This window comes from Lygodium microphyllum, chromosome 23 (assembly GCF_053477565.2).
Source record: "Lygodium microphyllum isolate KBCC chromosome 23, Lygodium_microphyllum_v1.1.10, whole genome shotgun sequence".
NCBI lineage: Eukaryota > Viridiplantae > Streptophyta > Polypodiopsida > Schizaeales > Lygodiaceae > Lygodium > Lygodium microphyllum.
Window position 1 is genome coordinate 3,929,616 of NC_141157.1, and position 288,358 is coordinate 4,217,973.

The 288,358-nt window shown below is 41.4% G+C and overlaps 1 protein-coding gene and 1 pseudogene across 2 annotated transcripts; one reads left to right on the forward strand and one right to left on the reverse strand.

Annotated features, from left to right (window-relative positions):
* The first annotated feature begins 28,218 nt into the window (after positions 1-28,218).
* On the forward strand, positions 28,219-213,548 carry LOC148015820 (methionine aminopeptidase 1A-like). 2 transcript variants are annotated; one of them, XM_087664057.1, is made up of 17 exons: positions 28,219-28,401; positions 28,553-28,678; positions 96,991-97,041; positions 97,656-97,841; positions 121,332-121,407; positions 157,022-157,069; positions 157,154-157,198; positions 170,741-170,840; positions 170,966-171,017; positions 171,122-171,163; positions 192,820-192,881; positions 193,012-193,110; positions 210,437-210,510; positions 210,590-210,659; positions 210,739-210,804; positions 210,939-211,027; positions 213,038-213,548. In XM_087664057.1, the coding sequence occupies exons 2-17, from the start codon at positions 28,602-28,604 to the stop codon at positions 213,131-213,133; spliced, it is 1,233 nt and encodes a 410-aa protein (XP_087520183.1). In that variant the 5' UTR covers positions 28,219-28,401; positions 28,553-28,601; the 3' UTR covers positions 213,134-213,548. The 2 variants fall into 2 exon arrangements, with proteins under 2 accessions (XP_087520183.1, XP_087520184.1); XM_087664058.1 differs by lacking the exon at positions 28,219-28,401 and adding an exon at positions 28,784-29,244 and having other exon boundaries at positions 28,547-28,678.
* Positions 139,357-152,141, reverse strand: LOC148015821 (uncharacterized; annotated as a pseudogene).
* Positions 213,549-288,358: the final 74,810 nt, after the last annotated feature.

Consider the following 288,358-nt stretch of genomic DNA (forward strand, 5'->3'; position numbering starts at 1 on the left):
CAATAGAAGGATATCAAGTTATGCATATAGAGAAGTCTCCATGCCACTAATTTGCATTACCTCTGAGACTCAATATTTTTTATTAGTTTGAAATAACTAAAAATGTTATGAAACGTGTTTTATTTGTGTTTCCTTTTTATCTCCTATGTGAACTGGAAGAACAAATCTTTGTCCACCTAAATGTTGTAGTAGTCCTCTTGACTTCACAGTAATCTCTTTTCACCTTCTTGCAACATGGCCCAAAAAGTTTCATGTGATCCAATTTCAAAATGATGCATTTCCATGTGCTCAATTACATTCTTATCATTTAATAATATCGTGCTTGCATTTTACTCCAATGTATCAAATTTAAATTTAAGAGAGGAACCTATGTTTGAGAATGCCTATCAATGCTCAAATTTTATTGTCAAAACTCTCCATGGCATGTAATATCCTGACAAAATTTGGCACATTCACCTTTGATAATGCCAATGTGTATGTTCTCTCTTCATTTAGACCACAGTTTATCTTCAAACCCCACTCCAAGCACAAGACAATTCTGCAATGAGAAAAAACACTATGATTTTGGATCAATGTCCTTGCAATATACATGACTGATAACTAGTGAGAGAGAGAGGGGTAAGAGAGAGAGAGAGAGAGAGAGAGAGAGAGAGAGAGAGAGAGAGAGAGAGAGAGAGAGAGAGAGAGAGAGAGAGAGAGAGAGAGAGAGAGAGAGAGAGAGAGAGAGAGAGAGAAACACACACACACATATATCAGGGGTCGATTGAGACAAATTGCAATTTGGTTTCGAGAGGAGGGGGTCATTTTGTGGGCAAAGGAGAGAGAATGGGAGAGTAGATGTCTAGTAGAGGGCAAGGAGTAAGCAGTTGATTTCATATTCTTTTGCTAGGAAGAGGGTTGCGAGCAACCCCTTCCCAACAAAAAAAAATTTGCAGCTCCCCTCCATCAACTCTCTAAGGGGAGTTGTGAAAAAATTTTGGGTTAGTCAAGGGGTTTTTGGAAACCCCTTTTTGATGCTTTGTTTTAAATAACTCCCCTCATTCATGTCTCTCTCTTTAATTGTGAATCACACACACACACGCACACACACATTGTGCAATTTGCTTTGAATTTTTTTCACCAAGAAGGGGATTGCCACTTCTTGGTGAAAAATGTGCACAACTTACGTATGTCATCTCTCTAAGGGGACTTATGAAAAAAAATTATGGGACAAGGGGCTATCGACAACCCCTTCCCAATCAACAAAAATTTCACAAATCTTTTCCTTCATCTCTATGAGGGAATGTGAATTTTTTTTAAATGGAAAGGGGTTGCCAGTAGCTTAAAGAGAAATTATGTAGGAGACTTGTGAATTTCTTTTTGCCTTGAAGGGGTTGTTGACAACCCCCTTCTCAGCGACAAAAAATTCAAAGCAAGTCACTAAGAAATGATTAGTGATCAAGTTATTAACTGAGCATTAAATTACTTGATAATAAATTAATTAGTAAGTTAACTAAGTCCTTAATTAAGTAGTTGTTATTTGTAGCATCTAGAAGTAAATAATTATTAATAAAAATAGGAATAATAGATTACTAATTACTAAAACCTAATAATGAGTATTAAGAACTACTATTTAATGATAATAATAATAATTAATAATTACTTTATATTACTTACTTAATAAGTGATTGCTAATAATAAGAATAATTGATAAGCTCTTAATTATTATTTAATTAATACTATAATCAATTATCATTTACCTAAATAATTTATATTATTAACTAATTAATAGTGAACTAACATTAACTAGTACATCCATGAACTATTAATGAGTTAAATGGTTAGTTGAGAGAGAGAGAGAGAGAGAGAGAGAGAGAGAGAGAGAGAGAGAGAGAGAGAGAGAGTGTGTGTGTGTGTGTGTGTGTGTGTGTGTGAGGGAGAATATATATATATATATATATATATATATAGAGAGAGAGAGAGAGAGAGAGAGAGAGAGAGAGAATTGTGTGCATGAGAGATGGACACACTCACACACACACACGAGGGGGGGAGGTGTAGAATTGGAGAATGAGAAAAAAAAGGGAAGAGCAGGGGGAGAAGAAGGAAGAGAGCAAATGATAGTGGTGGTGAAGGAGGAGGTTGTGGTAGTGAAGGAGAAGAGTGTAGTGGTGGTGGAGGTGATGGTGCCATTGCTAGAGATAGACATGGTGGTGATGGTTGTAATTAAGGGTGGAAGAAGTGAACCATGTGGTGATAGATAAGCACAAGCATTTTGTGCCACATGTGGAGATGTACATCCTCAAAAGATGATGCAACTACATAGTATCGATTCGTTCAAGCTTGGTGGACCTCATGCAAAGTTGTGGATTGCAATATTCCGGTAAAGATTGTTGGCTTAGTTGCTGGCATGTCAAATATCCATGTTGGAAATGACACTTTGCCAAAGTAAGGCTAATGCGGAAGAGTAGGTAGTATGATATTTGTCGTAATCATTTTTCACATTCCATGTAGTCTCATGCTAGTTTTTGTGTAGATGATAGAGGACATTGCTCATATGCCAACCACAAATACAACAAAGCTAGTGCATGCAAGCTCATTGGATATGCAAATAAATTAAAAGGGACCATAGCTTTTATGATGCATGTGTTAGTACTTTGGCTAGTGCTCTACTATAGAGCACAAAATAGCATGTATTCATTGGACAAAAATTCCATAGTGTAGGACCTAGTGCAAATAAGCTTTTAAGTTGACTACAATAAGGGAGTAGCCCCACACTAACAATGGCATCAAGGATGGTGAGGGAGGCGATACTTGAAACTGAAATGCATCAACAACCTTATTTTAGAGGCAACAATGTAATTGTAGTGACGAAACAAAAGGTTGATAGAAAAGTGGGATCAGAGGAGGCAAATGCCTCTCAAATGCTTAAGTGTGTAACTAAAGACCAACCCAGAAAAAAGGTATTAGAAAGTTAAATTTCAAGGGCCCTTTGCCTTCTTACCAAGCAAGGGTAGTGTCTCCAATTTCTTTAGAGAAAGTGGTGGTGGAGATAGACATTCAGGGTACTGTTGGGCATAAAAGGATTCCACCTAGAGTTTCACAAGTATGGCCAATGGCATGGGACACAAATTTGATTGTAAAAGAAATCCACATGTTGGAGAGTGGTCTTTTTTTTTTTGCAATAGTGCAATAATGTGTATGCTAATGAGGGCTCACACAAATATTGGAGTGATATCCCATGGGCTATAAGGGAAAGGATAGATTCAATAGTTGCTTTAGATACAATTATGAAGGGCCATATAGTGGTGAAGGCCTTGAAACATGAGCTTTTCAAACCAAATACACCTAGCTGAAGTGTCTTGCAAGAGTGTTATGACATGCATATTGTAAAGGACGAATATGTAATTGTTAAGATTTCATCGCCTAGTGGAAGAAAATATGTATTTGGCATGCAAGTACTTGTACTATGTGTACCTTTGAGTGTTATTAGAAACACACATACATAGGGTGTTGTTTGCCCAATCCTTAACTAGCATGTTCATGAGTGTAAAGAGAGAGAGAGAGAGAGAGAGAGAGAGAGAGAGAGAGAGAGAGAGAGAGAGAGAGAGAGAGAGAGAGAGAGAGAGAGAGAGAGAGAGAGAGAGAGAGAGAGAGTCTATGAGTAAAGAGACATAGAGAGAGAACTATTTATTGCAACTTTTTTCATAATACAATAAAATACATACTCTATCAATTTAAAGTGCTTGCATCAATGATTTTGTGTTCCAAAGGGGAGAGAGAGAGAGAGTTGTTTGCCCAAATGAACAAAGAGAATTGTTCATGGATAAGGGGAGAGAGAGAGAGAGAGAGAGAGAGAGAGAGAGAGAGAGAGAGAGAGAGAGAGAGAGAGAGAGAGAGAGATTGAGAATGTATGTGTATGTGAGGGGAGAGAGAGAGGGGGAAGAGAGAGAAAGAGAGTGAAGGTGGTGGTGGTGGCGATAGTGATGGCGAAGGTGGTCGTGGTCATGGTGGAACTAGCAGTGGTGGTAAAAGTTGAAGTGGAGGTGGAGGTGGATACATCTAAGGGTGAAATAAGTTAACCATGTGAAACAGGAATAGAGGGCTTGGTTATTTTTAAAAAAAATTCACTCAAAAGTTGACTCAAAAAGCTCACTTCTTGCCCTTCCCCCTCTTTGTAATGGCTTTTAGAGCACATAGTTGTACTAAAATTGTAGAATTGAGTGATAGCATGGATAATGGAGAGACTCTATTTCTCACTAATAGAACACAATGCCAAGGGAAAATTTTATATGTAAAAGAAAACTTTATTCCTATTCAAATTCAATGATTGTGTGGCATGCCATTCATTGACAGCCTGATCCATCATTGAGTTGTACCCATTGCTTGATTGCAGAAGGTAATGTTTCCTAGTCGTCCAAGGTCTATCCTAGTTGCCACCATGCATAATCTAGTGGAATAATCGAACTTTGTTCCAACTAGGTGGCATTGGATCTACCTCACTATGAAGAGCTTGGCTTCAACCCAGGAGGAATGACCTGAAGATTCCTACAAGATGTAGCAGTATTTAACAACATTATGTGCTCCATCCTTGCAATCACATTGTGGCCCTATAGAACTTAGAGCAGTCAATCGTCACACTTGGTTCATAGTGAGTGAGAGACAAGGGGGAGTTGGGCTCTACCCCTCTACCCATAAGAAAAAATCTCAGCACCATTTTCCTAAAATGGCATGTAACCGAGATCAAAACCAACCGTATGTAAAGTATGTGTCTAACTCTTCTCTTAATATTTCATTATGAGGAAAGCATTTGACTTATTAGGTCCACCCAATCATCTAATTTTCCATTGGAAAAGATGATCACGCACTTTTCATTTACACACGGATTTTCTTTAATTTTCTAAACAAGCATGCTAACACACATTTTGACATATACAAGCATCTTCTTTCTTTATCCTTTAGTATTGGGCTCATTTAATATCTTTGTTGGATGCAATATGTATTGTTGTGCATATCCCTTTGCAACCAGCCGGGCTTTATACCTTTCCAATGAACCATCTTACTTGCATTTCACTTTATAAACCTGTTTATAGCCAATGGGTACTTTCCCTTCAGGCACCTTCAGGCAAATAGACCAATTCCCATGTCTCATTTTCAGCCAATGCTACATATTCCTCATCCATGGCAGCACACCAATTTTCATATGTAACTGTCTCACTAAACTTTCTAGGCTCTTTGTAGCCTGACACTTGTCATATATGCATAATGTCTAGCTGAATACCCACTGTATGTCAACCTATCAATTGGTTTTCTAACCCTTTCAGACCTCCTCAATTGCGGTGCACCCTGGGCTTATCTCTCATGAGGCGGCACATACCTCCTTTGCCTTGCACCAGGCGTCATAACTGATGGTATGCCCAATTCATTATCAAGACTATCACTACCAGGTGACTCATATCCACATGTAAGTGGGCCAGTCACATCGTCAAATATCGCCTTTATCCAATCTCCCCCTCACTGACATATCTGTGTCAGTGGATACAATAGCACGACTGCGAAGTCGTCCTGTCCAAGGACTAACAGTAGATGAACCATTGCCTGTCGATCCACTCATAGACGTACTAGCTGAAGGATAATTTTCAGCATAAGTAGGGTTGGCTAGTCCATCAAAGACCATTGCATTCGGATTACCATACCATGAGGCTAGCTCATCAAAAACTACATCCTTCTAATCAGGGTTTCTGAAGTGGACGGATCATAGCGTTTGTAAGCCTTTCTCTCCTATGCATAGCCAAGAAAAATACTTTTGACAGCTTTTAGGTCTAACTTCTTCCTCTTTTCATCAGGCACATGTATGTAGGTAATGCAACCAAATACTTTTAGGTGACTAATGTCTAGCTTGTGCCCATACAGTTTCTCATACGGAGTCAAATCACGAATCCTAGTTGTAGGTGTTCGGTTCAACACATAAACTACAGTAACCACTGGTTCAACCCAATAAACATTTGGCAAATTCTTTTCATTAAGCATTGCCCTAGCAACTTCCATAAGTACTCGATTTTTTCTCTCTGTCGCCACACGCATTTGGTGAGGTGTGTAACTACATGTGAACTATCTTTTTATGCCATATTTAGCAAGGTACATGTCAAGCTCTCTAGATATATATTCTCCATCTCCATCAGATCTCAAACATAAGATATAACATCCAAGTTCATTTTCAATATGCTTCTTAAAGTCCTTAAAGACATAAAGAATCTCATCATTGTGCTTCAGAATATATATCCATGTGTATCAACTGAAATCATCAATGAAGGATACATAATACTTAGCACCACCAAAAGATGCATTATGGGTAGGACCCCATACATCCGAATGTATCAACTGCAAAGGCCGAGAACTGTTTTTGACATGTCTCATGAACAAGAATCTCACTTGTTTTCCAAACTGACAAGTAGAGCATACATGTTCAAGATCAGTGTACTTGAACTTTGGCAAGCCAAGTACAACCTCTACTTGCTGCATATTTTTCAGTTTATGTACATTAACATGACCGATGCGTTTGTGCCAGATTTCTACATCCCGAACTACTCCATTATCATGGGCAAACATGGCTGCCTTCAATTATGGGATAGATGCATCCAAAGTAAACATTCTGCAATCTCTCTTGCCTTTAGCAATCAATTTACAACCATTGCCATATTCTTCAATAAAACAACCATCCCTAATGAATTTGACTTGCAAATTCTGTTCTACCATTTGTCCAATCGATAATAAATTCTTGGTAATAAAAGGTAAATGTAGTACATCATGTAGGCTCTTCTTTTTGCTATTAGGCATGAGCAACAGAACCACACATATATGCTAAATATCATGCTGTGTATCATCACCAGTACATACAAATCCATGAGACCCTACTACTAACTCATCAAACCACTCACCATGAAGAGTCATATGATTGGATGCTCTTGAGTCTATATACCACTTCTCATCTTTGCCTTGCTTAGGCATATTCTTAGATACATGTTGCATAGTAAACAGTCTATCTCCCTGGTCATTCTGAGTACCACTAGAAGATGCATAATGTCCATGTTGCCTACCTTTTTCCTTCATATCAGCTTGCTTTTTATGGCAATACTTCGCAATATGCCCATATATTCTGTAATAATGACAGTCTTTATCCCTGTTAGACTACTCATGCGACTGCCAGGAACCACCTCTGCCTCTGCCAAGCATTTTACTGATGTTGTCCATATGTGTTTCGAGTGTCTCCTCGACCTCGAAAAGCTCCACGAGCTCTACCACCTCTAGAACGCTAACTAGAGTAAAAGACACTGTCTCTGCCTTGAGATGTGCTTGAACTTGTATTTAAGCCAAGCTTTACTTCTTTATAGTATTAGCAGTGCAAGTAACTCATCCCAATTAGTTGGGTTATGTTCTCACAGAAATAAACGTATCAAATGCCTTATACTCCTTGCCTAACCCATTCAATGTCACTGTAATCATATCATCCTTTGAAACACAAGATCCAATAGTCGCCAGCTGGTCAGCTATGGTCTTTATTTCAGTTGTGTATGCTTGAATGCTCCTGCCATTCTTAGACATGTTGAACTGTTGCTTCAGCATTATCTTTATTACATGCATAACATTGCCATAATTCTTCATAAGTGTATCCCAAGCATCCTTTGCAGAATAGCAATTGGTAATCTGCATAGCCATTGCATTAGAAATGCACAAAGAACACCAATGAAGTACTTTACTTGCTCTTCATGACTACTGTCGGTGAGCTCTCCACTATTCTTGTGTCGAATTTCGTTCAGACAATTCGCGTTCAGCTTCAGCCCCTGTGCATAAATCCCAATAACCTCTGCTAAGCAAAAAAAAATTGCATCCTAAACTTCCATAGAGCAAAGTTTTTGTTATCAAGCTTCTCTCCCACAATTTGAGTGATATTGTCATTGCCTTGAGCATTTGCCATATTTGTAACTAAGGTATTCAATGTTATATGCAATCTGTAAGCGCCTGACTCCCTACAGTTCAAGAAAAAACTTTTTGTAGTTCAAAAACAGTTTTCCTGTAGTTCAAAAATAGTTTCTTGCAGCTCGGGAACAGTCATCCCGCAGTTCAGGAATAATTTTCCTACAATTCAGGAACAGACTTCCTACAGTTCAGGAATAGTTTTCCTGTAGTTTAGGAACAGTTTTGTGACAATCTGCTTGCTGTAAACTGTATTCTAACAATGAAAAAAAGCACAGTCAACTGAGCATAAACCAAGCTCAAATCAGTTTAAAACATTTTATGGTAGTGGCAAAATATCCCAGCAACAACTCTATCCATACAAGCATCAATAGATGCATAGAACTGATGTTGACATTCACTAGACTTTTCCACAGTTGATGACATGCAAGCAGCCTGTTATGACTAGCAGCATAAACTTTGCAAAAATCAGGGTATTCTCAGCTCAAAAATATCCTTAAACCACCATAGACATGTCCCAGTACATTGGGGATTTTATATGTGACCAAACAAGCATCAATGTTTGTATTATATGTAAGTAGTAGTACCAAATACAACCAGTCCACTGCTATAACCAACAGTATTTTCTCTGTTAAAACAAGATTATTCAAACCTCAAAATAGTCCCAAAACAACTCATTCAGTTGCCACTCTATGCATGAGTTGATACATGTCCAACCGGTCAGAATATATTGCATGTTTGTTAAGTGAAGATGATAGGTATCCTTCCTGTAGACAATAACTAGTCAATACCCCAGTATAACCAGCAACAAATCAGTCCAAACTTAGGACTCTCAGCACTCACAATATCCCAAAAAGCATCTACCACTCAAGTGGTATGATCCAAGCATTTGTCAGTAGCAAATAAGCATCACAAATACTTCAAACTTGTAGGTATATTGTTTCCAAACTTAGGAGAGCAACCAATTCATTTTTTCCAGCCTACAAATAAGCTCCAAAACTGAGCATTTAACACTCCAATGTCATGCTCAAATGCATGATAATAAGGACATATACATTGTTAGGATGAAAGCCACTAGTGCCTTGGAACCACTTGCTGTTTACTGCAGTAAATAGTCAGTCTACACAGGTCTGTAGTGAATATCTCAAAATCTGTGAGGAATTTGAAAATTTTTATTATGCAAAGTTGTAGACCACGTCAAAACGGTCAGGTTGTTAAAGAGCAGTTTCTCCAAAATCCATTTCTGTAACAAGATATAGCTTCTGCAAAAAAAAAAAAAACGAACTGTAGGCACAATCTCCTTTGATGAGATTTTCTTTTGATCTGATGTCTTGATGTCAAATGGCCACTGCCAAGCCTTCAGGCTTCAAGCGTTCAGGCTCTGAGAGAGGGACAAAGACATGGAGCTGTAACAGAGAGTAGTGAACTCTCTTGTTCTCTTCTTCTCATACTTCCATAATGCTTACTAAAGTCTAATCACACATAACTGATAAACACACTAGGTCATTAACTGACCATACTACTAACTGTAGTTAAGTTTGACCGACTCAGTTATTACAACACATATGTAGAGTGACAACTAAGACAATAGCTGTCTAAATAAGGTCGGTCATGTCAGTGGTATTGATCACGAGCTTGATTCTCAACACTAAGGGCTTTGCAGAACTTGGTAGGGAGCACCTAGTGTGCAAGTTGAAGAAAAGTCTTTATAGCTTGAAGTAGGCACCTAGGGAGTGGTATCATAAGTTTGATGCCTTTATGCAGTCACATGGCTACAACATGAGTGCTATGGATGTGTGTCTTTACATGAAGAAAGCCCATGATGGCTCATTGCTTATTTTGGTACTTTATGTGGATGATATGCTGATAGCAGGGAAAGCTCATGATGAGGTGGATGCTCTTAAATCTCAACTAAAGAAGATCTCTGAGATGAAAGATTTGGGACAGGCCTCTCACATTCTTGGTATGCATATTAACTATGATAGGCATCAGGGACTACTCTACCTCTCACAGAGGGAGTACATTCATAAGGTCCTTGAGCATTTCCGCATGCAGGACGTAAAGCCTATTGGCTGTCCATTACATTCTAATGTGAAGGTCTCACATGCCAATTGTCCGCAGACATATGAGCAGAGGGCTGAGATGGCCAAGATCCCTTATGCATCAGCCGTGGGCAATTTGATGTATGCCATGATAGCCACTCGTCCCCAGGTGTTGTGGCATGCTATATGTCTACACTTTGGTAGGAAATATTGGGATGCCGTGAAGGGTATCATGAGGTACCTGAAGGGCACAACAGATATATGTATTTGCTATGGCAGCCAAGTTACAGGAGTTGTGGGGTATACAGACTCTGATTATGCAAGACATGCAGATAGTAGGAAGTCCACTTCTAGCTATATATTCACCTATGATGGAGGTGTTGTCTCTTGGATATCTAGGGTTCAAAAGTGTACGGCTCTATCTACCACTGAGGCTGTTGTAGCCACTGAGGCTTGCAAGGAGGCCATCTGGTTAGGCTATTTGGTTCATGACCTTAGGATTTATGCTATACCTATGCTGCATTCGGATTCTATGAGTGTTATTCAGCTAGCCAAGAATCTGGTCTTCCATGTGAAGACAAAACATATTGAGACGAGGTATTACTTCATATGTGGGGTCGTGGAGGACAAGTCTATTGACCTTGTCAAGATCTCCACTAATAAAAATCCTATAGATCTACTCACGAAAAGCCTCATTACTGAGCGCTTTGCCTTTCTCAAGAGATTGTTGGGCGTTGGATGAGATGATGTTTTTCCTCATCCTATTGTACATGTGCACATTGTACTGTCTTTTCTTTTTTCATTTCACTCCTCACTGGGGCAGATTCGCCTTTAAGTGGGAGGTTGTTGGGGGTAAAGGCGCCTCCGCCTAGCCACCTGTGTATTACTACATTGACAGTAGCCGCCACGGCACAGTACATGTGGCGGGCACCCATCACCATCACTTTATTCTTTATTCTTTTAGTGACAGTTTAAATAAAGGAAGGCTCGATCACACATTGTAACTGTTGGAATTCCCATTTTGTGTCTCTCTCTTTCTTGCTCTTGCTCTCCCGCCATAGCTCTTCCAAGCAAGCTTCGATCCTTCTCACCTTTCATGACACAATTGAAGAGTATCTTGTAAACATTGGTTTCTTTGTTCCAAATACATATCATTCACTTTATGTGTGAGGAGGCGGATGTAGATTTGGTTATCATAGTTGTCTATGTGGATGACCTACTTATTATAAGTGATTTTGATAGTGGGATTGTTAATGTCAATGGCCCTAAAACAAATATTTGAGATTAAGGATCTTGGTAAGGTGAGGTACTTTCTTAGTAGTGAAGGTAACTAGGTATGTTGGTGGTATTTGGTCATGCCAAATATGTTGTGTAAGTATGGTATGACAATATGTAAGCCTCTTTCAATGCCATTAAATAAAAATGTAAAGCTAAGTACTAATATTGGAGATGAGATAGAAGGCCCTATTATATTGAGGATAGTAGTAGGGGAGCTTGATTTACATGACATGACTATCACAAGGCTAGATTGAGTTATGTTGTTGGCCTTATGAGTCAATTCATGCTAAAGCCTCATTTGGATGCAATCAGTCACATATTAAGATATGTGAATTACACCTTGCATTATATAATTTTTCTCTAGGTAGGTAAGGATATACAAGTACTTGGATACACAAATAAATATTAGGCTAGTAGTATATTTGTTATAAGATAATTTTGCCTTCAAACTAGTTTTTCATTCTAACTCTTTTCTATCTATGAACAAGCGTTTTATTTTATACACCATTATTTTGTCTTTGAACCAGTTTTTTATTTTATTGGAGATAAGGTACAAGTGGTGCATTGCTGTGCTACCGCTTACAATAGACACACGATCAGTTATAAGTGATACTCTATCACTTAGAACTGCAACAATCCTCTATCACTTGCAACTAGTCCCCTACCACCATTAGCAAGTGGTGTGCTACCAATTGCATCTGATCCACTATCACTTACGAGTGCTATGCTACCTCTCTCATAAGTGATGTGCCACCCCCTATAAGTGGTCTCCTATCACTTACAACTACTCCTCTAAACTTTACAAGCTATCCCCCACCACGTGCAAGTGATTTCCCACCACTTGAAACTAGTCCTATATAACTTTCAATTGGTCCCCTACTACTAGGAAGTGGTGTGCTACCACTTGCATCGAGTCCCCTACCACTTACGAGTGGTTCGCTCTAGTTCCTAAGTGCTCACATAGAACTTGTAATTGGAGCACTACCACTTCATTGATACGTGCATTAGTATGTGCATAACTTCCAATTGGTCCCCTACTACTAGTAAGTTGTGTGCTACCACTTGCATCTAGTCCCCTACCACTATATAAGTGATTTGCTCTAGTTCCCAAGTGCTCACATAGAACTTGTAATTGGAGCACTACCACTTCAAGGTGGTGAGCAATCATTCATAAGTGGTCTACTTGACCTTACAATTGATCTCCTGTCACTTAAAAGTTGTGCATAAACTTTCAACTCGTTTGTTACTACTTATAAAAGCTTTATGCCTGTCATCTAAGTGTCCTCAGCACTTACATGCTATGTGCCACCATTTGAAAGTGGTCCTTTACCACTTACAACTGGTATCCTACCACTTGCAAGTGGTGTTGTACCACTTGTAATTAGTCCCCTACCACTGATAAGTGGTGCCCTAAGGCTCCCATGTGTTCCCATAGAGCTTTTAGTTGAAGCACAACCACTTCTAGGTAGTGAGCTAAGATTTCCAAGTGGTCTACTTCCTCTTACATATGGTCCCCTACCATTCAAAGTGGTGCACAAAACTTTCAAGTGGTATGCTGCCACTTTCCAAAGAAAGGTCTTCGTTTCAAGTGACTTGCTACTACTCACATGAGCTTTTTGTCTACCATGCAAGTGTCTTTACCGCCTACATGCAGTCCAGCACCATTTGAAAGTGGTCCCTTATCACTTGCAACTAGAAGCCTTCTAATGGTAGGGAGTGCATCACTATTCCCAAGTGGGTTACCATGTTCCAAGTGGTCCTTTACGATTTCAAGGTGGTGCACATCACTTCAAGAGGTCTATTACTATTGACAAAAGGTTCATCACCACCAATCAATAATAAGGTAAGAGGTTTGCTACCACCGATCAATAATAAGGTAAGAGGTTTGCTACCATTTGTTTGTGGCCACTACTTCCATTTTTCATGCTACCATGAACAAGCAAGCACATTGGGTAACTTACAAGTTAAAAGTGGTGAATCAACACTTTCAAGCAATGACCACCATGTCCAAGTGGTGGCAAACCACTCTCCAATTGTTACTTTTCACTTACAAGTGGCTACCATCTCATCTCTTGTAAGTGGTAAGTCTCAAAATTTAGTAGTCATTCACCTCTTCCTAGCCATTGGTTGCTCACCACTTCAAAGTGGTAGCAACCACTCAGAAGTCCTTGCTTTTTAGCTAAGGAGTGGATTGCTACTAATTGCCTATTCTCAATCATAGTATTCTACTGATTTGTCACATCTTCCTATTATTTAGTGAGCACTTTCATATGGTCAAATCACTACTTCAGAACAAAAATATGCTTCTCTTTATTGGCACTAAGTATTTGAATATTATTGTGAAGTGGTCATTATGTAGTTTAACTTGTTGGTAAACATTGAAAATTGATTGTCAGCACTAAAATGTACTAGCTCTTAAGCACCCCACCAATCTCAAGTGCTTATAGACCACTATTTTTGAACATCACCCCCTATCATTTTCCAATCTTTTAGAAGTGTTGCCAACCTTTGTGTTATCTACATCACTTTTAAGTACTATGACATTACATTTAATGTTGCCTCATCACTCTTGTGGTGGTGAACCTCTCAATAATGGTATTGCAATACTTTTTAATGGTGCTCTTATACTTTTTGTGTTGAGAAATTTACAACGTAAACATCTCTATTGAATGTAGTTCTTAGAGGTGATGACTTTCTTTAGTTGGTGATCTAGAATTGACTATTGCTCCTTTTATTGCTAACTGTAATGTACTTGTATATTACAGGTTGAACTCTATATTAAATTCAAGGCAAAGTATATAATGTCCAAATTTCTCAACATTCTTTTATGTCTCAAACATTGTTATTTGTCTGAAAATTGAGGGATTGTTACACATGTTGTTGTATTGTGCATGTACAAATGATTTTCCTTAAAGAAACTATAAGTCACATGAAAGTTGCTTAAAGTTTTGATCTTCATTATTCTTGTTACCATGCATGTGTTTTTTATGTGGTTGTCCTAGAGTTGTGAGCAATGTATATCATGCATCCAAGAACACAAGTAATATTTGATGACTAAACTAGAGTTGTGTTGGAAGGTTTGATGAGGGTCATTTGGATTCCTAGATAGATTTAGAGAAGGAGTGGAATAATCTTCGAGACACATTTGTTTTGCTAAACTAGTATGAGCAAGTGAGAGCCCTTTTTTCTAGTGTTTTGAAAGTTGTGATGAATATCGATTCTGTCTCATGTATGTGATCTTCTACCCCAATTCACAAAAACCTCACTAGTGGTATGTTATCCATGTGGCATCTTGAAGAGCTTGAGTATATGAGGAAAGTAATGTCCCAAGCATGGAGGAGGAAGACTTGCAACTAAGTGGAGTAGGAGGATACACAACAAAAAGTAGAGAAGGAGGTCTTGCAACAAGTGGAGAAGGTGAGCTTGGACGTTTGACGTAACAAGTGGAGGAGGAGGGCTTGCAAGAGTTCTTTAAGAATGAACCAGACTCCTCCTTTTCTGAAGAACTCTACATAGATCTTTCGGTGTATGCCAAGCTATGCTTGGGCAAAGTTATGGAACTTTATACGAGTTTGTGTGTAAGATGAGCTCATCGTTTAAGCCATTTTCTATCATTGGTACTTTGTTACATATTTTTAACATGATATATATATATATATAGATATATGTATCGGTCTTCCATGGGTTGGACTAACTAACTTTTTTTTTTTGGAGGGAGAGGTTTTATGTAGATCATTGCACCACAATTGCGAACATCATGAGCCATAGTACTCATCGGAGCTCGAGGAGATTTTTGCTTGGGTGTCTCTAGCGTAGGTAGGTAGATTGAAAGATAGGGTGGCTGCATCTCTATCATATTCTACATTGTTGCATTCCACATCTATATGATCGAACATGTTAGTCTCCAATAGGCACACTAGACAATTGAGGTTGGCAATGGGGGGTGCCTATGATATTCCTCACTCTGGTTTTGGGGGGGGATAGTGAGGGTGGATATGTGACTCCTCGCTCTAGTGGGGAGTTATAGAGGGGTGCTTTAGTATTCCTTGCTCTAGCGAGGGGGCTATAGAGCGTGGCTTTGGTACTCTTCGCTCTAGTATGGGTGGCTCCAATGGGTGTTGCAGAGATATGGATGTTATGCCTAATGGACACTCTAGTACCCCTCACTATAGTGAAAGTGATAGTGTAGGTGGCTCTTGTAGGTGCTATAGAGACACATGCTACAACCCCTCAATGTGTTGGCACTCGTGGCTTTAGTTGGGGTGCTAGGCTTGGGGCCTTTGGTGTGGATGCCTTTGATATGAGTGGAGAAAACGAGTGCCATGGAGACACAAATGCCATGACTCCTTCTCATTGAGATCGTATGGCACAATTGCCCTCCTTGGCCACACCCATTGAGACTCCCCCCCCTGCCAATTGATTGCCCGTTAGGTGGATATCGAGCAGATGAGGGAGTGCATGAGTCAGAGATGGTTTGACGCCCTTATACTAGTCAACAAATAACTTTTGCATTTAGAATTAATGTGGTTTGCTCTTTCAAGGTTTCTCATGATTCCAAGCTTGACTGGAGCAAGGACAAATTTGATATTGAATAAGTACAACCTTTACAAAGGTTGGAATGACCTCAAAAGATGGGGGAATGTTACTCTCCCCATAATTATAAAACAATGAAGAGATTTGTGCGAGCTCTTCGATATGCTACTTATATAACACACTTATGTACTTTTTTGGTGTTATTGCAATGCTATTATGAAGTTATAAGGTAATTATTGAGTGAAAATACAATGAAATGTAGAAGGCACTGTATCTTAGACTTTGGCCAAGTAGCTTGCTTGGTTTATGGTTTTTTTTTTTGCAAGGCGCTCTTCGCCAAGAGAAATTCTCAAGCTATATTATGGATGTTGACCTAAATCTTACTAGCTTCAAAAACTTGTGAATGTTATTCACTACCTCATGTATAGATCAAAGGTACGCATTTAATATTTGTATAGACGGCTAAAAAGGAGCCTCAATTTGGCAAGATTAGCACGATTCATAATGCAAATGGTTACATTAACACATTAAATTATTGCATTCATCTCACGCATTTTTTGAAACACACATTCAATTTGCCTAGATATGGCTAAAAGCATCTTCAATTTAACAACTATAATATGAATGTAAATAGTTATTGTTATTAGATGAATTAGTATCGCAACTAAAGTATGTAGTAGTTATCTTTGAGTATAAAAAAACCAACTAAACTTTGTGAAACTATTGGAAACCAAGCATTGCTTTCACATACAAATGTCAAATAGTGGGTCCTCATTAAGATCATGTAGGAAAAGGAAAACTAGGACTTCCAAAACATATCTAAAACCATGTGCAACAAGTTGGTACTATATATATAAACTAGCGTTTCGTGCGCGCTTCGCACGCGTGGAACGCTAGGTCGCTTCGCGACAGCTTCGCACGCGAAACTGCCGTGAAGTGGCATGCGAAGTTGCCGTGCTATTGCACGGCAACTTCGCTCAATAATCCATTTCTCCTCTTTCTCCCTCCTATTTCCCCTCTCCATTTCCAATATGATTTATTTCCTCTCTCTCTCTCTCTCTCTCTCTCTCTCTCTCTCTCTCTCTCTCCCCCCAATTCTCTCTAAGCACCCTCTCTCTGTCACACACACACCAAACTTAAAACTAAAAGTAGTTTAAAACTAATGTAACACAAAATGCCAGACATAGAAACAATCTCTTCCATGCACCATACTTACAAACATTTCTCTCAACATCAATGTAAGCAATCATATGCTTGCACATGCGATAATTAGAAACAACAACGTAATATTGAAACGAAGCCACAAAGGCCAAGTATAAGGCACGCAAGTGTTTTTAAGCACCATAGGCAAATGGCTGATGCCAACAAAAAAAGACAATGTCTCGAAGATGCCTAATAGAAACAAAGCTTCCTCTTCTTTGAGTAATCATAAACAAAATCTTCCTCGTTGAGCAAAACATGAGAAGGTGAAGCCGAGAATGATCCCATAGTTTCCATTGGTAATTGCATGGGCAATGCAACGGTCCTACCACCTGCATTGGAACAAAAGTCACATTCCAAGTACCATAGGCAAATGGCCGATGCCAGGAAAAAAAGACAATGTCTCCAAGACGCCTAATGGAAAGAAATCTTCCTTTTCTTTGAGGAATCATTAACAAAATCCTCCTCCTTGAGCAAAATATGTGAAGGTGAAGCAGGGAACGATCCCACAGTTTCCATTGGTAATCGCATGGGCGATGCAACGGTACCTACCTCTCTCTTTACCACCTGCATTAGAACAAAAATTACAATATAAGTACATGGAACAACTAACAAGGATTATTCCATCCCAACAATAATAATACCTGGTCGAACATTTGTGAACCACTCCGTAGGTACTGACAAACATTGATACAGCATCACAAAACAACCCAAATCCTTGAACCAATGCCTCGGTATCTTATCAGTATGAGAGCGTTGAAATCTCTTCTTATGGTCAACCTCGTACATATGCATCCAAAAACATTGCGTGTATCCACAATGTACAACTTCAATAAAAACTGGGAGCTTGATGTCGATATTAACATCATCATATAAAAGCTCGATGACCCTTGTAAGTGTCCTTCTTATGATTTTATCAAGAGCTACACTGAGTAATGTGCACTGCAGCTCCTTTTGATAGTCAGAAGCTGGATAATAGTGCCACTCTAGGGTAGGTATCTGCAAAAGTTAAATGAATAGTGAAATATGAAAAAATTATACTTCCAAGAGAGTATATGCCAACCAAATAGGGCATAGAGAGCAATTCACACGTATGCAAAACCAACATCCATGCATGGTCATCAATAACTATATCTCCACAAAGAAAGCAACAGAGAGTAATTCACATATATGCAAAACCAATGTCCCTACATGGTCGTCAATAACTACATCTCCGCAAAGAAAGTAATGCACATTACTGCACCTTTCGAAGAATATCCTTGTATACAATGTTTGTGGTCATATCCCCATCCTCTTCACCCAATAGCACTTTCACACCATGTGAATATTTTACCCTTGAAAATGCAACATACAGCTGACTATGTGTAAATACTGGTGCCTTTAGATAAAGCCCAACAATGAGCAAAGTCTGCCCCTGTGACTTGTTGATTGTCATAGCGAATGCCAACCAGATGGGAAACTGTCTCCGCTTCATAGTAAATCGCAATTGTGTAGCATTCGAAACAAAAGTAATCCGGGGAATAAAAACTCGTTCGCCCACATTTGCCCCTATTATTATCTGAGCATCTATCACTTTCCTATTGAAAGCTCTATATATCAATCGCATACCATTACACATACCCCTTCTTGGATTTAGGTTTCTAAGAAGAATAATAGGTGCATTTATCTTCAGCAGCAATAAATGAGAAGAAAATCCACCTCCAAGGTCCAATGTATTTAAATACTCAATAGAGTACAAAATTGAGTCGTCAATCTCTGCAATTGAATCTACACTATAATACTGCCTGACCTCCCTTAGCATTAGTTGCAATGTACGATCATTCAAAGTAGCCACCTCTGTATTCCGCGGGCAAGTATAGGCCGCTCACTAAAATACGACGTATAGTCATCCAGATTGGACACATCACTATAGACACTATCATCCACACCAAATTGTCGTAGGGCTTGAAATCCCGTAATGGTTCTATCCGGTGATGGCAAAACATTAGCCACATCTATACCAAACTGTGGCTGGCCTAATTTATGATGACCACTTAGAATCTCCTGATGGAACGTGAGGTTTTCAGTATCTCTATGAATGGATCTACCATGATCTAAAATCCTTTTGTGAGCCATGAGTCTAGCAACCTGCCGTCGCTCATACCTTGTGGATGTAAGCATGTCCATACGAACACGCAACACATCTCTACCAGTTGCTCTATGTGAACACCCCATATTGATCAGTTGGCCAACCTGTTATCAACATATAGAAACATGTAATATTTAAATATCTAAATATTAAGATTAAATATCAAGACGCAAAACCACTGTCATCGTATTTGACTTAGTGCCTACAACCCAGTCGATGTATCTGTCTACAAAGACGCTGCGCCCGCCCATTAGACAAAGAGAGAGAGAGATAGAGAGAGCCTAGTTGCTAAGATAGAAGTAACCTTGGTAATAAACACATGCACAATTAATCCATTTCAATTAACTAACAAAAGAAAGTAAACATGTAACCTCAAAAGTGACTATCAATACACTTTATCAAAGGCATGGTTTGATTTCAAAACTAAATGTATTGCGTACATTCGATGTATGCAATATATCAAATCTAAATATACCAACCATGATTGGACTATCAAATCTACTCCATGTAAATATCAAGAAAGAGACATCACGTCATACACACTCAATACATTTTACTCAAATACGCTTTGTTATATCAAAAGTGTTACACATCTTAGCACATTTCACGTAGGCTTTACAAAAAGGAAGCATATATTATCATAAAAAGTGCTAGCCCACGCACTTTAAAATACGCAAGACAATCCAAACCTATAAGTTCCAACCTAAGCAGTTCTTGAATTATACAAAGAGATCCTTCTATAACACATTCGTTACACATATAGTCTCCTCATATGCGACCGTTCATCTGACGCCTCAATTTTTGCAACAAAGCATTAAACCTACTAACATTCATTTGAAACTGCAAGAACGACAACCGACAACCCCTCTGGCAGATCACAAGTTCGTGGTCATCTCCAAGCCCCCAAACTTAAGCCCACATATCATTTACCAATAGATTCATTAATCTACTTGTCTCAGAAATAATTGCTGAAAGTGCCCTTACTTCGCTACCCAGATCAGTCGACACTTGCTGGAGAACACCCTGGGTGTGCTTTGTCTTGCACACAACACCATACAGACCTTTAGCCTGTTCATGTAACTCCATTGAGTACATGGCAAGTGCACTATCAACACGCGCACATAAACTTGTCTACATTTCCATCAACTCATTCATCTTGGCCTCAAGTTTTTTAAAGTCCGAAGCACCTGAAGTAGCCCTCGTGTTTGTTCGAATATTTGTAGCTCTTGTACATTTAGCAACATGCATCTCTTGTCCCCTTGCCACCTCTTTCATTTTTCGCACATTCATCCTATTAGAGCCCATACGTTGGCTACAATGAAACATATAAACAATCATCTCCAAAAATATATATAGTAACACTTTGATGCAATCACAATTAAAAAAGCTATCTTCCATACCCATGCGAATAGCTCCAAGCTGGCAAGCGTCGAAGAGATGATGTCGTTGCCATTTTGTTTAATTCAACTGAATCCACTACATTCAATGGAGTCGAAAGCACTACGTCGAAAATATCTCCTATGGCTTTGCTTTGTTCCATGGCTACACCAAACTTCAAATAGAACATAAGAGTCGCACAACAAACAAATCTCAAAGCTATTTGCACACCAAACGTCAAGACATAAGTGATAGACACATTTGCAACCACAAACCCTAGATGCATGAAAGAATATATGTATGCTACACATGAGTGCTATCATGCACACATGGCACTCACCAAGTACCAGCCACGCATTGCCTAAAGGCCCTACCAATGGATCTTCATTCATGTACATCCACACAATCTTCTTGAGAGAAAAAGAACATGTCCTATACAGGAAGGTGTCCCCAATCTCGAAATACTTATTGGTGCCAATCCATAGGACACACAATAACTTACCAACTCACATTCGCAACCACAAACCCTAAATGCATGAAATAATATATGTACGCTACACATGGGTGCTATCATGCACACATGGCACTCACTGAGTACCAACCACGCATTGCCTAAAGGCCTTGCCAATGGATCTTCATTCACGTACATCTGCACAATCCTGAGAGAAAAGAACATGTCTTATATAGAAAGGTGTCCCCAGTCTCGAAATACTTATTGGTGTCAATCCCATAGGACACACAATAACTTATCAACTTACATTCGCAACCACAAACCCCAAATGCATGAAAGAACACACAAGCCACCTAAGTATGAGAGAGAGAGAGAGAGAGAGAGAGAGAGAGAGAGAGGGAGGCATATGTACCCTAATTGCAAAACCAAACTATACAAAACGTCCCAACATATCAAAGCTGCAATCATTCTATATATCTAATCCAATCTAAGTTACAAAAGTACATTAGCAAAATTGCTTAGTAATCGAGAGAAACATAGAGAAACAGAGAGAAAGAGGTGGACTATTAAAATGGTTTAAAAGTAGTTTTATAATTTGCAAGACACATACGATGTGTTTCAAAATGAAGATTTTCATCAAACCATTCATTTAAGAAGTCTTGTAGGAATTATATATACCAAGAAAACCATAGCAAAGAAGCATTGGTTAACATTGCCAAAAAACTATTGTGAACCACTCTTCAAAGATGCAACGTTCTCTAGTGCATATCAAGGGCAATGATCTCCAGTGCCAGAAGATGAGCCTGCACGGCAATTCATCTGCGTTAACATTGCTGAAAATCTATTAAGATAAACTTTCAAAGAAGTAAGTTGCACATCAAGAGCAACGTTCTCCAGTGCAACTAAGCTTTCATTCTTGTGTGCAATCAACTCACATACTCCATCCTCTATACGACTTGCACTATTAAGAATATCTCGTTCTTCTGTGCAATCAACTCACATATTCCATCCTCTATACAACCTGCACTATTAAGAATATCTTTCAACTTCTCCTCTTGATCGTTTGAAGATCTAGCACGCGGCCACCAATTTTTATGGATATGTTCATAAATGTATCGTTACTCCATCAGCAAGGTGCCCTTCATATTTCTCTTCCAACATTCTCTTAATCCTCTCTAGACGGTCACCAATGTTCTCAAAAATTGAAATTGAAGCTTTTTGATGCCGAAATAGTGTCTTCACTTGCTTTTCAATCCCGTCCAAGCGACGAATAAACCTCAAGGAACCAACGGAACTATCATGCCCTGCAACATGCTTAAGTGCACGACGAACAGCCTTCTTCCTTGTGATCTTCTTTATTTTGCGTACATTCATTTGCACGTTAGGAGTGCACTGTATAATATCTTCTATAGACATATTCTTGTTTGCTGTAGAAGCCCCCATACTGGATAAAAAGCACGTGTTAGCCTTGAGGGATATATAAAATATTCTCGAAATTTAGAAACAGCAAAAACTCCCATGTCCAATACTGCCAAAGTTCAACTAACCCTCTCTCTCTTCTTCTCCCTCTCCCTCTCTATACACCTAACCAACCAACCAATGCACTAACTAACCAACCTCTAAACTAAAGTAACCGACCAACTAAACTAACTAAACCAAGGTAGGCAACTAATCTAAGGTAAAACCTACTAACTTACTAATCAATCATCAATTTATCTACTAACTTACAAAAAACAAGCTAACCCTAAACTATATCCATATATAACACACAATCTAAAGTAACTAAGCAACTAATCTAAGGTAAAACCTACTAACTAACTAACCCATAACACATATATAAACTAAAACAAAAAAACAACTAAATAAACTAAATAAACAACCAAAACTAACTAAACTAACTAAACCAATCTCTCTCTCTTTCTCTCTCTCTCTCTCTCTCTCTCTCAGCACGCTGGCAGAGAGAGTGCATGCGCGCACCCGGACATGCAGGGTTCAGACGGGCATTTTCTACCATAGACCACATCTTCACTCTCCGTTGTCTGATCGACCAGACACGAGTGAAGAAACAGAGATTGTATTGTTGCTTTGTGGATTTCCGCAAAGCCTTGGACACGGTTCCGAGAGAGAGGCTTTCAGACGCCTACTTGATCTGTGGGTGGATGATGACATGATGTGGGGTATTTATGTACTATATGAGCGGGTTACTGGCAGAGTCAGATGTCCGGGAGGTATATCAGATCCCCTTGTGAGCACCATTGGTGTGAAACAAGGATGCCCACTCTCACCGACTCTATTTGGGCTATACATTGATGAGATAGCAGAGTTTATTCAATAGCGAGCCAGTGGAGGTATAGATCTCAGTGGAGCCACAGTTCATATCTTACTATATGCAGATGGCATTGTGTTGGTCTCAGATTCAGCTCGGGGATTACAGCAGCATTTATTAGCATTGGATGATTTTTGCATACAGAGAGGCATGACAGTGAACCTTAGTAAAACCAAGGTTCTTATATTCCATACATCAGCTCAGATACGCAGACAGAGTATTTTCATGGCAGCAGAAGGGAGTATTGAGGTTACTGGATCATATGTATATTTGGGAGTCACCTTTACAGCAGTTTCAGGGATTTTCTCGATGACACAGGCAGCTCGTGACCGCCTCACTAGAGGATACTCAACATTGGGTCTTATGGAGCGACAGTGTCATCAGGCACATTTCCAGGAGCCCCGCACCAAGGGGTGGCTCTTTGATACTCTAGTCACTCTAGCACTGATGTATGGAGCAGCTATATGGGGGACCAGGCCTTGCCGATTATGTATGGACATTGATGGAGAGACCTCAGGTGATCATGATATCTAGATTGATTCGCAGTAAGGCCTCAGTCCCACATGACATTGTGCGAGCAGAGCTTGCCACACCGCCCATGCTAGTCGAGGCATTATTTCAGACAGTCTGCTTCCTATACAAATTTCAAGATATGGACAGAGATCGCATTGCATACAGAGCATATATGGCATCTCAGGAGATGGCTCGAGCGGGGGATACCACATCATGGTATGCACAGACTAGAGCTTGGTTTGACAGACATGGGCTGGACATTGATAGACTCCCACCTCTTCTATATGATACTCAAGCTCCCACTTACACCCTCTCTCTCTCTGAGAGGAACAGAGTCATCAGACAGGAGATATGGCATATTTATATGCAGAGGACATGGGTCAGCCCTACACAGCCAGCCATCGAAGATGGCACATTATTATACACAGTTCTTGAGCATATCAGAGCAGGGATTCATAGAGATTCCGAGATATATGCAGATCTATATGCCACATCGATTGAGAGTTCTTATTGGACAGCTCAGGGTATCATCACATCAGCTTATGATTGAGAGTGACAGAGCCAGTGGCATCCCACGGGAGGAGAGGATATGCCCCCTTTGTAGATCAGAGGTGGAGAGTGAGGAGCATTTTGTTCTCAGATGCCCGGCATACTCAGAGTTGAGATCTAGATACACATTGAGCAGCTCACTTCAGGGATGTATGACTGATATGGATCAGAGATCATTTGGCCATTTTCTGGGAGAGGCATGGCACATCAGAGAGCAGAGCACACAGCGGGTCCGAGTCAGAGAGGGGCCCACCCAGACGACTATTACACAATTCTTTCAGACAGGCAGAGTGAGAGCTACTGTACCAGCCTCTAGCCAGACCTCCGGGCTCACACTACAGCAGGCTGAGGACCAGCGTACCCGACGCCGCACGAGGATCCGTGGGTTTCGGACCCCACAGCCACACCGACAGGAGATCCGGAGGATTCTTGATCTACATCGACAGAGTAGACTGAGATCCGACGACACTCGACACATTGGATCTCAGACCTCCAGTTTGCTCTTTCTCCATCGCCGATGTACCACATCTTGCATCCAGGAGGGATCACCTGCTATTAGCGACTTCGACGACTGCTACTACATCCCATGATAGTATATCTCCCTGCATCTGTTACATATACACATCGCACCACTTTATCACAGCCGACAGTTGTTCCCCTATCACAGCCGGCATTTGTTCCCCTTTTGTAGCCATTATCTGGAGTGCCAGAGCTACATACGCACATACACATATACGACACTTATCAGACTCACAGCACCGTATTTTCAGTTTCCAGTTTTTAGCTTTTCATTCAGCACTTTTATTTTGGATAGCTGGACCTCATCAGTTGTATCACAGTTTGTCTCATAGGCCAGTTTTGGTCTTTAGAAGACGTTAATATAACTTACTTACTTTCTTTCTTTTCTCTCTCTCAACAAAATAAACACGACCATAAACAAAACTAACCAACTAAACTAAAGTTAACTAACTAACCAAACTAAACTAAGGTAAAACCTACTAACTAACTAACCCATAACACATATATAAACCAAAACAAAAAAACAAACTAACACAAATAACCAATCAATCTAACTAAACTATTCGAAATTTAGAACACCAAAAACTCCCATGTCTAATACTGCCAAAGTTCAACTAACCCTCTCTCTCTGCTTCTCCCTCTTCCTCTTTATACACCTAACCAACCAACCAATGCACTAACTAACCGACCTCTAAACTAAAGTAACCTACCAACTAAACTAACTAAACCAAGTAAGGTAAGCAACTAATCTAAGGTAAAACCTACTAACTTACTAATCAATCATCAATTTATCTACTAACTTACAAAAAGCAAACTAACCCTAAACTATATCCATATATAACACAAAATCTAAAGTAACTAAGCAACTAATCTAAGGTAAAACCTACTAACTTACTAATCAATTTATCTACTAACTTACAAAAAACAAACTAACCCTAAACTATATCCATGTATAACACACAATTTATAGTAACTAAGCAACTAATCTAAGGTAAAACCTACTAACTAACTAACACATAACACACGACACATATATAAACTAAAACAAAAAGAAACTAAATAAAATAACTAAATAACTAAATAACTAAACTAAATAAACAACCAGAACTAACTAAACTAACTAACCACAAACTAACTAAACTAATCTCTCTCTCTCTCTCTCTCTCTCTCTCTCTCTCTCTCTCTCTCTCTCTCTCTCAAAACAAAATAAACACGACCATAAACAAAACTAACTAACCAAACTAAACTAAGGTATAACCTACCAACTAACTAACCCATAACACATATATAACCCAAAACAAAAAAAACAAACTAACACAAATAACCAATCAATCTAATTAAACTATTCGATATATAATAAATAAAAATAATTTAAACTAACTAATCTAATAAGGTAACGTATCTAACCAAACTAACCCTAAACTATATCTAAAGTAACTAACACACAATCTAAAATAACTACTAACTTACTATTTAACTTAATAAACTAACTAAACTAAATAACCACAAATAACCAAATTAACTAACTAAATAACTAAATAAACTAAATAACTAACTAAGTGCTACTTGAGAAATAGTCATGTCAATATCAAACCATTCCCACAAAAGACTCTTGGATGTAGTTCACAAATGAAAGTTTCAATAACTCTCTTTAGCACAATTCTTATTCTTGGATACCAATAGCATAAGGTGGACATCGTGTTTACTAAACTTGGCTGCACGTCTCTCACCAGTCCTTTCTTAAAATATGTACTAGGCGCTCCGTGTCGGGTGCAATTTTTGCGGCGGGGGGGGGGGGGCAGGTGCTGGATGCGTGGCACCCACCCCCGCATCCAGCACCTGCCCCCCCTCTAGACGGTCACCAATGTTCTCAGAAATTGAAATTGAAGCTTTTTGATGCCGAAATAGTGTCTTCACTTGCTTTTCAATCCCATCCAAGCGACGAATAAACCTCAAGGAACCAACGGAACTATCATGCCCTGCAACATGCTTAAGTGCACGACGAACAGCCTTCTTCCTTGTGATCTTCTTTATTTTGCGTACATTTATTTGCACGTTAGGAGTGCACTGTATAATATCTTCTATAGACATATTCTTGTTTGCTGTAGAAGCCCCCATACTGGATAAAAAGCACGTGTTAGCCTTGAGGGATATATAAAATATTCTCGAAATTTAGAAACAACAAAAACTCCCATGTCCAATACTGCCAAAGTTCAACTAACCCTCTCTCTCTTCTTCTCCCTCTCCCTCTCTATACACCTAACCAACCAACCAATGCACTAACTAACCAACCTCTAAACTAAAGTAACCGACCAACTAAACTAACTAAACCAAGGTAGGCAACTAATCTAAGGTAAAACCTACTAACTTACTAATCAATCATCAATTTATCTACTAACTTACAAAAAACAAGCTAACCCTAAACTATATCCATATATAACACACAATCTAGAGTAACTAAGCAACTAATCTAAGGTAAAACCTACTAACTAACTAACCCATAACACATATATAAACTAAAACAAAAGAACAAACTAAATAAACTAACTAAACTAAATAAACAACCAAAACTAACTAAACTAACTAAACTAATCTCTCTCTCTTTCTCTCTCTCTCTCTCTCTCTCCCTCTCTCTCTCTCTCTCTCTTTCTCTCTCTCAACAAAATAAACACGACCATAAACAAAACTAACCAACTAAACTAAAGTTAACTAGCTAACCAAACTAAACTAAGGTAAAACCTACTAACTAACTAACCTATAACACATATATAAACCAAAACAAAAAAACAAACTAACACAAATAACCAATCAATCTAACTAAACTATTCGAAATTTAGAACACCAAAAACTCCCATGTCTAATACTGCCAAAGTTCAACTAACCCTCTCTCTCTGCTTCTCCCTCTTCCTCTTTATACACCTAACCAACCAACCAATGCACTAACTAACCGACCTCTAAACTAAACTCTCTTTAGCACAATTCTTATTCTTGGATACCAATAGCATAAGGTGGACATCGTGTTTACTAAACTTGGCTGCACGTCTCTCACTAGTCCTTTTCTTAAAATATGTACTAGGCGCTCCGCATCGGGTGCGATTTTTGGCCGGGGAGGGCAGGTGCTGGATGCGTGGCACCCACCCCCGCGTTCTCTTTGTTTTTTGCGGGGAGGTGGGGGACTGCCACGTGGCACCCGCCCCCACCTTTCCTTAACTAATAGTATAGATACAACATTCTTGGTGTTGTATAAAAAATGTATGAAATATCAATTCGTGATGTTGTAAGTATATTTCGACATTTAAAGAAATTTGCGCATCATGGGGAAAAGACCGTGTAGTAAGCTACCGGAGGTAATTATTCACTGCTAAGAGAGAGGGAAGGTAGAAAGAGCGAAGTCACAGATCAGAAGATTCTTTCGGTCCTACCCAGTGCCTACGCTTTGTGTCAGAAATTGCGCATGTTGGATTTGCTTTTGTAATAGAGCAGCTGCGTTCTTACTCTCGAGTCTCAACTCTCAAGTTCGATTTCTGCACAGGTGAATAAATGCTTGGAGTGCGTGTGAAAGTTGACAGTAGGAGCATTTAATTGGATTGTGCGAATAATGATTGCAAGTGTTTCTTCGAAGAGTCATACTCGTTTTTAGGTTTGCAGTTTTGGTGCTAGCTGATGCTTTTCTTCTATGCCAGGACCAACAGAGCCAACTAGATCATTGATCTACATCAAGTGAGATAGAATATGGATGAATCGAACGGTGGGACTGCTCCAGACTCACAGCTCGGTTGCGCTCGCTGCAGCAAACCTGCCTCATTGCAGTATGTAGCTTTCTTGAATATGTTGTTAAGAGATGGGATAATGCGCTGTCATGTGCGTTGTGGTGATTATTTTGGAAGCTGAATATGCTGTCAACATGGCAATAGAAAATTGCAGACCTGCACTTCTGAATGCCTAATCAGCCTGTGGGCCAGTCTGCGGCTACCACTCTGCGGGAAGTCCCTCAATCCTTGGATCACGGAGTGTATCATGAACTCAACGAGCAGGAGGCTGATACCCCCCTTGCCATTCGGCCTGTGCTGAGGTCTCTGGAACATCCACTGGTGGGAAAGTCAGTGGCGAAGCGATCTCCCAATCTGTAGGTGGAGCCTCAAGAGGCATAGGCTCCACAGGCACCGGCTCAGGACCCAGGTGCCCAATTATCGCCTGGATGTCCAAGAATAGGGTGGTGCTTCTTACGCTATGCAGCTGGAAACTCAACAACTGCACATCTCGGCTCATATAGATATCATGTGAGATGGGATCATAAATCCTATACCCTTGTGATTGAGAGCTACAGGCAACAAACACTTGCCTTCTCGAACTTATATCGTTGCTTCTTTGGGATGTGAGTATACGCATCACATCCAAATACTTTGAAATAGGAAACATTTCTTTTAAGTCTAAAATACACCTCAAAAGGACTCAATACCAGCAATGGCAGATAAAAGGACTCAATACCAGCAATGGCAGATATAGGTGGCGGATTTAGGATATGAACTGCGGTGGCCATTGCTTTGGCCAATAGACTTTGAGGTATTTGTCAATGTTCCATCATAGCTCAAGCGTTCTCGATCACACTTATGTTCTTCCACTCCAATATGCCATTCTCCTTAGGAGTGTTGGTGTTGGCATACTCCTTATGAATCCTTGACCCATACAAAATGGAGATAAATCATTGGAAGCAAACTTTCTATCCTTGTCGGATCTCACTGTCTTAAGTTTCTATCATGAATGCTTTTCTCGAGAATGAGCAAATCCTTGAAATGGGAGAAAGCTTCGAAATTCAATGCCAAAAAATATACCATGTATCCTTGTTATAATCATTTATAATCAACATAAAGCATAGACTCTCCTTTAGGGTCTCTGTCCACATTGGTCCACACAAATCTGTAGAAAGAAGTTCCAAGGGCTCCCTTGCCCATCTTGAAGCCTTGTTGGGAATTGCATCTCTATGCTATTTACCTAGGATGTAAGATACGCATGGTGGATGGCTCACCCCAACATCTAACAATCCATGCACAAGCTTGTCATGACCTATCTTTCAAAGGTACTCATAGTAGCTTGTTGTGCTTCCTCCATTGCTTTTGAACATGCCTTAATGGCTAGAAGCGATTAAAAGTCAAAATTTGCTGTACAAGGCTTGAAAACACAACCTTTTCTCCTTTTTTGACAACAAATTTTACATAAAAACATCAAACTTACCTCCTTTCCTGTATAGCTCCACTTGCTTTAGCCTTGTTTTATGCACAGCCCTCCCGGTCACCCTTGAACATTGAGAACGTAGCCTTGGTGTCCCCCGGCAGCTTTCTTTTCATGTCTACCCATGATTGATTAGCCCTTCAGTACTACGATACCATGTTAGGGTGTAGCGAATGCGGAAGTGTATGACCAGACTAAAAGAAAGAAGTGAACACACACACACACACACACAGAGTAGAACGTTGAAGACTACTTGAGTATGAATGTTGAATATTGAAGGCAGACATATACAATGGGTTGTGGGAGTATAAATAGCTGAAGATCTCTCTCAACTTGCGAGAAACGGAAGTGATTTGTGACCACAAGTAGGCGTGCCATAAATGGACAGTAAGAAAAGGGTAAAATTGATAAGATCGTCTAGTAAAATATTGGCCAACTAAAACCAGCATTTCTTTTGGGAATGTGTGGTAATGATTTGATTATACACCAATTATAGCAAGCATAAAACTCACATAAATTGAAAATACAAATGTTACTTCTTAATCTTGGAGAATGGACAGCCTGTTGGCCCTAAAACTGATGTCTCTTGCAGTATTCTTTAAATTGTATTGCTAAAGGTAGAACTATATTGAGATTTAGCATGATTTCCTTTGATCTCTTATACATCTTATTGTCTATAGTAGCCAGCAAGCCTTCAAACCAATTTGCCCCTTGGTTTGCTTGGGGATTGGCCTTCAATTTCTCCTTGGATGGCAAATTTTGCCTTAAACTTGATGTTGGTTGGTTACCTCTTGAAATTCTTTGAAATCACCAAATTTTTGCTACTGAAGTCTAAGTACTAGGCCCCAAGTTTTGAGCACTACTGCCAAGGTGGTTGGTAAACCCTAATTTTTGCTGTTAATTAGAGTTTAACAATAGAAATTCTTCAGTTGTACCCTCTTGGGATTGAATTTGGTTGAGATCTCCTAAGGGAAGCTGTGAATTGATTGAGAGAAATGAGAGGAAGCTGGAGAGAGAAATTTCAAAGTTGCCAAAATTGGCTGAAATTTGATTCTACCTTGTTGTAAATGGCTGATTTACTGCAGCCCACCGTCAATAGGAGCCCCAAATGTAATCACCTACCCTTGTGGGCCCCAAATTGCTATTGCTTGCTTGTAGACAGTCTATAAGGGCTGTCACCTACCTCTAATGGCCTCTTGATTAGCTGAGGTAACTCTTGCATAGCCTCCAATGATTGAAAAATTGTACTAGCAACTTTCTCTCCTCTGCCAATCTTTTTAATGTTGGAATGAGATTTCATTAGTCTCTTATAGCCCTTTTCCCTCTTGCATGAGAAGCTTTTGCCAAGTGGCAGACTACTAAATGCATTTTTAAGCAAATTTTAGCCCAATTATAATATTTTAAATATTAATTTAATGATTAATTATTGCTCAAAAAATTAACTATACTAGCAAGAATTAAATTGGCTAGGCCAAATTTCATCATCTTAGCAATCCTAAGCATTTATTAGCCTTGGAATTGGCATTAATTAATTAATGTATTAATGCCTATTTCCTAATGTTAGCAGTGACATTAATGGCTAATAAAGTATTCTAGGCCAAAATCTCCATTAGGTATCACCTAGTACTTGGCTAATATAACTTATTACAACTTTTGCCTTTGATACCAACTCATATCTTAGGATCCTTACCCTATCATTGGGAATCTACTGTCTTGTGCAACACACTTGCACCTCACATTTACACATTTGATTAACAACTAAATCAAATGCTAAGAAAAGCATAAAAAATTCATGTCGATGTGACAAACCTTCTCCTTCAACTCCTTGCAATCACTCTTGATTGCATTGCAATTTATTAAAAGTATATGGGGAAATACATGATGGCATCATAGTTAAACAACATGTGCACTATTGCTTAACCATGCTTATGCCCTTAACATGCTTGAAATTCCAGCCACTTAAACCGGTTACAATCCATACACATGAATCATAACTATTGTCAAAACCATAAGAGATCCATCTACATGCTAAAACCCAACACTACTGTGATCACCAAGGCAAAGTGGTCCATAAACTAAGCATAAACAATGCCTCATATGAATGATGCATCACATGATACTCTTGGTAAAGCATACATCAATTGTGCAAAGCACATGTATGTTAGGCAAATATACTTCTCTTGCGTGATGTGCAAATGTACATTGTATACCATCCATGTGCCTTGCAAATGCTTGCAAATGTGCACCACATCCAGATGTACATTTCACGTATTTTAGGTATGCTAGCAATCTTGCAAATGTATAGTTTAAGAGCATAGGTGCAAACTATACTCATTTGCACTCCAAATCAGAGCAACTAGTACACTATATAGTGTTCCCAGTGAACATAAATATTTTCAGCATACAGTACTTTGGATACAAACCAAGTACATTCGAGATCCACTACATAATTGAGTTGTCCATCACTAGGGGAGTGGAGATGCAACCTTTCCCTTAAGCATCAAGCAATACTTTGAACTTTTTATGTGCTGCTAGCTCAACGATCCAAAGTCAGCTCTAACTAAAACACATCAAGGTAAAGTTCAACACTGAGAATGATCTACCAAGTCACCCTGCCCCATCCATTTGCACCCTTCCAAAGGAGAAACTATACTAAAACTTCACCTAGAAGCATGTGGAAACTTTTATCTCTGCTTCATGCTCCAAAACCTACACTAGGTTCTAGGTCTTTTTTCCCATGGAGCATGGAGATCCCTTGTACTTTCACATTGCTTCAATTTTATCGTAACTAGTATGAAAGCTCGTGTCTAGTTGACTAGCTTGTTGAGAAACCGATTTATTCAGTGCATTTTCCCTCCTCCATTCCTATTTTTAGTTTCCATTTATAGCCCCCAAAAAGGCTTTTTAGATGTCTCCTAGGAGAGTCGGGGTGCCACTTGATAGACTTCAGCGGGCACCACTCAAGACACTATGTGCCTATAAATATGCCACTGACTCCACCCATTTATCATCCCCCATATTCATTCCTTTTGACATTTTGTCACTTTTCCATCTCTCCAGTGCTACTCACACTCGTGACCCCACCCAGAGGACATTGTAGTTTGTGGTCTCCATCTTCCCTTGGACTAGGTGCCTTGTCTTCTACACCTTGCAGGCTAGGTTTTGGGTTGCAGACACTCTCTCTCTACTAGGCATCAACTTCCATCACTTGGTGACTGGTTGTCTTCACCATTCATCTTCCTACCGGTGTCAGTTTTTCATGCATTCATTTGCATTTGACTTTGCAAGCTGCGTTTGTGTGCTTCATCATTAGGCAACTATCTCCTCCACTAGGCGCAATCATCCTTGACTGCGTTTTGCAGCTTGGTCTCTCCAATATCAACACTATCTCCACAAGTACTTACTGCTTCATCTAGGCTGTGTTTTGCAATTCCTGGCCCATTTGGGTTTAGATTCCCTTATTTGGTAGGCAGTTGAGTTGATCCTTACCTTTCAAGAGTACAATTTGTAGTTGATGATCTTTTTCTACTCCCATGGCTTGAGAGGATTGTGTTCTACTCCCTCGACAACTGTCCTTCATCTTCAGCATTTACCTTCAGTATCCTACTGTCAGAGGACTATGTTTTGCTCCCTTCACTATGTAGATTCCCTATAGATATTGTCGCTTGATTCAGATAGGATAGTGCAGTTATCTTCAAAACTTCGGCTCCGTTGTATCAGCTTGAATCACTTAGCATGAGTTAGTGATTCATCATTGATCCTCTTCTTCTTCTGTGTTTTTTGAGTTTCTTTTCTCTCTTAGTTTCTATTTACTATCAACTCGTTTCTATTTACTCTCAGCTCATCATGACTACTGTTCTTCACTACATGTTACCTTATAGGTGAGACATTGGGATCTTTGGGTTGATCTTCTCTCTTGTACTTGTCGTTTTCGCTTCTTTTTGGGTCTAAGAGGGGGTGTTGGGAAACCAAGTCATCTAGTACATTTTCCCTCCTCCATTCCTATTTTGGTTTCCATTTAAAGCCCCAAAAAGGCTTTCTGGGTGCCTCCCGAGAGAGTTGTGGCGCCACGTGAGAGACTTTACTGGGTGCCACTTGAGATAGCTTGTGCCTATAAATACGACACTAACTCCACCCATTCATCACCCCCCACATTTGGTACTCTCTTCTATCTCTCCACTGTTGCTCATACCCCACCGAGGGGACATTGCAATTTGTGGTCTCCATCTTCCCCTACATTGGGTGTCCTGTCTTCTACACCTTGTAGGCTGCATTTGGGCTGCAAACACTCTCTCTACCAAGCGTCAACTTCCATCACTTGGTGATTGGCTGTCTTTAGTTGGCAACTGTCACCTTCCTGTTGGCATCTTTTTTTCATGCACCGAGATATTTGCGTTTGACTCTGCAGGCTGCCTTTCGGTGCTCCATCGTCAGGTGACCATCTCCTCCACCAAGCGCCATTATCCTTGGCTGCATTTTTGCAGTTTGGGCCCTCCTTGGCATCGATATTATCTCTGGCAAGTACCTGTTGCTTCATCTAGGCCGTGTTTTGTAGTTCCTTGCCCATTTGGGGTTAACTTGATTTACTTAGTATGATTCACGATTCATGATTCTGTTGGAAATAAAGGCCTCGTGCCTTTAAATGTGCTCGGGTGTGAACACACCCTTAGCACTTGTACTTACACATATATATCTATCTAAAAACCTAAAGGTACACACTCGTCATTGTACCTACAATCGTGCACACTCTTCTTTGCTCTCTCACACTCTCTTTGTCTCTCCGCACCTAAGGAACACCTACTGTCTCGATCTTTGTGCCTGACCCATCACTACAAATTGGTATTAGAGCTGCGGTTGAGGTATTCGTACCTCTCGGAGATCGATAAGGACAGGCAAGCAGGTCGTGAATTGCAGAAGGCTCCAGCGTGGAGAGTGCACTTGGCCCCAGTGTGGAGAGTCAGGAGCTGTAGCGTGGCAACGCGAACGTCAGACCCTGCATGGCTCAGCGACGACTAGCGAGTGGGGCAACGGGTGGTAGTGGGGCAGTGGATTGTCTGGCCTAGCGACGACCAATGGTCGTGACCGGGCGATTGGAACCATCGACACGTGGCGGGGAGTTGCAATGACGGACGGCTGCAGCATTGACGATAAAAGCAGGCAACGGATAGCGTGCGACGGGCAGTAGTTGACGGGCATCCAATGGGCGGCCTTTTGGTAGGCGCGACAGGTCATGGACCTGAACGGCCATTGACCCGCAATTCTTCTCTTTTTTCTTTTTAAAAAATGTTGAGTTTGCTTTTACCTCCTGTCCCTCTGAGTGTTCGTGCGCGCAAGCACATTGTGCAAATGTGTGTAGGTTTAGGTCTAGAAATTTGGGGCTTTTCCCGAATTTGGGAGTCTTAACTCAGAAATTGCAAAGTTGGTGCACATTTGCCCAGGAATTTTGGGGTTTTTCACATTTTAGTGAAATTCTTCCAATTTCATTGAAATTAGTGCAGGCAGAACTTGGAAAATTTGGGGATTTGTCCAGATTTGGTGCGAGCAAGAAGCAATTGTGATATCTGTCTCAGAAATTGCAGGAATTTGTGACATTTTGTCCCGACATTTAGGGCTTTTCATGTACGTGCACAAATTGGGCTGAAATTTACCCAATTTCTCGACAGTGATGCACATTGGACCCTGTGCAATTTGGGGCTTTTGCAGTTTGGGCAAAATCTGTGCAGCATCTGGTCATTTTATGTACATGCAGGTTCAATTCCATGCAATTTGGATATCAACACTTGGTAAAGTTTGGAGGTTTTACTGAAATTGCTCTATTTTGGCAAAATTGGACTGTTCTATGCATGACAAAGAAAATGCAAATGTGTGATTGATGCTTTGAGCACAAAAATTTTGGGGCTTTTTTTGACTGTTCGTGTCAAATTTTATGCCCGTGGATACATGTACAACAGAAATTGCAGCTAAAATTTAGGATTTCTCATGTAATGTGATGCATTTGCCCTTGGAACAACTGTAATCAGTTATGGAATGCTGTGGCACATGGTTTGGTGCTTCTGAAAATTTAATTACAGATCTGAAATCTCTGCTTCTACGTAGTCATTTATTGCTGGTTGGTACTTGTTTGTACCTTGGTCACTTGGGTGACAGTTTGGGCCTGCATTTGCTGATTTTTTGGTCACATTTGGGCTGAAAAACATGGCTGGCAGCAGTGACAGCAGTAATCTCATGCACATAAAGAAGCTTGAAGGAGCACATAACTTTGCTGTTTGGCAAAAGCAGTGCTACAATATCATGTTGCAAAAGAAGCAGGCAAAGCTGATTAAAACCAAAGGGGCAAAGCCCACGGACATGGACCAGGAAGATTGGGATGAGTTAAATGAGCTTGCACGCTCAACGATCGAGCTATTGATTTCTAATGCCTTGTTTTTCAATGTTGAAGATTTGGATTCTGCATATGCTCTATGGACTCGACTGGAAGAACTGTATGGGATGATGTTCCAATCAAAGGGTGTGCAGTGGATGAAAAGAATGAAGAGATGGATGCACATGGATTCAGACAGTTTGTTGCAGACCATATTGTGGATTGTGAGAGGATTTTGACACGTCTAGAAGAGGTGCATTTAACTCTTTCTGGACAAAGGTCTGTCTTTGGAGTTGAAGAGGTTTTGATTGTTGGGCATATGTGTGGGCCTTATGGGCAAAGGCCATCACCTGCAAAAATAGATGGGATTGATAGATAGAATGCAAGATGTATGCACGAATGTATCAGAGGTGCGTAGATTCTTGGGTGCATGTGTGTTCTATTTGATATGGATTCCTCACTTTGCACATGTAGCCGATGCTCTTTATCAGCTTCTAAGGAAAGGTCAGAAATTTCATTGGGAAAGGAAGCATCAGAAAGCAATGAAGAAATTGAAGCAACTCTTAAAATCTGCTCCTACATTGAGAAAGACTGACTATTCACATGGAAAGCCTATCATTATTACTGTTGATACAAGCCCAATCGGGATTGGATGGGCAATTGGGCAAGATGATGAGGAAGGGCAAAGACATGCAATTCGCTTTGGTGCTAAAGTATTGACTGAATGATAGAGAAGATATCCACAGGTTAAATGAGAATTATGGGGAATTGTGACAGCCCTTAAATGTGATAAGGAGTATTTTATGGGTGCTCATGTAGTCATTGAGACAGATTGTTTGCCGGTATTAGGTATGATTACTAGTTGTGCTACTTCGGACATTGCTATGCTCCGGTGGATTGTATACATCAAATCTTTGAACCCTGAATTTCAGCATATTGCAGGAAGAGATAACCCAGTGGCAGACATGTTATCTTGAGCACGTTATGAGAATGAAGATGGGATGATGGATGAGGAGGAAGAAGATGACTTTCTTATGGCTGAAAATGATGTTGCAAGAGTGAATTTAGCAATGCAAGGTGTTTCTACAGCATTAACAAAAGCTTGGACAACAAAGAGGAGACACTTAAGATGTTTTGTATCTTGTGTAGAAGTGTTTCTGGAAGAGAAATATGTAGGTGAGTGTTTGAGAATTGGTCAATACCTCAGTACATTAACAAAGAGAGATGAATGGTCAGATGAGGAGTTTAAGAAAATCAAGAGGAAAGCGTATGGGTTTTTCTTAAAAGATGGATATTTATGGAAATATGCTAAAAAGAAACAGGGTATGCCATTGTGAGTTTTAGGTGACAGAGCTTCACAAGTAAAAGTAATGCAAGAATTTCATGAAAGCTTGTGGGCTGGTCATAGAGGTGTTTGGGGTACTTTTACAAAGATCAAAGAAAGATATTGGTGGCAGGGTATGTATAAGGATGTTGCTCACTTTGTGGAAACATGTACGACATGTCAAATGTATTCATTTGTGAGACGTCGAGATGGATTGCAACCCACATATCCATTGTCTCTTCATTTTAAGTGGGTGGTGGATTTGGTCACAATGCCTACAGGTCTTTGGCAAATGATGTATCTTATGCTTGCTCGTGAAGACTTGACTAATCAAGTGGAAGGAAAAGCTTTACGTACTAAGATAATAAATGCTGTGTGTACTTTTCTCTTAGAAGAGATCTTTTATCGGTATGGCTGTGTGGGAAAAATTACAGGAGATAGGGGTAAGTTGGATGCAGATGAAGCTCATGATTTCTTTGCACAATTGGGGATAAAGCTTGCTTTAACTTCAGCTTATAACCCTGAGGGAAATGGAAAAAGTGAAAGAGGTCATCTATCTATTATGAAGGCATTGGCAAAAGCATGTGGAGAGAAGGTAAAAGAATGGCCACGATTGCTCCCTTATGCTTTGTGGGCCAACAGAACAACTCATAGTGCTGTTACAGGATATATGCCTGCAGAATTGATGTATGGTTAAAAACCTATCATGTCGATAGAAGAGATGACAGTCACATGGAGTGTGTTACCTTGGGAGGAGGAGTTGAATCGAGAGGAGTTGTTGGCCTTACGTATTAGACAGTTGGAAATAAAGTTAGAAGACATAGAGACAACAATTGCAAAGTTAAGGGCGGCAAGGATACAGAACAAGAAACGGTTTGACAAAAGACATAGATTGAGACCAAGAACCATACAAGATGGGGATTGGGTATTGGTTTATGATAGCAATTTAGACAACCAAGATAGTGCCATGCGTAAAGTTTCTTAAGATGGTTTGGACCCTATGTGGTAAGACAGGTGTTTGATAATGCTACTTATGCATTAAATGAACTGGATGGGACAGCCATTAAACTTCCGGTAGCAGGGAAAAGAATCAAATTATTCAAAAGGCATGAATCTACTGCCTATGAGTTGCCAGAATTGGAAGAAAATAGTAGTCATGGTACAGGGGCTACCTAGGAAGATATGGAAGATGAAGAAGCAAAGGATATGGTTACAGAGGATGAGGAGGACTTGGAATCTGGTGACAACTAGGATTTTGGTACATACTGAAGGATGTGCAGGTTTAGAGGGGGTGGATGTCGTGATGTTATGAGGACACAGTATGAAAAAGTATGAAATGCATCATCATCCGATTTCTTTATTGATCTAGAGAGTCAATGTGATCTGAGCCATTCATACTAGTGTGAGTTGTATGGATTATCCGAAAATACTAGATTTTGGGATAATTTTAGCATATTTTTGATATTATTTATTGTGAAAATCCGAAAAAGTTAGAAAAAGCTTCTAGATTAGGATGGCATGCAAAAAGCTAGTTGCTTTTTTAGCCAATTATGGGATTTTCACAAGGGGGATATATTGATGAAATCGTGCGCGTCGCGATCGCTGTAAATAGACTGAAAATTGCAGATTGAACTGAAAGAAGAAGGAGTGATCTGGGAGATCCGTGAGCAGGTGTCCTGCGGTTTTACCCCCCTTTCGGAGCCAACGGAGGCATCAGATTTAGGTTCCGATCAGCAGAGAAGGAGCTGTAATTTTTATGTACGTTTTGTTCTACAAAGAAGCTCCAGGAGATCTAATGCCTGGAGATTGCTTCAGAGTAGTGCGAAGATTCCAGGTTCTTTCAATACATATTGATTCAATTCATTGTGCTTCGTCTTTGTAGTGTTTACCACTTGGATATTCTCTATCTTCTCTTCCATCTCCTATCTCTACTTCCTTCTACTTCTGATCCCTGGTGGATTCGACCTTTCGACAAAAACCCCTCCGACAATGGCATGTACCTCAGCTCAAGAAGAGCTTGATTAGTACAGGGCAGCTAGATGATGATGGTTTTCATACCACCTTTGGTGATGGAAAATGGAAGATCTATAAGGGATCTAGGGTTATTGCCAGAGGTTGCAAGAGTAATACTTTGTATCCACTTCATGTATCTAGTGTGCGTGACCATGTTATTGCCGTGACCGAGCAGCCAAGCGTTTCTTTGTGGCATGGCCAGTTGGGACACGAGTCAAACAAGAATGAAAGTGCTTTCTCGTTTGGGTTACTTGCCTTGTCTTTGTTATGCTGATTTTGAGCATTGTGATCATTGTATTTATGGTAAATATTCACGGACGTCTCATAAAAGTCTCTTTCTTTGAAATCTTCTCCTCTAGAGTTAGTACATTCTGATGTATGTCAGATGCCAGGATTATCTTTAGGGGAAAAGAAGTATTTTGTCACTTTTGTCGATGATGCTACACGAAAGGTATGGGTTTATCCACTTTGTAGCAAAGATGAAGTGCTTAACAAGTTTAAAAAATTCTTGGCATTGGTTGAAAATCAAGCTGATAAGACACTCAAGTGTCTTTGCTTTGATAATGGTGGGGAATACGTGTCCAAGGCCTTTCAAGCATTTTGTGATAGCAAATGGATAAAGAGGGAGCTCATTGCCCCTTATAATCCAACCCAAAATGAAGTTGCAGAGCGTATGAATCAGACCATATAGGATAAGGTTTGTACAATGTTGTCTCATGTTGCATTACCCCATGGTTTTTGGGCAGAGGCTGTTATGACAGCCGTATACTTGATTAATCAGTCACCAAACAAGTCTTTTGTTGGGGGGGGGGGGGAGTTCCCCAAGAAGCGTGATCGGGCAAGCCACCTTTATATGCTCACCTAAAAGTGTTTGGCTGCGAGGCTTTTGTGCACATCCGTAAAGAAAAATGCAGCAAACTTGAGCCAAAGTCTTGTAAATGCATTTTCCTAGGATATGGTGACGAGGGTGAAATGGGGTATAGATTATGGGATCCCGAGAAAAGGATAGTAGTACGCAGCAATGATGTTATCTTCCGAGAAGATCGCATGCATAAACAGCCCGAAAAGACTAAGGAGGTCCGTAGGGTTGTATTCCGGGAAGAAATACCTTTTGGACAGCAAAATGAGCCCGTTGTACAGCAGCAAATACTTGCTGTAAATGAACCTGTAAATGCAGAAAATAATGCTGGAAATGATGAGGCAGCTATTGCCCATTATAATGAGCCACTATGTGTGCAGGAACAGCCAGGATAGCAAGCCATTAATGCTGATTTGCAGGCTGAAATGCCAGGACAACAAGCTGAAAATGCTCAACAGCCAACAAACAATGATCATTGGGTTAGGAGATCGTCTAGGGCTACTAGACAACGTGATAGATTCATTCTTGGTGCAAATTATGTGACTAATTATGTCATGTTGATAGACTGTGGTGAACCGTCTTGCTTCAAGGAAGCAATGGATAGACAGGACAGCAAGAAATGGTATAAAGCCATGTTATCAGAAATGGAATCTCTTGAGAAAAATGGCACTTAGGACTTGGTGCAGTTGCCTAAGGGACAGAAAACACTTCGATGTAAATGGTTTTACAAGATGAAGGTCACTTTTGGTTCCTCACCAAAGTACAAAGCAAGATTGGTTGCAAAGGGGTACAAGCATGAGCATGGAATTGACTTTGATGAGATTTTCTCTCCTGTAGTCAAAATGACTGCTTTGAGAACCATTTTGGGCTTGGTTGTAGCTGAAGATATGGAGCTCATACAGATGGACGTAAAGACTGCATTCCTAGATGGTGATCTTGTTAGCCTGCTCTTTATCATTCTCAGTCTGTCATCTCCTGGTTGTGAGCTCCTGTCAGAGTCTGACAGGAGACAGAGGAGCTTTGTCAGTTCATTTTGTGGCTGTCCTGGTTAGCCAGCAGGCTGTGGGTGTCATACAGCCCAAACTGGGCTGTTTTTTGTGCAGTCTGCCCATTTTCTGGGCAGTCGGCCAGATCTGGCCAAAGTCGGCCAGATCTGGCTGGTCGGCCAAATCTGGCCAGGTCGGCCAGATTTGGCAGGTCGGCCAGTTTTCTGGCCTGGGGGCTATATATAGCAGCCCCCCCAGTCATTCCAGCATTATGCTCTGCAGGTTCAGCACTGCCTCCGTCATCTCCGTCTCCGGCATTGGTGCTGCCACTGCTTCCAGTCTGTCCTGGTCCCCTCACTGACGCTCCGGGCTGCGTGCAGGGACTGCTCTGTCCATTTCAGTGTATTCAGCATTCATCTCAGTCAGTGCAGACTTTCTTCCTTCATTCTCTGCTTTCTCTCTCCTCTCCTCTGTGTTCGTGTTCTTCTTCCGTTGCGCACTCTCACATGGTATCATCGCCTGATTGAGAGCACGGAGGACATACCCTCAGGAGTGAGATACCCTACTGCTGTTGCAAACTGATCAACAACTGCCAGGCGACTACTACAGGAGGCTTTTCAGCCTGCGTTTTGCTGCCCACGCTGTCTGCAGAGGCTGCCACGTCATCCAGCAACGCAGAAATCCTGCGTTTTCCATCAGGCTGTCCCTCCTGCTGCTGGGCGACCTCCCTACAGGCTGCGTTTTGCTGTCCTGCTGGTCGCTTTCACTCCAGGCGGCACATTCCTGCTGGCGACTTCTTTCCTGGTGCTGGTGGTCTCTTTCCTGGTGATCGACATCAATTATCTTTGCGTTTTGCAGATCCAGGTGTTTGTAGGCACTCTCTGCCTGCGTCTTGGTGGTTGGTGACCACATTGCTGGTCCTATTTCGACAACGGCACAACTTTTTTTGGTATTTTGCAGATGGGAAGATGTCTTACCAGTTTTCAGGCTTTGAAGACTCAGAGGATGAACTTCTTTCTCATCATTCCTCTGAGCAGAGGCGGGATTATCGTGAAGTTCGACATCGGGAAGAACCTCCTCGCACTCGTCCTTCTTCAGTCCATGCATCTCAGAGGGTTCTATCTACCGCGAAGGTTTCTTCAGTGAAGACTGCTTCAGATGTGCGGATGCCTTCCTTGATTCCCTTTATTCAAGTGCCGATTCTCCCTTCCTTTCCGAAGGAAGATAAGTTGGATGGTTCCAACTACTCCCTATGGTCATGCAAGGTGGTCTGCATCCTCGATACCTTTGACCTTTGGGAGCTTGTTTCTTCGCCCATCAACCGTCCCCCCGTGGATTCGTCCGATGGCACCTCTATGGACCGTGCAGCCTTATGGGATAGGCTCAACTCTCGAGCCCGTTCCTTTCTTTTTATGAGTCTCCATGATTCTGTTCTTGTACATGTTCACAGGTTACAGACCGCGGCGGAAGTGTGGACGAAGCTTGCGTCTTTGTATCAGCACAAGACATTTGCCCACAAGATTTCCCTGGAGAAGAAGTTGCGGATGCTCAGTCTTGATGGTTCTCCTTCCATGAAGGAGCACATCACGAAGATGGAGGATATGCGGGGCGAGCTAGCCTCTCTTGGTCGTCTGATATCGTCTGAGGATATGGCGATGATTCTGTTGACTCAGCTGCCATCACCCGGTTATGATGTCTTCTACACCAGCCTCATCACTTCGAGGACCCGTGAGACACTCCTATGGGAGGAGCTTTCCCCGCTTGTCTTGGAGCATGACGAGCGACTCAAAGAGGTGGGAGCTAGTGGCTCCACCAAGGCATTTACGGCCGGCACAGGTGGCGGCAAGAAGAAGAAACAAAAGAAGGAGAAGGCCAAGGACAAGAAGGATGTGAAGGAGAAGAAGCCCAAGTGTCCCCATTGTGGAAAGGGCACTCATCCCGAGGAGAAGTGTTGGCAGAAGTATCCCCATTTGAAGCCTAAGGAGAAGGCCTCGAAGGCGGCCCCAGCCACAACAGAATCTGCGTTTGTGCATATCTTTGTTGAGGAGGACACTGCCCTAGCTTCTACCACACAGGAGAAGCCTTGGCTCGTTGACAGTGGAGCATCTTCACATATGACCTTCCGTCAGGATTGGCTTCAGGATCTTCGTTCCAGAGGGGGTACAGTCACCATTGGTGACAATTCTACAGTTCCTATTCGAGGCGTGGGGACTTTACCTATGTTTTCTGACAGGCGGTCTTCCTCCGCCAAAGTTCTCTATGTCCCTGATTTGGGTTTTAACCTATTATCTGTGCATGGCCTTACTCAGTTAGGTACCCGAGTCATTTTTACTCAGGATGCAGTCACAGTGGAGGATGCTTCTACAGGTGATGCTCTTTGGACAGGTACACAGGAGGGTGGGCTTTGTACGCTCACATCCTTGGCTGCGCGGACTTCCCATGAGCTTGGGCTGCTTTGGCATGCTCGGTATGGTCATTTGAACCTCGATTCTCTTCGCCGGGCTTCTAGGAGGAAGATGGTGGAGGGACTTCCTGATTTCCCTCCTCTACACACTTTGTGCCCTAGCTGCTTGAGGGGCAAGCAGCACCGGCAGCCTCACCCGCAAGTTGCTTCTAGGAGGGCTACTTCTTCGCTTGAGTTGGTTCACACCGACCTTTGCGGACCTATGGGCACGGCCTCCCTTGGGAAGGCCAAGTATTTGATGCTGATTGTGGATGACTTTAGTCGTTATGTGTGGCCTGATTTCTTGGAGCACAAGAGCGAGGTGTACTCCCGTTTCTGTGAGTGGCAGGTGTTTGTGGAGACCCAAACAACTTCCAAGGTTCGTGGCGTTCGAGCTGATCACGGTGGCGAGTTCACTTCTCACCTTTTCTCTCAGTTTTGCAGGGATCATGGTATTCGGGTGGAGTATTCCCATTCGAACACACCATCAGAGAATGGTGTGGTGGAGCGTGCGAATCGGACCATGATTGAGATGGCCCGATCTATGTTGGAGCATAGGAGTCTTCCTCATTTCCTTTGGGGTGAGGCAGTGGCTACAGCGGTGCATATTCGCAACCGCTCTCCGACTTCGGCGTTACAGGACATGACTCTGTATGAGGCTTTCTTTGGGAAGAAGCCTTCCGTGTCCCATTTTCGCATCTTTGGGTGCGATGCTTTTGTCCATGTGGACAAGAAGAAGAGGAAGACGAAGTCGACTCTAAGTCGAGAAAGCTTATCTTCGTTGGTTATAGTACGACCACGAAGGGATATCGGCTCTACGACCCGATGACGCGGCAGGTTGAGGTGAGCAGGGATGTGATCTTTGATGAGGCTTCGGCCTCTGAGGATCCGATTGATGGTTCCATTACAGATGTTTCTTCATCATCGACGGAACCCCCCCCCCCCCCCCCCCCCACCTTCTCTCCCTTCACTTCCTTCCCGGATGCCCCTTAGCACCCCCCCTATTCCTCCCCCTTCGGCTTCCCTTTCTCCTTTGGTGGATGTGACTCCGTCTTCTACGAGCTCTACTACCGCCACTTCGGGATCTTCACGGGATTCACAGCCTTCTTCAGATGCAGAGGATCTACCTTCACTCGGTGAGGGGGAGACCCTATCCGATTTGGGTGCTTTGCAGGTTCCGGAGACCCCCCGGTCTCCCTCACCGCAGCAGGAGTCTCTCAGGATTCCTTTATGGTATCGCCGGCTCATGCAGGATTCAGGTGTTACTCACTTTCCTGCTTCTTCTACAGGTCCATGTCGATCAGCACGTTTATAGGCCCAGCGGGATAGTTCACTATGTGTGAACTATGCTCTTATGTCACAGATTCTTCAGGATTCCGAGCCTTTCACTGTGGAGGAGGCTCTTGCACAGGATATTTGGAGACAGGCTATGCAGGCCGAGCTCGATTCCATCGAGCGAAACCATAGGTGGGAGCTTGTTCCGCGTCCCGCGAAACGGAAGGTGATTGGTGTGAAATGGGTCTTTAAGACCAAGTATCTTGCAGATGGCTCCTTGGACAAGCATAAGGCTAGGCTTGTTGCCAAGGGTTTTGCACAGCGTGCAGGGTTGGACTACTTCGAGACTTTTGCTCCTACAGCCAGGATGTCCACCATCCGAGTTCTTTTGGCTCTTGCTGCTCACCACCGTTGGCCTGTCTATCAGATGGACGTCAAGTCTGCTTTTATGAATGGCGTTCTTGAGGAGGAGATTTATGTTTCACAGCCTCCTGGTTTTCTTGTGCAGGGGAAGGAGGATCATGTCTATAGGCTGCGGAAGGCTCTTTATGGCCTAAAGCAGGCTCCTCGTGCTTGGTACCAGCGGATTGACCGCTTCTTTCTACAGAGTGGCTTTGCGCGCTCCGCTTATGATCCCAACCTCTACTTACGGGTTGTGGATTCTCTTTTGGTGTTCCTTATCTTGTATGTGGATGATCTTATCATTACAGGGAGCGACACTCAGCAGGTGGAGCATACACGGTCCATTCTTCAGCAGGAGTTTGACATGACGGATCTAGGGATCCTTCACTTCTTTCTAGGCCTGGAGATCTATCAGATGGCACAGGGCATTTTTATCTCGCAGCACAGGTACATCTCCGAGCTTCTTTCGGAGTTTGATATGGCTGAGTGTCGGCCTATCTCATGCCCCATGGACCCCGAGTCCAAGCTTTTGACAGCTGGAGTTCCTCTTACCGATCCCACCCGTTACAGGTGCCTTGTCGGCTCTCTTATCTGGCTGCTTCACACTCGGCCGGATATCTCTTTTGTGGTGGCTTTATTGTCTTCTTTTATGCAGACTCCTACCCAGGATCACTGGCAGGCGGCCTTTCGGGTTCTTCGCTATTTACAGGGGACTCGATCCTTCGGGATCATGTATGGAGATGGGATTACCCTTTCTGGATGGAGTGATTCTGATTGGGCAGGTGATGTGGATTCGAGACGATCCACTACAGGTTATGCTTTCACCCTTGGATCTGGTGCTGTCTCTTGGAGCAGCAAGAAGCAGCCTACTGTGGCACTTTCTTCTACAGAGGCTGAGTATCGGGCCCTATGTTCGACCGCTATGGAGGTAGTTTGGCTCCGTCGCTTACTCGCAAAGATTGGCTTTTCCCAGACCGGACCTACAGAGCTGCGCGTGGATAACCAGAGTGCTCTTGCTCTGGCCAAGAACCCGGTGTTTCATGCTCGCACGAAGCACATTGAGGTTCAGTATCACTATGTTCGAGAGCGGATCGTGGATTTGGAGCTGGTGGTGGTCTATTGTCCTACGGCGGACAATGCAGCTGATCTCTTTACGAAGCCTTTGCCTCAGGCTTCTTTGCTTCATCACATGCGGTTCTTGGGTCTTCAGACTCTCCCAAGAGTTGAGAGGGGGTGTTAGCCTGCTCTTTATCATTCTCAGTCTGTCATCTCCTGGTTGTGAGCTCCTGTCAGAGTGTGACAGGAGACAGAGGAGCTCTGTCAGTTCATTTTGTGGCTGTCCTGGTTAGCCAGCAGCCTGTGGGTGTCATACAGCCCAAACTGGGCTGTTTTTTGTGCAGTCTGCCCATTTTCTGGGCAGTCGGCCAGATCTGGCCAAAGTCGGCCAGATCTGGCCAAAGTCGGCCAGATCTGGCTGGTCGGCCAAATCTGGCCAGGTCGGCCAGTTTTCTGGCCTGGGGGCTATATATAGCAGCCCCCCCCAGTCATTCCAGCATTATGCTCTGCAGGTTCAGCACTGCCTCCGTCATCTCCGTCTCCGGCATTGGTGCTGCCACTGCTTCCAGTCTGTCCTGGTCCCCTCACTGACGCTCCGGGCTGCGTGCCGAGACTGCTCTGTCCATTTCAGTGTATTCAGCATTCATCTCATTCAGTGCAGACTTTCTTCCTTCATTCTCTGCTTCTCTCTCCTCTCCTCTGTGTTCGTGTTCTTCTTCCGTTGCGCACTCTCACAGATCTCCATGGAGACACATATATGGAGTAGCTTGAGGGGTTTGTGGCACAAGGGAAAGAGAAGATGGTATATAAACTCAAAAGGAGTTTGTATGGGCTGAAACAAGCACCAAGAGAATGGTATCATAAGTTTGATACATTTATGCAATCTTAAGGTTTCCATAGAAGTCAAGTGGATCACTGCTTGTACACTAAGAAGGCAGTAGATGACAGCCTGATTATCTTGGTTCTGTATGTTGATGACATGTTGATTGCTGGCAGGGATACTCATGCATTGGATTCACTGAAGCAAAGTCTTCATGGTAGCTTTGACATGAAGGATCTTGGTGATGCAAATCACATTCTCAGAGCTAGGTCAAAAGGATTGCTCTATCTATCTCAGCAGGAGTATATCTCCAAAGTTTTGCAATGTTTCAATACGGAGGGGGGGAAAACAATTGGGGTTCCATTGTCTCCATATGTGAAACTCAATGCAGAAGACAGCCCTACATCTGATGATGAGAAGGCTGAAATGGTCAAGATACCATATGCTTCAGCTGTTGGCAGTTTGATGTATACTATGGTTGCTACACGTCCTGACATTGCCTTTGCAGTGGGAGTGGTTAGCAGATACATGGCAAATCTTGATAAGAAGCATTGGGATGCAGTGAAAGGTATTATGAGATACCTCAAAGGCACAAAGGAGTTGTGCATCTGCTTTGGAAAGCATAAGGCATTTGTTATTGGCTTTATGGATGTAGACTATGCTGGTCATGCGGATTGCAGAAAGTCCACTTCTTGGTATATGTTTACTTTCACAGGAGGACCAGTCTCTTGGATCTCTAGGCTACAAAAGTGTATTGCATTGTCTACTACAGAGACAGAGTATGTGGCTGCCACTGAGGCATGCAAGGAGGCTTTATGGCTTTCATGTTTGGTGGGAGAGCTTGGCATCACAGAGTTACCTGTTCTCCATTTTGATAGTCAGAGTGCTATCATGCTAGCACAGAATCCTGTCTTTCATGCAAAGACAAAGCACATACAGGTGAAGTACCACTTCATTAGAGATGTACTTGACAGCAAGATCATTGAGCTTGTCAAAGTGCATACAAATGATAATCTTGCAGACCTTCTCACGAAGGGTCTTCCAGCAGAGCGGTTTGCTCATTGCCAACTGATGATGGGAATTGGATAGATATATGTATTTCAGCTTTGTGCATACCTAGACTTAGTTGATTCTTTTCTCCTTTTAAGGCACATTGCCTTTAGGTGGGAGGTTGTTGGGAATAAAGACCTCGTACCTTTAAATGTGCTCGGGTGTGAACACACCCTTAGCACTTGGTACTTACAGATATATATCTATCTAAAAACCTAAAGGTACACAACGTCCATTGTACCTACAATCGTGCACACTCTCTGCTTTGCTCTCTTACACTCTCTCTGTCTCTCCGTGCCTAAGGAACACCTATTGTCTCGATCTTCGTGTTGACTTGTCACTACAGATTCGTCCTCTTAAATTGTGTTTTCTGAGTTTCTCTTCTCTCCGAGTGTTTGCCATACATACTTTGTGTCTCTCCTTGCAAACCCTACTGTCTCTTCGGTTTGCTTTCATAGCACTTATTTTTTGACATGGCCTCTCATGTATATATGACATGCTAGGAGCACTAGATGCATTAGGAAACATTTTTGTTCGAATGCTTTGGACCATTGCAATGTGACCGTGCATGGGAATTTGCATACTACTAGCCATACCAAAATACATTTTTCCATACATTGCATGCATTTGTAGCTGCATTTTTCCTCATGACTAGTAGCTCTATATGGAGCATTTGCATGACGAGCATTAATATCATGAGTCCCAAACACGGTGGGCTTATATATGCACTACCAAACATGCCACCTTGTGCCCTAAGGATCATGTCAATAGTAGTATACATAGGATTTCGTATCCTAGTTGCCATACCTGGATACGTTGGACCTTTCATACCATACATAGATGGCTGCATATACCCAAATACATTTGGTCCTTGCATCTCCATGGTTGAAGTATTACCAACCATTGCTTAGAAAATCAAACCATAGCCGAAGTACCTTGGGTGACCCACATGAGGAGGCATGCCTTGCTATCCAAAAAGCATTGGATTGGCACTTCCAAGCTGGCCTTGCATATGCATCAATTGCCCGACTGGCATCATTTGCTTATGCTCATTACCCACATTTGGAACATCATGATGCTGCATTGGTTTTGACTTTGCTGTCTCAAAGCTCTTGAAGATGATTTCCTCTTTTTGCCTTTGTGGCCCTCCTTCAAGAGACTCAAAAAGCCCATAAATTGAGGATCTTTTGCCAATTGCACAAATATCTCAGCTGCTGTTCTCAGCTGATATTTAAACTAGTTATCGAATTTCTCTTCCTCTTGTAGGCCATCAACTTCAAGAGGCCTAGAAGGACTCGTATTTTGGTCTACACCAACATTTTCAGCTTGTTGTCCATGTTGAGTGCCTTGTCTAATATTAAGCAATGCATTTCCCCAACATTTTGTGAATTTGCAAACTAAAAAGCATCATCATTGCTTGATCCCATCCATCTCACTTTATGAAGACATTCTTGTTGTAATGCTTAGCTGATTACAAATTCAGTACTAAAGCATTGCTTATGACTTCTAATCAAGTGCCATGGGCCCACCAAGTCAAGGGAACGGATGGTATCCCGGCAATGGAACTATGAAACCAGCCATTCCTTTTGGGAATGGGTGGGAATAACCGGTTTATATACTAATTACAACAAGTATAAAACACACATAAATTGAACATACAAATATTACACCTAATCTTGGACAATGGACAGCTTCTTGGCCCCAAAACTAGCACCCATTGTAGTATTTCTTTAACTTGTATTGATAAAGATTGAGGTATACTGAGATCCAGTCTTTCCTTCAATCTTCAATATATCTTACTTTCCATAGCAATCAACAAACCTTGCCCCTTGGTTTGCTTCGGAATCGGCCTTCACTTTGCTCCTTGGATAGCAAATTGTGGCCCAAACTTAATGTTGGTGGACTGGCCTTTTGTCATTAGGTACCAACTAATACTTGACTAGTATAACTTATTGCAACGTTTGCCTTTGACACCAATTGATATCTTGGGGTCCTTAGGCCATTATTATGAATTAATTTTCTTGCACAACACACCTGCACCTCACATTTACACATTTGATTAACAACTAAATCAAATGCTAAGCAAAGCATCAAAGGTTCACAACCTCGTAACATTGATTGATGCTGAATTGGCCGATAGCAACATAAATGATAAAATAATTAATGCAACGAAAGATTGCTTGCTATATGGCATAAACTGTTCGCCCAATCCAAATTGCTTGATCTATCTGGAATTGCACACAAACAACTAGCGAGTGCTAAACTTTTGCCCAAGCTCTTGAATATGGTACGACTTAATAATTTGCCCTAAGGTGCCCTATATATGCATGTGCTCATCGTGGAGGTGACCAAATCTCTTAACAAAGGATAGTTGTTGTAGTTGTACTAGAGGTGAGCTAGAGACGTACTAATAGGAGGCATAGCAAACAATGTGCTAGTGAGTGGTATATGTGAAGCTCGACTGTAGAGAGACTTGAATATAGAGCAACAAGAGGGAGAATAAGATTATACATGTCAGAGTGAAGCAACGTGGAAGCGAATGACCGTGACAAAGAGTGAATCTTGTTAAATCCATCCATCATCTTGTTAAATGTAGCAGGAGCATTGGTCAATCCAAACGGCATGACTAAAACTTCATAGAGACCAAATGTCGTTCTAAAAGCAGTCTTATGGATATCCTTTGGCTTGATTCTGATCTGATGGTACTCACTTTTCAAATCTATCCTGCTAAACATTCGTGCTCCCTGTAATCGATAAAGAGTGTCATCTATCCTCGGCGGAATCGGAAACCTATTCTTGATCGTGTTCTTATTTAAGGCTCTATAGTCAATATACATTTGCCAGGAGCTGTGCTTTTTTTGAACTAGCAAAATAGGTGAACAAAACGGAGAACTACTGGGTTGTATTAGTCCCTTCTCTAAAAGCTCATTAACTTGTGTCATAATCTCTTTCTGCTGTGTTGCACTGACCTGTACGTTGGCCTATTGGGTGGACTAGTCCCTAGAATAAGATCTATGGTATGATCTTCAAGCCTCTCAGGGGGTAACTGAGAAACACATTATTGTTAACTTCATTAACTTGCTTTGCAAAATCCAAGTAGGTAGAAATATGATTTTTCATTACAGAAGTAATTGCAGAAGTAGAAACAATTGGGACAAACTCTCCTTTAAGCTTCACATCTAACACGAGTCTTGCTCCTATGTACAAGAGTAATCGTTCTATTGTAAGTATCTAAGATAGCATGCTTCCTGTGGCACCATGGAATACCCAACGGAATATCACAGCCCTTTAAAGGCATAATATGAAACTCCCTTGTGTCCACATAGCTTTGAATGTGCATAGGGAGTTTGCCAAGAATGGGGGTGACAGGTTCAATATGTCTTGGGCATGCCAAATCATCCTGTCCAACTGGTCCTATTTCCTCGAGACGTATACCCAGCTTAGCTGCCAATGCCGGTGAGATAAAGTTTGCACGAGCTCCAGGATCAAAGAAAATAAGCACTATGGAATCTCTGATCTTTCCCTAAGCTTTGCACAGTTTTGTAACATCATCAGTTGACTGATCTCCTGTCAAAAGATGACGTACCAGCGAGACAATAGGGTTTGCGGGAAGGAACACGGAGTGAACTCGGCAAACATGAAGAAGAGAAGAGAAGAGAGAAAGAACTTTGATGAATGGAATGATAAAGATTTGAGTCATCGAGTGAATGTGATACAAGGGAATAAGGGTGCCGTAGCATAAGGAAGATGATTAAGACAACCACGAGCTACGAACCGCAATGTCCTCCTGAAGGGGTGTGAGGGTAGTGGATGCTGGAGAGAAGAGGTGACGGATTGAATGAATCAGCCATGGGGAATGAATGAGAGAGTGGCCTATAAATAGGCACAGTTAGTCTAGGATGGTGTCCCTTTTTGGGGTTGTAAACCCTAAACACAAAACGCAAACTGTGGGTGAAGGGTTTCTCAACACTGCCTCTTAGGCCCAAAAAGGGGAACAAGAGAAGAGTGAGGTGCAGATGCAATGCTACATGTTGAAGAATGCTCATGCAGCAAGTGCCACTTGGATAGTGTCCTGCGTGGGGAAATTGTTCACTTGCCCAAGCGCCCTAATATAAAGATAATGAAATCATGCAATGCATAGGAGGAATGTCGGACTTTGTGTGGTGCTGAGAACCATAAGGATATGCCCGTACTCGATCTCGGGAGGTGGCCTCATACTAACCAAGTGACCAAGTCAAGAAGAAGAAGAGGGCCCCTAAGATCCAAGATTTCCACCTGAAAGGTAACGTGCAGTAAAGACCAGTAGACAGAGTGAACTGGAGAACTCGAAACACAACCTCGGGAGAGAAGCCACTAGTTCGGTGCATCCATGCTGGAAGGAATACGAAGGCCTCGTCACCAAGTCGCGGCTGAACCTCCGAGGTCCCGATGTAGGTGGTACCTGAAGATCCTAGGTATCAGTAGAAGAGATGATTGGTCGAAGACAACCACCCCAAGAAAGTAGAGAATGGGTGAAGAACTTCATGTGGAGTAGGTTCTCTCTCTGAGGTGGGAGGTGGAGGGGCCCCCGTTGAAGTCAAAGAAGTAGATGCCCCCACTGAGAGCAAAGAAATAACATCCTCCTCTGAAGTAGATAGGGAATCCAAAAACTCGTGGATCACGGACTCCGAAATGTCTGATGACGAAGGAAGTGCTGCTAGTCGTGCTGAAGAAGGTATCTGGGGTGCCGAAGAGCTCCCAGAGGTAGCCTCTTGAACCTGAGTAGTCGAGGGTGGGGAAGAGTGGGGCTCATCATGAGGAAGAGGTGGGCAACAGTCGCTCTCTCTCAGTGGAGCAGACTGGGTAGCCGAAGAAGAGGAAGGAGTCGAGCAGCCACTGTCTTTCGAAGGAGCAGACGGACGAGGAGACAATATCAAACAATCATTGTCTCTCGATGGAGCGAACTGCAGATTTGTAGGTGGTGGAAGCCACTGTACCTGAAAATAAGTGGGAGAAGACTGCCACTGGCATTGCGACGATCTCCAGGAGGCCGTAGTGTCAATCGATCCTCCATGTGCTCGAAAGGACTTAGTCGGATCGGATGCATCTTATTGCTGTGAGCATATACTCTGATAGCCGATGTAGAACGATCTCTGTGGCCCAAAAAGGAGAGGTGGCACAAGGAGTGCTTGGTGGAAGACGCATATACTCCCGGGGGGGGTGGGGAGCAAAGGTTGAAGTCGGCAAGTATCGGCGGTGTGTTCGGTGATGCCACACTAGGAGCTCTGAGTAGTTTGGTCATCTGTTGGTAAAGAAGCCATGTTTAGGAGTGTGCCTTATTGAAGAAGGAAGAGGTCAGCCACCATGAACCACGAACCGCAATATCCGCCTCAAGGGGCGTGAGGGCAGTGTGAAGCACAAACCGCAATGTCTACCTCAAGGGGTGGGAGGGTAGTGGAAGGGCTGAAAGTGAGCTGCCTGTGGGAGAAGGATGCGACCAGCAGTAAGAGGTTGCAACCAGTAAAAAAAACTCAAGTGAGGAGAGAGAAAGACTAAAATTGCGGGCAGCGGGAGAGAGAAAGACTAAAAGCGCAGGCAGGACAGGAGGTGAGAAGAGAGAGAGACTAAAAACGTAGGCAGCAGGAGGGAGAATGACTAAAAACGCAGGCAGGACAGCTTGCAAGAGAGAGAAAGAATAAAACGCAGGCAGCAGGAGAGAGAAATACTAAAAACGCAGGCAGGACAGCTTGTAGGAGAGAGAGAGACTGAAAACGCAGGCAGTAGGATTGTGATGATGTTGCAGGCTGTACGGCAGCAGGTCTGTACATGAACAATAGTCGCTTGGCTAGACTCAGCTCCAAACTGCATGAAGAGGGTTGGAAATCAGGCGCCAATTGACGGAGACATCAATGGCCAGCTTGGACTGCGATGTCCTCTGCATTCGGGGTGTGGGCAGCAAGCTGAAATACTTGAAATCTGCAGAAACGAGATTGTTTTTTGAATGGAGAGTGATTAGCAACAGTCGCTTTGCTGTAAACAGCTGCAAACTGCGGATGGAAGACTGGAAACAGGTGCCAGGCTGTAGATGACAGCAAGGGAGAGTTGAGACTGCGATGTCCTCCGCGAAAGGGGTGTGGGTAGCAAGTTGAAAACACCTGAAACCTGCAAAAACGAGATTTTGATGTAGCGAAAGAAGAAGAGAAGTGGATGCCAAACGCGCCATCGGTCTTTGCCATCACTGGAGTGGAGGATCTTTGCCACTGTCTGAGCAACTAGCTCTGATACCATGTCAAAAGATGGCGTACCAGCGAGACAGTAGGGTTTGCGGGGAGGAACATGGACTGAACTTGGCAAACATGGAGAAGAGAAGAGAAGAGAGAAGGAACTTTGATGAATGGAATGGTGAAGATTTGAGTCATGGAGTGAATGTGATACAAGGGAATGAGGGTGCCGTAGCATAAGAAAGATGATGAAGACAGCCACCAACCACGAACCGCAATGTCCTTCTGAAGGGGTGTGAGGGTAGTGGAGAGGCTGGAGAGAAGAGGTGACAGACTGAATGAATCAGCCATGAGGAATGGATGAGAGAGTGGCCTATAAATAGGCACAGTCAGTCTAGGATGGCGCCCCTTTTTGGGGCTGCAAACCCTAAATGCAAAACGCAGAAACGCAAAAACGCAAACTGCGGGTGAAGGGTTTCTCAACATCCCCCACCATATCAGGCACTAAGCTAATGCTGGGCTTCTTTTTTGGCCCATCTTTATCCTCCGCATCTTTAGAAGATTATTGTGGGCACTTAGAAGTAATATGGCCTTTTTGTTCAAATATAAAGCATTTCCTAGCCATCATTTAAGCATTTCTTTCTTCAAATGATTTGCCCAAAAGTGGCCTCTTTTGTCCTTTGCCTTGTTTAAAAGAAGTCTGAGGTTGCTGTTGAAGACTTTTCTTCCAAAAAGACTTCTTTGTAAAGTTGGTCTTTTCTGGAAATTGCTTCTTCTTCTTGCCAGGATCTTGCTTAAACCGAGAATCCTTCTTTTGAGTGCCTTGAAAGCTATCAGCTTTTTCTTTCAACAATGCATTTGCCACCCCATCATTTTCAATTAATTGTACCATATTTGTAACCGTGGTCTTGGTACAATAATCTCTGATGGCTTCGGGCAAACCACAACAATACTTATAAATTTGTTCTAACAGGGGCACTATCTTGTAAGAACTCACGGGCAAAAGTGCTTCTCAAATTTCTGATTGTACTCTTCTAAATCCGCACAATTTGCTGCGTCCAATTTATGCCATGCAGTTATGACATCTATTTCAAATGTGTTAGTTAACCATGCGGCTGCAAACAATTGTTTGAAATGGACCCAAGTGGCAGGTGCATATCCTTGCATCAACAATATGTTCCACCACTGCAAAGCATTACCTTTTAAAAAAGTTGTAGCCTTCCGCACCTTAGAAGTCTCAGTAAAATTTCCTCTAGTGTAAGCTGCATGAAACTGCTGTATAAATGTCAAAGCTTTTAGCTTATCTTGCATACCACTGAAGGTTTCAAACTTTAATGCATGACCATCCTCTTTATAGTCTTTAGACTTTGCACTTTTTGGTTTCAGGTTGTCATAGACAGGTGGCTGTAAAAAGGGGAGTCCCTTAGGCTCATTATCAGCATTCATTTCACCTGTCTTAGTTGCCATATGCCCACTAGGCTGAAAAAAACTAGCCGTTGCATTTTGTACTCTAGGCATCAAATAAGGACTCTGCAAAGTGTGATAACCGGGCTGTAGATCAATATTCGCATAAAGTGGGTTCACTGCCTCAATAGGCATCATTCCTGGTGGCCCTCTAGGCAAGTATCCCTGATAACCTGTGGGTAATCCAGCCATTGCTTTAAAAACTGACCCACCACCAAAGTAACCAGGATAAGTAGTAAAGTGAGGAGGAATAGTCTGCTGTGCCACTTGTGCATAACTGCCTTGACCATTCACTCCCTGATCTTGTGCTTGTGCTTCTTGTTGCACTGGTCCTATCTCCATGTTTGTTGTCTTTTCCACATGTTCATGCACATTAGAGGTTTGTCTTTTTGAGCACTCCATGGTATGATGTGATGACTCAGCCTGAGAATCCTCATTATGTGACTTAAAATTTTTTCGCATCCGAGGATTCTTTACAAACTGTTGGAAAGAGCCAACCATACTAAGGAGTTGTGTCATAAACAAGTGCTCCTGTTCTTGCTCCTCATCCTTTGGTTCAATCTCGGTTCTAGAAGGTGTTGACACCTGTGCACCAATACTCTCTCTTTGGTGTCTATGTCACGTGCCTATCTAACAGTTCCCTAGTAGCATGTTTTAGAGGTCCATCGGGGAACTATCCTAGATGGCTTCGCCCGGCACTCGCGAGAATGCATAGGGTCTATCGTCTAGGTTTCCGAGAGTCCACCCCATAACGGAAGGTACCGGCCGTTCCCACGAGGATCAGCCTGCAAGCTCGGGGTCCTAATTTGACAACTGAGGTCTTGATGCATCAGCTAGCTCTATCGGAGGTGTCCCACAAGGGCTTCTTGTCCGAGTGGAGCGATCGTAGTTACCCTTAGTTCATGGAGTGCAACTCTTTTAGTTAGGATTCAAGGAACCTTAACGGAGTTCTGGCACAGCCGCTGCACCTTTCTCCTAAGATAATTATTGATCAAGGTTTTAAGACCCGACCCTAGGTAAGTCAATGCTCAGCTCTACCTAATTTCTCTTAATTAACGTTTCATTCAATCTCTTGAAAGAAGCTCCCATCTTACCGGGACCACCCTTTCGTAGGACGAATCCATCAGGGATCTCGCCCACCCGCTTCCCACAAATGGTTTTCTTTAGTTTTCTAATTACCTATCACATAAAGTTATGACATATAAAAGCAGCTTCGTTAATTAACCCGTTATCATAGGTTCCTTTGCGTGATTTTATGACACAACACAAAGACAGAGAAAAACAATCTTTTGGCGAAACATTTTTATTTATTATTTCGCAAAAGTTATTTACAATGCTTTTCCGCTTCTGTCTATGTAGAAGATAAAACCTCCGTTCATCGGGAAATCCCTTCTGTCTGCAACCTAAGTGATGGTAGCTTGAGTCAGGGATAGGAACTCAACACAATGCATTTCTCTTGAAGAAAGTGCCTGCCTTCGAATCTTTGAGAATTCAATGAAGTTTCCCCCTGAATAGCTTGCATGAAACTACTAAATGAAGGTCAAAGCTTTTAGCTTATCTTGTGTACCAGTGAAAGGCTCAAACTTCACTACTTTTCCACCCTCATCATAGTCTTTTGCTGCCCCCCCTTTGGTTGTCAAGTTGTCATACACTAGCTGTTGCAGAAAGGGTAAATTTGCTGATTTTACATCAAAACCAATACCAAAAGGAGCATTTGTATGACCAACACCCACTCCTTGAGCCCCATAAAGAAAGCAAATCCTCCAAGATTTCTGTCCCTTCACTAGTACCAGGGACTCTAGGATCCCATCTTGATTTGCGTGAGGGTCAGGCAGTTCCTAGGAGGGATTGAGAGATTTATGGCTAGAGCCCCCTGGCACTCTCGCCTCCTCCTGCCTAATGGATTCCTTACCGAGTGACCTCTTGCCATCGGGGCCAGTCCAAGGCTCCTTGTGGCAGTATAAAATAATACCCCTTGGAGTAGGGTTCCGCGTCTAGCCGTGGGGAAGGCATAGCGCGATATTTCCTCTTATCCTGATTATATATTTACAATCAGATCTAACTACTATAAGCACAATTAATCATTCTTGTGCAACTATCAATACATGCACAAAAAAAAAAGAAACGGCAGCAAGTGTTTTTAGCATTGGAAGCAGCCCCACCCAATTCTAGGGTTTTTCCTTTAAGGTCCCACCTTATTCTTAGGGTTTCTCTTCTGGCCCAATGGCTGTCTCTTCTGGCCATGCAAAGATCCCGGCTTAATCCAAGAGAACTTTGGGGATAAAAAGCAACAACAACCAAAGAAAAGAAAAATGAAATATTTATATAAGTAAATAAGAAAAGCAACTGCAAAAAGTATCACCACCTGGTGATAAGATGCATGGCTGGTGGCTCACCACTATGTCCGGCAAACCTTGAATAAGCGATCCTTGTGATGCCTTCCAAAGATACTCATAGTTCAGGTGGCCAAATGAGCATGCCATAGCTCAGATTGTGTCTGAGAGGTAAAAGGAAGAGAGGTAAGAGTGGAAGAAGACTTCAATTTATAGATGCCATTCTCCTCATACCTTGAAGAGAGAAAGAGAGAACCTTCCTTGATCCATGATCAAGGACTCGGACAACATCACTGTCAAACTCCACCAAGAAATCAAGAGAACAAATCTTATGTATCGAAAGTAAATGATACCCTAAACTTGGCACATGCAACATCTCCAAAGAGTGGGTACCACCATGTCCATTTGGAGTTAGTTGCATCTCACCTTGTGGAACAATAGACACAAAAGAGCTGTCTCCTATAAGAATCTGCCCACGCAAGGGTCGCAAATGGGTAACACCAACTGTCGAAGGAGTCATGTGCCGTGAGGCACCACTGTCCATGATCCTCTCTCAAGCTAAGGGAGCTGTCATTGGAGCATCAGAAGTTTTTAGTGTAGAGTCCTCAATGACGGCTAAGTATAGAAAAGCAACTGATGAGGGTGCAACCACCGCTCTAGAATCCTTCGTGTCCTTATTCTTTGTATCCTTCTTGTCCTTGTTGAGGCAGTTCTTCTTCCAATGGCCGGCCTTACCATATGGATATCAATTCTTTCTCTTTATCCTTCTTAGATTTGTTGTCCTCCTCCTTCTTCTTTTGGTTCTTCCTCTTCTTCTGAGAGGCTTGACCAATCAATGCCTCCGATTTGGAAGCATTCTGTCCCTTCAACTGTTTCTCTTGGTCCTAGACCATAGGAACTAACTCTTCCCAATGAAGAGTCGACTCTCGCCCTGAAGCAATAAGAGCGGAATAAAAAGTACCGAATCGTGGCGGCAATTGGGACAGTAAGGTGATTGCCATGTCTTTGGAGGAAATGAGCTTCCCCGCATTTTGAATCTGCATCTGAAGCTGTCGATGCTTATTGATGTGTTCCTGAAGTGAAGAAGACTTATTCACGGACAGGGTCTGCATCTGCATCTCCAAAGAAACCCTCTTCATAAGGGGCATCCGGCTGTACATTTGGTCATGCTCTAGCCATATCTCTCGAGCCACCGTCAAGTGCTCTATATGGGCTATCTCGGTTGTTGTACAAGATAGAAAAAGAAAAGAATGAATCCTGGCATTCAGCTTGTCCCAATGAGATTGGGCCTTGGTCAACTCCGCATGAGCATTTGAAGAGAGTTATTGACTATACTAATCGACTAGCACTATAACTATGCCAACTCTATAGGTAGGTGCAATAAACCAAATATAATAAGTGATAAGTCAGTGGCCATGTAAGAGTCATAATGAGTACCGGCATGCTAAGTATAGATGTGCAAGTCCAACTAACTAGGTGGTCTACCATCAATGTCTCATGTGTTGAGCTTACCATCTCAACATATAATGCAGCAAGGGGACGACCTAGGTGTTAGGAAGGGAGATGAGGAGGAGCAGGGGAGTGATGGAGAGGCAAGGGAGGAGGATCTGGGGGGGACAGAAGCACACAAACAAGGACGTTGGGGGCTTTGACTATGAGTGTGATACCATCCCACCAACTCAGAAGTCAAGGATGTGTGGCCTCTAAGCACGAAGTCCTATTCATGTCACCTTCCTAATTCAAGTTCAACATTGACTGTCCATGTGTGACTATTGAGGTCTCATCTTGGTATGTCAATGTCACTCAACCATCGTCTATCCATGAGAGCATGTGGAGGACTTGTAACATGGCATAGGTCTCAAGGTAGAGGTAACCCTTTGCTTTCTTTTTTCCTATATTTTTTGCAATTTCCTATCTTTTGTGCGCATGGCAAACATGGTGCATGTGTGGTCTAGGATACTAGGGACCATACTTGTGAGGTGGATACGGCACTCTAGTATCCTTCCTATCATCTACTAAGGCCAGTATATGTTCCATGGTGTTTTTTTCCCTATGGTTGTACTTGAGGGTCCCCACAACAGCTGTATTGCACCATTATTGCATAGTGGACCCGATGTGGGGGCTGTTGGTGGTTGAGAGAGGGAGCACACAATAGGCTAACCCATGAGGAGGATGAAAATTTTCTTTGCTAGTATTGACATAGGGGTAAACTTTGTATTTCTACCTCTAATACATATGCGGTTAATCGGTGCTCACACCTCTCAATTGTAATTGTCGCCATCGAGCTTTTGATCTGATGGAAGAGCTGGTAAGAAAGGCACCTTCCGGTCCATGATTGCCTGGGATTCCACGTCAGTCTATGTAGACATCTTCACTTTCAATGCTTGCACAAGCACAAAAGAAACCCCCTTTGATTGTGAGAACGCAGCCTGCTAGGGCTTTTTTCTCAGCTTCCCTAACCTTCTTCAACCGCCGTAGGTGATGAAAAGGTAAAATCTGCACTTGAAGGCCAAAAACACAACCTTATTCCTTCTCTAACAGCAGAAAAACAACAGCAACTTCAGCAAATCTTCTCTTTTCTGGCACGCCCATGCTCGCCTCAGCCTTGTTCTAATGCGCAGCCCACCCGCTCGCACTTGAACACTGAAAATGCAGCCTTGTGTCGCACTGAAAACACATCTTCAGATAGGTCCACCTTAGGTCAGTCCTTCAATGCTCTGATACCATGTCAGAGTGAAGCAACGCGAAAGCGAATGATTGTGACAAAGAGTGAACAGAGAGAGAAGAGAGAGAGAGAAAGAGACAGTGAAACACAGAAAATCTGTAGTGAAGAATGCTGTGTAAGGATGCAGAATTATATACAGGTGTAGAGAAAATATTTGCGTATGTCTCCACCTCGAGGACCTTGATCTCCGTAAGGCTCGAGTGCAATCTCCGTCACTAGCAAGCTCAAATCTGTCAAATACAAGTGTGTAAGACTACTGGAAACTCAGCCTTATAAAGGCTGAAAAGAATACCTCAAAAATGATCCGAAATAATGAGGTTGGTTGCATTTAATGCAGGCGACTATAGTCAGACAGTCGATTGCTACCACGTGGCATTGTTGACGTGGTGCAGGAGATGACTCTTAACAATGCAATGATGTGATATACAAAGTGAATTAGTCACAATTGCAAGGAGTACCAAGTGCTAGCTAGAAAGTGGATATGACTATGGCTAGCATTTATAGAAGTCAAGCTATAGCAAAGTCTAAGCATGCACAAAGTGATACTCTATTATGTTGCTCTAGTGCTTAGTCAACACACCCTATCCATACTGCCAAGGCATTCTTATCTTTCGAGAGGGGTTCGTCTGATGAACGCAATGCTATTAGAGAGTAGTTGGCTTGTTGCTAGGATGAGAAATGAAGGTAATGATAAAATTGAACTTTCACTAAGGTTTTTAATTAAAATGAACTTTAATTATGATATTCCTAGCTCTTGTATGGTGACTATCACATTAGTAGTGAAGGATTTGCTAGATTGTTGAAGGGGATGCCAAAATGGGATGGAAGATGTCCAATATCTGGTCCCCTCGTCTTGGCCGTTTCCTACCCCATCCCCTTGTCAGGTCCCTTGATAGGGAACCTTTTTTTTTTGGCTAGGTGGATGGGGGTCTTTTGGGGGTGTTCCTTTGGTGGGGTTTTTTTGTGGGTGATTTTTTTTGACTTCTTCCAAGGACTTCACCTTTTGTTATACATACGCATACAAAATCAGCATACTTTTGTATGAAGCCATATCAAATTAGTCCACATTATACATATGATTTTTCTACACTAGAAAATACATATATGCATCCATGTAGATGCACATGTTCTTTGGTAGCATATATTCATCTGTACATCTACCCACCACATCACATGCATACATTTTAAAATGCTATTTATGTATGTCGTCCCCTTCCCTACCCTAGCCCTTGTTCCTATTCCCTACTTTTGACTGTCCTTCAATCCCGTTCCCGTCTTGCGTTCCATGTTACTATGATACAGGGGTATGTAGTGTATAAGTGTATAGGTTATGTGATACAAGGATAGAGCAAAAGGGACTTGGAAAATGTGTAGTTTCAAAGGAAACCTAGACAATGTGCAAGCTTTCTAAGGTCTAATGATCATTTGAAAGTTTCGGCTAGTAAGTAGCTCACTTAAGTTGTAAAGCAGACCTATAATTGTCAGGTATGGAAGATACGAGAAAAGGTTCGATTAGTACTTGATTGGCCTATTCCAAGGACCATTAGACAAGTAAAATCTTTTTTGAGTTCTACTGGATTCTTTCGGAAGTTCATTAAGGACTATGCTCATATTGTTGAGCTATTGACATGTTTGCTTAGAAAAAAAAAAACACATTAGTTTGCGAGTTATTTGGACTATTGAGCTTGATGCATATTTTTAGACATTAAAATGGATGGTTACTAGTGCATGAATGTTACAAATTATGGATTCGAATAAATCGTTTGGGGTTCATATGAATACGAGCAATTATGCTATGGGCACTGTTCTTTATCAGGATGATTGACTCATTGCGAGTCTAAGAGCAGAAAGTACATGGATGCCCAAACACATTACACCACTTAAGGGAAGGAACTGTTGGTGGTCATCTATATGCTTAAAATTTGGTGTCATTATCTGTATGGTACGTGGTTCATTATTTGGATTGACTATCATTCGTCGAAGTACCTTTGTCACCAATTTGATCTCCGTAGCCATAAAGCAAGGTGGATGGAGCTTATGCAAGAATTTGACTTTGAGATTTGTTATTAAAAGGGCACAACTAATATGATTGCCAATGATCTTAGTTGAATTTCTGAAGTTAATGCCTTGTTCTTATCCAAAAATTCGACAAATTTCTATCTTTCTCTTAAAGAATGTTACCAAAATGATTCACTTTGCGAAGATTTGGCAATTATTTTAAGAGGGACCTAGTAGCCCAAAAAGCATTGGTGGTTTAGATGTCCAAAGTTCGGTATTGAGAGAAGATGGTAGAAACGTACTCCATTTGCAATGGATTATGAATTACCTTTAAACAAGGCAAAGTATGCGCTTGACGATTAGGATATTTGCAAGAAAATTTTGTAGGAGTATCATGATGCATTGAGTGCAGGACACCTTGGCATACATCGGAGTTTAGCCTTAGTGTTAGCTTAATAAGCTAAATGGCACAAGCAAGTAGGGATATTACATCTTTTATATATTCTTGATAGAAAGCGAAGTAGCATTTCTACGGATTTTGTAGTAGGATTGCCCCATATGAATTGAGGCCATGACACAATTAGGGTTGTGATTGACAGATTGATAAAAATGGCTCGATTCATTTCCATAAAGACAATAGTGAAAAGCCATGAGTTGGCGGATCTCTTTGTTGAGCATCTTTATAGACTTTATAGTTTGCCTAATAAAATAGTCGGTGATTGAGATTCTAAGTTCACTGGTTATTTTTGATACATGGTTTTCAAAAAATTGGAAACCAAAATGTCCATGACGTCCGCAGAACATTCTGAGACTAATCAATAGATTGAGAGGACAAGTAAAACTATGGAGGATATGTTGTCTGTATATGTCTCTAGTAGACGGTTACATTGGGAGTGTTACCTTTCTTAGATTGAGTTTGCTTATAATAGTGCTAAGCATTTGGCTATTGATTAAGCTCTTTTATGCTTACGTACGGTTATGCAGGAAATGTTTGTGACGAAATGCTCTAAACGCAAAAAGCACAAAACCAATGGTATGACAAAGTACAGAAACTTAGAACATAATTAGGGTTAGGGTAACTAAGAGACAGTGAACACAATGAATAATAAAGTGAATAAATAATAAATATATAATGTTCATGTAGCAAATACGTTATGCAGTGAATATTGAAGCTCGAACTCTCGTATCTCTAGGATCAAGGCAGAGGTGATGAGCTGTAGAGTGTGTTGTACTCTGAATGGATCTCGAATCACAACAAAGGTAGCTTTTGTGTATTGAACACTAGTAAACATAGCAAGGAAGGTTGGATCTAATGCAGACGGCAGTGTAGGAGAGAGAGAGACTCAAAACACAGGTACTCGAGGAGCGAGAAAATTTGAACAATAGCTGTTAGGTGTGAACGCAGTAGACAGGTGACAAAATGTCAAGGCGGTAGCCTGAAACTGAAAACACTTCATTCAAAGAAGAGAAAAGATCAAGGCGATAGTTCAAGGCCGATGTCGACAGTACCAAATGCTGAGGTCAACATCAAACGTAGTAGCAAACTGTAGGTGACAACTCTAGGGTACTAGATGATAGCTGCAAATAGGAGGCAAAGATTGGAAATAGACACTAGATGATAGCAGATGGCTAGGGGAAGCTTTGACCGCGATGTCCTCCATGAATGGGGTGTGGGCAACGGAGATACGGCTCTTGAAACTTGCAAAAACGAGAATGAGGGAGAATGGTGGGCTACACGCATATTTATAGAAAGTTTGGGGCACCCAAATTAGGGTTTTGCATGTGGGATACTGTAACTCTATAGGATTGTGTTTCTTTTGAAAATAATAGGTTTTCTTCATTAGTTAAGTATGTTTAGGGGTCGTTTAAATCGGATGAATGCATTTTTAGCTCAATACTCCCTCGCAGGCCCAAAACTGAGCCATAAGAAATAAGCCCTTAATGTATATTTTCTGTTATCCCAAGGTGTCCCATCGCAAAGTAGCCAGGGCATCAGGCAAACGGTGCATGTCAACTATCCAATGGCCTACCAAGACTACAAAGGCGATGGTTATCTTACCAAGGGAGCCTATCATCCCAGAGAGGCCAAGGCATTGGACCAAGGATGCACGTCGGTTGCCCCGAGTTCTACCAAGTCCTGCAAAGGCGAATGGAATCATCAATGGACTTTTTGATGTTTTTTGTTTTTGAGGGCTTTTGGTGTGATTTGTTTAAAAGATTTGACATTAACTGAAGGTTTCAAATCAGCTTTTGTCCCATTGAGTCACTGTGTCCCAAAGTATGAGAAGATAAGGATGGATAGCCCTACTACCTTCATAAAACGAGCAAAAAAATCCCACATATTGCTAGGATACGTGCCTAGGGATTTCTAAGAGGGTGTGTGCATCTGCCAATCTTATGGAGAATATATGAAGAGGAAGGCAAGATGCTTAAGTAAGCAAGACAAGCAAAGCTAGCATGCAAGCATAGGAGAAGAAGTGCCTTCGGAGATTGCCATGTATAATGCCACGAGTATGGCGGATCCAGAGTTGATCGCTCCAAGGGTGATCGAAAAGGGATAAATACACACAGATGCATGTTTACATGAATAGAAAGCCGATGCATAGGGTAATGTAGAGAAAGATGCAAAATTTCATGCTCATGCAGAATGCGATGGAATGGTGCTACTTGGATAGTGTACTCGTAGGGGAATTGTTCACTTGCCCAAGTTCTCTTTTACAATCATGTTATCTTGACAGTGTGGATGAAGTTATAAATGTCCATAATAGAGAATGCGTAATAAATAAGTGTATGAAAGTGAAAAGCTGTAAACATCATCATTGTCACTATCAAGAGAAGGAACCGTCCCCTCTTAAATTGGAAGGAGAAGTAAGAGGGAAGTACCTTCTCCCCGTCAATTGGAAGAAGTAGAGGAGGATGTATATAAGCCGATGCATAGAAGAAGATACTAGAGAACCAGCTTGTTAACCATCTTGGTCAAAATATCTGCAAAATTATCGCTTGATGATGCAAACTCTAGGTGAATGGTGCATAGCTCAACGTGCTCTCTAGTGAAGTGGTAGTGAACTGCCACATGCCGTGGGATGTCTAGGGGACATAACAGATTCCCCCTCATGAATAACTAGCATGACCAATGCTACTAGGGTCTATCTAGATGTCTAGGGACATAACAGTTTCCCCCTTATGAATAATTGCTGTCCTCAGCAATATCCTTAGGAACGAAGTGAGAAAAAACAACTCTTCAATGAACATATTGACTCCCAAGTATCCTCCACCTTTGGGTGGTTTTTTCACTTGACTAAACACTCGGGATAAACGGTTCATCAGGATCGTTTAGTCTTAAGGTCAAAAACCAATTTGGATTCAAGTGGAACATAACAAGCACTATCCTCAAGCTAGGGGATCTCCTCAGTTGGAACAATTTGCTTACGTTGTCCCAGTTGTTCTTTTAAACGACTCATGTGGAACATAGAGTGAACTCGATTTTTGAAGGTAGGTCCAACTCATAGGATATGCGACTTATCTTCTTGGTAATCTAGAAAATGTCGCAATACCTTGGAGACAATTTATAATACTTACCGGTAGTCATTGAATCAGAGTCCTTTGGGACTTTAACGTAAACCCACATGCTTTCCTACAACTCTCTAGGGGCAAGATGTTGGTTTGCATAAAACGTTACATGATCTTGGGCCATTTTAATGCTTTCTCTAGGAATCGTTAACATCTCTTGCATATCATGTAGAAAGTCAACTATAGACTGCATTATTACCCCCCCTGAGCTCTGTGGTTGGCTATCAGTGATTTCGACACATAACCGTACATAAGCATAAGCGGGCTATAACCAGTAGTCGAATGCTTAGCATTGTTATAAGCAAACTCAATCTGAGGAAGATAATGCTCCTAATTAGATTGTCTACGAGAGACATATGCACAAAGTATATCCTCCATGTTTTGATTCGTTCATTTGGTTTGCTCATCAGTTTTATGTACTTTGAGGATGACATGGACAATTGAGTTTCCAGTTTTTGAAAGACCATTTGCCAGAAATGGCCAGCGAACTTAGGGTCCAGGTCATTGACTATTTCGTCGGGTAAACCATAAAGTCTATAAATGCGTTCGACAAAGAGACCAACCAACTCATGGCTTTTCACGGTCGTCTTTGTAGAAATGAATCAAGCCATTTTCATTAATTGTTCGACCACAACCCTTAGATAGCATCACGATCTTGATTTGTATGAGGCAATCCTACTACAAAGTCCATAGAAATGCTACTCCATTTTCTATCAGGGATTTGTAAAGGATGGAACATTTTTGTTTGTTTGTGCCGTTTAGCTTTGTTAAATTGACATTGCAAGCACTCACACACATAAGCCTCAACCATAGTCTTGATATGGGGGCAATAAAAATAACGAGTGACCAAGGTCAAAGTCTCGTATATGTTGGGGTGTCCAGCGCTCGGCACATTATGACACTTGTATGAATTTTTTTTGCGGATATCATTATCATTGGGCACACACACTTTGCCTTGTTAAAAAGTAATCCATTATGAGTGGAATACTTTTATGCCATCTCTCTCTTAGTAGCTAGATTTCGGGTGTCTGGACTGCCTAAGCTTTTTGAGATACTAGATCCCTCTTGAACTAATTATGAGCTCTTACCAAAGTTAAGATCATTTTTGCAACTCCCTTTTAAAGAAATATAGAAGTCAGTTGAAATTTTGGAGAAAGATAAAGGATTGACTTTAGGAATTGGACTAAGAGCATCAGTAACCATATTAGTTGCACAATTTCTATAGTAAATCTCAAACTTAAACTCTTCCATAAGCTCCACCCATCTCGCCTTGTAGCCACAAGATTGGACTAATCACATAGGTATTCCAATGAATGGTGCTTTGTCTAAATAATAAACCGGGGGCGTGTGAATAATAATGCCATACTTTAAGTGCATGGATGAGTGTCAATAATTCCTTATCTTGGGTGGTATAACGTGTTTGGATATTGGTGAGCTTACGGCTCTCGAATGCAATAGGTTAGTCATCTTGATAAGGGCAACACCTAAAGCATAATCACTTGCATCTGGATGAATCTCAAAGGTTTATTTGGATCGATAATCTATAACATTGGTGCAATGGTAATAAGCTGTTTCAATGTTTGAAAACATTGATCAATCTCATTAATCCAAACAATGGGCAGACTAAAGTGCTTCTTTTTGCTTTGGATATTTTTAAGTAAATGTGTCAAAGGTTCAACAATATGAGTAGAGTCCTTAATAACTTTTTGAAAAAACCTAGTAAAACCTAAAAAAGATTTTACTTGCATTATGGTCCATGGAATAGGCTAGTTAAGCACTACTCCTACTTTTTCGGGATCAATTTGAATGCCATCAATCGAGATGACATAATTGTTAGAATTTGCCAATTCTATGTGCAATGCCCAATGTTTTAGTCTTTAGTTCTTTTTCAATTCGTAGTGTGAGTACAACTAAAGTTATAAGTTGTGCCACCAATCTTAGAGTTAAGAGTTAGTTAACTCTAGTTGAGTTAGAGCTAGGTCTATCTTAGACCTATCTTGTACCTTTCATTCTCATTCTTTCAGTTCAGCAAGTACACTCTACTCTTTTGCTTCAGCACACTCTCATTGTCTCTCTTTTCTCTCCTCCATAGTTGGCAGTCATTTTTCTACATTTGGTATCAGAGCAAGGTTCTACGTGTGGATTCAGTTCAGCCACCGTCAGCTGGTGCCGCCCTGCTTAAGGTCCTGTTGCCGTCAGCCAACTCTTTGCCTAAGGAAGAGAATGACAAGTTGTTACTGTTTTCAGCGTGCACATAGCCCTACGCGCAGTCCTATGTGCAGTCCCGTACGTAGTCCAAATGCAGCCCGAGGAGCTATTGTTCTGGAGGAGCTGTTGTTGTTTTGAGGTTTGCCTCTTGTTTTCTCACTTTTGCCCTCCATATTCTCAGCCCTGCCTGCGATTTTCTGCAAACCCTAAAAAGTGCAAAAAAATCTAATTTTCAGATTTTGGGTTTTTTCAAACTTTCTGCAATTTCCTATCCATTTTGGCCATCTCTTTCCAAATCTCAGCTTGTGTCGCCCAAAAATTGGAGCTTTTGTCAATTTTCACTCCCGCAGTTCAAATTGACAACCAATTCGAAGAAATTTCACAATTTCTTTGACATTCCTATAAAAAATTTTGGGACTCTTGCCCAATTTGCAGTCTCACGTGCAAATTTTCGTTGGAAACACCGACATTGCATAATTTCATTGACATTTGTGCAAGAAATTAGGGCCTTTTGTCCTAGAGGCTTCGGCATGCATCATGAGGCAAATTCCAGTTGCTGTTTGTTGTTGGGATGCACCGCCAGGTGACATTACCATAGAAATTCAAGTTGTAAGGTACAAATTTCTTTAATTTCTTTGAAATTTTAAGAAAAAGTTTGGGGCTTTTTCTCGACACACATTCCAAGGTAGCAAATAAGCGGTACAATAGCATTTAAATGCAATTACAGTCAGATTGAGCAAATTTTTTTGGAAAAATTCAGTAAATTTTAGTAAGAATCAGCATTAATTTGTTGTAATTTATACTTTTGAGGGCATGCATTATGAGGCAGGTGTGGTACAACAACGCATTGTCGTTATTTCTTGGTTGAGTATTGATTTGGGTCAAATTGGGTACACTTTGGCATTTGTGTGACAATTTGATAGTTGTTGCATAATCCCGAGAGGATTTTTGGTACTTTGAGTAGTACAATCTATACTTGAACAGAGAAGTATTTGGTTGGAGATTTTTGTCCATTATTGACAATATGTCACGTCAGGGGACTAATGATCAGAGCAACATCCTTGGTGTCTCACTCAGGAGGACAAACTTGATGGATCAAACTACCTGTTGGAGAGTTTTATGGTTTGCAACCTTTTTGTAGTTAAGGACTATGTTACAGCTATGGCATGCCCACTATGGACATATGAGTTTTGGGAGTTTGATGACCCTTCAGAGGTGTCATATGGTAGATGCATTGCCTCCAGTGGAGACTCCACTTCCTTATACATGCGAGGGATGTATTTTGGGCAAGGTGCACAGATTTGCCTTCAAAAAGGATGATGTAGTGCGTGCTGTCCGGAAATTGTAGCTTATTCACTCTGATGTTTGTGGTCCTATGAGGACATGTGCACTTGGAGGTCATCTTTACTTTGTTACATTTATTGATGACTACTCTTGTTATACATGGGTGTATGAGCTGAAATAAAAATTTAATGTGTTTATGCATTTTAAACATCTTGTTGCAAAGCTTGAGGCTGAAATTGTCTTGAAAGTGCAAACACTTCGCATTGATAGAGAGGGGGGAGTACATGTCTCGTGCTTTTGAGACATTTGCTTGATCATGGCATTACGTATCGATTGAATCGAAAATCCAAGAGTGCTTAAACATTGAAAATGGATGTAAGACTTATAACTTTCTTCTTCTATTATCCAACCTGTTAGAATGACTCCTTAGTAGAATGGTGTTGTTGAAAAGAAGAATAGACGACTTGTTGTATGCTCAACAGTTGTTGGAAATGCAATCCACTCTTGCTAGAGAAAAACTCACTCACTATTGGTGCAACAGCGATGAGTAGAGACTAGGTTTGAATCCTAGGCCAAATGGAGGAAGATTTTCATAATTGAATAGACCAGAGGTCATCTATCACCTTAAGGTTTCGAGGACTAGATGGCTAGCCCAATTATGAGAAACTTTCAGTTAAACGCGCACTGGTGTGAACAATATTGGAATGGGAGACCTCTTGGCAAGGGGAGGTACAAGGGCTGTTGAGCTAAAACATTTATTACTTGCTGATTAGCCTCTTAAACAGCTCCAAAACACGCCCTTTCACATCTACAAATAGACAGGCTGCCCCCATTCAGCCTCATTCCGTTTGTGCATGTTTCTCACTCCACGTGCAGATTTCAGCCATCAGCCTCCTCCCACGTGGCTGTCCAGCCCTTGAGACTGCTGCCACTCCATCCGTGTTTGCTCCTGCTACTGGCGCCTTCATCCATGCTGACGTCAGTTGCTGGCGACATCATCATCTGTTGCGATCTGATCATCTAGTCATCGCTAGCCACGTCAGACACTGTTTCAGCCTCTGTTTACAGCAGGCTGTGCACAGTTTCTTGCTCCAATCGGTGGTACAGTGCTGCATTTATCAGTTTCTAGCCTCTAGACTGTTGCGTTTTGGTGACCAGCCTGCTGCCATTCACTATCTAGCACTTCTACACTCTGACTGGGGTCATAGACTTGGGATCCGTCTCCGGTGGACGTCATACATTGACATTGCTCTGCCCTTGAGCACATTGTACACTCTTACATTCATTTATAGTATTCATTCACTTCAGAGTTGTGTTCTCCCTTTCCCTTCTTCTATTTGTGTTTGAGTTTTTGTGATTGAGTTTTGAGTTTTGCGTTTAGGGTTTGAGTTTTTGAGTTTTGCGTTTAGGGTTAGTTTTGCCCTCTGTGTCTGTATCTGTCTCTTTGTGTTTTTGTCGTGGTCGTACACTCTGTGTATCCTCAGTGCAAACCCTAGCAGTTTTCTTCACAAGGGTCCCCCCACCCAATTTCTTACTTGGTATCAGAGGTTAGGTTGTTGAGTTTGATTGGCACTAGGACCTCAACCAAGGTGTGGCTTGAGGGGAGGCATTGGAAATGCAATCTACACTTGCTAGAGAAAAACTAGCTTACTATCAGTGCAATGGCGATGAGTTGGGACTAGGTTTGAATCCTAGACTAAATGGAGGAAGATTTCCATAATTGGGTATACTGGAGGTCATCCATTACCTTAAGGTTTTGGGGGTTAGATGGCTAGCCCAATTATGGGAAACTTCCGAATAAGCGCGGACTGGTGTGAATAATACTGGAATGGGTGACCTCCTGGGAAGGGGAGGTACAAGGGCTCCCCATTCAGTTTCTAACTCATGATGTTACAGTGATAGTATGTGGATAAGTTGCTACATAGATTTAATATGCAAGATTGCAAACCTTTGCACACTCCCATAGAGACATGCTTAAAGCTCTCTATGCATGACGGTGGAGAGATGTTTGATGTTGCAATTTATAGTCAGGCTGTTGGCTGTCTTATTTATCTCTGCAACACACGCCCTTACATTTAGTATGTAGTATCTCAGGTAAGTAGGTATATGCATAGCCCACGAACTATACATTGGCAAGCTGTTGAGCGGATCTTCAAATACTTGCAAGGTACTGAGTCACATGCATTATTATTTTCCGAGGGGGGGGGGGGACTTGTAATTATAGACTTACAGTGATTCAGAATGGGTGGTGATGTAGACACTAGGTAGTCTACTAGTGGATATTGTTTTTTACTTGTGTGTTCATGCATTTTATGGCTAAGCAAGAAATAGTCTACTGTGGCTACCTCATCCTATGAGGCTGAGTATAGGGCAACCTTCACGACAACTGTGGATGTGTATGGTTGTGCAAGTTGTTGATTGATGCATTTACCATTGGAGGGCCCTACACCCATTCTTTCTGATAGTTAGAGTGCTATTGCAATGGCACGAAATCCTATGTTTCATGCTTGCACAAAACATATTGAGATGCATTACCATTATGTCAAAGATGCTAGGCAGGAGAGATAAGCTTGATGTATGTTCCTACACAGGAAAATATTGCAGACATTTCACCAAGGCACTATCTCGTGAGAAGTTTGAGGCTTTTCACAAGTCCTTAAACTTGCTACCCTTTGGTGATTGATCATTCTTGTACTTCACCACATTGGCACTGCAGGGGGTATGAGAATTTGCCAATTCTATAGGTAGTGCTCAATGTTTTAGTCTTTAGTTCTTTTTTAGTTCTTAGTATGAACACAACTAAAGTTATAAGTTGTGTCACCACTCTTAGAGTTAGAGTTAGAGTGAGTTGACTCTAGTTGAGTTAGAGCTAGGTCTATCTTAGACCTATCTTGTACCTTTCATTCTCATTCTTTCAGTTCAACAAGTACACTCTACTCTTTTGCTTTAGTACACTCTCATTGTCTTTCTTTTCTCTTCTCTATAGCTAGTTGTCATTTTTCAACAATGACGAAGATATAAGAGCTTCGTACAAAAAACTTCACACTTGAATAGCTTGTCAAAAAATTACTCTCGTCTTAAGAGATGCAAGATGATATGGAAGTATTTGGCATGCTTCTCCAACGACTTACTGTAAATGAGGATGTCGTTGAGAAAAATGACTATTCACTTTTCAAGATATGGACGAAATAAATCATTTATCTTTTTGTTGGAAAGTTGTGGGAGTATTGGTCATTTCCAAAGGTAGGATAAAAAATTAATAATGTCAAGTATCGTGTTCGAAATACAGTTTTTAGACTATCCTCCGAAGCTATCCATATCTGATGATATTTAGACCCTAGATGGATTTTGGTGAAATAGCGTGTACCATAAAGTCGATTAATAAGATTATCCATAATAGGCAACATATTTTATTCTTGATGGTCACCTTATTGAGACCTTTGTAATTGATATAGAAGCGCATTGTGCTATCCTTTTTTTTAACGAGAGTCCCATGGGGATTTACTTGGCTTAGTATAACCCTTAGCCAAATAGTCCTGAAGTTACGTAGCTATCCGGCCTTTCTCTTTCGAGCTAAATCTATAAGATTGCCGAGAGACTTGATGACTACCAAGCAAGGTTTCAATCCGATGGCCTAAGATTTTGTGAGATAGCAAAAGTCCGTCAGGTAGCTTGGATGGAAAGATGCCGACATGCTCATGTAATATTAGATTCGAATACTCACCTTATTAAGACCTTTGTAATCGATATAGAAGTGCATTGTGCCATCCTTCTTTTTAATGAGAGCCCCTCAATATAACCCTTAGCCAAATAGTCCTGAAGTTACATAGCTATTCCATCTTTCTCTTTTGAGCTAAATCTATAAGATTGTTGAGAGACTTAATGGCTATCAAGCAAGGTTTCAATCCGATGTCTAAGATTCTGTGAGATAGCAAAAGTCTGTCAGGTAGCTTGGATGAAAAGATATCGACATGCTCATGTAATATTGGATCCGAATACTCACTTATATTTGAATTTATATTAAGATTTTTATTAGAAGAAATTAAATTACATTGATAATTAGTCGATCAAGCTTTTTCAACGAAACAAAGATAAGTAGTAATACTTGGATTGGATAAACATTGAGTAAATTTCATTGCTGAAATCATATGTATATTATTTTCTGTGATTACGAAGGATAAACAATTCTTGATCACATGGAAACGACTATCAAGCTTAAAAGAAACTACATGATTTTTAGAATCAATATACAAGGAGTATTTTTCAAAGAACCATGGCTTGCCAAGAATGACATCGACCAGTACCACATCACTATTCGGCCCTAGGTGCCTTATTTTCAGCCATTGCCCTGTTGTTTGGATGTCTCCATTTGTTGCATCATTATAGCACTTGATCAGCCTACGTTTTCATCATTTGGTGCTAGGTGAGAGGCTGCTGTAATCTTTTCCAGTAGGCGTCTGTTAGGAATAAAGGGCTATCGTGCCTTTTATATGTGCTCGGGTGTGAACACACCCTTAGCACATTTGTACTTTCATATATATATCTATCTAAAAACCTAAAGAGGTACACTTGTCATTGTACCCACAAGTCGTGCTCACTCTTCTCTCTACTCTGCACTCTCTCTCTTTGTCTCTCTGTTGTGTGCAAGCAATGCGTGTCTCGATCCTCACGCCACAGGGCATAACAAATTGGTATCAAAGTTGGCAAGGAGTGTACACTTCTCGAGATGTCAGGAGTGTGCCGGGTAAGAAGACGACTGCCAAGGCAATAGTTGCTGTTGGATCGCAGGTAGGAGTCACGAGGACGTGAAAATTTGATGCTTTGCTTATGTTTAATTGACATTTGATTAAAGGATTAATCAAATATGCAATTAGAAGATGCACATATGAGGTGCAAGCTACTTTTTCACAGTTGAAGGCGGAAAGACCCTATGAAAAAGATGGGTGTCAAAGGCAAAAGTTGTAACAAGTTACACTTGTTAGATTCTAGGTGAATTTTGGTGTCAGTTTTGCCCCTAGGACCATTAATTGGCCATTAAGTGTTAGTGGTGTCAATGTCAATTAATGCAGGGGACCACTTTGGGTTGCAAATGGTCTAGCTAATTAATTTTTGGATGGGCAAGGTCAATTTTCTGGGCATGGATTAAGGGCTGAATTAATTTTCAGAATTAATTAATTTTGAAAATTAATTAAATGGCTGGAAATTGCTGAAAATGGATTAAGAAAGCTGCCACTTGGCAAAACTTTCCCATGCAGTGGGGGAAAGGCTAAATAGGGTTGAAGGGAGAGGGAAATCTCGTTTTTTTCATTTTGGAGCTATTGAAAAGAGGTGTTGGACTGTTGCTGCCAACTTTTGGGGCCATTTCCCAGCCATTGGAGACCATTTTGGTGATGGAGATTGTATATTCTTGACCTTGGGAAGCTGGCAATTGCTGTTGTTGCACTTTCTCCTGAAGATCACAGTCTCTAATGCTCCTATTGTTGGTGGATCCTTTTGGGGCTGGTACAGCAGGGCAGCAGCTGATTTTGATTAGTTCTTCGCGACAAATCTCAGAATTTCTCTCTTTACAGCATTCTCTCATCTCCTTCAGCCTATGCTGAGCCATTCTTAGCAATTGTCAGCCATTTGGAGGAGTTTTCAGCCATTTTTGGTGGGTTGATCTATAATTTCTGCAATAAACCCTAATTTACAGCAGAAATTAGGGTTTAGCAGCCACCTTGGGATCCGTGCCAGAGATTGAAGGCCCTGTGACTGAAACCAGCAGCTGATAATTGAAGATTATCAAGGGATTTCAAGAGCCAGCCCATCCCGAATTGATTGGGGGCAGCATTTGGCCAGCCAAGGGTCAAATTGGAGAAGAAGTTCTGGGTGAATCAAGGGGCAAATGGCCCAAAAGGCTTGCTGGTCATTTGTGACAGCAAGAGCAATTGGTTAGCAGGAGGAGATTGAAGAATCTCGAGTTGTACTCCTTTCAATTGAATGAAAGCTAAAGAAATACCGCAAGGGGCACCAATTTTGGGGCCAACAGGGTGTAGGGTGTCTACTGTTCAAGAATGTTATGGTAAAGTGTGTATTTTATTTTATGTGCATTTATTTATTGCTGTCATTAACTCTTAAATCAGGTTATCACCACCCATTCCAAGAAGGAAGGCTGGTTTCAGCAGGCGTGACCAACAGAAAGTGATAGGCGAGCCCTTGATGGGTAGGAGATTGATAGTCGACGGGAGGGTTAATTGTCGGACGAAGTCAGACGGACAACGGGAACGTTGGCAGGTAGCATATAGTTGGCTGAGAGGCCATAGCCTAGGCAGGAAGTTCGATGGGGCAGTCGACAAGAGCTGCGCGCTGGGCAGTGTCACAGTGGGACCAACAAGGTACTGATAGACGGGGCAGTTGATAGGAGCCACGCGAGGGGCTGGTGACGGGCGACGACTTGCACGGCGGGTCAAGAGACGGCCCCCGTAAAATCAGTTTTTACCCTCTTTTTTGAGGGGGGTTTGTGCGCATAATTACAGAGCTCAGATTTGTGCATTCTTGGCCCAGAAATTAGGCGCTTTTCCCGGATTTAGAATTGTGAGACAGAGCAAGACCATTTGTCTCAGAAATTGCAGAAATTTGTGACATTTTGCCTCTGACATTTGGGGATTTTCATGTACATGCAAGAATTGGGCTGAAATTTACACAATTTCTTGACATTGATGCAGATTGTCCCGTGCAATTTGGGGCTTTTGCTGTTTCGGCCAAATTTGTGCGCCATTTGGTCATTTTATGTACATGTGGATTTAATTCCATGCAATTTAGCACTTGGAAAAATTTGGGGTTTTTGCTGAATTTGCTCTATTTTGGCAAAATTGGTCTATTCTATGCATGCCAGAGATAGGTCAAATGTAAGGTTGATGCTTTGAGCACAAAAATTTTGGGGCTTTTGACCATGTGTGTCAAGTTTTTTACCCGTGGGTGTATGTACAACAGAAATTGCAGCTAAAATTTGGGACTTCTCATGTAATGTGATGTATGTGTCCTTGGAACAGCTGTAATCAGCTGTGGAGTGCTGTAGCACAAGGTTTGGTGCTTCTGAAAATTTATTGAAAATTCATTTTCAGCTCTGAAATTTCTGCTTCTACGTGGTGATTTATCGCTGATTGGCACTTGTTTGTACCTTGGTCACTTGTGTGACAAATTGGGCTTGCATTTGCTGAATTTTTTGGTCACATTTGAGCTAAACATCATGGCTGGCAACAGTGACAGCAGTAATCTCATGCATATAAAGAAGCTTGAAGGAGCACATAACTTTGCAGTTTGGCTAAAATAGTGCTACAATATCTTGTTGCAGAAGATGCAGGCAAAGCCGATCAAGACCAAAGGGGCAAAGCTTGCAGATATGGAGCAGGACGATTGGGATGAGTTAAACAAGCTAACATGCTCAACCATCGAGCTATCGATTTCTGATGCCTTGCTGTATAATATTGAAGGTTTGGATTCTGCATATGCTATTTGGACTCGATTGGAAGAACTGTATGCACTGAAGAGTGCCGCAAGCAAAGTATATTGGCTAAAAAAGCTTATGGATTTGTGTATGAAAGAGGGTATAGCAATGTCTACTCACTTGAGTGAATTTAAGTCCATTTTCAGCCAGCTGGTTGCCTTGAAGGTCTTGATTGATGAAGAATTTAAGGCTACGTTCTTGCTTTGCACTTTACCAGGGAGTAGGGATATATTCAAGACTGCTATGAGCAATTTTAATGCGATTCTTTTGTATGCTGATGTAGAGTGCTCGACTCATGGAAGAAATGAATCGGCAGAACAATGCATCCAGTAAGTCTTCCAGTACTTTTCGTACTTGGGGCAGAACACAGGAGAAAGACAAATTTGATAGTAAGGGATGCAATAAATCACGTGGCAAGGATATTGAATGCCATCATTGTGGCAAGAAGGGTTACTTTAAACGTGATTGTTACAAATGGAAGAAAGAAAAAGGAAAGGGTAAGAAGACAGATGATAGGACGGAAGAGAAGAAAGATGGTCAGCCTAAGAAGAGCAGTGTCAACATTGAAGAGGTGAACATAGTCACTCATGAAAGTGACAGTGGGAATGACATACTCTTGGTCTCTTCACACTTTAGTACACATGCTTTACTTGCAGATACGGATGATGATATGCATACTTGGATTCTAGATTTAGGTTTTTTTTTTCATGTCACCCACCCCTCATTGTGAGTGGTTTTTTGACTATACAGGGAGTCGACATGGTGTTGTTCATCTTGGGGACAACTATGCATGTGACATTGCAGGTATTGGCAGTGTGCAATTGCAGTTTTAGCATGGTTCTATTTTCACACTTTAGCATGTATGACATATACCTCAGCTCAAGAAAAGCTTGATTAGCACAGGGTAGCTAGATGATGATGGTTTTCATACCACCTTTGGTGATGGGAAATAGAAGATTTGTAAGGGATCTAGAGTGATTGCCAGAGGTTGTAAAAGTGATACCTTGTATCCTTTGCATGTATCTAGTGTGAGTGATCATATTATTGTCGTGACCGAGCAGCCAAGTGTTTCTTTGTGGCATGGCCGGTTGGAACACATGAGTCAAATTGAAATGAAATTGCTTTCTTGTTTGGGTTAATTGTCTTATCTTCGTTATGCTGATTTTGAGCATTGTGATCATTGTGTTTATGGTAAACATGCACAGACGTCTCATAAAAACTCTCTTTCGCTGAAATCTTCTCCTCTAGGGTTAGTACACTCCGATGTATATCAGATGCTAGGGTTATCTTTACGGGGAAAGAAATATTTTGTCACCTTTTTTGATAATGCTACACGAAAGGTATGGGTTCACCCTATTCATAGCAAGGACGAAGTGCTTGACGAGTTTAAAAAATTCTTGGCATTGGTTGAAAATCAGACTGATAAGACACTTAAGTGTCTTCGCTCTGATATTGGTGGGAAATATGTGTCCAAGGCCTTTTAGGCATTTTGTGACAGCAAAGAGATAAAGAGGAAGCTCACTGCCCCTCATAATCCACCCCAAAATGGAGTTGCAGAGTGTATGAATCGGATCATATAGGATAAGGTCTGTACGATGATGTCTCATGCTGCTTTACCTCATGGTCTTTGGGCAGAGGTTGTTATAACAGCTGTATACTTAATTAATCGATCACCAAATAGGTCTTTGGGGGGGGCGAGGGGGGGGGGGGAGTTCCCCAAGAAGCGTGGTCGGGCAATCCACCTTTGTATGCACACTTGAAAGTGTTTGGTTGCGAGGCATTTGTGCACATATGTAAGAAAAAACGTAGCAAACTTGAGCCAAAGTCCTGTAAATGTATTTTCCTAGAATATGGTGATGAAGGTGAAATGGGGTATAGATTATGGTATCCCGAGAAAAGGAAAGTAGTACGTAGCAATGATGTTATCTTTCAAGAAGATCGCATGCATAACCAGCCCGAAAAGACTAAGGAGGTTTGTAGGGTTGTATTCTGGGAAGAAATACATTTTGGACAACAAAATGTGCCCGCTGTACAACAGCGAATACCTGCTGTAAATGAACTTGCAAATGCAAAAAATAATGCTGGAAATGATTAGCCAGCTATTGCCCATAATAATGAGCCATTGGATGTACAGGAACAGCTAGAACGCAAGCTGTTAATGTTGATTTGCAGGTTGAAATGCTAAGACAGCAAGCTGAAAATGGAAATTTGCAGGAACGGCCAGCAAACAATGATTATTGGGTTAGGAGATCGTCTAGGGCTACTAGACAACCTGATAGATTTGTTCCTGGTGCAAACAATGTGGCTGATTATGTCATGTTGATAGACTGTGGTGAACCATCTTGCTTCAGGGTAGCAATGGATAGACAGGAAAACAAGAAACGGTATAAAGCCATGTTGTTAGAGGTAAAACTCTTGAGAAAAATGGCACTTGGGACTTGGTGCAGTTGCCTAAAGGGCAGAAAACCCTTCCATGTAAATAGGTTTAGAAGATGAAGATCACTTTTGGTTCCTCGCCAAAGTACAAAACAAGATTGGTTGCGAAGGGGTACAAGTAGGAACGTTGAGTTGACTTTGATGAGATCTTCTCTCCTGTAGTCAAGATGACTATATTGAGAATCATTTTAGACTTGGTTGCAACTAAATATATGGAGCTCATACAGATGGATGTAAAGACTGCATTCTTAGATGGTGATCTCCATGAAAACATATATGTGCAGCAGCTTGAGAGGTTTGTGGCACAAGGGAAAGAGAAGATGGTATGTTAACTCAAAAGGAGTTTGTATGGGCTGAAACAAGCACCAAGAGAATGGTATCATAAGTTTGATGCATTTATGCAATCTCACGGTTTCCATAGAAGTCAAGTGGATCACTGCTTGTACACTAAGAAGGCAGTAGATGGCAGCCTGATTATCTTGGTTCTGTATGTTGATGACATGCTGATTGCTGGCAGGGATACTTATGCTTTGGATTCACTGAAGCAAAGTCTTCATGGCAGCTTTGACATGAAGGATCTTGGTGATGCAAATCACGTTCTTGGTATGCGAATACTCAGAGATAGGTCAAAAGGATTGCTTTATCTATCTCAGCAAGAGTATATCTCGAAAGTTTTGCAGCGTTTCAATGTGGAGGGGGGGAAAATAATTGGGTTTCCATTGCCTCTATATGTGAAACTCAGTGGAGAAGACAACCCTACATTTGATGATGAGAAGGCTGAAATGGCCAAGATACCATATGCTTCAACTGTTGGCAGTTTGATGTACACGTCTTGACATTGCCTTTGCAGTGGGAGTGGTTAGCAGATATATGGTAAACCCTGGCAAGAAGCATTAGGATGCAATGAAAGGCATTATGAGATACAGAACCAAGAAGCATTAGGATGCAATGAAAGGCATTATGAGATACATGGTAAACCCTGGCAAGAAGCATTAGGATGCAATGAAAGGCATTATGAGCCTGATTATCTTGGTTCTGTTGTTGGCTTTACGGATGCAGACTATGTTGGTCATTCGGATTGTAGAAAGTCCACTTCTAGGTATGTGTTTACCTTCACAGGAGAAGCAGTCTCTTGGATGTCTGTGCGTTTAGTGTTTGATTTTTGCTTGTCTCTGTGCGAGTCTTTATGTTTTAGTCTTGGTCGTACATGCTGTATTTCCTCAGTGCAAACCCTAGCATATCTTTTAATTGAGTGTCATTGAATTGATATAAATCACAATATGCTGTCCATTTGGCTAGCCATGAATTGATGTTTGTGTCATCACATTCCTTGGAAAATCACTACGAGGGACGAATCTCTGCTTCATTTGAAGAAAGACAAGGCTTTAGATGCTGCCTGTGCATGTGCTTGGGTTTGGGGATGGGCATCCTCCATGTGCTCAGGACCGAGGTTTAGTGGGAATGGGCATATCAAAGGGAGAGTTTGTGAGAAGACATAACTTTGTACAGAGAGGTTTTGGAGAAAAAGAGATAGAGGATAATTTGGGAGCTTAACGAATGCGAGAGAGGAGTAGGAGAAGGAGAAATAGTTTGCTTTAAATGCTCCTTTTTTTGTGGGTGGTGGGTGGTGTGGACAGGTAGAGGGGACAAGTAGAGGGGTGTCTTTGGGCCGAGAGTAAGTGCAAATAGGAAATTTGAAAGAAGGTTTAAGGCTTTACGATGCAAGCTTCATTCTTAAAAAAAAAGAGAAATTTAGTGTGTAGAAAATTGGGCATGCATATAATCAAGGCTGCCTGCCCCACATGTATCATTGCTAGGAGCGGAATCGATCCTTTCCCTCCCCCTTGGCAAGTTTTGAGGAGGCCCCAAGCTGGCCAGCCAATCGGCTCTACCCCAGTCGTGCCCCTAACCATGTTGTCAGATGACATTCTGTGTCATGTTTGTCGGCCAATGTCATCGCTTGTCCGGCTGATGTCCTATGCTTGGCACTTGTTTTATCCTTCTGCTAGTCACAATTTGTATCAGGCAACAACCTTCCTGCATTGGGACGTGCTTTCTATTGACAACCTCCACCAACAAAATAGTTCCTTCTCACTTATACCAGCAGTCATAGTAATTTTGTCTCTCTATGGAAATGTTTCCATCTCTCCCCAACATGACAGTCATTTTTGTTAGCAGTCTAGTCAATTCATGTGTGAGTTTGGGTTATGCCTGATATTATTGGGTAATTTAGGCATTTCATACTGGCCATTTTAGTGATTATTTAGGCATTTATTGTTGGCCAACCAGTTGCCATATTTGGCATATTTTGGGCCTATCTATTCAGTGGCTCCTCCTCCTCTCATTTAGTGATTATCATTCTTCAGGGTGTCTTCGTATTGGAGAGAGGAGCCAATGCCAGTGTCCACATAGCTAGTGACTCTTTGTTGTACGTTTCATTCTCGTGTTTTGTATATGGATTCCATTTCCCGAGCACATCTCTGAGTTCTCTTCCTTTGTAGTGTTCTTTTGTTCTTTTGTTCTTTTTCTCTTCTGTCTTGTGCTCAATAGTTTATTTCAGCATTTGTCTATGCTTCCATTGTTGCATCACTTTTGACATGGTATTAGAGTGTAGGATTTGGGTTCTTGCTGTGATTTTTCTGTTGATTACATGTTTTTCTTCCCCTTGCTGATCAGGCTTGCGTTTTTCAGACCAGCAATGTGTTTTCAGCCTCTGCCTAGATTTCAGCCTGCAGTCATCAATTTGCTGCATTTGATACTCTACCAGCTTGCATTTTTGGTTTTCTGTCCCTAACCTTGGCTAGGCGATTGCATGTATAGACGGTTTTTGCTGTTTTTGGTAGTTTTTGATTGGTTTTCTTTTATTTTGCAGCCATTGGCCTTGGTTTTTGATTGGATTTTTGGTTACATTACATATGAACTCTCATTTTCTGAAGTCTTTGCTGTTGGTTTGGCTGTATACCCTCTATCCTTTATCTTCTCTTCTTCTCCTCTCTAGATGGCTCCTTCGTGTACTTCTACACATGATAAGTTACATGGACGTGACTATCTTGCATGGAGTGTTGTGATGAAAGCTTGGTTTGTGCAAAAGCAGGTTTGGTACATTATATGTGGAGCTATTCCTCGGCCTCATCGTCCTTTTTCTCTTGCCGAAGTTTTTAATTAGGATAACCTTGAGGAAGTTGTGCTTACGTGGGATTCGGATGATGCCTTCTGCATTGCTTTGGTGTATTTCTAAAGAAGTTCTCTCGGCGGTTATCCCTTATAGGACATCCCTAGAGATATGGTCGAAGCTTAAGATGTTGTACGAGGCACCTTTCCCTACATGTGTTGTGACCCTTTATGGAGAGCTTTAACAGATGAAGTTTGAGTCCAAGGACATCATTTAGTCATTTTTGCTCCATATTACACAGGTACAGGACGAGATTCGATACATGTAGTTTGCCCTTTTAGAGGCACATCTAGTGGGTATGGTACTCTACAAGCTTCCTCCGGAGTTAGATGGAGTGGCAAATACTTTGAGGGCGCAAACATCCTCTACACTTGTGAGCTTTACATATATGTCCTTGATGCTGCTTAAGCATGAGACATCTTTCCGTTTACAAGGGAGGTTTTATCTCATTATGTCGGTTTCAGTGAGGCCTTCATACCTTCAAAGAGGGTTGATAGGAAGAAGAAGTCGAAGGCCCAATGTTATCATTGTGGTGAGAAGGGTCACTTGTGGAAGGACTGCAAGGAGTTAGTAGCCTCATGGAAGAAGAAGCAACAGGATGTGGACTCCTTTGACATGTCATTCTCTTCCTCAGACTACAACTCCGATCCTCCGACCAAGATAAAGTTTGCGGTGCGGAAGGGATCCACTTTTTCAGACTGTGGGAAGGGCTTGATTGCCCCTTCCTCTGCTGCTTTCTAGTCCAGGTGATGCAGTCATCCCTCACAACTCTCTGGTGCCAAAGAGGGAGTGTGAGAGGGTGGTGAGATGGAGCAATCAAGCCTCATCTATATAAGTATATAGGTGCCCAGGTTCTAGCGAGGGACGTTCCTGATGCATTGACCATAGTCTGGCAAATTCAAATCTTGGAGTTGAAATTGCCATCTAGGTTCATGATGAGCCGTTTCTTTGATAGTGAGCGGGATTGGATCCTAGTCTTGAGCTCACATAAGGAGACACTTTGGCAGTCTTGGCCAAAGGCATGGAATCCATGGTCACATATGTTTAGAGGCATTTTTGATAGGATGGTCTTCTATGCTACTTTGAGACATTGTTGACAGACACTAAGATCTGTTATGACTCCTTTCTATTTTCAAGTGCTGGTACGATCGACATTGATCTCATGTTCTCTTCAAGGCACCTTGGTGGTGACTTGGTCACCCACTTCTTGGGTATCCATGGTTCTACTCTAGTGGTTCTTTGTTGTACATGATTATCATTGTCTCATTGTATTGTATCAGATCACCCATGATCTGAGAGAGTGTGTTAGTAATCTAATCAACTCATGTGTGAGCTTGGGCTATGCCTCATATTACTGGGTAATATAGGTATTTTATAGTGGTCGTTTTAGTGATTATTTAAGTATTTATTGTTGGCGGACCAACATTAATTGCTGGTCGACCAGCTGCCATATTTGGCATATTTTGGGCCTAATTATTAAGTGGCTCCTTCTCCTCTCATTTAGTCATTATCATTCTTCAGGTGGTTTTCCTATCAAAGAGAGGAGCCAGTGCTGATGCCCTCATAGCCAATGACTTACTATTGTACGTGTCATTCTCGTGTTTGGTATATGGATTCCATTTCTCGAGCACATCTTTGAGTTCTCTTCCTTTGTAGTGTTCTTTTGTTTCCTTTATCTTTTGTCTTGTGTTCAATAGTTTATCTCAGCCCTTGTTTATGCTTCCATTGCTGCATCACTTCTGACAATTTCCTCTCTTTACAACTAACTATTATTTTTATTTTTCCACGATTCCTTGCTTCAATTCCCAACATTGATAACAATGTTTGAGTAACATTTAGGGCTAATGTTAAGGTTAAAATAAATGCTAAAATTAAATGCAAAACAATGATAGTATTTAATCCTATACTAATATTTTGAGTAGTAATAATAGTAACATTAAATGCTAAAATGATAAGAAGTACTGTTTTTCAAAACTCTGATGCTTAATAGGTCTCCGATGACGGTCTACCATAGCCCCAGAGTGGCAATTTCTTGGACTCCAATCATTGGGACTACCAAAAACTCTTGTGCACAAGTGTCGCTCCATGACAAAACTCGAGCATGGGTACAAAAAAAACATACATTTTTTGAACTCACTACTTGGAATACGTACCCCCCGTGCATGCCTCTCTTGCTAGCAGTGTCCCATACCACCCTTAATGAGATCAAGGCGTACCTGCTAGGTATGAATTGAAAATAGCCTTGGATCAGTGGTGGATGGGTGGTAATTCCTTGAATACAACTTAATTGCAGCACCAAACATTTATTGCAAAACTGAAAATATAAATTTACATACTAATTAATTCCTTGAGTACAACTTAATTACAGGACCAAACATTTTATAAATTTACTTACTAATCTTTGGAAAATGGGCACTCGGTTGGCCCCAAAACTGGTGTCCCTTTTGGTATTTCTTTAGCTTTATTTAGTAGAAGTTGATTTACAATGGGATTCCCCCAATGGACTCTACAATCCAAACTTCCCTTGCTATCCAAGGTGACTAGCAAATCTTTAATCTCATTTGCCCCTTGATTCGGGTAATCAATTGGCCTTCACCCAGTTTGACAAAAGTGGAAATGCCCCAAATTTAATGGCTGGCTGGTCCTCCATCTGATTTCAGCTGAAAATCATCTTCAACCTTTAATAATTCTAGACTTGGAGTCTTCATTATCTGGCATGCTTCTTGAAGCCGCTACTAAATCTTATTTACAGTAGAGATTCATTCGAAATCTCCAAGTCTAATGGTTGGATTGCTGTAAAACTTGGAGTAAGGTTGGGAAATGGTTGGAGAAAAAGGGAATGTTGTAGAGAGAGAGAATTCAGAGATTTGTTGTGAGAATTTAGTGAAATTGAGCTGCTGACCTAGTTTTCCAGCCCCAAATGAATTCACCAACAACAAAGGGAGCATGAGAGGTTGTAATCTATAGGAGAAAGTGCATTAGCTGCGATCACTAGCTTCTCCTGGTTAGGAATATGCAATTGTCTTCACCAAAACGGTCTCCAATGGCTAAGAAATGGCCCCAAAAGTAGGTAGTAGCAATCCCATCTCTCTTTCCAATAGCTCCAAAATGCAAAACCGAGATTTCCTTCTCCCATCAGCCCCAATTTACCTTTACCAAACTTACATGGGCAAGTTTTGCCAAGTGATAGCCTTCTAAACTGAATTTCTAGCGTTATCTATATTATTATATTAATTTTCAGTCTAAAATTTCTAAAGATTAATATAATAATTATTTTGGTGTCCACGAAAATATTCACACCAGTCAATAATTGAATTGGCTAGGTCACTTCATCTCCCGAGTGTCCCTAAGCCATTTTTGACCATCAAACTAGCGTTAAGTATCACTAAACGCTATATCTCTAGTGTCACTAACTGACACTTTTGGCCAAATAAACGACTTAGGCTAATAACTAATACTAGATACCCCTTAGTATTTCTAGGATATAACTAATTGCAACTTTTACCTTTGACATCCCTCGATTCCCTTGTGTCTTGGGCTCATTAATTTGTAGTAACCTCAGTTGCACCTCACATGTGCAACATTTACATAAACATGTGATTAAAAATTAATCTACATGTTAAGTGAGGCTTGCAAAAATATGTGTTCTCATTATATGAACCATCACGATTCCATGAGCGAAAGTGGCTTATGCCCGTCATCGAATCTTGCGTCCAATTGCAGGTTGACGCTTTGATACCAATGAAATGTCCCCCTAAGATCCAATCTACACACAAGACATGATGCAAGCGAAACTCACTATGAAAGAAACTAGACATCAGACTTTACCTTCTAGTCGGAGAGCCAAACGGGCTCAACCTCGAGCTTGGGAGCTATCATCACTTCGGGTCACGATCACATCCCAGGGGTGTTAGCTTGCCTATGTTAGTTATGTTACTTTGTCACCTCCTGGTTGTGAGCTCTTATTAGAATCTGGCAAAGACATAAGAGTTTTGGCAATTTAGGTGCATTTTCTATATTCATCAGCTTCTTGTGTGTATTCCTAGGCTAGTTACTGCTTTCCTTAGTGCCTACATCTAGCAGACATTGTCATTGTCATCTGGGATTTTTCCAGGGTGACCTCTATTTTTTTTGGCATTTTTCTTCAATGGCCAACCTTTTTGGCAGCTATTGGTGCAAGTCAACCAGATTTGGACATTTATGACTATTTATAGTCAACTCCCCCCAGTTGGTAGATACACACACTCTTTGGTCTTTAATCTCCCCTATATAGGTGCACACTCTAATACTCCACAACTCTTTGTGCTTGGTGCTGCCATCATCATCAGCCTAATCTGTTGCCCTCACTAACACTTTGGGCTATGTGCAGACTGATCAATCCACCATCATTGTATCAACATTCTTCTTCAATCAATGCAATATTCTTCCTTCAGGACATTGAAGAAGTCGGGTCACACCAGTTATGTAGCACTTTCCGTAATACTTGGATGTCCAATGGTGGCAGTCGGAATTCTTTGCGTCGTTCTCCACATAGATGGCATGCAAATTGAAGGTTGCTTCTCATGTGTCATGATGGCAATGGTGGCTTGGAAGTTTGATTTGGAGAGAGAGAGAGAGGGAGGGGAGGAGGGGGGCTTTGGAAAGGGAGAGTGAGAGGCTTGAGAGAGGGAGAGGCTTGGAGGGAAGAGGGGGAGAGAGAGACTTGAAAGCTCGAAGGGGGGGGTGGGAGAGGCTTAATAGACTGATGCTTGAAGAGAAAGAAGGTAGGGGGAGGAGAGTGAGAGCTTGACCACCAAGACTCGAGTGATACTTAGGAGAGGGAAATGAGAATGCTTGCTGATTTGGTGTGGAAAGATCGAGAGGAGGAGCATCTTTTATAGTATGGGATGTTGGGTTCAGCAGCATGAGAGAGAGAGAGAGAGAGAGAGAGAGAGAGAGAGAGAGAGAGAGAGAGATCTTGCACGTACACAAATTGAAAGATAGATTGGAATAGTATGTTGGAACTGGAAGGACACAGCTGAGAGAGGTTGAGATCAACAAGTATAAAGACATACCCGTTGGTGGACCTACAAGTGTCCAAGTCACCTGCCATGTCTGCATCACAATAACCCTGCAAACTAAGTGCACCCTGCCCATAGCAAATACTTTTTCTTTGTGTACCCTTAAGGTATCGAAGAATACACTTGACAGCCTCCCAATGTGCTTTGCCAGGATTTGACATAAACCTGCTAACAACTCCTACTGCATGAGCAATGTCTGGACGAGTAGCAACCATAGCATACATAAGAGAGCCACAAGCTGATGCATAAGGAACTCCCTTCATAGCATTTGCTTCCACGTCATCTTTCGGGCTGTTGGCTTTGCTAAGCTTGAGATAAGGAGGTAAGGGTACCCCAAAAGGCTTAGCTTCAGCCATGTTAAATCTGTCCAGTACCTTTCCAATGTTCTTTTCTTGAGATAAAAACAGCAATTTCTGCATTCTATCTCTACGAATCCTCATGCCCAAAATATGCTCTGCATTCCCCAAATCTTTCATGGAGAAAGCTGATTTCAATTGATTTTTGAGAGCATCCAAGCTAGTCTTTCTTTTCCTAGCTAGTAACATATCATCCACATATAAAACAAGTATTATGGGGCTGCCATCTGTATCCTTTTTCATGTACAAGCAATGATCTGCATGGCTGCGTGTAAACTCATGAAATAGCATAAAAGTATCAAACTTTTTGTACCACTGCCGTGATGCTTGCTTCAGCCCATACAGGTTGTGTTTTAGCTTACACACCATCTGCTCTTTTCCAGGAACTACAAAGCCCTCGGGCTGTTTCATGTAGATTTCCTCATCAATATCACCATGTAAGAAAGCTGTTTTTATATCCATTTGATACAGCTCTAAATCCAAAACAGTAGTAAGAGTAAAAAGAACACGTAAAGTGGTCATCTTCACAACAGGTGAGAAGACCTCTTAGAAGTCAATCCCTTCCTTTTGTACATAACCTTTGGCAACTAGCCTTGCCTTGTACTTGGGTTTCCCATCAACTCTCTTGACTTTGTACACCCATTTGTTTGGAAGTGGCTTCCTTCCCTTTGGTAATGACACAAGATCCCAAGTATCATTTGCATATAGAGATTTAATCTCTTCCTACATAGCTAGCTCCCACTTACTGCTGAACTCACATGACTTGGCCTCTTTGTATGTAAGAGGCTCACCCTCATCTGTAAGCATCACATAATGCAAGGAGGGGTCAAACCTATGTGGTTGCCTTCTTATGCGTGTAGACCTGCGTACGCAATGATCAACATTTTCAAGAATTGGGTCTACATCAGGAGGCATATTATTTTCAACATTCATTTGTTGCTGTAAACCATTTTCAGCATGCTGTTCATGCTGTACAACATCTTCATTTTCATTTCCAGCACCTGCATTTTCATAATCAGCAAGCCTATCTTGCTGTCCATGACCTCCTTGTGCTTCTATTTGCTGTCCATCATCATCTGGCTTAAAAGTAACCGGCTGATCATCAATTTCAGCCTGTGGTACAACACCTTGAGGCTTATTTTCTGAAGTTATGGGTGGCTGCAAACTCTGAAATTTCACATTTTTTAGATCTTCATTAGAGGCTAAAGAGCCTTTCAGCAATTTTGCCTCATTAAACACAATATCATGACTGCGAATAATTTTCTTGGACTGAGGTAACCATACTCTGTAGCCAAATTCACCCTCATCACCATAGCCCATGAAAATGCCTTTGGTGGATTTTGGGTCAAGTTTGTTCCTCAGCTCATCCCTAACATGTACAAAAGCATCACAACCAAATATACATAAATGGTCATATGAGGCCGATTTTCCAGACCAAACCTCCTCAGGATGCCATTATTTAAGGACCTAGTTGGAGAGCGGTTGCAAATGTGAACTGCGGTTTTGAGTGCCTCTTTCCAAAATGCAGGAGGGAGATTGGCAGTGAACAGCATGCACCGCACTCTTTCACATAAAGTCCTATTATATCTTTCAGCCACCCCATTTGAAGAAGGACTGTAAGGGGCTGTAAGCTCCCTCTTAATACCATGTAAGTCACAAAATGACTTGAATTCAGTCGATGTGAACTCACCCCCATTATCAGTTCTCAAGCATTTCAGCTTTCTATCTATCTGAGTGGTCACAAATGCATGATAAGTTTTAAAAACTTCAAGGACTTCACTTTTCTTTTTCAGCAAGTACACCCAAATCTTCTTGGGACAATCATCAATAAAGGAGACAATATGCAGAACCACCCAATGATTTCATGGGCATACTACATACATTAGAATGCACTAAGTCCAAGACATTGGACTTACGAGAGACACCAGAGTAAAATGAATTTTTTATTTGCTTTCCAAACTGACACTCATTACAAAAATTAAGTTTAAAGCCTTTTCCATCAACCCTCTTCAGAGAGGTAAAAACATCAAGTCCTTTTTGGCTCATATGGCCTAATCTCTTATGCCATAACTCCAAGTGGCTGCAAATTTCAGCAACTGCAAGAAACTTGCCATTTAAGGCTTTACAATGCAAAGAATACAATGTGCCCTTCTTGGTTCCTTTTGCAATCAACATGGAACCCTTTTTTACTTTCCACAAACCACCACCAAACAGTGTGGTGTAGCCATGCAAGTCAAGCTAACCTACAGATAGTAGACTCTTTTTAATGCCAGGCACTTATCTGACATCTTTCAACACAAGCTCTTGACCATTGTCTAAAGACAAGTGTACTATGCCAATCCCATCAATCTTGCAAGCATGGTTATTTCCAAGGTACACCTTTCCATAACTGCCTGCATTAAACATAGCAAAACAGTCCAAGCAAGGAGTTACATGGAAAGAGGCACCAGAGTCTACAATCCAAGTCTGAGTGACACCATCATCAATTGACAAGAGTGCATCAATCACATCAGCCTTGGTAATCTGCATATCCTGCATGTAACATACAAGGGCATCATAATCAACTGCACATAATACATCAGCCTTTGTATCTGAAAGCTCCTCTATGGCCACACTAGAGGCCACATTGGCCTTTTCTTTGCCTTTGGATGTCTCCAATGCATCTGTCTTTTCTTTCTTCTTCTTTTTATCTCCTGCATTCTTCTTTCTCTCTTGTTCCTTCTTGTAGTACCTGCAATCAAGTTTCTTGTGGCCCTTCCGACCACAATGATAGCAAGTAATGTCACTCTTATCCTTTCCTTTGCTCTTGCTCCTGTTTCTCTGCCCTGCATATGCATTTTTCTTTTCAGCCCTGCCTCTTACATTATAAGCTGAGTTGCTGCCCTTTCCACTAGACATACGTCTAATTTCTTCATTCAAGATAGAACCCCTTACCCCATCATATGAGAGATTGGGGTTATTGCTGAGTGAAACCACCAAGGTTTCCCACGAGTCCGGCAGTGTCATGATAAAAGAGATCGCCCTCAACTTATCATCAAAGTCCAAGTTTGCATCTTTGAGCTCATTTAGAATCCCTGTAAATGCACTCAAGTGCTCAGCTGCAGGCTTTGACTCATCCAGTCGCATATTCACCAACTTGCGCATTAAATGCACCTGATTAACAGGTGTGGTGATCTCATAAGTAGTCTTCAGCTTCTCCCATATTGCATAACCTGTGTCTAAACCCTTAATGTTTGTCAGAATGCCATCAGTGACACCCATCTTTATGTAAGCCACAACCTTTTTATTCACTTCGGCCCAATCTGCATCAGACATTAGTGTGGGTTTATCTTCTTGCAAAGCATCCTCACAATCCTTCAGGAACAAAATGCCTTGCATACGGTCTTTCCAAATGTCAAAGCCATGACCATCATCTCCATGAAACTCTTGATGTCTAAACTGGAAGAAGTTGCAGTCATTTTATCACGAACATAAGAGTAAATGCACTAATTTGCGGAAGCACAAGCTGAACCAGCAAAATACCCTGCTGTTTTTCCTCAACCAGAAATAAATCTCTGCTGTTTATACATCAACCAGCCATTGCACGGGCAAAAGATGCAGAAATTTACCAAAATTCTACGCAAATCCCCAAAATTTCAAGTCTAAAATTGCTTGAATGTCACTCAATTTGACCCAGCTGAGTAAAGCTTTTCCAATACATGAAAAGCCCCAAATTTCTGGGATCCAATGTGAGGAAATTTTACCCAAAAAATGCAAAATTTCGACAAAATTCGCAAAATCCCAAATTTAATTCAGGTCACCGCTCGCAATATCTGCGATTTCTGACTCAAAAGTCATTGACAGGCATGAATGATGCCAAATCTGGGAAAAGCCCCAAATTCTGTAGCTAGATTTGCACAGATTTTGAAACTGCCTCTGGTGTGTGAACTTCCGCCAAGGAGGAGGGATTCAAGAAAAGATTGTTTTTAAAAAGTTTGGGATTTACGAAATGATTGGGGGGGGGGGGTCCGTTGATTCTGCCCCGTCACGTTTGACGTTGCTTGTCGGCGCCGCCTGCCTGTCGCCCATCAGGCGACCTCTGCGCCCCGTCACGTGTGACGTCGCACTGCACAGTTGTCTGCCAACGCTGGTTCCGTCTGCCAGTCACTTGTTGCACTGCAGAGCTATCACTTGCACTTCGTCACGCTAGTTTACTAGTTCCCTGCTACAGTCGCCTGCTGACTGTTGCTACACGCCTGCTGCCGCAAGCCCAGCAGTTGTCGCCTCAATCTTGGAAGTGTGCAGATTCTTGGCTCTGATACCAGTTGTTGGAACTGGAAGGACAGCTGAGAGAGGTTGAGATTGAGCAGGAGCGTACGAGTGTGACGGCTGGAGAGAGTGTGAGCAGAGTGAGAGTTCGAGACGATAAGAGTGTACCAACAATATGTTGGTACACAAAGAATAAAATGTATTTATACTTAGGGCACGTAAAGGGTGCATTCACATGTACAGTGTGCGTGTACTATATACACGGAGGTCACCAGGCCTTTATATATCCCAACATAATATGTGAGATATAAGTACAAGTGATGTTGGGATAAAGTCCAATGGTCTATTGCTAGGCAGGCATCCCTTGTATGTGTACATAATAGGGATACCATTCATTTTGTACCCATGTAACTCTCTTGTGTTTTTGGGAGATGAAAATGCGTAGATTGAACGGGCTTAGGTGTGAGTAGTGAACGGCCACAAGGTTGTATCAGGTGGGCCTCTGCGGTTGCTTCATCACTAGGCAACTTGTGAATGTGGACCAATCCATCAACCTCTAATGTCTCTATAGAGATGACGCGGGCTTGAGGATCAAAATCCTTGGTAGATTGGTCTGACATAGCCTTTGGGTTGAGAGCAGTGCAAACTGTGATAGTTGACTAGTGGCAACGTGACTTTGAGATCTCCATTGTCCTTGATTTTGTTGGTTGTCACCACCTTTTCTCCACTGTAGGGATTTACATTGTGATTGTGGAGCAGAGGTTTGAGTAGGGAGTTTTTACTTTGGTCTATGCCTTTATGCTTTTAGTGTGCTCATCATCAAAATGGCCAACCATTTGAGAGTGTTGACTGTACTTGTTTTTCTTGGGTACATTTTGCCATCCTAGTTGAGTTGTGACTAGGTGTTCCCTTGTGACTCACTAGGTGTTGCCATCCTTGCTCCTCTTTGTCATCTTCTTTTGAGAAGTGGAGACAAGGGTTCTCTTTGTAGGTGTGAGAGAGAATTTTAAACTTTTATGAAATTGTTCGAATAACTGAGCATAAGGTAGTAGTTGATAGGCATATTCATAAAATGTGGGCATAGTAGGTTGTGAGATCATCAGTTGAACAAAATTGAAATATTTTTGTGGTGCCTTGTTCAGGAACAATGTGGCTTAGTCATTAGGGAACTTAGGCAGCCATGTAGTGCCAAACTCAGTGAGTAATTGCCGATATTTCCCTAATTTGACCTTAATGTCATCTTGGTTTGTAATTTTGAACTCTTGAATTCATGGTCTAGATTTATACAACGGCTCCCATGTCAAGTTGCATAGTGGTTAGTCAAGTGTTCTCACCACTCAAATGCAAGGTTGAGTGTTGTAATTGTGAGTGGAATTATGGGGAAGGCCTTGCATTAACTCAACTATGATGGATGCATTCCATGCTTTCCTAGAGTGGATAATCTTTGGAGGAGCCTAGTGAGGGTCTAGTTGGGGTTCCATCTCTTGTATTAGGTCCTATAAGTTTTGAGAATCTAGAATATTCCTCATCAAATTTGACCATATAGTATAATTAGACCTATTGAAATAAGTCTTATTAGTGAAGGTATTTTTGATAGATGCAAATGAGGTTTGAGAACTTTGAGATGCCATGTAAGAGAGATAGGGTGGGAAGACAGGCATAGGATTTTGGATACTATAAGGTGCCGAAGGAGAAGACATTGGAACGTTAAAGTTCTACCCAAATGTAGGCTTTGGCACTAGAATAAAGGCACAAGGTTCACTAGGTAATATGCTATGTGGGCAAATCATGGTAGCAAATGGTCAATGCTCAGGGGTTGGATGTGCTTGGGTAGAAAACTCTTGTGGATAGTGTCATGAGGACATGTATTTTTGAAACCTCACTTAATATGTGGATTAACTTTTAATCACATGGTTAAGTAAATGTTACACATGTGAGGTGTAACTGGGGAGTAATTTTACGAGCCCAGGACGCGAGGAAAGCGCTAGATATCAAAGGCAAAAGTTGCTATAAGTCATGTTGCATAGGTACTTGGTGGTATCTAGTGCAAGTTGTTGGCCTAGGTTATTCATTTGGCCACAAATGTTAATTGGTGACATTAGAGAAGTGGTGTTTAATGGTACCTAATGCCAATCTGATGGTCAACGATGGTGTAGAGATACTTGCGAATGGAAGCTGCCTAGCCAATTTAATTACAGGCTAGTCAGATTATTTTTCTCTATTTCCATGTAGTCGGACACTAAATCTGTCAAGTAGAGGCCCTATCCCATGAATCCTCACTATGCTTAGCATGTGAAGGAGGAATTGGACAAATTGCAGATTCAAGTAGGATGCATTTATGAGATTGAACATACTGAACGGGTATCACCCATTGCTATGGCACTCAAAAAGAATGGCAAAATTGAGTATATATCAGCTATAAGAAGGAATAATGCCACAACCAAATGCGACCATTATTTGATGCCCTATACAAATTACATGATTGAGAGAGTTGCCGAGAAGGAGGCTCATAGCTTCCTGGATGGATTCTTCGGATACAATTAGGTTCAGGCACGAATGGAGATATCCTCCAGGAGGGGTATGGACAGTAATGGAACAAGGCACCGACAATAGATGAACTTGCAAAACAAGGGTTGGAGCAAATGGTTTGGCAGTCTCCTATTTATATGTGGATCCTTCCAAAGTTTGGGTGTTTTCTTATGGATAGTGCTTTTGAGTTTTCGGGCTGTTTTGAAGAGCTAATTAAGGTCTAATTGGCAATTCACCTTGTTGAATTGCTTAGCTTAACACCAAGTATGTTACAAAAACAGTGTTGGATCCTTCACAGTTCCACTCACATGTGCCCAATTAGGTCATATATGTGGAAGTATGTAGTATTTTTCTTCTAATCCACTGTGTGGGTCCACCATAACTTGTGACTACCCATCAATGGCCATCTCTAATGTCTTTTCTAAATTTCCAGCAAACACCAAAGAAACAAATTCAATAGATAGCTAATTATGCAAATTGATAAAATGGATACAGATTTTTTTTCCAGACGCAATATGCAGCAGAAGGATGCATGAGACAATGCATTCCAAGTGCAAACAAAGGAGCATGTGAACAATAATCCACCATGAGAATTAAGAATACAGCTGGTAGAGTCCCAGTAGACAGTCCTCAGGCTTTCTCTTTCCACACCAAGAATCTTGAAATGCAATTGTATCATTGTGGCTACACTCCTTCACTTTCTAGGAAATGATGGTGTGATACTCTCGCACACTTTTTAGGAAATGATGGGTGGAAGTAGATCAACAGTAAAATAGTCAACAAAACAAGTTGGCTACAGCTTCAGCACTGGGCTCTGACCTATGAAATGACAGCTTTCAACAGCTCATAGTGATGCAGTTTTCTTCAGATTGGTTCACACTGATCAGAGACATTTCAGGAAAGTATGAAGGTTCTATTTTGATTAATGCTTCTGTATTGCTACTGATGGAGGAGAAGCAGAGATCTTCATAGGCAAGAACCCCCTGCAGTTGGATATGCCACAACCACCAGTGCTGTGTGGAAATCGTTGGAAGGGCGACTTATGAGGTGGCCTGTATGATATGGCAGCACAAGTTGGTCTACTTACAGTTGGACCATTGAGTGACCTGAATTTAGTCAAGAAAGAGTGGTCTGGAGCTAAGTTGAATTTATTTATTTCATTTGAGCTGTTGTGAAGAAACATTTGATCATTGCTGTAGATGTTCATTAATTTTCATGTTACTTTATGATGCAGGTGTCCAAAATGTATTGAGCTGAAACTACCACGCGCAAATGCTGCCTTTTGGTTTGTGGTTACCTGTCCAACCCTATGAATTTTGCTATAGGTTTTTCATGCCTGAATATGTGCATTCAAAGGATTGTTTACGAGTGGTATAGAAGTGCCAAGAGAGAAGTTGGACTAGAATGACATATCTGCAAAAGGAAAGGTTATGCGAAGGAATATCTGTGTGTGTATGAATAGTCTTGAAAGGAATGACAGCATGAAACATCTTATGTTTAAGACAATGATCACAGTGGTAGTGTATGCCCCTTAACTACTGTGTTTACATTTGAAGGGCAATTATTTCAACTAAAGGAAAATCCCTGTTGTTTGCAAACAATGTATTTGGGCGATTTTTAGAGCAAGAGAGGCTGTTTAGGTTTAAGAGATGAATAAGTTTTCTGGGTTTCTATTTTGTTTCATAATCTTAATGTCAAGTCAAAAATCATATCAGGAAAAAGTAAATGGTTGTAAAACTTGTGATACTGGAGGAAACTTCAGAGCATTGAAAATGTAGACCATGGGTAACTGGACATGAAGTCGAAGGCATGGTTGTCTATGATTTGGAGGGTTTCTTTGCACCCAAGCCACCCTTCATTTTTGACTTCCTCCACTATGTTGTTTGTTTGTTGGTGTAGCACTCAAGATTGTTTCAGGGCCGCATGGAGCACACATAAATTAGTTCATACTGCTGCAAAACAATCACAGCCAAAAGCAGACACTCCAGAAGAGCAAGTGTCGGAGGCGTTGTCAAAGGGTTGGCTCTTCTGTATTAAAAAAGGGCAAGGTCGAAGTGCTCAGCTTCCTTTTTTTGACTGGACTGGGTATGCTACCTGCCGCTATCTAAGTTCTGGTTAATGCTTTGTCTTTCACATCATTAGCACCCCTGGTAAATGCATGGTGTTTGCATCTGCTTTGTTTGTCCTTTTTTGTGTAATTCACATCATTAGCACCCCTGGTAAATGCATGGTGGTTGCATTTGCTTTGTTTGTCCTTTTTTGTGTAATTCACATCTATTATTTCCCACCTTAGTCATGTTATGTGGAATCATAATTTATAACGTATTCTCAAGTTTGCTTAAACATATTTTCTTGCAACCATCTGTATATGATACTAAATGCAATAATTAATCATGCTATGTTACCATCGGTACATATGGCTGTTCAATCCCCATATATGTATGAACGGGGGAACTTAGGCAATGTCACACACATTGACCAAGCATGAAGCTCGGTTCCTTGCAATGCCAAAAGGTTCAACATGAGATCACTTAGATGGTCCCCATACTTTATATACCGTATCTCAAAGCATGATCTTGGATTTGTATAATTTATATGTGGTTTTAAATTACTGTTTTACATTACTATACATGAATGCATTGCTTGCAAAGTCTGGAAAGGTTTTATGCATTAATTGTCTTCACCACTGATGTACTTTTTGTTGGGTAGACCTCTGTTGCTGAAAGCAAGGTTACATTGATCACCTTTTAGAGACTATATATTTTTTGAAGGTGGTTGGGTAGGATAGGGAGGCTTGGCAGATTAATTACAACTAGCTGTGGACCTTAGGTAAATTTGGATGCACTGGTGTAGCACCTCGAGGTGGTTTGCTGGAGATGCATGGGCTTGTTCATAGTTCTTAAGATGGATGCTTGTGAGAGGCTTGAAATATACAAACGGCTGACTTCGTATTTTGAAGGATGACAGCGATCAGGGAGACAATGTGACTATGGCTTGTTTGAATCTGAAGTGTCTTACTTGATCAGTCAAGGGTTTCAATCAGATCCATTATGGGTGTGTGTTTTCTGTTGCTATATACTTCCTATTTCTTACATTCCTATGTCTTCTCATAGAGTCCTTGAATAAAGAAAAAGATTTCTCTCTTCCCTTGTTTGGTCTCACTGGTTAGGTGCTATCCTGCTGAGCTAAAACACACTTTACAGTTGATTAGAATTTTTAAACAGCCCCAAAACATGCTTAATTAAGGAAAAATACAAATTTGGTGCGTGGTTCGAGAGAGTTTCAGTGGTCCTCCAAAATCCTAATTTTTTGGTGCACCCTTCAACATCTATAAATAGATAGGCTGCCTGCCATTCAACCTAATCCTTTTGTGTTGGTTTCTCATTCTACTGTGCAGATTTCAACCATCACCCACCTACCATTTGCTGTCCAATCATCAGGACTACAACCCATTACTATCCAGCCCTAGATGGCATGCTTTCAGCCATTGCCTTATTGTTTGGAGGTCTCCATCTGTTGCATCATCATAGCACCTGATTAGCTTGTGTTTTGAGCATTTGGTGCTAGTGACAGACTGCTGCCATCTCTCCCACTGGGCGACTATTGTAGTACCTACGTTTTGTTGTCCAGTAGGCTGTTACATTAGCAAACACCTCTCTTGTTTCTTATAACATTCATTCACTTCAGAGTTTCTTTTCTCTGTGTTTGTCTTTGTCTTTGAGTTTTGCGTTTAGGATTTCAGTTTTGCTTGTTTCTGTCCGAGTCTTTGTGTTTCAGTCTTGGTTATACATGCTGTGTTTTCTCAGTGGAAACCCTAGCATATTTTCACATGATGTTAGAGCTGGTGCTCTTTTAAAGAGCATCCTACGGTGATTGTATAGGCTAGTCTTTGTGTGAGACTCACACCCGACTCAATTCTGACTCATAATGTCTCAGGCACCTTTTTCTTCGGATCCTATGATGCCCTATCAAGCTTCTCCATCATTGGAGGCTCTGAGAAGGCATTATGGTCTTGAGGAGTAAGTAGACACACCTTCACCTTGACCATCTTATTCTTCTTGTTTTGGTCATCTTATAGAGTTTGAGGACTAATTGCGTATCATGTATAGTTCGGTTTACACTCCTCCAACGAGTCCTACTTTGTATGGATTGATTGGCGAGACTTGCCATATCTTTGATCTTGGAGGGACTACAACTTTCGGTGCGTCTTGCAATCTATCTCCTTTATCTTAGCTAGGGTTTATGTCAGGCTCGTATAACCTTTTTGAGTCGTATGAGCCAAAACTCTCTCTTTTTTTCCTTTTGGCGTGCACGGGTCAGATGGTTTTCAATATGTTAACTTTAATGGAGGAGACTCTTGAATTAGATACTCTTCATCAGGTGTGTCTCTACTATCTGCTTCATTTGAGCAAGTAAATTACACTTCTCAATTCCCTTCCCTTCCATCACTATCTTCTCCACATTCTGGTCTACTCACATTTTCATTCCAAAATCTTGGATTACATTTCACTTTTTCTCAAAGCACACTAGGGGTTGGATCTTCCGTCTTCGCTATTGACACTTTCTCTTTCTCCATCCCACCATCTATCTATTCTCCATTCACTCCACCTCTTGGTGCATTGTTAGGGGGTATGCCACCCTTAAACACTGCACCTTACACCTATCCCCACTTTACCCCATCCTTCCATTCTGGGATGGTTGTGATGGGCATCCCCCTCACAACCCTTGGATACTCATAAACCCCTCACATGACCTTTCAAACGTAAGGATATCCATCCTCTGCTTATGGATTGTCATTACACATCCCTTGGGTTTACTTCTACGTAGGGATTTCCATCCACTACTCCTCGTATCCCTACCCCTCTACCTTGGGCTTCATAGGCAGTTACCATGCCCATACCCAATCCGCTCTTGCCCACATTTGGATCCGCTATGCACACTTTTTGTATGCATGGTGGACACTTTGGGATTACTTCCCCAATATACTTCAGTCTATCTCCCTATCCTCCCTATCCACCCTAGCTCCATTACACACCTTTTTCATCTCTTAGCACTACCACTCATGTTGCAATGACCAAGAATGCCTTCACAGATAAGACACGCTTTAATGAGTCAAATTTCACGAGTCGGTTGAACTTCATGTAACAAGTGCTTGAATCTCAGGGACTTTGAGATCTCGTTGTTGGTACCAAGCCTATGTCGGTAGCTTACCTTGATCATATCTGTCAATGGAGAGCTTGCAATGTCATATCCAATGTTGAGTTAATGTAGGGGTTGCTTCCTGAGTTCTAGTCTGAATTACAATATTTTTTCTCGCATCTAAGCGTTGGAGTCATCTCATTGACCACTATGTGGCTCGAGATCACACTCGATGTATCAATCTCGATTTTGAGCTTCAAGAGTTTTTCATTAAGAAAAGGGATGATTTGAAAGTCAAGTTGGCCAAATATCGGTGGTTACTTGGTGAGTTTGCCACTATTGGCTTCCCAAAGTCAAACGGTCTCACTATCTAGATTATCGACCTTCTATAAGTCCAAGTATGAGTTCTTGTGTTACGCGAGGATGTATGATCAAGTCCACAAGAAGTCCTTCACACACATCCATTTAGAGGGGGCGAGGGTTGGTTGCCTCTTCTTCAAGAGCGAAAACCAACAGTGGCAAGAACTTGCATGATGCAAAGGCAAGCCAAAACAATGGTGACGCCAATTTCTTCGACAAAAACAAAGAAACACAATCCATTTGGCAGCAGATTTCTAAGAAAAATAGATTTTGCACACACTGCTAGACATTGGGCCATGTGGATGAGAAGTGTTGTACCAAGGCCCAAGGTCTTTCTTTCTTCTAGAAAACCACAACAGATTGCTGCGACTGCCTCCACTCCGGTTGGCTAGTCTAGTGGAGCTACACCCCCGGTTGCTGTGCCATCTATTCCATCTACCCTAGTGGCTACTGGGTATATGGCACGTGGATGGCCTCAACAACCTATCTCCTTCCTTATTCTTGAAGGATTGGTTGATTGGTCTGCTAGTGACTCACCTATTACACTTAACGTATCCATTCCTAGAACCTCCACTGCACCTTCTAGGACTACTTCCCCACCTCGCTATACGTGATGGTGGCCACACACTTAGCCTCTCTCTTTGTAGACTTCCGTTGGATACTTATACTCATTGCCTTACACTTAGCGTTGCTTTATTTTATTTTATTTTATTTTCAGTGGTGTTTTTGGAGCATCTCATTGCTCACATCTGTGTTTGCAAATTTTGATTTTTCATTAAAATATATTTTTGCAGGGTTTTATATTTCAATGTAGAGCTAACATGTAGGCTTTCACCAGACTCTTCTGAGCTGGATACAGGAGATGCATGCCATTTCTTTTAGGGTTCCATCTACTTGGAGTTTTACTCTTTTACTAGTATGGAGGCTTTCTGTCCCATGGTGGACTGTGTAGCATCTCTTTTGATGCAATCATGATGATGACTTCTATCCTTGCTGTTTTAGTAGGGATGCTGCATCATATTCATCCACATGGTTCTTGGCATCGCACGAAGACCGACATTTTCGGACTCCTCTTTCTTCTTCGGCATCGGCATCTAGATTGAGAGGGGGTTCCTATCCTTCTTGGTATTCTATAGTTTTTGGCACTTGTCTTTGTAGGCCACTCTATGGGCTATCCATAGGTGTCACTCATTCCTTGGTATGTGCCTTGTAGGCCTAGATATTATCAGTTAGGACCTATGGAACACTTAGTACTAGTTCCAGTTGGGACACCTAGTTCATGTATGACACCCAGTTAGGGCTTCATCATGTTAGGTTAGGGTTTCATTATATTAGGTGTATCTTTTGTATTCTATATAACTTCAGTAATACAACTTCAGCAGCACGCTTTGCTTCTTGCCTCCGTCTCCTGTTGCTTCCGTTGTCCACTCCACCCAACAATGGTATCAAAGCGGGTTACCATCACTTCATTGCTTCAGATCTGACCCTCCCACTTCCTCTTCTTGCTGGTCATCACTCCCAGGAGGCTTCCCATCGCCATTTTCTAGAGTTTCCAGCCATTGTTCGAAGCTTCGTCACGGGAAAGTGCTTCAAATCTGATCTCCCATTCTTCTTGCTGCTTCTCCAACCTTGGGGGACTCCATTCAAGCTGATTCAGCCTTCATTTGGGCCAAAACCGCCTGTTTTCTGTCAAAACCACCTGCTGCGTCAGAAAACCACTTCTTGCACACAACGGTTTTGGCAAAGTGCAAACTTTTTGGCATGGCTGTGTTCTACAAGTCAGGACGCCCCTAGTTGGTGCAAAAATCAGGTCAAAATCACTTTTCTGCTCCAAAACCACCTCCGGTTTTGCAAAAACCACTTCTGGTTTTAGGGTTTCGGAGACTGTTTTGGGTCAAATTTGGTACAGATCTGGTCGTCCTTCTCTTCTAGTTCCATTTGCCTTGGTCTTGCTGGATTTTGACATTCGTGGTAAAAAACTACGACCATTTTGGTCAAAACTGCCCCGGTTTTGGCCAAAACAGCTTGTTTATTGAGTGGTTTTGTAGTTACAGCAGTAGTATTTGCTGTTGCAGACATACATCTACTGGTGGCGAGTTGGTCAAAGCTGATTTACTGTGTGTTTGACCAGTGTTGACTTTTAGGGTTGACCAGTCAACTGGTTGACTGAAACTCCTGCATTCAGTTTGAATTTTGCCTGCGGGGATTTGTCTTTTCAGGTACATTCAAATATTGCTGGCAGATTTCAGTTGGTCATACAGTTGGTTTATGCCTGGAAAGCCTTGAGGCTTGTGGAGTCAGTAATTGGTATTTGCAGTTGAGAGCTTGAGGCTCCTAATCTTTGCTTTTGTCATTCTTGTGCATTTGTCTGCATAATGGCTGGTGGCAAAGATGATTTCTTTGGGGCCTTCGGTGCTGATGATAAGCTTGATGGGGTTAACTACCCTATGTGGTCATTCATGATGAAGCATGTCTTGGTTTCCAAGAACTTGTGGAATCTAGTATTTGGCAATGAGCCTAGGCCCGTCAGGCAGGCTACACCTTCTTCCAGTGATGTTACATCCACTGGTTCTTCTCGTGATGCCTTCATTCCTCCTACTCAGGAGATGATATAGTGGGATGGCTGTGATGCTAAAGCACAGGCATTTATTGCTCTATCTATCAGAAGAAGTATTGTTCCTCATATCAGATCATGCACTACTGCTAAGGACTCTTGGGATAAGCTTGCTTCCTTGTATTAGGTACGCAATGAGGCCCGTGTTGCTTATCTTCGCAAGCAACTGAAGGATACTCGTCTGAATGAGGGTGATAATATGGATGCATATCTTACAGCTATTCAAGATTTAATGGAGCAATTGGTCAATATTGATGAGGACATCCCTGACTTACAACTTGTATCAGGCACATTGGATGGGTTGCCTGACTCTTACCAAGGTTTCGCCACTACCTTGAGGTTGGTTGCCATGGGCAATGCCAACTATTATTCCTTGGTTCAATTGGTTGCCCTTTTATTGCAGGAGGAGCAGAGCCGTGTGAATCGGAATGCTAGTATGCACTCAGATCAGGCATTTGCAGCCAATGATTGGAATAAGGGGAGATTTCAGAAATCTGTCCCCAAAAATACAGCAACTAATCAGCCTTCTACTTCATCCTCTCAGGGTGATCAAAAGAAGAAAAAGAGGTGCAATTACTGCAGGAAGCCGGGCCATGAAATTGCTGAATGTAGGAAGAGGACTGCTTCTGAAAAGAAGAAGAAAGAAGCTGGACTTTCAGTCACTTCTACCTCTGGCACTTATGCAAATACACATGGGCATGCTAATGAGCAAGCTAATTATGCCAGGGATCAGAATTGGGGCTTCATTGTTCAATGCCATTACAATCCTCTAGTGCATGATACAAGTTCACATGCTTGTATGGCAGTTTCAGCCTCTACATGGTTCTTTGACAGTGGTGCTTCTAAGCGCATTACCTCCTGTAAAACTTTGTTTACTTCTCTTACTGATGCCCCAAAGAGGGGTTCCGTGACACGTGCCAACAATGCATCTTATATGGTTAAGGGTATTGGGCAGGTGGCTGTTACATCAGTTACAGGCAGTGTTGTCACTCTGGAGAATGTTTTGTATGTACCAGGCATACGAAAAAAATCTGATTTCTATTTCAGCCATAGCTACATGTGGATTTCGGATTGTCTTTGATGGGCATAGGTGTGCAGTCTATGTCTTGAGTCATGCCGATGCTATTATATTGACTGGTACTCTTTAGGGGGGCTTGTACAGCTTGGATGCATATGACAGTTCAGCTCATGATGCTCATGCAGTTGATGCAGATGTTTTGTGTGATACTTACTTGTGGCATGAGAGGTTTGGGCATCTTAACTTTAATGCTATGGTAAGGTTGCCTAAAATGGTTGAAGATATGCCACAAATGCAGATTCCTCATAAGCATGTTTGTGAAGCTTGCTTGCTTGGCAAGATGCACCGCTTTGTCATACCTAAGGATGGTAGAGTTGGGGCATCACGCAAGCTATTCTTGATTCACAGTGATGTGTGTGGTCCTATTCGGGCTGCTTCAATTGGAGGTTTCTATTATTTTGTGACATTCATTGACGACTTTACCATGTATACTTGGATCTTTGCATTGAAGTAGTCAGAGGTGTTTACCTGCTTCAAGCATTTCATTGCCTTGGCTGAAAATGATTCAGGCTTAAAGATTGCACACTTGAGATCAGACAGAGGTGGTGAATATATGTCAGAGGAATTTAATGCTTACATGAAATCCCATGGTATTCATCATGAGTGTATAGTGCCTTACTCTCCTCAGCAGAATGGAGTTGCTGAGAGAAAGAATAGGACAATTATGGAAATGGCCAGGTGTATGCTTAAGGGCAAGAATTTGCCCAATATGTTTTGGCTGGATGCAGTGATGTGTGCCAATTATGTGCTCAACAGGAGCCCGACCAAAGCATTGAAAACAATCACATCCTATGAGGCTTGGAAAGGACACAAGCCAACCATTTCTCACATGCGTACTTTTGGGTGTTTGGCCTATGCACATGTGCCTTCACAGAGGTGGAAAAAGCTGGATGATAAGGCTATAAAATGTATATTTTTGGGATACAGTGCAGAGAGTAAGGGTTATAAACTTTATGAGCCTTCCACCAAGAGGGTAATTGTCAGTAGAGATGTCATCTTTGATGAGACATCTTCCATGCCTTTGCGGGACTGCAAAGTGCAGTCTACACTTGGTGTCTCAGATATTTTTGATAGTCTTGTGCCATTGCTTGGATCTGATGCCTCAGATGATGCACCACAGGGTTATGCTCCTCCACCTAATGCTCATTTACAGCCTACTATACAGTCCGGACAGCCACCTGTTTTGACACAGATGCCACGTGCTACTGAAGACATTGTGGAAGAGCCAGTAGAGCAAGAATTGGCTGATATTAGAGAGCCTAAAAGAGCTCCTTGTTGGCTCTTTGAAACTTTGAAGGACAACAAGTTAGATGCTCCTTTGCAGGCCCGTACGAGAGCTGCAGCCAAAAGAGATTTGGCAAACTCGGTTGCTCATGCATTGATTGCTATAGCATTTGATGAGGAGCCTGTTTGTCACAAAGATGCCTTCTCAAATGAATTGTGGATGAAAGCCATGTAGGATGAATTGGACTCCATTCATGCAAACAAAACATGGGAGTTATGTTACTTGCCTGCAGGCAAACATGCAGTAGGGACTAAGTGGGTATACAAGGTAAAAAGAAAAGCTGATGGTTCAGTTGACAGGTACAAAGCCTGTCTTGTGGCCAAAGGCTATGCTCAGAAGGAGGGCATTGATTATGAAGAGACCTTTGCCCCCACTTCATGCATCACCACCATTAGATGTGCTATTGCCCTGGCTACCCATAATAATTGGGAGGTACATCAGTTGGATATAAAGACAGCATTTCTCAATGGTCTTTTGGCAGAGGAAGTCTATGTTGCTCAACCTCCAGGCTTTGAGGTTGAAGGGTCTGAACGCAAGGTATGCCGGCTTAAGAAAGCCTTATATGGATTGAAACAGGCACCCAAGGCTTGGTATGACAGGATACACACTCATTTGCTCAGCCTTGGCTTTCAGAATAGTCCTACAGAAGTGACTTTATATATCCGCAAGAGGGGGGCAGATTTGCTGATTTTGATCCTCTATGTGGATGATATGATTCTCACTGGGCCACATCCCGAGAAAATTGCAGATTTCAAGCGGGAATTACAGCAGTCTTTTTCCATGACTGATCTTGGCCAGTTGCACTACTATTTGGGCATTCAATTTGCTCGATCTGAGGGGGGAATTTTGATGTCACAATCGAAGTACATTGGGCAGCTTCTACATAGATTTCAGATGGAGGATTGTAAGCGTGTCTCCACCCCATTAGAGACTGGTTTTCATTTCTCTGCTGAAGATGGCAGTGGTCCATGTGATGCTACCTCCTATCATCAGGCAGTTGGTTGTTTGCTTTATCTATGTCATACTCGGCCAGACTTGCAGTATGTGGTTTCTCAGTTGAGCAGATACATGCACAGTCCCACTCATCACCATTGGCACGCAGTGAAACATGTCTTCAGGTACATCAAAGGCACACAATACTTGGGCCTTCTCTACAGGGCTGATACTTCACTTATCATGCATGGGTTCACTGATAGTGATTGGGCTGGTTGCCAGGATACACGTAGATCCCACAGTGGCAATTGTTTTATGCTTGGTTCTTCATGCATCTCATGGTTCAGCAAGAAGCAGGCTACAGTTGCCACATCTAGTTGTGAAGCTGAGTAGAGAGCAGCTTTCACAGCTACAGTAGAGTATGTTTGGCTATGGAAATTACTTGCAGATCTTCTGGTTGGTCAGACAGCTCCTACCGTCATCCATACTGACAGTAAGAGTGCTTTGGCTATAGCACGAAATCCAGTGTTTCATGCTCGCACAAAGCACATTGAGGTTCATTATCATTATGTCAGAGAGAGATGGTAAGATGGTGACATCAAGTTGTCTTATGTTCCCACTGAGGACAACTTGGCAGATCTATTCACTAAGGCTCTTCCGCGGCCTAAGTTTGAAGCTTTTCGACAAGCTTTACACTTGGTCCCTTTTGTTGCGTGATCTGCCTTCTCTGTACAGTCATAGATTGCTATATCCACATTGGATGAATTTGTGCAACCATGACTTAGTCTTTCAGGTATCTTGAGACGTTTCTAGGATACTTCAGCCCATACCGTCGAGGGGGGTTTGTAGGCCACTCTATGGGCTATCCATAGGTGTCACTTATTCCTTGGTATGTGCCTTGTAGGCCTAGATATTATCAGTTGGGACCTATGGAACACTTAGTACTAGTTCCAGTTGGGACACCTAGTACATGTATGACACCCGGTTAGGGTTTCATCATGTTAGGTTAGGATTTCATTATATTAGGTGTATCTTTTGTATTCTATATAACTTCAGTAATATAACTTCAGCAGCACGCTTTGCTTCTTGCCTCCGTCTCCTGTTGCTTCCTTTGTCCACTCCACCCAACAGTCTTTGATATCAGCCTTCCCCTTGTTGTACCTTCTCCTATATAGTACATGATTTTATCATCTTTGTACTAGGGCGCTTGGGCAAGTGAACAATTTTTCCACAAGGGACAGTGTCCAAGTGGGATCTGCTACATGAGTATTCTTTAGCATGTAGCATACTGTGCATCCCATTGTGCAGAGTACCATTGGACGAATCCTAAGTTGTTTCCACCAGCGGATCATACTACCATTCTTCTTCACATGATACTTCATCATCTTTTCCGCGTCATTGACATCCTTGAGTGGTTGGGCAAGCTTGTATTGTTTTGTGATGTGTTGGGTGTATCATACCTACTCTTGTCTTGTGGGTCACTATTACTTAATTAGCCGCCACCCCCTAAAACTAACTTTTCACAAAAAAAGAAACAACAAAAAAGTTCAATGTGGTTTCATCCGCCTTTGTAGGGCCTAGTAGACCATTGGGTAGTCGATGAGCACCCTTTGTTCGATGCCTTGTCCTCTCTGGGGTGACTACTTGAACTCCCTTCGTAAGATAACCATCGTCTCTATAGTCTTGGTAGGCCATTGGGCAACTGATGTGCACCCTTTGTTTGATGCCCTGGTTACTTTGGGGTGGGACACCTTGGGGTAAACATTGCAGGCCTTTTCTTTTAGGCTCAATCTTGGGCTTGAGAGGGGATTTTGAGCTAAAACATGCTTTATAGCTGATTAGCATTTTTAAACAGCTCCCAAAACATGGTTAATTAATGGAAAATGCAAATTTGGTGCGTGGTTTGAGAGAGTTTCAGTGGTCCCCCAAAACCCTAATTTTTTGGTGCACCCTTCAACATCTATAAATAGACACGTTGCCCACCATTCAACTTTATCCTTTTGTGTAGGTTTCTCCCTCTACCATGCAATTTTCAGCCATCAACCACCTACCATCTACTGTCTAGCTATCATCGATTGCAGCCCATCACTATCTAGCCTTAGGCGGCCTATTTTCAGCCATTGGCTTGCTGTTTGGAGGTCTCCATTTGCTGCATCATCATAGCACCTGATTAGCTTGCGTTGTTAGTATTTGGTGTCAAGCGATAGTGCGCCACTATCTTTCCACTGGGCGATCGTTGCAATATCTGCGTTTCTACTGTTCAGTAGGCCGTCTACATCAACAAACACCTCTCCTATTGTCGCCTTAGTTGCCTGACACTTTAGTGATCAGTGTTTGGTGTTTTGCGCACTCCACACTTTGACTGGTGGCCACAGCACATGGGATCTGTCTCGGGTGGACATCACTCTCTGATATTGCATTGCTCTGCTCTTGGGCATTTTGTATACTCTTACATTCATTTACATCATTCATTCACTTCAGAGTTTCTTCTCCCTATGTTTGAGTTTTGACTTTTTGCGTTTTGAATTTTGCGATTTGTTTTGAGGGTTTTGAGGGTTTTGAGTTTTGCTTGTCTCTGTTTGAGTCTTTGTGTTCAGTCTTGGTCATACATGTTGTGTTTCCTCAGTGCAAACCCTAGAATATCTTCACATATCCTACTACTGGTCGCTTTGAGGTTTTGGCGAGAGCCATTGTTTCTTCTTATTTCTATATACTAAGAGACTCAAAGGGTCTCAAAGCAACATAGTGCACAAATAAATGGTAAGAAGAGAGAACAATAGTAAATGCAAAGAGCATGAAACCTAGGGTGATAGCAATACATTTCGTATGCCCCATTTCACAGAATCAATAGAAATTATAGAGGGTATGGATTGTTGAACTTTGGTCTATATTATTATAGTAAATATATACTTCATGCCTACGTCAATTCCATACATGATCTTGCTCCTCTCTTTAACTAAGATTAGCATCTCGTGTGTGACATTCATATTACTTTGTATATTAATGAGGATTAGTACCATCCAACACCTTCGACGTAACCGCAATTCATCACATTTGATAGCCCTTGACTTGGCATGCACAATTGATTTAGGAACTCACGATCTCTTGATTAGGGAAAATTACGAGAATGTAGATTACAAAGGAGATAATGGGGTGCAAGGAGGTGGTCCATCAGGTTGATTGGAATACCTTACTCGAGATGAAATTTCGACTTATGCCATAATCCACTTGAGTTGATCCACTATATTTTCAGTTCTTTGCAAAACTAACTTCAGGTTTGTCGCAACTTTTAAGTCGTATTGCACATTTGTTAATCATGACTACACAGTTTTTATACAAAGGCTAAGTACTGCCATTGACTTTACCTTTAACAATGCACAACGCATGCCTTGATCTGAGCCTTTTTCCTTGTTATGGTAAAACGATTCCTTCCTTAGTAAAACAATAGAAATAAATCGAATAGCTTGAATAAAAGAACAGGGGGAACTAGAGTGTTCTTGCATAAGTACTCTTAAGTACATTGACACAACATTGGTTCAAAAACCTTTTGTGTCCCTAGTGGTATTTTTTTACTTTTTTATACCTTTAATCCAAGATACATGAAAGTACAATTAATTGGCTCTTCTACTACTCAGAAGAGTCCCAGATCTCTCCAGTACAAGATGCAATACATGATCTATGCCACAGAAACGTGAAATTTTGAGATGCTTGAATCTTGCTAATAACATTTGATTATGTTATTAATTAAATGTGCAAGGTTGTTTAGCATATGTGATACACATGGCAGTTATTTCATGGTAACAGGCCAAGGATCCCAAGGAATTAGGATGCAATGGGTATCAAAGGCAAAAGTTGTGATAAGTTATGCCAGCCGGGCTTTGGGGGTTAGTTGGTGTTAGTTTTGATCCTAGGACAGTTGTTTGGACAATAAGTATTAGTGGTGACACTAGGGCTAGTCTAAGGGTCAACAAAGGTTGGGGATCACTCCAAGTTGTAAATGACTTAGCCAATTTAATTATGGATGGGCCCATTTAATTTTGGGCAGGGTTAAAAGGGTTGAAATTAATTTTTAGAGTTATTTGATTCTAAAAATTAAGTTAATGGTTGGATAATGCTGAAAAATGGGTTTAGAAGGTTGCTACTTGGCAAAAATGTTTGTGCAAGATTGAAAAACGTTTCTGGAGGCTGAAAATAGGAATTTAGTTCATTCTGGTTGAAGGAGAGAGAGAGGGAATAGGCTGTTGGTCTGATTTTCTTGATGTGGGTGACCTTCTAGAGGCTGGAACAGCAGCAATCAATCCATCTGATACAGGGACAACAATTTTGGAGTCTATAGGAGTTGGCAACTGTAGTTAATGGCTGGTGATAGCAATTTCTGGCATCTTTGGGAGTGGGGGTGATAGTTCTTGGGGTAGTTTTTGACAGACAGCAGCCAATTTGAAGGGTTTCTCCATGAAGAATTTCTGAATTTTCTCTCTTTGGAATTCTCTCACCTTCTCCAGCTTTTACTCACTCATTCTCAGCATTTCTCAGCCATTTGGAGCAGATCACAACCATATTTGGTGGAGAGCAGGAGAATTTCTGCCGTAGACCCTTAACTTCTGCAGAAATTAGGGTTTGATAGCCATCTCGGGACCCATGCCACTAGGAGAAGGCATCATACACTGAATTCAACACCTGAAATTTGTGTAATTGTCAGGGAATTCAGATACTAGCCCATTCATTGTAAATTGGGGCAGCATTTGGCCAGTTTGTGGTTCCATTTGTACAATTCTTGGGTGAAATTGAAGGGGCAATTGGCCCAACTTGCATGTTGATTGTATGTACAGTAAGGGGCTTTTGGATCAGCAAAGGAGATTGTGGAATTTTAACTTGTACATTGTCCATTGGCGATTAAGGATAAAGAAATACCGAAAGGGGCATCAATGTGGGGGCAAACCTAGTGTCTATCGTTCGAGATTGTTAAGGTAATGTGCATTTTAGTGTATGCTTAGTTATTAATTGCTATAGTTAAGTGCTTGATCAGATTTTACCACCCTATCCGAGGAGGAAGGCTGGTTTCAATCTCAGTTGCAAACAAACATGCATTGAATCAATTGAGCTGATTTAACATAGTATGGGTCTCCTGCCATGTGTGTTGAGTCGAGAACATTGTGAACAGTTAGTTGTTAGCTTCCACAATGTAGAACAGCATCAAAACTGACGATTAGCCTCTACGACATAAGAAACAGCCATGAACCGCAATGAATCAGTTTTGTTTGGGTCTGCATAGCTCATAGCAAGTAAACAACATCGTGAGGGCAACCAGCAGTATTGCCAACTAGGAAAAATAACAAATCTGCTGTAAACACCAATGAGAACACTCAAAAGTAGAAATATTACTACCAGAGCAGCCCATGTTGATTAGTAGACATTCTCATCTCATTGAAAACAACAGTACCCATTCTTGTTTATGTTGTCTTGCTCCCAACTTGGCATGTGTGGCCTTCTTTTGTTAGAAAAGCAAAGCAAAACTGCAAAAATCAGCTTTAGAAAGAAAAACAGGACTTAAAAAGCAAAATATAACTTTTAATACTGAAAAATAAGAAATAATTTAAGTATGAATTAATTATTCAGCCAACTGCCACATCAGTCTACCACATCAGCAATCCTGTCTGACACTTGTCATGTCTACAATCAAATCAATCATCTTTGAATGTAGACTGCATAGGTTTTGAGAAATTCTGTTTACATTTATGCACTTCTTGATCACAATCTACATAGGGTTGTAACTGTAACAGACTAAGAGTGCACAATGGAAAATAACATGAACAGGAAGTCAGAAGAGAAGATGGAGACAAATTGAGCACAGCGTAATCGAAGGAACAAATCTAATTGAAATACAGAGGTACAAGGCTGCAATCTGTTAGCCCCTTCCACACAGCTGGTATGTGTTGAGTGAGAGTGCCAGACAGAGGCAGGAGGTTATGACAAGAAGGATGAGGGAGGCTGGAATGAAAGATACAATGCACTTTGGAGTGGGGCGGAAATAAATAATGTAAGCCTAGAAAACTGGCCGGCCTGCTGTTGGCCAACTTGCATTTCATGCAGGTGAGACCACTCAAATGATGTTGCCTGGCCTGAATGTGCCCGTCCAAGTCTGCCTGCTCGTGCTGAATGTATTTGTGCTGCCCATTTGGCTTATATGCATGCTTGACTGATGGTGAACAGGATGCCCAGGATTGCTGCCCATTTTGGGCATGCACACAACCTTAGATTGAGGCTGGTAGGCCGGAGGTGACTGTACAGGTAGAAGACATAGACACACTTCTTCTAACATATCCTTATATCATGGATGTGGCGGAAAGCCAAAGGAGAAGAAATGAAATCGAGGTGACAAGAAGAGTGGCACAATCGATGAAATTTGTTGATGAGCAAAGGCAACCAAGGAGTATGACCCCCTCTCTAGATGAAAGATGGATGCGATGGGAGGCCACCATCGGCCAATGGAAGTGGAGAGGTCCTAAATGGATGAATCTAGTGGCGTCCAATCCGGAATGGGTGAGTGAAGCCTTTGACCTATTTGAGAGACGATTGCAAGGAGCTATTGAAGGTGCTGAAACCTGCTAGAAAATAACATTATAGACTAAGGGCTAGGTGATGCATAACAGCAAAAAAATGAGTTTCTTTGAGTTTGAAACTTACGAAATGTTCTTAAAGTAAGAAATGTTTTCTGACAGTTAAAGACATGGGGTTTTTTAATAAAAAAGATGAGATCCAAAAACATGGTTTTTTTGATAAAAATTGCCAGGCAATGTTAAACACGATCATGATGATGAGTAATGACTCATGAGGACTCAAGATTTCGGATGACAGTCTTACTTTTATGGGATTTTGTTTAGTTATTGAAATTTGTCAATCTAGTATCTAGATTCTATTCTTGTCTTGAGAGTTGATTATTATACGACTTTAGTCTCATTTACGAGTTATTTATGATATATTATGATTCATTTTGATTTTGACATTTTGTCAGTTTGTTTTGGAATGAGAATCATGATGTTGCAACTTGACTCAGTCCATATGGTACATGAGCTATTTACATGTTTATTTCAATTTTCTTCATGTGATATGTATGAATCATAATGTTTGAGGTTTGAACCATAGTATAACTTGTCTAAAGACTAACCTTGACATAAGTCAATAAGGGATCATGGATGTGTAACATATTATTCTCAATTGACTCTCATGTATTATCACTCGAGCATTGGCTTGTCTTTGTTTAAGAGAGAGTTCCATAGAGGTTTAAAACCTCTTTCCTTAGTTAAAACTATTAAAAAATCCCTATATAAAAAGACCCGCGTTTCTTATTTTACCCCCTTTTGAAAGAAACTTACGAAACACGTTTCTAACGTTTTGTTTCTAAACATTTTTTGACGTTTTTGCCTGCTATGAGGTGATGGGTAACCTAGTAGCAAGGGATGGTGGCTCAATGACGAAGGAAAAAGGCCATTGGTCAGCTGCTTGCTAAGTATGGTTCGAGGGGATTGAATTGTGTCTGTTGCATGACAGCTTAGGAAACAATTCAACATGTTCTTTGGGGCTGCTCCATCTCTTACTCTGTCCTTGACAATGTCTTAGGATATTTGAGAGCTTGTTTTGGGAAGTTGTGTTGGCTCTTTAGCATTGTCCTGCTGCCTTATGCTCTCACTTATACTTCTTTGACTGGCTGAGATATTGGGTTTTTGGGCAGTTTGGCGATCTTGCAATCATATTGTATTTAATGATCTGTCCTTTGACAGTTGCAGCATTTTTGGGAGTTCACCTCAGCACTTCTCTCTCTCTTTATGAGATTGACCACTGTATGTATTCATGTTTTTCTCAATGCTTTCAATGTGTGTTGTGTTCTAAGTACTAGAGGTATTGTACATTTGTATTACATTCAACTCATTTTACTTGAAAAGATGTGTGCACATGCACGTGTCCATGGGCATGTGTAGGTGTATGGTGGTTGCACTCTTTTATTGTGTTCAGCCACAATGTATAAAATATATTGAACTGTGATTGTTAATTTGCAAATAGGTGTGTGCACCCCCTGTCAACCGTCGATTGTATTATGTTTACATTCCTTGCATTGCCGGGATCCTTGTGCATGCCTTTTTTTTTTGGCAAATAAAGTGTCTAATTATATTACTTCAGAAAAAAACCTGAATACAAAGAAGTGCTCATGCTCAATAAACCAAGTTGGAGCTGGTGAAAGTCATAGATACATCAGTATATACAAGCCTCTCAAGGTGGTCTGGGGGGGATAGGGGCAAGACGCCATGGAGGGGGGGTGTATCGCCATCTGGGGCTACCTGCCTGTATCACGAAGAATAGGTCCTGGCCGCCCCAAGTGCGTATGAAATGACCTCGGAGCTCCTGACGAGCTTTGGACTCGCCCTACACCTGATCCCATCGGCCTCGAAGGGAGTGGATGATGGAGGTCTAAAGCTCTGCTAAGGTTGCCTGTACTGAAAGTCTCTCTCCGCTGACAGCCACCTGACACTACGCCTTCCAGATATGCCAACCAATAAGACTCTCTATGAATTCCCATACCTCAGAGTGGTCTGCTGTGGGCTCCAGTACCCAGCGGATGGGTAGAGTCTCTAAACCCACCATTGCGCATGACCCTGCCTCGATAATGAATATCGTATCCTGCATCCTGGCCTCATACAAAAGGTGACGGCCCTGGCTGACCGCCTGCCAGTAGAAAGCACTCCAAGAGATACATCCAAGGCTGGGTGCTATGTGGCCCAGGATGGGGCATACTCCTCTCCACACGAGCTGTGCTGCCTCACACGACCAAAGGCAGTGCTTTGGGGTTTCCATAGACTACTGTGTGCAACACTTACAAACTCTCTCCTTCTGCATCTGGGCAAGCCAGCTTCCCATCGCCAAGCCTCCATGTGCCACCAGCCATAAAAAATAGGATACCCTCCTCAGCCTCTAGCTATCCCATAGGCGGCGCCAGAAGGTCCGTCGGAACGGCTTCGTGATGCTGTGCTCCGCCCAGTGCCTGCTACGTGACAGCTCCCAATCCATGTCCTCCTGCATCAGTACATGTTTGCCAATTCTGGCGGTGTACTCCAGGAACCTTGGTGGCTTCTTGGCGACCGCAATGGCCGGCCAAAGCCACTCTCCCGGATCCCACTCTAGCTCATCAAGTGGAGCTTTCTTCCCAGATCCAGAGGCACCACTCCCTGAGTTTCTGCCAAAAGACCAAAGGGTCCAGCCGCCATGTCTTTCCTTGAAGGCCAACCACCCGGATAATCTTCCATGAAAGGACAGCTATTCCCTCGTCCTACTGCCCTTTGTTAAGAGCCAGACGCCCCCCTCTCCTGCACTGTGAGAAAGGTGCCAGGTGGAGCGCCACCTACTCTTCTTGCCACCTGTAGGGGGATGCCTGCTGGTGAAAACCTAGTGGCCCATACCTCTCCAGGCTCTATCGGCTCTCGGATCGGGGAAGCAAGCCACTCCTAAGGTATCGGTGCGTCTATCTCCCTTCTTCTTAGCTCCACTCCTCGCTGGCAGCCTGATACTCGCTTCAGCACCTCCTCGTCCGCTATCCTGTACACCTCTCGTCATGGCCTTGGTGGTGCGAGCCGGGCGAGCTTCCCAACCAGCTCACTGGATGTGGGGGCGCTCGCCAATTTGTGCCCCTTTGCGGTCCCTAACCTGGGGGTTCCAAATCACCGGCTAACGGTCTATCTCCTCCTGGCAGCGTGGGAGGCTCTGGATTAGGGCCTTATGGAGGCCCTGCCACACGCAGAGCAAGTTGCGTAGGAAGGGTGATCTGGGGGGGCGGGGGTGATTTGGGCTGACATGAAGATTAATCTCAGGGAGGGCCTCCACTCACCGCCAAGCCTCGGTCTACAGTCCTGAAGACCCTCCTGGGATAGGACCTTCTAGGTCTGCCCTCCCGGTGTGAGGCCACGGACAACTAGCTTGCCGAGGAGGGCCATACTTTGATACTCTGGGTCTATGATCCCAAGCCCTCCCTCTAATCAATGTCGTATAATAGTCGCCCACGCCACCTTGGCCCTGGAATCCCTGGAGCTGTCTGACCTGGACTAAAGGAAATTCCGCTCTAGGCGGCGAAGTTGCATTATGCAGGAGGAGGAGAAGCACCAACACGAGGCGAATGTACTAGGCCGTCGCTAGGAGGACTTGGTTAACTACCAGGGCTTGACCGGCTAGTGAGAGGCGAGCCGTGCTCCAGTAGGTGAGCTTCCTTCGAATAGAATCGAGGACTGGAAGAAACTGCTGGGCGGGAGTTATGTTGAGTTCCACTTGGAACCCTAGGTATCAGACGGTTTGTCCTTATCTCACCCATCTAAATCCCAGGTGGACGCCCCACTCCGTGCTATAGTCTGGGTCTGTGAGAAAACCAACCGACTTTCGCCACTTGATTTTTGCTCCCGTTGCAGAACAGAACCCTTGAAGAGCCAACCTCACTCTCTCGAGCATCAACTCGTCGTTCTCTACGTAGATTGTGTATTATCTGAATACTCAGAGTCTAACAACTCGGTCTCCTCTCTTACTGGAAGTCGAAGGCCACGTAAACCGCTCACATGTGACCTAAGGAAGTGAGACATCGCCTCTGCAAAGAGAAGGAACAGGTACGGGGCCAGGGGGCAGTCCTGTTGGATCGATCTCTCTAGCCGAAACTCCTCCCCTCGCTTCCCTCCTATGAGAACCCTATTGGTGGCCGATTTGTAAAGTGCGGAGACCCTCGAATCCAAGCCTGGGGAAACCCAACCTCACCATGGTGCCCTCTAGAAAATCCCAGTTCACCTTGTCATAGGCTTTCTCAAAATCCAAGAGTAGTACGGTCAGTCTCTGCCCAATGTACTGGGCCCACTCTGTCGCCTCAAAGAAGGTGAATACATTGTCTAGGATGCTCCTATCTTGGTGAAAGCTTGTCTGTGTGTCATGGATGATGCCTGGAAGCAAGGGGCATAGTCGCCTACCAATCATCTTTGCTAGTGCCTTATAGGCCACTCACAATAAGGTGATCGATCTCCATTGGGAAAGCTCCAACCGGTCTCCCCCTTTGGGGAGAATATTGATAAGGCTTGCCGATAGACTCCTCGGCATTTGTCCTGAAGTGAAAATCTCCTGAAAGGCCATCAGTAGAGGGTCCTTCACCACTTTCCACAAGGTAGTGAAGAAAGCCTTAGAGAGGCCATCCTCTCCCGGGATTTCTTCCCATCCTATGTATGGAAAGCTTCCTCTAGTTCCTTCTCTGTGAAGGGGGCTAGGAGGGAGCGTTCCATCTCCTCTGTGAGGAGGGACAGGATGTTATCCAAGACCTGTTGTCTATATCGCTATCCTCTAGTTGAGGCTGTCTCCTGCTGGAAGAGGCGACTATAGTAGTCGGTGGCAATCTCCATCACCTCGTTTGGGCTAGAACGGATCCTCTCATACGGATCTCGGAGGCTGCATATTTGCTCTCCTGAGCTACGAGGCTGGTGCACCTGAAAAAACTCCCTACACATCGTGTCTCCCTTTCCGCCCAGAAAGCTGCCAAGGTGCGGAAAGAGAACTCAGAGCGCTTGTGCTCTAGGCCAGCAATGGTTGCTCACGCACACACCTCCTGTGCGTGGAGAGTGGGATCCCCTGGTGCCTCCTATAATAATCTCTGCGTGGCTGCAAGGTCCGGCTGGAGTGCTCTCTCCTCCTCCCAGCTTTGTTGTCTGGCTGGTATGGCTGCCTCTTGGCAGATTCTGCTCGACTCAGCTAGGGCCTCTGTAACCTCCTCTGTGATCTGGCCCCTCTTGCCTTGCTCTTTGCTCCAAATCTACTCTATCTGTCTCGTCACCTCCTCCCTCCTGTAGATCGAGTCAGGGATGCGACAAGATCGTGTATCTAGGGCAGATGCTGGGGGTCTAGTGTTAGGAGAACCGGGTAGTGATCGGACAACATGATGTCCGCCAACTGCCCAATCTAACCTCCCCGAGAGCCTCCCCACTCTCCCACATAAAACCTGTCCAACTGCTCCAGTAGGACTTCACCTAGCCGCATGTATCCCCAAGAGAAGTCCAACGACCTCTCCCTCCTGTGGAAGGCAGGGTCTTTCCAGGCATCGCGTGCTCCTACGGCCAGTAGAAACACCTCGCATGCCTCTTGCTCCTCCCCGGCCATGCCCTGGTAGTTTCTCCCTTTGCGCTGCTAGTTCTCCAAAGCCTCCAGGTTGTTGAAGTCTCCTCTAACAATCCTGGAGTCCACCTCTAGGAGTCCTTCCGCGATTTCCACACAAAATCTATTGCGTGTCCTAACCTCCCTAGGGGCATAGATATTAAGGACTCCAAGGCACGAGTCCCCAATATCCAATCTGATCCATAGCACCCTTGCTGCCACTATTGTCCCGTGGTCTCGAACATAAGCGGTAAGACTCAGATTAATAGAGGTGCATACGCCTCCACTCCTACCGTGGGCACCTATGGCATGCTCCTAGCAAGTGTGCGAGTTGCCTGGGAGTACCTTCCCTACCTACTGAGCGTGGGTGGGGGTGAGCTTCTGCTCCTGTAGAAGTAAGATTTGCAACTCCTGTCGAATAATCAATTTCTTGGAACTTGGTGCCCCACTGTAGTGGAGGCTATTCACATTCTAGGATCCAAAGTGTAAGCTCATGGGGAAAACTATGACTGCCCGAACAGGCATTTGTTCGGTGTGGAGGCTGCTGATGACGAGAAGGAGCTATAAGGCATACATGTATGCTTTGCTGCCGGTCTGGACGGCGAGCTCCATTCCCCCATGGTGGCCCTCGGCCGAACCATGGGGGTGATAGAAGTTCCAGGTGGTACTATCAATGCATCTATCAACCATGCTGAGAGTTGAGACTCTGTGCATTGGTAGAAACGGGCCGCCTGTTCTAGGGGCCACTCAATCACATCCCTCAGAGCTCTCCACTGTGGAGGGACTCGAAAGATAATGCTCAGGTGAGGGACCTCGGCACCAGCCCACAAATTAATGCCCATCATGCAACCAGGCCACTGCTGTGCAAACAATGCTAGTCCTTCTTCTCCCATCCATTGGGAGGTGTGATCCGCCACCTGACTCTTCAACGCTTCCTCTATGTGTGTGGTCATCCACTCCCTTGAGTGAGAGGACTGAAGAAAAAAAGCATAGTTTGGTCCATCCCGTGGTGCTAGTAGATGGACCTCGTCCCTCCTTGACTTACGAACCACGGAGATCCCCACCTCTAGAGGTAGTGGGAACTCTCCGCGCTCTGCACTCTCAAGTAGGACCATGGGCCATTGCGGAAGAACTCCTGTGGCAACATGTGTGCCTGTCTCAGGAAAGTGTGACGGGCGGCAGGGGTGGACGAGCTGGTGGCTGTATGGGAGGGGGAGGACTATTGGTGCGAAGAGGATGTAGGCATGTATGGCTCATCACCTCTTGTGGGAGGAGGGGGGTGGGTTTGGGGGGAATCGCATGAACCAGGTGCGGATCAGGGGGGGTGCTCGGTACGGGAGGTGGTGGGGGGGAGGATGATCGAGGGATGGTGGGATGGATGGAAGTAGATGGCCGGGTGTGCGGGGGGGCTGTGGGCCAGGGTCAGTGGGGAGGGGGCATGGGAGCTTGGAAAATATGCCTTACCATTTCAAGGCCAATGTTCCCAAAAACAGGAGCTAAAAAGGCCTTCAAGGAGGATATAAGGTGGAGGGCCAAAGAATGAAGGGCATATGAATGCTGAGGGTAGTAGTATGGTGTGGGCTGACTAGGGAGGGGTTTGAAAGGAAGATGTAGGAGCAGAGATAGTGATCATGAATTTGTTTCTGTGTAAGGTTTGCAGTCATGAATAAGGTAAGGGTGATTGATTGGCTGATAGTATCGATTGCTGTTTTTAGGCTCATAGTTTCATAAAACTCTTCTGAAATATGTTTCTTACTATCTTCAAATTGTTGTCGCTTGCATGTTCAATCAAAAAAAGAACACTACTTGATAGAGGATTGGAAAGAACACTTCCTAAGCATTTGTGGGATTTGTTCTCATCACATTTTTTCTCCAGAGAATTGGCTCCTTTTTCCTCTAGAATTCTTGTGCTTCTTCAAACTTTGAAGTACATCAGGATAATGTGTTTTGAGTTTTGAAGAGAATTACACCTGTGACAAACTCTTAGTTTTGTGGGATTATGATGTGCAGTCCCTTAAGGCCATACCCAATTTCTCCACAGCGGATTGTACCAGAACATATTGCTCATCCTGACTGGGCTGCTAATGTGAGTAAAAATCTCTGTTTGCGTGCCAATGTGCTTGTATATTTTGACTTGTGTAGTTAAAGAAATCTTTCATTCTAATTGGGATAATATCCTCCGTTTAAAGTTCTTAGGTGTGAGGGAGAAAGAGTGATGGAAAGCTTAAAGGAGGCTAGTAGTTTTGGAGCATTGACATACACCTTCAACGTTTAGTATCCTTTGATCCTATCTGTAATAGCTTCACCTTTGCCTGCTGTCAATCTTTGGATTTTTGTTTCTTGGCCTAGTTGTAGATTTGGCTTTGGGCAAACTTTGAACTGTAAAAGAATAGTCTCCTAAAACACACAACACAAAAACATGAGAGAATCGGAAGGCAGAACTGATGCTTCTATTCATTTGTTACAGGAGATAATAGTGAATATATATGATACTCAAAATTTTGTGTAATACTTTATACAAAAACCAATGTTCTGTGTTACAAATTCACATTAGTTTCACCCTTTACCTCACCGGATTTTGAAGTTAGGTTTGATAACTATAAGACACTAGTCTTTTAACATCCACAATTCAGAAGCATCAAAAGAACCCAAAGGTGGAAATGATCTTGCTATTTGCTTATTTCCATAACAATAATGATCTATATAATGGCAGATGTGTTCATCAGCGATTCCTCACTGCATTCCAGCACTCAGCACAATCTTGCTTAGAAAAGAAATTTGAGAAGTGGTTGCCTTAAATATGCACCAAATCTGTCTGATTAGTGTGTTCAACTTCTCCCACTAGTTGATTTGTTGACCGCTACATGGCTGTTAACTGCCCTCAACACTCTTGCCATACCCACATGCCAGGTTCAAACTACCACATTATTGGCTCATTGGTTGATGGATGACTGCTGTCAGATGGGTGGTGCCCATGTCCATTATACCCTAGACTTTGCTAATAAAAGGCCTATGATGGAGTAGATTAGGAGTTCTTGGAGGGCACTGTTGAAAACAGCCTTCCTTCTGAGATAGGGTGGTAGGTGACCTGATTCAACACTAATTACAGCAAGCAAATAATTCAGAAATCTGAAACAAATACTTACCACAATAAACTTGGACAACCAACACCCGATTAGCCAAAATTGGTGCCCCTTGCAGTATTTCTTTAATTTGTATTGCTTGAACCTATAGCACACTGAGATGTAGGCTGATCTCCATACAAATTCCAATACTTTGGGCTGTCACAACTGACCTGCAGCATTAGGATTCAATTTGCCCCTTGATTCTAACATAATCTAGGCACAAATTGAATCGGGAACCTTCTTGTGGGTCAATACAACTATGGATGTGCAATCCCTTTCAGATCAGGATTAATTTCTTCAATTGCAGCTGCTTCTCTGACCATTGGGTCTCTAGTTAATGCGCCGTGTCCCAAGATTGACAAGAAACCCTGATGTCTGCAGAAAAATAGGGTTTTGACAGCAAATGCATTGCTGTCCACCTCCAATTTGCTGAGTACTGCTGAGTATTGAATAGAGGAGAGAGAAAAATCAGCTGGAGAGAATTTTTCCAATAGTAACTCTAATGCTGCCATGCAAGCTAGTGTAGGGAAGTTTGGGTTTGGCTGAGGCACATGAGAGCCCATTCTAGCCTAGGCAACAATTGAGAGAGAGGTTTTCAGCAGGTAGAAGGCTGCCAAAATCCAACAGCCACCATCAATAAGAGGGAAAGCAGCAAATAACAACAGATAGTGCATGTGTGAGAAGATAGGTGTGGCGAATTCCTTCTTCGTCTCAAATGAGAGGTAGAGAGAAGGGCTCACATGAGAGCCCATTCTAGCCTAGGCAACAATTGAGAGAGAGGTTTTCAGCAGGTAGAAGGCTGCCAAAATCCAACAGCCACCATCAATAAGAGGGAAAGCAGCAAATAACAACAGATAGTGCATGTGTGAGAAGATAGGTGTGGCGAATTCCTTCTTCGTCTCAAATGAGAGGTAGAGAGAAGGGCTCGCTAACTATGCTTCAGTTTTACCCACCTTTGAAGCTGTTGGTGTTCCTTCCCTGCTTGCCAATTGGCACACCTTCTAATGCAAGACTCAGCCTCTAGACTTAATTTCCAGCAATTAATAAATGGCCGGACATTAATTATTCTCTTGTCCTTGTCTATTAACTGACTTGTGCACATCCACATTTAAGGTGCTAAGGCCTTTGAACTTGAAAGTTGTTTCAACTTTCTTTAGCCTTAGTCTAGAGAAGTCATTTTCTAGGGCCAGTTTAATGTCCTAGGCCAAAATTGTCACTAGGCACCCACAAGTACCTGTCTAACATAACTTGTCACAACTTTTGCCAATGTCCCGCACTACGGAACTAGGGTTTTGGATTTGTCACCATGCCAAAATTAACTTGTACTTCACATGTACAACTTAATGATGCCAAGGCAAAGTAATAAAAATTTTATGTCTCCATGACAGCCCTGCTCTTTAAATCCTTGCAATCAATTGCAATGTCACAAAAAAAGGTACTCAATTGGAAAAGATATAGCATCATAGTTAAATCATTGACTGCTAGTGCTTAACCATGCTCATGCCAAGCACATATGCTGAAACTTCCAGCAAGCAGAACTAAATCATAACTAACTGGAACAAACCATAATGTCTATAAAAACCACATGGGATGCATCCATGAACCATAAGGCAATAGTGCTCTGATCATCAAGGCATATTAAAACATAAATTGAGCATAAACCATGGCTGTATACTTAGTGGCATCATATGATATTCATGTGCAACATACATCAACTGGAAACCACTAATAACCAATGTGCAGTAATAACCAATGCAAATGTATAGTCTTAAAGCCGCCTTAAAAACTATACTCATGTACAGGTAAAGAAATACCCTAACATAGAAGCACAAATAAAAGCATATGACAACATGAACTCAACATAGAACATAGTTAAGGTTAGGGTAACTCAGAGACAATGAACACACTAAATGAAAAATTCAATGAATATTGAATATACAATGCTGATGCAGCAAATAAACCATGCATGGAATGAATACTGAACCTCGAACTCTCTCGTCTCAAGGATGGAGGCAAAGTGAGTTACAGAGCGTGTCGTACTCTTGACGGATCCCGAATTACAGCAAGAAAACCTCCAAGACGTTGGACAGCAGCAAACGCAGTAGAAGATGTGTCAGATTAGTGTTGGATAGGTAGAAGAGAGAGATAACCAGCAAACAGAGCTCTTGATGATGATGTGGCAGGTTAAGGGCAGCAAAATGCAGGTTTGACAATGTAGGTAGGCTGATGCAGCAAAAATGCAAGTATGATGAGGTGGCAGTCTGTGCAATAGCAGTGAATCATAAATGCAGAAGTTTAGCAGGTCGCCAAGTGTAGACGATGCGGCTGATCAGTAAACGCAGCAAAAATTGATGTAGACTATGCGATGGAGGTTGGAAAGAGGTGTTGGATGGATAGAGACAATGTCTGCAGTCTCAGCTGAGATGTTTTGCGCTAACGGGATGTGGGTAGCGAAGCTAGAGCACTTGAAGCTTGCAAGAACGAGATTGAGATTGAATGGAGGGCAATATGCCTATTTATAGAAAGTTTTGGGTCCTTTTGGGGTTGTTCAAGAGGCTAATCAGCATGTAATGCATATTTTAGCTCAACACTACATATTGACCATAGTGACCAATTCATCGAATAGTGACCTCATGTCAAACATATTGTTAGCATACAATACCTTGGATGCAAATGGAGTACAACTGAGATGTAGTGTATGCATGAGCTATCCAGCACTAGAGAGTGGAAGTGCTACCTTCCCCTTGAGCATCAGGTGGTAGTCTAGACCTCTCGCTCTATGAAACGTGAAGGGGTCGGATCTAAAGTTGGCTCAAGATGAAATGCATGAAGGCAAAGTTGCAAGAACTAGGGAGGGTTTGCAAAGTGACCCTCTTCCATTCGTTTTGTATCCACAAGTGAATGATTTTGGAATTTCACCAAGTAGTAGCGTCTAGAAACTTTACTTCTATCTTTCTTTCATTGTGTTTCAAAATCAGCTTGGGTACCAAAATCTCATCTAGCTCCTCAACCTCTAGTCAAATTGCTATAGACATATGCACATTATTTAACTTTTTTGGCAACTAGAAGGGCCTATAATAACACATATTCAGCTTAGGATACAAATGCTCTTTGCATTTCATATTTTTCAACATTGCCTTTTTACAATGTAGAAATACCCAATCACCCTTTGGAAACCTAATTCACGTCTATGGCAATTAACTATCCTCTTTTGTTGCTCATGAGACCTTTGAAGTGCTTGTTTGATCTTTTGATAAGCCACATCCATACTCTCAGCGTACTTATCAGCCACAAAGATCTTACCCTTTGTGTGACTTTCTTTTCACCCTCCACAATCTCAAAGGGACAAAAATGAAGCTATGGGTTCATTGCTAGTTGTACCTTGGACCCTTATGACAAGGGGATAGGGTTAAAAAAGAGTTCAGATGTTTGCTTAATTTCAGCAAATTATACCCAAGGCCATGGGGAGGTTCTGAGCTTGTTTTAGTATTGAACCTTTTGTTTATATCCTGGCCGTTTAGTCCCTTTTTTAGCTTTTTCTTGTTATAATTTATATGCTCTTAGTGGAAAGCTAGTAATTCCTCACCATATTCTTGGCATAATTGTTTTCTACGAAAAGAGGGACTGTAGAATTTTGCATTATAGATTTAATGTGCAAGCTAAATGATTTCAAGTTTACACTAATGGTTACAAAGATTGGAACTATGCACTATGTTATTGTAGGAAAACTCAACCAATGGCAATAATTGTTCTCACTATGACGTATTCTTTGAAGCATAGCACCTTGAGAGATCCAACACTGTGGAGTTTGCTTCCTTTGATTGCCCATCGGTTTGTGGATGGAAGGACATTGAAAATTTTAGAGTAGTTCTCATATTCTCAAATAGTCCCTTCCAAAACAAACTAGTTCTACAAGGATCTCGATCACTAATAGTTGAGGTTTGCATGCCATGATACCTCAAGGTATGCCGCATTAATATCCATGTGATATGATCAGCTTGGCAACAAGTACAAAATGAGCATGTTTGCTAAACCTATGTATGATAGTTTATAATCCATCATTTTTTGTAGGTGTTCTCAAAAGATCAAATACGAAATCCATAGCAATTCTCTACCAAGGTCTATCTGGAATAGGCAAAGGGTGCAACAATCTTGGGATCTTTTGCCTATCATATTTGACTTTCTAATGTTCAATGCATACGTGTACAAACCACTCTATATCATGTCTCAAAGCTGGTCAATAAAATAAATACTCTAGTGCCTTGATTGTAATATCAATGCTCTCATGTTCTTTTTTTTGTAAGTAAAATGTGGCTGATTATATTACTAAAAAAAAACTGATTACAATGGAGTGCTCATGCTCAACAGGCTAGCTGGAGCCGATGAAAGTCACAAATACATCATGCATACAAGCCTCTTAGGGCGGTCTGGGGGGGATGGGGGCAAGAAGCCATGGAGGGGGGGTATATCGCCATCTCGGGCTGCCTGCCTGCATCACGAAAAGCAGGTCATGGTCGCCCCAAGTGCGCATGAAATGACATTAGAGCTCCTGACAAGCCTTGGACTCGCCCTGCACTTGATTCCATCGGCCGCGGAGGGAGTGGATGATGGAGGTCTAGAGCTTTGCTAAGGTTGCTTATGCTGAAAGTCTCTCTCCGTTGAAAGCCTCTTGACACCGCGTCCTCTAGATATGCCAACCAGTAAGGCTCCCTATGATCTCTCATGTAGAATGAGCTTGTATCTCTTGGTAGGATGATCTCGTTACTTAGTTTAATAGTTGACATGGTGATGATTCTCCTTACTTAGTTCAATAGTTGCCATCTCCCAAGTATTATGTGTTTTAAAAAAACCCCGCTCCACAATGACACGGCACACGCCCCACTGCACACAGTCCCCTCCCATGACATGGAACCACCCACCCCCGGCGGACCTCCTCAAAAAACCCCCCCACAACATGGCGCGACATGGCCCCTCCTCAGAAAACCCCGCTCCAGCAACCCCCCCGCACAACATGGCACACCCTCCCTCCTCAGAAACCCCGCTCCACAATGACACAGCACACACGCCCCACTGCACATAGCCCCCTCCCATGACATGGAACCACCCACCCCTCGGCGGACCTCCTCAAAAAACCCCCCCACGACATGGCACCACCCACCCCCCCCGCGACATGGCACACCCTCCCTCCTCAGAAAACCTCGCTCTAGCAACCCCCCCGCACAACATGGCACACCCTCCCTCCTCGGAAAACCCCGTTGCACTGAAGCCCCCCACAACATGGCACACCCTCCGCTCCCAAAAAACCTCGCATCGTAAGGAGGGGGTATCACGTGAAAGCGAGGGAGGGACCGTGCATGACGTACGCAAAGACAATCGCGACGAGGAGAGGAGGAGGCGTGTCATGGCAAGGCGAGGGGGTTTCCTACCACGATGTTAATAACAATCTTTGCAAGTGGTTTTTTTATCAAGTTAAATTTCTACAAGAGAGTTATCTAAAAAAACCATCAAGTAAGAAGTTTGCCTGAAGAATGAGTATTTTTATTTGCATAAAGATTAACTTGCAATAATTTATTACCTTAGTCTAGAGGTGGAAGTCCCTTGGAAGAGTCTCTTGAACCCTAGAGGTAAGCAAGCTGGTGTAAAACGCATAATACTTGGGAGATGGCAACTATTGAACTAAGTAAGGAGAATTTATTACCTCAGACTAGAGGTGAAAGTCCCTTGGAAGAGTCTCTCGAACCCTAGAGGTAAGGAAGCTGGTGTAAAACACATAATACTTGGGAGATGGCAACTATTGGTAGGGCAACAGCAGTAAATAACTGATTTTGTTCAATTCTTTGCATCTACATGCTGTTGTGGCAGGGCAACAGCTTCACTCGACTGATTTTTAGTCATTCTTCACGACAAAACTCTGAATTTTCTCTATGTACATCTTTCCCTCTCATTTCCCAGCAATTTCACAGCCTTGCTTCGAAGATCTCAGCATTTGGACCCTTGGAGGCTGAGAAATTGCAAATTTCTCTGTTGTAAACCCTCATTTACAGTAGAAATTAGGATTTAGCAGCAGCCTTGGGAAGCGTGCCAGAAATTGGAATCTTCAAGACTTGGATTTAACAAGGTTAAAGGTGAATCTCATCTGAATTCAGGTGATGGACTAGCGAGCCATTGAATTTGGGGCATTTCCATCGTCTATGAAGTGGGTGAAGGCCAATTGAGTGTCCGAATCAAGGGGCAAAATAGATTGAAGACTTGCTGGTTACTTTGGACAGTAAGGGGAGTTGAAATACTGAAAGGAATTGGGAGAATCCCATTGTAAGTCAACTTTTTCTTCAATAAAGCTAAAGAAATACCGAAAGGGGTTCCAATTTTGGGGCCGATTGGGTGTGCGTTGTCCAAGATCAGTTGGTAAATTTGTATTTTCAGATTTGCATTTATTGTTTACTGCTGTAATTAAGTTGTAATTAGGGATTTACCACCCTATCCGAGGAGGAAGGCTGGTTTCATGGTTGCATTGCCGGAATACCACTCAATCCCTTGATTTGGTGGGCCCGAGGCGCCTGATTGCAAGCCAAAGCTTTGTGCTAGTGCTGATTTTTACTCCCAGCTGAGAAATTACAGCAATATGTCTTCATACATTGAGATGGACTCAAGTGGTGATGATACCTGTCAGTATGAATGTTGACATGGGAATGAAGGAAATGCAATGCCTGACCTTGGACAAGGCTCAAACCATGGACAGCAAGCTGAAAATGTTGATGTGGGGCAAGATGCACGGCCTTCAAGGCATAAGGAGGCTGATGACCAACAAAGTGAAGAGGAATTTGATGACCAGTTTATGAATCGGATGAGGACAGTAACAAATCTCTTTGCTGAATTTGCAAAGGATCCTCAATTTACTGGATTTTTGAATGCTCCAAAGAAGGACAGCAAAGGCAAGAAGAAGAAGAAGACATCCTCTACACCTTCGGGACAGCAAGATGCACCGAAGAGAATGCCAAACTCTTCATTTGAAGCTCCCAAAGATGCTAATGAAATAAAAAAGTTGGTACCTACGGGGCAAGGAATGCAAATGCAAGGCCATCACGGAAGTGCCAATCCAATTGATCTTGGACAGCTAGGCGTGCATGCTATGATGGGGTAGCCAGGATATTTTGGTGGAAGCACAATTTTTCATGCTATGGTTGGACAAGGACCGCATACGGGAATGTATGGCACAAATCCCTATGGTATGCAGCAACCAATGCATGGACTACAAGGCCCAATGTATTCGGGTATGGCTGGAAATATGCAAAACCCTATGTATAGCAGCATTGGCTTGATGCTTGGGGCACAAAGTAATATGTTTGGTACTACATCTGCATCCCCGAATGCTTATGGGGCTCAAGGAATGAATGTTGGTCATGCAAATGCTCCGTTTGGCATTGGTTTTGATGTAAATTCAGCAAATGCACCCTTTTTGCAGCAGCCAGTGTATGACAACTTGACACCCAAAGGGGTAGCAAAAGACTATGATGAGGGTGGAAAAGGAGTGAAGTTTGAGTCCTTCATTGGTGTACAAGATAGGCTGAAAGCTTTGACTTTCATTCAGTAGTTTGATGCAGCCTATTCAGGGGGGAACTTCACAGAGTCCTCAAAGATTCAAAAGGCAGCCACTTTCTTGAAAGTGAATGCATTACAGTGGTGGTCCACTCTTTTGATGCAAGGTAGAGCACTGTCAACGTGGGTACAATTCAAGCAAATGTTTGCATCGAATTGGTTGACAAGTACCTTTAAGGTGGACATCATGACAGCTTGAAATAAGCTGGATGCTAAGGAATGTAAGAATTTGGAGCAATATAATAAGAAGTTTTGGGATACATTGCTGCCTATTACTTCTTATCACCCCGTATCCCTTCGTGAGCAAGTGGAAAAATATGTTTGGGGGCTGCCCTGTTGGGTATCTCACACGCCTTACTTACGCCTACGCTCATATGGGAGTGTGCGGGTGATCACTAGGACACTGGGGCACTTTTTACTCTCGGTAGGAGAGGTTTTTTCCCCCAGATTATGTGTACTATTTTGTATGTGCTTGTGGTGCACACTTACGGGCACTTACTGTGTTCGGGTGTGAACAGCCCCTTATAACCCTAAGGTATAAGGGTTATCATTTGTACTTTCAGCTAACACTCTATTCAGTACTATTGCATTGGGTATCGTGCTCAACTCTGTCTCTCACTCTCACACTGTCTACTGCACTTCAGCTGCACCTCGATCCTCTCTCCTCTGACATTTGGTATCAGAGCTCAGCTCAGAGCAGTCTTCAGTCTGCAGTCTGCAGCCCCCGCCAGTTCTGCCCCAGCCGCCTGTTCCTGCCCAGTCCTGCCTGCGCCTGTCAGTCCGTCAGCGCGCAGCACCAGACGACTCCTCTGCCCAGCGTGCAGCTCCAACAATCAGCGCGCAGCACCGCCCTGCCCAGCGCGCCACCTGTACCTGCGTGCTGCCACCTCTGCCCAGCGAGTCCTCTGCCCTGTGTCTGCCCAGCATGCCCCTTCGCCTGTCAGTCTGCCTGCGCAGCCTCCCTGCGCTGAGCTAGCCTGTGCCGTCAGCTCCAGCTGCCAGCGCGCCACCTGTCTCCACCAGCCAGTCCTGGGTGCCGCCTCCTCTGCCCAGCGCGCGCCCAGTCCTGCCTGCGCGTGTCACTGGACCTGCACGCCTGTACCTGTGCGTCAGTCCGACTGTACCCAGCAGTCATTACCTCGGGAATCGTGCCCGTCGTCAACACGCAGAGGTAACATTCTGCACTTTTCTGTTACACAGGAGTTCGTGCAACAGGTTCAGGTTCAGCATTGGGAAACGTGCTGAACAGCAGGTTCAGTTTTCAGCATTGGGAAACGTGCTGTGTCTGTCTGTGACACATTGAGTGCACATTTTGGGGCTTTTGTAACAGACATTTGAGACAGAAATTTTGGGCAGAACATTTTGGGGCTTTTGATGTTTTAGTGCTGCTGAGCACTAATTGCACCTTGGGAAGCGTGCATCAGTGACAGTTTTTTGTGACAGAGTACCCTTTGCACATTAATTGCAGACTTGTGTTTGCTGCAATTTCTGGAAATTTGCAGATTTCCAGCCCGTACTGCATTGACATTGCTCTATTGCCTTTTGGGAAATAATGGCAAATCAGGGAGGAGATGTATTCACCTATGTGTCCAAGGAAGACCGATTGGATGGGAACAATTATTCCCTTTGGTCTTTTATGATGAAGAATGTATTAGTGGCAAAAAATTTGTGGGATTATGTCAGTGGAGAGGAAGCACGACCGGGAGTTGTGGCTCCCGCTACTCCTCCTCCAGGAGGACGTGCAAGAGGGCAACCTCAGCCCCCTCCACCTCAGCCCGCTCAGCCACTTCCCCCAAGAACTGCAGCTCAGAAAACTTGGGATACACGGGATGCACAGGCTATGTCGCTGATTGCATTGGCAGTTCAGCGTTCTATCATTCCTCATATTCGTTCAGCAGCTTCTTCACAAGAAGCTTGGTTGATATTGGAGCAGATGTTTGCAGGAAAGAATGAGACTCGCATCTCTTTCTTGAAGAAAGAGCTAGAGACTCTAAAGATGAATGAGGGTGATTCTATGCAGGATCATCTCAACAAAATTCAGGACTTGCGGGAGCAACTCATGAATGTGGATGAGTACTACTCAGATGCGCAGCTGATTTCTACCACATTGAATTCACTGGCTCCCTCTTACTTGGCTTTTCATATTGCCTTGAACCTCACTATGAGGATTTCGAAAGAGCCCATCACTTTCATTCAGCTTGTCAGTTTGCTTCTAGAGGAGGAACAAACTAGACGGAACAGTGGTGTGGATGGGATAGCCTCTGAGCAGGCTTTTATGTCAAGGCAGAAGGGTAAAAACAGCCAAGGGAAAAATGCTTCGCAGAGTTCTGGTAGTAGTAACACTTCACAGACAAGTCAGAAACAGGGGGGCACGCAAGCCAAGAAAGGAAAATGCCATTACTGCAAGAAGCCTGGCCACTACATCACTGAGTGCAGGAAGCGCATCGCCAAAGAGAAGAAGAAGGAGTCAGGGATGTCTGTTTCTGCAGCTCCTTCCACTGCTAGTGAGTCCGCGTCCTTTGTTGCAGACAGGGACTATTGTTTTTACACTTGCAGTTATGATGTCTCTTGGGCTGATAGAGCATTTAGCTCTACAGAAGATGTTGACACTTGGTTCTTTGACAGTGGTGCTTCACGGCATATCACATCTCGTAGAGATTTGTTTGCTTCTCTTGGTGCACCTCCCGTTGGGAAGTCTGTTCAATGTGCTAATAATGCATCATACCCTGTTCGTGGTATTGGGGAGATTCAGCTTACAGCCATTGATGGCTCTATTCTCCGCCTACAGGATGCTTTGTATGTGCCTGGCATTAAGAAGAATCTGCTTTCCATTTCTTCTATGGCACGTTGTGGTTTGCAGGTCACCTTTGATGATGACCGTTGCATGGTCCGTGACAAGGAACACATGACATTGGTCTTGTCAGGTTCTCTGTGTCATGGGTTATATGAGTTGGATGCTCTTTCGGTAGATCAGTCTGCATATTTGACATCCACTCTTACTCCTGCTATGTTAGAGGCAGAGTTATGGCATGCTCGTTTGGGGCATGTAAACTATGGCAGCTTGATGCTATTACAGCGTACTCAGATGTTGGATGGATTACCTCTCTTGGAGAGACCTCCTGAGCATTTATGCGAGGGTTGCATTTTGGGGAAAATGCATCGTTTCTCTTTTCCCCGTGATGTTGCTTTTAGAGCAACAGCCAGATTGCAGCTTGTGCATTCGGATGTTTGTGGGCCCATGCAGACACAGTCATTGGGTGGTTGTTACTATTTTGTAACATTTATTGATGACTTTACACGTTTGTGCTGGGTCTACTGCTTGAAAAAGAAGTCAGAAGTGTATGATGCATTTTTGGCTTTCAGTGCACTTGTGGAAACTCAGTCTGGTTGCAAGATTAAGACTCTCCGTTCGGACCGAGGGGGGGAATACATGTCCTCTATGCTGAATTCTTATTTGCAGCAGAAGGGCATTATCCATCAGTACACTACTGCATATACTCCACAGCAGAATGGGGTAGCAGAGAGGAAAAATCGGTCACTCATGGAGATGGCCAGATGTATGCTGAAGGCAAAGAGTTTGCCTCATAGTTTTTGGATGGAAGCCGTCATGTGCGCTTGCCACATTTTGAACAGATGCCCTACCAAGGCCTTGAAAACCGTCACACCTTTTGAGGCTTGGCACAGCCGCAAACCTTCTGTTGGCCACTTCCGTACTTTTGGGTGTCTTGCATATGCCCATATTCCACAGGTACTTCGAAAGAAGTTGGACAACAAGGCTGTAAAATGCATCTTTATGGGATATAGCAGCGAAAGCAAAGGCTACAGACTCTATGATCCCGTGACCAAGAAGGTTTTTGTCAGCAGGGATGTTGTATTTGATGAAAAATCAGAATTATCCTTGGCTGGTTTTGATACATATCAGGCTGCCCGTGATGTCTTTGAAGGGCTGCTGCCCATCACATTTGGTGATTCAGCTGGTACTTCAGCAAATGAACCTAATGTTCAGCCAGCTGCTCCTATGGAACATGCAGTAAATCAGCACATTGCTGAAACTGAAATTCAGCAGGAACTTGTACACAGTCAGGAAGCAAGACAGGTGCCTAGATGGTACACGCAGACTATGAGAGATAATCATTTGGAAACACCCTTGGCTGGTCGTACTCGAAGGCAAACTCGACTGCATGATTCAGCACATTCCATGGAGTTTGTTATGGCAGCATGTACTCATGATAATGAGGAGCCTGAATGTTTTGAGGATGCGCGACATAGTGTGCATTGGATGGCAGCCATGCAAGCTGAATTGGATTCTATTCATAAGAATCATACTTGGGATTTGGTGTCTTTGCCAGTTGGCAAGCGTGCCATTGGTACGAAATGGGTCTACAAATTGAAAAGGAATGCAGATGGATCCATAGATAAGTACAAGGCACGGCTGGTAGCTAAAGGCTACGCACAGAAAAAGGGCATTGACTATGAGGAGACCTTTGCTCCTACCTCCCGTATGACGACCATTCGGTCTATGATTGCCTTGGCTGCACATTTTGGTTGGAAAGTGCATCAGCTGGATATAAAGACTGCATTCTTACATGGGGAACTTCAGGAAGAAGTGTATGTACAGCAGCCCATTGGTTTTGCAGTTGAAGGCTCAGAAAATTTAGTATGCAAGCTGAAAAAAGCTCTATATGGTTTGAAACAAGCTCCACGAGCTTGGTACGCAAAGATAGATGCTTTCTTGCTTAGTCAGGGGTTTGTAAACAGCCCATCTGAGTCTACCCTTTATGTACATAAAGAGGGGGGATCCATGCTGATTTTGTGTCTATATGTAGACGACCTTTTGCTCACTGGAACACGTGCTGATCAGATTTCAGCATTCAAAAATAATTTGCAGCAAACTTTTGACATGTCTAACTTGGGTATTTTGCACTATTACTTGGGCATCCAGTTTGTACATGATGCTAGAGGCATTGGATTATGTCAGTCAAGGTACATTGGGCAACTTCTTGAGAAGTTTGGCTTACAGGATTGCAAGCCAGTTTGTACACCCATGGAACCTGGGCTCAAACTGTCATTACATGATGACAGTGATTTGTTTGATATCCATACTTATGCTCCAGCAGTGGGATGTCTCATCTATCTATGCCACACTCGGCCAGACATACAGTTTGCCGTTTCAGTTTTGAGCAGGTACATGCATCAGCCTCGTATGTCGCATTGGCAAGCTGTGAAGCGTGTGTTTCGTTACTTGCAGGGTACTAGAGCTCTTGGATTGCTTTATGCCAAGGGGGGACCACTGCAGTTACATGCTTACAGTGACTCTGATTGGGCTGGTGATTTTGATACTCGTCACTCCACTAGTGGCAATTGTTTCTTTCTTGGCTCGTCATGCATTTCTTGGCTTAGCAAGAAACAATCCACTGTTGCCACGTCGTCATGTGAAGCTGAGTACAAGGCAGCCTTCACTACTGCAGTTGAGTGCGTATGGCTTAGACGCTTACTTGCTGATTTGGATGTATCTGTTACGGAGCCTACTCCTTTATATACTGACAGTCAGAGTGCCATTGCAGTGGCACGGAACCCTGTGTTTCATGCTCGCACGAAACACATTGAGATTCACTACCACTTTGTCAGAGAGAGGCTACATGCAGGTGATATCAGCCTTGTCTACTGTCCTACCACCAGCAATGTGGCAGACATCTTCACCAAAGCTCTTCCACGAGACAAATTTGAAGCATTTCGCGATGCTTTGAATTTGACGCCCTTTGGTGGCGGATGATCCTTGTACACTTGATCACTCTTCACTCCAGGGGGGTTTGTTGGGTATCTCACACGCCTTACTTACGCCTACGCTCATATGGGAGTGTGCGGGTGATCACTAGGACACTGGGGCACTTTTTACTCTCGGTAGGAGAGGTTTTTTCCCCCAGATTATGTGTACTATTTTGTATGTGCTTGTGGTGCACACTTACGGGCACTTACTGTGTTCGGGTGTGAACAGCCCCTTATAACCCTAAGGTATAAGGGTTATCATTTGTACTTTCAGCTAACACTCTATTCAGTACTATTGCATTGGGTATCGTGCTCAACTCTGTCTCTCACTCTCACACTGTCTACTGCACTTCAGCTGCACCTCGATCCTCTCTCCTCTGACATGCCCAAAGGAATCAGGGATTTTTGTATTAAATTCACTGTGTCTAGCATGTCTCAGCTTATAGGGACTGCTGCTACAGCCGATGCTTTGCTGTGTGGGAAGGATTTGGGCTTCCTAGAGAGTGGGGAGAAGCCGAATAAAAAGTTGTTTAAGGCTGAGAAAAGGGGAAGATTTGAATATCAACTTGAGAAGAGGCCAAAACTACAAAGAAAGGGCTCGATAACATTGGCACAACGTAGGGAATTGATGGCTGTAAATAAATGTTTTATTTGTGAACAGGAGGGTCACATTGCAAGGGATTGTCCCAATAGGTAGCAAGCTGGAAAATTAGAAAATCAGGGAGATTCTAAAGGAGAGAAGTCTAAAACATCAGTGGGATTGGTGCCCGATGTTGTTAGTGATCAGCCCAATGATGATGCTACTGAGTTGTGCAGAGCATGGGGCAAAATTAGGGATCGACATGCGTTGATTTTCTTTGATAATGGTGCACGCGCCAACTTCATCTCTGTTGACATGGCCACCCGTCTAGGCATCAGGGAGGATAAGATGGGACCAATGGGGGAAGTTGGAATGGCATGTAAAGGCCATGCAGAGCCGGTCACACCGCTCATTGAAAAGCTTTGGTTGCATATACAAGGATATATGGACAAGGAAGAGTTCTTCATTGCTCCACTTAAGGGTTGTGTTGGTATGCAAGGGTGTCACCATATGCATGTAGTGATTGGTTCTTATGCAAAAAAGATCACTATTCAGCATAAGGGAAAGGTATTCACACTTGATGTAAAGTTGAAAGGTGAATCTGTCCTTGTTGTATCTGTAGCTGCCATTTCTAAAGTAATGAAAAATCATCTTTAAGTGTACTTGGTTTTTACTAAGGATAAAGATGATAGTGAGAATGTTGGGAATATATCTAAGTTAGAGAAGAATCGCATGTCATTTCTGAAAATGTATGTTGATTGCTTCTGTTAGTCACTTCCAGGGCAACTACCACCTAAAAGGCCAGAAGATCATGGCATAGATCTTATCCTTGGAAGTAGCCCACCTAATAAGCCACCCTAGAGAGTCAGTACAGCCCAACAGGAGGAGATTATGAGTCAGGTAAATGAGCTGTTAGAAAAAGGGTTGATTCAACCGAGCTCATCTCCTTTTTGTTCTCCAGTGCTTTGGGTGTAGAAAAAGGATGATTCATGGCATATGTGCATTGATTGTCATGCTCTGAACAAGATTACAATAAAGAATTACTGTCCGATTCCTTGGATCAATGATGTTATGGATAGATTGCAAGGGGCAGCCATATTTAGCCGTATAGATTTAAAAAGTGGGTATCATCAGATACGCATTAGATCAGAAGATGTGCCTAAGACAGCTTTTAGGACATCTTTTGGATTGTATGAGTTTCTTGTTATGCCTTTTGGACTTATGAATGCTCTTGCCACTTTTAATCGGATGATGGATGGTATCTTCAGGCCACGTAGAGGATTTGTGGACACTTTCTTTGATGACATGATTGTCTATTCAAAGAACGAGGCGGAGCATAGAAAACACTTGGATATTGTGTTCAATGAACTCCGTGACCATAGGTTGGTTATCAATGACAAGAAAAGTGAATTCTTGTATGAAATCCACTTTTTGGGGCATATTGTATCGGCTGATGGTATTCGCATAGACCTTGCAAAGGTTGAAGCAATACGATCATGGCCACCTTTGAGGAATGTGCATGGGATCCGCAACTTCTTGGGTTTATGTTCTTACTAGAGGAAGTATGTATGCAGGTTTGCTGGAATTGCATCTCCATTGCATGCCTTGCAGAAGAAGGATGTGCCATTTAGATGGACAGCAGCGGAAATTTCAGCATTTCAAAAGTTGAAGGAAAATATGACTTCATATCATTCATAGTTCAATGTGATGCATGTGGTAACAGCATTAGGACTGTTCTTATGCAGGACGGCTGAGTTGTGGCTTATGAGAGCCAAATTCTCCATGGTGTAGAAAATAATTTGCAGGTCTATGAGAAAGAGCTCTTGGCTGTAATTCATGCACTGTCTATGTGGAAACATTATTTGTTGAGTGCTGATTTTATAGTGTAGACAGACTATCAAACTTTGAGGTACTTTCTCAGATCATTCATAGTTCAATGTGATGCATGTGGTAACAGCATTAGGATTGTTCTTATGCAGGACGGCCGAGTTGTGGCTTATGAGAGCCAAATTCTCCATGGTGCAGAAAAGAATTTGCAGGTCTATGAGAAAGAGCTCTTGGTTGTAATTCATGCACTGTCTATGTGGAAACATTATTTGTTGAGTGCTGATTTTACAGTGTAGACAGACTATCAAACTTTGAGGTACTTTTTGAGGCAAACAAAGTTGTCAGAGAAGCATATGAGATGGGCAAATTTTCTCTCTATGCTTCATTTTCAGATTGTACATATTGATGGTAAAAAGAATGTTGTGGTTGATGCACTGTCACATAAGTCACAAATTTCAGCTGTTAGCATGGTTTATCATATAGTTACTTGGAGTTTCGAAAATGGCGAAACGGAAACGGTGGGGAAACGGTAGAAATGGAGTTTCATCTCCAAGAAGAAATGCGAAAACGGGGAAACGGGGACACAAGGAAATATGTAACCCCGATTTAATATATAATATAGATAATAGATGACAATAAGCCACACTTGTCACTTGATCGAGAAATACTTGACATACATGATTAACATACAATTGATTATTGACATTGAAATTTGATACTATCATACTAGGTTGGAGGTCCTAAATCCTAACTTCTATAACCTGCTACCTATAGTCTACACCAATTTTCAAAATCGAAAGATACATCAGGATTCATACATTATACTTAAACTTTGAATTGGCAAGTGCCAAGCACACTCTAAAGATATTCATAGATCACACTTCAACGATTAGATCATTACAATTTACATGTAACATGATAATAGATATACATGAATCACAAAAACACCTGGAGGTTGGATCATATTCATGAATCATGAAAAAAAGATACAAGAGCATAAAAGATAAGTTGATAACCAATGATCCATAAAACACCACGGTCTACTCGAGTCCTCAGTCAATGACCATAAACATAAATGATAAGACACAGTCACACAAGAGAGCATCTGTTTGAACTTTGAAGAGTTAAGACTCAAGTCTTATTAGTGATCACCCTCCTCGGCATCTGCATCACTACCACTAGCATTGCCAGATGCACTGACAGAAGCAATATCTGACTCAGAGTGGTCATTGGCACTACTAAATGAGGGCGAGGATACATTTGCTGAAGTGCTGGCACCCGTGCTTGTCGACCTTGATCTCCGTGATGAAGCTTGTGTGTGGTGTGCTGGAGCTAACATCTCCTCATATAGCATGGTATAAATGTCTAGCTCCTCTTTGGGAATGCCTAGAATGTCCTTCATTTTCTCAATGTCAATCTTGTCAACATTCACTTGGCAAGGCTTAGGAGATGAGGATGTGTACTCGAGGAGGCAAAGATTACAATGACAGTACATAAGTCTCTCAAGCTATGTTATAGTCAAATGGTTCCTCTTCTTTGCGTGGAAGAGGGCCCAAGTGCTCCAGTTTCTTTCACAAGGACCTGAGCTGTAGTCTTGTGAAAGAACTTGAATGGCAAGATGTTTCTGCCAATCACATGACAAAAACAAGAAAAAAATATTATAATTGATTCTTGTATCATGATTCATGTTTGTTGTGAAACTTGAAATTTGAGTCTAGACTATGGTTTATGGGTTAGCCTACTTACCAAGGTAGGTGCGGATGTCCCATATTTCTCCCACCAAGACACAGGCTGCAACTGTGTCTCTCGAAGCTCTGCTGTAGGGCGACCAAAAGGGAGACTCCTATTTCGAAAGAGGAGCAGATCATCCTTTAGCCTTCTCAACATTTGCACATCTCCTCGTGCCCACTTTGAGAAGTACTCCTCAATGCCATGCTCTAGCTCCTCATTCTCATATTGCATCTCATCACGCCACAGAGGATGCAATATGTGTGCAACAGCATGGATTGGTCTATGAAACCAATCCCATCGCGTGCTCCACACACATTGAAGCTCCTCAATCCTACATTGGCACATGTATAAGTTTATAACAAATTACAATCATAAATACGCACACAATTAGTGTCTTCTAGACTCTAAAAAATAGTTAATACCAGAATGGAAAAAGTTAAAACTAGAAGAAAATAAAGGCTGATCATATGGCACGATTGTTTTTGCAGCATATCTTTAAATATCATGGTATGCCAGAGTCGATCATTAGTGATTGAGACCCCCAGATGACCAGTTTATTTTGGAAGGGCTTGTTTGAGAATATGGGTACCGCGCCCAAATTCTCATCATCCTTCCATTCGCAGACAGATGGTCAGTCTGAGAAAGCAAATTTCACAGTGTTAGATATTTTAAGGTGCTATGTTTCAGACCATAAGACATAGTGGGAGCAGTATTTTCCCTTGGTTGAGTTTGCTTACAACAACACAATGCAAAGTTCTATGTGCAAAGCTCCATTTGAAGTGGTTGAGGTTAGCAAGAAGGTACCACTTATTTTGTAAACTAAGGATAAGATCTTTGAGATTGATCGTTATGTGGAAAACTTGGATGTAGCCTATGCAAAAATAAAATATGCACTTCAGAGTTCGCAAGAAAAGCAAAATAGGGCAGTTGATCGACATAGACATGCTTTGCAGTTTGCAGAGGGTGATTATGTATTGCTACGTTTTGAAAAGGCAAGGTTGAAAAAGATAAAGGAAGAGAAAGATTCTATCCCAAGTTGAGTATGGGATACTATGGACCCTTTGTCACGAGGACGTGAAAATTTGATGCTTTGCTTGTCAGATGGGAGAGGATCGAGGTGCAGCTGAAGTGCAGTAGACAGTGTGAGAGTGAGAGACAGAGTTGAGCACGACACCCAATGCAATAGTACTGAATAGAGTGTAAGATGAAAGTACAAATGATAACCCTTATACCTTAGAGTTATAAGGGGCTGTTCACACCCGAACACAGTAAGTGCCCGTAAGTGTGCACCACAAGTACATACAAAATAGTACACATAATCTGGGGGAAAAAACCTCTCCTACCGAGAGTAAAAAGTGCCCCAGTGTCCTAGTGATCACCCGCACACTCCCATATGAGCGTAGGCGTAAGTAAGGCGTGTGAGATACCCAACAAACCCCCCTGGAGTGAAGAGTGATCAAGTGTACAAGGATCATCCGCCACCAAAGGGCGTCAAATTCAAAGCATCGCGAAATGCTTCAAATTTGTCTCGTGGAAGAGCTTTGGTGAAGATGTCTGCCACATTGCTGGTGGTAGGACAGTAGACAAGGCTGATATCACCTGCATGTAGCCTCTCTCTGACAAAGTGGTAGTGAATCTCTATGTGTTTCGTGCGAGCATGAAACACAGGGTTCCGTGCCATTGCAATGGCACTCTGACTGTCAGTATATAAAGGAGTAGGCTCCGTAACAGATACATCCAAATCAGCAAGTAAGCGTCTAAGCCATACGCACTCAACTGCAGTAGTGAAGGCTGCCTTGTACTCAGCTTCACATGACGACGTGGCAACAGTGGATTGTTTCTTGCTAAGCCAAGAAATGCATGACGAGCCAAGAAAGAAACAATTGCCACTAGTGGAGTGACGAGTATCAAAATCACCAGCCCAATCAGAGTCACTGTAAGCATGTAACTGCAGTGGTCCCCCCTTGGCATAAAGCAATCCAAGAGCTCTAGTACCTTGCAAGTAACGAAACACACGCTTCACAGCTTGCCAATGCGACATACGAGGCTGATGCATGTACCTGCTCAAAACTGAAACGGCAAACTGTATGTCTGGCCGAGTGTGGCATAGATAGATGAGACATCCCACTGCTGGAGCATAAGTATGGATATCAAACAAATCACTGTCATCATGTAATGACAGTTTGAGCCCAGGTTCCATGGGTGTACAAACTAGCTTGCAATCCTGTAAGCCAAACTTCTCAAGAAGTTGCCCAATGTACCTTGACTGACATAATCCAATGCCTCTAGCATCATGTACAAACTGGATGCCCAAGTAATAGTGCAAAATACCCAAGTTAGACATGTCAAAAGTTTGCTGTAAATTATTTTTGAATGCTGAAATCTGATCAGCACGTGTTCCAGTGAGCAAAAGGTCGTCTACATATAGACACAAAATCAGGATGGATCCCCCCTCTTTATGTACATAAAGGGTAGACTCAGATGGGCTGTTTACAAACCCCTGACTAAGCAAGAAGGCATCTATCTTTGCGTACCAAGCTCGTGGAGCTTGTTTCAAACCATATAGAGCTTTTTTCAGCTTGCATACTAAATTTTCTGAGCCTTCAACTGCAAAACCAATGGGCTGCTGTACATACACTTCTTCCTGAAGTTCCCCATGTAAGAATGCAGTCTTTATATCCAGCTGATGCACTTTCCAACCAAAATGTGCAGCCAAGGCAATCATAGACCGAATGGTCGTCATACGGGAGGTAGGAGCAAAGGTCTCCTCATAGTCAATGCCCTTTTTCTGTGCGTAGCCTTTAGCTACCAGCCGTGCCTTGTACTTATCTATGGATCCATCTGCATTCCTTTTCAATTTGTAGACCCATTTCGTACCAATGGCACGCTTGCCAACTGGCAAAGACACCAAATCCCAAGTATGATTCTTATGAATAGAATCCAATTCAGCTTGCATGGCTGCCATCCAATGCACACTATGTCGTGCATCCTCAAAACATTCAGGCTCCTCATTATCATGAGTACATGCTGCCATAACCAACTCCATGGAATGTGCTGAATCATGCAGTCGAGTTTGCCTTCGAGTACGACCAGCCAAGGGTGTTTCCAAATGACTATCTCTCATAGTCTGCGTGTACCATCTAGGCACCTGTCTTGCTTCCTGACTGTGTACAAGTTCCTGCTGAATTTCAGTTTCAGCAATGTGCTGATTTACTGCATGTTCCATAGGAGCAGCTGGCTGAACATTAGGTTCATTTGCTGAAGTACCAGCTGAATCACCAAATGTGATGGGCAGCAGCCCTTCAAAGACATCACGGGCAGCCTGATATGTATCAAAACCAGCCAAGGATAATTCTGATTTTTCATCAAATACAACATCCCTGCTGACAAAAACCTTCTTGGTCACGGGATCATAGAGTCTGTAGCCTTTGCTTTCGCTGCTATATCCCATAAAGATGCATTTTACAGCCTTGTTGTCCAACTTCTTTCGAAGTACCTGTGGAATATGGGCATATGCAAGACACCCAAAAGTACGGAAGTGGCCAACAGAAGGTTTGCGGCTGTGCCAAGCCTCAAAAGGTGTGACGGTTTTCAAGGCCTTGGTAGGGCATCTGTTCAAAATGTGGCAAGCGCACATGACGGCTTCCATCCAAAAACTATGAGGCAAACTCTTTGCCTTCAGCATACATCTGGCCATCTCCATGAGTGACCGATTTTTCCTCTCTGCTACCCCATTCTGCTGTGGAGTATATGCAGTAGTGTACTGATGGATAATGCCCTTCTGCTGCAAATAAGAATTCAGCATAGAGGACATGTATTCCCCCCCTCGGTCCGAACGGAGAGTCTTAATCTTGCAACCAGACTGAGTTTCCACAAGTGCACTGAAAGCCAAAAATGCATCATACACTTCTGACTTCTTTTTCAAGCAGTAGACCCAGCACAAACGTGTAAAGTCATCAATAAATGTTACAAAATAGTAACAACCACCCAATGACTTTGTCTGCATGGGCCCACAAACATCCGAATGCACAAGCTGCAATCTGGCTGTTGCTCTAAAAGCAACATCACGGGGAAAAGAGAAACGATGCATTTTCCCCAAAATGCAACCCTCGCATAAATGCTCAGGAGGTCTCTCCAAGAGAGGTAATCCATCCAACATCTGAGTACGCTGTAATAGCATCAAGCTGCCATAGTTTACATGCCCCAAACGAGCATGCCATAACTCTGCCTCTAACATAGCAGGAGTAAGAGTGGATGTCAAATATGCAGACTGATCTACCGAAAGAGCATCCAACTCATATAACCCATGACACAGAGAACCTGACAAGACCAATGTCATGTGTTCCTTGTCACGGACCATGCAACGGTCATCATCAAAGGTGACCTGCAAACCACAACGTGCCATAGAAGAAATGGAAAGCAGATTCTTCTTAATGCCAGGCACATACAAAGCATCCTGTAGGCGGAGAATAGAGCCATCAATGGCTGTAAGCTGAATCTCCCCAATACCACGAACAGGGTATGATGCATTATTAGCACATTGAACAGACTTCCCAACGGGAGGTGCACCAAGAGAAGCAAACAAATCTCTACGAGATGTGATATGCCGTGAAGCACCACTGTCAAAGAACCAAGTGTCAACATCTTCTGTAGAGCTAAATGCTCTATCAGCCCAAGAGACATCATAACTGCAAGTGTAAAAACAATAGTCCCTGTCTGCAACAAAGGACGCGGACTCACTAGCAGTGGAAGGAGCTGCAGAAACAGACATCCCTGACTCCTTCTTCTTCTCTTTGGCGATGCGCTTCCTGCACTCAGTGATGTAGTGGCCAGGCTTCTTGCAGTAATGGCATTTTCCTTTCTTGGCTTGCGTGCCCCCCTGTTTCTGACTTGTCTGTGAAGTGTTACTACTACCAGAACTCTGCGAAGCATTTTTCCCTTGGCTGTTTTTACCCTTCTGCCTTGACATAAAAGCCTGCTCAGAGGCTATCCCATCCACACCACTGTTCCGTCTAGTTTGTTCCTCCTCTAGAAGCAAACTGACAAGCTGAATGAAAGTGATGGGCTCTTTCGAAATCCTCATAGTGAGGTTCAAGGCAATATGAAAAGCCAAGTAAGAGGGAGCCAGTGAATTCAATGTGGTAGAAATCAGCTGCGCATCTGAGTAGTACTCATCCACATTCATGAGTTGCTCCCGCAAGTCCTGAATTTTGTTGAGATGATCCTGCATAGAATCACCCTCATTCATCTTTAGAGTCTCTAGCTCTTTCTTCAAGAAAGAGATGCGAGTCTCATTCTTTCCTGCAAACATCTGCTCCAATATCAACCAAGCTTCTTGTGAAGAAGCTGCTGAACGAATATGAGGAATGATAGAACGCTGAACTGCCAATGCAATCAGCGACATAGCCTGTGCATCCCGTGTATCCCAAGTTTTCTGAGCTGCAGTTCTTGGGGGAAGTGGCTGAGCGGGCTGAGGTGGAGGGGGCTGAGGTTGCCCTCTTGCACGTCCTCCTGGAGGAGGAGTAGCGGGAGCCACAACTCCCGGTCGTGCTTCCTCTCCACTGACATAATCCCACAAATTTTTTGCCACTAATACATTCTTCATCATAAAAGACCAAAGGGAATAATTGTTCCCATCCAATCGGTCTTCCTTGGACACATAGGTGAATACATCTCCTCCCTGATTTGCCATTATTTCCCAAAAGGCAATAGAGCAATGTCAATGCAGTACGGGCTGGAAATCTGCAAATTTCCAGAAATTGCAGCAAACACAAGTCTGCAATTAATGTGCAAAGGGTACTCTGTCACAAAAAACTGTCACTGATGCACGCTTCCCAAGGTGCAATTAGTGCTCAGCAGCACTAAAACATCAAAAGCCCCAAAATGTTCTGCCCAAAATTTCTGTCTCAAATGTCTGTTACAAAAGCCCCAAAATGTGCACTCAATGTGTCACAGACAGACACAGCACGTTTCCCAATGCTGAAAACTGAACCTGCTGTTCAGCACGTTTCCCAATGCTGAACCTGAACCTGTTGCACGAACTCCTGTGTAACAGAAAAGTGCAGAATGTTACCTCTGCGTGTTGACGATGGGCACGATTCCCGAGGTAATGACTGCTGGGTACAGTCGGGCTGACGCACAGGTACAGGCGTGCAGGTCCAGTGACACGCGCAGGCAGGACTGGGCGCGCGCTGGGCAGAGGAGAAGGCAGCGACGTGGACAGGGCAGGCGACGGGCTGCTGACGTGGAGTTTTAAAAACGGCGACAGGCGGGCTGTTGTCAGACTTGCGGGCTGCACGTGACGTTGACGGGCGGGCGCAGGTCAGTCGCGTGTGACGGGTGGACTGACGGTGGTCTGACGGACACGCTGGGCAGGTGGCGCTGGGGGCGTCTGCAACCAGCGCGCTGGGCAGAGAAGGCTGCGCCTGGACTGAAGACGTCTGCAGATTTGGACGACTGTTGACGGGCAGGACTGAGCTGCAAGTGACGTGGCTGCTGACGAAGGTACAGGCTGCACGTGCTGTACCAGACAGGTACTGACGAGCTGTCAGTGCTGACGCAAGTCCTCGGGAACCGAACAGAGCTGCTGACCAGCTCTGATACCAAATGTCAGATGGGAGAGGATCGAGGTGCAGCTGAAGTGCAGTAGACAGTGTGAGAGTGAGAGACAGAGTTGAGCACGACACCCAATGCAATAGTACTGAATAGAGTGTAAGATGAAAGTACAAATGATAACCCTTATACCTTAGAGTTATAAGGGGCTGTTCACACCCGAACACAGTAAGTGCCCGTAAGTGTGCACCACAAGTACATACAAAATAGTACACATAATCTGGGGGAAAAAACCTCTCCTACCGAGAGTAAAAAGTGCCCCAGTGTCCTAGTGATCACCCGCACACTCCCATATGAGCGTAGGCGTAAGTAAGGCGTGTGAGATACCCAACATTGCTTATGCTTAATTGGCATTTGATTAAAGGGTTAATCAAATGTGCAATTAAAAGATGCACATGTGTTGCACATGTGAGGTGCAAGCTACTTTTTCACAGTTGAAGGTCAAAGGACCTTGTGAGAAAGATGAGTGTCAAAGGCAAAAGTTGTAACAAGTTACACTTGTTAGATTCTAGGTGAATTTTGGTGTCAGTTTGCCTCTAGGACCATTATTCGACCATTAAGTGTGAGTGGTGACACTAGGGACTAGGCATTAACTAATGGATTAATGGTTGACCAAGGGTCAATTAATGCATGGGACCACTTTGGGTTGCAAATGGCCTAGCCAATTAATTTTTGGATGGGCAAGGTCAAATTTTTGGGCATGGATTAAGGGCTGAATTAATTTTCAGAATTAATTAATTCTGAAAATTAATTAAATGACTGCAAATTACTGAAAATAGAGTAAGAAAGCTGCCACTTGGCAAAACTTTCCCATGCAAGTGGGGGAAAGGCTAAATAGGGCTGAAGGGATAGGAAAATCTCGTTTTTTCATTTTGGAGCTGTTGGGAAGAGATGTTGGACTGTTTCTGCCAGCTTCTGGGGCCATTTTCTAGCCATTGGAGACCATTTTGGTGATGGAGATTGCATATTCTTGACCTTAGGAAGTGGCAATTGCTGTTGATGCACTTTCTCTTTAAGATCACAATCTCTGATGCTCCTATTGTTGTTGGTGCATCCGTTCGGGGCTGGTACAGCAGGGCAGCAGCTGATTTTTATTAGTTCTTCGCGACAAATCTCAGAATTTTCTCTCTCTACAGCATTCTCTCATCTCCTTTAGCCTATGCTTAACCATTCTCAGCAATGCTTAGCCATTCGGAGGAGATCTCAGCCATTTTTGGTGGGCTGATCTGTAATTTCTGCAGTAAACCCTAATTTACAGCAGAAATTAGGGTTTAGCAGTCACCTTGGGATCCGCGCCAGAGATGGAAGACTCAAGGGACTGAAATCAGCAGCTGATAATTGAAGATTATCAAGGGATTTTAAGAGCCAGTCCATCCCAAATTGATTTGGGGCAGCATTTGGCCAGCCAAGGGTCAAATTGGAAAAGAAGTCCTGGGTGAATCAAGGGGCAAATGACCCAAAAGGCTTGCTGGTCATTTATGACAGCAAGAGCAATTGGTTAGCAGGAGGAGATTGAAGAATCTCCAGTTGTACTCCTTCCAATTGAATGAAAGCTAAAGAAATACCGCAAGGGGCGCCAATTTTAGGGCCGACAGAGTGTCAACTGTCCAAGAATGTTATGGTAAAGTGTGTATTTCATTTTATGTGCATTTATTTATTGCTGTAATTAACTCTTAAATTAGGTTATTACCACCCATTTCAAGAAGGAAGGTGGGTTTCATGGTTCCAACACAGCATGTATGACCAAGATTGAAACACAAAGACTCAGACAGAGACAACAAACCCTAAACACAAAATGCAAAACTCGAAAACTTAAAACTCAAACACAGAGAGAAGAAACTCTAAAGTGAATGAATGCTGTAAATGAATATAGGAGTGTACAGAATGCCCGAAGGCAGAGGAATGCAGTGTTGGAGAGTGATGTCCACCGGAGATAGATCCCAAGTGCTATGATAGCCATTCGGAGTGATGAAGTTAGAGAAACACCAAACATTGATCACTAGAGTGTGAGGAGATTGAGGCGAGTGCAGCGGATGATGCTTGATGAAATGAGCAAAGCAGCAAAACGCAGCAATAGAATGCTATAGTAAAATGCGGCAATAAAATGTAGCAGTAGGATTCTGTAGTAGAACGCCACAGCAAAACGTGACAGTAAAATGTAGCAATAAAACATGGTAGTAGAGGAGTAGATGAGGTGATGGCAGAAGTCGGAAGGCTTGACTGCCATATTGTGGGAGATTGATGGTTGAGATCTATAGACAAGGGTGAGAAACTTGTACTGAAGAGATGAGGCTGAATAGTGGGCAGCCATCTATTTATAGATGTTGAAGGATGGTGCCAAAAAGTAGGGTTTTGGGGGACACTCAGACTCTCTCGAACCGTGCACCAAATTTGTGTTTTTAATAAGTGTATTTTGGGGCTGTTGAAAGATGCTAATCAGTTGTAAAGTGTGTTTTAGCTCAACGGGGGAGGGGGCGGGGGGGGGGGACGGGAAGGGCAGTAAAAACGATGTGTTGTGGGCAAGCTTTCCTCTTCTATCATTGCCTCTCACTGAGGCGGAGAAGAAATTTGCTGTGCCTGTCTTGTCATCCACATGTGGTTTGTTGTTGCATGCTGTTTCCCTCATGTTGATGGCTGTCGCCTAATTTTGCCAACCTCTTGCTTGCTAGAAGCCCCCCTCAGAGTTCTTGCTTAGGCTAGAATGGGCTCTTTTGTGCCTCAACCAACAACGTCAAACATCCCCAGACTAACTTGCATGGTATGTTCTCTCCTTGGTTTTGAAGTCACACACTTTCTAATGCAAGACTTAGCCTCTAGAATAACTGGCCTTTGGGACTGGTGCTGAGCAGAAAATCCTGCCTGACCTGCGCGCCTATCGCCTACTGGACTTGCATGCATGGCGACCTGTATGCCTGTTGCCCGTGCCACGTCTGGTCGCTTGTTGGGCCTGTACGTCACGTGCTGGCTGCTCGTTGTGCCTGTTCGTTGTCGCCTGCGCAGTCAACGTCGCCTGCAGTAGCTTGTTCGAGAATGCATCTTGTTGTTGCAGCGCTCGTGGCAACGACCTGTGCTGGACCATTGACTGCTTCATCAAATTGTTGCACGGCCTCTGCAAGCCTGACAAGAAGCCCTACAAGCACAATTCACTGAATCAGGGAGGACAGTATCCAAGGGACTGGCAGAGCTGTCTTGCTGAACTGACTGTATGTTACTGCACACCGATATACCAATGTTGCTCCCTTCGTCTGCAGCAACATTCCTCCCGGTATCACAACAGCTAGCTCGGTAGGTCCTCAGCAGTGACGCGCAATGGAAACATCTGGTCAGAGGCTGGTGCATTCTGTAAGTGCCCCCTAGTTAAACATCTTGTGCGTCGTCCTTTCTGAGGAATAGCTCTTATCCGTCCATGCCATAGAGCTCGAACTGAGAGAAACAACAATCTTTCGACAGGTCGTAGGACACTCTCCATCCAGGGCCCAGCTTCGGGATTGGCTTTAGTCCATGCTACGCATTGCCACAATGTAGATTGCGGAGACAGTTCTCATGGGTCAGGGGATCTTCATGGTTTGACTCACCTCTACTGATGTAGCACGTGAGCTAGTCGGATCTTCATGGTCCGACTCACCTCTGCGGATGTAGCACGTGAGCTAATGGATAGCTCACCTTATGCCTCCACGAAGGGGGTCATCTATATGGTTCCTTGGTATAGTGGCTTCACAGTGGAGGACTTCACGCCCCACAACAAGTTTCCTAGATACGTGGTCACCTTTCTGTTCCCTGGACTAGCAGTAGAGTATCGTCAGTTAGTGGAGGACTTTGGAAGGCTTTTTGACACAGTTCTTTCTCCCTCCAGCAACAGGAGTCCCAAAGTTACGGGTGGCTGTAGAAGATACAAAGAACATACCTAAGTTTCTTGAGATTGAGGCAGGCAGACACTCTTTTAGGTAGCAGGTTATTGTGATAGGGCAGCCTCATTAGTGCCTGCGATGCCATGACTTAGGGCATCAGGCAGCAGATTGCACGCGTTTGGGAGCCAAGGCGGCTCAGCTGATAGACCCGTAGGTGGATGCTAACGGTTTTACACGGGTCTAGTGACAATGGAGAGGGAGACGGCAGAGGGGGGGTCTCAGCCAGCCCCTCAGACATAGCCATGGCAACAGAGAGCAGGAGGGCGAGTGAAGGGCCCCCATTAGAGCATCTTGCAGCAGCCTCCCCCTCGTCCCCCTAGCAGGATCACAAGCTTCCATCCCCCCCGCCCATTAAGGTGTCACAGCTCACAGCCCACACCACCCAAGATCCCCCAACCCCCTTGCCTACCCCCACCTCATGCATTGCCCCCTGACCCTATCCCACAGCCCCCCCCCTTTCGGGGCCACTCGCCCCCCTACACCCGCCATATACTTGCGATCACCCCACCATGCCTCACTCTTCCTCTTCCCCACCGTCTCCCTCGTTGACCAGCCCACTTGATGCTCACCTAGTAGATGTGCCCCTTCCCCCACATACACACACACACACAGCCACTAGCTCATCTGGCCTAGCCTCCCGTCATACTTTTCCTCGACAGGTGTAGTTGCTCCTACAAGAGTTTTTTTTCAATGGTTCATGGATCTATTTGAGAGTTGTGGAGTGCGGTGAGTTTCCACTTCCTGTGGAGGTGGGGATCTTCATGGTTCGCAAGTTAAGGAGAGGTAAGGTCCATTTACTAGCACCACCGGATGGACCAAACTATGCTTTCTTCTTTCAGATCTCTCATTGAGGAGATTGGACAATGACATAGATAGAGGAGGAAGTGAGAGTCTAGGTTGCACACCACATCTCCCAGCGGATGGGTGAAGGAGGGATAGCACTCTTTTCCCAGTAGTGGTCTGGGTGCATGGTGGACATTAATTGGTGGGCTGGAGCCGAGGTCCCACCATATCTGAGCATTATTTTCGAGCCCCTACCCAGTGGAGCTCACCGATGGATGTGATTGAGTGGCTCCTCGCATAGGCTGCCCTCTTCTTCCAGTGCACAAAGTCACACCTCTCAGCCTGGCTGATAGACGCCTTGGTTGTACCACCTTGAGTATCTATCACCCCCATGGTCTGCCCGAGAGTTGGGGAATGGAGTTCACCCTCCAGGCTTGCGGCCAAGCTCATTCGCATGTCCCATAGCTCTTCTTCTTCATCAGCAGCTTCCACACCGAACAGATGCCTATTTGGTCTAAAGATGATAATGCAAAAGAAGATTATAAAAGCAAGCTAGAAGAGTCTATTCTACTTGTAGAAGGTAGAGCTGAGAATGAAGTTCGAGAAGCCTCAAAAGTAGAAGATCCTTTGTTGTTCGACAGGATGACTATGGTACCCTTTGGACTGATTAATGGGTCACGTTTTATGAAAAAACTCTTTAAGAAATGGATTAAGAGGGATAAGCCTTCTTTTAACAGTGGCTCTTGCTACCCTAATCTACCCCTTTCACGAGATGATGATGACAATGCACCTTTCCAACATAGAGGCGGTTGGGCAGGGCTCTTTTGGGGCGGTTGGGCACAAGTGCAAAAACCCCACTGATCCATGCGTAGGGGAAGCCCAACCTCGCCATGGTGCCCTTTAAGAAGTCCCAATCAACCCTGTCATAGGCCTTCTCAAAATTCAGGAGTATTGCCAATCCCTGACCACTATGCTGAGCCCACTTGGTTGCCTTGAAGAAAGTGAAGGCATTGTCTAGGATGCTCCTATCATGGACAAAACCTGTGTGGGTGTCATGAATGATGTTTGGAAGCACGAGGCGAAGTCGACTACCGATATACTTGACTAGCGCCTTATAGGCCACTGACAACAAGGTGATTGGTCTCCACTGGGACAACTCCAACCGGTCTCCCCCTTTGGAGAGGAGACTCACAAGACCTACCGATAAACTCCCTGGCATTCATCCTCAACTGAAAATCTCTTGAAATGCCAGTAGTAGGGGGTCCTTCACCACCTCCCAATAGGTAGTGAAGAAGGCCTTAGAAAGACCATCCTCTACCGAGCATTTCTGCCCATTCTATGCATGGAAGGCCTCAGCTAGCTCCTTCTCTGTGAAGGGGTCTAGGAGAGAGCATCCAATCTGTTGAGCTGAAAATGCATTAGCTTTACTTAAACAGCCCCAAAACTTGCTTAATTAATAAAGAAACCTTGTTTATTTAAAAAGAACGCGATCCTAGAGAGTTTTTGTTCCATAAGCACAAACCGACTTTGGAGGGCCCAAACTTTCTATAAATATGTATGCTGTTCTCCATTCAATTCTGAATCTCGTTTTTGCAAATTTCAGGTGTTTCAGCTTACTGCCCACACTCCATTCGTGGAGGACATCTCAATCAAAACTATCCATTGCTGTCTACATCAATTGGCACCTAATTTCCAACCCTCTTCTCACAATTTGAAGCTGATCCCAACCAGGTGACTGTTGTTCATGCACAAACCTGCTGCCGTACTGCCTGGCACGTCATCTGCATCCTGCGTTTGGTATTTTTCTCTCTCCTCTACCTGTCGCTCAACTTCTACAGGCTGTCGCCAGGCTGTCCAGCCTACGTTTGGCAATTTTCTCTCTTGCAGGCTCTCCTGCCTTTGTTTTTAGTCTCTCTCTTCTGCCTGCGTTTTTAGTTTTTCTCCCTCTTGCAGGCTGTCCTGCCTGCGTTTTTAGTCTTTCTCTCTCCTGCAGCCTGCGTTTTTAGTCTTTCTCTCTCCTCACTGTTGTCTGTATCAGTTCCAGCTTCTCACTGCTGCATTTGCTGGTGTTCGCCATCCGGAGACTGCTTGCTGCAATTCGGGATCCGTTCAAAGTACCACACACTCTCCAACTCATTACCCCTACCCTGATCCTTGAGATACAGGAGTTCGAGATTCAGTATTCATTCACTGCATAGTGTGTTTGCTGCATGAGCATTGTATATTCAGCAGTTATATCATTTTAGTTATTTTCTTTGTCTCTAAGTTACCCTAACTCTAACTGTGTTCTTTTATCAATATGTGCTTTGTCGTACGATTGTTATTTGTGTTTCTATGTCAGAGTCTTTCTTTACACCATCTCCTCTGTGACAAGGGATGGAATGCAATCCCAAACTTGCTATCTACTTGCTGTACTCTGGCTGACACAGTCTCCTACTGAAAAAGTTGTTTGTAGAAGTCAATGGCGATCTCCATCACCTCATCTAGGCTAGAGCGAATCCTCGTGTACTGATCATGGAGGCTGTGAATCTGATCTATTGAGGTGCGAGACTGATGCACCTAATAAACTCCCTACACGTCATGTCCCCCTTCCACGCCCAAAAGGGTGCTAAGGTACGAAAGGAGAACTTAGAGCGCCTGTCCTCAAGACCGGCGAGGGCTGCTCGTGCGCGCACCTCCTGCGTGTGGAGAGTGGGATCCCGTGGTGCCTCCTGGAGTAGTCTCTGAGTGGCTGCTAGGTCTCCCCAGAGTGCTCTCTCCTTCTCCCAACACTGCTACCTCGCCTATAGGGCTGCCAATTGGCAAATCCAACTTGACTCGACTAAGACCTCTACAACCTCCTCTGCAATCCAGTCCACCCTAGCCCACTTCCTAGTCCAGAGCTACTCAATCTGCCTCCTCCCTCCTGTAAATCGAGTCAGGGGTTCGAGAGAATTGCGTGTTAAGGGCTGAAGCAGGAGCATCGTGTGAGGAGAACCGGGCAGTGATCAAACAAAGTGGTGCTAGCCAACTGCCCTACCTGGACTCCTCAAGAGCACCTCCACTCTCCCACATAGAACTGGAGCGAAAATCAAATGGCGAAAGTTGGTTGGTTTTCTTACAGATTGGGACTCTAGCATGGAGTGGAGCGTCCACTTGGGGTTCAGATGGGTGACCGTCCGATATCTAGGGTTCTAGGTGGGACTCGATATCACTCCTACCGAGCAAAATTTTCCAGTTCTGGATTCTACTAGGCAGAAGCTAACCTACTGGAGCACAATCCGCCTTTCCTTAGCGAGCCGAGCCTTGGTGGTCAACCAGGTCTTCCTAGCGATGGCTTGGTACACTGCCTCTTGGTGGTGCTTCTCCTCGTCTTGTGTGGTTCAGCTTCGCCCCCTAGTGCGGAATTTTCTCTTGGCTGGCTCGCACGGTTCCAGGATTCCCAGGCCAAGTTAGTGTGGGCGACCATCATCCAACATCGGTTTGAGGGAGGGATTGGGATAATCGACCTAGAGTTTCAGAGCCTGGCCCTTTTGGGCAAGCTAGTGGTTCATGGTCTCACACCAGGTGGGCAGACCTGGAAAGTCCTTTTGTAGGAGGGTCTCGAGGAGTGCAGACGGAGGCTTGGCTGTGGATGGAGGCCATCCTTGAGATGGATATTCACGACTGCCCAGATCACCCCACCCAGATCTTTCTTCCTCTGTAGCTTATTGCGAGTGTGGCAAGGCATTTACAAGGCCCTAGTACAGAGGCCCCTAGGATGTTAGGAGGAGATAGACCGCCAGCCGGTGTGGGCTGCTAGATTCTCACCGGTGTGGGCTGCTAGATTCTCATCGACAGGTATCCCCTTACAGGTGGTAGATAGAGTGGGCGGTGCCCCCTATGGGACTTTCTTCACCATGCAGGATAGGGGGCAATTGGTTCTTGACAGAGGGTAGCAGGATGAGGAGATTATTGTCCTTCCTTGGAGGAGGATTCGTGTGGTTGGACTCTAGGGGAAGACTTGGCAACTGGACCCTAATGTGCCTTGGGAGGAGTTTCTGGAGTGGCACCTTTGGATATGGGAGAGCAGGCCATTTGATGAGTTGGAGTGGGACCCCAGAGAGTGGCTATGGCCGGCCACTGCGGTCGCCAAGAAGCCGCTGAGGTTCTTGGAGTACATAACCTGGATTGGTAGACATGTACTAATGCAAGAGGACATGGATTGTGTGCCTTTGCATAGTAGATACTGGGTGGAGCACAGCATTACGGATGCCTTCCGTCGGACTTTCTAGCATTGCTTGTGGGATAACTGGAGGCCGAGGAGGGTGTCGTATTTCCTTTGGTTTTTGGCACATGGGGGTCTGACTGTTGGGAGTTGGTTGGCTTAGATGTAGTAGGATGGAGGTTGCAAGCTCTGTCCATAGTAGCACTTGGAAACTCCAAAGCATTGCATTTGGTCTTGTGAGGCGGCACAGCTCGTGTGGAGAGGAGCTTATTGAATTCTCTGCCGTGTGGCACCCAGCCTTGGATGTATCTCGTGGGGGCTTTTTGCTGGCAGGAAGTTACCCAGGGCCGTCACCTTTTGTATGAGGCAGGGGTGCAGGACATGATTTTTCTCAGAGGCTGGGTCTTGTGCAGTGGTCAGCTTGGAGGCTTTGCCCAGCCGCCAAGTATTGGATTCCACAGCAGAGCGCTCAGAGGTATGGGAGATCATAGGGAGTCTTATAGGATGGCATGTTTGGAAGGCACGCTGTCAGGTGGTTTTTGGCAGGGAGTGCCTTTTAGTATATGTGACTTTGGTAGAGATTTGGACCTCCATCATCCACTCCCTTTGTGGCCGTTGGAACCGGGTGTAGGGTGGGGGTGTAGGGCGAGTATCGAGCTCATCAGGAGTTCTGTCTTCACTTTTTGCTCACTTGGGGTGGCCATGACCTGTTCTTTACGATGCAGGCAGGCAGCCCCATATGGCAATACACCCCCCCCCTCCATGGATTTGTGATTTGCATCATCTCCAACTAGTCTGTTGAGCATGTGCACTTCGATGTAATCAGCCTTTTGAGTAATATAATTAGCCACATTTTATTTGCCCCCAAAAAAAAAAACTGGCCTTTTCCCATCTACATTTAAGGTGCTAAGCCCTTTGAACTTTCTAACTTTCTTTAGCCTTAGTCTAGACATTAAATGTTTAATTTTGTTTAGCCCAAATGATACCACAAGTCATTTCTTAGGGCCCATTTAATGTCCTAGGCCAAAGCTGTCACCATGCACCCAGAAGTACCTGTCCAACATAACTTGTGACAACTTTTGCAAATGTCCCTCATTGCCCAACTAAGGTTTGGATCTGCCACTATGCCCAAATTAACTTGCACTTCACATGTGCACAACTTAGTTATGCTAAAGCAAAGTAATAAAAATACACGCACCTATGACATTGTGAACATAGAGTAGGGTCTACACAAAGAAAGCAATGTATGAACACGACCAAGACATAGTGAAATTAGATAAGAACACGAGTAAAAAAGGGAGAGATGATGTATTTGATGAATGAAGGAATGCTGAAAATGAATGGGTGAAGATGATACATATGTGGGTGCTCAAGGAGTGTGGCATTAACTACATGTATTTCATTCTTTTGAGTTGTTTTTTTGTTCACTTAGTTGGGAGTTTTATTTGAAGAAATGTTGGGCTTGGGCTGTGTGTTAGTTAAAACTTGGTAGAATTTTCATGTTGTTTAGTAGCCAAAATGCGCATTTTATATTATGCAGAAGTATTTATTTTCTGTGCAATTTTCTGTGGGCTTTTGTGTGTTAGGGTTTGCCAAAGATAGAAATGGCCAGTGATCTGCAAAATAGAGTAGAGGTAAGGTGTCTCTTATAATCTCAAAGAAAGAAATGATTACTGCAATACCTTGCTGTGAATGATTGAATGCTATTTTTGGGGCAGATCAAAACGCCAGAACAAATAAAGAGAATGCGGGAAACATGCAGAGTAAGCTTCAGAATAATATGACACTTTTGTGCAGCATCACATACATCTAGTTTAAAGAGCTAGGTTAATGTTGGGGAAGTATGAGTATGCAATCTTTGTCATCCACAAAACACCTTAGCCTTCAGCATAAGCTTTTTCTATCTTATTAAGAATTTTGCATAGCATGTGGGTAAACTGATGGCTTGCTTGTGGAGCAGATGTATGTCTGTGATAGCAGCCACTACTTCTCTCAGTAATGGGAAAAAAATGACAGGAATGACATTCCAAGAAATGCCAGCGGCAGCAGCAATAGTACAAGAAGCTGTCTTATGTTTTTTGCTTTATTAGAACTTTTGTATTCAAGAGTGTATTTTGAAGGTAGCAACCAATAAACTGCACTTCGTATTGCAAGCAAACAATTAGGCACTCTGTTGTTGATGACAAGATACGTGTCAGCAATGCACTGGTACTGCCTTATTGGATGCATGTGTTGCAATTCAAAGTTGCTGTCTGACTGGCACGTGAGCTTCAAGAGCAGCATGTGGAGTTCTCTGTAGTTCTCTGCTGGTTTCAAGCAGTGAGCAGGAAGCTGTTTGTTGGTTTTGAGCTGCATACAGGGCGTCCACCAGGGCATGCCAACACAACAGGTGCCATTATTTGCCACTCAGGTCAGTAGTGTCTTCAACAGTTTGGGTCAGAAGGTTGCAAGTCTTGTCTGTGACACGTGACAGAACAGAACTGCTGTTAATGACTGTCTGGGGGGTTCTGGCAGAGCTTTGCTGCATTGTTGCAGTGAATTGGCTGTGCTTTGGGTCTGATTGGTGAATTCAGCATTTGGAATGAAAGAGTTGAATAGTATAGATACTTATTTTTTGGAATAGCATATTGACTTGGGTATCGAAAAAGATCAGGTCACTTCTTATAATGGTGCTCGGGCAGGAGACTTTGATATTGATGGTGAGGGTTTGGTAAGTCATATTAGCATACAATGGTTGCCTCAGACACCCCTTTGAAGGATGGGATGCTCATTGAGGTTCTATGGAAGGGAACAATTTGTATGGTACATGCTACCCCAGGCCATGAGCAGCTGGTTTTCCTGAGGGAGAAGATGCTGTGTTTGTTTTGGGAATGCGGATGTGGTTTTGAAGCAAAATACTACCTTTCAAGAGAGGGCTGCCATTTTCTATTCTATTGGTTGCACCTGTAACACCTCTGCCTCAGGCACAAATTATGCAGCAGATTCCTCTGATTTTGGTTGGCCAGGTGATACATTTGTTTTCTTGGAGATCTGTAGAGGAGTTTGTGGACATTTTTTGGCAGACATGTCATATCTGTGTGGAAGTGGTGAGCCTCTGTTCACCTTTTTGGCACCTTCTCCCTTTGGCCAGGTGATACATTTGTTTTCTTGGAGATCTGTAGAGGAGTTTGTGGACATTTTTTGGCAGACATGTCATATCTGTGTGGAAGTGGTGAGCCTCTGTTCACCTTTTTGGCACCTTCTCCCTTTGGCATTGTGCTCTTTGGGATTTTTTTTGGCAGAGCCAAGGTTGAGACCTTGTAACAAAGACCAAGCTTACCTGTCGTGGAACAAAGACTAGGCCTTGTCCTGCAAAACTCTGTCAAGCTGGCAAACTATAGTATGCAATTTGAAACGGGGTACATTTGCAGGCTACATTCTTCAGATCTTATGAGGAGATAGGAGTTGCAAAAACAGCCTTTTCTGTCAGAGACTGATGCTCCACAAGTATTTTATGACTCGGGTTTCCATGAATGACCTGAATGTTAAATCTCATGCACATGATGGCCATTCTGTTTTTGAGCGGGCAAAGCAACAAGACTAAAGAAGTGGCTGTTGTGAAGAGGTGGAAGTGCTGACACCCTCATTCTAGGCTTGCTTCTGCTGCTGTTTTTGTCCTTTTGGGGCTGAATACTACTCATGATCAATCACTCTCTTCTTATCATTTGAATTTTCTCTTCAAGACTTTTAATGGCTTGAAGGATAGCACTCCGATCTTTCATTGGGATTCTAAGAAAAAAAACATGCTCAAGTAGTCAATGCAAGGGCTAAACACAAGCCAACCTATAATTGTAAGCACTAGCATTGTTGGAGTGAGGATCAAGCTAAGACTCTAATACCATCGTACTTGCCCTGAACAACATAGTATGCCCACCGATTATAATGTTCATTTATTCTCAAGACCTAATATTTTAAGAAATGGAGACAAAAATACTTAAAGCTAAATACAACTATGAAAATGTAAAGTAATGGAGACAAGATTGAGGATTGAAAACGAACAATCTCGGTTTTTTCCCTCGCGCCCTTAGAAGGAAATTATTTGTGCTCAATAGAAGTTTTTTAGGGAAGAGCTCAATTACAATGAACTAGAGAGTGAGTAGAAGTAACTCTCATTCTCACAAGATCATGAAAGGATACACATATACATACGTATCACTTTCTATGCAAAAAAAGTAAGAGATTTCTTTATAAGATGTGAGTAGAAAGAGGAAAAATGAGCTATTCTCTATCGTTGATCAACAATACATTGATATGGTTTGGTTATTGTTCTTGAAATGGAAGAATAGCTTGAACAGGAAGGGTTGTAATGAATTTACAGCTTGGCTGTTCCATAAAACAACATCAAAAGAAGAGGGAATAAATGAGCATTTGATGGTGGAGTGGAGTATGATGATCTAGATGGATGGGATCAACTTTAAGCTATCTTTAGCTATTGTACAAGAGTTTACAACCAAGAAAATTGATGTATAATGAATAAAAACATGCTCTTTTTATAGGGAAAAGAGGAGATCAAGTGCAAAAAGAGAAAGCGGAGTAGCACAAGACAAGTGTCCACAACCACAAGTCATGAGGTGGGATAAGTGAAATGACACTTAGAAGCATTTGCGACAAATGTCTTGACACTTACCTCTTCTCTATGGCTTTTCTTCTTTGATTGAGTCTATCAAAGATAGAAACAACCAAACTTAAAAGTACTACTAGAATACAAAATCCACTATTTATAAAATGTCATCTCTATTTTCTAGGGTTAGTATTTTTGGTCAATTTGATGCTTCTAAAATTTAGGGACTTTCTAAAATTTAGATATTACCTAAAATTTAGGGGTCTCCCAATGTGGGTGTCATCGGAAAGTTCTCTATGAGTACATTACAAAAACAATGCTGAAATCTTTATATGAGTTTTCCATGCAAAGATATATACATGTTAAGCTTTCAGTCGACACATACACAAAGTACAAACATTTCATGATCAATGTCATCTTGCTGATTGTAATTGTCTATTTTGGCTGTTCTAGCCAATAGCTCAAGATATTAATCCTTTCTGTGTGTGAGCTTGACCTTGATACGCTTGAGTTTTGATCCAAGGCACCCAGTCGGGTTATATGGAAGTGTATACTATCTTTTCTTTGGGACCTCCAAAATTAAGGTATCCCCTAAAATTTAGGGATCCCCCAATATGGGTGTTATGGGAAAGTTATGTATGAGTTCATTACAAGAACGATGCTGAAATCTTTATATTAATTTTCAATGCAAAGATATATGCATGCTAAGCTTTTAGCTTACACATGCACAAAGTACAAACATTTAATGATCAATATTATCTTGTTGATTGCAATTGTCTATTCTGACAAATCTAACCCACAATTCAAGATATTAATCCTTTTTGTGTGCGAGCTTGACATTGATATGCTTGAGTTCGGGTCATAGACACCCAATTGGGTCATATAAGTGAAAGTGTGCACTATCTTTTCTTTAACCCACATTGTGGGTCCACCATGACCTGTAACCATCATTAGTGGACCAAATCTAATGCACTTTTCTTTATATCTAGTAAATGCATCAACCATAACGTGTGATCACTCATCAGTGGGCTAGCTCTAATGCACTTTTCTTTATATCTAGTAAATGTGAAGTAAATAAATTTAATAAACAGTTAAATATACAAAATAATAGAAAGGATAGAAATTCTATTTCTGTTGTGTTATGATTTAATGTTGTCCACTTCGTTTCTGTTGACAAAAGATGGAAACTTGACGGAGGAGAGAGAGAATTTGCTGAGAAGAGAGAAGATGATGATTTGAAGCTGAGGACTTAGATGTTACGTGTTGCTCCAAGGAAAAAAAATGTTGTCGCCTATAGCTGGTCATTATAGGAGCTATCACCTGCTTCCTGGTAGACCTCTAGTGGCTGCCACTTGTCTTGTATGGAACACCATAAAGTAGGATATAAAGTGGAAAATTTATGCTAAAGCAAGAAGAAGCTAATAAAAAAAAAGGTTGGTCTTTCTCAAGTAACCCTTGCCATAATTTTGATCTTCAAAGATAGCATCTACATATAAAGAAGTGCCAAAAATGGAAACAAAATTGGAATGAAGTAGGGGAATGTACTAAATGAGTTGGAACTACTTTGAGGAGAACAATAGTATGATGGGGTACTATAGATGAGGAGGCAAGAAGTATTGAGCTAAAAAATGCAATACAAATTGATTAGCTCTTTAATTTAAGAACAATCCCAAAACATGTAAATTACCCATAGTTTCATTAGATCGTGTGTACCGCTAGAGAGTGTTTGTGTTCCATAAGCCAAACCCTAATTTCGGAGGATCCACTCATCTATAAATAGACGAGTTGCTAACCACTTAGTCTTAATCCTTGTCTTGCAAGTTTTCAACCATCTGTTCTTCTTCCATTGGCTGTCCAGCTCATAGCGAATGTTGCCACATCATCACCAGCCCTTGACACCGTGTCCACTATTGCCGCCTTTCTGTCCAATATTGCCGTCCATAATTGAATTAAGTAGTAAAAATTTACATAAGACCATCAGGTCAACATTCTCTTTGTATCTCTTACATTCTATTACATCAGATCATCAGGTCAGCATAACATTCTCTCTGTGTCTCTTACTTTCTATTACATCAGACCCTCAGGTCAGCATACTCTGTCTCTCTCACTCTCTCTATAACTAATATTTACATGAGGCCTGCAGGCTCACAGAAGAACCTATTATATGAACAATACTAATAGATCACACAGAAGGAACAACTAGAGTAGAGCGAACAATCGCTAGCCAGGGAGTAGCAATATCCGGAAGAACCAGGTCCGCTAACATCATAGAGGAGATTTGCCATAACGCTAGTTCACGCAGACAGGCCACATGGCCATGGATGCCCGTTGCTGAATAAAAAATAAAGGCATTGCGAGTATGCCATATATACCACAGGGCTGTCCTTCTAAGGAAATGAAATAGGTAGGAACAATCTGAACTCAAGGAGGACATAGAGGATATATTTCCCATAATCCATGAATGAATTGATAGGCAGTGGTGAGTCACCGAGGACCACACACGGGAGGTGAAATTCGAGATATGTCGCGCAACAGGGTAGGAGACAAAGAGATGAAGCAATGTCTCATAACACGTAGTGCAAAAAGCATAGCGCCCAACAGAGATCTTTTGGGGACAAGGCACTTCTCCAGTTGGAAGGCCCCCGATGAGCAGGTGCCACATGAACACTTTTCCCTGATACGGGACCTTAGACTTCCAAAGTTGGATAAATCTTTCATGCCACTTCTTTTTACTGTCCCTACGATGCCATAATCTATTCACTTTCCCCATAACCCGTTTCTTGGCCTCCACCATCTCATGATATATCTGATTAGCTGATATTTTCTCAAAATCATTAGGAAGCACAAACATCCGGTCACGCCAAGGATCCAATGGCTATAACGTAGGCAAAGGAAAAAACCTTTGAAGATTGTCCTGTACGGACGACCAAATGTCCCTATATCCATGAGGCACCCTAAAGTACTGACGAATATGCCTAAAGGAATAAAGACGGAGCTGCCCAGGAATAATACCATCACTGACTGTCTTCAACCCCAACCTTACCATCCGATTGAACTTTTTTTTTTTCAAATAAAATGTGGCTGATTATATTACTGAAAGAAACTGATTACAACGGAGTGCTCATGCTCAACAGACTAGCTGGAGCTAATGCAGAAACACAAATACATCATGAATGCAAGCCTCTCAGGGCGGTCTGGGGGGAATGGGGGTAAGAAGCCATGGAGGGGGGGTATATCGCCATCTGGGGCTGCCTGTCTACATCATGAAAAACAGGTCCAGGCCGCCCCAGGCATGCATGAAGTGATCACAGAGCTCTTGAAGAGCCCTGGACTCGCCCTGCACCTGATTGCCAAACGCCTTTCCAAGGAGCAGGCCGCGGTCAAGGAGCCGCCACCCGTGGAAGAGGAAGAACCGCTTGCATTGCCAATAGGCAAAGATGCGAAGAAGAAGAAGAGGAAGATCCGACTATGGAAGCAGAATTCGAAAGAGCGACAGTCCATGCCGCTTTACACAAGAAAGGGCCGAATCGCCAGTTCTCGGTGATTCAGACACCGTCGGACTATCAAGGTAAAGGTTTCAAAACCTTGATTGATTGTGGCAGTACACATTCCTTTATCTCACCAACATGTGCAAAAAGATTAGGAATAGCCACAGTAGAAGCACCTACCCTGCTTGTGGAATTGACAAATGGTCGCAAGGCATTCCTAAATTCCCTAATCTTGCAGAACCGCGGAGGGGGTGGATGATGAAGGTCCAGAGCTCAGCTAGGGTCGCCTGTGTTGAAAGTCTCTCTCCGCCGAAAGTCTCCTAACACCGCGCCTTCTAGATATGCCATCCAGTAAAACTCCCTATGATCTCCCATACCTCAGAGTGGTCTGCTGTGGGCTCCAGTACCTGGCGGATGGGTAGAGCCTCCAAACCGACCACTGCACACGACCCTGCCTCAATGATGAATATCCTGTCCTGCATCCCGGCCTCATACAGAAGGTGACGACCCTAGCTGATTGCCTGCCAGCAGAAAGCTCCCAATGAGATACATCCAAAGCTGGGTGCTGTACGGCGGAGGATGCAGCATGCTCCTCTCTACACGAGCTGTGCCTCCTCACATGACCAAAGGCAATGCTTTGGGGTCTCCAAAGGCTGCTATGTGCAACGCTTACAACCTCTCTCCTTTTGCATTTGGGCAAGCCAACATCCCACCGCCAAGCCTCCATGTGCCACCAGCCATAAGAAATACGATACCCTCCTTGCTCTCCGGCTATTCCATAGGCGGCGCCAAAAGATCCGTTGGAACGGCTCTATGATGCTGTGCTCTGCCCAGTGCTTGCTACATGACGGTGCCCAATCCATATCCTCATGTATCTGTACATGTCTGCCAATCCTGGCAGTGTACTCTAGGAACCTTGGTGGCCTCATGGCGACTGCAGTGTTTGGCCATAGCTACTCTCCTAGATCCCACTCGAGCTCATCAAGTGGTCTACCCTCCCAGATCCAAAGGCGCCACTCCTTGAGCTCCTTTCAGAAAACATAGGGGTCCAATCGCCATGTCTTCCCTTGAAGTCCCACCACCCAAATCCTCCTCCATGAAAGGGCAGCTATCCCCTCATCCTGTTGCCCTCTGTCAAGGGCCAGACGCCCCCCTGCTGAACAATGAAGAAAGTCCCTTGCAGGGCGCCGCCCACTCTACCTACTACTTGTAGGGGGATGCCTGCTGGTGAAAACCTGGCGGCCCATACCTCCCCTGGCTCTATCGGCACTCGTATCGGGGGAGCAAGCCACTCCGGAGATATTGCTGTGTCTATCTCCCTTCGCCTCAACTCCACTCCTCTCTGGCAGCCTGAAACTCGCTGCAGCACATCCTCGTCCGCCATCCTGTACACCTCCCACCATGTCTTGATGGTACGAGCCCGGCCAGCCTCCCAACGAGCCCACTGGATGTGGGGGCGCTCACCAATCTGTGCCCCTTTCCAATCTTTGACTTGGGGGTTTCAGATACCGGTTGACGGTCTATCTCCTCCTGGCAGCCTGGGGGGCTCTGGGTTAGGGCCTTACACAGGCCCTGCCACATGCGGAGTAAGCTGCGTAGGAAAGGTGATTCGGGGGGGGGGGGGGGGGTGCACCGTTTGGGCTGACGTGAAGATCCATCTTAGGGACGGCCTCCACTCATCGCCAAGACTTGGTCTACAATCTTGAAGACCCTCCTGCAATAGGACCTTCTAGGTTTTCCCTCCTGGTGTGAGCCTGCGGACAACGAGCTTGCCCAAGAGGGCCATACTCTGAAGCTCTGGGTCTATGATCCCAGGCCCTCCCTCTGACCGATGCCGTATGATGGTCGTCCACGCCACCTTGGCTAGGGAATCCCTGGAGTTGTCTGACTCGGACCAAATGAAGTTCCGCTCTAGGCGGCGAAGTTGCACTACGCAGGATGAGGAGAAGCACCAACATGAGGCGATGTACCAGGCTGTCGCTAGGAGGACTTGGTTAACCACTAGGGCTCGGCTGCCTAGTGAGAGGCGAGCCGTGCTCCAGTAAGTCAGCTTCCTCCAAATAGAATCGAGGATTGGAAGAAACTGGTGGTCAGGAGTGATGTCGAGTCCCACCTGGAACCCCAGGTACCGAACGGTGTGGCCTCTGCTCACCCATCTAAATCCTAAGTCGACGCCCCACTCCGTGCTAGAGTCCGGGTCTGTGAGGAAACCAACTGACTTTCGCTAGTTGATTTTCGCTCCCGCTGCGGAACAGAACACCTCAAGAGCTAGCCTCACTCTCTCTAACATCAACTCATCGTCCTCTATGTAGAGTGCTGTATCATCTGCATACTCTGAGTCTAGCAACTCAGTCTCCTCTCTCACAGGAAGTCAGAGGCCGCGTAATCCGCTCACATGGGACTTGAGGAAGTGAGACATCGCCTGTGCAAAGATTAGGAACAGGTACGGGGCCAGGGGGCAGCCGTGCCGGACCGATCTCTCCAGCTGAAACTCCTCCCCTTGCCTACCATCTATGAGAACCCTGCTGGTAGCGGATTTGTAAAGTGCGACGACCCCGCAAATCCAAGCCTGGGGAAACCCAACCTCACTATGGTGCCCTCTACGAAATCCTAGTCCAACTTATCATAAGCTTTCTCGAAATCCAAGAGTAGTACGGCCAGTCTCTGTCCACTGTGCTGAGCTCACTCTGTTGCCTCAAAGAAGGTGAATACACTGTCTAGGATACTACTATCCTGGACAAAGCCTATTTGTGTGTCATGGATGATGTCTGGCAGCACGGGGCGTAGTCGTCTACTAATCATCTTTGCTAGTGTCTTATAGGCCACTGACAATAAGGTGATCGGTCTCCACTGGGAAAGCTCCAATCGATCTCCCCCTTTGGGGAGAAGATTGATAAGGTGGAAGCTGCTGATGGGGATGAGAAACTATGGGGCATGTAGGTACGCTTTGCTGCAGGTCTGGATGGCGAACTCCAGTCCCCCATGGTGGCCCTCAGCTGGACCATAAGATTGATTGATGCTCTAGGTGGTACAATCAATGCATCTATCAGCCATGCTGAGAGTCGTGACTCCGTACACTGGTAGAAACGGGCCACCTGTGCCAAGGGCCACTCGATCACATCTCTTGGAGCCCTCCACTGTGGAGGGGCTCGAAAGATAATGCTCAAGTGTGGGACCTCGGCACTAGCCCACCAGTTAATGTCCATCATGCTACCAGACCATTGCTGTGCAAACAGTGCTTGTCCTTCTTCTCCCATCCACTGGGAGATGTAGTCTGCCACCTGACTCTTCAACTCCTCTATCTGTGTCATCGTCCAATGCCTTGAGTGAGAGGACTGAAAGAAGAAAGAGTAGTTTGGTCCATCTGGTGGTGCTAGTAGATGGACCTTGCCCCTCCTTGACTTGGGAACAACGAAGATCCCCAACTCTAGAGATAGTGGAAACACTCCGTGCTCTGCAACTCTCAGGTAGGACCACGAGTCATTGCGGAAAAACATCTGTGGCAACAACTGTGCCTTTCTTGGGAAGGTGTGACGGGCGGCAGGGGTAGATGAGCTGGTGGCTATGTGGGAGGGGGAAGACCGCTGGTGCGAGGAGGATGTGGGCGTGTGTGTCTCATCACCTCCTGTGGGATGAGCGAGAGTGGGTCTGGGGGGGGATCACTTGCAATGGGTGTGGATTAGGGGGGGGTGCTTGGCAGGGAAGATGGTGGGGGGGGAGAGGGTCGAGGGATGGTGGTTGGTCGGAAGTATGTGGCAGGTGTGGGGGGGGGGGGGCTGGTGGCCCTGGAAGGGGGCGGCTGTGGGCCAGGGTTAGCGTTTGGAGCCTGGGAGGTAGTGGAGGGTGGATGTGGGGGCTGTGGGATCTTAGGTGGGGTAGTCTGTGGCGCGAGTGGTGGATGTGGGGGACTGCAGTCCTGTCGGGTGGGACGGGCAAGGGGAGGGCTGCGGAGTGCTCTGCCAAGGGGGCGTCGCTCACCCTCCTGCGCCCTGCTATTGAGGCTGCGATTGAGGCGCTGGCTGCGGCTCCCCCTGCCATCTCCCTCTCTGTCGTCTGTGGACCCGTGTGAAGCCGTTGACATCTACCTGTGGGCCCCTCGCCAGAGCCGCCTTGGCCCCGAAACGCGTACAGCCTGCTCCATGATGTCTAAAGTCATGGCAACGCAGGCACTCCCTTGGTTGCCCAGTCACAAGGACCTGCCACCTAAAGGAGTGACCTCCAGCCTCAATCTCCAGGAACTTTGGTATACTTTTTGTGTCTTTCACGACCACTCGTACCTTTGGGACTCTTGCAGCTGTTACTGCATCCGCGAAGAAAGCAGGGAGAACTGTGCCAAAAAGCCGTCCAAAGTCCTCCACTAATTGGCAATATTCTACCGCTAGTCCAGGAAAAAGTAGGGTGACTGGGTGTCTGAGAAAACTATTGTGGAGCGCAAATATTGTGAAGCTGCTATACCAAGGAACCATGTAGATGACCCCCTTCGTGGAGGCATAGGGCGAGCTCTCCACCAATTCACGGGTTGCGTCCGTAGAGGTGAGTCGAACCACGAAGATCCCTCGGCCCATTAGGACTGCCTCCAAGATCTGCGCTGTGCCAATGCGTAGCGTGGAGTGGAGCCAGTCCCGCAGCTAGGCTCTGGATGGGGAATGTCCAACGACCTGACCAAAGATCACTGTTTCTTTTAGCTCCAACTCTGTGGCCCGGTCGGCCAAGAGCTATTTCTCAGAGAGGATGATGCACAAGGTGTTTGACTGGGGGGCACTCGTAGAATGCGCCAGCGTATGACAAGAGGTTTCCATTGCACGTCCCAATTGAGGACCTACCACTCATGCTGCTGCGCTGTCGGAGGGGGGGGGTATGTTGTTGCAGAGGAAGGGAGCAACTGGAGGGGAGGAGAACCGATGGCGAGGAGGGAGGGAGGGTGGGAAAAGCTTGTTTACACGGTGGGGGAGGTGTTGGACATTGCTGTAATCCAACTCGTAGCGAGGCGGGGGGGGGGGGGGGGGAGGGGAGTGTGGAGGGGCGGGGAACCAGATCCTCAGGCGGGAGGAGACATCGCGGGTTCAAGCGGGTGGGGAGGATAGGTTTCCAGGTGGGGGCGGCAGTATCGTGTTTGGAGCAAGAGAGGCGAGGTGTGCAGATGGGGGGGGGAGGGGTAGATGGTGTGGTGTTGGGCAGGGACTGACAGGGGGGTTGTGTTGGGGGGGAGGAGGCACGCTGGGGGAAGACAGAGGGGGGTCGCCTTGCGCACTGGGGAGGAGACGGGGGGTCGCGTTGGGGGGAGACGGGGGACAGGCGGTATAGAAGGCGGGGGGGGGGGGGGGGGATGACGGGGAGCTGGTGGCGCACGCCACGGGTCAGCGGGGGGCGCACTGGAGATGTCAGGGGAGATGGAACAGCGGCGTGATGGTAGGAGCTGTTATGCCATCTGATTGAACTTGTCTCGCTACAAATATTTTTGTGGCCAATCCAACAACCTTGAGGAAGCCAGTATTTCTCCTTGTAGCGAATTTTCCTCTTTACGAATGTCCAGGGGACGCCAAACTGCAAAACGAAGCATCTCGTGCCAGGAAGCTATCAAGTGAGAAAGGAGAGAAGACTGGGAGACCTTCAAAGGCCTCGTAGAATCAAGCACATGCCACCAGGAAGCATGAATAACCGTGCTACCATAAGAGATGCCAGTGCAGGCTCTCTCTCTCTCTCTCTCTCTCCCCCCACTAGGCTGTAAACTAACTGAATGGCTGAGATTGTACCCCAAAAACGTTTTCTCAGTTCGCATGAGCATCTTTGCCAAGTGTCAGCCTTCTAAACTCATTTTCAGCATTATCCAACCATTTAATAAATTTTCAAAATTAAATCATCCTGAAAATTAATTTCACCCCTTCTAACCCTGCCCATAATTAAATGTGCCCATCCATAATTAAATTGGCTAGGCCATTTGCAACGTGGAGTGGTCCCAACCTCTATTGATCCTTAGAGTGGCATTAATTAATTAATTAATTCTAGTCCTTGTTGTCACCACTGACAAACAACCATGCTAGGTTCAAACTAACACCAACTGACCCCCAAAGTCTAGCTGCCATAACTTATCACAACTTTTGCCTTTGACAACCAGTGCATCCTTGGGGTCCTTGGCCTGTTACCATGAAATAACTACCATGTGCATAACATGTGGTAAACAACCTTGCACATTTGATTGATAACTTAATCAAATGTTATCAACAAGATTAAAGCATCTTAAAATTTCACATCCCCATAACACCACTAGGTAGCTGGCATGCGCTCTTTGTCAAAGGCCCTGGCTTCTTTGGAGTGAGACGCATCGGGGTGATTATGGGCTAGAGCTATGCTTGCAGTCCCTTTCTGGTTCCAGTTTTGGGCTTGAAAGGGGGTGTTAAGCTAAAAAATGCATTACAAATTGATTAGCTCTTTAATTTAAAAATTGCTCCAAAACATGTAAATTACCCAAAGTTTCATTAAACCGTGCACAGTCCTAGAGAGTGTTTGTGTACCATTAGTCAAACCCTAATTTTGGAGGATCCACTCATATATAAATAGATAGCCTGCCCACCACTCACTGTTATCCCTTGTCTTGCAAGTTTTCAATCATCAGCTCTCCTTCCACTGGCTGTCCTGCCCATAGCAACTTGCTGTGACGTCATCACCAGCCTGTAGCCCTATCCACTGCTGCCACTTTGCTTTCCAGGCTCTTCCTGAGCATCATACAATTTGTGTTTACTGCGGTGCAACCTGAGTCTACATGAAGAAGGCCAGGAGGGAGGAGGAAAAGGAGGCTGGAAGTTGGGGGTGTTGCATAGGGAACTGGAGGAAGAGGCAAGGAGGAAGGGGAGAGATGCAGGCAGGAGTGATTAGAGGCTGAGGTGCTGGACACTGGAGGGAAGAGGCAGCTGGCTGAGGGAGTGGACACTGGAGGGAAGAGAGAGCTATGCATGCAGGATGAGCTTGGGCTGCTCCAAGAAATGTCTGGCCAACTTTGTCAATATCCCATCTCTTACATTAGTCAGAAATTGGATATCTGCAACTGGTCAAGTTTTATCTAATATGCACCTTGTCTATGCAACTGTAACATTTTAGGACTTCTTCAGATGTATACTCTCTCATAGATTTCTTGCTACTAGTTTCCATACTTACAATATAGGGATTGAGTGCCTTCTGTCATCCATGTAACTGTTCTGATGGTATTCCTACTGGTTTAGGTGGCGCGTGAAGCTTTGGATGCTGCTGCAAGAGTTATCAGGCCAGGGATAACAACAGATGAAGTTGATGATGTTGTCCATAAGTTTATTATTGCTGCAGGCAAGAATTTAAAGCCATCTTAATCTCTTACCTTGTTTATCCAGTATTTGAGCCATCAGTTCAGAATAGCATATATACTCACAGTGTCATAAGCTTTCTTTGCTCTATGTGAATGACATCAACAGGTGGTTACCCTTCGCCTTTAAATTATCATTTCTTCCCCAAATCATGTTGCACGTATGTTTGAGCTCTCTTGTACCATTATTACTGTGTTCTTTTAACTCCAACAGTTTTGAGGTTTGTGCCTTTGTATTAAAAAGCTTGGGTTTGCTCTGCTGCAGGTCTGTGAATGAGGTGATTTGTCATGGGATTCCAGATTCAAGGTGAACTTTGTGTCTTTATTGCAATCTCTAAACATAATTGACACAGCAGTTATTCCAAATTTGTGTGAATTCTTGTCATAACCACTGCTTGTAGCTTGCTAAACCAGATTAGCCATTAGTAAAAGGCCATTCAATCTGTTCAACAGTCACTACCCATGGGCAGTTTGAAAATGCTATATATTTGGATTCTTCTATCTGTTCTCTAATGATCAGGCTAGGTGTCTGATGAAATTTCTCTTTTACAACCAAGTTTCTGTAATCGTGACAACTGGCTTAAATTGAGGAATTCAGAGCTTTTCATGTTGGTATCATTGTTTACAAAAAAGTAACTCATTGTTGTTGAATCATGGGCTACTGATTCTTCCTGACCCATGAGACAATTAAGATATTGAAGTGAAATTCTCAATATGCACTATGAACTGATGCATATGTATTGACATAACACCTGCTTGCCCTTGCCTTTACGTGTTCTATGTGAGCTGTACGTGTTCCCAAACTTTTTTGCTTAACTTTATTTCTTGATGTGGCAGAAACCTGGATTTGGTGCTAAGCTGGTGTCTCTTTAGCAAAGTCTGAAAATGAACTTTTTTGACAACGTTAAATGTTGGAGTTTACAATCTAGAAAGAAGCAGTTCCGTCTCAGAGACACACTTGCTTTAGAAATCAGACATCATCTGATGACCTGGGAAAGAGGTGAAAACACAAAAAATTGAAATTAAAAGATCTGCCTGCTTGGCCTCCAGAGTTGATCTGTTGAGGGTTTCTGGGAATCTTATTTTGTGGAAAACCTTGGCTTAGGCTGATCACTGAAAGATCTTCTGCAGTAGATCCTCTCTTCTCATTGTCAAGAGTTTGGCTGAGAGCTGCTCAACATCCTAAGAGATATGAGGGGCAGAAGTTGTATCCTTCCTATGTGGCCCCTCCCACATTATTGCCTTGTCCTTATGTCTCTACAGTCTGATTTTGGATTCCTAATGACCATGGTCTCTTAACAGCACTCTAGCATCGGGTCGTGGACATCCTACTTTACGCAGAGATACAATCTTTTTCTTAACAAACTTTGGGAACTGCTCCATCCGTTTCCTCACCCAGTCAGCCAATGGATTTTGCAACAATTCCTAGGTAACCTCAATGAAAGTACAATGGGCATGGTAGAATCCTTTGCCAAGGAAAAGAAAGGTACGAGATTCATCATCACCAGCAATCTCTGTGGCCCGATCTTTCAACTGTTGCTCCAATAGAATACAGCCCTTCAAGTAGACACAAGTAACTATTGCATCTCTTTGAGAGAACCCTTACCACATTTCTTTGCATGTTTGTCTTTTTTTGGGATGGGAATGTGCCACAACATGCACTGATTCCAAGCAAGGATTATTCAGGACATGAAGAAAGTAGGTGGAAAGCTAGGAAGTCCACTCATGTGGATTTGTGCTACTGAAGTGTATTTGCATGATGCAATGCACCACCCCTTTTTCACCTCCACATGTTGATGAAGATGCAGTTTTGGAAATTGCTTGAAGATGAAAACAGGGCAGTATTCATGGAAATATCCATCTTATGTCAATCATGGAGGATAACTCCCTCTTGATGCCTAGAAGGCAGCTCATTGGTGCCCCAAATAGAGAAAGATGCCCGTGGGTGAAATGAGCTTGCCTTCTTGGAAAGGGTGGTAATTCATTGATTAAGCACTTAATTACAGCAATCAGCAAATAAACATAAATTGAAAAGCACAATTTACCTTAATAATCTTGGACATAGACACATGGTTAGCCCCAAAATTGCGCCCCTTTCAGTATTTCTTTAACTTTAATTGCTAATCGATTGAATACAAGTTGAGATTCTAGAATCTCCTTTGTTGATCCAAAAGCCCCTTGCCGTACATACAATCAGCAAGCAATTTGGGTCAATTGCCCCTCGATTTTCACCCTAGAATTGCACAAATGGAATCACTAATTGGCCAAATGTTGCACTAGTTCACAATGGATGGCTTGGCATCTGAAATCATTGTCAATTCCAAGAATTTCACGTGTTGATTTCAATGTGTGATGCCTTCCTCCTTTTGGCATGGGCCCCAAGGTAGATGCTAAACCCTAATTTCTGCAGAAATTTAGGATTTACAATAGAGATCTCTTTGTTACCAAACTTGGCTGAGATCTGCTCAAAATGGCTGAGAAATGTTGAGATCTCTTGAGAATGGGTTGGAGAAGGAGAGAGAAATCTGATTCTCTTTGCAAGAAAACCCTAAAGTTTTCTTGCTTCTTGCCCCAACCTGCATTTAATGTAGTCACCTACTGTCAGGCACCTCCAATATGCTGCCACCTCATTAGCAATGCTGTTGCCAACTCCTAGAAGGTGACTCCCTCCTGTCCGTTGCTTGCTAGCCCCCAGATGGTTTTCTTTTGTAACAAATTGTTGTTCTCTGATTAGAAATTGGACTAGTAGCTCTCTCTCTCTCTCTCTCCCTCTCCCTCTCCCTCTCCCTCTCCCAAGCTGTAAATTGACTGAAGGGTGAAGATCCAGCCCCCAAAAGTGTTTTCTTGGTTTGCATGGGCATTTTTGCCAAGTGCCAGTCTTCTAAACCCCATTTTCAACGTTATCTAGCCATTTAATTAATTTTTAAGATTAAGTAAGTCTAAAAATTAATATCAACTCTTTTGACCTTGCCTAAAATTAAGTGTGTCCATCCATAATTAAATTTGCTAGGCCATTTAGAACTTGGAGTGGTCCCCAAACCCTTAGACTGGCATCGATTAATTAATTAATGCTAGTTTCTAGTATCACCACCGGCACTTATTGGCCAAATAATTGTCCCAAGTTTAAAACTAACACCAACTTAGATGTTCTAAACAATCTTGCACATTTGATTAATAACTTAATCAAATGTGATCAACAAGATTAAAGCATCTCAAAATTTCATGTCCTCGCAATAGACCTCCCCCTTGAAATTCTTGCAATTGTTCTCATTTGCAGTGCATTGTGCCAAAGTAAAAGCACAATGCACTGGAATTTCCATAAGGCATTATAGTCACAACAAGGCCATTGTTGTCTAACCAGCGTATGTGCCCCAAACCTGTAGAAAAATTTGAGTCAGCATATACATAACATATAATTGGAAATCAGTCCAGAACTGTTGCTAGAAACCCATTGGTCCATAACTCATCTTTTTCAACTATTCTGACTATCAACCATAGAAAAGCATCAATTCAGCATAAAGCATGGCTGAAACTATCAATGGCAGTTACTAACATTCCGCTATCCATGGAACTAGCTGTAAACCATTGAAACTGAGCATAGTTTGATCATAAACTGATCACTTTGCTGATCTGAGAACTGATCAGAAATGTTGGAAATGTGATCCCAAATAGATCACAAACTCATTGCAAAAATTGACAACAATCAATGCAAAAATTGATGCAAAACTGATTCCAAAAGTGACCATAAATGATTCTCAAATTGATAAAATTTTGACCTAGAACTGATGAGAAATATTTTCTCAAAATGGAGGCAAATTTATGCCGAACTAATCATAAGCTAATGCAAACGCATAGTTTGAGTGCCCGGGTGAAACTCATGCTCATTTGTATACATCTCACCGTGACTAGTATAGTAAGTAATGACCTCATGGCAAACATATTGTTAGCATAGTACATTAAATGCATGCTAAATACATTTGAGATCCACTATATACGAGTGATGTCCACAACTAGGGGAGTGGAAGTGCTACCTTTCCCTTAAGCATCGACAATACTCCGAATGCCTGCTGTATTGAACTAAAGTTGACTCTAATTGAAAGGCATCTCGGTAAAGTTACAAGAATTGAGGATGGTTTACCAAGTCATCCTCTTCCATCCACTTTGCATCTATTGGTGAAACAATGCTGAAGCTTCACCAAGGAGCATATGAAAACTTTACCTCTAATTTTACTTGCCTTGAAATCTCCACTAGGCTGTAGATTTTTCTGCCCCTTGACCATTGCGATGCTTTATACTTTTATATTGCTGAAATTCGAACTTAACTAATATGCAACATTGCATCCACTTGGCTAGCCGCTCATGTGCACTTGACATGCTAGGAGCATCAGATGCATTAAGAAACATTCTTGTTTGCATACTTTGGACCATTGCAATGTGATTGTGCATGGGAATTCACATGCTACTAGCCATACCAAGATACATTTTCCCATACATTTCATGCATTACTAGGTGCATTTCTCTTGATGGCCAATACTATTAGAGCATTTGCATGACCAACATTAATACCACGAGTCCCAAACATAGTGGAATGCATGTATGCCTTGCTAAACTTGTAGTCGAGGAGCTTGTGCATGAGCTGAGCAGAGAGTGAAGGTGCAGAGAGTTGAGAGCGGTAGAGTGAGAGAGTGAGTACGACATAATTGGTATATGGTACAATGATGAATGTCCCACATTTTAGGTTTTGAATATATATAAAGTACAAAGTGTAAGGGTGATTGGATTCACTCCACGTTGCGCATTGGCACAACGCAGATCGTGGAGGTGGTTCTCATGGGGCAAGGGATCTTCATGGTACGACTCACCTTGGCAATCGTAGCTTGTGAGCTTGTGGCCAGTTCACCCTATGTTTCCACAAAGGGGGTCATCTACATGGTTCCCTAGTACAGTGGTTTCATAGTGGAGGCATTCGCGCTCCACAACAGGTTCCTTAGACATTCGGTCACCCTACTCTTTCTTGGACTGGTGATAGAGTATCGCTAGTTAGTGGAGAACTTTGGACGACTCTTCGGCACTGTCTTTTCCGCCTCTTTCGTGGACACAGTGACAACGACAAGAGTCCCAAAGGTACGGGTGGCAGTGAAAGAGACAATATCGTTTGCATATAACAAAATTGGTATCAATATCCCAGCCAAGCTGGCTCCCATATCAACCCATCTTTGTATGTAATATGAAATCTCGTCAATGTAAAATCCAAACAACAAAGGAGAGAGCGGACAGTCTTGCTTTACACCAACCGTGCTAGACATCGAGTGTGTTGTGCCTTCAGGCACTTGTACTCTACTTGTCACTGTCTCATACAATGTATAAAAACACCACTGCATATCCTCTGGGACCCCAATGGTTCACAACCTCTGCATGAGTCTTGCACGTGGTACCATATCAAAAGCTTTGCGGAAATCCACAAAACAACAATAGATTTTTTTCCTTCATGATCGTCCCTCCTCAATCAAGGCCCTCAATATGAATATATGGTCTAATGTATTGTATACTTGGCAAAAGACAGCTTGTCTTGCAGACCATATCCCCTTTGTTTCAGCCCACCAACTGAACTCATGCTCTACAATAGAGACATATATGTTTGCTAGCATATGGCCAATCATAATAGTGCGGTAGTTGTTAGCGACCAATGGATCTCCGCTCTTAAAAATCACCACTATTGTGTGGTCACACCAACTTGTAGGAAATCCCTCACATACAACTCTATTGAAGATATTTGACAAGATAGGGGCCAATGCATAACATGCATGTGTAAAATGTTTTGCCACAAGGCCATCTTGATCATGTGCTCTCCCATTGTTTAACCTCCAGATGGCATACCTCCCCATTTTTTCTGTAAAGAATCCACACTGTGTTGGCCTAGAGTTTGATGGACAGGGAATTTACTCTTGTAATGGAACATCATACAATGCACTAGCATGTTCATGCCATATTGTGGGTGATGTCAACTGAATTACGGGTTGTCTATCATGAGATTTTCTCCATGCTTTCTTGCTATCCTTGCTCAAAAAGAGCTGATACATCTCAGACTCTAGTTTGGCTAGATAATCCCTCTTCTTTTTCCACACAAGACGACGAAAGACATTCCATGCATGCTTGTGTGTGCATGTCCCTGGTGTAACATCCCTTTGTAGGTACTGCATGCACTCATCATCATACCAAGTATTTTGAGGGGCAGTGTATCTATGCGGTGCAATAGAGTCCATCTTACATGGGAAAGCCTTTGTAGCTGCTGTATGTAAAACCTTCGCTGGAGATTTAGTGACATCCTCCAGTGGTTCATGCTAGCCTAGCTAGCTTAAGCCATCTCGTACTGCATCACTAAAGATATGCGAAGTTTGCTCTAGAAACTCAGTGTGCGGAAATGTATGTACCTGTGTGCATGTTTTCTATGATTGACCACATGCTAGGGTGAATTTTAGGATTGCATGGTCGGCTGCTAGATCGATCAGCTTGTCAGATATCTCAAAATGCTTAATATTTGGAATTAACGCTAGCGAGCCCATTATATAGTCCACAATATTGGCTCCTTTTTTGTTGTTCCAACAAGTGAAAGCATCCACTCCCGGCTATCTCGATAAGCCATTGAATATAGCTAATCCGTAAGCACTTCCTAATGCTAGCAAATGGGATCCACATGTTGTCATCTCCTTATCTTGAGATGCCCTGTCACAATCTTTCAATGCCAACTTCTTAAACATGTCATGTCTAGCATCACAAAAGGCTGACTACTCACTTCCTGTTCAAGCATTAAAGTCTCCCATTAGTAGTATATCCCCAATGTTTGCATACCTGTGGTACTTCAAATGGTGATCCCTTTCCAAGGGCAAATGTTGAATAGGCAAGTGGGAACTAACATACTGCAACATATAGATCCCTCGAACACCCTATCCTTAGCCTTACCCACATATATCTAGCCTGCACATCTCGTGACATCACATGAATCATGGCTTGGAGGCGGCTCTCATGATAAAGAAGAGCCACCCACCCGCCGACCCTTTGGTTCCCTCCGGCCTATGAGGATAAGGCCTGTAAACACTCTCCCATTTGTATCCTACATTTGGTAATCTAGAACTTATACATTGATGTGTCTTTGTGTACATAGCTATGTCTATCCCACGGAAAGGATCCTCAAAATAAACTACATCAAGTCTCATTGAACCATTACAACTCCAAAGGGACATCCTTAACGTCTCATAGGCCATGTACTGTCATTGTGACTGTCTTTCTGCTATGATTACTCTGCCATCTCTATACAGAGCATACTTGCCTTCTTTACGTGCCTCCAACACCATTGGCATGCTAGCCCTTCTGTGCTCTAACTGTGTGGGTGTGAGATCCTCATCGAGATAAACCTTTTTGCCTTTCAATGCCTTTCTTTTTGAGAGGAAGGCCCTCTTACTATCCATGTCCTTAAATTTGAGCATGAGGATCTGACGCATTTTGTCACTTGGATCACCCACCCACCAATCATTCATAATGTGTGTCTCATTCGCACTCAACTTAGTACAAAGTGTTTAGTATCCTCCAGGGGTGTTCCTTTTTGAACCCAACCCACCACACGAACACGTATTGCACAGAGTTTCTTTTTTGCTTCCTCTTCTAGTGTTGTGTCCATCATTTCTACTTTGTTCTAAGGCATCCCTTTGTTTTTTTTGAGTACCTCAATCCATTGTGCATTTTCTTTCATTGTATGATCAACATTTTCTACTTTCTTTTGAGCTCCCTCTACCACATTCACCCATGTGTGCATGTCTTTTCTTAAACTTTCCACCTCTTTCTATAATTCCAGTTCAACTGGCATTGCTATTTGTGCATCCATCATTGACTTGTGTGTTGCTAATTCTTTCTTACATGCCTCTAACTTTCTTTTCAGTTCAACAATCTTCATATCCTTCACTGCTATCCGTGCATTTCTATCAGATTTCAATGCATCCATATCTACTTTCCAGGCATCACTTACTTTGTTCAAGTTATCTGCCATATCAACTTGCAGGTCAGCCTTGATTTCCTTATATTTTGCATCATCCCAACCATTAATGCATGATTTCCTGTTTGCATCTATAGCAACACTTCGTTCCCTTTTGAATGTCTCCTGCAATTTGTCATACTTGTCTTTTTGCTTTGTATGCATGTCATTCATGACTTTTTGTTGCATGTTGCCCCACATCTTCATACATGCTTTCAGGTTTGCATCTATTTTAGCACTTAATTCCTTTCCTCGTGTTTCATGCATTGCATTCATGTCACTTGTCACCTTGTCAATCATTGGCACACATATGGCTGCAATCTCGTCTCTTATGAGGGCTTTCACATAATCCAAATTGTTTGTTGCAATCAGCCTTTGCATCTTTGTCCATTGCTTGGCACTTGTGGGAGTGGCAATTTTCACAAGCTCTCCTTCTGTTCTGTCTATAGAAAAACTTTTCGTCTTTATTTGGAGTCTTGTACCGCCCCTTTGATGCAATGCCTCCTAAGGTCAGCCCAATTGGTTGTGTGCAAGTTTGGTCTCATATCCACTGGTTTCTCTTTCGGTACTCTCTACCATCTAGCAATCTAAGACGTCCACTCAATGCCAAGCAAGCACACCCCTTGCCTATTTGACTAATGAGCAACCACCTGCTAGGAACAGACTCACTATTGTGCTGGGAACAGACTCACTATCGGTCTGTCAGTACATTGCTCAAGACAGGTATCCATGTTAGTACATCCATGTCAGTGAGAGCTTTCACTATGGCATCAATACATTCATGTCAGCATTTATGTGTTAGTACATCAGTCATGTTAGGTGTCAGGTGTCAATACAGACAATCGCATCAGGTATTAGTACATCAGTTGCATTAGTCAGAAAATGGGGAAAAGAGAAAGTCTATCAAAATGGCGACCTGTCACGAGTCTCCTCCTGCATTGACCTGTCGAGAAAGAAAGAAAGAAAGATCTATTAACGTCTCTAAAAAGCCAGAGTGGCCTATGAGACCATAACCAATACAACTAGTATCATTATCTCTCATCAGAGAAGAAGAGATAAAATCAATGTATAGGTCTATATGATAGATTGGAATGAGAAGTATGGAAACTGAAAAAGCTGAAAAAAACTAAGTTTAAAAAGATTAAAAAGAGTGTAGAGTATCTTCCCCTCAATCTATGGAATCCACAAGACTTTGCAAACTACCTCCGACTGAGTCAGCATGCCAATCTGCCTCTATAATGAGCAATCTTGATGCGAATGTGACGCATATGAGCATGCCTATGTTGCTGAGTAGGTACTTTAAGGCGTTATGCTCTGGGTAACGCTGTAGCTCTAACAACTGTGATGCCGCCTGATGTTCTACCTTGACAACGCCTATCAGTAGGAGATGTAGTGTCTGCGGTGATAGCGACTGGGGGTTCAGCTACGCTAAAGAAGTTTGTAACTGCTCTTTGGAGGGGTGGATGATGCTGGGGTCGCCTCCTATCTTGTAACAATGATGCTTTTGTCATTGGAGCTCCAATTAAAAAAAGGCCCAAACATCTTTGGTCCTCATGGTCCATCACCTGTCTTAGTGGTCCAAAGCCCTCCTTAAAGAGGCAATGATAGCGGCCTCAGATGTCATAGTATACAGTACATCTACAAATGTAGTGCTCCTCGGTTTCTGGCTCCCACCCACACAGCTAGCACATCCTCTCATTGGTTGCAATATTCTTCCATCGACTTGTCTCAATTACCAGCTGATGTGATGAGGTGTGAATCTAACCAATAACAACTCAAAGTCTGTGGGAAAGTTGAGCATCCATGTATCTTGGCCTCACTATGAAACCGTCATCAGAAAGCTGTAAGAAGTGACTTTGGTATTGTGCCATTTTCGTGCCTAATGGGAAAGGGGGCTTGGACCAAGTCCTTTATGTCTCCACTCTAGTGACGTCTGCTATGATCACACTATTTAGCTCTCCACGACTAAGGTTCAAAGTAGGGCAGTTGAGGCTGTAATCCAACGGTGGCAGTCTATTTGTACTCATGCCATGTAAGTTCAGCCACGTGCTCATATGTGCATACCAACACTATCTATCTCCCTTTGTTGCAAGCTCTCTTGAAGACTCCAGAGCTAGTCTAGGATATTGGTCTTTAGGGAGCTTCCATATCCTTTGGAGGAACGTAATTGTTTGGAATAATGCCTCAACTACCATGGGTGCAGTGCTCAATTCTTCCCAGATGATCTCTTGTGGTACTGAGGATTTTGCCCTTATCAAACGTGCTATCATCATGACCAGCAGTCTTTCCATGTGTTCGAAATCTCGTCAATGTACACTTATCAGTTGATTGGGTGACACCCACTCTTTGAGAGAAGTCCCCTCCAGCTAAACAGAGACGGTATCTAATAAAGGAGTAATGCAGCATTTAGTCTACCTCCTTCAAGGTGTAGAAAGTTTTCATACTCACAAAATTGTATCTACTAGTCCCAAGCAGTTCCTGGAAGTGGCAGAATGAAGAAAAAAGTAAAGATGAGTCAAGATTTCTAATTTTTCTTCATCTTGTCCTTTCATTAGTGAGTGAGTCTCATGCTTCAAAGCTACAGTTTCTAAAGACCTACACAAGTTAGACAATAAAACATTAGCTAAGATAAAATCACACAATCAAATCATCAAACATATACACTCTACTACATCTGCACACGACACATTCATGAATGTGCATAGCTTGTGTATCCATCAGAATCCCTTATGTCCCAAAGTTGTGACTGTCACATCCTAATAGGACTCATAATCAAGAAGTTCTGAGTCCAACTCTTGCTCGATGAATCGCCTGATACCATCTGTGTTCACGTAGTACGTCTGCCATAGTTACATGCAACAGAAACAGGAATGGCAATGGCCAGCTTTGCCACAAAAAAATGGCTAAAGGCTAGGTGGCTAGGAAATGGCTACAAAGCGACTAGAAAGTGTTAAACGTGTATACTTTTCCACTCTTCAAAATGTGAAATAGAACTTTGAGAAGCACAGTAACATAATTGCTCAAGATAATGAGAAAATCAGCAAACAAGCACTAGAAAGGAACCTTGGAGTTTTATGCAAATAGTCGAGGGTTTTCTAGGATTACAATGCTCATGAAATATGAACTATGGTTGGCATATAGTGATCACCAAGGCTGATGGATGGTCATATTGCAAGGAGGGTTTGCAATAGTATATGCGTCACGAACATGGGCATATCACAAACAATGGCATATCATGATACGCGTTGGAATCCATTGAAATGTATCCATAATGTCATAATGCTTTTCTATGGGGTCTTTTAACAACTTTGCACACGTGATGATAACTCTACTCTCACATGCTTAGAGCAGAATCGCACCAATGGAATCATATTCACTTCCTTGCATGCAATAGATATTTGGAAACTCTTAGTGCAAGATGTACTCAGTTCAAGTACCATCATAACGCATTACTATTTTGGGGCAAACTCAATAGATGGTACTTGTTTTTCTTTTTGCAAATAAAATCTGGCTAATTATATTACTTCACAAAAAACCTTGAATACAAAGAAGTGTTCATGCTCAACAGACTAGCTGGAGCTGATGATGAGTCACAGATATATCAAGTGTACAAGCCTCTCAAGGCGGTCTAGGCGGGATGGGGGAAAGAAGCCATGGAGGGGGGGTGTATTACCATCTAGGGCTGCCTATCTGCATTATGAAGAACACGTCATGACCACCCCAGGTGTGCGTGAAGTGAGAGCGGAACTCCTGACCAGCTGGAGACTTACCCTGAACTTGGTCCTATCGGCCGCGGAGGGAATGGATGATGGAGGTCCAGAGCTCTGCCAAAGTCGCCTGTACTGAAAGCCTCTCCCCGCTGAAAACCTCCTGACACTGCACCTTCCAGATGTGTCATCCAGTAAGACTCCCTACGATCTCCCATACCTCAGAGCGGTCTGTTGCAAGCTCAAGTACCTAGCGGATGGGTAGAGCCTCCAAGCCGACCACTGTACACGACCTAGCCTCAATGATGAAGATCGTATTCTACATCCCAGCCTCGTACAAAAGGTGACAGCCTTGGCTGATGGCCCTAGTTGATTGCCTGCTAGCAAAAATCACCCCATGAGATACATCCAAGGCTGGGTGCTATACAACAAAGAATGCGGTATGCTCCTTGCCACACGAGCTGCGCCGCCTCACACAACCAAAGACAGTGCTTTGGAGTTTCTAGAGACTGTTGTGGGCAGTGTTTACAATCTCCATCCTTCTGCATCTGGGCTAACCAGCTCCCCATTGCCAAGCCTCCATGTGCCAACAGCCATAAGAAATGCGATACCCTCCTCGGCCTCTAGCTATCCCATAGGCAGTGCCAGAAAATCCGTCGGAAAGCATCCATAATGTTGTGCTCCGCCCAGTACCTGCTACGTGAGGGCACCCAGTCCATGTTCTCCTGCATCAGAGGTGTCTGCCAATCTTGGCTGTGTACTCCAGGAACCTCGATGGCTTCTTGGTGACCACAGTGGCCGGCCATAGCCACTCTCTAGGGTCCCACTCTAGCTCATAAAGTAGCCTGCTCTCCCGTATCCAAAGGCGCCACTCCCGAAACTCCTCCCAGAACACATAAGGGTCCAAACGTCATGTCTTCCCCTGAAGGCCAACCACCCAAATCCTCCTCCACGGAAGGCTAACTATCCCCTCATCCTGTTGCTCTCTGTCAAGAATTGGACGCCCCTCCTCCTGTACGGTGAAGAAGGTCCCCTGTGGGGCACTGCCCACTCTACTTGCCACCTGTAGGGGGATACCTGTAGGTGGAAACCTAGCGGCCCATACCTCACCAGGCTCTATCGGCTCTCGTAACGGGGGGTCAAGCCACTCCTGGGATATCGCAGCGTCAATCTCCCTTCTCCTCAACTTTGCTCCTCTTTGGCAACCTAATGCCTGCTGCAACACCTCCTAGTTCGCCATCCTGTACACCTCCGGTCATGTCTCGATGGTATGAGCAGGGCCAACCCAGTGGATGTGGGGCCGCTTGCCAATCTGTACCCCCTCCCGAACTCTGATCTAGGGGTTCCAGATCACCGGCTGGCAGTCTATCTCCTCCTAGCCTGGGGGGCTCTAAATAAGGGCATTACAGAGGCCCTACCACACGCGAAGTAGGCTGCGGAGGAAAGAGAATTTGGGGGGCGTGATCTGGGCCATTGTGAAGATCCATCTCAAGGACAGCATCCGATCAGTGCCACTGCACTCCTGGAGGTACTCCTGCAATAGGGCCTTCCATGTCTGCCCTCCTAGTGTGAGACTGCAGACTACTAGCTTGCCTAGAAGGGCCAGACTCTGATACTCTGGGTCTATGATCCCAAGCCCTCCCTCTGACCGATGCCGGATGATGTTCGCCCATGCCACCTTGGCCCGAGAGTCCACTACACAGAACGAGGAAAAGCACCAACACGAGGCAATGTACTAGGCCGTCGCTAGGAGGACCTGGTAAACCACGAGGGCTCGGCCCACTAGGGAAAGGTGAGCAATACTCCAATAATTCAGCTTCTGCCGAATAGAGTCAAGGATTGGAAGAAACTACTGGGGGCAGGAGTGATGTCGAGTCCCACTCGGAACCCTAAGTAACGGACGATTTGCCCTTTGCACACCCATCTAAACCCCAAGTGGACGCCCCACTCCATGCTAGAGTTTGGATCCGTAAGGAAGCCAAACGACTTTCGCCAATTGATTCTCGCTCCCGCTACAATGCAAAACACCTCGAGAGCTAGTCTTACTCTCTCCAGCATCAGCTCATTGTCCTCTATGTAGAGTGATGTATCATCTGCATACTAATAGGCGTCACATCCCCCCCCGTCACGTCGTTTCACATCTGCTCACGCAATCGCGGCATCACCAGTGCCCGTTAGGACAGGTCGCGCCCCCCACAACTTTTCGCCTCCCATCGGCAGCCCGCCACGACGTTTTGTTTCGCCATGGCAGCTCGCCACGACATTTTACCCCCCATCGGCAGCCTGCCACAACAGTTCGCTGCCACAGCAGCTCGCCCCCCCACAACGTCCGCCCGCTATGACAGCTCGCTGCGACGCCCCTCCACGACAGCCCATCACACCCATCCGTCCTTCCCCCCACCCCCAGCGGCCTCTGCCGACAATCTCCACCCACTCCAACAGGCTCGGCCACCTAGTATCCGTCCGCGAACTGCCGTGCACCCCCTCCTTCTACTATCCCTGCCGTACCCACCCCTCGCCTTGCTGCCCCCCAGCGTGCTGCCTTCGTCCGCAACCTTGTTTCAGTCCGCGGGGTCCAACCCCCCCCCCCTCGCCACTGTTCCCCCCACCCTCCAGTTGCTCCCTCTCCTGCAACAACTCTTTCCCCCCCCCCCCCCCCCCCCCCCCCCCAGGTAGCACCGTGACGTGATTGGTAGTTTTTCGCAGAAGGGTCACGCAATGGAAACCTCTGGTCAAACGCCGGCACACTCAGAGAGTGCCCCCCCAGTCAAACACCTTGCATATCGTCCTCTCTGAGGAGCAACTCTTAGCTGTCCGAGCTAAGGAGCTGGAGCTAAAGAAAACATCGATTTATGGTCAGGTAGTATGACATTCCCCAGCCAGGGCCCAGCTTCAGGATTGGCTTCACTCCACGCTGCGCATCGACATAGCACAGATCGAGGAGGCGGTCCTATTGGGCCAAGGGATCTTCATGGTCAGGCTCAGCTCGGCAGACGCAGCTTGCGAGTTGCTTGCCAGTTCACCATATGCATCCACGAAGGGAGTCATACACATGGTCCCTTCGTACAGTGGCTTTACTGTGGAGGCATTTGCACTCCACAACAGGTTTCTTCGGCACCCGGTCACCCCTCTTTTCCCCGGCTTGGCGATAGAGTATCACCAGTTGGTGGAAGACTTTGGACGGCTCTTCGGTACTATCCTTCCCGCGTCCTTCGCGGATGCAGTGACAGGTGCAGGAGTCCCAAAGGTACGGGTGGTAGTGAAAGAGGTCAAGAATATCCCACAGTTCCTAGAGATTGGCCCGTTTCTGCCAGTGTACAGAGTCCCGACTCTCAGCCTGGCTGATAGATGCATTGATAGTTCCACCTGGAATATCTATCACCCCTTTGGTTCGGCCGAGGGCCACCATGGGGGATTTGAGTTCGCCGTCCAAACCGGCGGCAAAGCGTACTTGCATGCCTCATAGTTTCTCCTCTTCATCAACAGCCTCCACACTGAACAGATGCCTGTTCGGTCAGTCATAGGTTTCCCCAAGAGCTTACACCTTGCATCTTGGAATGTGAATAGCCTCCACTACAGTGGGGCACATGGCTCCACAAAATTGATTGTTCGGCAGGACCTGCAGCCTGCCCTTGCCAGACAGATCGACATCTTACTTCTACAGGAGCACAAGCTTACCCCCACCTAGGCCCAGCGGGTAGGGAAGGTACTCCCAAGCAGCTCGTACACTTACTAGGAGCACGCCATAGGTGCCCACGGCAGGAGTGGAGGCGTGTGCACCTCTATTGGTCCGAGTCTTACCGCTTGTGTACGAGACCACGGGACGATAGTGGCAGGGAGGGTACTATGGATCAGATTAGATATTGGGGACTCGTGCCTTGGAGTCCTTAATATCTATGCCCCTACGGAGGTTAGGGCACGCAACAGGTTCCGGGTGGAGATCGCGGAAGGACTCCCAAAGGTGGACTCCTAGATTGTTGGAGGAGACTTCAACCACCTGGAGGCATTGGAGGACCAGCAGGGCAGAGGGAGAAACTACCAAGGCATGGCCGAGGAAGAGTAGGAGGCTTGGGAGGTCTTTCTACTGCCAATAGGAGCACGCGATGCTTGGAGAGACCCTGCCTTTCACAGAAGGGAGAGGTCGCTAGAGTTCTCTTGAGGATATAGGTAGCTAGGTGGAGCCCTACTAGAGTGGTTGGACAGGTTTTATGTGGGAGAGGGGAGAGGCTCTCGGGGAGGCCAGATTGGGTAGTAGGCGGGCACCACGTTGTCTGATCATTGCCCGATTCTCCTGACACTAGATCCCCCAGCATTTGCCCTAGATACATGATCTTGTCGGATCCCTGACTCGATCTATAGGAGGGAGGAGGTGACGAGACAGATAGAGCAGATTTGGACCAAAGAGTGGAGTGGGAGGGACCAAATCGCAAAGGAGGTTGCAGAGGTCCTAGCTGAGTCGAGCAGAATTTGCCAAGAGGCACCCATACAAGCCAGGCAGCAGAATTGGGACGAGAAGAGTACACTTCGGTAGGACCTGGTAGCCACGCAGAGATTATCACAGGAGATGCTAGGGGATCCCACTCTCCATACATGAGGTACCCGCGCGAGAAGCCATTGCCGGCCTAGAGGACAGATGCTTAGAGTTCTCTTTCCGCACCTCAGTAGCTTTCTGTTCGCGGAAGGGGGACACAATGTGCAAGGCGTTTTTCGAGGTACACCAGTCTTGCACCTCAGGAGAGCAGATATGCAGTCTCCGAGATGAGTATGGGAGGACCCGTTCTAGCCCCAACGAGGTGATGGAGATTGCCACCGACTACTACAGTCACCTCTTCCAGCAAGAGACACCCTCAGCTAGAGGACTGCGATGTAGACAACAAGTCTGGGATTACATCCCGTCCCTTGTCACAGAGGAGATGGGACGCTCCCTCCTAGCCGCCTTCACAGAGAAGGAACTAGAGGAGGCTTTCCATACACAGAGGAGATGGGACACTCCCTCCTAGCCCCCTTCACAGAGAAGGAACTAGAGGAGGCTTTCCATACACAGAGGAAAGTCTGGGTTATATCCCGTCCCTTGTCACAGAGGAGACGGGACTCTCCCTCCTAGCCCCCTTCACAGAGAAGGAACTAGAGGAGGCTTTCCATACACAGGACGGGCAGAAATGGCCGGGAGAGAATGGCCTCTCTAAGGCTTTCTTCACTACCTTCTCGGAATTGGTGAAGGACATATTTTCACCTCAAGACAGATACCAGGGATCGGCAGGCCTTATCAATCTTCTCCCCAAAGGGGGAGACCGGTTGGAGCTTTGCCAGTGGAGATAGGCTTTGTCCAGGATAGGAGTATCCTGGACAATGTATTCACCTTCTTTGAGGCAACAGAGTGGGCCCAGCACAGTGGGCAGAGACCGACTGTACTACTCTTGGATTTCGAGAAAGCCTATGACAGGGTGGACTGGGATTTTCTAGAGGGCACCATGGTGAGGTTGGGCTTCCCCCAGGCTTGGATTCGCGGGGTCTTCGCACTCTACAGACCTGTCCTGACTTATGTTATGCAGTGGGGCCAATTAGTCAGTTCATGTAGTAGCCTCGCAAACCACATTTAGATGTAGTCAGGAGGATCATGAGATATGTAAAGGGTACTACAGATTATGGGTTGTTTTATGCATATGGAAAATCCCTTGACTTAACATGGTTTACTAATGTTGATTGGGCTGGTTGTGCCTATGACAGGAGGTCAACCAATGGTTATGCATTTGGATTGGGCAGTAGTGTGATCAATTGTGGCAAAGTAAGAAACAGCCTACTATTGCATTGTCTAGTACAGAAGATGAATACATAGGAGCTGCCTTAGCAGCTTGCGATGCAATCGTCCTCGATTGCACTGCATTGTATCAAAGGAAAAGCATATTGTACTAGTATTTTCATAAGGCATCACAATCACAATATTGGCCATTGTTGTTGAACCATGCCATATGTTCCAAACATGCTGAAAATTTCCAGCCAGCATAAACATCAGATAATACTGAGAAATAGCCCAAAATTGTTACTAGAAACCCATTGGATACATCCATAATTCATGTTTCTCAACTGTTCTGACTTGAAAGCCATAGTGAAACATATTTTCAGCATCAACCATGGCTGAAATTGTCAATGACATTTACTAACATGCTGTTGTCCATGAAACTAGCTATAAACCATTGAAAAGTGAGCATAAACTGATCACTTGCTTATTTGAGAACTAATCACAAAATGTTCCAAATGTGATCCCAAACTGACCACAAACTGATTGCAAAATTTGATCAGAAATTGATGCAAAACTGATCCCGAAAGTAACCATAAACGGTTCTCAAACTAATAAAAAATTAAGCTGAAACTTATCAGAATTTTTTACATCTATTGGTAAAATGTTGAAGCTCCACCAAGAAGCATATGAAACTTTACCTCCAACTTTATTTGCAGGCCTTTCTTCCTCTTAAGCATTGTGATGCTTTATATTTTCACATTGCTACTATGCCAACTTAACCAATATGCAACAACATTGCAGCCAGTTGACCAGCCTCTCATATGTACCTAATATGCTAGGAGCACTAGATGCACAAGAAAATATTCTTGTTTGCATACTTTGGATCATTGCAATGGATTGTGCATGGGAATTTGCATACTACCGGCCATACAAAGATACATTTTCCCATACATTATATGCATTACTGGCTGTATTTTCCCTCATGAACAGCACTATAGGGAGCATTTGCATGATGAGCATTAATACCATGAGTCCCAAATACAGTGGGTTGTATATATGCATCACCAAACTTGCCACTTTGTGCCCCAACATCATGCCAATATTGCTATACATGGGGTTATGCATATTACCAGCTATACGGAATACATTGGGCCTTGTATATCATGCATTGGTTGCTACATACCATAAGGAGTTGTATCATACATCTCCGTATGTGGTCCTTGACCCACCATAGCATGGAAACTAGTGCCACCACCAAAGTAATATGTCTACCCTGTAATTGCATGCATGTCCTTGTCCAAAAAACATTGGATTGGCACTTTCAAGTTAGCCTTGCTATGCATCAATTGCCCCACTGTTATCATTTGCTTATACTGACTACCCACATTTGAAACATCATGCTGATGTATTGGCTCTTCCTTCGGTGCATCTTGCTATCTTGAACCTCTTGAAGACGATTTCCTCTTCTTGCCTTTACTACTTTCTGTTAAGGGATTCAAAAAGTGCATGAACTAAGGATAATTTGCCAATCACGCAAACATTTTTGTTGTTGTTATTAGCCGATCTTTAAAATGGTCATCAAATTCCTCTTGGTCTTGCGGGTCATCAACTTCTGATGGCCTAAAAGGATCCACATTTTGGTCTAAACCAATATTATCATCTTGTTGTCCATACTGCACACCTTATCGAAGATTGGGCACTGCATTTTCCCCAATGCTTTGTGCATTTTCAGATCGAGAGGCATCATTCTTGCTTGATCTTATCTCATGATATGAAGACATTATTGTTGTAATCCTCAACTAAATACAATTTCAGCACCAGAGCAAAGCATGTGACCGTCAATCAGGCACCTTGGGCCCACCAAGTCAAGGGAATTGATGGTATCAATTAATGGTATCTTGGTGATGGAACCATGGAACGAGTCTTCCTTTTTGGATAGGGTGGTAAATAACTTGATTTAACACTAATTACAGCTAGCATAAAATTCACATAAGCTAAAAATGCAAATATTATCACTTTAATCATGGACATCAGACACCTTGTTGGCCCTAAATTAGTGCCCCTTGCGATATTTATTTATCTTATATGGCAAATGGAAGGAGTACAACTGAGATCCTTTGATCTCCTCGGCTAATCCAAGCACCTCTGGCTATTAAAACTGACTAGCAAGCCTCCAAACCAGTTTGCCTCTCGGTTTGTTTTGAATTCAGTCCCAAATTTGATATTGGCTAGCTGGCCTTTTGAATATCCTTGAATTTTCTCAGTTTTAGTTACTGGAATTCCAGTCCTAGACCCTCAATTCTGAGCACACATCCAAAGGTGGCTGTCAAAACCCTAATTTTTGTTGTAAGTAAGGGTTTACAGCAGAAGTTGATTGAAATTTCTTCCTCTAATGGCTCAAACTGTTGGAAAATGTTGAGATAACTTGAGAGATGGCTGGGGGATGAGAGAGAATGTTGTAGAGAGAGAAATTTCAAAGTTTCATTGTAAGAACCGTTCGAAAGCTATTGCTGCCCTACTCAAATAACCATGGAGGCTATCACCTACAGCTTAGGACCATGAGAAAGACTACTGCCCCCTCCTATATGTTGTCATCTGCACTAGAAGGATCTTGGGCTATTGTCACCTACTCCTGGAGGGCTCCAAACTATTGTCACATGCTATAGGATTGATCCCTGTTGGTTGCAAATCACGTTAACAGCCTCTCTGTGCTCTCTAACAACCTCCTCCTCTCTCACAATGGCTGGAATAGACTTCCACCAGCCCCTAAAAACGTCGTTCCCACTTGCATGGGCAAGTTTTGCCAAGTGGCAGCCTTCTAATCCCATTTTTTTACATTATCCAGATTATTAGATTAATTTTCAAAGCATTAATTCTGAAAAATAATTTAATAATCATTCTAGTGCTTAGAAATTTAATTCCACCAACCAATAATTAAATTGGCTCGGCCAATTTGTCTTCCAAGTATCCTTGAGTAGTTATTGACCAGGTAGACTATCATTAATTAATTAATTAATTAATGCCTGGTCTCTAATGTCATCACTGACATTAGTTGCCAATAAATTGGTCTAGGCCTAAATTTGACACTAGATACAACCTAGTACGTGTTAGGCTTAACTTATTACAACTTTTGCCTTTGATAGAAATTGCATCCTTACAGTCCATGGCCTGTTACCTTGAAATAATTGCCATGTGCATCACATGTATTGAACAGCCTTGCATATTTGATAAGTAACGTAATCAATTGTTATTAGAAAGATTAAAGCATCTCAAAATTTCACGTCCTTGTGACAAGCTCAATTTCCAAAGGCATGAATGAGGGGAAAGATGGAGATGGGATGGGTGAGCCAAGGGGACAAACTGCTGAAAAGAGGGATTAGTGTGGAGAAAAGAAAGGGTAGGTGAATGCGGTTCACGTTTCGCAAGAGGGACAGCTGCAGGTGGGCGGCCAGCAGTAGGGTGGGATATGGTGGGATTTGAAGCTACACCTGAGTATTCTGTTTTGTCTTTTCTGGATGCTGCAATGGTTCCATTTCCAAAGGCATGGGCAAGGGGAAGATGGATCAGATGAGACAAGGGGAGGGATTACTGAAAAGAGGGCCTAGTTTGGAATAAAGGAAGGGTAGGGGAAGTGGTGGATGTTTCACAGGAGCAGCAGCTGTGGGCAGGTGTGGGCAGTAGAGTGGGATTTTAAAACTTTCAAAGAATTTTGTTTTGTCTTGACTTGGTGAGGCAATTGCTCCATTTCCAAAGGCATGAGCAAAGGGAAGATTGAAGATGGAATGGATGAGGCAAGGGGAGGGACTTATGCACTTATCTTTATCAGTTTGAAAACCTCACTTTCCAGTTTTTGAAACTCACTCGGCACTAAGCTTTTTTTTTGTGAACATTGAGAGGCAAGGTGCAGCTGACAGGAGATGGTGGCTGGGATGAGCAGCAAGTGGAGACTAGAGGGGGACTGTCTTATGTGCCAGGGGCAGGCCAGCTCCAGGCAGGGAGGGTTGAAGTGGGGCAGGAGTGTGGGCACGGGGGGACCTGGGGAACACAGCCCAGATGGCCGGCTGGCTTGTTGGTGCAACTGGTCTTCAGCTACCAGTTGGCAGAAGGCGAGGGGAAGCTGGTAGAAGGGGGCATGTTTATCCTGAAAGGGGTTGAAACCAGGCCAGCAGCAGAAAGTATCGCTTATCCATTGCTATTTGCACCTTTCACATTTGCCATAGTGAAAAACTGAAGTGCATTAGACAGGAACCAGAATTGGATCTGTTTTCTGAAGTGTACACTGATACGAATATAAAAGTTTTATCAAACTAGCCTGAAAAGAAGGATGGTAGTCAAAGTTATCTAAGTTGTGAGGCATCTTTGGTAGAGCTCATTGTGTATTCTCTTACTATCATTCTCCAGAAAGGACACACATGGATTTTCATATCTAAGCTGAGTAGCTCTAAAATCATTTACAATATGTAAATACTAAATTGCTGTGATATTTTCAGGTGTCTGAGGGAAGGCGACATAGTGAATGTCGATGTGACAGTATACCTCAATGGCTGTCATGGTACTCTTACTTGGAATGTTGATGCTTAAAAATTTGAATATTTCTGTGCATGCCTAGCATTAGATATGAAACACCTATTTGATGTTATTCAGGATTGACGTCTTATTTTTTATGTGAATCTTTGTTGCAGGAGACCTGAATGAAACTTATTTTGTTGGGAAAGTAGATGAAGCATCGGAACAACTTGTTCATTGCACGTATGAATGCCTTGAGAAAGCTATTGCTTTAGGTTAGGCACACATTCTATTCTTACTATTTTTCCTGGCTGGCTGTTTGTAATTTGAACATGCGCTTCAGATCTACAGTAATTAGGGAATGCAGTAATTTCAATACTTGCTTGCAAACATCAGTGATTGTTTTCCATCTTTATGGACATTTATGGGAAAAAAGAAAAAGGGAGCACGTTGCATAGAGAACCTGTTGCGTTTATTCAAGTCATGCCAAGTGGCTTGTAAGTTATGGTCTTATCTATCTGTTGTGGCAGGTCAAATCTTCTTCTTTGTTTTTAGTTGGTGGGGATAATAGCATATATGGTTGACAATGAATGCCAATATTTTTGCTTTTGCATCACGTATTTGTTTGCATGTCGTAAGGATCCCAGCATTACTTGTCTGGCAACTTTTGTTTCATATGATCTTAGGTGGGACTGATGGTTCTATCATCCTGGACTATCAACATAATTAGTGGTCTCTCCATCTTCTGCCACCCATTGAAGGTCATGTCTCTAGAAGGTCTACATACCTCGAGGCAGACTGACTAGAGTGTGTTAAAGAGACATAGCTTTGTCATTGGCTCCTAGATCTGGATCTAGGACACTTTCTCTCTAGGGCAGCAAAGCTGTGAAACCTCATGAGAGTCTAGCATTTGCCGTCTCCTTATGGAGAACTTAAGCCCAGACAACATGACCCCAAAGTCAACATGGAACAATACTCCACTATATCACCTTGGTAGATGAATTGTGGTGCTAATATGGAACCCAACCTGATAATGTATTAAAGAGTATGAATGTGGTCTTCCCTAGTATTCACAGCATGGTCCTCTCCTTGCAAAAAACATATAGGATATCAAGATGGGATTGTAAGCTGTGGAGAAAGATAAAATCAGCACAGTCATTAGCATATAGCAAGATTGTTATTAACATTGGCTGTCAATCCTATCTATCAGATCAATAATCTATCAATCTTTAGTCCAAAGTGTGTGGGTCAGAGGGGCAAGTTTTACTTCTCATCAATTGTGCTTTTGATTCTCTCAAAGACTACCTATCCATCACCAACTTGTAAACTTTCCATACCAAATGTCTTTTAGAACTCTTCAAAGTAACAATAAATTGTCCACTTTGTATTGCTTGACCCTCCTTAATGATGACATATAATGTAAAAATGTTGTCAACTCTGGAGTATAATTGCTAATGTGTCTAATTGTTCTATGGCCATGGCTGTCAACCCATCTGCTTAATCCATTCTCAAGAGAAGAGCCACAAACCTTGGCCAGAATATGCTAGTCACGATTGTCTTGTAGTTGTTGGGCTTTAGGTCCTATCAACAGTGAATTGAGGTTGTGGGGGTAAGGGTGAGGGAACAATCAATGATCAAGTACATGGTAAAGGGAATGGGCATATGTCTTTTCCCTAGAAAAGGGAAAAAAACAAGTAGATCCTATAGATGCCAAGTTGTGGATGCCAAGTCGGGGCTATAAGGTTGCCAATATGCTTGTACATGCAGGTCACGAATAGGGCAAGATGATCAGCTGCAGCTTTATTTGATACTATGATTCTTGAGATCAAGGCATGGGGGGAGAACAACTATTCTAGCATCATGTTCAAATGGAAAGCATGTGTCTTATTAATGATGACCTTTTTTTTCTTGTTTGGGGGGGGGGCAGGGTTTGGTTTTGTTACGGACCTTTAGAGGACTTCATGGTAAAACGTGTCATGAGGCACAAAAAGGCACAGCAGAATGGCACACAAGATATATCAATAAGGAATCTTTGTATTCATGATATCGAAAGATACAACATTGAGGCACATCCCAGGACTACACCCTCGTGACGCCGCACATATGAGGGTTCACCACTGAGTATAGGGAATCACACATAGAGTGGAAACCAAGCTGAGCTTAGAGTCACAACTACTCCCTATATAGGTGTTTCTGGCTTCTACGCCATGGTATAGCTACAAAGCCCATGAGGCACAAAAAGGCATAGCGGAATGGCACACAAGATATATCAATAAGGAATCTTTGTATTCATGATATCGAAAGATACAACATTGAGGCACATCCCAGGACTACACCCTTGTGACACCGCATATATGAGGGTTCACCACTGAGTATAGGGAATCACACATAGAGTGGAAACCAAGCTGAGCTTAGAGTCACAACTACTCCCTATATAGGTGTTTCGGGCTTCTATGCCATGGTATAGCTACAAAGCCCATACCCTTACACTCACCCCCGCTTAATGAATTGTTGTCCTCGGTAATTAACGGTGGTTCCTTGACTCATTCTGGGGTCTTAACATAGCTTATACTATTAAGTTGGTCAGTGTCTGCCGGTCTAGGACTAACTCCTTAGTGGGGTCTTAACGCAACCTTTTTTATGAATCTGGTCAGTGTCTGCCACCGCACTATGACTTGGGGGTCTTAACACAGCTTATGCTATCAAGCTGGCCAGGGTCTACCCATCTAGACTTAGTTCTTTTATTGTTTTTGCATTCCAGTCTATCCTCGACTCTATTACATTTGAGGAGTGGAGGCTTCATGGTCCAAACTTGAGGGGGCTTGGTGCTTATGGCTTTGCATGCCAAGCTTTGTAGGCAGGATCCCAAGTTATCGCGCTGTTGGGGTCAAGGCGTGGTAGCACGATTGTTGCCATGTTGTGCCATGCCTTAAGGGAGGCAAACCACTGAGTTGCTTCTTGTGCCGGGCCTCCCTTTCTTCATGTTGTTACCTTGGGCATTGGGGACTTTGGTCTCTTGGTTTGTTTGCCAAGACGCTTTGCGCTCATCGCCAAGTCAAGTACTTGGGTTGTTTTCTTTGGCCTCTTTGCCAGATCTTTCTTGCTTGCTTTGTACTTAGATAAGCTAGTTGGTTTAGCTTGCCTTCTCGCACGGAAGGTGCGGTCTTGGTGCATGGCACCTCTTTGGCTCTTCTTAGCCTCATTTGGAGTTGAGGTTCTTGGTGGGGACTGGACTAAGTCATCACAGTTAGACCGGATCTTGGGTTGCGGAAGTAGAGGTATCCTTGAAGCTCTTGGGGTGCTGTCCATCTGTGTGGTGCTTGGTGTGTCAGGGATCCATAAGATTGGAATGACCACTCCTTGCATTGCTTGCAGTCTGAATGCCGAGATCTCAATCTTTCTTAGCATTGAGTATGGTCTGAATGGGTTCCATAGACCAAAGACATTGACCTTAAGAGTGAGTTTGAGAGTTCTCCAAGGCTCAACTAGCAAGGTTCCCTTCCATGGCACTAAGTTACCTTGATTGGACCATATTGCAAGCTCTCCTCATGCTCTCCCTTCTTTGATGCTTTGTCCTCTGACTCCCTCTTTTCAAGCTCATAAGGGTTTGCCACTTCGGGCTCAAAGGCGTAGCCAATGACTCCATTGCTGAAGTGTACTTGGTTCTTACTTTGACTCAATTTGACTAGGATGGGATGTGGCCTTAGATCAAAAGCTAGGGTTGCTTCATCCTTAGCCACGAGTTGAGTTTAGGGGGTTTTGGAGGCATCTTCATTCTCATCTCTCATCCTGGCTCTGTTGGCTTGCCTCCGTTTCTTGGCATTTGGTTTCGCTGTAACAAGCCTTCCTTCCGTGGATGGATAGTAAATCCCTGATTACAACTTAATTACAGCAGCAAACAATTAATGCAAATCTGAAAATACAAATCTATCTACTGATCTTGGACAATGCACACTTGATTAGCTCCAAAATTGACCCCCCTTTCGGTATTTCTTTAGTTTTATTGAAGAAAATTTTGATTTACAATGGGATTCTCCTGATCCCCTTCACAATCCAAACTCCCCTTACTATCCAAAGTGACCAACAAGTCTTCAATCTGATTTGCCCCTTGATTTGGGCACTTAATTGGCCTTCACCCACTTCATTGACGATGAAAATGCCTCAAATTCAATGGTTGGCTTGTCCTCCACCTGAATTTAGCTAAAATTCACCTTCAGCCCTCTTGAATCCAAGTCTTGGAGCTTCCAATTTCTGGCATGCTTCCCGAGGCTGTTGCCAAACCCTAATTCCTGCTGTAAATTAGGGTTTATAGCAGAGAAATTTGCAATTTCTCAGGCTCCAAGGGTCCAAATGCTGAGATCTTCAGAGCAAGGCTATGAAATGGCTGGAAGATGAGAGAGAGAGTTGTAGAGAGAGAAAATTCAAAGTTTTGTTGCGAAGAATGACTGAAAATCAGTCAAATGCAGCTATTGCCCTGCTACAACAGCTTGTAGATACAAAGAACAGCTTGTCTCAACAGCCTGTAGATGCTATCACCTGTTGTTGATTGGTCTTCTCTTGCCCTTGGCTGCCTCAAAAGGTCCTCCAATGGCTGCAAATCAGACCAGCAGCATCTGCTCCCTCTCTCTTGCAGGTTGAATACACTAAAAATGCCTCTCTAGCCTCTAAAGACGTTTTTCAGTCTTGCATGGACATTTGTGATAAGTGACAGCCTTTCCAAATGGTTTTTCAAGCATTAGCTATAATTAAATATTAATTTTCAGTCTTTAAATACTGAAAAAATAATCTAATAATTATTTCAGTGCCCTGAAAAATCATCTGACTGGCCAATAATTAAATTGGCTAGGCAACTTCCATTCTTGAGTGTCTCTATGCCATCTTTGACCATTAGATGGATGTTAGGTTTCATTAAACACCACTTTTTTAGTGTCACCAATTGACACTTATGGCCAAATGAATGACCTAGGCCAACAACTGGCACCAGATACCACAAGTACCTGTGCGGCATAACTTATAGTAACTTTTGCCTTTGAGATCCCGTGATTTCCTCAAGTCCCGGGCTCATAAATTTACTCTAACCCGAGTTACACCTCACATGTGCAACATTTACTTGACCATGTGATTAAAAATTGATCTACATATTAAGTGAGATTTCAAAAATACATGTCCTCATGACATTCGCCTTCTTCATCTCATTCTCTTTCTTTTCCTTCTCTATCTTTTGCTCTTTTTCTTCCTTCTTGTCTTCTATCTTTTCTTCTTTGGCGTTGCTGCCTAGATTTCATTTTCTTACTCTTCTTGCTCTAGCCTATCTTCCTCCTTTGGCTTCCTGGCTCTCCATATTTGTTCCTTTAACTTGTTTTCTTTGTCTTCTTCTTCTTACTCAATCTTTTTTCTAACTTTCTTCTTCTTGTTTTCTTCTACTTGTTTTCTCCTATCATGGTCTAGCTTCTCTTCTCCTTCTAGCTTCTTCCTAGCTAACTCTACTTGTTCTTCTATCTCTTTTCTTCTATTTTCTTGTCTCATCTTTTCCTTGATCTTCTCTATGGCTCCATCCAACAAATCTCATTCTTCTTCTTTTCTATCATCTTCTTCTATCTCATCCCATATTTTCATGATTCTATCCTTTAACTCTTTTCCTAGCCTATCATCATTGAACTGTGAGGGTTTGGTTGATTCTTGTTGTTGGGGTTGTCGAGGTCGAGGGACATCTGGGCTGAGCTCATCCTCCCCCTCTTCTTCTTTCTTCTCTTCTAACTCCTCTCTCTTTACTTTTTCTTCACCTACATCATCATCTAAAGTAGAAATGTTGGTTCCATGTAGTGGATCCCCTGTCCCAGGTGCTTTCGCCCTTCCATTCTCATCTTCTAACTCTTATCTCTTTATCTACTTCCTCATCTTCTTTCTCAGAGGCATCCCATGCCTCACAGGGAGGCACCAACCTGGCCTTACCCTCAATCTCAATGGGTAGAGGTATTCAAGATCAGGTGTTATATTAATAAGGTAAATTACGGGAAACAGGTACGAGGGATGACCGTCCGGTGGCCCTGGATGCCCGAACGGGGTTTAGGGGAGCCTAGAGTTAAAGAGAGTCCAAGAATAGTAGGACTCACCAACGTGACGGCTGGCAATCGGATTACGATGAGAGTTGCTAGCAATAACTAGGCAAGGCTGGGAGGAAAAAAGATCTTGTGCCCTTTGAATGTCGGACTGAACTCTCTCCCGTTCTCTTCATCTTTTCAGTCGTTTATAACATTGGTATCAGAGCCGCCATCGCATCCTACTGGAGCCGTCGAGTCCTGATCTTGTTAGCTATTCATGAAATCTTTTCCAGGCATTTTCGAGGGTCAGGTGATTAAGACGAGGGCCAGGCGATTTGACGGACACGTCATCCGTCACTTGTTTAAAGACGCTGTAGGGAGACGTAGGACGTGTGACGTCACGAAAAGTGTGACATGCTGCAGGGAGACGAAAAGCGTAAGACGACTGCAGGAAGATGTAACGTAAAGTATGAGATGGTACTTCACGTGCCACACGTCACACGGTTGTCTTCGGAGAGCAGTTATACAACGGATTCGTCACCAGCCTACTGAAGCGAGGAATCAAATCCGTTACCAGCTGACTGAAGTCAATCAGACCCGTCCTATACATAGAAGACATATTGGTGGTTCACGTGATAGTCCCGTTTTCTGCCAAAGAACTTCATTTCCAGCGTGACTGGCTTAGTTCGGGAAGATAAAAATTATTCCTCACTCTTCGGGCTTATTAATAAAACCAGCAACAGTTGCCCTGTCATTATAACCAAGGAAGTACTTTACTTTGTATGCAAATTTCTTATCTTTGCTTTCCAATTCCAGTGTACTAATGGTTGAAAAAGGGAAAGAAGGAGTAATGGAAGGTTCTAGTTCTGGGGACCACCCTATGGTAGATTCCCATGAAACAGAGATGCAAGAAGAATTGTGGGAAGAATTCTTTGCCACACGAGAACAATTTGATGATCTAACTGCTCATGTGCAGGCACAGGGGGTTCAAATGGAATTTTTAACTCAAACACTCTCACTGAAATAAAATCTCAATTAACTTTATTACTAGAAAGGGATAAAAATAAGATAGAAACCTCGGATATCCCATCTTCATCGGAAGATTTAGATGTGACTATGCGAGATCCTAAGGAACCCCACCACAAGTTGAGGGATAATCCAGTTCTAAAAGATATGAAACCCCCTCGGTTTCACGGGGAGGAAAAAGATAGAAATAAAGACACTATCTTTAATTTTCTCCAAAAATGGGAAGATTTACATAAACTTAAAAATACTCCACCACATCTCCAAGCACTGGAGGCCAGTTTAACTTTGGGGCCAAAAGCGTATAAATGGTGGCGAACTTTAAAGGAGGCAAATAAAATACCTGAAACTTGGGCTCAATTTGAGTCCGTCTTTTTGAAAGAATTTCTTCCTGAAAATGAAATAGAAAGAAATTGGGAAGATTGGGATTATGTCAAACAAAAGGGAAGACCCCTGCTGACATGTTTGGAGGAATATCGTGAGATAATCCTCAAATTGGAAGGAATAGATGAATTTCAAAAGACAAGAGGATTCATTAGGGGACTAGATAAGGCCTGTAAAAAGGAAGTAAAAAGGAGTTCACCTAAGACGCTGAAAGAAGCAATTAAATTTGCATTAATCAATTAAGATAGTACGCGTCCAGGTACACTCACTAGTCTCACTGATACGGAGCCCAAGTCTAAGGAATTGGAAACCTCAAAATTTGTGGGCAAATTTAAAAGAAAAATGCCATTTTTTAAGGGCAAAAAACAATCTTTTGAAAAGAAACAATATGTAAGGCCAAAGTTAAGTCCAGATGACTTTGATAAGGCCAAAAAAGAAAAGCTATGTTTCAATTGCCAATTCCCTAACCATACTGCTTGGAATTGCCCTCAAAGGAAAAAGGGGGAAGATAAAGGAAAGGATAAGGACAAGGGCAAGGGAAAGGAAAAACAAATCCATATAGTGCAGACCTTAGAATTAAAGGGGCATGAAAGGTATAAATCTTTAGAGGTCTTGCACATGGATGTACAACACAAGTGTTGTATGTCAACTTCTATGTGGCAGCCTACCTTTGGGCCACATGATTTAGTTAGAGTGCATGGATTGATAGCTGGAAAGAGGGTTAGAGTCATGATTGATGACTCTGCTACCCACAATTTCATAAATTATGCACTTGTCACAAAATTGAAACTTCCCCAACAAAAGAGTGGGCATCAATATGTTGTTCGTATGATGCAAGGTCAAGATAATAAAATATGGGATACAATGGTATCCAATTTGGAAATTGAGATCCAAGGATATAAAGATAAACTTGATTTCCAAATTATGAATATGGAAAGAGCCGATATTGCTTTAGGGAGGGAGTGGCTATGGGGATTGGAACCATCCTTAAAACGTAGTTATCATCATAATACACTGGAATTTGAAAGGGATTGTAAGACTTTTGTAATTCAAGGTGAACATGAAGTATCTGATAATCCTTTGTTGTGTTCCACTGAGGTTCAGAAGCTGATAAAGAAGGAAGCTTGTGAGGTATATATGTTATGGTCTCTTCCTGTACAAAACACTTTTACTTTCTGTAATATTAAACAACAATTTTCTTATGTTTGTGAGTTGAATGTAAATAATGAATTAAGTAGTTTGTTAGATGAATTTAAAGATGTGTTTCCTTCTGATTTACCAAGTGGCCTTCCACCAGATAGGGGTGATATAAATCACAAATTGACACAAATAAGAATACACACCCTGTTTCTAAACCACCTTATAAGTTAAGTGAAACGCAGCATCAAGAAGTTGAAAGACAAATTAAGGATTACCTTGATAAAGGGTTTATACAACCCAGTAATTCACCTTGGGCTTCGCTAATTTTATTAGTAAAGAAAAAATATGGTTCTATGCGACTTTGTGTTGATTATAAAGCACTTAATAAAATAATGGTGAAAAATAAATTTCCTATGCCCAGAATGGAAGATCTTTTTGATCAATTACAAGGGGCAAAATTCTTCACAAAGATAGATTTAAGATCAGGCTATCACCAAGTAAGAATGAAGGCACAAGATGTTCCTAAGACAGCATTTCGTACTAGATACGGGCATTATGATTTATTGGTGATGCCTTTTGGCCTCACTGATGCACCAGCTACCTTTATGAAGCTGATGAATAGTGTCTTACGGCCCTATCAAGGACATTTTGTAATAGTCTTCTTGGATGATATCTTGATCTTTAGTAAATCAAGAGAAGAACATTTGGAACACTTACAATTGGTATTCCAACTGTTAAGAACACATTCCCTTTATGCGAAGAAAACTAAATGTGAATTCTTCGCACAAGAGGTCAAATATTTGGGGCATATTATCTCGAAAGAGGGAATCAAGATGGATCCAGAAAAAGTAAGGACAATTATTGAATGGCCATCTCCAAGGAACCTGGAAGAGCTGCAGATCTTCCTAGGTTTATCTGGATTTTATCGTAGATTCATTCGAGATTATGCCAAAATAGCTGTTCCAATGACAGACCGACTTAAAGGGAAAGGAAAGGGCTTTAATTGGGGAACAGACCAAAATGAAAGTTTTCAAAAACTTAAGGTAGCTATTGCTACAGCTCCAGTACTATTAATTGCGGATCTCAATAAACCATTTGTGGTTGAAGCTAATGCCAGTGATAAGGCGATAGGCGTTGTCTTATTATAAGAAGGTCGACCAGTTGCTTTTGAAAGCAAGAAATTAGACCGTGCAAAACATAATTATTCTGTTTATGAGAGGGAGCTGTATGCAATAGTACATGCAATGAAGAAATGGAGGCACTATCTGTACGGTGCGAAACTTTTGATCGTGTCGGATCATGAAAGCATTAAGTGGCTTAATGATCAACCGGATCTACAAGGGCGTAAAGCCAGATGGGCCGAACTCCTCCAAGAGTTCGACTATGAAATAAGATATAGAAAAGGAAAGTATAATATAGTAGCTGATGCACTCAGCAGAATGCCCATCATAAATGAATTGAGTTTTACTCAGTTCACTTCCGACTTGCTTGAATCTTTAAAAGAGAAATGACAAGTTGATCCTGCATATTCCAACATATGGAAAGCAATAAAAAATGGGGATCCAAATGAAAGTGCTTCTACTGAAGAAGGAATATCTGAGGATGTTCAACAAGGAAATGGAGCATCAGGGGTTGCTCAAACCAGATTCAAGTGGAAGAATTTTACCATTGATAATGGTTATTTACTCTACAAGGGTAGGGTATGTGTCCCGAAAGATAAAGAAATAAGGCGCCAGATACTCTTTGAGTATCATGATACCCCTAGTTGTCAGAAGTGGAGCGGTGGAAGCATAAACATGTGCTGAAATAAACTGCTGAAACACGAGACAAAAAAAGAAAGAAAGAAAGAACACGATACAGATGAGAACTCAGATGTATGCACGGGAAATGGAATCCATATATCTGAACACAAGACAGTCGCATACAACAGTGAGTCACTGGCTGCGTGGGCACTGGCACTGGCACTGGCACTGGCTCCTCTCTCCACAGAGTCTGCAGATGGTGAAGATGATGATGATGATACTGACTGAGGAGGAGCCACTGAGTATAAATAGGCTGAAAAGTGGGGAGCAATAAATGCTGGTCGGCCAGCATTAATGCTGGCCGACTGGTGCATAAAATGCTCCACTGGCATAAAATGCCACACCAAAAAAAAACCTAAAATACCTAATAAAAATGCCCAGCCCAGATCAAGCTCAGACTCACACATGAGCTGACAAATACTCTGCTAACAACCTCTCTCAGATCATGGGTGATCTGATACAATACAATAGTACAAGGAAAAGGGATCAGAAACTATACAACATAGAACCACCAAGTAGAAGCATGGATACCCAAGCAGTGGGTGATCAAGCCACCACCAAGGTGCCTCGGAGAGAACCTAATGTCGATGTCGATCGTACCAAACACCTGAAAATAGAGAAGATCATAGAATGTCTCTGTGTCCATCACCAATGTCTCGCAGTAGCATACAAGACCATCCTGTCAAAAATGCCTCTGAACATAGGTGACCATGGATCCCCCGCCTTTGGCTAGACCGCCAAAGTGTCTCCTCATGTGAGCTCCAGACGAAAGCCTCCCGCTCTCTGTCAGATAACCAGCTCATCATGAACCTGGATGTCAATCCCAGCTCCAGGATTTGATTCCGCCAGACTGAAGTCGATGTGTCAGGGACGTCCCTCTCTGGAACCTGTGCACCTGTAGAAAAGTATAGATGAGGCGTGGCTGCCCCATCTGAACACCCGCTCACACTCCCTCTCTGGCACAAGAGAGTCGTGAGGGATGACCTCATCACCACTACTAGAAAGCAGCCAAGGAAGGGGCCACCAAGCCCTTCCCGCGATCCGAAGAAGAGGATCCCTTCCGCGCCTTGGACTTCACCTTGGTCGAAGGATCGAAGTCGAAGTCTGATGAAGGAGAGGACTTATCGGTAGAGTCAACATCCCGCTTCTTCTTCTGCTCCTTCTTCTTGGAAGCCACTAACGTCTTGCAGTCCTTCCGCAAATGTCCCTTCTTGCCACAGTGGTAACACTGGGCTTTCGACTTCTTCTTCCCGGCACCCCTCTCTGAAGCTACATAAGCCTCATCTCCATAATGTGCCGGAAGCCGCCCCTGTAATCTCAAGGATGTCTCATGCTCAAGAAGCATCGAGGTCATATGTGTAAAACTGACAGGAGTCGAGGATGTTTGCGCCCGCAAAGCATTGGCCACTCCATCAAACTCCGGGGGGAGCTTGTAGAGAACCGTCCCAACGAGATGCGCCTCGGGAAGAGCAGATTGCATGTGCCGAAGCTGGTCCTGTACTTGCGTAACACGAAGAAGAAAAGATTGAATAGTATCTTTCGGCTCAAACTTCATCTGCTGGAGCTGGCCATAAAGTGTGACTGCTCGCATGGTGGAAGGTGCCTCGTACATCTGCTGCAACTTCTGCCATACTTCAGGAGATGTCCTACAGGAGGTAACCGCTGGTAAGACCGCTTTAGAAATACACTGAAGCAACGCCGAGTAAGCACGGGCATCGTCTGAGTCCCATGTGAGCACCGCTTCCTCATGGTTGTCCTCATCAAAGTCTGCAGGAAGAGGAAACGGACGGAGAGGTCGAGGAATAGCGCCACAGACGATGTACCATAACCGCTTCTGCACAAACCAAGCTTTCATGACAGCACTCCATGTGAGATAATCAAGTCCGTGTAACTTATCATCAGTGGAAGTGCACGGAGGAGCCATATGGAGAGGATAAGAAGAGAAGTAGAGAAGAGATGGAATTTAGAGAGGAAACACAGCCAAAACACAAGCACAGACTGCAAAAAATGAGAGTTCACAGGCAATATAACCCAAAATCTGATCAATAGAAGACAAAATCTGCTGCAGAAAGTCAAAAAAATAGTCAAAAACCGCCAAAAACAGCAAAAACGGCCTGAATTAACAATCACCCAGCCACGAAAGATGCTGAATCAGCAAAAACGCAGGCTGTAAACTGCAGAAAAACAGGTAGAAAAACTGTCGCCAGCAGCTGCTGATGGAAAACGCAGGCAGCAGAGGGTGCGGAGGCAGCAGGCGATGACAAAACTGCAAAAAACGCAGGCTGAAACAGCCCCAAAACAGGACGCCTGGCTGCTACAGCAATCACCTGATCAGCAGGGGTACAAAACAGTCCTGAAATCAGCAAGAAAACACAGCAGGAGCACAGATTCTGAAATCTGATACCATGTCAGAAGTGGAGCAGCGGTGGAAGCATAAACATGTGCTGAAATAAATTGCTGAAACACGAGACAAAAAGAAAAGAAAGAAAGAACACGATACAGATGAGAACTCAGATGTATGCATGGGAAATGGAATCCATATATCTGAACACGAGACAATCGCATACAACAGTGAGTCACTGGCTGCGTGGGCACTGGCACTGGCACTGGCTCCTCTCTCCACAGAGTTTGCAGATGGTGAAGATGATGATGATGATGATGATGATACTGACTGAGGAGGAGCCACTGAGTATAAATAGGCTGAAAAGTGGGGAGCAATAAATGCTGGTCGGCCAGCATTAATGCTGGCCGACTGGTGCATAAAATGCTCCACTGGCATAAAATGCCACACCAAAAAAATACCTAAAATACCTAATAAAAATGCCCAGCCCAGATCAAGCTCAGACTCACACATGAGCTGACAAATACTCTGCTAACACTAGTATGGAACATCCAGGAGTTAATAAGACTTGGTCTTATTAAAAGGCAGTTCTATTGGCCTGGAATGAATAAGGACGTCCTTGACTATGTGGTCAAATGTAACAAGTGCTAGGTTAATAAAGCTGAAAGATTGAAAATGGGAGGACTTCTCCATCCACTAGAGATTCCTTCAGGAAAATGGGAGAGTATCTCCATGGATTTTATTGTTGCATTACCCAGAACACAGAGGGGGCACGACTCTGTGTGGGTGATTGTGGATAGGTTAACCAAAATGGCTAGGTTCATTCCAACTTCAACTGATGTTAAAACACCAGAATTGACTAGATTGTTCATAGAGAACATATACCGATTGTATGGCCTTCCGGCAAATATAGTTTCTGATCGGGATAGAAAATTTGATAGTCAATTTTGGCGTGCGGTATTTAGGAAGTTGGATACTAAACTTAGCATGAGTACGGCGGATCACCAGCAAACTGATGGGCAAACTGAAAGGGTTAAACAAATCCTTGAAGATATGCTTAGGGCATATATAAGTAAAAGGCAAACTAATTGGGAAGAGTATCTACCGATAGCAGAGTTTGCATATAATAGTGTCAAGCACTCTTCCACTGGATATAGTCCATTTATGTTAATGTATGGGTTTCAGCCCAGAGCTCCTCATGCAATAGGACTGCATAAGGAAAAGGTTCAGGCAGCCAAGGACTTTTTGGAGGATATGAATAGTCTGTTAAAATTTGCTCAAGAAAATATTAAGAAAGCTCAAAATCGAGCTAGAGCTTATGCAGATCCTCACCGAAGAGATGTCTTCTTTGAAGAAGGAGAATTGGTTTATCTTAAAGTGCCTGAACAAACTAAAACCATGAAAACGGGACAATGTCCAAAGCTTTCACCCAGGTATTGTGGTCCTTTCACAATACTTAAAAAGGTGGGAGAAAAGGCTTACAAGCTCCAACTACCTACTGGTAGTAAAATACATCCAGTTTTTCATGTAAGTGAGTTAAGGAAAAAGCTGGGTGATTTGGATAATTTAATCTTAAATGATAACATTAAGGAGTTATTAGATGACCAATCTATCCCACATGAACCAGAAAGAATATTAAATGTTCGTAATAGACGAACAAGGAATACAATTTATCAAGAATGCTTGGTCAACTGGAAAGATTGTTCAGAAGAAAGCTCAACATGGGAGCGAGTAAGTACCCTAAGGAAAAGGTTTCCCAATTTACAGTTAGACCTTCCAAGTATCGTTTTCGAGGACGAAACCGATTTTTAAGGGGAAGGAAATGTTATATTAATAAGGTAAATTACGGGAAACAGGCACGAGGGATGACCGTGCGGGGTCCTTGGGCGCCTGAATGGGGTTTAGGGGAGCCTAGAATTAAAGAGAGTCCAGGAATAGTAGGACTCACCAACAAGTGACGGTTGGCAATCGGATTACGATGAGAGTTGCTAGCAATAACTAGGAAAGGCTGGGAGGAAAAAAGATCTCGTGCCCTTTGAATGTCGGACTGAATTCTCTCCCGTTCTCTTCATCTTTTCAGTCGTTTATAACATCGGGATTGAGCTCCTCCCCTTTCTTTTTTTCTATCACTGATTCTTCAACCAACTGGGCTGCAACTTGTGGGTACAGTGGTTCATCCCTCAAATGTCCACCTTGCTTCCTCTTCTTTTCTGTATCCTAACTCCATCATAATATTTTCTACCTTTGAACTCACATCTATTTTCCACCCTTCTCCCTTCACATAATATTTTATCATTTCTTCCTTGTCTGGAACTTCTTTGGTTTAGCATTCTTCGGGATAGGGGTAGTCAATGTAGAAGTATTCTCCTTCCAAGTGGTAGTCGATGGGAACATCTTCAGGGTAGTAGTATGCATCTCCTTCAGGAGGGTATTTGTTGTCGAAGTATTGATCTTCAAGGTAGCCTTTAGGATAGTAGTCTTCGGGGTAGTAGTCGGAGTAGTAGCCGTCAGCTTCATCTTGGGGGCAAGGTGTTCCAGGATCATTGTCGAGCTCATCCTCCCCCTTGCTTTTTGGTTGGCTTCGCTCCATTCTTCAGCTCTTGGACTCTTTCAACCCGCATCTTCTTCAAGTATGGTTCGGGCCTTTCTTTGGCTTCTTCATATCCAGAGGCAGTCTCCCAATCCAACCTCAACATGATTTTCTCTTGTAGCTCCATGTCGAGGTCTCAGGCCGTCTTCACTTACCATAGTCTGGCTCTCTCTCGCACCACAATCAACTAGTAGTCAACCTCTTCTAGGTCTTCACCCAGCTCTTCAGCCTTCTCTTCGAGATCGTCCAGCACATCGGCTCCTTGTTGGGTCTTCCTTAGCATCTTGGTGGTCTTCTTTGTCTGCTTGATCATTTTGAGCCGTAGCTCTTTCTTCTTGTATATGATTTTGAGCCAGTGACATAGCTCATCTTCCTCTTCAAAGAAAGTGTCCTCCCACAACCTTAGCTCTTTCCAAGACATTTTGAATGGTATGCCGCACATTCCTATCACGCCACGGCTCCCTCTCAACTTTGTTGACACATCAGGTTCTCTTCTAATTTTCAGCATAGAACTTGCCCGGAAGGGCGTCACAACATGGCGCATTCCTCCGTGTCGTGTCGCATGGTGTCGTATCGAGGTCATGTAGTGTCGTGTTGGGGTCATGTCACGTCGTGTCATGTTGGGGTTGTCGTGTCACGTTGTGTGATGTGTTATGGTAAGATCTCCTCCGCGTCCATGAGCTAGCTCCCCTTTCGAGCTAGTATTGCTCTGATACCAAGTGTTACGGACCTTCATGGGACTTCATGGTAAAACCTGTCATGAGGCACAAAAAGGAAAAGTAGAATGGCACACAAGATATATCAATAAGGAATCTTTGTATTCATGATATCGAAAGATACAACATTGAGGTACATCTCAGGACTACACCCTCGTGACACCGCACATATGAGGGCTCACCACTGAGTATAGGGAATCACACGTAGAGTGGAAACCAAGCTGAGCTCAGAGTCACAACTACTCCCTATACAGCCGTTTCTGGCTCCCACGCCATGGTATAGCTACAAAGCCCACACCCTTACCGGGGGGGATGCTTCAGGTTCATTGCCTGCTTGTCATAGATAAGGACCTTCGAATGAGACTTCACAGGTTTTCTATGTTTTTCCTCAATTGTAGGAGCTTATTCAGTGATTGTCTGCTTCTTTCAAACTCTACTTTCCTTCTTTTTAGATTTGACAAACTTCTGTGGATCTTTGGTTCTTTTTCAGTCAGATTGAAACCTTGTGCTACCGTTTTGGACACTCTGAACTATTTGGAAGCTTCTAAACTTGGCTACTGTTGAGGCAGCATTTTTTGTGGTTGCACTTAAGAATATCTCCACAACAATCTCTTTTTGACTGCATTGTTGCTAAAGGATTGGATAGACTATAGCTTTTCATACTGTTCGGCATATTTGTGTATTGATTATTTTGGTTGGAAGGCACCAAGACTTTTGCCTAGCTTAGTAAGCACTAATAGAAGCATACAATACATTGCAGGTGAGCCACCAAATAGTTCTCACAAGGTTTGAATCCACCAAGAACTGCCTAGCTCAGTGAGCACTAATAGAAGCATAGAACACATTGTGGGAGCTGCAAGGGGTGCTGGCATTAATAGAGAGACCCTAGGAAATCAGAAGAGTGTTCAGAAATGAGAGATGCTCTTGATAGAGGATAAATAGAGTCCATTTTATAGGTATCGTTCACATATGCTCAGTCACATTTCATAGTTAATTGGGGGAAAGCCTTGGCTGGTTCAGCTTGATGACATAGATCCTTCTAGCTCGGTGTTTAATCAACCCTGGCTGGTAACAGTTAGGAAAGATTGATTTTACATTTTGTACTTCCTAGGAATGCTTGCTCATCTCAGGCACTGGCCAAGTGATTCAAGAAACTTCAGTCCCAAGGTGCAGTATCTCAACATACAGACAATCTGCAGGCACCCCAACTAAGGTACAGTACACAAACAACCTATCAATCTGACAAAAGCCGCTTATTGTTGCCGCTTGCTCCAGATAACATTCTAGTGCATTCTTGTCATATGCTTGAAGTGCAATAAGTTTCACTCCAAGTAACTGGATCTAAACTGCTTTATATACAGATAGCATTCTAGTGTATTCTTGTCATATGCTTGAAGTGCAGTAAGTTTCACTCAAAGTAACTGGATCTAAACTGCTTTATATAGGTACCCCAAGTGCTGATACTTTTAGTGCAGTGATATAACTGTTGTCTGATCAGACATAGAACTCCAGGTGTTTTCTGTCGGCAGCATCATTGCTTTCTAAAGTTGGACTGTTGTGGCAGTGAAACCTGGAGTTAGATACCGTGAGATTGGTGAAGTTATCAATAGGCATGCTTGTATGTCGGGATTTTCTGTGGTGAGTATCCCACATGTCAAAAGTTTGTCTATGTTCACATTTCCAAGGTTTATTGTGTTTGGCTTTCTATGAATAACAGGTAAAGTCTTACTGTGGTCATGGCATTGGAGAATTGTTCCATTGTGCTCCAAACATACCGCATTACACAAGTATCCAAAGTTGTGTAAGGTGTTGTTGGTAAGGTAAGAGCTGAAACATTTTATTGTTATCCCCCTTAACTTGGACCAGGAAACAAAGCTGTTGGAGTAATGAAGGCAGGGCAGATCTTTACTATCGAACCTATGATAAATGCAGGTGAGAGTTGTGAGTTATCACCCTTTTCTGATTTGAGGTGGACAATAGAGTCCGTCTTTGTTTTCTTTTCCCTGTTGTTGGGGAGTAATGCGAGTACACAAGCAAATGCCTATAAGTGGAAATTTCATATGTAGGGAGTTGGAGGGACAGAATGTGGCCAGATGGTTGGACCGCTGTCACATCAGATGGAAAACGCAGTGCTCAATTTGAGCACACATTGCTTGTGAGTAGACTAGCTTATCACATTGTGTTTGGATTCAATTCTATCATTGTTGCTAGATAATGAAATCAAACTTTGCATGCATTATGCATGCATGCACGGTTGTATGTATCTAGGTGTTAATGTACCTTTGTAGGCTGGTTCATTTGTATTATAAAAATGGCAATTGAATCCCTGTTGCCTGGTTTTTGTGGTATTACTTGAGATGAGATGTTCTCTCTTTCTTAATTTTGAATCTTTTTGGTCCTCTCTTCTTTGGAAATGTTGGATGAATCAAAAGTCATGTAGGTCCTATGTAAGTGGCACTTAAACCTCAAGGACAGCCATGTGCTACTCTGTTATCCCTAATTACCTGAAACCATGGTTGAAGCTTCCCGTTTTTAATTACCCCAGCTTCTCCTAGAGAAGAAAGTTGCTAGAGGAAATGCCTGATGCAAAGCTTGTAGGCAGAGATCATGACCCATCCTTCTGCCTGGGAGCAACGTGAGTCATCCACTCAAGTCATCACTTGTGGCCTTCTAGTCTTGAAGTAAGATGAAGATTGGTATATGTATCATCTCATAAACCAACTTTTCCTGAAGTAGCATTTTACTAGTTCATTTTCCCCCAGCAAGCACTTAAAAGGGAATTTGCTGCAACTTAAGACCGTTTGCCCCATGTGTCTCCTCCAATTTGACTGCAATTTGCTTTTGTATTCCTTTTTAACACAGGTTCCTGGTTGAAGAGCAATAGGCTCTGCAATTAGATAGTGGTTGCACTATGCCCTCACCATTTTACTGGATGTGCAGATGTATCACATTGTGTAGTAGTTTCAGCACCAGTGGTAGTGTCACACAGTCCACCAAAATCAGCAATTTCTAAATCATAATTAGCTTCTCATCAGTGCAGTTCACTATTTTGTGGTGAAAGCAGTAACACGATTGTGAGGATGTGGATTCTTTTGAGAATGCTGCAAGCTTCTTGCTCAAAGTTAACTGGGAGAAATACACATACACAAACCAGAAAGAATGAGGTTTGTTTAAAGTGTATCTAGGTTGATATGCTGTGTTGACTACCCAAAAAATGGCACATAGAGGTCACCCATGTGAGAAAAGAGGGGAGAGAATTTTGGATCGGCAGTCTCCAGCAAGCTCAACCATTGAGCACAAGTGTCTCAAGTGAAAAGAATTGACAAAATCTGAAAGGTGGTGCACTGCTACGGCTCACGTTAAATATCGGCCTGCCTGGTGATGTGGCACCCGGTCGCAGCCGGTGATAATGAAGAGCCCTCCTTTTGGGCCAAAATATTATTGTGTCGCTGTCAGGAATCGAACCCATATCCCCAGGCTGGTAGTCATGCACCCTACCATCTCACCCATGCGCGTTAGCTGACAGATTGTAAATTTATTAAGTATATACATTTAAAAAAGAGATGTGACCCCCAAAAAGTGCAGGGTCACCGACACGTGGCCTGTCTACGGGCGATAGCCCATAGCAGGCCGATATTTAACGTGAGCCCACTGCTACCTTATTTGCAGCCTCCTAAGTGTGTGTAGGGCTTTGGCTAGGATGTTTATCAACTTGTTATTCTAGATTGGGGGACAATTGTCCTGTAATCTAGTGGTCAAAATGGGGAGGCCAAAGGGATCTTTCTAAAGGTCTCTAAGATCCTCGGAAAAAAGAATAGGTCTCTGAGATGAGTGGGGAACTTAAATGTGTGCTTAAATTAGTAAGCTGTTTTGCTTCTTTAGCATGTGCTGGACGAGATGTTTTGACCTTCAACCAGACTCCTGTTAATGCGTTCCTATTCCTACGCATGTGCACCTATGCTTTATGTTCCGAGTATCCAATTCAATCTCCCCACAGTGGTTTGTATTTGACTGCACTGCTAATACATCTCTGATTTTGAATGAGTGCACTGCTACAAGGCTTGTACCACACACACTGAGATGACTACTTTTAAGGCATGTGCACCTATGTTTACTCGAGCATCTTATTTGTATAACACCTATGTTTACTTGCAAGTTTTTGCAGGTCACAGATACAGGGGTGGAGGTTCTTACAGCCCGCTTGCCAAGTTCACCGGACGTATTTCCCTGGCTTTCTGAGCGAAGTCATGATGATGCGTAGCAGGCTTCCCCTCTTGGATTTGTAATTTGGCACAAGTCATCAAACGACATATTTCCAGAAAAAAAGGCAGAGCCTAGAGGTGTTTTTTAACCTTTAGTTTTGGTGGGAGCGGCTTTGCTTCCCTTATTTTAAGGCCTTTTTCAAAACATTCCTTTTGGTTCAATGACTAAAGCATTCAATTTAAAGCATGGATGGTTTGTATCACTTTGTGCCCTTCTCATCTTGTGATCTCTCTGTTTTGAGTGCCTAATGCATTCAGTTTAAATGCGCCTTTGGGAGCTAGTGCCTCCACTTGATTTGTGTAGTAGATTACATTATCACCCTGGACTCGAGATCCTGCCAACAATCAATTATGGCATTTGTGTGCTAGAAAACCTTCTAAGGGTATGGAAGAGCAAACTTTTTTAAAAGCTAAGGTTATTGTCATGGAAATGTTTGGTGGGAGCTTTGCCTTGTAAGAAAGGTCTTGCAGAAAAGAAAAAATGCGACCACCAGGTGTAAGAGATGTGGAGCAATTTGTAAAGATATTCATCAACTCCTTTACAGTTGTTCTGATTTATGTTCGCAACTTGATCACTGGAGTGCAGAACTCAAATGGAGATTTTGTACTGTGAATTTGGTAAATGCTTCTTTTATAACTGTCACTATATTATTGTGCTTCGCTTGGTGCTGATGATGATTCCATACCTTGTGTTTCCCTAATGTTCTTAATACCCCTTTTCTAGCACCAACCTTTGGTAGCCTCACCTAGTTAATTAATCTAATGAGAACATGCCAAAGAAATTTGTGTATGTAAGAGTCATGAACTTAAAACTTTTTATCTCATTACTTTTTGCTTGTGTAACACGTCCATCCATACACGTGCATGCAATGTGATCCATGGTACTCCTTGAGTTGGGAGCAAACATGTTCGCTTCCTCCTTTCATCTTATTTTTCGTTGCTCTCATAGTTGTGTATTGGTATCACATTTTCCCTGACTCATGCTAATGTGAAAAGAACCATCGGATATATTATGTGTCTTATTTTCCAAGGCCAATTTTTTAGCATATTTTTTATCGTGATGGTGATTATATGGTTAGAAAATTTCATATATGCCATGCTCATTGCTAATGAGGTTTGATGTTGGTCCTTCTGCATGATCAATGCTTGGTGATAATTGGAAAAGTTATATAGGAAACTATTAGTTTCATTACCAATTACCCCCAATCAAGCACATACTATGTACTATTTATCTCTCTTCATAGTTGCAAAGATCTTTATCTCTACTTACACACTTTGACTTGTTTGTATGTCAACTTTGGCAATCAAGAATATATATTTAGTATGGTCTATACTTGAGTAGATCATACACCTATCAAATATTTGATTTTTCTCTTGAACTAGCTTGGCATACATGTGTTCATAGGATAAGGTGGTTTATATTTATTAATTTTTAATGCTCCACTGAAGCTAATGTTGTGTTGGATTGACATCTTGAAGAAATGCCCTATACTTTCATGTAGGTCTAGGCAAAGCAATCTTAAACTTTTAGCAATGATATTAACAAATTTTCCTCTTAAAACTAATTGAATAGAGAGTAGCTTTGTTATTGTCACAAATTTGGCAAGATCTAATTCCATCACCTTTGCTACCACACAAAAGCACATCTTAGGTGTCTCTTCCAAAGGCTCTTTTGAATAGAATGCTATGAAACAATTATTCATTTCAAGTCTTGCAATATTGAAGCTTCTCATAAACTCTTCTCTCTCCATTTTGATACATTCATGTAGCTTTAGTAGCCTTAAAGATTTCTCTACACATTCTCTATAGCTACTTTTGGTAGAGGTAGACTAGCACTAGCTAATTTGAGAATATTCAAAAGTAGCATCTCTTTTTTAGGACTTTCTTATTTTCCTTTTCTTCATCCCTTTTTTTTAGGGGCAAAACTTTGCATGAGCTAAGAATGCCTTTAAGTAGTGTAGTAACGTGTTACAAGGTGTGACAAAGTTCCATAAACTTTCCTCTTTTATCAAACATGACTAAAGCCATTCAAATATGAGTACCCTTCGAAAGAGTTTTCAAGCACGTTCCAATATGTTCCTTGCCAATTGTCATAAGTTCCATTTCTTAAGTAGTCATCATGCACATAAAGATGCAATTGGTAAACATGCAAAAGTTAGCATGTGTGTCCTCTATTGTGCCTACAATTCTTTTTCCCAAGCTTGTAAGATTGAGCATATATATATATATATATATGCTTATTATTCTCCATAGTCTAGCTCATTTATATTTTGTTGTGAGTTAAGCATGCATTCATTGAAGCAAATATTAGAATCAAAAGTCAATGTGATAAATACATCCACTTTTATAGCAAAAGCCTCTTGCAAATATTGTTAGGGTAACTTCTCAATGTTGTATCGGTCTTGCATAAGTACCATGTTATTTGCTTTCCTATTATGTATCTATGTATCATGCCTATGTTTATCATAGGATCATATCCATAAATTTGTTATTCCCTTAGGCCAAAGTAGGGCTTGGTAAGAATACTTATTTGTGTGTTATTTGTATACCCTTATTTAAGATGACTTTGGGTGAGAATGCTTATTCATGTGCCCTTATCTCAAATGGCTTTGATATTAGTTCCCTTGTATGCACACAAGTTGGGGCATTGGCAACTAAGGTAATTTGTGAGAATTGTGAATTGGTGTGCTTTTGATCACCTCGTCCTTGTTATGGAGGTAGTTGTGTATGAGGTAGCATGATAATTCTTGTTGCAGAGGTAGCCTTTTAGAACTATCTTTGCTAACTCTAGAAGGTCTCTTTACATCCATAGCCCAAATCCTTTAGAACTATCTTTGCTAACTCTAGAAGGTCTCTTTACATCCATAGCCCAAATCCTTACTCGGGATTTGAGAGTAGAACCTCATGAACTTCAAATATTATAAAACTTTAGAACCACATTTTGTACTTTGATTGGATAGGGTCAATGGATGATGGCTCTACATATCATGACCAAGGAGAGCGTGAGGAGTCAAATGGGTAGTGCTTCAAATTTTATAGTATGTTAGCACAAGTAATGTGTCTTTTGTCTCTATCATTTGTATCAAACATATCAGTAGCCTCAAATTCTCCCATGAGCAAACAATAGGAGTAATTGGTGCAGTGCTACTAGGGGAGGGTAAACGATTTTAGGGCCCTAGTTTGGTATTCTAGATTGTGGTTTTTTTATAAAGCTTTTGGAATTCCAAACCTTGGCCATTTTTGTGGCTTCTATCTCAACTTATGGGTATGGGTTTCTACCCTACGAGCATGTACATTCAATGAATCATTCTCAAGTGTGCTTAGCTCTCAAGGTTCCACTTATCTTGTTCTAATGTGGCTACAAATAGATGGGAAAGAGCATCTGTCCATACAGTCCAGTAACCAATGGTATCATATCTTCGTAGTACATGCTTTGTTTTAGCATCATGTCTCAATAGAATTCTTCACATCACCTCACACTTTTTCTTTCCAATGTTAAAGTAATCAAACTTCAATGCAATTTAACTTTTCCCATTAGAAGCAACTTGAGACGTGCTCCAACATGTGTGCACACATAAGGTTAAGTGCTCTATATAAAACTATAATTATATATGTAAACATTTAAGCATGATAAACATGCATTTAATCTACGTAGATCTATGTAAATATTTAAGCATGATGAGGACAACAAAAGTAGCATCCGAGTACAATCACCCCTCTTGAGATAACCTACCAACATTAAAATGTTGATATATCATGGTCAATCACAATCATTCCAACACTACAAGGGCTTTAGGTAGCCGCCACCATCATTCCAAGGAGTGGTTAGTCTATGTCTCAACCAACTCATCATTTTGACAAGGCTACTTCTTTGGTTCCTTGTGAAAGCTTTATAATCCACCTTCATAGTGATAGTCAACACGACTCTGACTTCCAATGACCAACACATAGCATGTTCTTGCAATAAGACTACTGATTTTAGTCAAACAAGACCATTCCCCTTGACCAAAGGAATACATTATATTGAGGGCATTGCTTGTCAAAAAATATTATTGACTAATTCAACACATAGAACTTTCAACATAAGGACCCTTTCATGTGTTAGCTTCCTATGTATCACCCATTTTTTATGCAAATTTCTCAACAAAAGATATTCCCTTAAGAATATGCATGACTATTAGATCAAGATGTCGATGTAGGAAGAACTAATTACAAAACCAAGAGTTGAAATAGAAAAGAGGGAGGTTAGAGAAGTGGTAAGCCATGTGGAAGAGTGGTCAATCATCCCTTTGCTAGGGATACTCCCAGTTTGTTGGAGCAAAAGTGGAGTATTGCTAGAGTAAGACACTTGTGTCACTAGGGTATCAGTGATCACGTTGGAGCAAGGACTATTGTTGTTGATAAGGGAGCCATGTGCAGGTTGTCTCCCCCCCTAGTAAAGACCTCTCTATCCTAATGAGAGCATCATGCCGTAGTAGGAAGTTGTTAAGATGGAGGGCCAAACAAGAAGAGGAAAAGGACTGGAAGAGGCACTAGAGGAGTGCTTGAGATGCATGAAGCTCACTTTGATTGAACATTGATCTCCAACAACCCCCATCAATGTTCACCTCGAACGTGAGCTACTCCTTTAGTCCAATACCAAGTTAATGAAGGCATCACTCGAAGGTACTCCTCCTAAGAGCTTTGGTGAATGTTTGCACAATTGTCTTTGTTATGAGAATACTCCAAATCTGCCTCTCCATCCTCTCTCGTTCCCGTGGAGCCTCTACAGTGGGATGGCTAGTCTCGCCATAAGAGGATCAGAGCCATCTGCGCGTTCGATGCATAGATGGTTTGCCCCAGGTTATTGGGGTAAAAGCAACCCTTCTTGGGTACGGTGCGAGGCGTATGATGGGACGCAGCTTAGGCCCTAGTTGAAGCAACTCTAAGTCTACTTGCCAAGAAAAAGGAAATAAGATCTCACACAAAATGACATCTAACTTCAATATGTTTGGTATGAGTGTGAAATACTAGATTTCTTGCAATTTCCATGCAACTCGAATTGTCACAAACAAACTACATTAAGTATAAGGCCTCACATGCATCAAAACATATTGTTTTTTACTTCACTTTGGTTGAAGAGAGAAACTATAGGTTTCTTCTTGCTAATCCATGAGATGAGTCCAAATTCTAGTGAGAAGCAATAACCTTTGATTTGTCTCTTGGCATCTGTATCTCCTACCCAATCTATCAGGTGTTGTCACCATCTCTAGTGTATGATATATCGTATTTCAAAGTACTTGCAATATACCTCAACATGTTTTCCTTACCTCTTATGAGTTTCTTTTGGCTGATTTAGATTAAAACACATGTAGTTTCACTAATGTCTAGGCATGTATTACACAAGTCAAGAAGGCCTCCCATATGTTTTCTAAACTCAATATCAACAAATGAAGATACATCTTCTTTTGAAAGCTTCAAGTTGAATTTAGATGGGGTAACCATTTTCTGATAGTCAACTATACCAAAAGCTTTTAGCAACTCGCTAGCATATTTTATTTGAGAGAGAAAGATCATGTATGGTTGTTGCCAAACTTCAATCACCCAAAAAAAGTGCATAAGTACACATAGAGCATTCTTTGTTTGAGAAATCTTCTCATCATAATCTCCAGTGAGAGTAAGATCCTCCATATATACTATAGTGAGCATGTACTTGCCACTCTCCTCAAACATATATAAAATAGCATGAAAAAAGACTTCTTGTAAGACCAATACTTATCAAATACATGTCAATCCACTCATTTCAAGCATGTGGTGCTTGTTTCAACCCATAAAGTGCCTTATGGAGTCTGCAAACTTTATATTTAGCACATGGACCTACAAAACCAAGTGGTTGTTTCACATACACTTCCTCCTTGAGATATTCACTTAAGAAGGTTGATTTCACATACATTACTACAAGTCTTACATTATACTTGTCCAATGATCCATCAACCTTATACTTAGCTCTGTAGATCCACTTGTTGCCAAATTTAGCTTTTGATTCTTTACACAATCTACAAGGTCCCAAGTATAGTTACACATAATGGAATCATATTCCACCTACATAGCTTTCATCCACTTTAGAACTTCCATTGCTTCTTCAAGGCTACCAGGCTCTTGTACTTTCTCTAACTCTGCCAATCAATTCATAGTTAACCTTCCTTTGCTCCTCCATCCTCTTGGATCACCATGGCTATGTTTCACTCTATGGGCTCAATGTCAGGGTTTAGGACACAAGTCTTATTAATTCAAGGAGATGAAACACTTGGTCATGGCTACCTCTCACCTAGCCGACTCACATATAAGACAACCTTATGATGAATTTATATATTGTGTCTATAATAGAGTGACCAAAGTACAAGCGCAATGAACATGCCAACTTATGTTGGTGTAGCCGCGAAGTCTAGTCAAATATGCTCTATGATTCACACATCGCTCCTTGGTAGCTCCACATCCTTACATTTGTGTTCACACACAATTTAGAGAGGAAAGTGAGAAGAAGAGCAAAACGACTTTATCAATGCGTCTCTCACTCCCTCTCAACTCTACCTCTCACATACTTAATCTCACCTCTCACCATGAAAGGAAAGAATAGAATAGGAATAGCAAGAGCTCCTTTCCAATAAGTCCCTCAATCTCGCACTCACTCATTCCCTCTCTTCCACTCTCACAAGAACATGAAAGGATAAGTAGGAATAAGGAGAATACAAGTTTGTATACACATGAATAGCTCGTTTCATTCTTCTCTACCTTGTTTATACATGGCCTCTAGGGTTTCTAACTTCTTTGGGTATCCAATCCACTCCTATGTCCCTTTGATTGGCCATTTCACTATATGCATACTAAGATTCAAGTGAGGCTCAATAACAAAGTAAAATAGTTACAATTTGCATGCAAGTGAGCTCACGACTCAATTTCACATTGGACACATATTTTTAAAAAACAATAACAATAGTTTTCTCGAGTATACTTATAGTACTTGTATTGGAAAAATATATTTAACTCTTATTGGTGCTTCCAATATTTTTTTGCTTGCAATGGGATTAACATCACCCCCCCTCCCCTCTAGACATGTACTAAAGTGCAATAACCTCTAGCAATTATTTCCAACATGATTCTATGATTTAGAATCTTAATTAATCTAGTTGCAATTCATAGTGATTAATCGTTTATGTTTATACTAGTATGCTTTCTAGATGAAGCTTTTAATTTGTATAACTATAGAAGATAGTATTTTATGTAATTATTTTATGTGGCGAAATAATAATCTAGTAATGAATAACCTGGTTTGGAATGACGACATCAGGAATTTTGTCTTTGCTCGCACTCACATTTGCCACACCCGATGTTTTGTTGGTAGTGGCAACTCCGGCAACCTCGGGCACTCCCGTATCTCTAGCAATACATGCTCCTTGACCAGTTGCGATGGTTCCCATGGTCTTTCCACTTCGTCGCTTTGGAGCCATCGTCCACATGAGTGGTTCGAGAGATAGGGAAGGTGGAATAGATTCGAGATGGGAGAGCGTAAGAGAAGATGGCTTAGTCAAATACCGAGTCAGGGGGGATTTGAGTTAACTCTCTCCCTCGCAACCTCTCAAGGTAGCTCCTCTCTCTCTCTCTCTCTCTCTCTCTCTCTCTCTCTCTCTCTCTCTCAAGCTCCTTCTCACAGTCTCTTGGAGGGGTATTCTTCTATCTCCCTCTCTCTACCTCTCTCTTACAATCTCTCGGGGTCTCCTTGTGCTTCTCTAAACTACTCCCCATGCCTCTTATTTATAGTGAATTAGAGAAGAAGGGTTGTGCCTGAGAAGAAGAGCTCTTTTGGAGGGAATCTCAGTGATTCGATGCTTAAATCACAAATATGATGGTTTCATTGGCTTCGAAAGAGGGGTAAAACTCCAAGACACTTGTTTAGAAATCTTTCATATCACTCCTTCTCCGTGTTCAAAGTATTGTTTTTTGCCTATAGATTGTGATCGCGAAGCGCATAATTTTGCCAATCTCTTTTTTTTTTTGCATTAAATCTCTAAAAGTAGCTTAAAAATCACTTGCTTTGTATCCACTTTTAGAAATTTCAATATCTTTTTAGGATATTTACAATAAGTAATATCTAAAATTTCTAAAATATACTAGTCTTGTCCAAAAATCTAATATATTTGGACCATTCATACTATACACACTGTCATTAGTGACTAATATGGCTCATAACTCTCATTCACGTGATAAATTTTGTGATAGGTGGCTACAGTTCTTGTCAATTTGGAGAAAATGTCAGTTTACAACTCATTTTTTAATTGAATATTTTTATTAAATAAAAATTGTTAGTTATTAACATTAGTTAGTCTTTTACTTTAGTTAGTCTTTAGTTAGTAATCTTACTAACTTATTAATTGACTAACTAACTTTTGAACTAACTAACTAACTTTTAATTGCGTGGAAATATTACATGCTTCTCCCCTTAGAGAAATCGAGATGTCCTCATCTCGAGAGAAATCGTGGGTATTGTTGATAAATAGCATTCTCATCTATCCATGTAGCATCTTCTTGAGGATAATCTTTACACTGTGGATAAGGTATTCTCTAAGGGTTCTACTCAATTTTCTCTCTCTTACTTCAATTAATCTGTCAGGTTGTAGCTTAAGGACTCCTTGGTTAGGTATTACAACTTGTTGATCATCAAGGATATGGTTCGGGTTAGCTACATATGCTTTCAATAAGTTAACATGGAATACATTGTGGACTTGTATATTCTCAGGGAGTTATATTTTGTAAGCACTCGATCCTAAGCACTTGAGAACCTTGTAGGGTCCACAATATCTAGGACTCAGCTTCTTAAATTCTCCTAAAAATAAAGAACTCTTCTTTGGATGGACATGGATGAAGACCATGTCTCCCTCTTTGAAGATTTATTCAGCATACACCTTTTGCCGATCCTTGGCAGCTTGAATATCTTGTTTGATAATATTGATTTGACCAGCCATTTCTTCTAACATTTTTCTTGAAGCTTCTACCCTTAAGAGTAGAATCAGAAAAATAAGTTGCATATGGCAATCTTGACCATATAGTGCTTGAAATGGAGTCATCTAAATACTTCGATGATAGGAAGCATTATAAGCAAATTCCACTAAGTATAGATACCGAATCCACCTTTTAGATTTCTTGTTGCAATATGCACGCAGAATATCCTCAATTACTTGATTAACTCGTTCTATCTGCCCATTAGTTTTGTGGATGATAAACAATACTGAAACAAATTTGGGTTCCAATGGCTTCAAATAAACTCTTCTAGAAGTGTGATGTGAAAAGAGAATCACGATTACTAATGATCCTTTTAGGTAACCCATGTAACCTATAAATCTCTTTTACAAAAATTCTAGCAATATTTGAAGCTTTGTAATTGGTTTTTGTTGAAATAAGATGAGCAACCTTTGTTAGCATGTCTACTATCACCATTATTGAGTTATAACCTTCTTGTACAGAAGGTAACCCAACTACAAAGTCCATGCTAATAAACTCTTGTTTCATTTGGAAAATGTCAAGTGGCTAGAGTTTTCCTGGTAACTTGACACATTCAAATTTTACCCTTTGGCAAATTGAACATTCAAGGACATACTTAAGTACATCACTCTTGAGTTTTTGCCAGTAATAACTTTTCCTGATAGCATTAAGAGTTTTTGCATGTCCCAAGTGTCCTAAAACAGGAGAATCATGTGCTTCCCAAAGTATCCTTCTCTTGAGAGTTTGACTTGAAGGAATGCATAGTTTCATTTTGAAATAAACAAGTCCTTCGTCTTGATCTGTAGAGAATTCTTGATACTTAGTCTTGAGTTTGGGATCTTGTTCCTTATTTTAAATTCCCAAAATAACTTTTGATAGTTGGAGTCTGATAGGATTAGTTGGCATTGATACCATTGTAGCCAGAGTTTTTGTCCTAGATGGTTCTTTAGCGATAAGAGCATTAAGGAAGGATTTACATCTAAGGGCATCTACTACTACATTTTCTTTACTAGTTCTGAACTTAATTTCAACGTCACACTCCTGCAGAATTTCGATCCACTGTTGTTGCCTCATATTAAGATCAGGCTGAGTAAAAATCCACTTAAGACTTTTATGATCTGTGACTAAGGAAAACTTATTTTCAAACAAGTAATGTCTCCATAATTTGAGAGCATGAATTACAACTAGCAACTCCAGGTTATGAGTAGTATATCTCTTTTCATGGACTTTCAATTTTCTTGAAGAGTAAGCTACAAGATGACCTTCCTGCATTAGTACGCATCCCACAAGAGAGCTAGCATCTATGATAACTTCAAATTCCTTGCTTAAGTCAAGTAGCCTTAAGATAGGAGCAGTTATCAAACTATGCTTTAGTTGCTCAAAGCTAGATTGTTCAATTGGCATCCAGCTCATGGCAACTTGCTTTTTGAGTAGGTCTGTAGTAAGAGGTGCTACAAGTTGGGCATAGTTTCTGATGAATACCCTATACCATCTTGTCAAACCTAGAAAACTTCTCACTTCCTTGATAGTGGTTGGGAGTGGCCAATCTTGAACATCTTTGACCTTGGCAGGATCTACTGATATACCTTTAACAAACACTATGAATCCCAAGTACTCAATCTTCCTTTTGAAGAAGGCACACTTCTTCTTCTTGGCATACAGCTTGTGTATTCTCATTGTCTCTAGGACAATGCGAAGAAGTGGTTCGTGATCTTCTTCCTCCTTAGAATAAGTTAGGACATCATCAAAAAATACAAGAACAAAATCGTCGAGATGAGGTCTAAAAATTTCCTACATTAACCTATTGAAGGTAGTTGGAGCATTTGTCAATCCAAATGACATCACAATGAATTCAAAATGACTGTACCTTGTGTTGAAGGAGGTCTTTGGAATATCTTCATTCTTGACTCTGATCTGGTAATATCTCTACCAAAGATCAATCTTAGAAAAGATCCTTACTCCTTGTAGATGATCAAGAAGCTCATCTATCCTCGAGATCGAGTACTTATTATTTATTGTTACCTGGTTTAGCCCTCGATAGTTGATACAAAGATGGAGAGTTCCATATTTTTTCTTTTGGAATAATATTGGGGCTCCCCATGGGAACTACTTGGTCGAATATATCCTTGTTCTAGTAGTTGTTTGAGTTTCTCTTTCAGTTCGATGGCTTTAGGAATATACATTTTCTAAGGTCTTTTTGCAACTAGAGCGGCTCCTATCACAAGTTTGATTTCATGATTGACTTCTCTTTCCAGAGATAACTCAATTAGCTCTTCAAGAAATATGTTAGCATACTCTTTTAACCAAGATGGTCTGGCCATCTTGATTTACCTTGTTAAGCTTGATCAAGTAAACATGTAATCATTTCTTCAAGCCTTTCACAATTCAAGAAGCTTTTGCTAATTGAACTTTAGGTTTCCCTATTTCACCTTGTGTAGTTGCTATTTCACCATTCAAATCCTGAAATGTGATTTGACCTTTTCCACAATGGATATGAGCATTATTAGGAATCTACCAATCCATTCCCAGTAAACATTCATAAGCTCCTAAGCTCATTACTCTAAACCTCATACTTGAAAGGTTTTCTCCTAGGTTAAACTCTACCTTGACAGTTTACTGTGTAGAAAGTACTTCATTTCCAATTGTTAATTTCACAAGTAGTTTTGATGCATTTACTGTATTTATTCCTAACTTCTTAGCACACTTGGGTGAAATAAATGAGTGTGTACTTCCACAATCAATCAAAACTTTGAATGATTTACCTTGATGACTAGTTGGTGTTTGTATTACAAAATATTGATGATTTGGACCCTTCCTGTGGAATGCAGCATGAATAGTTACTCTTTCAATATCTTCTTCCATAGTAGTGTCTTCCTCCCTATTAGTAACATTTGACGTTCTTTCTCTTGCCATAGCTACTTGACCACGGCCTTGGACAGCTCTGCCTTGACCTCGAAATTTTCCTTCGTGATGGTTTTCACCAAGCTTTGGATAATCTCCCTTGAAATGTCCTAGCTCATTATAGTGAAAGCATCGAAGACCGTCTCTGTTTCCCTAGATAGGAACAAAATTTCCAACTGCATTGGATTTTACCTTTTTCTTCTGACCTTGGTAAAATTGGCCTTGGGTTCTTTTTGCTTTACCTTTGAATCCTCCTTTATTCTGGTTATTGTAGCTCCAGAACTTATTATTATTAGGCTTTAATTGTACTTCCCACACAATAGAAGCAACTCGAATCAAAGCATCTTGGAGGTCTATTGGGCACATTGATTCCAAACAAGTGTTTAGAGGAGAATTTAGCCCATTGCAGAACTTGGACACTTGTTGAACAGTATCCATGGGGGGGTGCATACTTAAGAAGTGAAACAAACTTGGAGTAATACGCTTCCAAGGTCAGTTCTATTTGCTTCAAATTAAAGAACTCATTCATCTTCTAGGTGCGATAAGCTAGAGGTAAATATCTTCCTCTTACAACTTCTTTCAGCAAATCCCAAGTAATGGTATTTTCAGGGACACCTTGATCTCAGCACCACTGCTTTCACTAGAGTCGAGCTTCGCCAATTCATTTTAGCTTAGCTATGATGGCTTGCTTGGCTAGAATAGTTCCAGCAGCAGTAAAGTAATCTTTCATGGATTTGATCCAAATTTATGCATCGAATTCCACATTCTCGCCTTTCCCGTCAAATTCCAGAGGTTTGATTTGCTTCAAAAGATTCATTTTCTCTTGGGCTTCATTGGAAATTATTGTGGGTGCAAAATTTTGGGAAATTTTCAACAAACCCCAAGTCAAACTTTAGGAAATTTATATATCGTTAATATTAGAGTTTGATACTCAAATTATTTCTTGCTTAATTTATTGAAATAATTTCAATTAAAACTCTTTTCACATTGCTAAAGTTAAACTGCAATTTCAGAGGTTCAAAGGGAAAATAAGGTTCCATTATTTCTCTGATTGATAAAGTATCAATCAATCTTTATTATAACGGATGTACAAGGTAATCAAATGGAAAGAAATACATTATCTAGATAGCTTGTGGGCTCATCTTATTTTTTTCAGAAAAGGATTTCCTACTACAATCTAAGCATGACATTTTGATACATTCTTTATGAAATAAGTTGGATTCTGAGAGTAGATATCTAGGAATCTATATTTTTTAGGGAGTTTAGGATATTTGTCCTTTTTGTATTTGCGGCGGCTAGAGCGACCTACTACTTTTACTCTATTGGCTTGAAGGATCTTCGTAACTTTCTCATAGATGTATACTGATTTAGTTTGATCTTCTTGCCTCTAGTATACAAGGTTGAGTTTACATAGGCTTCATAAAATACATAGATCTCGACAACTTTAAGATCTTCTATCCATTTTACATTTTTCAAATCATTTTGAAGATAAACTAGAGGGCTTGCATCAATATAGTAGTAATCATGAAGAGTCTGTTGTCACAGGGTATTGAGTTCAGAGACAACTTGCACTCGTTGTTTCTGCTTGGCACCTTGCATGGGATGTCTTCCGTACTGCCATATGCATGAACAATCTTGATGGGTTGAAAATCAAAGATGTTGAGAGTTCTTTATTGACTAAGGAAATCAACAAGAGAAACAATGATGCTTCCCGCTCTGCACATGCATTGACCGTTAGAGGTGGCAGACATGGCGGGCATAATAATGATCATAGGGGCAAGGACTCTCAGAAGTCCAAGTCCAAGTCACGTAGTCGCAGTAAGTCCCATGGACAGGAGTCTGATCTTACATGTCATTATTGTGGGAAAGCAGGACATATCAGGCCGCAGTGCCATAACCCTCCGCTAATCATCCACTGTCTTTCACAATATAGAGGTGGGGGGTTGTATAACTGATCTAATATCCACATCATCTGAATTCTCCACGCAAAACTAGATGAATGCATAGCTGACATAAACATTACTCAGAAGATCAAGAATCGTTTCCAAGATTTGTTATTTTTCCATAATTCAAAAATATACATTAATAAGAGAAGAAAACATGTCCGTTTTTTTAAAAAGAAATATTTTTCTTAAGCTTACATCATATTCTGTACTAATGTGCACTCTGATACCAACTATGAGGTATCCGCCAATTCCAATCCATGGCATACCTTTTAGCAGTCCATTAGTAGGTTTTCCAAAAATGATACTGCCTGGCGCTCCCTTGGAACATCACGGGGTTTGTCACTTAGGCCCTACTAATTCCACTTCACAACGGGAGAGTTCCAGTCGAACCCACTAGGATCGACCTGAATTTTCAGGTTCCTAAAATCAGAGGGTCCTCCTAACAGTTAGCTAGCGTCAATAATTTTGGGTTCCCATTTCTACAGGATTACTCGATCCGAAGCGGACTTGCCACTGCACTTGGTTCAAAGAGAATGGGAGACAGAGGGGAGTGTAGTACATCAACCCTCCTATCCATAAGGCAAAATCTCATTCCGACCCCCTAAAACAATGCAAGTCGGTTCTACCTAGTGACTAGTTGGTCAATTTATTGTCTTCCTATTTCTATTGCTGATTTAGAAAAGCTCCCAGCTAGTCGGGACCATCCTACCATTGGACGGACCCGTTGGGGGTTATGCCCACCCACTTTCACCAGTTAGATGCTAAAAGAGGCTATCAATTTAAGTAGTTGGGAGGTTTATCGAGCTTTTTCTAACTTCTAACTTCACTGAAGGCAAGTCACCGACCTTGTATCCACGACTATTACACCACAAACTATGCAACACATCCTCGTGTGGTTCATGACCAAGGCGGTGACCACCGAGGCATAGATCTTGCCATTCTTAGCAATGATGGTACGAAGGCTTCATTAGTACCATTGGTTGTGCATGAGATGGGAGCATTAGATTTAAAAAAAACTTTCCAAGAGGTCACCCATCCCACCATTGTCTACACCAAAGTACGCTTAACTACATGGTAACTAACCATCAACTTAAGCCTTATAGTTGCTCCAAATAACAAAAAAAAGTCTTCAAAAGCTTGTTTGAGAGGAGATAAAGAGCTTTTCAAGGACCTTTCAACTACCTCTTGGCATACAATGCCTCTAGAGTTCTACCATGTCACTGTTATAGTTTTGTGAGTTGCTCAACTGTGAAGATGTTAAGGGTAAGTGGTAATTTTTCTCTCTTTGTCTCAAGCATCACACCATATCCTCACCTTTGCATTTAGAGAAGTATGAGCCTATAAACATGCATGACGATGAAACCATGAATGATCTAGATGATTTAGATGCACATGAACTAGTGGACAAGGGAGAATTTGGTGCTTTACTAGCTTGCATGGCGGCACTAGAAAAAAATTGTACCTCAATGAAAATATTACATAGATCTCAAAACTTTTAAAGAAATTTGTACAACAACAAACTTTAGGTGTCCCATATATGCCTCTTGAAGATGGGATTGCTATTGGAACTACTCTGTCAATAGGGCTATCTCAAGGTGCCAAGGCCTTTGCTCTCTCAATACACATGAGGCTAATAATATGTTAAAGAACATGGAGCCATTGTGTTTCGAGGAGAGAAATGAGATCATAAGAAGAATACAATCAACACTTTTTTATAAAAGTGAAGTAACTTGCATCAACTACATTGTACACCAAATTTTGTTAGAGCCCTTAAGGCAAGCCTCACACTTGAGGGCAAGGCCTACAAGTAGTAGATGATACTTGATGCCACTACTTGTCCTATGACATGGGCTAAGCTTGAGAAAATGTGCCAAAAGAAATTTCTTCCTAAGAATGAAAAGAATCAAATTGGACTACTTGGGATAACTATTGGATGGAGGGTTTGACATTAACCAAGAGTACATCTCCAAATATAGAGAAATCATTCTCAAACTTGATGACTTAGATGATTTTCAAAAGGTTAGAGGATTCATTTGAGGCTTGGACAACAAGTACAAGGCAAGGTGAAAACTTAATATCCTAAAACTTTAGAAGAAGTCATTAAGAGTGCACAAATTTTTTGATGATATGTTGAATAGGAAAACATTTGCATATGCATCTGTACATTCAAAAATGGCATTGACATTAGTAGACAAGAGAAAGTTCCATACTATATCCAAAGAGGAGAATAATAAGAAGCCTAAAGGGACTAGAGGCCCACTTCAATTGAAGAGCTTGCAAGAGCACATAAGAAGAAGTTATGCTTTAATTTCTTAGGCCCCCATGAAAAAAAGGATTTTCCAAAATTCAAAGGCAATGAGCTTGATAAAAATAAGAACAAAGAATAAGCAATGCACTTGGTGTAGATACTTCCTTTTGGAAGCTTATTCTAAATATTCAACTGTAAAAGCTAGCCATCAAACTAATAAGCATGAGTGTTGCTTGAATGCTACACCATGGCAACCCATATTTGGCCCCTATGACTTGGTCCATATGCATGGTATAATCAATGGACAAGTCCACATTCTCGTGGATGATGGGTTGACTCACAACTTCATTAACTAAACCTTGGTTACAAAGCAACATTTGCCCCAAGTACTTAGTACTTGTACTTATATTGTCCCTCTCATGAATGGGGATGACAAGGAGATGTGGGATACAAAAGTCCATGATGTTTCATTAGAAGTGCAAGGGCATACTATGGAAGTAAATTTTCAAGTTATGAACATGACTAGGGTAGATGTGGCATTGGATAGAGAATGGTTGTATAGTTTGGGTGACTCATTAAAACATAGTTATTAGCATAACACTTGCAATATGTCTATTTTTGTTGTGTATTGTCTTCCTTTGTTTCTTCGCACAAGTCTTTGTCTCTATCAATGATAGCATTCTTTGCCATATGTACATAATAAGATGTGCCAATTACTTAACGAATACAACAATGTATTTTCTCCTAATTTACCTCTAGCTTTGCCCCTAAATGTAATGTGACATATAGCATTGATGTTTTACCATGAATTAATACCATTAGTTAACCACCTTATCGATTAGTACTAGTGAAGCTAGCAATGTGGAGAAAGAACTATTTGATTATCTCCAATGAGGATTTATTCAACCTAGTTCTTCTCCATGGGCTTCTCCCATATTTTTGGTTTTAAAAAAGGATAGGTCCATGCATCTATGCATAGGCTACCATAGTCTAAATGCACTTCACAATAAAAAACAAGTATCTACTTCCTTGTGTAGATGAGTTGGTTGAGTGTGATTATTTGCAAAGATTGACTTGAGGTCAGGGTAACATCAGCACAAATACGCACAGAGGATGTATCTGAAACTACCTTTCAAATGTGTTTTAGTCATTATGAGTTTTTGGTTATGCCTTTTGGCCTAACTAATGCTTTTTCCACATTCATGACACTTATGGATAGTGTCTTATGTCCATATCTTGAAAAATGTATTATTATTTTCCTTGATAATATCATTATTTATAGTTGTTTTTAAGAATAATATTGGAAACATCTTGACTTAGTCTTTGAGTTTCTCAAAAAGCACAAACGTTATGCTAATGAAAATAAATGTGAATTTTTAAAGATAGAAGTTCACTACCTTGGCCATATCATATTTGAAGAATATATAAGAATGGACCTAGAAAATGTCCAAACTATCATACAATCGCATCATCCTACAAATCTAGAAGAGTTACAAATATTCCTTGGTTTGGCAATATTTTATCATAAGTTTATAAAAAATTATGCTAAGATTATTCTTCTATGACAAACCAATTGAAAGCTCAAGGTCGCACGTTCTCCTAGGGTGAGGAACAACAATTCACTTTTGATAAACTTGAAGTAGCAATTGTTACTATTCTAATCCTAGCTATAGTGGATTGACGCAAACCCTTTGTGGTGGAAACTGATGCTAGTGCCATAGCCATTAGAGCCATGCTACTACAAGAGGGTAGACATATTTCTTTTTGAAAGTAAAAGGCTAGATAAGAATCAATAGAATTATTCTACTTATGAACATGAGCTGTATACAATTGTCTATGCTTTGGAAACATGGCGCCATTATTTGTATGGTGCTACATTTGAGGTAGCATTTGATTAAGAGAAGCATCAAATGGTTTACTATCCAAAAGGATTTGAAAGGAAGAAAGGATCAATAGACTAAATTTCTAGAAGAATTTGACTACATGCTACGATGTCGTAAGGGTCGATATAATGTTGTAGCTGATGCTCTAAGGACAATGCTTGAGATTGACACTCTTTCATTTACAAGATTGAAGAGTGATCTATTAGAATCTCTACGAGGAAAATGTAAGCATGATCAGTTTTATGAAAAGATGTTGAATGTGGTTTAAAAGAAGGGATCCCTCACCCACTCATACACAATATGTGAATTCCACATAGGGCTCCTCTCTTACAAGTGATAAGCTCAACCAATGGAAGAACTTTACCATCAATGATGGGTACTTGCTTCACAAAGGTTGAATATGTGTACCCTCAAACTTAGACATGCAGCACCAAATTGTTTATGAGGGTCATGATAGTCCTAGTGTAGGTCATATTGGGATAAGAAAGACCTCTACACATGCTCGTAGACACTTTTATTGATCTAGAATGCATAAGGATATAGAGCAATATGTTATTTAATGCCAAAAATATCAAAATAATAAATTCAAGTACATGAAGGTAGCTAGGCTTTTACATCCTTTAGAGATTCTTAATGGCAAGTGGTAAAGTATCTCTATGGATTTTATTGTTGGACTTCCTACTACCAATCATGATCATGATATTGTTTGGGTAGTAGTGGATAGACTCACTAAGATGTGTAGATTTATTCCAACAAATATAACTATTAAGACTCTTAAATTAGCATGACTATTTATGGAGAATATTTATCACTCTATGGATTGCCAACCAATATCATCAACAATCATGATTAAAAATAGCCATTTTTGGAGAGTTGTATTCAAAATATTAGATACAATGCTTAATCTAAGTATTGCAAATCACCCTCAAATAAATGGAAACCAAGTGGGTAAACCAAGTTCTAAAAGATGTGCTAGGATCAAATGTAAGCAAAAAACAATCTAATTGGAAAAATTATTAATGCATATTGGAGTTTGCTCATAATAGTGCTAAGCATGTGACTATAGGGTTACTGTAAGATTTAGTTTGTTCATACTTCAAGATCATTTTGATATGCTAAAAGTACCACACCACTTGATTGTTAAGCAAGCTCAAGACCATAATAAATATGTAGATGAATGTTATATTATCACTTTTGAAAAATGTGATAAGTTCTACTTACATATTCTAGAGCATTCAAGAAGTTTGAAGTCTAGACCAATTCCTAAGTTATCTCCATAGTATCGTGGCTCATTTGCAATTCTTAAATGTATTGATGAAGCTGCATACAAATTATGTCTACCATCCTCTAGTAGTCCATCTAGACTTTCATCTTAGCCAACTGTGAAGGCAACTTGGTAATTATGATAGTTTGGTGGACTAAGTGTTAGTAGAAATTATTGAACCATCAGTTCAACCTTATAAGCCAAAATGGATCTTGGATTTCCATGGGCATCGTACATTTCATCATGTTTGAAAACAAGTCTTGGTGAAGTGGAAAGATAGGTCTAAAGAAGGTTCTACTTGGGAGAACAAGAACTGATTTCCCACTTTTATTTTCGAGGATGAAAACTCTTACAAAAGGAGGGGAGTGATGTCAGGACAAGTCTCCTACACAAACATCATCAATAGGATACTGTAGTGCTAATAGTAGGTAATGGATTATTATGCTAAGATGTTGACGAGGTTAAGAGATAGTCTACATTAGGGCACAATGGTATGTGGACCAAAGGGTCAAAGGATAGGCAATTAGTGTGAATGGACTTACTAATAGTCCTGGATCTACCTAAAGATACCAATGTGATTCTAAAAGAGGCTATCATCTTAAGTGGTTGGGAGGTTAACCGAGCTTTTCCTAACTACTATGTTCCTTGAAGGCAAGGCACCTGCACATGTTTGACATCCTACAAGAGCAAGAACTACGATAAAAGGCGAGGTAGTAGTTGTAGGAATAGGATGCAGCTTTCTCTATAAATACAAAGAAAGGAAAATAAAAGGACTCTAGTAACCCCTCTTCTTCTGCTTCAAAAGAGAAGGAAAAGAAAAAGATGAAGTATTTCTATTACAAGAAGACTAGAAACATTCATAGTGGATTTAGAAAGAAAGCTATAAATGAGAAGAATAGCATGGTCAGGGCCATTAGACCACCTAAGAAAGAGTCAAGCAACAATGCTTAAGCAAATCCTGAATTATGGGTTGTTGTTGGAGAAGTTTGTGCAAAAATAGTTCACTCTTCAAAAGAAAATGATCATTGGATCATTGACAACGGTGCCACTCTACCAATCAGAAAGATTGGTATGCCTCACTAAGACCAGTAGGAGATGACATTGTGGTTGCTACAAGCAATGATGCAAAATATCCAAAAAAAGACTCATGTACTATTTCTTTTCTATTGTGGCAATCTCATTGATCATAACATAAAGGTCCACTTCTGATAACAATGGTGTAAAAATAGCAAATGTTGGTGGTGTAGTTGTTAGAAGGGTAACTCAAAGTAATAACTTATATTAGCTCATAACTTGCACTTAAAAGCTGTGATTAACACAAGCAAGCTTTACATGAGAGATTTGGTCATGTGAGCATTCTTATTCTAAGAGAATATTTAAGTCTAGATTAGTTGTAGATTTACCTCCAATAAAATGGATTCTCTAAATGCATGTGATGCTTGCAAGATGGGAAAAACCAACATTGATAGCCCTTTTCACAAGAAGTAAGCAAAGCATAAGCTCCTCTAGAGATTGTGTACATAGATCTTTGTGGAAAGATGAGATGGCAACTCTAAATGGTTTCTCTAACTTCATAATGTTGATCGGTGACTACAATAGGAGAAGGATGGAATATTTCTTGAAAACTAAATTGAATCGTTTGCAAAATTCAAACAATAGCATGCTTTGGTAGAGGAAGAATTCGGCAACAAGCTAAAGAAACTTAGATCAAATAGAGGGAGTGAATTCATTTCAAAGTCATTCACTAAATATTGCAAGGATTATGGGATTAAGTGTCAACTTACTGTGGCACATACACCCTAATAGAATGGTATAGCAGAGCAAAAGAATCGTGTCATAGTGGATTTGGCAAGGAGCATGCTCAAATAGAAGAATATTCTAGATATGCTTTGGATTGAAGTAGTAAACATTGTTGTTTACATCCTAGATTGCAGCTATACTAAAGCTATGAGAGGAATGACTCTTTGTAAGCCTTTACTAGTCAGAAACCTTCAACTATCACTTTAGAATTTTTGGTAGTGAATGTTTCTTGCATTTGCCAAATGCTTCAAGAACCAAATGGGAGGAAAAAAAACCAAAATTCATCTTCCTTGGGTATGGTAAAGAGCCAAAGGATTATTGAATTTGCAATCCTTCTAAAAGGAAGTTCACCATAAGTTGCAATGTGGCATTTGTTGAGTAACCACACCAAGTAGAGGAGGACGAACCTTCTTTAAACATCTAGGAAATCTCTAGTCATCAACCACAACCACCAAACATACAACCAGCCAATACAATGCTCAAAAGATATGAGGAACTTCAATACGATAAGAAGGATGAGCATGAGGAGCCTGACACAAGGAATCCATTGTCTAAGTGGATGATTCAAAACTTTTGGATGGCATTGATTCATCATAAAATGAAAAAAATTCAAGATGTGCCATTATCAACCCCATTGCAAGCAAAAAAGCGAAGGGAGCACCAATAAGAATCAAATAGATTATTCCAATACAAGTATTAGAATTTTTTTTCAATAAAATAATTGTAATTGATTTTTCAAAGATGTTGTGTTCAATGTGAAATTGAGAGTTGGGCTCACTTCCATGCAAATTATAATCATTTTTGTTTGGAGTTGATTCTCATTTGAATCCCAAGATGCATGTAGTGAAAAGGCCAGATAAGAGTGGGTGGATGTCCAAAGAGGGTAGAAACCCTAGAGGCCATGTGTATAAGAGGTGGAAAAGAATGAAATAAGCTATTCACATGTATGAAAACTTGCAATCTTCTTATTATTGCTTATCCTTTCATACTATGAGAGTGGAAGAGAGGGAGAAAGTGAGTGTGAGACTGAGGGACTTAGTGGAGAGAAGCTATTGTTATTCCACTTCTCCTATTCTTTATTTTCATGGTGAGAGGTGAAGTTAAGGGAGTGTGCAAGAGGTAGAGTTGAGAGGGAGCAAGGGATGGATCGAGAAGCTTGTTTTGCTTAGCTTTCACTACTCCTCCTCCTCCTCCTCTTCTTCTTCTTCTTCTTCTTCTTCTTTACAATATATATGAAGGCAAAAGTTAGGATGTGGAGTAACCAAGGAGCAATGCATGGATCATGGAGCATACTTGCCTAGACATTGCAACTACAACAAGGTAAGTTGGTAAGTATGTTCACTACATCCATGCTTTGAGTCATTCTATTGCATTTTGTGGTAGATAAATTCATCGTAAGATTGTCTTGCATGTGAGTCAAATAGGTGAGGGGAAGCCATAAACTAAGCGTGTCATATCCTTAAATTAATAATGGTTTTGTTCCAAATCTCTGGGCTAAGCTCATAGAGTGCACACATTTTTTGTTCCATTTTCCAAGACAAAAGGACACATTAGCTACATAGTTCCCCTATGCTTTGTATAGCGGAGCAAGAGAAGGTGCACGTGTACCAACTTCGAAACACATACACTTACTTAGATTTTTCTTTTATGGTTGTAAGAAAACACTTTGACTAAGAGGAACTTTATAAAACGTTGCTTGCAATTACACCTTTTCACATGAGTGAGAAGAGGTAATCATTAAATAAGAAACTTTGCATTAAAGCATTTTTGCAAGAAGAATGGGGAGGAGGAATTAGGTGAGTAGACACGAATTTATGCTTGCAAATTGAAAACAGGAAATGTATTAAGTAGGTTTTCCGTTACAATGCTCAACCATGCCTTTGTGTGTCATGAAACTTCCCACATATATCAAAGGACCTAGGCTAGGGAGTCAAATTAGAAAAAGAGTCGAAACACCTTTGGGTGTGTAAGATGGGAGCTAACATGTGGGCTTGAAGACAAAAGAGAGAGAGGGGAATCTTCATGCATGATATTTAAAAGGAGGACCATGATGCCACAATTGAGGATTATGTGCGAACCACCTACTTGAGGGAGAGGAAGTCTTGCAAGTAAACAAACAATAGGTTGGTCATGTGGATTAAGTCTAATTGTGCTAAGTAATACTTTAATAATTAATTAAAAGCCATAGGTTGACATGTGCAAGCATGTGATCAATTTTGGATTATTTAGTGATGGATGCTAGAGTTTTTATTGTTAAGAAATGAGAGGTGAACATTAAAAATTTACTTTTTTTTGTCAATTGTCTATAAAAAACAACACCAAATTATGGTAAGGTATTCTATTGAATTGGAGTTTGAGGAGCGATGAATGTACTTGGAGCAAAACTAAAAATTGAAAGACACTGATGAAGTTCATAGTGGGGTGATTGTACTTATTTATTTAGTGTGGACTAGCATGGAATACATCATATATAATATATTGCTATGCTAAATCAAGTTTCTTCTATTCAAAAAGTGATTTTTTTACATCTCCCCAAGTGTCCATACAGGTTGTTGTAGCTTTTGCAGTAGCATTTTTTTCTAGAATTGTATATTACTCCAAGTTCTTGGCTGCATATGATTGTTGTTCTTTGGTCTACAAAGTCCAAAACCTCATTCTCGTCAATTATACACTCGTCCAAGCACAGTTGTATCTCTTCCTTGGTTGGATATCGATGCCCAATCACTTGTAGGAAATTGTAGGAATGGTAAGTTTTGAGCATATCAGATTGAAGTGTGGAGGGTGTGGTGTTGTGCATGTGTTCAATATGTTGACGAGGTAATGTGACATTATTAGCAAAACTCATTTCAATGGTTGTAGATTGGTGGCCACTATCAAAGGTCTCCGAACAATATCAGGAGGTTTTTGTTAAATGGATAGAGTAGAGAGCCTTGGCAAACACTATCTAGTATACTATTATGTTAAATTTTGTTCATGTCAATATTGACATATTGTCAATGATAATTGTGTTTTCTTCTCTTATCACAATGTACCACTCATTCGTCTCTTACAATGATACATGATATTGTTGTGCACATGCCAGTATCTTAAATTGGTAGTGGACTATGGTTGAAAGCTAGGTAGTCTAGCTTCTATTGCTCCTAAATTTACTATTAGTAGCACATTTTTATTCTTGGGAACGAGATTATAACTATAGTAGCGTATGAGGAAGCTCTTCCCACTACTTGATGGTGTATCGATAATGATGTGGAGGTTGAATGTTACATGGATGAGTTGATTGTAGACCATTTGTTATTATGTTGTTAAGGTATTACTAAGTATTGTTCTAAACCCTTTTGTCAACTGTAACATCTTGGTTCATGTTGATGCAACAACGTGCAATTGGTGTTGCCATTGTTATGAATATTGATAGGTCTTCATTAATGAATGGGATTTTTTGGACAATCATATTCATTACTTGGTGGCTTCGGTTTAATGCGATTAAATTCCTTTGTGTATACTTAGTTATGTACATTTCAAGATCTTCCTCATTCATGACAAGATCATGAAATTGTCACTCTACATAGTATGATCATGTTGTATTTTCATCACTTATCAGTTCATTTTTGTCTTGAATATTACCTTTGCAATAATGTGTTGAAGAAAAGTCCTTCAGTTTAGTGGCATGGATGGAATCAATGAATCATACTAGGCTTTTGTGAGGCTGGACGTTGTTTCCGTAAACATCTTGTAGATTGTCTTCAAGATTAGATGTAGTAGAATGTTTGGTGATGCTATATTTTTTGTGATACTCATAGAATGTTAGTTTGTCTAAGCATGATGGTCGGGTCATAGTATAGGTTGATAGGGTGCATGATGATATTCCTCGTCCTTGTGAGTTTCATTGACATATGCTAGCAAAGGAAGATGTCTATGTATTCAATAGTCTTTCTTAGTTTTATTATTGGAATTCTCATGTAGTTTAAGGCCACCTCGGTGGGAGATATTGGCTTGGAAAGTATTGCGCGGATACTTTTGCTTGTTTGAATCTAAGTCTTGCAGGCCTAGTCTTCTAGCATCTTCTATCTGAATGTTTAATCTACCCATTGGCTTAGTTTTCGTTGCACATTTCAACATGTTGAATGAGATAGATGAGTTTGTTACTCATTGGATGTTCATGTGGACACCACGGTGCTCATCTTTGGGATGGTAGTAGATGCACCATTGTGTTTTAGGGTCTATTGTTGGTTCTAGATTGTTGTGTGTAGCAAATGGAAATCCATATTTACATTTTCCATGGGCACTAGTACTAGTTATATAGCATGCACAACGACACTTATGAAGTTGTTTTTCCAAAACGAGAGATCTTAGTTTTTGTGTCAAATTGCATCAATCATCATTCAATGGAATATATGCACAAATCTTGTTTATTGTATTGTCAATGTCTGCCTTGTGTAACCATAGGATTACATGCGTGTATAATGAGTCCTTGTGTTGAATCTCATACTACCTGATAACATGATGTTATACATGACCTTAACAAGAGGATTTTCCAATTATGTATTGATTGAAAAGCAAGTGAAATCTAGTACGAAACAAGATAGCATACTCGATCGGGCAATCTTTCCATGAGAATTTTGGATTGAACTATTTTGCAATGGCTTCCAATGTGTTGATCTCAACCCACCTTGTACTAGTCAGCTCATCTGCATTGAACATAATAGAAGAGTGAGGTATGCCCCACACATCCACCATTGTGATAAGGTCCTCCAAGTTATGCCAATGCTAAGAAGGGGACCCTAGTATTGATGTAGGAATGCAATAGTGAAGTGTGTACTTGACAAGTTTCTCATTGGAAATGTTCTTGCTTGCTCACTTGTAGTTGTTGATGTCTCTTTGCAAGCAAGTACTACTCGTGTTGTTTGCAATTAGCATAGTTTATTTTAGTTGGTATAAGATTAAGATATAGGGCTTGTGCAGGATATAGAAAGAGAACATTGTTGACATGTGCATCTTAATGTATTCACTAAGATGCACACTATTATCATATGCACTATGTCCAAGTGGAAAGAGGGATGGAAATGGGGCATTCTCCAAGGTGATATCTAGGCAAGATGAACATGTTGCAGGTAAGCTGCTTGTTTTGAATGTTGTTATTCTTTGTAGAAGCCGATTGTTGTCTCAAAGAATGATGCATGCAAACTCATGTCGATCAACCCTTTCAAATGCTTGTCGTCGCGGCTGGGCTCAACTATATTGTTGAGCTATGTATAACTTGCTTTGTTTTTTGTTTGTAGCATTGGGTCGAACATGGATGTCTCATGGTGCAATTCTATAATCCTTTTAATTGTGTTTACTGAGGATGCAAATACCTATTTTTGGATTTGGATGTTCTACCATTGTATTGTATCTTTGGATAAGTGAATTATACATCATATTAAATTCAAATACATCAACAATGGTAGATGTTGTCAAGTTAAGTCTAGTGGATGGATGGGCAAGCATTGCATAATTCCAAGAGACCAAAGGATTTTCAAGAATTGATCTTCGATTCAATGTTTTGTTTGCCATTGGTGGTGTTGCTTTGGAGACTGAGATAAGGACATCAATGATGCTTAAAAGCTGTAGTTGTAACGATTCAACATGCAGAAATATTTTTGTGTAGTCTAGCAATAAGGGCACGACGTGTTTGTTCCAGGATTTATTTGTACAACACAATAAACATTTTGCCACTACGATGTCAACTATGTTTTGTTGTCATGCAAGAATGAGGATAGTGCTTGGAAAAGTTGTCGAAACTTGCATTTGGTATGCATATCTATTATTTGTTTATGAAGCAATAGTTTAATGATGCATTGTGACTACTCTGCAAGTTAACATATTGCCAATCCACCAATGATGCTTGCACATTTTGTTGCCCACAATAATCCAAATTTATGTATATCATACCAACTTGTAGCATATGCTTCTATTGATGTTTTTCTAGAAGCTATAGTTTTTCTTTTCCTAGAAGACCGTAATGATATCCTACAATTTTGTATTTGCATGGAGTCCCATTACTATTGTATATCCTATTAAGATACAAGTATATATCTATGCATTCGAATAGTGTGTTTCCCTAATTGGATGGACTCTTATGTCTTAATTGAATGCTTGGAAAAGCCAAAAAATGTCTTGATCTACAACTAAGAAAAATGGAATGTTATCTATTTTAATTTATACATTACATGAAGAGTACTTACAAGTTTTTTTAGACTAATTAAATTTGGTTGGAAACTTGTACAACTTGACATGTTATGTTGATCAAGAGAACCTTACAAAACATAAAATGGAAAACTAAAAATTTGGTTACTGAAAGTGACATGTGGTGTTTTCTATGTTTGACTTTTTCTAAAACCTTTTTTTGATCGGTAATGAACTTCTAACTTTATAAAAGTGAAGTAGTAAGAAAAATTAATAGACAAACATGCTATAAAAGTAGCATGCTAAAGAAATGACATGTCTCTTTGTTGTTTTATAATTATGGGGAAGGTGCCATTCCCTTGTCTTTTGAGAAACATTTAGCTTTTCTTTTATTTATTTTTCTTTCCTTTATTGTCAATGATAATAAGAGCAGTTGATTATAATAAAAATGTAAAAAGGTTGATTCTAACATTTTAAAAGATTGTATATATGAAGATTACAATTGCTTTTGATAAAGTGAACTTTGTAATAATGAGACAAAACTAAATCAGCAAACTATCAATTCTAAGTACAAGAAATATTTGTTTGATGTTCAAAAATAACAACTAATATGGAATAATTTAACCATAATAACTAAGTAATCAAATATCTACATATACATTCACATCATCGGGTATAGACATATATACACACACACTAATCAAATTGAGTAATTATTATTTAATTTAACTAAGCACTAAATTACAAAATAATGAGATATTTGTTAAAGTAATATTGATTGAATTAATTAGCTAATATTTTTAATTGAATAATTGCAATAATAATAGAAAAATATTTAATTATTTTAACTAAATAGTCATCATAAGTACTAAAAATAGTAACTTGTTACTATGTAAATTAGTTACAATTTTCCTACAAAATCACACATACCACACACTAATTTCTTATTAATTATTACTTAAATTAAATAATAAATTAATATATTTGCATTAATAGTAATAAAATTTATTAAATACTTTGACTTTTTTCAAATATAAGCTTAGTTTTCAAGAAGCACTCAAGTCTATTGATATTTTTATTGTAAAATTATTACTTAAAACTAGTAACCTCTTAAATTAGCTAATGCATGTCTTTATTTAAATTAATAGTAATAAATTTATTAAATATTCTAAGTAAATAGCTTCATCTTTAATGAGTTAAATAATGTAATCAATCTAATATAATGACAAATCTTGAAAATTATTCCAATAAAATTTAACTAATTTAATCATTTAATCGTAAAATATTTTATTGTAAATTATAGTCATAATCTAATATATGTATCTATAATCTAATTAAATATAACATAGTTAATCATTTAATCTAATTATAATGTAAATGTGATTAACTAATTCATTTTTACTAAACTAATCATGATTAAATGTTGTTAATTAATTATTTTTAATTTAAGTACTTAATTAATCAAATATTTAATAATAGTAAGCAATAAAATTCTCTAAATCTAGTAGAATTGTTTCATAATAACTAGCTAAATCATTAATAATTAGGGGGTTAGTTAACCTTACTAAATTGTAACTAATAATAACTAAACTAGCTAAATTAATTAGTTTGATTAGATTGATGTAATCTTATGAATTTAATTGTGTTGACGGCTAAAATGACTAGATTTTTTAGTTGCTTTTGTTGTTTTAGAGGCCTGAATGGTTGATTTTTTATGGATTTTCAGTGATGACTAGTTGTTTTGAAAGTGTTTTGAGTGAGATTGATTATGTTTTGGAAGCTCATGATGATTTTCAGTAGAGATATGAGGCTCTATGATGTTCTGATAGGTTTTGTTGAGGTTTTGATAGCTTTTATTTTGTTATGTTTTTCTTCTGTATAAAGCATGGATTGATGATTGATGGAAGTTGAAGTCTTTTGCAAGCTCATTGAATAATTTTTTATGGTTTGGAATGCTTTTGGTATGAGTTATGAGGTTCTAATGCTTTCTGCTGACCTTCTATCAAATCTTCTGTAGAGCCTCTGTTTCTGCCTATGTTCCTATTCTATTATGTTCTGTAGATCTTCTGTGGAATGTATGTGTAATTTTGGAAAAGCTTTCTAGCCTTGGAGAGATATGAATATAAGTTCAAAAGAGCTAAAGAAAGTGGAAGAAGCAGTTGTTGTTGAAGACTCAAGAGAAGACTGGAGTGACGTGACAGTAGTGAACTATGAGAACTCATTGTGGTGGCTCTGGTGACCTTTCATGTCAGACACACCTTCTGGAAGGGGTATTCACGACCAAAGAAGGATTATTATGAGTGATTATTGAGCATTGTAGAGAGGATATGATGTACTATTGATTGAGAGAGGAAGATAGAGTCAGAGATAGCCAATTCTATGCAAAACAATGTATCTTTATATGAGATATTGTGAGAGAAAACTCTGAAGACAATGAAGATGAATACTATGTGATCTTATTTCCATTCAAAGTGGTGTTTCTCTTGTGTTCTCTTTGTCTATCAATGAAAAATATGAAGAATATGAAGAAAATGATGAATTTTGTTGAAGATAAAACCGTGGGAGAATTGTTTCTATGATGGTGCATGAAGATTTCTTGCCAATGGTGTTCTTTTCCTTATTGTGGTTCTTTAAAGAAGGAAAAAAAAGCTTGTTGATGTTACAAGATAGATTTTCTTGTAGTAGAAACCCCTTTTCCTTGGTGTCTCTCTTGGGATTCCAAATGATCTAATCTAATGGATTGATTAATCTAATTGAACTAACATTCAATGAATTAAATAATATAACTAATCTAGTCTGATGACATATCAATCAAATTGTTGTAATCAAATTAAACTAATTTAATAGTTTAATTGTAAACTATTTTATGGTAAATTATAGTTACAATCTAATATAGTTATCTATAACCTAATTAATTATAATGTAGTTAATCATTTAATCTAGTCTTATATAATTTAATTACAATGTGAATGCGACTACCTAATTAATCATTACTAATTAATCATGATTAAATATTACTTATTAATTATTTAATTTAGATATTAATTAATTTAATATTAAAAATAATAAGCAATAAAACTCTTTAAATCTAACTAAATTGTTTAATAATAACTAAAACTAGCTAACTAAATCCTAAATAATTTGGGCGGATGCCAACCAGGGGCAAGGGGGTGGTGGTGGGAGCAATGGTGGCTAACCTTATGGCATAGTAGGAAGCAACATCTAATGGCACCAATGACATAGCATGTGAATACCAATTACATGAACTACAACAATGACATGAACAATAGCCAAATGACAACAAGAGCAACATCACTAATGACATCATACACTAATAGGATGTAGCAGCAAACAAAATGAGCACAACAAGTGAGTGAAGGGACCGAAGAGGATGAGTGCCACATGAGCAATGAGTTATAATGTTTAAAAAACCTTTGAAAAGCATAAATGTAGGAATAGTGAAGAGTGGGGGAAAAAAGGAAGAGGAAAAAAAGATAAAGCAAGAAAAAGAGAAATAATAATTGGGGGTAACTAAACCTAAATAAATCATATAATAATAACTATTAATAACTAAACTACCTAAATCATAAACAATAGATCCAGGGGGGTTGGTGGCTAACCTTACGACATAGGGATGGCACGATATCAATTGATGGTGGCCAATGGCACCAATGGCACATGTGAACCAAACAACACCGAATGACTTATGGCACATCACGTTGATAGCATGCTATCCATAGTCTTCATGCCCCCATTTAAACTAAATTGGTGGTCCTATTCCCTTGTACCCATGCCTAAGGCATACACGTCAGCTATACATATCCTTATATCCCAATTCTTTTTAGGTTTAAGTCCTTATTTGTCAAATTCTCTCTTTGTAATGTTGATCAGAGTAGTATTCTACAGCTCCACTCACTAACCACAATAGCTAGTCCCTCCAATTTCCTTTTGTTTTTTAGGTCAAAAGCTTTTACAGATTGGATGGAGTGTAACAAGTTATATGCATGTGAACCAGGGGTTACATACCCATTCACACTACCGTAGTGCAATGACATGAACAACATCCATCGAATGGCAATAATAGCAATGACACAAACAATAGCATCCACAAACGAGATGCAGCAGCACAATGGAACAAGCACAAGGAGCAAGCAAATGGACCAACAAGGATGAGTGCCGCATGAGCGAAAAGTTATAAAATTTAAAAAACCTTTGCAAATCATAACACAAAAATAGCAAATCATTGGGAAAAAAAGAAGATGAAAAAAATATAAACAAATAAAAAAGAAAAAGGAGAGAAAAGAAAAATAGAAATTTGTGTTTTGTTGCACATGTAAAAAAGTAGAAAAAGAAAAGCAAAATGATGTGCTCAAGTTTGGGGTAAGTTGTAACCCTACCCCCTCCCCTTATCCCATCATGATAAAGCCTCTTAAGAGGAGTTGGTGCTTGCTGCACCGTTAATACGTAGTCCTTCCCACAATTTTCGAAAATGCCTTCTCATGTTGATTGATCCCATGTTGTGATAGGGAGTACAAATCTTGTACTACTCTACAGATTACCATCTCTATATTGGTGTTCACCATCATCTTCATCATTGATCAGCTATGTGTTGTGATTATTCTCCATCTAATGCTCTGACGCCATGCAATTCTTCATCAACTATGTTGAATTCACATCTTTCCCTTGCCCTATTTGTTGTCTACTGCCTCTTGACTTCAAAATATAATCAAAACCCCTTCTTTTTCACACATATTGAACACGAGTCCATCTTGATCATCGAAATTTAATAGGTTTAACATTATTGGGCAATAATTCCCTACTTTTCATAGTTTGTAACTCATGTTCACGAATAGATGACGAGGAGGACTAAATTGTTGCTATTGGGCACCCAGGAATTATTATCCCTCGTGATCTCTTGTTTACTGCCTTCAAGAAGAGCTCCTCCTTGATGCAAAACTGATTGCCATACGATTGGGCATTTTTATCCTTGCAAATGCATGGCCTCCACGATAATAGTAGGTGTTAGAGTACTTCATACTCTTGAATTTGCATTTACCACCTCTTCTTGCCCGTATTTTTGCCTCCTTCTCCACCTCCTATTCTTTCCATCCTACCACTCTCATTACCCCCAAAACATAGGTCTCCTCCCCTTATGTACCTACCCTTGTCTCTATCCACCACCATAGACCTTATTTCTACCCTTACCATCCACCACCACTCACATCTTCTTAATCACCACCACCATCTCTCCTTCCTCCTTGGCACTCCACCTCCACACCTCCTCTCTCCATCATACCCATACACCCACTCACAACTAGTCCCTTCTTCTCACTTGTATCCCCCATCCACCTCCTAAGCTGACACTAAGAGAGGAATCCATTGTGACTATTACCTCACCACCACCACAAAGCCCTAAGAGGAGGGGAAAAGAAAGCCACCTCCAATAGATGTTGTTGTGATAGGCAAAGCAATGCCACTGGCTGATACAAGCAAGCAAGGAACAAAGAGCTTTAGTTAGCCCACCACTCAATCAAAGGTATGTTGTACTGATTATGCTTTTTTAAGTCTCCAAGCTACTAGTCAAGACAAACAAGCAACCAATGAAGAGCTTAGAGCTTTAGTCAACCCACCATTCAATCAAAGGTATGTTGTATTAACTATGTTTTTTTAATTCTCCTGAGTGTCGTGTCCTTGATGCCTTGCAATGATTTGGGAGGGTGGATAGCATGGAATGTCTATGTCAGTGTCTATCAATGGTAGTGATTCATTAAAAGCAACCAATTACAACTAGAATTTGTTATTGAGTTGTCTCTTTGCATGTTAGGAAGTGGTTGCTTGGGTTTTAAACTTTGAAATCCACTATAACCCATCAAATCCCAACTCATCAACGTATAACTTGTCAATTTATCAAATAGTTAACTTGTCAACCTACACCAACTCATTGATACATAACTTGCCAACTCTCATCTTGTTAATTGTTAATTTACCAACTTGTTAACTTGTCAACTTATCAATTCACTAACCAATATATAACTTGTCAATGTGTCAACATGTCGATACTTGTCAATTGTGAAATTTCCAACCTATTAAGACATGAATGTGTTGACACACAAACACAAACTCGTCAACACATAAACTTCTCAACATGTTGGCGCATGGAACTTAAACTTGTTAACTCTTGAAACTTGTCAATTGTTAATAGTAAATGTGAAAGGCAAGGTTAAATAAGGTTGAAGCAAAGTGAAAGCTAAAGTTACAAATTTATTTGATGGTGGATTATTGTTATTAGAGAGCTTCAAGATGAGTATTTTGGGACACTTTATTATTTTCAATGCTTCACAAATATTATTATCATGGATATATTATTTTTTGATAGCCTTGGCTCACTCCCATGCACATTGTATCATCACCTACATTTGTATTTGTTGCACCCACAAGTGTTGTATTGGTTGCATTCATGTATTTGTCATTAGTATAGCATAGGCTACTTGTGCAGGTTAAAGTTGAGCTATAAATAGGGATTTCTTTCTTGAATGATCACAATTTTTTTTCAACAACAAAAGTCTTAGTTGAGCACAATCACATAGTTGAATAATGTTCATCGCACTAATCACATTGTTTGGAAAAGTGAGAAAGCTATGTTTGAGCATGAGCCACTATCAAGTTTTAATATTGTTGCTTATAGTTGAACAAGGCCCCTGTAATCGGAGTAAACAAAATGTAGGGAACTCTCAAGAGTAAAAGGAACCCACTTTACAAAAGTCTTCAACCAAAACCTTAAGGGCAAACTCAAAGATTGCAAGGAAATAACAATTAAATAACACAATGGCTAATTCATCCTAGGCTTGAGAAACGCATTACAAAGAGCATAGTCGAATAGCCTCACCAGTACACACAATGATGGAAAAATAATTTGTACTAGAAAGATTTTGGGCTATAGCCAATAGGGACATTAGTGAGAAATCATTAGTAGCATTGGAAGACAAATATAATATCAAGGAAATCAGAGATGAGTACATTTGCAAAGCCATGGCTAGTAATTTGACTTTAGATAGGATTGATCCAAAGGTAGTAGTCTTAGACAAGGTCATGCACAACGATGATTTTCATAGAGAAAGGAATCAAGACAAAAAGAATAGGTTTGGAAGCACTACTGCATCATCAAGAAGTAGTGTAGAGCTTAATGTAGCACAAAACCTCCTAACAATATTTAAAGAACACGAAGCCAAACTAGGTAGACTCATTGAAGCCTTAAAACAACCATGACCGTATTAATAGCATGTCTAATGCATGCATTGTGGAGGTGATGATAAGTAGGATTGGATACACATTCTTACTATAGTTGACCTACCCTTTATGGAGGAAGAACAATACAAAAGAGTGGGTGAATCATTAAGTCAAGCAAGCAAAGAAAAGATCACTACACATCTAATTGAACCTAGCACAATAGAATTGATGATACCTATCTTAATCATGGACGGAGGACCATCTCGACCTAACATCATGGGGTTCAACACTCCTGCCAACCATTGGGAATGGAGAAAGATCCTCTCCTATTGGTAATGGTATCTCAAGGACAATCAACTTGTTAATCTTTGAAGATTTGCTTCAACAATGGGAATGGAAGTGGATAAGGCTATATCTGTAATATTCTTGCCACAATGCTTCATATCGAGAAACAAATTTAGGCTTGAGGCATTTTAAAAAAATTACTCGTCGAGCTGTCACATAAGTGACCGCACGTAATTTTCGTGATATTGAGTTTCACATTAAATCAATTCCGTAATCTGACACGAGAAGTCGCCTCAATATTCCCAGCCAACAAAAAGTAAAGACACATCGTAATTTAAATTATGATGGCTTGATCATTAATTTTTTTGCATTATATTTGATTTAGGATTCCTGATTCCATTTAAAGCATCAAAGACCGCATTGATGCTATAATCACAAAAGCCTTAATCAGTAAGACGAAGAACGCACAAGAACGAGCATGATATTGAGTAAGTTAAGTATCAAAGACTATGCCATGCCTTTATAAGCTAGATAAGTCATGAGGTAACTTGGCCAAAAACCACCATATGAAGTCGTTTTGAAGGAAAAAGACGTTTTTGAAAAAATACGTCAAAATTCATGACTTTTTTATGCTTGGAGGGAGAGAAAGCATAAAATAATCATCCCCGTGCTACCATCCAACACGTAGGCAATCAAAATACATTTTTCATAAAGCTCAATTGGCTCTTAACAAGTAGCCAAAAGAATGAGTCGATTGTATGCTCTCCCTCATGCCTATAAATACACCCCCTCTCCTTCACAAAAAAACAATAAGAAAGACCTCCCGATGATAGACAATTTTCTCTACTTTTGTTTTCCATTGAAGCTCGAGCCTTGAAGGAGGAAAATACCCCCCTTCTACCTCATTTTTATTTTCTCTACCTCCTGCTACTCCTTCGCCCCATACAACCATACCGCTAAGCAAAAAGCTGACAAATTTTTTCTAGATGAGCACCAACTCTCCTTGAACTAGAACGTCAATTTCACCTCACATCCGATGGCTCCATGAGGTCATAGAAATTCAAAAGGTCCATTTGAAGTAAGGGAAGCAAGGAACACGGCCAATGGAGAAAGGACGCGGTAGGATTTGACAAATCCCAGGTTACAACAAACTTGAGAGAGGTAACATCTCGTTGGTTTGGAAAAAATTAATGTTTTATAAGCTTATCGCTATATTTGGCTTTAAACGATTATAAACACATTCTAAAGAAAATGCATATGAACTACCACTTAAGAAAATAACCTAAGTAATATAATAATTATCTATTCAGTGAAAAGACTCTTTCACTTAAAAAATGGTTTTATGCCTATCATTAAGAAAATATCTTAACTATGGTTTATTTTGTGATATTTATTGTTATTTCATTAATGGCACATGTGATCATAATAACAGAAAAAATATAGATATTGTTAGGGAAGGGATTATTTTATATTTTTTCCCTGAAAGTGACTATTTCTACTTTATTTTTCTAATGATAAACATATGCATATGAATTTTATAATAATTTATAAAAAATATTTAGATAATATCATGAGATGCATTAAATCAGCATAAAATTGTATAGAAAAATATATATTAGACATGCATAAGTTAGATGTGTAGTAATATAATTTGATGTCTAAAATATTTAAAAAAATTGCACTTATTATTTTTGCATTGCCTAGAATAAAGTTTTCAAAAAAGCAATCCGCATTGCACTTAGGACATAGTAAATGAAAATTAATCTTTCTAGATAACATTGAAAGCTCGACAAATGGTCGGACATCATCGATTAAACCATAGAATTGAGTAGAATAAAATAAAAATTATTTTCTTACTGAAAATACATGTAATGTTACCATTAATGATTATATTAGCGAGAGTGTCAAAATCATAAGTTGACCCACGTATGAATCAACAAGAAAACATAACCTAAAATATCAAGAATGTTGAAGGAAAAACAACTATGAAATACTTGACAACCCTGAAACTATCAGTATCAAGAAATTAAATGAATATTGGAAGTCTGTAGGACTTGTTGAAAATTGATAAGAATTTTTCAATACACATTCTAAAGTCCAAATAGACTTGGAAAACATTTGAAATCCTGCTAAGCACAGGTTAGGGTAGGGCATCATAAGAATTGCCTACCATAGGCATAAATGCCAATGTTATCTTTTAGGTTTAGGGAGGAGATACTACATTTTTCATAAGGATAAAATAAACTTCAAATTCACGAAATAACTTATGGATCCTGAAAAAAGAGTTGCAAGTAGGAAGTGAAACTCGGGATCTTAAAAGAGAAACCCTAGATTTGGGTGGGGCTGCTTCATATGCTAAAAACACTTGATGTTGTTTCTTTTTTATTTGTGTATGCATTAATGGTTGCACAGGAAAGATTGATTGTGCTTGCAGCAATTAGATTTGATTGTAAATATATAATCAGGATAATATGAGGAAAGATTATGCTATGCCTCCCCCATGGCTAGACGTGAAACCCTACTCCAAGGGGGATTATTTTGTACTGTCGCGAGGAGCTGTGGACCAGCCCTGATGGTGAGAGGTCGCTTGGTGAGGAATTTGTTAGGCACAGAAGGAGGCGGGAATGCCAGGTGGCTATAGCCGTAAATCTCTCGATTGCTCCTAGGAATTGCTCAACCATCATACGAATCAGGATGAGATCCTGGAATCCCGGATACTAGTGAAGGGACAAAAATCTTGGAGGGTTTCTTTTCTTTTGCGGTGGTAGCAAACACAAGGGATTTTTTGGTGAATGGAGCCTTATCTTCTATTTAGGTAGAAGGAAAAAATCATCGTAAATAACTTTGCAAAAAATTTAATAAATATATTTTGCCAAAAGATTATTTTCTCTATCTTTGTGTTGTGCCATAAAATTACACAAAGAAACCTGTGATAACGGGTTAATTAACGAAGCTGCTTTTATATGCCATAACTTAATGTAATAGGTAATTAGAAAACTAAATAAAACCATTTGTGGAAAGCGGGTGGGCGAGATCCTGAATGGATCCATCCTATAGATGGGTAGCCTTAGTAAGCTAGGAGCTTCTCTCAAGAGATTGAACGAAATATTAATTAGGAAAAATTAGGTAGAGTCGAATACATAGGGTTAGGTCTTAAAACCTTGATTAGAAATTATATTAGGGGAAAGGTGCAGCAGTTGTGTCAGAACTCCATTAAGGTTCCTTGAATCCTAACCAGTTACTGGAAAAAATTGTTGCACTCCATGAACCAAGGGTAGCTACGATCGCTCCAGTTGGACGAGAAGCCCTTGGGGACACCTCCGATGGAGCTAGCTTATGTATCGAGACCTCAGTTGTCAAATTAGGACCCCAAGCTTACAGGTTTATCCTCATGGGGATGATCAATACCTTCCATTATGCGGTGGGCTCTAGGGAACCTAGATGATAGACCCCATGTATTCTCATGACTATCAGGCAAAGCCGTCTAGGATAGTTCCCCGATGGACCACTAAAACGTGATGCTAGGGAAATGTTAGGTAGGCATGTGACAACATCACACATTATTTGATCATCATGCTAAGTTAGTCATATCAATAATGGAGCTCAATGAGCATGAAGAAGAAGAATAAGTTAGTGATCCTGAAGAACACTTTACAGATCAAGAGAGTGAAGACAATGAATCCAAAGAATACGATTTTGATGGTAAAAGCATAGTAGATGGACATCTTGTGGATGCATGAGTAGTGAGAGGAAATTCAGAGCTAGAATGGCAAGAGTACTTGGAGGTCCTTGATCACTAGCTAATAGGGTTTTAGCCATCTGACTTCATTCCGGCTCTTGATGTCCTTGAAGTGGAAGAAGCACAAGATGGAGACAAAGACTCATTGGATATGATAAGCTTAGAGATGGAGTCAAGAATAGAATTGCCAATGCATTTAAGGTAGAGAAAGCTCAAGGAAACTCGGAAGGCTCAAGACTTTGACGAGGATAACTAGAAGAAGCTACAAGATCTCTTGAGAAGATTCACTTGATATAAGAAGGAAGACCACATAGTCACTTTACTAGGAGTTAAACAAGGAAGGTCTAGTGAACTAATGGGGAGACTCGCAAAGGTCAAGGAGGACCATTACCTCCTTGCCACTCCCTTTACTTTCATTATGGACCATCAACCTTTTCTATACATAGTGAATAAGTCATGTGCCAAAAGACTAATCAAAAGACGGCCACTACTATTGTTAGGACTTGATTTTAACATTGTCATGAAAAAAGTCAAGTAGCACTACATTGCAAATCATATGTCTTGAGTGAGAAATGGGGAAAAAGTAATAGAGATTATGATAATATTCTAGATTCCCAGTTATTTATTCTATAGTAGGAGGCTTATTTTTTCCAGGTTGACCTAACAACCTATTGGGCTAATGACATTGTAGATATACTTCCAAATGAATTGCTTGATCACCCAATAGTGAAAGCTCAACTTACATGTTTTCTCATTAAAATGAGGCTCTATCAACTGATTGCATGATACTTGTACAAGTTAGGGTAAGATGGATTGTTGAGAAGGTGTGTATGTGAGCATGAGATTGAAGATATATTGCCAAGAGATACATGAGAAATAGCTGGAGGCCATTTCAATGCCACCATGATGATGCAAACGTTTTTGTAATTCTAACTTTGGTGGCCAATAACATTCAAGGACATGGCTGGATTCATGAAGCATTGTGATGAACACTAGTGCACAAAGGTGTCCATCAAAATAGATAGAATGATGCTTGTGCTATTTCTTGCATGTCATCCCTTCAAGAAATGGGGCATTGACTTTGTACTAGGCAAGTGTAAGTTGATGGTGACCATTGAAATAGAGAGCATTCAAATGTTTTTTTACATTCTCCCCAACCGAGAGGATATGGGATGAGAGATCCTACAAGGATGCTCCTTCAAATACGAGACACAATAACAAGTTGACTTCATCAATCAATGCATTCACATAAACCTTCCTAGGGCTAGAACAAATTTTGCCTTCAGTAAGGGAACATGGGCTGAAAATTGACCAACCTACTCTACCAACTATGCCTATGGAATAAAAAGAAACTTCACTAAAAGAACTTCATTCCCTCAAGATAAAAAGAACTCCTACCAATCTCAATAAAAACTACATGACATCATGCCATTCCATACAACATGGTCATGACAACTTATCCTAAGCCACAAAATTATCACAAAGAAACTAAGACAAACTCTCATCATTGCCACTTGGATGCCCAAGGATTTACTAACTACACAATGCTACTACAAGGATAATCACTACATACGTATCCCAAAACAAATCTCTTTGCTCACTACAACTGTGAAGCAAAGTCTTGTAAATTGTAGCACGGATGCACCTATGCAATTCAATGTCTAAAACCTATGATAATAAGACCATGTATCTACAAGCCATTCGGATATATAGACCCAAAACCACTCAATGTGTGACTATCAACAACAATGAATCAATCTCTCATAAGCCCCAAAAAGTTGCACTCCAAATAGAAACATTCAAAGAAAAAAAAACTTTGAAACCTACATGTGAGAAAATGAAAAACACGAGCGTGGCTCGTAGTACATAGGCTAACTATTGCAATGAGAATGTAACCTTGAGCAAACAAGAAGTCAATAATACAACAACTTTGACAAGTGTTGCAAAGCCACAATCACTAGTTGGAATAAAGCCCCATTACACTTGCCAATCAATCTACCAAATGGCTATAAAATTGGCTTTAAAAATTAGTATTCCAATTGCTAACTACCTCATTCAACTTGACACCATATTCATGATACTCTCTTGAGCCTACAATATGATAGATTTGGGAATTGTTGATGCAAGCTTGTCTCCTGTTTTTGGAAGACTACTTGGAAGGATAACAAACACATATTTTGTAAAATTCAAGCATTTCAAAAAGATATACCGATGATGCTTCCAAAGAAAAGTGCTAAAGCCATGTGCCTTGTCTCAAATTGAGTTTCGAACACAAAAGTAAAGGTTCCAAGGAAACAAATTTGTCAAAAATCTGAGTCCCAACCAAGCATTTGTTTCTCAAGGCACATTACAACATTAACGATAGTTGATTGACGACCAATGTAGAATGATGCATCATAAAGACCCTATAGCATGACCCAACTCATTGTAGTGAAATTTTGCTTCTCGCAATTCTCATTGCTCGTAGTTTACCATATCTCTCTAAACTAAAGCAACATGCTTTATTGGATAAAGTCCTTCTACAAGAAATTCACATGGCAAGGTGACTTGAAGGCCTAGACTTGTTAACTCACATAGTCATTTATCTTGGCAAGCTTCCATGTCAACCAATTGACTTAGATGTAGTTGTTGAGCTCCAGTATAATTCAAAGTTTTCTAACTAGTAGTTTCCTCAAACCACCATGTCAAAAACCACACCTTTTGTATGTATAAAATAATAGTTACTGATTTAAAAATAGAAAAAAACTTAGCAAAACTCAACGACAAAAATAAAACAAAAAGCAATAATTGATACATACAAACTCCAATGTGACATTAATACTAGGAAGCTATCTACTACCATTAAAAACTAGAGGGAGACTAAGAAACCAAATGGAAACCAAGAATCTAAATGCTGCTTAAAAAAATTCAACAAACATAAAATTGAGTTGTAGTAAGTCATTGCGAAAATTGAATTGTGCTAAGTTTATGACGTCATGTTGATGTTGTTTAAGTATATTGCTTTTGTTCAAATAATTCTCAAAACTTTTTGTTGAATATATACAGATGACTAGCGGAGTCCCAGTTCCACCCATAAGAATGAGTGACCTTGACTTTCCTACACTAATTACTAACTTTTCCATAGATTAGTGTAGCAAGTATGACTTGCAACCCACCACATGGGGCCTAGGGAATCGCAAATTCCAGTTGATCAAAAACTTTGATGACAAGTTAATAACAATAACATGGCCAAGAAACTTGTTGAATGATGTGGCATGCAACTTTATGTTAAAGTGTGTAGTGAACCAATTCACTTCACCACATGCTTAAGCTTCATTTGTGACTATGAATGTAATTCTAAAACAAGCATTTTAGGCTATTGGGTAAGGGGAGAGCAAATAGTCAATAGGGTGACATTTACAACTTAGCTTGTAGAGCTTGCCTTAGGAATACAACATGAAAAAGGGAAGCATTAAGGATCCACAAGAACCCATAGTTCTACAAAAATGGAAAAAAACCACATGATCTCTAGTTGAGTGCCATTAATATAGAGGAAGAGTTGCGTGTAATTTCCCAAATCTTCCATCATAGATTCACTTACAACAAGCCTCACTCTTCCATAAAAAGGATCCCAAAGCACATCATGGAAGATATACTCATAGAAAAATCATGATTAGATATCTAAATGACCTTTGGATAGAGGGAGCTTGCAAGACCATCATCAAGGCCAAGAAAATACTCACTTGGAATCTTGATTGTTGCGAGCTTCTCCGAGTTGAAGGGAATAGTCATCATCTTTGATTTTGTGGATACATTACTTTTTAACCTAAGATTTCCTTTTAATTCATACTTTTATGGATTAAGGTTTATGAACAACTTCATATTCAACTGTGTTGTTCAAATATTTTAGTTACCTTCAAATGTTATGCATAAGAAAACAAGATATGCCTTAGGAAGGTATATGTTTCTTAAGGAAGCTAGAAACTTGAAAATATTTATTTTGGAGAATTGAAGCTTTGATAGAAAATGTGGACTCTTTGGCTATGAAAGAAAATACTTTTCCTTTGAAAAGTAAGGACATTACATTCACTTTCACTTGAAAAAACACAAGATATCCTCATCCTTTCACCATCTAGAGGAATTGTCACACCAACAAGAAAGGTTGCCACTTCAAAATACACAATGCAAGAACAATTTCACTCAAGAGAATCTTAGGAACAAGCTAGAGATAAAGAAAGCAAAGAGAACAAGATAGGGAAAGGGAAAGGGAGCAAGAGGAGGAAAGAAGAAGTCAAACTTCTAGTAGAGAATAAAGAAGTCAAAAAGGAAAGAAGCAAAGTAGAGAAAAAAGTGAAAAGAGTTCATCTACCTCAAACTCTGATGAAGAAGAGACCCTCGAAGAACGAATAGAAACCTACATTGTTGAAAAAGGGAGTAGGAAGGAAGTGAAAAAGATAAAAGTTGGGATGAAAGAGAAACCGAGCATATTTATAGGACCCTCATGTAGTCATTCACAAAGCGCGAGATAGGAAATGAGCCACACATTTTCTTAGCAAGTCCAAGCAATCATAACAAAGAGAGAGAAAGGCAGCTTGAGAGTTCACAACAAAATTTAATCAAGAAATTATCCATAATAGGTAATGGTACATTCAAAAAATCTACAAACAAAAATTACCAATTTGGAGAAGGTGAAACCCATACAAGAGGTTACAATCCCTTCACAAAGTGATAGACAATGCAACGTGGAGTCCATCTTGGTTCCACAACAGCACATTTTGGTACTAAAGAGTGCAATAAGGAACCTGAGTGCCATGGAGTCATTATGCAAAGGACTACAAAGGGATAAAATAGAAGCACTTTAGGAAAAATAAGACTTCCAAACCAGGTTAGGTGATACCCAAGAGACCTATAAAAGTTATAGTCTAGACCAAGCATTATATACATGGCCTTCAAGCACACTTAAAGGTGTACAAGTATGTAATATGAGCTCTATAGGAAGGCCCTACTGGCACCTTCCACCTCCAATGTGAGAATGTGGTTAAGAGTAAAGTTGAGCTTGGCCAATGTATCTCTAAATCATCCAAATTTCACTCAAGCACTTAGTCTTTCAACCCTAGTCCCTACAAGAGGAACCCTTGTACACTATCTAAAGGGCATTGGATATGGAGAGCGAGAGTTAGAAGCCCTCGACTAGGAGAACCAAAGTCTTCTTAAAGGTTATGTGTGCCTAGCTACATGTTGCCGTGTACTTAGTGCTAGCACACCTATACACTGAGGGATAGAAGAACTACAAAAAAGACACGAGGAAGTGCAAGTCCAAGTAGTGGACTTGATGGTCCAACTAGATCAAGAGAAGGCCAAAATAACTCTTTGTGAAAAAGAAATTCATGAGAGTTTGTAGGCCTAGGAATAACTCAAAGTAGCTTTTGTCAGCCTTGTTGATGCAAGTTTAATTAGAGCCATCATGCATATTGAAAATTAAGTGAGAAAAAGGTTTGGAGAAACTTTGACCAAGTTGACTTTTGAACTTGCAACTTTACTATAGAGAGAAAGTCAGCTTAAGGTACAAGTAAATGTGTACAAGTATGTGATCTCACAAAAATAGGAGCTTTACAAGGAGTCCCTACAAGCACCTTCCACCTCCAACATGAGGATGTGGCAAAGTCTTGACCTTAACATTGACACTTGGGAGAAACTTCATGAGCTATGTAAGTCCATGATTATTTTTTCTTTGTCTAGGTAAGTCTATTTTAATGTCATTGAGACTACTAGTGGTGCATGCTGGTTATGGGAAAAGATATGTGATCTTTACGATAAGCAGAGCTCGGCTTCACAATTGTATTGGCTTAAGAAACTTATGAACCTACATATGAAGAAAGGAATTTCTATATTTACTCATTTGAATGAGTTCCATTCTATTCACAACTACTAGGTATGCGGCATAAGATTGTCTTTGATGAAGATATTAAATCTATGTTCTTACTTATCACTCTCCAAAAGTCATGGAACACATTTCGTATTACCATAAATACTAATGCTCCTAAGGGTGGCTTTGCATGCTTACTTATACAGGAAAATTTACTCACTAAAGAAATTAGTTAGACGAAGAATGCTGATGTAGCATGTAGCTCTCATGCTCTCATAGTTTGAGGCCATCATAATGCTAGAGGCAGTAATGACCATTCTAGTAGAGACCCACAACAAAATATGTCTAAGTCTAGATCTCGTAGGTAGGCTTGTAGTAAATCCCTTAGTCCTAAGTCTTCACTTACATATCATTATTGTGGTCAACAAAATAGGTGTAAGTTTAGATCTCGTAGGTAGGCTTTCAGTAAATCCCTCAGTCCTAAGTCTTCACTTACATATCATTATTGTGGTCAACAAGGACACATAATGCTACATTGCCATAAGTTGTACCTAGATAGATGTGATAATGGCAAAGGAAAAATACAATATAAGAGTGAATCATTGAAAGATCAATGCATCACAAAATCCACTATCAATATTGAAGAGATTAATGCATTAGAGTACAATTTAGATGACTTCATATTGACCACTTCTTCACTTGCTATCACATAGCTAAATAATGGTCAGCCATTGGATTATGCTTGTTATCATATCTCTTTTGATAATTCTTCTTGAAAGATTACTCATGGCAATGTTATTTTTGCTAGAGGTGCCAAAGTTGGCAATCTTTATCCCTTCTTTGTTTTTGCATATATGGATCATGTATTGGCCATCATTGATCTTTCTCATATATCTATAGCATTGACACCTTGGGTACATGTCACTTAAAGGAATGAAAGTTTTGACTCATTTGAAAAATCTTCTACCCCTAGAGTATTCTTTTTCTTATTCTTGTGATCATTGCTTATATAATAGGCAAACTCGTAATGCTCATAAGAAGTTTGGCTTTACATGCATGGGTGAGCCATTGGCTCTTGTTCATTCTAATGTTTGTGGTCCCATACCCTGTCAATATTTTGGTAGTGTCAAGTATTTTGTTACATTCATTGATGATTTTTCACATAAACTTTGGGCTTATCCCATAAAGTAGAAATTTCATGTTTAACTACTTTTTAGTGCTTTGTTGCTTTGGTTTGAGAATCAATGAAATGCCTAAGATGAGATAATGGGGGCAAGTATGTATCCTATGCTTTTAAGTAGTTCTATGATAATTGGGGCATTAAGCATCACTTGATCACTCCTTATATCCCACCCCAAAATCGTGTTGCTAGGTGCGTAAATATGACAATTCAAGATAGAGTCTGTAGTATACTCAATCATGGAGCCTTACCCAATATGTATTGGGCTAAGGAAATTACTATTGTAATTCATTCGATTAATAAATACCCATGCATTGCTCTTGGTGGTAGATTTGTAGAGGAGGTATAGTCCGGTAAACCTCCCTCATATGCACATTTGAGTGTCTTTGGATGTGAGGCATTCTCCTATTCCCAAAGACAAGTGCAACAAGTTGGATTCTAAGTCTATCAAATGCATTTTTCTTAGATATGGCGATGCAAGTGAAATAAGCTATTGCCTTTAGGATCCATATGCTAGGAATGTTATTTACACCCATGATAATGTGTTTCATGAGGATAAGATGCATAAGAAACATAAGTAGGTGATCAAGGTGCATAGGGTGATCTTTCAAGAGGAACCTCCTATTACTATATAGCTAGCCCTTATCAGATAGCCTATAGTTGTTGTTGATGCTCCAATGGCCCATGATCCATTGATTGTTATTTAAGTTCATTTTAATGTTGGACAAAGGGGACATGATGTTCATGCTCCATAGCCAATTTTGTGATGCTCTACTAGAGCCTCATATCCTCTTCATCTTTATGAGGCCTCTATGGATTATGTCATGATCACAAATTCTGGTGAGTCCCTTATCTTTGAGGAGGCTATGTGCAGTGGTGACAATTCTTCTTGGGGGAGGAATATGCAATTTGAGTTTGACTCATTGCAAGAAAACTATACATGGGATTTGGTGTCCTTACCTAGTGAAAAGCATGCATTTCCATGCAAGTGGATGTATAAGCTGAAGAGCATCCCCTATTGGAAATAAGGCCCATTTGGTTGTAAAGGGTTTTAAATAGGAAAAGGGAGTTGAATTTGAATATCTTCTCTCCTTTGATTAAAATGACTATCCTCTTGATTTTTGCCTTGATTGCATAGTTAGATCTAGATTTGTATCAAATGGATGTTAAGATGGAATTTCTACATGGGGACTTGCATAAGGACATTTATGCAGCAATTTAAACGGGCAATGAATATGTAGGGTGCAAGTTGAGGAAGAGTCTCTATGGACTCAAGCATGCACTTAGGGAATGATATAATAAGTTTGGTGTCTTTAAGCATTCACAATTTTACTTCCACATTGCTATGGATCTATATCTCTACATGAAGAAGGCCCACGATTGTAGTCTTATTACTTTGGTACTCTATATTGATGATATGTTAATTGCTAGGAGAGCTCATGATGAGCTGGATGCTTTAAAGACTTTGCTCAAGAAGAGATTTGAGATGAAGGACATGGGATATACTACTCATATACTTGGTATGCCTATTTTGGGTTATCACTCTAAGGGACTTCTCTACTTGTCTCACAGAAGGAGTACATTCATTACATGATACTTACAATAGTGTGGTAAACCCATTGGCATTCCTTTACCCTCTCATGTGGAGATCTTTCATGAAAATGTTCCTAGTCAGATGATGGGCATGCTGAGATGGCCAAGATTCTATATGCATCCGTAATAATGTGCAACTTGATATATGCCATGATAAAACTGCTAGACCAAAGATAGTGTGTTTGCAGTGGAAGGTTGGCTTGTTACATGGCGACACCTACCGGACCAGTTATATTAGGACATTGTGAAGGGTATCATGAATACCTTAAGTGAAAACTATATTGTCCCCATTACTTAGTTTATTTTAATAAACAATGTGCATTACATTCCAAAGAAAATTGATTTATGTTGCACATCCACACATGGAAAAAAACTGCAAAATCTCTACAAGATTTACAGGAAGCAGGACTGGTTTACTAGAATATTCTGAAATCTCTAGTATCATGTTTAGATGACTTAATTTCCACTTTAGATGGATTCAAATATATGCTGTGGCTTATTTTGAAGGGAATAAGTCGTCCAAGACAAAAGATCGATAAAAATAATGCGATTTACAAAAACTGTTATTTTCATCTATTTTTTATGGATATTTGCAATTATGCTCGCGTAAGCTTGTTGACCATATGTGTTCCAATCGTTTTAAGTACCCGAATGTCTATGTTTGGAGCTTATACGACGAAGTTATGATCCAAACAAGTTGTAGGGAAGAAATAAACGAAAATCTTTGTCATCGATGATGTCATAAAACATGCCAAAAAGCAGGCACCCTCTCTTTACCCCCCCCTCTCATTACTATATAAACACGGGTAGAGAGTCACGTCAAACACACATACACACACATACAACGACCCATGCAAAAGTCCCTCTGCTGCTATTGACACGACGAATCTCTGCTGCGAATCAACCGAGCCTATCTTTCGTGCTGCCCAAACCCATCAAGCTTCTTCCATGGCTCCCAAGAGACGTCGAGATGCTGAGCGAGGTCACGCTCAGAGACCTCCCCAACATGAGGAATTGGTCACCGTTGTTGCTTACGAAACTCAACACGATGCTGAAGCACAAGCAGAAGTTAACCTCGAATCCATTCAAACCGAAGAACCAACCATTCCACAACAAATCAAGGTTGTAGCTATAAACTGTAGTCACGATGGATAGCCAAATACAGATAATTAGGTTAGTACCTAAGATAGGGATCACGATTAGTTAGAACTTACTTAGACTTGTAAAAGCATGTTAGTATTATCAAGTACTTTTTAGGAAGGAATATGGAAATTGATGAAGAGGATAGATTCTATGCATCGCATTGACAACTGTGTTAAAATGTCTTATGGTTATGACTGTTTTTGGATTTGTGAATGATGAATTATGGCTCTTATGATTTCGGTCTTGCACATCCGGACGAATTGTGGATTGTGGTGGTTTGGGACATTGGAGTCCCCAACCCAATGCTCCCTTACACTCTGCACAGTGTGGAAAAACTCACCTACAGGTGGGGGTCCTACGCTCTCGAGGGAGGTAGGTGTTTTTTATTTTGATCACCTGAGCACTTGAGAGGGCAAAGGGCCGAGTGGTAAGTGCCCCTATTATGTAGGACGGCTCCTGAGGCTCAGGGAAGCTTAGAGGGGCTCTGAGCCAGTAAATTTCTATGTTGACCGTGGACGAAGTGAGATCACATACAATCTAATCTCGAGGGATTGGAAGGTCCTATCCTAGGCTGGACGGTGTCTTTCTATCACTCTGCGGAGTGATGGTGAAATAAAGTATCTAATTTCTGAATTGTTTATTATGTGCTAAAGGACGAGTTTAACGAACCCAGTTTAACGGAGTAATAAAAGCAAGCTGATTTTATATGTCCAAACAGTGTGGTAGTATGCTTTGCTAATTAGAAAACTAAGCAAACCCATCGAGGAAAGTGGGAGGCTTCAATCCTGACAATTGGACACCTGTGGCTGGGTGGACCCGATAAGTCAGGTAACTTTTCAACACTAGATAGAGCTAATTAAATCATGACCCTCCCAATACCGGTAGGATTAGTTACCAGGTTTAACATTGTTTTAGGGGGCCGAAGCTGAGATATTACCTTATGGGTAGGGGGATCGAGTTACACTCTCCCCCGTCTCTCACTCTCTTTGAACCAAGTGCGGTGTTAATCTCACCCTTGCCTTTGATTGATTACAAAGTGGTATTTCTTAGGTGGGTATTAGATTGCTGTTAGGGGTGACTTGTCCACAATTCCCTAGTGAAGTAGAACTGAGATTCCCATGTTCAACTAAGTCCAAGGTTTCCCATGGGAAGACGGGATGGTGATGTGCATGGAGATGAATTTCAGTCGACTACTAGAGGACTCGCCTTGGTCTGTTGGAGGAGGCACCTCACACATGATATCAGAGCCTAGGTTTCAAAAGAGCTTTTAGTGTAAGGTTAAGTAGTCAACGCATAAAAATAATTAAAAGAATCCAGCTATTTACAAGGGTACATCGTTTATGATCTTAATTGATTGTGGTAGCACGCATTCCTTTCTTGCACCCAAGATAGTTGAAAGATTGCATCTAGAATCTAGGGGGACAAGGAAAATGATAGTAGAATTGGCTAGTGGGAAGGAAATTGCCTCAACTGAAATTGTAGGGAAACTTCAATTTGAGTTAGACTGCCATATAATTGAAATAGAATTTCAAATCCTACCACTAGGATGCTACAATTGCATTCTGGGAATGGATTGGCTCAAGAAGAACAAAGCCCAGATTCAATGTGTTGAAGAGGAAATAATCTTTCAAGACTTGGAACGAGAAACTGTAAAGGCATATGGGAAAGCTGGAAGAACTAGAGTCCCAACTAGCCAAGGCAAGTCAACTCAGGAAGGGACTGAAGAAAGGTCAACCAATCTACATGACCTGGTTGAATAAGGTCGAAAAGACTAATGAAGGCACTCTATCTTCATGGATCAATAGCTTGGAGGATGTCTTCCCAGAAGAATTGACTTAACTACCTCCAAAGCGTGAGGTTGATCATGAAATAAAATTGATTCCTGGAGCCAAGCCAATGTCAAAACGACCATACAAAATGTATATTCCTGAAGCTATTGAGCTTAAAGAACAACTGAGGCAACTGATAGAGCAAGGACTTATCCGCCCAAGTAATTCACCTTGGGGAGCGCCTGTCCTCTTCCAGAAAAAGAAGGATGGAACACTTAGACTTTGCATTGACTTTAGAGGACTAAACCAGGTTACGATAAAAAACAAGTACCCTATACCCAAGATAGACGAACTTTAGATCGCTTACACAGAGCCAAGGTTTTTTCCAAGATTGATCTAAGGTCCAGATACTATCAAATTCGAATCAAGGAACAAGATATCCCAAAGACTGCCTTCAATACTATGTATGGTCATTATGAATTTTAGTCATGCCATTCGGATTGACTAATGCCCTAGCTACATTCAATCATCTAATGCAAGACATCTTTCGACCATATCTAGATGATTTTGTGCTAGTATTTTTTGACAATATACTAGTATACTCCAAATCAATAGAGGAACATTAAGGTCACTTAAAGATCGCCATAGTAACACTTCGTGAAAATCAGCTTTATGCCAAGATGAGTAAATGTGTATTTCTTACTACCATGATCGAATATCTTGGATACATTGTTTCCACTAATGGAATCTTTGTAGACCCTACCAAAGTAAAAGATATCCTAGAATGGCCAATACCTAAGATAGTAAAATAAATTCATTGGGACTAACAGGATGGTATCGAATCTTCATCAAGGATTATTCCCTCATTTGCTGCACCCTTGACAAATCTTTTGAAGAAAAATACAGAAATCCTTTGGACCATTGAGCATCAAGGAAGCTTTGATAAGCTTAAAGAAGCTGTAACCATTGCACATGTATTAAAACTCCCTAATTTCAATCAACCATTTGAAGTGATCACTGATGCAAGTGGACTCGCAATCGGTAGGGTGCTAGTACAAGAAGGAAGACTAGTGGCCTATACTTCCAGAAAATTGAAACCCTACGAATCCAACTATGCTACTCATGTCCTTGAGTTACTCACAGTAATTCATGCCTTGAAACTGTGGAGACACTATCTATTGGGAAGGGAATCCACTTTAGTGACAAATCATAAAAGTCTTAAGTGGATCTTCACCCAAGCTGAACTAAACATGAGACAAAGAAGATGGATAGAGATACTACAAGAATTTGATTTTAAAATCAAATATCATCCAAGGAAGAACATTGTTGTTGCAGATACATTAAGCTGAAAAGCCTTTCCTAATAGTATTGTAGAAGTTCAAAGCTTAAGAACCATATCCATACTTGATAACCCTGTACTTGAGCTTGTATGTCAAGCTATTTCTTAGGATAAAGAATATGAAGGACTCATGGCTAAGGTACTTCAAGGGGGAATCTCTGACAAAGAAATGTCTAAGATTAAGGATTATCGTGCTAGCAATGGTTGTCTATATTACCATGACCATCTTTATATCCGAAAAAGACCAAAAGTGAAGGCCAAGATCTTATGGGGAAGCACATGATAGCCCAATTGCAAGACATCCGAGGTATGCCAAGACACTCAACGCAGTTTGTAAGAGCTATCACTGGCCAAGATTAAAAAGGGATGTATTAAAGTATATAGCTCAGTGCTTGACTTGTTAAAGAGTCAAGGCAGAAAAGATCAAGATGCCTGGAGAGTTACAACCCTTGGACATTCCACAAATGAAATGGGAGTCAATAAGTATGGACCTTGTTGTTGGATTACCTATTGTTGCTGGTGGATATGACTCCATCACGGTAGTGGTTGATAGATTGACAAAAGTTGTACACTTGATCCCAGTCAAAACAACTTATAAGTCATCTGACATTGCTCGAGTATTTATCAAAGAAGTATTTAGGTTACATGGATTGCCAAAGAGCATAGTCAGTGATTGAGACTCCAGGTTCACCTCTAAGTTTTGGACTTGCCTATTTCAAGAAATTGGAATGCAGCTATGCTTTAGGTACTACTTATCATCCTCAAACTGATGGCCAAACTAAGAGGGTGAACCACACCATTGAAGATATTCTAAGGTCTTATTGTGGTAAAGAACCGAAATGGTGGATTGAACATTTACCTTTGGTGGAGTTTGCTTATAACGCTGCCTTTCAAAAAACAATCAAGATGTCACCATTCCAAGCCTTGTATGGGCAAGAATGTCGTACACCTCTAAACTTATCAAATCCCAGTCTCAAAGTAGAAACTTCTAAGGCTATGCTTGAAGAGATGGACCAACAAATCCAATTGATTCGACATGACATCCAAGCTGCTCAAGATCGGAAAAAATCCTATGCAGAACTTAAAAGATCCATAAGAATATTCAAGGAAGGTGACATGGTGTTTCTAAGGGTAAGACACGAAAAGAGCTCATTATCCTTGGAGAAATACAAAAAGATTAGTCCAAGGTATTGTGGACCATGTGAAGTTATGTAACAAACCCCGATCATGTACTTAATGACGAACAAATAGTCATGCCTACCCAAGGGATTCTAGAAATGCAACCCGAGAAGATACTAGATACAAGGGAAAAACCTCTAAGAAGTCAAATTCTAAGAGAATACCTAGTACAATGGAAGGATTATCCTGAAGAAGATGCCACGTGGGTCGATGAGGCAACCCTTACGAAAGAATATCCCCAGTGTCTCTCGAGATGTGGACATCTTGATTTCTCTAAGGAGGGGAGAATGTAATGTCCCCATTACTTAGTTTATTTTAATAAAAAATGTGCATATACACTCCAAAGAAAATTATTTATGTTGCACATCCACACATAGAAAAAAACTACAAAATCTCTACAAGATTTACAGGAAGCAGGACTAGTTTATTAGAATAGTCTGAAATCTCTAGTATCATATTTAGATGACTTAATTTCTACTTTAGATGGATCCAAATATATACTATGACTTATTTTGAAGGGAACAAGTCGTCCAAGACAAAAGATCAATAAAAATAACAGGATTTACAAAAATTGTTATTTTTGTCTGTTTTTAATGGATATTTGCAATTCTTCTCACGCAGGCTTGTCAACCAAATGTGTTCCAATCATTTTAAGTACCCGAACGTCTATATTTGGAGTTCATACAACGAAGTTATGATCCAAACAAATTGCAGTGCAGAAATAAACGAAAATCTTTGTCATCGATGATGTCATCAAAAATGCCAAAAAGCAGGTGCCCTCTCTTTATTCCCCCCTCTCATTACTATATAAACAAGGGTATAGTGTCATGTCAAACACACATACGCACACACACACACACACACAATGACCCATGCAAAAGTCCCTTTGCTGCTATTGACACGATGAAGCTCTGCAACAAATTAGCCGAGCCTCTCTTTCTCTCTCTCTCTCTCTCTCTCTCTCTCTCTCTCTCTCTCTCTCTCTCTCTCTCTCTCTCTCTCTCCACCCCTATGCCAAAAGCGCTGCCCAAACCATCAAGCTTCTTCCATGGCTCCCAAGAGACATCGAGATGCTGAGCGAGGTCACGGTCAGAGACCTCCCCAACACGAGAAAGTGGTCGTCATTGTTGCTGACGAAACTCAACACGATGCTGAAGCACAAGCTGAAGTTAACCTCGAACCCATTCAACCGAAGAACCAGACATCCCACAACAAATCAAGGTTGCGGCTATAAACCGTAATCACGATGGATGGCCAAACATAGATAATCAGGTTAGTACCTAAGAGAGGGATCACGATTAGTTAGAACTTACTTAGACTTGTAAAAGCATGTTAGTTTTATCAAGTGCTTTTTAGCAAGGAATAAAGAAATTGATGAAGAGGATAGATCATATGCATCGCATTGACAACTGTGTTAAAATATATTATGGTTATGACTGTTTTTGGACTTGTGAATGATGAATTATGGCTCTTATGATTCTGGGCTTGCACAACCGGACGAATTGTGGATTGTGGTGGTTTGGGACATTGGGGTCTCCAACCCAATGCTCCCTTACACTCTGCGGAGTGTGAAAAAACTCACCTGCGGGTGGGGGTCCTACGCTCCCGAGGGAGATAGGTGTTTTTGATTTTGATAACTCGAGCACCTGAGAGGGCAAAGGGCCGAGTGTAAGTGCCCCTGTTATGTAGGATAGCTCCTGAGGCTCAAGGAAGCTTAGAGGGGCTCTAAGCTAGCAAATTTTCCTATTGACTGCAGACGGAGTATGATCACATACAGCCTAATCCCGAGGGATTGAAAGGTCCTATCCTAGGTTGGACGGTGTCTTTCTACGGAAAGACAGTTTTGTATCACTCTGTGGAGTGATGGTGAAATAAAGTATCTGATTTTTGAATTGTTTATTATGTGCTAAAGGATGAGTTTAATGAACCCAGTTTAACGGAGTAATAAAAGCAAGCTGATTTTATATGTCCAAACAGTGTTGTAGTATGCTTTGCTAGTTAGAAAAGTAAGCAAACCCATCGAGGAAAGTGGGAGACTTCGATCCTGACGGTTGGACACCTGTGGCTAGGTGGACCCGATAAGTCGGGTAACTTTCCAACACTAGATAGAGCTAATTAAATCGTGACCCTCCCAATACCGGTAGGATTAGTTACCAAGTTTAACACTGTTTTAGGGGGCCGGAGTTGAGATTTTACCTTATGGGTAGGGGGATCGAGTTAGAGTCTTCCTCGTCTCTCACTCTCTTTGAACCAAGTGCGGTGTTAACCTCACTCTTGCCTTTGATTGATTAAAAAGTGGTCTTTCTTAGGTGGGCGTTAGATTGCTATTAGGGGTGACTTGTCTATGATTCCCCTGTGAAGTAGAACTGAGATTCCCATGTTCAACTAAGTCCAAGGTTTCCCATGGGGAGATGGTGATGCACATGGATATGAATTTCAGTCGACTACTAGAGGACTCCTGCTGGTCTGTTGGAGGAGGCACCTCACAAAAACAGATAGGAGAGATGGTGATGCACATGGATATGAATTTTAGTCGACTACTAGAGGACTCCTCCTGGTCTGTTGGAGGAGGCACCTCCTGGTCTGTTGGAGGAGGCACCTCACAAAAACAGATAGGAGAGACATATGAAGCAACCAAGAGTACACATACAAAACAATGGAGACTTGAGCACATAGAGAGATAGGGTTGAAATCTTCTTTTTCTTATTTCTTCATCTTCTTCCACCCAAAAGAACTAAGTCTACAATGTGACAAAAGGCTAATATGAAAGTCCCACAATGTATGTACACGCAATCATTAAGTGTGAACCTGCTAAGAAAAGAAGAGGTGACACAATGAATGTGCCGTAACCAAGGATGGGCTACATGGGTGTAGTCCAGATGTAGAATCATTGGTGTATCCTCATGTTGGTCACTTAACACGCTAGTGAATAATATCCTACCATATCACCAAGGCACGTAGTGGATGCCAGCTCATATAGAGCTTGACATTTCAACACTTCCCCTCGAGCTCAACATGAGCTCGTGAAGTCCAAGCATAGTTCTGAAGCATTGAATCTTCTTAGGTCCTAAGGCCTTGGCAAACATATTAGTATTCTTGATCCTTTGTGCTGACATAAACCAAGTCAATATCACTTTTTCCAGATCCTGCTCTTGAATGAAATGATAAAGGACCTCTATATTTTTAGTCCATGCATGATACACTCGACTCCTAGCCATTTGAATGCTACTAAGGTTATCATAGCAGATGATAACCTTCTTGTCCAGCTGCATCCCTAAATCACCAAGTAACTTACATAAACAAGCTACCTCACATGTTGTAATTGCAGCACCTCTGTAGTCTACCTCTATGTACTAGACAAGGCAACTATCGATTGTTTCTTGCTGCTCTAAGTAACAGCACCACTATCAAAAGGAAAATATAAAACCATTGGTAGATCTCATGTTTGAAATACCACTAGCCCAATCTGCATTTGTGTAGCCATGTAAGTCCAATGGTATATCTATACAATAGAATAAGGCATAGTCAAATGTGAACTTAATATAGCGCAATAATGTGCGCCGCATTGCATCAAAATGTGGCTTCTGTGGAAGCTACATAAATCGACTCTCCAAACCAACTATGTTATTTAGGTTTGACCTAGTAATCGTCAAATAGATAAGGCTACCCAATACATAGTGACATCCTCAATCAAGTCACTCTCATGTGCACTAACCTTAGCATTAACATCCAAAGGTATAGAGATAAGCTTGCAATTAGTCATACCATACTTCAACATATCCAAAAAATATTATCTCTATGATAACTATATACCCTCTAAAGTCTTGATTATCTCTATGCCAAGAAAGTAGTGTAGATCTCCTAAATCCTTTATCTCAAATTCAATCTTGAGGAGACCCTTCATATGGTCAATCTTTGTCTCACTATCACCCACAATGATAAAATCATCCATATACATAACAATGACCACAATATCTATATCACTCTTATATACATAGAGTGAGTGCTTGTACTTTGCAAAATCCAATGCTGACAAAGTATTTTACAATCCTATCATGCCATTCCCTGGGTGCTTGCTCCAAACCATACAAGGCCTTACAAATCCTGCATACATAATTTGGATGACTCTCATCTACATAATGAGATGGTTGCTCCACATAAACTTTGATGCATTTTTTACATGCATTTGATGCATAATCCAACCCTTTGATGTAGCCACTACTATGACAGCCCTTACAATGGCCATTTTAGCCATTAGAGTAAAAGTCTTCTCATAATCAATACCATGAGTCTACGCATACTCTTTGGCAACCAATCATGCCTAATAACACTCAATAGATCCTTCTACCTTATTCTTGACCTTGTAAACCCATTTGCAGTCAATAGCTTTCTTGCCTTCATGTAAGGGAACCAACTCCCATGTGCCGTTAGTCGTAAGTGCAACCATTTTTTCATCCATAGTACAATCCCAATACTCATTACCCACTACATCTTCAAAACAAGTGGGTTTCACATCATGCACAACCTTAGCCATGTATGCATAGTGATAAGCTACATAGTTATCATATGTCAATTGCTATGTTGGCTTTCTCACTCTACTTGACTTGCATGGACTTGGAAAAGTATCGGGTGCTTTAGCATCCTCTTGTGTCTTCCGTACACTAGGTGTTTTAATAGATAGAATTCCAAACTCCTCATCCAAGATTTGCTTAGAGACATCTGAATCAACATCAAGATGAGAGAAACTTGAAACATTTTCTTGACATTTATGATATACTTGGTAGAGTAACCTATGACCTCACTCTGCTACTCTAAGGTCTGTCAATAGAACCATGACTAGGAGACTCTTGTGGTCCACTCAATGTCTATGACTAGTGACCTATTTCCTACATAGCCACCCTCTCATTCTCATAAATCCCAATTGCATTCTACACATTACTGTGCCACCTACTCATTTAATAAAAAACAACATCCCTGCTAATTCTCGGCTAATGTGTAACAAGGTTATAACATCCATATCCCTTCTGCATAAGAGAATATCCAATAAATACACTTTTTTTGCATTGGGATCCAATTTACTACACAACTCATTAGAAATATGCACATAAGAAATATATCCAAATACTTTCAAAAGGAATAGATTTGGCTTTCTACCCATTAACTTCTCTTCAGGTGTCATATCATGTATAACAATAGTGGATGTCCTATTCATATTATATACATCAATAGCAATTACTTCAGCTGAGCTACTTTTGCAATATTCATGTTTCTTTGCTTAGTAACTCCATTTTGATGCAAAGTATATCTACATGTATACTGCCTATGTATACCCTTTTTGTACAAAAAATTAGAAAACTCATTGGAGATATTCTCCCCCTCCACTTGATTTTAATATGCAATCTTGTCTCCCTCTCAACCAAAGCCTTAAAGCTTTTAAAGTGAGTGAACACCTCAATTTTCTCATACATAAAGGAAACCTATACTTTGCAAGTATGATTGTCAATGAAGGAAACATAATACTTGCAACTACTCAAAGTTGTAGTCTTTGTAGGACCCTACATATCAGAATGTATCAATTCAAGTGGCTTATTATATATATGTTTTTCATGTGGAAACACTTGCCTTGCTTTCCAAGTTGATATCCTTCACATACTTTATGCATCCCATCAACTCTAAACTTAGGAAAGCAATTCATAATCTATTTTGACAACATATCTTTCAGTCACTGCACATTCACATGACCAATTCTCTTATGCTGAATTTCAATATCAACCACTACACCTGAACCTTGGATAAACATAGCAACATCCATTTTACATAGACTTGTATTAAGAGTAAACAATATGCCAGCAGAGCAGGTTTCCCTTTTGCAATCAACTTGTAATCAATTTTTAGATCCTCTACATAATAACCATTAGATGTGAACCCAACATGCAATCCCTATTCTACCATCTGACCAAGAAAAACCAAGGTTTTATAAAATTTGGTACATGCAACACATCATCCTTAGTTTTGCCATCATGCATACTTAAAGGAACATTTCCAACATAAGTAATGAGCTATATCATCCCATGTCTCCACATAGCTTAGAGACTCTGGACTACACATCTGTCTAAACTACTCTTCGTGAGAAGTTATGTGGTTAGAAGCACCTGAGTCTACATACCATACATCATTCTTTGACGAACCATCACCAGTAATAATATTCATAAAGTGTTGTATAACAAACAATTGTTCACTTCTATCATTGTTTTTGCTTTTGATGGATGCATAATTGCCTTGTTACATTTTTCCATTTCTACTTTCATCCTTCTTTTTGAAGTAGTTTTTAGAAATGTGGTATTTTTTTACCATAATGCCAGTACTCCTTGCTATCATTAGAACTCTATTGCCTATTAGAATATGCAACTTGGCCTCTTTGACTCCCCTTTCCTTGGGACTATCCTGCTCTATTTTTTAATGCATCATATCTTTTACCATGGCCACCACCTCAGCCTCTACCACGATCTCTACCTTGGTTAGTAGAGTAAAACACCTATTCAAACTTGTTCTTGCTTTGAGAGGAAGAGGAATCCAAGCCAAGGTTATTCTCCTCAAGTATTAAATTAAGTATACAAAATTTGGGATATCATCCCTTGTATTCATAGAAGACTAGAAGCTCTTGTATTCATCTCTAAGTCCATCTAAGAACGCACACACAACATTATCATCATCAACTACCACACTAATAGATCCAAGAGCTTCCACAACACTCTTAATCTTCAAGGTATAATCTTTAATGGACAGGTTCTCTCCTTTCACTTGCTTCAGCTTTGACTTGAGCTATAGCTTTCTAGCCTTTATGTTTACTTTGAATAGCCTTGCCAAATTTTTCCATGCAATAGCGAGGATCTTAGATTTCTGCAAATAGCCCATCATGTTATTTGTAACATTGACAAAAAAATGAATACATGACTTCACTTTGTGTTTGCTCCCAATTTTTCTTAGCTTTTGCTTGTTTTACAATAGCATTTCGTGTTAGAACTTCATCTACTACTACTATTTCTTCTTCAATTTTATTCCAAATACCTTTGCCCTTCAAGAAATTTGTCATCCTAAACTTCCATGTGGGATAATTGTTCTTATCAAGCTTCTCGCTAACAATCTAGCTGAAGTCATCAAACATTTTGAAAAAACAAAAAACCTTGCAAAAAATGGTAATCTACAAGCAAGGTGATACCAAGTGCACCACAACTAAATAAGCAACATTTTACACTAACTACACAACAATACCACAATATCTGGAATCTACATGCAGACATGGTAGAATTAAAAGTATCCCAACTCTTAGGTAGAGTGATAAGTAAAAATACGACTTTTATCGAACCATAAAAGGTGATCTTTTGTGCCATCAAGTGATTGGAAATAATATCAAACTCATTGAGATAATTGGACAAAGAATTTTCCTTCTCCATGTGGATGTTATTGGGTTTTTAAAAATAGTAAATCTGCAAGCTAGCACTTTCTTTCTCATACAAGTCACAAAGCTTCTTCCATACACCAAATGCACCACCTTCCATGCCCTTTAACATCAAAATACATAAACTTAGAGAGTGCCAACATGATGGTAGAGGGTGCAATATCATTCATCTCATTCAAAGAATTTTTTTCCATGTCCTCAAGCTTTACATCCCATAATTGATTGGCTTTCAACCTTGTAATTTAATTAGCTTGATTTACCTCTTTTGAACCAATACATTGTAAATCTACTATCTTAGGTTCATATAAATATAGTCAAGCTTTTTGATATTAACCACATATTTTTTGAAGTTGAATAGGAAGCCATAGTCATTGCAATATGTGTAAACCAACAAAAAACTGCTATATGGTCAACTATAACTACAAAGAGACAAGTATGACTATAACCTAAGTGCCATCACACATGCTAAAAAAATAGCTAATTTAGCATCAAAACAACTCAATTTTGATGCCAAAATTATGTCCAAACACTTCCCAAAGCATAATAATTTTTTGTAAACCTTTGGATATTTCAATTTTTTTACATGCATAAACAATCTCCGAACCAATTGCATATGAACAACCTTTACGTCTCAAATATAACTATTTTGAAATTTGTAGTATAAACATTATACGATTGAACCAATTTAGTAAAATAACCATAAGTCTTCAAATAGTGAGAAAATTTTTTCACTAACAACTATTTCCACGTTTGTTTTTATACATAGGAGTGTGAATGTAGCCTTTTACAAATAACTAGTTTGCAGGTATCCTCATATGAAACTAACTTTTCAAAGATATCTAATTCTAAAGTTTAAAGTGTAAGAACAAGTTCAAGTCCAAAACCAATTTATTACGTAATTGCATTTAGAGTGCTTTAGGACCCACAATAAGCAAGATAGATTCTCTCCTTCACTTCTCTATCTTTGATAGAGTCAAACCCCTTGATTGACTTGGAATCACAATAAACAAGAAAAAACTATAATTTATACCCATCAGAAGTTGAAACACTATCAATGTTGGGGGCAAAGGCGCCTCCGCCTAGTCGCTCGTGTATTACTACACTGACAATACCCACCACTGCACACTGCAAGTGGCGGACGCCTCTCATAGTCACTTATTCTTTATTCTTTTAGTGACAGTTTGAATAAAGGAAGGCCCGGCCACACATTGTGGTTGTTGGAGTTCCCACTTTTGAGTCTCTCTCTCTCTCTTGGCTCTTACTCTCCATCCACCATAGCTCTCGCCGCCAAGCTTCTTCCTCATGGGTTCCACTTCCCTTTCAACTGGTATCAGAGCAAAGGCATTGGAGCTTTCCCGGCATTCTCTTCAGCCTGGATTTGAAGAGCTTCAACCCAAGCTTCAATGGAAGCCATGGCACCTTCATTTGTATGTATGTTTTGATCTCTAGCCTCCTCCCCGAGCTACCGGACCTTCATCAGCTTCTTCCCGGGCTACATTGGAGCCCCCTTGGCATTGCCAAGTGCCCACGAGGGCTTTTGAAGACCCCCCAGCCCCCAAGAATAGCCAGCACAATTTTCGGCGTATTTTTAGGGGGCTGGGCTGATCTGCTCCCTGGCATTTCCCTACTCCTCCTCGGCTTCCCGGCCCTCTTGGCAACCTTCGCGAGCATTGCATAACTCCCCGGCATTAGCGCTTGACTTCTGATGATCAATTTGAGTGCTTCCCCCTTCAGCTCTTTACTCTATACATAGTCCCAGGACTGTCAAAAAAAGGCAGCACTTGACATTTACTATTTAATGCTTCTTGGCATTGCCCATTTGATGCCTATTGATACCCGATGATGCCTGGATGTTATGGGATGCTATGTCTATGCTTTAGGACTGATTTGGAGTAGATTTGAGTATCGTTTGATCTTTATTTAACATTAAATTTCTTGTTGTAATACAGTGGGCTGAAGCTTATTTACTTGGTGTATGCATTGGTTCATATATACGGGGTGCTCACTAGAGGTTTGAATGATCATACCGATGTATTTGGAGGTTGTCAAATGCTTCTTCTTGGTTCCGGAATGCTTTTGAGCTTGGATTAGGCTCCGACTTGGTCGTTCTTCACTGGCATTTGGCTTCAGTTTGACATGCTTTGGACCGGTCTATGCCTATTGTCACTGCTTGACATTTAGGCTTCTTGCATTTATGCTTTGGTCAGATATGGATGCCACTTGGTTTTCCCATGCTTGACAGTTACTTGGAGCTTCATCTTAATATGTATTTGAGCATTTTGGAACTATTGGGCATTACATTTCGTTGTCAGCTACATGCTCTTTGAATGCTTTTAAGCTTATGCTCTACGGGTCTGAGATAGCCTGGGATTTATGCTCTGGATGTACCCTACAGGGATTTGGCATTGATGCTATGTATTTGATGTATTAGAGTGTTGCTTGCTCTTTTTGCATCTGACTTCACTTCCAGTGGGAGCCTCTTGGTATATTCGGATGTACACAGAGTCTTATTTACAGATGAGCTTGAGCTTGTGGGATAGTTACATGCATTTGCTCTCTTGAGAGCTTTATGTCTGCAGTTTGTCTGTAGTGGGTTGATTTGATACGCCTACTAGGGCAAGCACCTATCTCTGTTACAGGTATGTCAGTTTTGTATGCATCTTGGATGGTTATGTATTGAGCTTCTTGCTCTATCAGTTGTGCTTGTGCTTGGTCTCTTCTCTTACCCCAAGACCCATTACATGCATGACTTCTAGACCTATGAGATGTCTCTTGCCTGACAGTTCTTGGTACCTTCTTACCCCGGGAAACTCACCGTTGGATGTATCTTGCTACCTGGTAGTTGTAGTGACATATCTATCAGTTATTGCTTCATTTTGGGACAGTTTTACATACTGTTGTCATTTATTACAGCAAGCTGAAATCTGTAGATTTTGAGCACTTCTATGAGGGTAATGCTTACTATTTGATGTTATCTTGGTCATATTTGGTGGACAGGTGCTTCTCTTGGTGAAATACACACTTTCAACCAGTTTTAGCAGTGGTTTTAGTGCATTTTTTGCTAATTACAGCAACCTGTAATTTTGCTTTTTTGCTTTGATTTGGGACAAAATGGTTGGTCATCTGAAAGATACAGCTCTCTTTAACATTGTCAAGTTGGATGGTACCAACTATGGGTATTGGAAGCCCAAATATGGCAGGTTTTGGTGCAGAAGTTGCAGATTAAACCCTTGCGTTTCAAGGGTGTTAAAGCTGAAGATATGGATGATGATGTTTGGATGAAAGTTGATGAACTATGCAAGTCTACCATTATTTTTTCACTCTCAGAAGAGGTCCATCATAATGTTGTTGAAGATGAGAATCAGAGTGCATGGGATTTATGGGAGAAGATTCAGGAGCTCTATGCGCAGCAGAGTCCTGCGTCACAGATGTATTAGCTAAAGCAGTTAATGGACCTTTGCATGAAGGAGGGGACCTCCCTTTCATCTCATTTCAGTCAGTTTCATGCTTTACTACACTGACAGTACCCGCCACTCCACACTGTAGGTGGCGGGCACCCGTCACAGTCACTTATTCTTTATTCTTTTAGTGACAGTTTGAATAAAGGAAGGCCCGACCACACATTGTGATTGTTGGAGTTCTCACTTTTGAGTTTCTCTCTCTCTTGGCTCTTGCTCTCCATCCGCCATAGCTCTCACCGCCAAGCTTATTCCTCCTAGGTTCCACTTCCCTTTCAATCAAATCAACTATGTCGCACAAAACTAGAGGTATTTTCAATTATCCATGCCCTAAAATTATGGGAATATTATCTTTTGCGAAGAAAGTTTGCTTTGGTAACGGACTATAAGAGCCTTAAGTGGAGCTCCACCTAGATAGACCTAAATATGAGGCAAAGTGTCAAAAGAACACGAAAGAAGAGATATGCAAAGACATGGAGCTAAAATTCAGAGAACAATGTACTCTCTTTATCCTTCATTATTTTATCACACTAATTAAGTAACAATCGTATAAAGAGCTAGGTCTATCAACTAACCATAGTCAACTAACTATAGTTAACCTACCTGACTTATTAAATGCACACACATGTCTAGTCCAACTAGGCTATAGCTATCTAGTGTCATAAGTGCTACTGAGATTGAATCTCAACACTCCCCCTCAAGCTCAAGCTAACTCTTGTACTCCAAGTAGCTCCTTGAAGTGAACAAACTTATCTCTACCAAGTGATTTGGTAAAGATGTTAGCTACCTAGTCTTTAGTCTTCACATGAAGTAGATCAATTTGTCTTGCAAGTACCATTTCCCTAATGAAATGATAATGAACTTCTATGTGCTTGTGATCTAGCATGACAGACTGGGTTGTTAGCATGTCCAACTATATACCCAAATCATGTAGCAGTCTCACAAGCCAAACTACTTCAACTGCTCCAATCAATCCTACTAGCCAAATACCTATCGAACTCTTGAGAAACATACTCGCCACCTCAATCAAACCTTACACATGAGATAAAACATCCAAGTTTATTTTCATCATGTGTTTTGAAATCCTTGAAGACATCTAGTACCTCATCTTTATGTTTCAGAATATATAGCCATGTACACATGCTACTAAAATCATCAATAAATGTTAGGTAATATCTAGCATCACCAAAAGATGCATTATCAGCTGGACCCCGTATATTCAAATGCACTAACTACAAAGGTCTAGAGCTATTTCTGACATGTTTGACAAACAGAAACCTCTCTTGCTTTCCAAACTAACAAGTGGAATATACATGTCCTAAATTTGTATATTTTAACTAACAAGTGGAGCATACATGTCCTAAATCTGTATATTTTAACTTTGGCAAGCCAAGTACGATATAATTTTGTTGCATAGTTTTCAACCTTTGTATGTTTATGTGACCAATGCATTTATGCAATATTTCCACATCTTTAACAGCTCCATTATCGTGGGCAAACATGGCTATCTTTAACTCAAGAATAGATGCATCCAAAGTGAACATCCTGCCATCTCTTTTTCCTCTAACAATCAATTTGCAACCATTTCCATATTCTTCTATAAAATAGCCATCTCTATTGAATCTGACATGTAGATTTTGCTTTGAACAGACAAGAGATTATTAGTGGATAGATGGCATGTATAATACATCATACATACTCTTCTTCTTGCCATCATGCATAACTAACAGCACCACACTTGTATGTTGAATATCATGTTGTGTACCATCACTAGTGCATACATAGCCATGAGAGCTTGTAGTCATCTCATCAAGCTATTCACCATGTAGCGTCATATGATTGGATGCACCTAAGCCTGTCAACCTTGCCTTTCTTAGGCATATCCTTAGAAATGTGATGCATTACTGGAAGATGCATAGTTGCCATGTTGTCTACCTTTTTCTTTCATGTTAGCTTGCGTTTTATGACACTCCTTTGCTATATGTCCATACTTCCCATAGTAATGGCAATCTTTGTCTCTGTTAGATGGATCATGAGACTACCAAAAACCACCTCTACCTCTAGGAAATCTCCCCCTACCTCTAAAGGCTTTAGATCCTTGCTGGCCTTGTGTATTTTGACTCTACCATGCATTCTATTGCTAATGTCCATATGTATTCTAAGCGTCTCAATGAGCTTTGCCACCTCTGGCTCAATGACTCGAGTAGAATATAATATCTCTACTTTGAGAGGTACTAGAACATGTATTCAAGCCAAGCTTGACTTCCTCATGTAGTAACAAAGAAAGTAGCTCATCCCAGTTGGGGGGTTTGTCCTTACAGAGATCGATGTATCAAAAGTCTTGTATTCGTTTTCCAAACTATTCAAGGTGACTACAATCTTGTCATCATCATAACTTTGGAACCAATAGTAGCAAGTGGATCTGTAATGGTTTTAACCTCCAGTGTATAAGCTTGAATTCCCCTACCATTTCTAGCCATATTATTGAACTATTGCTTGAACTATTGCTTTATCTGTATTTTTTGTGCATGAGTAATATTACCATAATTCTTCATGAGAATTTTTCAAGCATCCTTCGGGGATTGAGAACTAGTAATCTACATAGCCATTGCATCCAAGATGCATAACAAGAACCAATACAAAACTTTTCTTGCTCTTTCTGACCACAATCCATGAGCTCTCACTTGCTCTATAATCAAATTCCTTTCTAGGAATCTCGGTTTAGCTTCATCTTATGTGCAAAGGTCCCAATAGCCTCTTCCTATCAAGACGTTTTGCATTCTAAATTTTCATAAAGCAAAGTTCTTGTTGTCAAGATTCTCCCCCACAATCTACATAATATTGTCTGTTCCTATTACATTAGTCATAGTGCAATACTCAATAGTTTAAGGCAATGCAGTAGCTTTTCAGTTAGGAAACCATAGTGCTTGAGACAATCTTCAGGAACTTGTCACAATTTGCAAGTTACAATTGCAAATATCATCAACTACTCAAATAGCAGATGCAATTTAGATCTGTAGTTCAAAATATCCCACAAATATCATCATGACCTCTATAGAGTTAATACATTCAAGTAAGATACTTAGTTGGTAACAAACCACTTTATGGGATCCATGTCCAAATGTCTATACACTATAAATTGTATTATAGCAATGAAGACATAATCAAATTGAGCATAAACTAGGTTCAAATCTGCTCATAAATGTCACACCATTCTAGAATCAACTATGTATATGTAGGCATCAATGGGTGTATCAATTCCACGCTGACATATACTGAATCTCTTTCATAGTTTATGATATGCAAGTAGCTTGTTATGACCAATACCAAAGAGCTCTATAATAACCAAGGTATCTTTAGCCCAACAACCCCTAAATACATCCTAGATACTTGCCACAACATCTGAGAGTTGATACATGCTCAACTAGGCATCATTGATTGCATATATACCAAATAATCATGAATAAAAGTCCTTGCACAGATCATAACTAGTCAATGGCCTATTTCTTGAATGAGTCTAGATCTAAGCATTCAATGCCTATAGCATTCCATATACCATCCCATATACATGTGGTAATATCCAAGCATTAATGAGCATCATTATCTGCTTCATTAGGTTCTAGAGATCACACACAACTATCATAGATCTAGGGCAGCACCCTGCCTGTCAAATACCTTCAATTTTGAGATTTAGCTCCTCATAACCATGCTCCAAATGTATGATAATGATGTTATGTTAGTTGACAACTATCCCATTGATGTTGGATATGCCAATGTCGATTGGGCTGGATTCCTCTAATCATTATAGGAATAAAATAGGTGCAAATTTTCAACTCCATGTTGATTCCTAGAGGATATGTGGCTGCTACCTATGGCTCTTCAATGAGCACTTAAAAAGTGTTGTACAGCTCCATAATATGAGCTATCTACTCATCATCCACAAGGGCTAAAGATGCTTGCCCTTTTCAACTTGGTGTTGCCCCCTTTGGCATTCAAAAACTAGGCACAAATGTTTGTTGATCACATTGTCTTAGTGATATGAATATTGGTGTAGATGAGCTCAACCACAAACTCCAATGACAACCAATAAACCCTCTTTTCAAGCCTCAATAGGCTCTAACACATGTAAGCTTAAAAAACACACAGATGCAAACCATTCATGTCAAGCTATGACTGCTAGTGTTGTAGGCCAATCTTTTCCACAGGTTGCAAATCTGAGTCACCCTCTAGTTTCCAACTCCTTCACTGAGCTCCTTTGATCAACAAAGTTGAGCTCTCCAACTCTAATACCATGTTAAAACAACAAGGAAGAAGAGATAGACAAAGACATGGAGCTAAAATTGAGAGAGTAGTGTAGTTTCTCTATCCTTCATTATTTTATCACACTAATTGAGTAACAATAAGTATAATGAGCTAGGTCTATCAACTGGCCATAGTCAACTAACTATAGTTAACCTACCTAACTTATTGAATGCATGCACATGCTACAATTGTCTAGTGTCAGTCATAAGTATTGCTAAGCTTGAATCTCAACACAAAGAAGATGGATTGAAATGCCACAAGAATTTGATTTTGAAATCAAGTATAGATTTGGAAAGAATAACGTTGTTGTATAGATGCCTTATGTGAAAAATCATTTCTTAATGACATTGCTGAGGTGTAGAATTTTAGAACCATATCCATATCTAACAACCTTATCCTAAAGCTTGTTTGCCAAGTTATTGCCCATGATAAGGAGTATGGATTGGTCATGGCATAAGTGCTCAAAGGGAAAAGCTTAGATAAGGAGTGATTCAAGACAAAGGATTATCATATAATTAATGGATGTCTTTTTGACCAACATAATCTTTGTATTCCAAGAAGTCATGATATAAATGATAAAATCTTGTGGGAAGCTCATGATAATCTAATATTTGGACATCTTCATTATATTAAGACTCTTAACCTTGTCTATAAGAGCTACTATTTGAAAATAATGAAAGGGGGGGTCTATAAGCATGGACTACATAGTTGCGTTAGCCACTACTACTAGTGGATATGACTCTACTGGTAGAGAAATTGACTAAAGTTGCTCACTTGCTTCTAGCCAAGATTATCTATAAATCCTCTAATATCATAATAATCTTTATTAAGGATATATTTACACATGGACTACCAAAGTGTAGAATCAATGAAAGAGAGTCCAAATTAACCTTGAAGTTTTAGACCTATATGCTCCAAGGTATCAAACTTAGCTATGCATTGATCTTTCTTATCAACTATAAATTAATGGTAAAATGGAGAGGGAAACCAAATCATTGAAGATATCTTAAGAACCTATTGTGGCTAACAATAGTGAAGGTGAATTGAATAGGTATCTCGTGTGGAATTTTCCAATAATGTGCATACCAGGAAAAAATCAAGATATTCCCATTCCAAGCTCCATACACAGACAAGAATGCCAAACTTTGTTGAGACTTTTAGACCTTACTTTGATGTTGGAAGCTTCCAAAGCTATGCTTAAAGAAATGGACCAACAATTTTAGCATGTTCATCATGACATCAAGGCTACCTGAGACTAGTCAAAGTCCTATTCTAATCCCTCTAGGATTATATGTACCTTTAAGGATGGAGATACCATTTTTTTAATGGAAAGACCTAAAAAGAGTTCACAATCCTCAAAAAAATACAAGAAGCTTTAGTGCGAGATATTGTGGATCCTATGAAGTAATGAAGATAATGGAAAAGTAAACTTATAAACTCAAAAGACCAAATCTTAAGGTACATAATGTTTTCCATGTGAGCTTGGTCAAGGCACAAGTACCTAACCTTGAACATGTACCATGATCAAGAAGTAGGGATGCCGGTCCCAAGGAATTCTCCCAATGCAATAGGAGAGGATCCTTGACATAAGAAAGAGGAAACCTTGTGTAATGGAAGGCCTATCTTAAAGAAGATGCTATATGAATAGATGAGGCTACCCTTGAAAAGGAATATAGCCAAGTCCCTCTTGATGTACGGATATCTCAATTTCTCTAAGAGGGGAGGATATAATGTCTATTATGTGGTTATTTAATAATAAAACGACGTAAAATTTGGGGATAATTTAAATCATGGCATAAAAGGTATTAAACAAGTATTCTCATTTTTAAAAAATTAATTATTAGCACATTTACATATATACATCTTGTTAAACACAAATATAAATGTTAGAATTTAATTTATATCTTTAAAATACAAAAATGTTAAAAATGTTGTGTTTAACATTAAAACCATACGAAATCATTTGCATAGATGCAATCATCTTGAAGAACTAGTCACTCAACAATTCTACAACACCTAAATCTAATACAAAGAGTGCATTAAACTAAACCATTGAGGAACATATAAGAATCCTCTTTTCACGCAATAAAATATTGGGTGAAATAAGAGAAAAATACAAGAAAAATAAAATATTAATTTTATTTTGCATAAGTAAAAAATGATAAAGAATAATTAGCTTTTGGAGAGTGCATGGTTAACAAAGCAAAAATACTATTTTTGGAAATAAAAATGTAAAAAATGAAAGAAACCATATAGTGTTCTTTCGCCCTTCCTCTTCTATATAAAATTTTCTCTTTCGACAAAATCATTCATACACACTTACATGTTGAATCAAGCCAAACCCCTACAACCATGTGAGCTTGAGCCAAAGAGGAGCTCAATAGTACCCTTTGATCAAAGCCTCATGATAGTTTATGGAATCAATATCCTTTAGCATCAAAAGTTTTGTGCTTATTTTTCTCATCATTCTCTTTTCCTTTCTCACAAATATCTAATGGTACTCTTATCTAAAAGTTATTTAACCTAAACTCTTCTGCTCACTTATTATCAGCCCTATTTTTGTGGGAGAGCAATTAAAGGCCATCAAGATGACCAAGTGATGATGTATAAAGCCACAAAATTTCTAGTGTATTGCTAGAGCCTTGCTCTATCTTGTGTAATCGTAGATCAATGTTTAGAAATCATTTCCTTGCATGTATGTAAAAGGCATCTGAGATTATGCAGATGGCCAAGTGATGATGTATAAAGCCACAAAATTTCTAGTGTATTGCTAGAGCCTTGCTCTATCTTGTGTAATAGTAGATCAATGTTTGGAGATCATTTCCTTGCATGTGTGTAAAAGGCATATCCAAAGCAACATAGAGAGATTATGCACAAACCCGTCAATAATGAACCTTTGCTTGAAACTGAGATGCTGAAGCTAACAAGGAATCCATGGATGCCTAGATTTATTAACCTTTTTGTGAATTCCACTTCTAGATCCTTCATTCTCTCACTTGAATTCATGATACTGGTCACGAACATGTTGAACAAGTGAAAAAAGTGAAACTCGAGAATACTAGACAAGTACACTAAAAAATAGAAAACTATCTACAAAGAATTTATAGGCTAAAAAGTAATTCAAGCAAAACTCGACAAACCCTTAAATCAATTTTAAAACTCTTTTTTATTTTTAGAAGTGAAAAATGGGTATAAAAAATAACATTGGGTTCATGCACAACTTTGTCTATTTATTTTTAAATATGCATTTTTTTGGTGGTATGATAGCTTTTGCATTTTTTGATGCTTGATATTACCCCCTAAATTTGTGCTTGTGACAATTAGATAAAAAAGAGGATGTATTGCTAAAGACCTTGAGCATCTTACAAGATGCTAGAAAAACTCATATTGCAAGATGAGGCTCCTACACTTTTGTAGGAATAGTAAGTGCCATGATGTAAGACTACCTTGGAGGCACATGAGAGCCAGTAGGGTTATGAGCTCATAAATCTCATTTGATCATGAAAAAAGTGCTATTACATAAATCTCATGTGGTCATGAAAAAAATGTGATTACCTATAGTCTAACCTTGTGGGATTAGAAGATATCATCCTAGGTAGGGTTAGAAGATATTCTTGCATATCTTCTCAAGCAGAGTTTACCTTCTCATAGTATTGACATGCAATGGATAGTATCTTCGAGTTCTTCTTATACTCTCATAAAGGTGCATTGGCCTTTAAGTGGGAGATTATTGAGTTAAAGACCAATGACTAATAGCTGCCATGCCCCTTGTATGAGTACATATTATAAAGTGATATGTAAGTGAAGATAGCAAAGAATAAGAGTATCATTCATTGTACCCACTACCCTCTCTTGTATACTTGTGTCTCTCAACCCTCCTGCACTCTATATGTTCTACCTCTCATCCCACCATTTCTTTCCTCTCACCTAGTATCAGATCTGCATTCATGAGAGCTCATGCTTGGAGCAAGGAGTGTAAGGAGTCAAGCTTTGTTGCATAGTTGAGGATTCCACTTCCATAGCTTGGCTTGGATGTATCTAGATAGTCAAAAGTGGCTAGATTTTGGAAAAATAGCTTGGTTTTTTAATTCTTGGGAAGAGATTTTGATTAATGTACTCAATGTATGCAAGCACAAAGGGACAGCTTAAGCTCAAAGATAGTGTGTTCTTTATAAGCAAAGGACTAGATTATGCTCATCAAAAGGGGTTTTGCTTGTTCTTTTGAAGCATGGGGTCTACTTATGTCCATTAATATTCTTTAAGAATAAAAATAATTTCACTAGTGATATTTAACATTATTACCCTTGAAAGAATAAATATCGATATTATCTTTGTTTATTGAAGGTAGGGGAGTATTAGATATTGTTGTAAAAGGAAGAGAAGTATTAGATACTATTTTTGTTTGTTGAAGGTAGATGAGTATTATTGTTATAAAACATTCCATCATTTTTAGAATTATTAGCCTAAAATTGATAAAAAGTGATGTTGATTTTTATTTGTTGAAGGTAGAGGAATGTTAAACATTGTTATATCTTCTTACTTCCTAGCTTGCAAAAATATTTTTATCCTTATTACAAAGGAACCTCTCAACCATTATTATTACTTAATGAAATTGCATTTAGAAAGTAGGAATTATTATAGAAACTATGAGGACCCTTGTTGTTGTATTCAATTAATGTTGATTTCTATCTATTTTGATTAAAAAGCACACACCATATATAAGTAATAAAATGGTATTATCTCACACAACATATGAAGGGTATATTGGCATAATCTTCCACAAAGATACACTCAATTTTTTTTTAATGTGTTAAGCCTCACCATCAGAATCATATTGGTAAATGAATCCATGCATGCAAGCATTAAAAAATTATTAAAATGCACATCAATATAACAATTGATATATATTGATAGTTGTATCGATGCATATAATGACATGTATAAGGAAATGCACAAAAAAAATTTATTCACATGAATTTGACCTCTAAAAAGGCATGATCCTTGTTGTTTATGTCTTTATCATATCAAACATGAAGTGTTAATTAAACCTATATGAAATCCTAGCTAGACATGCAAACAAAAGTAATACTTATAATAATAAATTCAAACTAAGTATCTAGACTTTCTATAAAACAAAAATGATATTACCTAACATGGAATGGAAGTATTATTAAATACAAGCAAAAAAAAAAACAAGAAAAAAAATGAATATGTATATGTGGATAAAAAATGTGTCTATATATAGAGTATAAACTAATGAGACCCCTAATTGAAGATCGCATCCTCTCAGAATGCCTCCTCCACCCAATGTTGCAACAAGAAAGAGACACTGATTTGTGTTGCTTAAATCGACATAAAAACAAGCATGCAATTGTAATAGCAAATTAACTCTCCTCTATATATCATAGTTTCTCCATAAGCTAATTTAGCCCATGTCATGCTACATGGTCCATCTCTAGCTTGGTCACAATGAATGATTAGTGAGTCCAAACTTTAAAAAATAGTACACACCCAATAGATATCAACTATAAAATCCAAACTAGAAAATAAAAACAAATTGAACCATAATATACTTACAAAGTCCATCTCAAAGGAGGCCCAACCATCATTGCTCACAAGATGTGGTGCTAAACCAATTCAAACTCATGCAAGTGCCACCTTGTCCTACTACTTTTGCTTGTCAAGATTTTAATTTAATTTATTTTTTTATCTTCTTTCACTACTCATGATCAAGCTAGCCATGCTTTTCTAACTTGGTTGGATGAATCATGCACCTCTGAAGAACAAAGTTGGACTAGGTATTTCACAATATGTATATGCATGTAATCATCAAAAAATCCATCAACAACATATAGCTATAGAAACTCCTTATGGAGAGTGATCATGATATAATCCTTTGATTTGGGGTCTCTCTATCTCTTTATTATGCTAAGGTGCTATGTCTAGTAGGAAGCTTGTGCATCTTGGCAATGATTCTTTTCTCTTTGTTTATGACTAACTAACATGTACAGTCTTTGTGATGAAGTATGACATTCTAAGAGGAGTTGGAGTAACCTAGGCCTTATGGATGTAGAAGTGTTAAATTGTGAGGGGTTATTGCTAGCAACTAAGTTAGCTAGGATGCTATATGTACTTGGATGGTAAGCCATGGTGTCGATGGATATAAGGGCTAGGTTGCTCAAGGGTGGGGAAGGAAGCATTATATATAGACTAGTAGGAGCCAAACTATACAGATGTGGTCAACACAACTAAAACTTGCCAAGCCGCCATGATCTTATGGATCTAGTCTTTTCTTTGCTAATATGTGAGTTGGTGAATGTGGATGAGTGGTCAACCTAGAAGGAGGCCTTGATGGCCAAGTGGATGGAGGGATTGAATGAGATGCAATCATCTTTATTTTTTATCACAATGGTGGAAGGGGGATCAATTGAGTTGAGGGTTGTAGCACATGGTGACAAGTTAGCATCATTGCCTACACAAGGGTTGGAACCACCATAGCTCTAGAACCTAAGGAGTTGCAAGAAAGATAGTTTCTTCCTAATAAGAAATATATCAAACTAATTGAAGAAATACAACAATGGTAGCAATATACCCATCTCTTGCAATGGTGGAGCAAGGTACTTACCTCTTAGTTATGGTGGGAGATCCAAGACTAGGAGTCCTCAAGAAGGTGATTTGATTAGTGGCCATAAGATAATGAGCATTGTTATATCTTAGCCTTTTAGACTCTTCCCTCAAAGCCATGATCAAGAAAACCATAGCTAAATCTCAAATTATAATATTGAAGAAATACAACAATGGTAGCAAGATACCCACCTCTTGCAACTTCTCTTTTTCCATGGGAGACACAAACACATCAAGTATTGCTATGTTGAATTCTTTTCATATACCAAACTCTTCCCCAAAAATTTGCATGTACCTCCACAAAGTGTGGGCATAATCTTCATGGTGAAGGGCTACATAATAAATGTTTGCTTCATCGCTCTTAGGGTAGAGTGTAAAGTATATTTTGAGATTATTAATCCACTCCTCTCATTTTGTAGGTGAAGAGTTATCTTACTTGAAGTTTGTAATGTTAATTTTCTCTTTGTAATCCTAGTCATTGTAAGCTAGTTGTGAATTTGTATTGGACTATCTATAAGATTGTTGTTCCAAGACTCTTAGTCCGTGAAATTTTTATGGGATGAATATTTATCTTGGGAAATTTTTTCAATCTTGGAAAGAGAATATTACAAGCTCAAAATTAGCTAGCTCGAATGATGAAGTAGCTGATGAAGACTGGAGTAAGGAGTTGAAGTGATGGTAATAGCGTTGGACTTTGAAGAATCACTATCATAGCTTTGGCACCTCTTCAAATCAAATTTTCCTTTTGGAGGGAAACTCCACAACCAAGAGAGGAGTTTTAGTGACTCATTCTATTTTACTATAAGTGGCTATGATATACGAGTGATAGAGAGAGAAAGCCATTTCAAAAGTTGAAACTATGT

Bases quoted from the DNA above. Each gene is read 5' to 3' on its own strand.
- LOC148015820 (XM_087664057.1), top strand. From the start codon at position 28,602: ATGGATGAATCGAACGGTGGGACTGCTCCAGACTCACAGCTCGGTTGC. The intron at 157,199-170,740 runs GTAAGCTTCAGA...CTACTGGTTTAG, and splicing joins GAATGCGGGAAACATGCAGA to GTGGCGCGTGAAGCTTTGGA. The intron at 210,660-210,738 runs GTATCCAAAGTT...AACTTGGACCAG, and splicing joins AAACATACCGCATTACACAA to GAAACAAAGCTGTTGGAGTA.